Raw genomic sequence first — 288,358 nt, forward strand, 5'->3', positions numbered from 1 at the left:
ATTATTCAGTGCTAATCTTGATAAATGCACTCTTTTAAAAAAAATATTAGATTTGGGGCACCTGGGTGGCTCAGTCGTTAAGCGTCTGCCTTCGGCTCAGGTTGTGATCCCAGGGTCCTGGGATCGAGCCCCACATCAGGCTCCCTGCTCAGTGGGAAGCCTGCTTCTCCCTCTCCTACTCCCCCAGCTTGTGTTCCCTCTCTTGTTATCTCTCTCTGTCTGTCAAATAAAAAAAAATAAAAATATCAGATTTATTTATTTCAGGGAGGAGAGGGAGGGTCAGAAGGAGAGGGAGAGAGAATCTTTAAGCAGACCTTGGCTGAGCTTGGAAGCCCGATGACGAAGGGCTCAGTCCCACAACCCTGAGATCACGACCTGAGCCAAAACCAAGAGTCAGACACTCAACTGACTATGGCACCCAGGTGCCCCTTTGTAAGTGTACTCTTAATCCCCTTCACCTATTTCACCCATCCTCCACCCACCTCCCCTCTAGTAACCATCAGTTTGTTCTCTATAGTTAAGAGTTTGTTTCTTGGTCTCTCTCTCTCTCCCCTGACTTCCCCCCTTTGCTCATCTGTTTTGTTTCTTAAATTCCACATATAAGTGAAATTATATGGTATTTGTCTTTCTCTGACTGACTTATTTTGCTTAGTGTTATACTTTCTAGCTCCATCCATTTTGTTACAAGTGACAAGGATTTCATTCTTTTTTATGGCTGAATAATATTCTATGTTATATATATATACATACACATACATACCACATCTTTATTCATTCATCTATCAATGGACACTTGGGCTGCTTCCATAATTTGGATATTATAAATAATGCTGCAATAAACATAGGGGTGCATGTATCCCTTTGAATTAGTGTTTTTGTATTTTTGGGGTAAATACCCAGTAGTGTGACAACTGGATCATAGGGTAGTTCCATTTTTAACTTTTTGAGGAACCTCCATACTATTTTCCACAGTGGTTGCACCAGTTTGCATTCCCTCAGATGTGGTCTTTTAAAAATGAGCTATCTTAAGTTCTACTTACATTTTAAAAAAATCAAATCTCTTACTTTATTTTAGTACATAGTTTCATTTTTTTTTATTCTTATGTTAATCCCCATACATTACATCATTAGTTTTAGATGAAGTGTTCCATGATTCATTGTTTGTGCATAACACCCAGTGCTCCATGCAGAATGTGCCCTCCTCAATACCCACCACCAGGCTAACCCATCCTCCCACCCCCCTCCCCTCTAGAACCCTGTTTGTTTTTCAGAGTCCATCGTCTCTCATGGTTCGTCTACCCCTCCGATTTCCCCCGCTTCATTCTTCCCCTCCCGCTACCGTCTTCTTCTTCTTCTTTTTTTTTTTAACGTATATTGCATTATTTGTTTCAGAGGTACAGATCTGAGATTCAACAGTCTTGCACAATTCACAGCGCTTACCAGAGCACATACCCTCCCCAGTGTCTATCACCCAGTCACCCCATCCCTCCCACCCCACCCCCACTCCAACAACACTCAGTTTGTTTCCTGCGATTAAGAATTCCTCATATCAGTGAGATCATATGATACATGTCTTTCTCTGTTTGACTTATTTCACTCAACATAATACCCTCCAGTTCCATCCACGTCGTTGCAAATGGCAAGATCTCATTCCTTTTGATGGCTGCATAATATTCCATTGTACATAGTTTCATTTTAACACTAAAGAGGACTCATCTTCTGTATGTTAAATTCTACTGCATAAGATGCAGGATCTAGTTACAATGTAGCTATAAAGTGCTGCCTTGTCTTTGCCCCCTGCTCAAAATAAAGCTGTTACCTTTCTAGCCCTGTCCACCATGGTGCTTAGCAGCCAGGGATGCATGGTCTCAGACACGTTTACCAAGTAAAACACTGCCTTGAGGGGCGCTTGGGTGGCTCAGTCATTAAGCGTCTGCCTTCGGCTCAGGTCATGATCCCAGGGTCCTGGGATCGAGCCCTGCATCGGGCTCCCTGCTCAGCGGGGAGTCTACTTCTCCCTCTCCCACTCCCCCTGCTTGTGTTCCCTCTCTCATTGTGTCTCTCTCTGTCAAATAAATAAATAAAATCTTTAAAAATAAATAAACAAATAAAATTCTACTGCATAAGAATTGATAACACAGGTTAATTTCAACTAAGTACTTATTCAAGCTACTTTTTAAAATATTACATTTATTTCAACTAAGTATTTCTATAAGCTACTTTTCAAAATATTGCATTTATTTTAGTGATACCATATTTATTACTTAGCTTGTTTTTCTTCCACAGTTTTATTTGTTCCTTTTTCTTTATTTTGTTTGGCCACCCTCATTTTTTAATCTCTCTATAGTTCACTCCATATTCCAAGACTATCCTCTTTTTCTTGGGAGGGGCAAAAGTTTGCCCTTTTCAAAGTCAGATATAGAAGAGTAGCTTTTTGTGCTGAAATTCAGGAAGCCAGTAATTCATGAGTGTCCTTTACTTACATTTCTAAAATATGGCTTAGTAAATGAATTAGTGGACATAAAGACAGAAAATTTCAGATTTAAAAATTGCTATTTCATTAACCTCCTTGATCTCTATTTTAATTAAACTTGTTTTTGATCTAAATTTGGACAAGATTCATATGATCAGCATTATCAACAATAGCCAAACTACGGAGAGAGCCCAAATGTCCATTGACTGATGAATGGATAAAGAAGATATGGTTTATATGTACAATGAAATATTACTCATCCATCAAAAAGAATGAAATCTTGTCATTTGCAACAACACGGATGGAGCTAGAGTGTATTATGCCAAGTGAAACAAGTCAGTCAGAGAGAGACAAATACCATATGATCTCACTCATATGTGGAATTTAAGAAAGAAAACAGATGAACATATGGGAGGGTGGAGGGGAAGGAGAGAGGGAAACAAACCATAAGAGACTCTTAATCATAGAGAACAAACAGGGTTGATGGAGGGAGGTGAGAGGGGGGTTGGGCTATATGGGGGAAGGGTAATAAGGAGGGCACTTGTTATGATGAGCACTGGGTGTTGTATATAAGTGATGAATCACTGAATTCTACTCCAGAAACCAGTACTGCACTATATGTTAACTACCTAAAATTTAAATTAAAAAAAAAAAAAAAGATTCTTATGGTCAACTAAGTAGAGAGAGGAAAAGTATAAGCAAGACCTATTAATGTTCTCTGGACTCCATCTCTCCCTGATTTCCCCCAAATGTTTCCATCTATGTTCTGTGACCTTCCTTTTTCACTAGGACATAGCCCCTCTTTAACCCAGCAAAGAAACATTTAACACTTGGATTCAGAACAGAAATAAAGAAAAGCATGAGAATTAACTGAAAGTCCAGGAAAATTTTGATTGCCAACATTCCCTAAATTAGAATATGGCCACAACCCCTGGCTAAATCCCAAACCTCAAAGCAGCAGCATGGTAGCAAGGATTATCTGATCTATTCCAGGGAAATCAAATCTACTTCAGGGACTCTGAGGCCATATATAAATTGTAACAAAGACTAAAACAACAAGATTTTTAATATTATAAATATTGTATTATTTTTTACAGATTAGACAGAAAATATTTAAACTGTCTTAAAGTAGTAAGTGTAGTAAGAGTAGTATTCTTTTTTTTTTTTTTAAGATTTTATTTATTTGACAGAGAGAGAGACAGGAAGAGCAGGAACACAAGCAGGGGGAGTGGGAGAGAGAGAAGCAGGCTTCCCACTGAGCAGGGAGCCCGATGCGGGGCTCGATCCCAGGACCCTGGGACCATGACCTGAGCCGAAGGCAGACGCTTAACGTCTGAGCCACCCAGGCGCCCCGTAAGAGTAGTATTCTATGAATATACCAAACCTGATTGATATAGAGTCCTATTGATTGACATTTGGATTGTTTCAAGGTTTTGACTCTAACAGATAAAGTTGCTGTGAATATTCTTGTACATGTCTTTTGGTGGAGATGTATACTAATTTCTCTTGGATATGGAAGTGGAATTTCTATGTCATAGGGTATTTTCCATGATATACTTTAGTAGATACTTCCAAAGAGTTTTCCGAAGTGGTTGTACCAGTTACATTTCCATTAACAATGTATGAGAATTTTAGTTGTTTCAAACCCTTTCTAACACTTGGCACTACCAATCTTTTTATACTTTTAGCCTTAAGGTAGTTATATCGTAAAATCTCTGTGGCATTAATTTGCACTTCCTTGATGACTAATACCACTAAACACTTTTTCATGTGCTAATTATTCATTTGGATATCTTTAATGAAGTGCCTGTTTAAGTCTTTTGTCCATTTTTTTTGGATTGTCTTTTTAAAAAAGATTTATTTATTTTAGAGAGAGAGAGAACACACACGACTGGGGGGAGGAGCAGAGGGTGAAAAAGAGAGAGAATCCTCAGGCAGACTCCCCGCTGAATCCAGAACCTGACACGGGGCTCCATCCCAGGACCCTGAGATCATGACCTGAGCTGAAATCAAGAGTTGGCTGCTTAACTGACTAAGCCACCCAGGCACCCTTGGATTGTTTGCTTTTTAAGAAAATGATTAATGGGTGATTTTTAAAACATTTTAGGTATGAATCATTTGTCAGATATAGATATACATATATATGTCAGATATTAATATATATAAATGTCAGACAGATTATACACATATTAGATATGAATGTATATATCCCTTAGGTTGGCCTGTAAGGCAATGCTCCAGAATAATCTTAAAAGGGCACACTATCATCATTTTGCTTTATTTCTGCAGTGTGTATAAGTTTTCTTAACACATTTCTGCTTTGTTTAATAAAATTAACATCACTATCTTATGGTCTTCAGCTGTTCAAAAGTACCTTTCTTTCCACTTAATGATACATTTTAAGGATAATGTTGAGAATAGCCAAAAAAATTGCTTTTGTTTAAATACAGGAAAAGGCAAAATTATAGAACAAAAATTGTCACCACTCTCACCACTCACTCTTGTATATATTTCAATTCATAATATCACAACATGGTCCAAAATATTCTGTCTTCACATTAACAGAAATAAGTGGAGGACGAGAAAAGGCAGGAAGCCCCAGAGGTGTGTGAGGCTTTATCATGATGGAAAGTTCCCTCTTTATGCGGTGGCCCAGAAATTTGTATATCTTGGTAAAATACTGTTTATTAAGATTTTGGATAGGTGAGGTACAGTTCTTTTCTTTGAAAGGTGAGGGGCTCATTCTCAAGCTGAAAGCTTGAGAAATGGGTACAATTTCCATAGAAATTAAAAACCTAGAAATTGATTCTCTTACAATCATCTCTTCCTGTATATCCCTTGGAAAGCATTCATGTTTGGAGACACACATCTCAGCTAGAGAAACTCTGTATTAAGACTTGTGTTAGGGTGCCTGGGTGGCTCAGTCGGTTAAGTGTCTGCCTTCGGCTCAGGTCATGATCTCAGGGTTTCCCTCTCTCTCTCAAATAAATAAATAAAATCTTTAAAAAAAAAAAGACTTGTGTTAATCATTCACAATTGAAGCTACTTCATAACTTCAGTTATCAGAATTCTCAATTGCATTCGGGAGTGCTGGATACCTTCATTGGCCCCTTCATACCACTTACCACCCTTCATCACCCTGCTCTCTACTCTGAGAGGCTGGGGGTTTTAATGGATTAAATCAACAAGCACCTCTGCCCTCTGGCTTCCAGAAGGGTTTAGTCAATGGGAATCCCTGACAGGAGATGAGAGAATGAAAGAGGGTATTGTTAACCCTGACTCTTCCCCTATGAAATGGCCTTTCAGCTGGCCACATTACTCTTTTGAGTCTCTCTCCTGGGTTCTATAACTCCTCTGTCTTCATCCTTTCGGCCCTGGAAATGGAACAGTTCTGGTGTTGGCAGCCCAGTGTCTTGCACTATGCTTTGTAGCTTCCCAGCACTGCCACATCTTTGCAACTAGCCCCTTTGTAAATAAACCCTTCTTAAACATTATCCTAATTTGGGAGTGCCATCTGCTTCCTGCTGAGACCTTAACTGATACTCAATTTAGAGATTACTGGCTATGCCCGGGTTCCCTTGTGAATAGCTCCAAATATGTTTTGGAGCCAAGGAGCTCAAGCTGATCATGGATAGGATATTCTCAGGTCTGAGAGGTGCAGAGGCACAGAGCCACTCTGCTGGTTTTCCATTCCATTGTCCCCTGCTACACCAGGATGAAGCAAGCATTAGAATGATCTAAACCTGGAAGCTATAGCTATTTTGGAGGCCTTGCTGGGTGGGTAGGCTGCAAAGTATCCCCAAAGGTCACAGCAGAATCTGCAGTGATGATAAAGATCTCAGAAGGGCAAGGCAGCCTACAAAAAGCCCTCCAACAATAAAATGGACATCTACTGAAGATTAGGGAAAATAAAATTCATAACAGCATAGGAGGGAAAAATTTAAAACTATTCTTTGGATATAACTGCTTCCCATGTTCAAGGGACCAAATATTCAAACACCATTTCCCATGTTTGAATACCAAGGAAGTTGATCAATTTATCTAGAGTCCCCTTGAGGATACTCACAGTTCCTGACTTAAGTTGCTTATATCCCTGTTCCTTGCCAGTCTCTTTATTTTAAATCCCTGTAAAACCTCCACCTACCTTTTGAGAACCCTAATCTTATACTTATCATAGTTTATTATCCCAGGATCCAGCCTCTTTTGTCTTGTAGTTAATATCCCTAAAGCTGGGTATTCTGTTTTAGAATAACCTCAGCAGGCCAGTCCAGGATAGGCGATGGCCCTACAAATCTCATCAGAAAGCCCGAGTGGAGAAGAGCACTCACAATAGTGTTCAGCTTTTACCTGAGTATGAGAAGGTGCCCGCCGAAGGGTAACCCTTAAAGTAGGGCAAATATTAGTTCTGACAGAGTATAGCTTCCTAAGCCCTTAAGGAGAAAGAGAATCACTTTCCCAAACTGCCTCTTCCTTGGCAAAGCTATCAATCCCTGCCTTTGACCTTGTTAGCCCTCCACATTATGCAGAATGCTTTAAATTACTCATTTTCCTCCTTTCCCAAACTACCCTTCCCACATTGTCACGTCTAGTCCTAATAGGATTAAGGACCATAGTCTTTATAGAGTGATAGACATTTTAATGGCTACTTCCTTAGCTACCCCCCCCCCCCCACACATCAAATTCCTTAAAAGCTTTTCATTTCAACGTCCTGTGGTACTCCCAGCCTTAATGGAAAACAGTGGCACCTGCCCCCTCTCTCCCTGCTCCCTGTCCCATCCCTTGAAGTGCCTCTTTTTTTTTTTATCTTGCATATTTACCTAAGTCTAAAAAGTAGGCTTAGTTTGAAATTTCAGGGTCTTTCTTTTTTGATATTGCTGATTCTAAATACCGTGACGAGCTGTTCCTTTACGAATGAAGCAGTCGCTGCAGGGGCTGCTGGCACACAACCGAGGCTGTCAGCTTTCTTCAGGAACGCCTTCTCTGCCAACGTCACAGCCTCTTCTCAGGGAGGCCCACCTTCAGTGCACTATATACACTGGGTATAGACTACCAGCCTCCTCATCCTGACCTGGGTGAAACCAACTTTGAAGGGCTATCTAGTGTCAGAGCTTCCTGGAGCATTGGCTGATGCCTTCCTTGAGACTCCATTACAGCCCAACCTTTGCTTAATCCTCCTTCTTTTCCTTCCCTTTTGAAGAACGATCCCTAATAATCTTCCAGCGGTTGACCTTCTGGGGAATTCACCTGGGGCATGACTACATTGACTTCCTAATGTAGGAGATGAGGTCTTTCCTATCCTGCACAGCACTCCTCCATCCTTTGCCCTGTCACGGCTTCCTTTCATTTCACTTTCTCGGTGTACTTACATTATCATTTGTAGATAAATTGAAAGAGACATGTTAGCAAATGCTTGACCTTTCTACCCTAAGGAAACTCTGGTTAACCTGACTGATTTATGAGCCTGTTTTGCAGAAGTTGACTAGCCACTCGTAAGACTAGCTAAGACTGGAGAAAACAGAATTGCTGTTGTTGTGTGGAAGGAACCAAGAGTGAATGGAAGTTACTTCCATGACAACACAGAGGCCCTGCCATCTCCCCCCACTCGTCATGCTTACGCCACCATGTAATGAACACATGTCCCATGAAGACACATGATTCCTGAATGCTCATGCTTAGAAAGGAGGGCATCTCCCTTTTCCCTATATCCAGTCAGCATCACCCTACGTACCTGGTGACATCCTGACCCCTTGCCTTAAATACACCAACCCCAATCCTCCAGGGAGGAAGAAGATTTGGGGCTTGTCCTCCAGTCTCCTCCTTTGGCTTCCTCTCTAATAAACCCTTTCTTTGCTGCATACTGGATGTCTCAGTGGTTCGTTTTGCTGTGCATCTACCACATGAACTTGGAATCAGTTATAAAATCAGCATGCAGTAAAATGATAAATTATTCACAGCTGGGTCACATCCTTTACTATGACTATATTTTGTTTCATGAACTTTTTCTTTCTCCTGATGTAAACAGTCACCTCATATTTGTATTTTCTTGGTTTTTAACCAATTATCTCCTCATTCCAATATTAAAACTAATTCTCCTTTGAACCTGGTCACTAATATTAGCTATTCAGTCAGTCTTATATTATTCTTAGAGACATTGCTCTTGGAGGCCTCTGTTCTGTTCTAATCTGGTCGTTCTCAATGCCTGCTGATGGCTGTTGTCTTGGCATTTCTGTTCACCATCAGTCTGAGAATCCCTTTCATTTATCTCTGGGCTTGAATCCCATGTTCCCTGGATTCTATAACTTCCTCTTTCTTGCTTTACTCCCTCATTTCACTCGGGGCACGCTCTCTAATAGCTTTCTGGAAAGGAGTGTATGGGAGGTAAACTTTTAAGACCTTGCATTTCTGAAAATGTCTTTATTTTCTCCTCGTACTTGGTTGATAGTTTCATTGAGTATAGAATTTTAGATTAGGAATCATTTCCTCAAAATCATCAAATCTTCCATTGTCTTCCAACTTCCTCGGATGCTGGTGGGAGGATCCTATCCTTTCTATGTGAGTTTTGTTTGCTGATCCCTGAAAGCTTTGAGGCTTTTCACAGTAACCTTGGTGTTCTGAATCTTCATGGTAATGTGACCTGTGTCTCTTTCTGGCCAATTAACTAGGAGTGAGCCCTTTCAGTTTTGAGCCTCTTGCTCTTTAGTTCTGGGAAAATTTCTCTCACTATTCCTTGGATGCTATCTTCTCCCCATTTCTTTGTTCTCTCTCTCAGGTATGGAACCTCCTGGCTTATAGTCTAGTTTTCTTGTTTATTCGCTTTCTCTTTCCATTTCTGACTTTTTATGCTAATTAGGGATAGTTTCTCAACTTTTTCTTCCAATCTTTCTGCTGATTAACTTTTTACTTTATTTTTGCTATAGTTTACTTCCAAGAGACCTTTCTTCTTCTCCTTCTTCTTCTTCTTCTTCATCGTCGTCGTCTTCTTCTTCTTCAATAATATCTAATTTTTATTTCAGAGACTGAATAACTTATCTGAGTATAACAATTATAGGGTTTTTTTTTTTTTTAAGATTTATTTATTTTAGAGAGAGAGCTAGTGGGGGAGGGGAGAGGTAGAGGTAGAGAAAGAATCCTGAAGCAGACGCCCAGCTGAGCGCAGGGGCTGGATCCTAGGACCACAAGATCATGAGCTGAGCTAAAATCAAGATGCAGCCACTTAACCAACTGAGCCACCCAGGCATCCCTAATTATAGGGCTTTAAAAAAAGATTTTTCCTCCTTGTTTCTCCCTTTTCCTTCCTTTTGTTTACATGTTCATTGCCTTTTATGTTGTGATTTTTTGCAGATGTTGATGACCCTGTGCTATCCAATTATTATTTTTTAAGAGTGAGACACTAAAAAACAGATTAGAAGCTCTGTGTGCTCAGATGGAGCTTGTCCTCTGGTGGACTTTACCATTAGGTCATTATGTGGGGCTCAAAAGAGGCAGTATCTGTAGTTCTTTTCTCTTGGGCTAGTCCATTTTCTTGGAGAATAATCTCCCCCTTTTTCTGTTTGGAGGTTGTATACCTTGGTTGCTAGTGTTTTGGGAATTAGGTGATGGAAATTGCAGCATTTGATAGATCAATTTTTAAAAAATCCTTCGTATTAAGTCTGAAGTCTCTGCTCCTCCTACTCTCTCCCCCACCTCATCAGCTATGCCTGATGTACTTGAGGCTTAGAGCCCCTATGGTTCAACTGCTCTAGACAGTAAATACATCTTCTATATGAGAAGGTGTATTTGCTTTGTTGCATAGGGTGGCCGGGACCAGGGTTATAATCCCATTTTTAAAAGACTTTCAGATAGTTCTCTTAAGCCTAACCCACAACCCTATTTCCAGAGATACTCATTGCCTCTGATTCCTTCATCCTTCCACAAATCTGTTGTAGAGTTGATTTGCATCTTTTGGAATTAGATGCTTAGATTTCAGCTTTCTCTAGACCACTAAGTCAGTTCTCTTTTCTATTTCCAAGGAGATTGCTTCTTTGGTTTGAGGACATATATTTTCCTAGTTGTGTGTGTGTGTGTGTGTGTGTGTGTGATTCTTCCTCTTTGTCATCATTGCCTTGGGGTTTTGGGAAGGAGAAGAAATATATGTTTTGTTTTGTTTTTTTCTGTGATTAAATGACAGTCTCCCTTATGTCTCCCTTTTCTTCCATGTTTAAATGATGGTCTGAGGGAGAGTGAGAAAGAGTCTTACTCTTTCAGCTACATGCTCAAGAACATTATAGAGTATAATTTTCATTTAAAAGATAGGGACACAGAGTTAGTGACCAGCCTGGTATACAGTGTAATTCAATGCTGCTAATTGTTACCCAAGAAAGGCCCAGAGGTGAGGACATACAGGACAGATTGGTGAATACATGATGTTTGACATTCTTTGGGTGATTCAAATTAAGTATGTGGGACATGAAGATACAGAAATAGGAGGGGCAAGTCTCAGACTCACGACGAGTCTGAGGGCTTGAAGAAACAGAATAGGAATAAGCATGCCAATAAGACTTTTTACTATTTATTTTTTTCCCTTGATGCCATCCTTTATGCTGGATGAAAAAAAGATAAAGTTAAATAAATAAAGGTGTTGCTCCTATTTTGGTATACTTCAGTTTAGAATTTAGGATTTATAACTCATCTATTTCAAAAGGATAAGGGGTAGTTTAATGTATTTATAAATACAAAGTGGACAATGGATTGAATATCTTCTGTTTGCCCTTCCAGATCATTTCTCTAACACTCTGCTATATGCCTTGGGAGACTGACTTGGACAGGTTACATCAACTCAGCTCTTGTGCAATCTAGCTTTTTGTTGAATCCAACAAGAGGGAGGCTGCAACAGGAGATACAGGGAAAGAGGGAGAATAAACTAGGGTATTTCTTCCCTTGATGCCCTCCTCGCATTATCTTCTCTCCAGCTTTCTCACCAAAGGTGACTACTCTTCTCAAGGCACCAACTCTACCTGACTCTCTCCCTACTGCCTACTCTTTTCTCTCATCATGCAGCTGGTATCACCTCTCACTTTTTAATTTTGGTAGGAAGTTCAGCTATGAGTGTACCTGAACTTCCAAACAGGATGCATAATGTTGAAACTGAATAGTTTTAAACAACTTGAGCTAAGTGCCTTCCAGACCAAATCACTACAGGTTGCTGAAGGGAGTAGGGGTTTTTCCCCTCAGGCTTTTTGTTGCTTCTGGGTACATGACTGAGGGATCTAAGTTGCCAATTTGTGAATTTGGTGAGTATATTTTAATGACTCTTCTTTTAAACCCTCATACCTAACAACTAAGTTAAATTGATATGCTTCTAGTTGTTGGCTATTTTGCAGAGTATTATAACTGATGAGGCAGGGCTAAAAGAAGAAAAATAAGTCTTTATTCTTGAGGATGTATCCTATTCCAATAAGGAAATCTTTCCACTTATTTCTATATTCCCACTTTCTTAGAGGCTTGGGGGGGGGGGCTGCATCCACATTGATTCACATAAACTATGTTGTATAGCCTGAGATTTTAACATGATGATAATGAAACAAATACATCTGTGAAGTGGTCTTTAGGCAAAGGCTTGTTGGAAATATGATACTAAAACACAGGGTCATGGTAAGATAAGATCCAAGGTAGCTTAAAATAGATCAGTGGTAAGATTTTTATGGACTCAAATTATTTAAATCAATTTCCATAGTTGGTTTACGCCTTAAATACTACTTCATATTCTCTTTCTAGACTATTCAATATCATAGCTGGGGTTTTTTAAAAAGATTTTATTTATTTATTTGAGAGAGAGAGAGTGAGAGAGAAAGAGAGCACAAGCAGGAGGGAGGGGTGGAAGGAGAAGGAGAAGCAGACTCCATGCTGAGCAGGGGCCCGTTGCAGGACTCGATCCCAAGACCTGGGATCATGCCCTGAGCCAAAGGCAGATGCTTAACTGACTGAGCCACCCAGGCATCCCTCATAGCTGGTTTTTTGAAAAGTATTAATGTATAAAAAAATTTCCATGGAAACACTTGGTAATTATTAAACTCTAAGAACAAATGTCATTTAGAGGAAAGAGAGTATTAAAACTGGTAATTATCAGTCTGGAAATTGTGAGTTCAAGCACTGATAGAAATGTTGCTTTTTAGGGGTCATGGTTAAAAGAAACACTGAAAGGAATATACCAGGAGCCCAACATACTGTTTTGCATGGTTACCTTGTGTGGTGACAGGGTAAGAAATTGTATTCATTTTGTCAATATGTGAATATAAAACTCCATGGACCAGTTACAGAGAAGCTGTCCAAGGGTTTCGAATATAGATACCGAGCACTGTAGGTAACAGGTGTGTTGGAAACGTGTTAATTGATGGACCTGCTTGTGTAAATGCATGGTGAGAAATCATGATTACTGTACCCTTCATGTGCTGCAGAGGGAATAAAAGCTTAAATAAATGCAAAGGGGTGGGGGAGATCCTACGTAGTAAAATGCTGGAGAAAGTAATCTTTTAGTACACTATTTAGCAAGAAAAGGATAGGCTTTTTTCTATGTCAAGGCAAAAACTGCTGTTGGTCATATCGGCCAAACTTCTGTTGAGGAACATAGCAGTTTACTGAAGTCTTAAATGTCAGAGCTTAACTAGTCTACCCATAAACTCATGATTATCCATGAGAAACCATAAGGGAGAAGATGCTGCAAGTTCAGAAGACCATGTGACAGGAGACTAAATTTCATTAACAACACCCTGAGAGGAGCCAGGCAGCCAAAGGGAACAGCAGGAGGAATCCCCACCACTTAACACAGAAAATGTTTGTAACAGGCCCGCCTCTACATTCACCATATCTGCTGCAAAATAATCATGGGGCTGAAAGCCGTAGGTGTAACTGAGGGTCAGTGCCAAGATGATCTACCGTTGTGAGAGGTTTACAATTTGTTCATTGATTTATGGAAATGCAGAAAACCTATTTTTCAAACTAAATGTAATTGTTCTCTAAAAATAGGTACCAAGTCTATGCACTTTTGTCACTATTGTCTTTAAATACCTAGAAGCTAGAAAAAGCAGCACTCAAAATCCTTGTCGAATAGATGAGTGAATAAAATAGTAACTAGGTTTGGTAAAATTTGAGGGAGAGGAGAAGCAGAAGAGTCTGGGAGGTACCAAATTTCATATCAGATAAGGTTAGATGAAATCTGATGCCTCTGGGGGAAAATCTATTACTTCTTGAGGGGAGCTCCTCTTTTCTCCTTCCCTCCCTCAAATTATTAGAGTAATAAAATAATTAAGCATTCATCTTCTAAGTCATTTAAACTTTTTACAGAAAAATTCTTATTCATTAAATATTAATATTAGATATATATTTTTTCATTTTCTCTTTTAGCTTTTTTATTTCGAGCATAATTTTATATATTGAACCAGTTGTCTTTCTGCACTCAGAATCTTGGGAAAGAATAAAGTTTTACAGATGGATCCATCCTGAAAGTAATAAAATCCAGAGTCAAGATTTCCAGAATAACGACATAATATACAATTTATCATTCTTTTCTTCTTGACATGATGGTCATTGCATCATTGCATGATTCAACCAGTAAATATGTATTAAATACCAAATGGCCCCTACATAATTTGGGGTATTACAGAAGGAATACATGCACACACACAAAAAGCAGAAACCATACTTCCTGCTCTTAAGGTATTTATAATTGGAGGTGCTTAAATTGTATATGTATATAAAGCGAAGAGCAGTTAAATATTGTACAGCTGGAAATTGTCTAAAAGTGCCATGGAAACACAAAGGGGAGATGTTAATTATGGACCAAAACCAGAGTTTTTATGAAGGAGGCAGGACCTGAGCTGGACCTTGAGGGACAGTTAGCAAGGAAACAAAGGGTCTTCCAGATGGGATGGATAAACAGAAACACAGGCATAAAAGCTGGAAGGAAAATGAGGCTGACACTTCTTATATCCCACGTTAGAAACCAAAGTAAGGTGTGACTCTCACAGCAAGTGACAGGCTGTAAATACCAGACTAATATTACTTGAGGAGAAATGTTGCTTTGGGACAGTGACAGATGGCACTATTATTTGGGAATTAATTTCAGTCTTAATGTTTTGTGCTAGCAACAGGTGTGCTGTGGATACTTTTAAAGAAGCTAATAGGGAATAGCTGAGCTGCTAGATGTTCTGTGTGAAAAATGGTTATAAAATTTAGAGTACTGATTAGTTTTTTAAATTTTCATTTGAGCGTAGTTGACACACAATGTTACGCTGGTTTCAGGTGTACAACATAGTGATTCAACTTCTCTGTACCTTATGCTATGCTCACCACAAGTGTAGCTACCATCTGTTATGATACATCACTATTATAGTATCTTTGACTATGTTGTACCTCTTATTCCTATGACTTATTCATTCCATAACTGGAAACCTATATCTCCCACTTCCCTTCATCCATTTGCCTGTCCCTGCACCCTCCTTCCCTCTGGCAACCATCAGTTTGTTCTCTGTATTTATAAGTCTGATTCTGCTTTTTGTTTGTTTATTCATTTGTTTTTTTAGATTCCACATATGAATAAAATCATATGGTATTTGTCTTTCTCAGCCTGACGTATTTCACTTAGCAAAATACCCTTTAGTTCCATCCATGTTGAAAATGGCATGATCTCATCCTTTTTATGACTGAATAATATTCTATTACACACACACACATATGTATACCACATCTTCTTTATCCATTCATCTGCCAATGGGCACTTGGGTTGCTTCCATATATTGGTAATTGTAAATAATGCTTCAATAAACATAGGGGTGAATATATCTTTTTGAATTAGTGTTTTCATTTTCTTTGGGTAATTATCCAGTAGTGGAATTACTGGATCATATGATATTTCTATTTTTAATTTTTTGAAGAAGCTCCATACTGTTTTCCATAATGTCTGTACCAATTTACATTCCCAGCAACAGTGTATGAGGGTTCATTTCTTTCCACATCCTTGCCAACACTTGTTATTTCTTGTCATCTTGGTATTAGCCATTCTGACAGGTGTAGGGTAATATTGCATTGTGGTTTTGATTTGCATTTCCCTGATGATTAGTGATGGTAAGCATCTTTTCATGTGTCTGCAGGCTACCTGTATATCTTATTTGGAAAAATGTCTATTCAGGTCCTCTGCCCATTTTTTAATCAGATTTTGTTTGTAGTATTGAGTTATATAAGTTTTTTATATATTTTAGATACTAACCCCTTATCAGATATATCATTTGCAACTATTTTCTCCCATTCAGTGTGCCTTTTTATCCTGTTGATGGTTTTCTTTGCTGTGCAAAAGCTTCTTATTTTGACATAGTCCCAATAGTTTATTTTTGCTTTGTTTCCCTTGCCTCAGGAGATATATCTAGAAAAATGTTTCTATGACTGTCTGTGTTCTCTTCTAGGATTTTTATGGTTTCAGATCTCACATTTAGATCTTTGATCCATTTTGAGTTGAATTTTGTGTACGGTGTTAGAAAGTTGAAGTAGTTCATTCTTTTGCATGTGGCTATCCAGTTTTCCCGGCAGCATTTATTGAAGAGACTTTCTTTTCTCCATTATAAATTCTTGCTTTCTTTGTTGTAGATTAATTGACCATATAAGTGTGTGGGTTCATTTCTGGACTTTCTATTCTGTTCTATTGATCTATGTGTCTATTTTTGTGGCAGTACTACACTGTTTTTATTACTAAGCTTTGTAGTATATCTTTAAGACTTGTGTATCCATCATAAGTTTTGGATTTGTGGTTATCATGACATGAGGTTCACATATAACATCCTAAGTATATAGCAGTCTATGCTAATTTGATAGTCATTTAAGTTCAAACACATTCTAAAAGAAAACCTTTCTTTTTCTTACTCCCTCCCCGACATTTCATGAATATCCTGTCATATTTTACATCTTTTTATTCATAATTTTCTTCTAATTATGGCTATTTCTTTTCCACTTAAAGAAGTCCCATTAACAATTTTTGTAAGGTTGGTTTAGTGGTGATAAACTGCTTTAACTTCTGTTTGTCTGGGAAACTCCATCTCTCCTTTAAATCTGAATGATAATCTTGCCAAGTAGACTATTCTTAGTTGTAGGATTTTTCCTTTCAGCACTTTTCTGGCCTGTAAAGTTTCTGCTGGAAAATCATCTGACAGCCTTAGAGGGTTGCCCTTGTAGGTAACTATTTGCCTCTCTCTTCCTGCTTTTTTTTTTTTAAAGGCTTTATTTATTTATTTGACAAAGAAAGACACAGTGAGATAGGTAACACAAGCAGGGGGAGTGGGAGAGAGAGAGAAGCAGGCTTCCTGCAGAGCAGGGAGCCGGACGCGGGGCTCGATCCCAGGACCCTGGGACCATGACCTGAGCCAAAGGCAGACACTTAACGACTGAGCCACCCAGGTACCCCTCTCTTCCTGCTTTTAAAATTCTCTCTTTATCTTTAACCTTTGACATTTTATTTATTTATTTATTTATTTATTTATTTATTTATTTATTTTTAGAGCAAGAGAAAGAGCAGGGGAGGGGCAGAGGGAGAGGGAGAGAGAGAATCTTAAGCAGGCTCTATGCACAGTGCAGAGCCCAGTGTAGGCTTTGATCTCATGACCTGAGCCAAAATCAAGAGTTGGAAGCTTAACTAAGCCACCCAGGTGCTGCTAGCCTTTGATATTTTAATTACGTATCATGGCGTAGACCTCCTTGGGTTCATCTTGTTTAAAACTCTGTGCTTCTTGAACGTGGATGTCTATTTCTTTTCCTAAGTTAGGGAAGTTTTCTGCTATTATTTCTTCAAAAATGCTGTCTGCCTCTTTCTCTCTTCCCCCTCTCCTCCTTCTCCTCCTCTTCCTTCTCCTTCTTCTTTTTCTTCCTCTTCTTCCTCTTCTCCTTCTTCTTCTGGGACCCCCATAATGCCAATGTTTGTTCACTTGATGTTGTCCAAGAGAGCTCTTAACCTTTCCTCAGTTTTAAAAATTCTTTTCTTTTTATTGTTTAGCTTGGGTACTTTCCATTACCTTGTCTTCCAGATTGCTAATCTGTTCTTCTGCATTTGCTACTCTGTTGATTCCCTCTAGCATATTTTTTTATTTCAGTTATTGTTTTCTTTTTTATATATCTGTTTATTGAAGGTCTCACTGAGTTCTTCCACTCTTCTCTCCAGCCTGGTGAGCATTATGATCATTACTTTAAATTCTTTATCAGGCATATTGGTTATTTTCATTTCATTTAGTTCTTTTTCTGAGCTTTTGTTTTGTTCTTTCTTTTGAAACATATTTCTTTGTCTCTTCATTTTGCTTGACTTTCTGTGCTTGTTTCTATGAATTGGGTGGAACAGCTACTTTTCCTAAACTTGAAGACATGGTCTTGTTATATGGTTGTCCCTTATGTAGACTATATATACTTGGTGACTTCTGCTGGTTGGCTGGAATTGTGGCTGGCATGAGCTGGGGGTCCCGTGGCTCTACATAGCAGGCACCCTGGCAGGACAGCTAATAGAGTGCTGGTTAGTTTTTAGGAATGTAAGTAATTTATTTCTTTATTTTTGCTACTATCTGAATGGCTTATTTATTCTAACTGTGATTCACCTAGTAAAATCCTACGCTTTGATGGCTTAAGAGGAGACTTGGGTTTGAAGCCTACTTACGTAACTTTAGGAAAGTTATCTTTCTGAGACTAACCCATAAGAGAAGGAGAAACACTTGGCCTCACTCCGATATATTATGAGGATGAAATGAAAAATATATTCAAAATATGTACTAAATCTCTTGGCACATATTTTTCCTCTTTCCTTCTTTTTCTTTCTCATTTCTCAAAAAAATAGGCAACTATACTCAAGAAGACCACATAACTTATCTTACAAGCTTGTGACATTTTTTGGACGAAAATGGAGCATTACTGAAAATCACACTGGGGAACAGTAGTAAATTGAAACTGATCCTTATTATATTTATGAAAAGAGAAGAAAAATGATACGAGAAAAAAAATTTAAACCCCTATAAACCATTGAATAAAACACTTGCATCACAAGAGATGTTCTGTGCGTTTCTGTACAAGTATCTCAAAATCAAAATCTCATTGCAATGTGCTTGACAGTTCTCACTAAAAGTAGCGATGCACACAATATTACCTGCAAACTGCCAGTCCTGTTCTCTCATGACATCACATCCTTTCTCTATCATATTTTTTCCTCTCAAACTTTCTGTCCAATACATTCTGGCTGTCCTGGGAAATTAGGGACACCAGTAATTGGGGCCTAAAAGGGCCAGGTTTAAATATATTTAGATTCCAGAGTGATTACGTTTGGAAGATAAAATTGAATTTATATGATGGCCTTTCCTGAGAGGGATTTCAAGAGGGCAATGCAGCATAATCTGGTGTTTAGGTGCGTGGGAATAGCTAAACTTGTCATTAGAGACTTCTTGACATTTCACCATTTTATTTTATTTTTATGCTTTGAATTCCTGCACTAAAGGGTGGGAACAGAGATATAGTGAGGTTGCCATTGAAATATTGCTGCTCTCTTTCATTGATGACTGGAGTCTTTTGTAACATGCCTTAATATTTGGTAGCAATTAATATTGTGTTTATAAACTTACAACTTAAACTTAATTCTATGCTTGCCAAACAAACTACATGGAGAATCTCAGCCTAAGAAGCTTCAGTCCTAATACATTAATTAGCACATGCGTGAGTCTGACTGGATAGCCTAGGACAAAGTAAGTCAACAGAAACTGAGCTCTAATCTACTCCGGGTTTCTTGCAGGAATTGTTTGTAACCAAGTGCATCCAGTACAGTGAGGGGATTTCTACCCTTATGTTCACAGGGCTTAAGGTCTGATTTCAGGATGTATTGGGGTGTTCTTAAAAGTCACTTCAGTGATCCTATGGAACGTGTCCTGGCCTCATTCAGCTGCCAGGCTCCTCCTATAGAGCCCTGAATCAGTGTCATAGAACGTAAGGCAACCAGAAAGGATCTTAGTACCTTCCTGGTGATTACAAGTATACAGCACTCTTCTTTTCTTGGTTGAGTTTATGCATGCTTTTTCTGGCTATGTGTTTTAGACTTTTTGGTACATATTACCAAAATAATAGGACTCTCTTTTTCGCTTTGCATGAGGTCTTCTTGGACAATGAATCATTAAAGCAAGTCCAGAGGAGACAATGCAGCTGATAACCTGAGTCAGAAAAGTTTAACCTATCATTGGGCTCTCAGTATGCCAGTCATCTCTATTTATAGATGGGCTGAAAGCATGCCCCCAGAACTTCAGTGCCGTCCTGAATATTATGATGGTAATAGTGAAGGTTCACAGGATTGGAATTCTTGGGCAAAGAAAATGAACCTCTCCGGAGAGTAGTAAGTACTAGTTTTTATAACTACCTAGAGAATATATATCAGGTACTCCAACTAAGTCAGTTTGGGAGCCAGGACACAGAGTTGTCTAGAAGTGCAGGAAAAGTACAAGCTGAAGCAAAAGGACAGCATCTTTTGAGGCTTTGTTCTTTGAGAGGAAGAGCGCAAGGTCTGGACAGGACAACGGCCACTTACAGGAGAAGATAGCACAGCCTGGAGCCGGAGGAGACACAATAGATACACAATAGATGATAATATTTGAACACTGGCTTAGGGGTGAGTGATTGAACCCATCATAAGGTAATTGCTAATTTAGATATACCAAGGCGGCTGTTTCTAGCATCCATTTCTTATAACATGCAGCCTGTGTAGACGGTTTATATTCATTGACCTCTTTTTTTTCCTAGATCCCCATCTTGCATAAAAAAGTTCCTACCATATAATCTTTTCCTAATATGTAATTTCAATGTAATACATTGAATAATAAAAACTCTATGTCAAATGGAGATTAATTTCACAAATATATGACATAAAATACCAAGATTCATAATATAAGGCCTATTTTCTGTTTTTATGAATGTTCATAGAAAATTATACTTTAGTTTTGCTTTTTCATCTTTGAGAACCAGAAAATCCAATTTCCAGACTGTCTTTCCCCAAAGATACAATTTGTCTATGGACTGATTATGTTAGGAAAGTTTCTCTCAACTTTAGCTTTCATTATTTGTAAAATGAGTAAGTAACAACAAGTTTTTAAATTTCTTTTAGCTTTTATAACAAACTCTTTAAGTTTGTTATATAAGTGCTTTTGTTTACCCTGTAACTTGTACAAAGGACTTTTAAAGAAATGTATGATTTCAGAAATATTTAAGATTGCTTGTAATTTGGGTATAGATATCAATGAGGGAGATGCCATATGGTAATACATTTGAATTGAAATATAAACCCAGTTGAGCCTTGCTCACTTTTGTTGAGCAAGTGACTGAGAGAGAGCAAGAGTGAGAGAGCGAGAAAGAGGCAGAGAGAGAGAAGAGATATATATGTGCTTTGTGAAGAAAATGGCTTTTTAAAATGGCTCAGTAGTATTTTGCAGGCCAACTTTACTTCCTGGTGCCTCTGGCAAACAGGGGAAAGTGCATTCTTCCACACAGGCGTTCTTGGAATAAAATGTCTCTAGAGAGTTCACTTCCTGCTTCATCATGCAGAGTACCTGTTTTACCTACTAATCTATACCTCACAGGACTATTGAGAGCCCTAGCTAATAAAAAATGATCATAAAGCACTTGGCAAAATCACAACAACTATAAAAGGATACATGCAAATGTGGTAAGGCTTGTCTTTCTGGTATGTACATGAAGTCTTTGCGTATGAAATGATACAGTGACTCAAAAGTTAAACCATTTTTTTTTCTTTCACAAACTGGAAGTAGTTTTGCCAGCTGGCTTGCTGTAGTGAATTGTTTCTAACTCAATAGTAAGCCACTTGATTTAAAGCCTTCCCTCCATTTCTAATATTAGGCCTCTCCCCAAGAATTTGTGCATGTATTATTTAAGAATTCATACCTGCTTATTTAAAGGGAAAGAGCAACGTGTTTGTGTTAAAGAAAAAAAAAAAAAACGTAGGGAAATAAATGGGTTGATGGTGATCAATGGTCTTATGTCATCACTGAATAGGAATTAGTAGCTCCTATTTGGTAGTTTTCTTCAGTAACCACAGTGAGAACACACTGTAATTACTATACATGGTACACATACTAATGTCATATGTTCCTGATCCATAATTCAACCTGGAGGGAAGTAAAGAGAAGACCCAGGGAGGTGGCTGTATAGCAGAGAGAAAGAGTGGTCAGTCCACATGGCGAGGTTCCATTAAGTAACAAGCAGACTATCAGGCTTAGTCATGGGTCCAGATGCCTCTGTCCCACTCCACCAAGTTCAGCTATCCTGCTTGGCAGAGGAGACTAACTGCAGTTGTGCATAGTGAATGAAGAGAGGCAGGTAAGACCGAGGTCCTTCTTACAAAGCAAGCAAATTCCCAACAAACTAAGACGACCTTTCTCAGTTTCATTCTGCTGCTCCTTCTTTCCCAGAAAAGATGACAAGCAGAGGTTTTCTTAGCAAATACTTGCTCATGTCTTGGGTCTGACATCAGAGACAAGAGGAGAGAGATAAGATGATATCCCATACTTCTGAAGCCAAGGAGACTTCTCAGTCCTTGTTTATTTTTAGCGTGACCTTGTTTGTAATAATAAAAAAGGGGGGGTGGTCAAATATTTTGACCTCTGCTTTTGAATCTCTGCTTATCATTCTAAGGATCTTCTGCTGTGGAATTGTACCTTTTAACCTGCTATTTGACTGAATTCTGTGCTGGCAGGTAATGCCCCCACCCTGAATCGATCAGATTTAAGTACATGTAATATTTACCTAGTTATTTTCTTATATTTTAGGAAAGTATAACTTGGCATACAGGAATGTGTTTGTTTTTTTCTTTTTACAGGAATTTGTTTTGATCATTTCCCTATTTATATGAGGATTAGGGTGGCTTATAGGGGTTATTGATTTTGTTGGACTATCAATGTCATATTAGATGCCTTTCTATGTTTCCTTCTAGTAAATTCTGATGTTGTGGCTCATTGGATGTGATTACACATTCTCTTGAGACTATTAAATGGGTGTGAGTGGAATTGCCATATGGTAAAGATGTTTTTATTTATGTGACGTGTCTGGTGGGTGGGGTTAGGAGATTCTTTCCCAGGCATTGCCACAGGGTTACACAAACACTGCTGTTTCTTGTAACCCAAGTGAGACTCCTCAAAGAGTGCATAAAGAAAATTTGTCTTCTCTGATTACAGTCTATTGGTGATACTCTGCTTCAAGTATTGTTTTTTCCTAACTCCAAAGACTATTTTAAGTTTTCCAATGTCTGGCAGGTGTCAAGATAAAGATAAAGACGAACTAGCAGAAGCTCGTCAGAGGTAAGAGAATTTGATTATATGATTTTTGGCAAATCACTTGAAATACAGGGGAAAGAGAGTGTCTTTGCTGTATTATTTTTTTGAGAATTTTACTATCCTTTTTGCTAAAAGTTTAGCAGAAAAAGAAACAAATATCATCATTTCCCACTTGATTTTTATAAATATTTGGATATGTTCAGATTTAGTAATAAAGATGTTAGGAATAATCAGAGTCTTTTGGTCTCCAAAACTGGAACTTTTTTCTTAGAGTCAGCCTTCAAATTAACATAGGCCATGAGTTGTGACAGAAACAGGGAAAGCATACTTTCTGGAAAGATATTGCTCCCAAATATTCTCTTCTATCATCTCTCTATTTGAAAAGCACTGCATATGTCATTTTGAAGTAGAATTTCACCTTCAGATTCAAATTCATAATATTGCTGCTAAGTATAAAAAAGAATAATATTTTTGGAGAATGTTCTTGTTAATAACACTATCTGAGCTGATACTAAAAGGCAGTTCCTGCTAAAATATTTTCATGATTGTTTTCTAAGGACTTCAAGAAAATCTGACTTATTAAATACTTTACATAAAGGATTTTTATCCTATAATAAATGAAGATGGTGATACTATTAATAAATTTCACCTCAGAACATTAATAGGAGGCAATACAGAGTTAGATTCTAGGGAATGTCTGATTTGGATACACGCAGACTATAACTCATGAGGGGATTGTGTCTAAAAGTTTATTTCTAAGTTAATTGTTTGGAACTCAAAACAATTGGTGAGGCTCACAGCCCATGAGTTTACTTAAGTTTTATTGAAGTTGAAGCATTATTAACAGTATTATATAAAAAATACCATTCTAGAGTTTACAATATTGTTTCTCTTTCCATACTCCAAAAGGGAAGGAGCTATCAGGGCAGGTACTCCTGGGTATTAGTGACTCTTCATTTCTGTCTAAGGCAAATTTCCACATGGATACATTGTACAAATGGATGAGGGCTAGGGGACCAGGAGTTACCTTTATGGTTATCCCAGTACATTGGGAAGGACAGGTGTCTCACTAAAGGCACTGAACTTAGATTTCCCCCACACTATTAGTATATAAAAATATATTATTCAGGGACTATTTGGGTATGGCTTAAGCAAGTTGGATATTATTAGGTAGATAAAAAGTTCTTGCTAGTACATTTTATATGTATTGAAAACTAGGCAATTGTGATGTCTCGTCAAAACTTCTATTGACATCAACTAAAAATTTAGAATTAAACCTTTATTTTTTTTTAAAGATTTTATTTATTTATTTGAGAGAGAGAGAATGAGAGACAGAGAACATGAAAGGGAGGAGGGTCAGAGGGAGAAGAAGACTCCCCGCTGAGCAGGGAGCCCGATGCAGGACTCGATCCCGGGACTCCAGGATCATGACCTGAGCTGAAGGCAGTCGCTTAACGAGCTGAGCGACCCAGGCACCCCTAGAATTAAACCTTTAAAAAGTACTAAATGCATTCAAGAGTAGTCAAGGAAATAAGGAATACTTGGTGGTGGTAGTGTGTGTGTGGGGGGGTGCAGGTTGGGAATAAGTAAAAGTAGCCACCAGAGCCACCGTTCATCTTGAAGGTATTTGTTAAGCTAGATGAGCTTGAGAACCTGTTATTACAGCCTCATGGGGCTTGAGGACCTTCCTAATGTAAGGAGTTCAATAGGATACCCTCATAACCTGGCATTCCAAAGGGATTCAAGCAAAACTGATTGTCTCAAAACACTGGAGCAGAATTGGAGGGGGGGGGAATCTTTTTTTTAAGATTTTATTTTGAGAGAGAGAGAGAACAAGCATGCATGAGCAAGGTGAAGGGCAGAGGGAGAAGCAGACTCCCTGTTGAGCAAGGATCCTGATGCAGGGCTCCATCCCAGGACCCTGAGATCATGACCAGAGCCAAAGGCAGACGTTTAACTGATGGAGCCACCAGGTGCCCCTAAGGATTCATAACTATAAACCAGATCTCACATGGGTGGTTTGAAAAATTTCAAGTTGAGAATTTAGTATGAAAGGGCCCTGACTGGGTAGTGACCCTCCAGACATCTACCAAGAGTAAATGAATATTCTTTCCAGAGAACTCCTCTTTTCAGATCTCATTATATTTCTGCACATAAAACTCCAAGGATCAGGTAACATAAAAAGAAATCAAAAGAAAAAAACAAGAGACTGTAAGTAAGAGCCAGCAGAAGAAAATCAGATAGTAGAATCAGACTCACAAATGCTTTAGATATTGGAATTATCAGAAATAGAATTGAAAATATGTATGTTAAATATATCTTGAGAAATTAAGGAGAGGCTTAAAAATATGAATGAAGAGAAAGTAGATTTAAAATAATCAAACAGGGGCGCCTGGGTGGCTCAGATGGTTGAGCGTCTGCCTTCGGCTCAGGTCATGATCCCAGGGTCCTGGGATCGAGCCCCACATCGGGCTCCCTGCTCGGTGGGAGGCCTGCTTCTCCCTCTCCCACTCCCCCTGCTTGTGTTCCCTCTTTCGCTGTGTCTCTCTCCGTCAAAAAATAAATAAAATCTTTAAAAAAAAAAAAAAATAACCAAACAGAACTTTAGAAATGAAAATAATACACATTAAAAACTAAATGGATAGCTTTAACAGAAGATTTAACAGCCAGAGAAAGAATTAATGAACAGAAAGATATCTGCAAAATTATCCAGAATTCAGCCTAGGAAAATTAAAAAAAAAAAAGAAGAAGAAGAAACTATGAAAGAAATGTTAAGACATAGAGAGGGTAAATGAGAATGTGTATATAGTAAGAGTCCCAGAAGGAAAGGGGAGAAAGAATGGAGTTCAGAATTTTCCAGGACTGATGAAAGTCAGTTTTAAAAGTGTTTTAAAGGTCCTTGTGCTGCCTGGGAGAAGGTTGATGGATTGATAAATTCTGAATTTAATCAGTTAAAATTTCTAGGATAACCACTAAATAAACAGGAATAGAGTATATAACTTCCCAATTAGAATCTAGGTGGAAAAGTGGCTGCATAAAAACAGTCAATAGGGGCGCCTGGGTGGCTCAGTTGGTTAAGCCACTGCCTTCAGCTCAGGTCACGATCCTGGAGTCTTGGGATCGAGTCTCGGGATCGAGTCCCGCTTCGGGCTCCCTGCTTGGCGGGGAGTCTGCTTCTCCTTCTGACCCTCCCCCCTCTCATGTGCTTTCTCTCTCTCATTCTCTCTTTCTCAAATAAATAAATAAAATCTTAAAACAAAACAAAACAAAACAAAACAAAAACAGTCAATAATCCCAAAGAAGGCAATGGGGAAAAAAACCCCAACACATAGATCAGAAGAAAACAAATGGGGAGCACAACATTAGATGACAAATACATTTAAATATTTCAGCAATTATAAAACATGCAATGATCTAAATGTTTGATCTAAGAGTCAAAGATTATTAGACCATACTAAAAGTCAAAATTAACCCTAGTTAGATAAATCTGAAATATAATGACTTAGTAAGTTTTAATGTAATAGAGTGAAAAGAGTTATACCAATACTAGGCAAATACTAATCAGAAGAAAGCCATTTAAATGCTAAGGCAAAAGAATTACTAGAGTTAAAGAAAGTCACAACATAATGATAAATTTGCCAGGCAAATAAAATAATTATAAACTGCTTTGCTTATGATGACACAGACCCCAACTACATAAAGCAAAAAGTGACAGAACTATAAGATAGACAAATCTGCCATCATATTAGGAAATTTTAAGTCATCTCTCCCATGAATGAATTGCCAAGCAGATGCAAATTCAGTTATATAAGATATCAATAGCACAATCACAGTAATAGAAAATATCAATAACACCATCATAATACTTGATCAAGGTCTTTGTTTGTTGTTTTGTTTTGTTTTTCTTAGGAGCTGCAGCTTTCTAATTTAATTTTAAGAAAAACAAGTTAAGTTTGGGGAGGTTGAAATTCCCCATCATGGCCACTGAAGTTCTAAATTACTTTTGGTTAAGTTGATCCATTTAGGTTAGAAATGCACTGAAGAGGGACCATAGTTTTTAAACATAAAACCACTAGGGTCCCAGTAGTGGGTGGACCCACTACTTTCAAAGCATTTTTGATGAGTGGGATTCCATTTTATAGAGGTTTTTCTAGAGCAAAGAGAAAAACTCCTTAACACCACAGTTTCAACATGAGCATCCTGGTTCCAGAAAGAATCAAACGGAAGGCCATCACAGTTCCATCAGGAACAGTCGGGTTCTGAAAAGGAATTGGATTAAAGGCCAACACACTTCTTTTTTTTTTTTTTTTTTAAGATTTTATTTATTTATTTGACAGAGAGATAGACAGAAGAGCACAAGCAGAGGGAGTGGCAGAGGGAGAGGGAGAAGCAGGCCCTGCACTGAGCAGGGAAGCCGATGCGGGACTCGATCCCAGGACCCTGAGATCAGGACCCGAGCCGAAGGCAGACGCTTAACCATCTGAGCCACCCAGGCGCCCAAGGCCAACACACTTCTAACAGGCACAGTTCCACTAGAAACAATCTGGTTCTGAAAAAGGAGTAAGACCAAAGAACAAACAAGTACTCTCAGAAAGGATAGGCCTTAAAAATACAACCTGAATAAAGCCTGGCGAGCTCAAACACAAAGAGAGTGGAGCTCTAAATCCAGGAAAAATCTTACCCTCAAACTCCAGGGTTGGCAAGAAAGCAATGGGCCCAATCGACTATGTGGCATCTGTTTGCTCACCAGCATCAGAGTTGCTGAGGGTCTTCTCTGGATCCCATTTCTGATCACCAAAATAATGTTAACCTTAAAAATAAAACTGTCAGTTATTTTTCCAGCAAAAAATGGGTTTATTTGGGAATAGCACATAATTGCAATTTGGGGCAAGCAAGCTATGGCAAAACCATAGGCAAGTTCTGATCAAGGACATATTTTAGAACACCTTGCCCAAGACCTGCTGAACACACACTCTTTATAAACACATGCCAAAAATTTAAAATGAGCTTAAAACACTGAAAAAAGACTAATAGTTTATAGACTATGTTCTTTGGCAACAATATAGACCATGTTCTTTGACTACTGTGGTCCTGAAAAATGTTAGTATCAATTGTCAAATAAGAAATATTATTGCTGAAATATGATCTTGTGAAGATATAATACCAACTTGAAGGCTCGCCCTTTGCACACTTCTCTATCGGTCATATCAGAAGTTCCATATGAAATGAACATTGCTAAAATTATACTACTGGCTTCATTAAACATATCACCAAAATAAGTGTATAAAAATTTCCTTTTTTAGTAATTTTTAACAAATCATGCAAATTGTGTCCTTCTGTGTTCCTATCCCTTTTAACTCAGTAATATCAGAACAGATAAATAAATCTCCTCATCATGGTCAGCCTAAGAGCTGGTTTAAAAAGATTTGCTTTGTGTGCGCATATGCAGTGTTTTCCCTTCATATACTTTAGATTAAAAAAATAACATTTTATATTATGCAGGGGTATGACTGTCACTTAAATCCCAACAAATGGAGAGGGAAAACAATTGTATTAATATTTTCTTACCACTAACAAATACTCCTGATGTAGGCATCTTCCCAGGTAGGGTTCCTTTTCTTGGGAAAAGAGTTAATTATAATGAAAGGAGAAGTTTGAGAAATTTAGTAACACTTGGAGCAGAAGTGGTTTTTAGTTTACAGAATTTTTTTCAAGGCTTTGGACTATGGTAAGCTCTTAGGTAGAAAAAAGCTTCATTTGGGAAAAAATTTATGTGGTATAGACTGCCTAATTGTGAAACTGAAATCCACAGAATAATTTCCTAAAAGATCACACAAATGTGTAGTACTTTTTAACTTGAATATCACATTGCTCATGTGATATACAAGTAATAATTCCCATTTTACAAATGTAGGAACTGAGAAACTGAAGTGTCTCACCCCAAGTCAAGCTATGACAGCACATATCATGCTTAAATCTAATATTTTTGTTTCCCTATTATGTCCTGACCTTATTTTTAACTATCAGGTCTGTGTCTACAAAATATATTTCGTTTTTTTGACCAAGTAACACCTACCTTTGGCAAGAACATTTAAGATCTGCGTAACTGAATTTAATGTTAGGTTTTTGCTTCTGAATTCTTTAATTCCCAAGACTTCTTGTATGACTTTTATGTCTCATGACTCATACTCTATTCATACCACATTTGGTTTCCTCTCATCATCTTACCTTGTGCATGAATAAAGTCTGCAGCAACCCCTATGTGGCTGAAAAACACTGTGGCCATGTGTCAAGTGTGGGAATGTTGGCGGGAGAAGCCTTCTCCTGAAGATCTCTGTGTCAGAGTCCAGTCCTGGACAATCAAGACTTTTTCTACATCTCTTCTCAGTAGATTCTAGATAAAAGGCAGCAGAACGTGGAGAGGCAGTACGTGGTAGAAGGAAATTATCAGCATCAAGCAGACCTGTTCTGAAATCCAGCTCTGCCATCACCTACTGGATTAGCTTGGCCTGTTTCTTCATCCATAAAACGCTGATGCGAGTATCTATCACATAGAGTTATGGCAAGTACTGTGACAATGCATATAACCTGCTTAACAGGGACTTTAGTGCCCTGTAAATTTTAGCTTTTTATACTGGCCCGTCTTCCCTCAGTTGTGCCCTCCCTGAGCTTCCTAGGCTGCAGTTCTACGAGGCCTGCCGCTTGGAGAATGTGTCCAAAGTCAGTGTTTGGCGTTCTGCGGTCCTGTGGTATATGTAAGAACGTCTGGCTCCCATATGTGCCGGCAAGTGGAGCACTACCATTACGCTACTTGACAAGTCTATTTAGCAGGTGCACATGTCTGAACATTCCTGAATCAGGAGGGGGGCAGCTCTGGATTTCAGAGAGCGGTAACCAGGCCACAGCCGGAGTGAGGCAGGAGTCAGGAGCATCAACCTGAGCTCCGAAAGTGCAGTCTGAAGCGAAATGAAACGCCCCCAAACGACGAAGGTCCTAGCAAACAATACCTATTAATTAGTGATCCAATTCCGTGTGCATATGGTGTGGAAAAGACTGCAAATCGAGGTACTATTTCAATTACTTTGCTTTTGGGGTGGCTTGTAGCCCTGGAGCCTGGACTGGACCCAGAAAGGAAGTCGGCTGGTCCAGGGCCGAGGACACAGGGGGCACCTTGCGTTTCTGGCTCAGTTGCACAGCGGTACGTGGGCCATCCCCGAAGACACTTGCGCTCCCCGCGACCCGCCGGCCACTCTGGGCGCGGGGACCCCGCCCAGCCTTCTCCTCAGGCTCCGGCCCGCGGGCCGCGCGGCCCAGGTGAGGCCGGCGGGCGCGCCCCCGCGCGCCCCTTCCCCCTCCCGGCGACTTCCTGGTTTGCAGACGGTGCAGGAGCCGCGGCGGGCGGCCCCGGTCGCAGGAACTGAGAGGCCCCAGCCTCGGAGGCGGCGGGGGCGGCGGCCGGCGAAGACGGGGGCGGCGGCCGCGCCACCGCCGTTGCTGCTGCTGTCACAAAAAGGCTCTGGGGGGTGGGGTGGGAGGCGGGGAAGCGCCGGGGGCGCCGCTGACATGGGCCCGCCGCCGCCGCCGCTGTGAGTAGCTCCTTCCCGCGGGGCGGCCAGCGGGGGCGGGGGCGGCGCGACCCTCCCAGCGCGGGGCAGTGGGCTTCCAGGCCGGCGCGGGGGCGGGACGGACAGCGTCACAGCGACATGTAACCATGGACTGCAGGACCAAGTGAGTGGGGGCCGCGGGCGGGAGGGAGGTGGGGCGTCCCGCGGCGGCCGGCCCCCCAGACGGCGACTTCGGCCCGGGCCCCCGAGCGCGGCCGGCCGCCGGGACGGCGCTAGGCCGCAAAGCCTGCCCGGCCCGCCGGCGTCGGCGGCGCTCCTCCGGGAGCGGCCGGGAGCGCCGCGTCGACGCCCGCGTCTCTAGGCGGTGGTGGAGGCCTGGCGGCTCCTGCCACCGCCCGCTGTGGGTTTCTCGTTCCTCCCCGAGTGTGGCAGACGTGACTGTCGGTTGTCTGTGTCTCGCTGGTGTCCCGGAGGCGACAGCGTTGAGGTTAAGCGGTTATTATTTAAAGTCTTTCCCTAACGTGAAGATAAGCATTTCGTTTTTAAGCATAGTTAAGCATAGTTACCAGTTTCCCAGATGTTTTCTTCCAGTTTTTCTCATAAAATTAAAGTGGCCTCTGATAGGTATTTACTTACAGAGGCACTGGGTGTATGCATGGTGCTTGCAAAATGGTATCCAATTAGATAGTGTTTTTATGTGTCCGTATCAATGGATATTTTTCATCAGGAGATTAATTATGTAAAAAGCAATTTGAGGAAGTGGGGTGATTTTGTTTTGGGTCTTAGAGGTATGAGTTTTATGTTTTGTTTTGTTTTTTTCCTGAAACTTACTTTGCGAAGAATTTCTTCTTCCCTTACTCCCTCTTCACACCACGCCCCCAGTTTAAAATAAGGAATATTATGTGTATTTGTATAAGTGTGAAAGGCTTGTAAAATGTCACAGTATAATTGAATCAATATTTAATTTTTACACCTAAGAGATTCCAAAAAATATTAGGAAAATGGGAAAATTATTATTTTCTTCAGTGTTTGACATGGGGGGGGCAGGGTAAGTGATTTAAAAAGTATACTTTTTGACATTAATTGGATTAGGAGGGAGGAGGTCACCTAAATCCATATTATTTCCATTGAAACAAGTTACTAGTTGGAAGGCTGAGGAAATGTATATTTGCAAATTAATTTATATAGCTTGTCACTTCCTGTGATTCTAGATTCTTGTAATAAATTTAGAAAAAACGAGTGTTTATTTAGAAGCCAAAACTGGCATTCTTTATTAAAGGAAGTACATTTTTAAAACAGCCAATATGCAAAGACGCTAAGGTCTCCTTCGCAGGAATAACAGATAGATTAACACTTTGGTCACGTGGACATTGTGGTATCAGATTTTGCTTCATCTTTTATCTTCTAGCAGAAGGAGATTAAAACAAAACTGTTAAAGAAAATGTGTCTCAGTAGATTTCAGTTTGCTTTTTGAAACTAAACCAATGAATTGGTTGAATGTGTGAGAAATTAACAAAGAAGTGGATAACTTCTGAATGAAGCAAAGCAATCTTACTGTACCTGGTGGGAAAATCTAGTATTAAGGTAGATGCCTTTTTCTAATTTCTCTAAAGATAATTGAAGTAAAACAAGGTTTTTGTTGTTGTTCTTTTTAGCCTTGTAGTTTATGTACAGTTTGCTACTTTAAACATGCTTTGCAATAATTATATTTCAAGAGAAGCATATGCAAAGTGTCAAATTTAGGAGCATCGTAACTGTTTTATGGTGGTCTAGAATGTGGCAGGTGGAACCAGGTATTCATCATTTACACTTATACTGTAAATCCTTTAAAAAAAAAGCCTGAGAACCTGCTGGCCGGCTTTGTTGGCAGGAAAAGGTAGAAATACTTAGCATACTGACTTTCCAATTTTGATTCAATAAGATAAAGTCAATGCTTCACATTTATAAAGCACTTAATACTTTTAAAAAGTACTTCCACATAAATTAGTTGATTTATAATACTCACAACTATTCTCTGAAGTGAGCAAGGCACTTTATAGGTGAGAAAATAGGCTCAGAGGTTAAATGTTTGCCCCGGGTCTCAGAACTCCTAAGCCTCTTACATTACTGAACTGGGAAAAAACTGTTATTTCTGCATTGTGCTCATATAGTTACATAGATTACATTGTAACAAGAAGATGATTAGTTTTTTGAGTTAAGAAAATATAAACTCTGCAAAGATGCTTATTTGTCACAGGAAATAAATAAAGTTCTTTTTCTTTTAGGGAAAATCCAGAAAGAACCTTTGACTTGGTATTGAAAGTGAAATGTCATGCCTCTGAAAATGAAGGTATGTGTGTTTTGTTCATTCTTAAAATAACTGAGTCTATCAAAACAAGTGTTAGTGTTGTAGACTGCTAGAACATGATAGTATCAGGATAATAATGGTACTAAATGTATATTCTGCATCTAGTGTCTCAAGGTGCTGTTAGTAAAGTAGATGTTAGGTTTTTGCCATGAGATTGTAGAAACCATGAATGTTATCTGTGCAGCTTAAATTTCAGGTGTACATTAAGGCCATATAACTTAGAACTCAGCTTTATCATTTGTTGATAGAGTGATCGATCGTTTTGGCGGTAATGAACACCTTTTCATTTTCTTTCATTTGTCTTTGAAAACTTAGTTCCTTTTTTAAACATTAGTGAAAATCTCTTGCTGGTACAATGAAGCCACACCAATTCCCTTCTAATGTTTCCGGAATGCAGAATACAGACTGAAGAGCCCCTTCTGTTGGATTTACTCCAGTAGCAAAGCACTTTCAGAGGGAGGTAAATAATGGTGTGACATTACTTTGGAAGGGTTTCAACTGTCAGTTCTATATAATTTCCTGCAAAGACGAGGACACTTTTGTCAGTTTCCCCCCCTATTTTTGTCATATATAATATGTGTGCATCAGGGGGACGTGTAGTGGAAAGGAATAAGGGCTGTCTCTTTTTGCTTATTTCCTTTTTGATGTGTCCTTGTGTGATATGTTTTCATGGATATTTCCAGTGTGTGATTTCACTTGCCATGTACTTAGATGCTAGATAACTTGGCGATTAAGTGTGGGATTTTGTGGAGACAAAGATGTCCATTCTAAAGACTTGGTGGAAAGTCTGCTGACACGCTTAACTCCAGAAACTGGCCAGCAATTATATGCTCTTAAGCAATCTGGAGCTGCACACCTTAAAATAGAGGAGCCCAACCCAGCTTGTGGTGAAATGGGCATGGCTAATTTTAGGTAGGAAGTCACACATGTTCCTGACTCCACCAGCCCTGCCTGCTTTTTTTTTGGCCTGTTTGAACTATAGCTGTGAGCAGGTTTGTCCCCAGGCAGGGAGTGATCCTAGGTTGTAGGGAGCCTTTTCCAATTAAAAAGGTTATCTTTTGTTGTCCTATCTGTGTTAAAGGTGGTCTATTTACATTCTTTCCAGGAACAACCAGCTTCTCTTTGAAGACTCAAATTTTTTCAGCTCCAATTTAAATCTATTCTTTTGTGTATTTATGGTATGAATAATTCTTCAGAATACCTATACCATAACATTAGTGAAGGTGGGTGAATTAATGCTTACCTGATGTGTTTGTAAAACAAGCTAAATTCCTTTAGAAAACACAATTTCTCTAATTTTAAATGCATGCTAAAGCGATTTTGGTATAAGCATCGATCTACCTTATATAACACACGATCTGTACATGTGTCAGATTGGCACCTATCCATAAAGAATTCTGAGTGTTTTACTCCTTCCTTCCTCCCTTTGCCCTTTTCCATTTTTAGGAACTAGTTATTCCAGTTTTTATCTTCTGCTTGTGTCCTTTTATTCCTTTCTTGCCTTTTTGCGGTTGTTATTGTTTAAATTACTACTCATTAGAAACATCTTCATGTGTATTTTAGTAGTTTATCCAGCATGGTGAAGTTGGGAATATAACAAATGGTTAAACACTTCAGCCTCTTTATAGGTTGCAATTAATCCATTCTACCCATGTATTCCATTAATATGACTCACGGGCAGCAAATTCTAAAGATTTTTAATAAAGCTAAAGTCAACTATATAAAAGCATAAACAACTTTTCTTCTTTTCGTTGTGACTTAAATAGTATAAATATGACTAATATTTTAGGGTCTAACAAGTTATACCTTTTTGAGCTTTAAATTTTATGTCAAATTGAGAGTTTGATGTTTCTAAATGTTTTTATTAATTTTCTACTTTATTGATAAATATTAAAGGAAACAGTCCAGAAATTATTAAAGAGAGTTATTGGAATACTCCTATTTAACTGTCAATGAAACCTTTTTATTTTAATGAGTCTGATATGTGTATCAGTTTGTTTAAAGTAGGATAGTTTTTTGTTTTTGCTAACATTCAAATGAACATGGATGACATTCTTATATAGTAATAAACCTGGAAAACAATGTGTAAATTAGGGTGTTTGGGGGGCACAAATATAAAACCAATTTAAGTAATGAGGGAACTTAATAGTTTTTATAAGAGGAGGTCTAGAAGTAGGTCATCAAAGATCCAGGTTCTTTCTGCATCACAGCTCTGCCACTCATAGTAACTGGTGTCGTTGGAAGATTTAGATTCCTTGTGGTTCTAGGATGGCAGTGAAGTTAGAACTCTACTTTCTCTTTTATGACCTTGGGGGTGACAGACACTGGCTTTTCATGGCACTCTGCTTAGAGCTAGAAAATATCTTTCTCCAGAATCTTCCAGAACATTGGATCCAGTGGCCTAAGTTGGCATGGGCTTAAACATTCCTAAAATAATCATTGGTAGGGTAGTGGTAGAGGGGTGAATGGCAAGATTATTATGATTGATTATTAATAAACAACTGGCAAGGAATAGATGTTGGGAAGTAAATGAAAATGTTCTCTACATTTCTCAGAATATTAGTTTAATTTTTTTAGATTTTATTTGAGAGAGCGCACACATGAGCGGGGAGGGTGGGGCAGAGGGAGAGGGCTTGACCCCAGGACCCCGAGATCATGACCTGAGCCCAAAGCAGACACTTAACCGACTGAGCCACCCAGGTGCCCCTATTGGTTTATTTTTTGAAGACTGTCTGTTTGATCCAATAGAAAATACCATGCTCAGGATAAATGTGGTTTATGCTAAGATTGATGATACTACATTACGATATTTGATGTGTTTCTCTTGTTCACTTTCTAATAGAGAGGTTCTAAATTCTTTCATTTGTCTTGTGTAGCTTACTTCATAAATATCTTCAGAGAGAAATTATTATTTAACTAAGTTTTAGTTGGTGTTTTGAAATGGTATTAGTTGTTGAAATATAATTTAATATAGCTAGCTCTGGTAAAGGGGTGATCTTCATTTGACCTATGGCTATTTGAACTTGTTTCAAAGGCATTACATTGGTTTTTTGAAAACAGCACATTTTAGAACACTGGGAAATAGTTTCATATGGAGGGTCCCACAAGTTAAAAAAATTGCCATGAGGGCGCCTGGGTGGCTCAGTTGGTTAAGCGCCTGCCTTCGGCTCAGGTCATGATCCTGGAGTCCCGGGATCCAGTCCCACATTGGGCTTCCTGCTCAACAGGGAGTCTGCTTCTCCCTCTGACCCTCCCCCCTCTCATGAGCTCTCTCTCTCTCAAATAAATAAATAAAAATCTTAAAAAAAAAAAATTGCCGTGAGGGTGGTTGGTTGTGTTTCCCTATCGTGTTCCCTAGGGTTAGTAGAACTGGTTCTGATGATGTCTCACAGACTGGTTGGCCCATATTTTCACGGATGTCTCCCTGGTGGGACAACTTCCCTAATAACTTCTGCTGCAACTATCCAAGAGTGAAGTGCCAACACTTAGATCTTAATACTCTTCCTGGTAGATTTCCAAGGGACTTGCTGTTGTCACTCCTCCATGCTTGCCAGCAGTCAGTGAAGTAGAGCCAGCAGTGATGGCCTGTCCTCAGTTCCAGCAGCAAAGTTACTGTTACCACACTGCCCCTGCGTTCCCCAGAGTGGTTCAGGGCTTCAGGGAACTGAAAAGTAAGCCTTCCTCGGTACAGGGTTGCTGATGCCTCCTCTTGGGGTCTGTCTTTCAGGCAGTGGCTTTGGTGCTCTAGCTTTCTCTCTTGTATTTTGTTGATCGCTTACGTCACGTGGCGGCAGTGCGGGTGACAGGGGCGTTGGTGGCGGCCACACCATGCTAACGCGGCCATAGCGCTCTGTGCTGTGCCTCCTTCTAGCTGGTGTTCGCGGACCAACTGTTCACCTCTCACACCATCCTGCGGCGTACCAAACGTCTGTCTTCATTTGCGCGTGAAGAAACTGAAGCACAGGGAAATGAAGAAACTTGGCCAAGTAGTCTGGCTCCAGAGTCTGTATTTTAATCTATTGCTTTTTAATAGATTTAATCTAATTTAAAAAATCTGCTCTATTGCCTCTCATTGTGTAGTGATCTCGAATCAGCTCGATAGAGGCTGCATTATTACCCTGTGAGGAAATAGTAGAGTTTAAACTACATGTGGTGCAGGTATATCTATTTTTAAACAGGAATACAGTGTTCTCCCTGAAATGAATGAATCAAGGGTAATTCCACATAAAAAAATTACTGAACTTTTTCCTTGTGTTATTTTTTTTTTTAAAGATTTTATTTATTTATTTGAGAGAGAGAATGAGAGAGAGTGAGAGAGCACATGAGAGGGGGGAGGGCCAGAGGGAGAAGCAGACTCCCCGCTGAGCAGGGAGCCCGATGCGGGACTCGATCCCTGGACTCCAGGATCATGACCTGAGCCGAAGGCAGTTGCTTAACCAACTGAGCCACCCAGGCGCCCCTTTCCTTGTGTTATTGATGCTGGCTCAGGATATCCCCCTTCCCCACTCACTACTCTTTTTTAGGATTTAAGTCTCTTTGTTTAGTGAACCCTTGATCTAGTAGTCCTAGCTATTTATTTGTAGTTTTCAATACAGCTTTATTAGGTCTTGTTTTCTTTATCTTGTCTCTTTAGGTAGAAAAATTTCTCTTAGGAACAAATCCTCCTTTGCTACTGACTTTCCACTTTTATAAACTCATCCAACCCAGGATCAAGTTATCCACCTTTCTGATCTTTAGCTATGTTAATAGTTTAACTGCCTCTTACTTTTTTCTTAAATCAGAACTTGAGGCCAAAGAATACTAACTTAGTCAGTATCCCTCATGCCCTGCACAAGAAAGGGTATTTCTAGGCTTGCTTTTGCATTTGATAGTTTTTGTCTCTAGGGATACTGTTTACACAGAATCTCTAGCATTTTGCTTCTCCCTATATTTTAGCACTTAACTGTTCTTGTAGATGTGTCTAATATAGTAATATACCGACATATAGCTAGGTCTAAGTGTCTTTTGCCCTGCTTAAAATAAACTCTTTGAGAAATGGGCCATGACTTATTAATTTGTTTCCTTAGAGAAAAGCTTAGCATGGTATCTGGCATGTTTAATGAATATTTACAGAATGAATAAAAGAAATTGGACCAAGCATAGTGCCAACCACTGGTCAAATAAACGATCAGATTAATTCACTGAGAGCTGCTTGTTGTAGAAGCTATCTGAAGTGTGCGCTGATATGACAGGAGCAGGGACAATAGAAATATATATGACCACATCTATCTTGGACCAGTGGGCTTGTTTAGGGATACTCTGTGCTTAAGCTCTTCCCATTCAGGACCCACATCTGCTTGCTGTCTTCTCACATCACAAGATTTATTGGGACAGTTGCTATGTATGTATGTTTTGGAGTCCACCTTAAAACCCATTTGTACCCATCCACACATACCAAAAACCCAATAAAAAACTTAACATTTAGAAAGTAGAACTGATGAATCATACATACAATAAAGTGGTGTAGGAGACTTTTCATACTGCCCAACATGGAAGAACAATCTGTGGGTCAAATACGGTTACGATGTTTTTGCTCTAGCTGTGTGTTCCTTGCTGAGCTCTTTCTGAGTCCCTCTCAATCTAGATACAAGTGGATAAATTGGAGTCATCGTTACTGAAAGTATTAGCTTTATATCGTAGATTGTTGAAGAAAGTGAAACTTCTATTTTCTCATACTTGCTAACCGGGAATAAAACTTAATGTGGTTCTTTAGAACCATACCTTTGAGATACATCATTTTTGATTTTATAAAGAAGATAGCTAAGAAGAGCTGTACTTTTGTATTTGACTTTGGAACATTATGTGCTCCCTGACACAGCTGCCTGCAAATCAAATGTCAACGTCCAGTGTTTGTTGATGAATACTTTGATACAGATGCTGCAGAGTTTATATTGTAATAGTTTGATTATGACTTGTCTCAGTAGGTATTTTTATTTGTTCACATGTTCTTTGGTTTTGCTGCTTTAATCCAAGGTCACTTCTTTTTTTTTTATTTTTTATTATTATTTTAATCACCATACATCATTAGTTTTTGATGTAGTGTTCCATGATTCATTGTTTGCGTATAACACCCAGTGCTCCATTCAGTACATGCCCTCTTTAATACCCATCACCAGGCTAACCAAGGTCACTTCTTGATTTTTAATGTTGCTGGTTCCCGCCGTGCCCTGTGGCTGGTGGAGCCTCCGCTGCCGTTCTCTGCTGCTGTGGTGTGCTGTGGGACTGGTGCTCGGGCTCTGCTGGGCGGCCACAGTGCCACAAGTTTGTTCAGGTTTTTTCCCTTGGAACCTTCTTGTTTCCTTGACCTTCAAGGTAATATGTTCCTGATATTCTTTTGATAATATTCTCTCATTTGGAGGATTTTCTTATGCTCAAGTAATATCCCTTTTTCTTTCCCTCCAAATTTTTATTTTTGATTGGCAAGGTAGAGGACAATAATTTACCTTTTAAAATGTACATTTTAAAGCATATATACAATATTAGCAATTGGCATTTTTGGGGTACTTTACGCAGGCAGCCATAGTTTTATTTAAAATAACAATGAAAATCAAAGGCGTTAAGTGTGAAGTATGTTCTCAATCAATGCTAAAAGAATCTTTCTTCCCTGGAAATACTTTTTAAAATATTTAACATTCAGAAATTTTTTCCACTTTCAAACTCTTCAGCTTATGCTAAAGTAGTATTATACAAACTAGAAGAGATTTTTTACTTGAAGTTTTTTTTTTTAAAGATTTTATTTATTTATTTGACAGAGACACAGGAAGAGAGGGAACACAAGCAGGGGGAGTGGGAGAAGCAGGCTTCCCACTGAGCAGGGAGCCCGATGCGGGGCTCGATCCCAGGACCCCAGGATCGTGACCTGAGCCGAAGGCAGACGCTTAATGACTGAGCCACCCAGGTGCCCCTTGAAGATTTTTTAAAAGATTTTTTTTACTTGAGCCAGAAAGCATTAGAGATAGCTTTGAGAAACTCCTGAAACACTGTGGTCTTCCTATATTGTTAAGTTGAATGGTTTTCCTGTTGTTGTATTTGTTTTGGACATAGACTCTTAGTTTATATAAATTAAGGATAAGTTGATTTACTCCAGATAGTGATTTAATTTTATTTGTAGGAAAGGGTGTCTTGTTTCATGTTTCTATGGTGGTTCAGTCATTTTTCCTTGGTGGGAACTTGCCAAAAGTGCTCCTCAATTGATTTTTTTAGAGGTGTTTAGGAAGTTGGTACCACATGCAGTCTTAGGGCACATTGCAGAAGAGAACAGTGGAATAATAGAACTGGAAGTTTCCTTAAAGGGCACCTAGTACCACCTAGTAGAGAGGAATTGGCTTTGATGGACCTTAGAATTCCCGCAGCCCCTTTGCTGTCACCCTGCAGATGCCATTGTCCTCACGCTGTCCCGTGACTGCATAAAGATGCTCACTATGAGCATGAAACAGGCCTTCTCCACGCCAGGCACACTAGTTTTAAAGCTACCCCTCTTCTCACTATTCTTCAAATAACAATTTCTTAAGTAGGTGGTGGTACTTAATGCATTTATCTGATTAAAGTAATTCACAGTGAGGTGTGAACAACTGATAGCCCTCAAGGGAGCATTTTAATTTTAAAGAAAGCCTTGTAAAGTTGAATTAATTAAAAAGATGCAGTTTGCTATAGTGGAAAGATTTCTGAACTAAAGATCAAATGTATCTCTGTCAGTTTCTAGTTAGGTTTTTACCATTTCTTCCCCGCCCCCATCTGTATTGACACTCCATTTGTAGTTTGTGATTAACAGCTTTAATAAATGTGTATTTAAGTATTCAGTGAATTCCATTAAGATATTTTTTGTTTGTTTATAAGTTTTCAATTAATAAAGCTAAAGCATTATGGTTTAAAGCCTTATTTGTTGATTTATTTTTTCTGATTCAGCTTCCAGTTAAATGTTTTACAGAAATAGAAATAAAAATTACTATTTAGTATTTACTATACGTCAGTAAATGTGCTCAGAGCTTATGTTTCCAATTTATCTTCATGATAACCATATGCAGTAGGGGTTATAAACCTTTTCATAAAGACGAGGAAGTGGAAGCACAGGAAAGTTAAGTAGCTTGCTCGGGTCACACAGCTCTAAGAGGTGGGATTGGTCTTTGAACCTGTTTTTCTGATTTTAGAGCCGAAATTCAACCATTACACTGTGCTGCCTGTAAAATACAGTAGTCATCCTTTTCTAATAGCATTGAAATTTTTCTCAGCAATTTTTGAAAGCCACCCATTTAGGAAATCCCTGGCTAATTCTAGGCTTGACCAGAGTTATTGTGATACTAATTTTTAGTAGACATCAAAAAGTGACAATGGGAAGAAGAACATAAACACTTGGAAGAGGAAGTTGGTATTTTTTTTTCTTGGAAGAGGAAGTTGTTTAATATTTGGGGAATTTTTTTCAAGGTCTTGGTCACTGTTACTCTTTTATATAAGAAGATATTCAGCCCTCTGTCGTGCATTCACCGAATGTTTCTGAGTGTCAAGCACAGATGAAAAGCAGCTAAAAAGATGACGTTCTCGGCGTTCTAAATCAGTGATTGTGATAGTGTAGGAAGGGCTGTTTGAGAGGTTGCAGTGTGTGGCACTGAGTCTGAAGAGGGCACCTAACTCAGCTCTTTGAGGGGGGCATGGGGGGGTGTGGGAGAGAGGGTAGAGAGGGGAGAGTCAGGGATAGTCTTGAGGTGATGGAGGGAGAGACAATGAGATACTGTCTTGTCAGCTCTCAGTTGGGTACCAGACTGTTATCTTTCTCTGAAGTTGGTTGGAGTTTTACTTCATATTTAAAATCTGGTGTGAATAACTAAGAGTAAAGAATATATTGCTTTTAGTATAAACATTTATATCTAATGAAGATGATTAAGAAGCACTCTCTACTTCAGTGTAATCTGCCCTGGCAGGGGGTTGATCGGGTTTGATTTTGTTTGCTCAGAGCCTAAAATAGCGTCTGACCTAAGGTGTGTGTGTTTAGTGACTTACTGAGTTGTCGAAGCACTATTTTCAAGGTACTGAAATGGCTTTTAAAGAAAAGGGTATTGAGACTTTAATAATTACTGTTAAATTCATTTTTTCTGTAAAAGTATAACAACTGTTGAACAGATGAAATTTGTAAAAGTGAAGCTACGGAAGTGAAAGATTTAAAAAGAAGTTGCTGAGTAATAATCCTTTTTGGTATCTGTCTTGTGGCAGTTATATTCTGTCTTGAACTTGATCTTTTATCACCCTGACGTATGCCAACCACTGGATTTTAGGTTTTTGAGGACAAGTACCTCTTTGGATCTCTTGTAGATTTTCAGAAAATCTACCATATGGATCTTCCATATGGATGATATTCAATAAGTACTTGTTAAGTTTTACTCTGTTATTGAAGTAAAATTAGTAAAAGGTTGTGCTGTATTTTTAATACCTATTTTAGATTTCATAAATCTTAAAAAAACCTTTAATGTAAAACAATGTTGAAAGGCTGTACATTTTTATATCACAAGCAATAGATGCTGTATTTAAAACATTTTTTAAAAAACAGAACTGTGTTGATAAACCACAAACTGTGTAGCTTAGTGGGCAGAACTGGTGAAGATCAGATAGAGCCTTTTCCTCTTTCAGTTCCTTCTTATTTATCATTTCAATCTGAAAATAAAGTATAGAGCTATCAGTTTAGTACATCTGATGGTCTTTTGCAAATGTGTAAGTGTCCAGAAATTAGTCATTTCAAAAATAATTTGTCTTAGTATGGTAGCAGAAATGCACCAAGCATAAGGATGTGTGTAGTATTCAAATTTATCATTAATTAAAATTAAACTGTCCTTTAAAATGTTGTCACCTGAGTGATTGTAAAATTTGCCTTCTTTTTAGTTTTGATAAGAGATTATTTGAAATAACTTATGAATTTGTATAGAAAACATTGGTTGAAATGAAACCCAAATAAGTTCAGGTGTGTTTTAATACACTAGAGCACTGTATGTTCTCAGGGTCTGTGCATTTCAAGTATAGTTGCTATGAAATAAACTTCTGTTTATTTCATAAGTGGTTCAGAAAGGATTCTTAAATGGCTTTTTTTTTTTTTTTTTTGAGATTCCAGTGTATTTTGGATATGATATTTGGAAGAAGAAGTTGGTATTTTTTTTTTTTCTTGGAAGAGGAAGTTGTTTAATATTTGGGGAATTTTTTTCAAGGTCTTGGTCACTGTTACTCTTTTATATAAGCTAAAATAGTGTTTTAATACTTATAAGCAATTAATTATTTGATTTTGAGGGAATAATGTGTTATCTCTTTATTTTGTCATTTTGTCCTTATTTCTACAGAGAATGTGAGAACTAAATTTTGAAGTTGTAGTTTTGTTATAAAAATTTGAAGTTGTAGATTTTGGTAATGAATATCTGCAGAATAATTATTGACAATAAGGGCAACACAATTTCATCAAGCTTATATGTTGGTAGTATTCGCTGTGTCTGGGTTTAGACGTGTTATTGAAGAAAATAGTAAGCTGAGAATTTTTATGTACAAAAATACTAGTTTCCAAGTTCTTAATGGTTACTGTTGTGTTTGTCAATGACAATGTTTACTTTAAAAAGTGGAAATACTGGAATTCAGAGTTTTCATTTGTAAATATTTACTTCATTTTTGGCTTAGTAGTTGAAATATAAATGAATCTTTAATACTTTGTATGTGTCTTTGTCCTGAATTTGGCCTTTGAAGGCTGATGTGGCTATCCAAAATTCTTTATAAAGCCATTATGAAATCCATTTACTTATGGTTTACTTGATTTGGGAATTTATAAGATCTTTTGGCAATTTTTTTGACTCATTTCCCTCAGGTATTATCCAGATTGGCAATGATAATTTTTTTTTATAGATGGATATGGAAAGAAGAGAGATGGCCCTCATATCAAAATTTCTACTTTAAACCTTGTATTGTATACTACTTTCTTACTTGTGAGATACTCCAAATGGTGGTCAAGGTATTGAAAATGAAATTACTGAATACTTCTGAATTGCCTTCTAAATCATCATAGTAAGACTAAATTATATTTAGCATGGTTTATAGTTTATATTTTTATGGTATTTTAATTCTTTGAAAGTGTGTGATTTCTATTATATTTAATATGTATGACAGATTTAATATATACAATTTATATTTTCTTTAAAACATACTTTTAAATATGACTAGAATTTTGCCTTTTTTTTTTTTTTTAAGATTTTTATTTATTTATTTGACAGAGAGAGATCTAGCGAGAGCAGGAACACAAGCAGGGGGAGTGGGAGAGGGAGAAGCAGACTTACCGCTGAGCAGGGAGCCTGATGCAGGGCTCCATCCCAGGACCCTGGGATCATGACCTGAGCCCAAGGCAGATGCTTAACCAACTGAGTCACCCAGGCACCCCTAGAATTTTACCTTTTTAGATATGGCTGAATTTAATTTGGTCAAAACACAAAAATTATTTATATGTTGTTAATAAGGGACTTGACAGTACTTATTCTAAGTTAAAACTGCATTTAAAAGGTAGGGTTGAAGACAGTAGATGATGGGTGGCTTTTGCTTGATTTAGCGTTGGAAGAGATGACTAAGCTAGAGCTCAGTGCTCTTTAGGAGATATCTTCCTCCCACACAGATATTTTTAATGCAGAAGGACAGAGTGTTGAATCTTCTGCGACTAAGGGAAAGACTAAAGACTTTTTTATACTTCTGGTATCTGTAATCAGCAAATTGACCCAACGAAGGCCTGCTACCTGTTTGTACCACCTCATACCATCTGCATGGAGGTGTTAAATTTTGGAATTTGTATTTTTGCCTTGTTTCACTTTTACTTTTTGGTGTATTTGGTATTTACTTTACTTTCATTAGATATTTAATGTTTTTATATTTTTTAACTGTTTTAGCTTATTCTTTAGCTTTTACTTTTCATTGTTCTTTGGTTTTTATTATTTTATATTAATTTCTTTAGTTTATAAAAAGTCTTTATTGTTTAAAAATATTTAATGAAATATTTCTTTGGAAAAAGTTCTGCTCTTCCTTCTATAGAGTGCCCTTCGAACCCTTTTTTTTTCCTAATGAGGAGGCAAGGAAAGCTAGAAGAGTAGGGTGAATACAGGCATACCTCAGAGATATTGTGGATTCTGTTCACACCACCATAATAAAGCAAATATCACAATAAAGTAAGTCAAATGAAATTTTTGGTTTCCCAGTGGTTCTAAAAGTTATGTTTACCCTAGACCATATTGTGCTAAGTGTGCAATAGCATTATGTCTAAAAAACAGTGTATATGCCTTAATTAAAAATATTGCTAAAAAACACTAACCATCATTTGAACTTTCAGGAGTCATAATCTTTTTGCTGGGGGAGGGTCTTGCCTACATGTTGATGGCTGCTAGCTGATCAGGGTGGTGGGTTGCGGCAGGTTGGGATGGCTGTGGCAATTTCTTAAAATAAAACAAGTGATGTTTGCTAGAGTGATTGACTAACTCTTCCTTTCACTAAGGATTTCTCTGTAGTGTGATGCTATTTGATTGCACTTTACCTACAGAACTTCTTTCGAAATTGGAGTGAATTCTCTCAAATTCTGCTACTGCTTTATCAACTACGTTTATATAATATCCTTTGTTGTCCTGATATCCTAATGTCCTAACATCCTAAATCCTTTATTGTCATTCAGCAATCTTTGGTCTTCACAGCATCTTCACCAGGAATAGACTCCATCTCAAGAAACCACTTTCTTTCCTCATCCATAAGAAGCAACTCCTCATCCATTAAGGTTTTATCATGAGATTGAAGCACTTCAGTCCCATCTTCAGGCTCCATTTCTAATTCTAGTTCTCTTGCTATTTCTACCACATCTGCAGTTACTTATTCTACTGAAGTCTTGAACCCGTCAATGTCATCCATGAGAGTTTGAATCACCTTCTTCCAATCTCCTGTGAATGTTGATGTTTTGACTTCTTTACATGAATTGTGAATGTCCTTAATGGCAACTAGAATAGTGAACTCTTTCCAGAAGGTTCTCACCTTACTTTGTGCAGATCAGAGGAATCACTGTATATGGCATCTATAAGCCTTATGAAATGTATTTCTTAAATAATAAGACTTGAAAGTAAAAAAAAAAAAAATCACTTTTTGACCTATGGGCTACAGAATGGATGTTGTGTTAGCAGGCTTTAAAACAACACTAATCTTGTTGCACATATTTTGTCAGAGCTCTTAGTGACCAGGTGCATTGTCAGTGAGCACTAATATTTTGAAAGACATCTCTTTCTGAGCAGTAGGTCTCAACAGTGGCTTAAACTATTCAGCAAACCATGCTGTAAACAGATGTACTGTCATCCAGGCTTTGTTGTTTCATTGATACAGCACAGATAGCATGGATTTGACATCATTCTTAAGGGCCCTGGGATTTTCACAATGGTAAATGAGAACTGGCTTCAACTCAGAGTCACCAGCTACATTAGCCCCTAACAAGAGAGTCTGTCTGTCCTTTGAAGTTTTGAAGGCAGGCATTGATTTCTCCTCTGTAGCAATGAAAGCCTTATACGGAATCTACTTCCAGTATATGGTGGTTTTGTCTACATTGAAAATCTGGTCTATAGTGTAGCCACCTTCATTAATTACGTCAGCTAGATCTTCTGGATCACTCGCTACAAGCTTCTACATCAGCACTTGCTGCCTCACCTCGAATCTTTATGTTATGGAGACTACTTCTTTCCTTAAATCTCATGAACCAACCTCTGCTAGTTTCAGATTTTTCTTCTACGGCTTCCTCACCTCTCAGCCTTCATAGAATTGAAGCAAGTTAGGGCCTTGCTCTGGATTAGGCTTTTGCTTAAGGGAATGTTATGGTTGGTGTGATCGAAAACTTTCTCTGTATCAGCAATAAGGCTCTTTCGCTTTATCATTTGTGTGTTCACTGGAGTAGTATTTTTTTAATTTCCTTTAAGAACTTGTCCTTTGCATTCACAACTTGCTGTTTGGCTCAAGAGGCCTAGCTTTCACCTTCTCTTGGCTTTCGACATGCCTTCCTCACTAAGCTTGATCATTTCTGGCTATTGATTTAAAGTGAAAGACATGTGACTCTCCCTTTCATTTAAACACCTAGAGGCCACTGTGGGGTTCTTAATTGACCCGATTTCAATATTGTGTCTCAGGGAATTGGGAGGCCTGAGGATAAGGAAATGGGGGAATGGCTGGTTGGTGGAATAGCCCGAACACACTCAACATTTACTGATTAAGTTTGCTGACTTATAAGAGTGCAGTTTGTGGTGCCTCAAGACAACGACTATAGGAACATCAAAGGTCACTGATCACAGATCGCCATAACAAGTATAACAATAATGAAAAGTTTGAGATACTGTGAGAATTTCCAAAATGTGACACAAAGATAAAAAGTGAGCAAATGCTGTTGGAAAAATGACGCTGATAGACTTGCCTGACACAGGGTTGCCACAGCCCTTCAATTTTAAAAAAACGCATCTGTAAGCACAGTATCTGTAAGCACAGTAAAGCAAAGCACAATAAAATAAGGTATATCTATATTATGCTAGGTAATTGTGGGAACTCTTAAAACAGACTGATGCTTACTCTTTGATTGAATATGAATAGGTAGTTAAATCTCTCTTTCAAGGGGAACAGAAATAAATGGATTGATGACACGATTTTCTACAAGCCTAAAATCTGGAATCTTCTTGTGGCTAAAACAGTGTCTTCCTTAAAAACATCACAGTGGAGTAGAAAGATATTGGACTAAGAGTTGAAACATGGCTTTTGGTCCTGGCTTCACTACTTACTAGTTATGTAACTTGGTAGAGTCATTTAACTTCTGTTTTCCTTTTCACAGTTATAAAAAGTTTGCAATACATAACTCAAGAATTGTTATGAGAGTCAAATACAAAATGACATGAAAAGTTTTTTGTAAACTATACTGTAAACCCCTATATAGATATAAACTTCTATTTGGTTTGTATAGGGGTGGTGGTATTTTAAAAAAAAGGCATGATCAACAGAAATTAAGTGATAGGGATGAACTCCCCTTCTGTTTTGATGTATGTGATCAATGTGGAAGAAAGAAATGCTAAAGGAAGGTCTCATAGTAACTTCCAAGCCCCCCGTTTAATATTGCAGAAGTGCCAGAAATAAGGAGGATGGAAGATGGTAATGTATTTTGGGCTGATGAGTTACTTTCACTTTTAAAGGGTTGTTTAGCAGAGAATAAAAATTTGTGGCACTAAATCTGATGGTACTCATTTAAAGGCGTGGTGGCCTCTAGAGGGGTTAAGCCCAATTTGGAAGTTACAATGTGACTTTTCTTTGCACTGCTTTCTTCTAAATTTTTTACATGTACAAACTTCAGCTGGGAAGTGGGAATTCCGTATATATGTAAAATTTTAAACTTCTAAGAGTTAATATTGCCAAGCTAGAAGGTAACTAGAATGGAAGTAAACTAAGTGTTCACATGTCTGACAGGGTTTTGGTGAGATGAGATGAAGGGTAATGTTATACAAGTGTAGGGTTCTCACTGGAAATGTTACCAGTTGTGAAGTATGTTGCAGTTGGTTAGGAGTTCTGTGTAAACTGATAATAAGTATTGCAGTGTGTGAATGATTAGATATTATAACAAATGCAAGGCCATCCCAGGAGTGACATCACTCTTACTTATTTGTATTTCTATATAACTTTCTTGAGTGAGTGCTAAAGGAATAGTGTAGCTGTCACGAGGAATTGTATGCAAATCATGGGCTATCTTATCAATGCTACAGAACAGAATAAGCCACTGATTGAATAAATAACTGATAATTGGAAAATTACTCCAGTGTTAATACTTGGAAAAATTTATTTAGATTTTTCAACATCTGGATTATGTGTGTAAGAGTGGATTGTGAATATGAATGTTATCTTTTATGTGAGTGGTAATGGATAAGACTGGAGAAACCACTACACCATACACTAAATTAAAATCAACAGTTAACCTTGAAGCAGGATTCTGTTATAGCATTGATATAAATCTTTTTTAAATAGATAATTCCATAAAGTTTATGAGGTTTTATTTTTAGTTTTTATTTATTTATTTATTTTAAAGATTTTATTTATTTGAGAGAGAGAATGAGAGAGAGAGAGCACATGAGAGGGGGGAGGGTCAGAGGGAGAAGCAGACTCCCCGCCGAGCAGGGAGCCCGATGCGGGACTCGATCCCGGGACTCCAGGATCATGACCTGAGCTGAAGGCAGTTGCTTAACCAACTGAGCCACCCAGGCGCCCGAGGTTTATATTTTTAAAAAATAAATTTATTTAAGACCATCCTGTATATTCCTGAGTTCTCAGTAGCAGTGTTTCTCAACTTTATTCATGTTACAACACACACGGAAAATGGCAGTATTTGTCTGGACATCTGGACAAATGGACTTCACGCAATGGTGAGGAGGTAGCTGTCCTGGGGCTCCTAGGATTGAGGGGATTATTATATTCTCACTCTTCTTAATCATTAGAAGGACATAGACTGGGGTATTCTCTTTATGGTCTCTTTGGTGAGAAAAGAATCTGTTCTTTCATTCACTGTTTTTGTTCACTGCTGTTTGATGCTAACTAGGAAGGCAGAACTCTAACGTTAGGCTGAATTTAGAAGAATTTGGTTGGAGTTCTAGCTTTGTATTAAGACTTGTAACCACTCTGAGCTTCAGTTTGTCTTTAAAATGAGAGCATTAGCAATTTTCTCGTTCTCCCATAAAGCTGTGATGATCAATGGAGAGAATAAAATATATGCTTTTAAACAATGTATTAATTTAATACTACTTAATTATTAATTATACTAATTATGTAGTATAATTTAAGCAAACTATAAGTACCTCCTTTTCGTAACTTGCAAGAAGAAATTATGGGATGCTTTTGATATGTATGTAATATGTGTGTATATATATATAATCTATAATGATACAGGGTTTGTCAGTGAGGGCTTTTGACTCCAAAGCTAGGGGGATAAATTGCACGACTTAATGACTGTAATAATTGTGGATTAATGAGGGATGTATTACATTTATTTAAGTATTTCTATTTTACGCTAAGGCCTATCATATTCTTTTAATAATAATTCTAATTATGGATTCTGATAAATATTATAAACTTTTATATTCACCTATTTTAATGTTTTTTTTAAAATAAAAATTAAAGTGAATAAAATTCAGTATTAGTAATTCACACTTACTGAAAGTCTGGATATTCATACCATATTTTCCCCTAAATAATAATCAAAGCTAAATGTCTAATGGCAGCATATTTTAATTGCTGGAAAAACACCTAAGAATAAATAGATTCTGGTGTTGCAGACTAAAGCCACAAAATAGTGGTTATGTTAATTCTGTGCATCACAATTGACTAAGCAAAATATTCTTCTCAATCATGTTAGACTCCTATGTTTAGGCTTATTCCTGGAACTTTTATTGAATAAATAGTCTAATACCATTGATGAAAACAAGGCCTTTGGTTTTTTATCATATATCTATAATGTCCTTATGGAATCTTAATGGAACCCCACACTATTGCTAGAGTGGGACTGGCTGTTCTGATCGTGTGACCAGTATATGTGGCAGTTTTTGCCTAGCCAAGAGCTGTCAATCTCTGTTGTTAACTGCAGTTTTTCTCAAACTGAGGCCGGCAGATTCTTATGTTTGAGATACCCTGATCTCCAGAATAAGGTCTACATTTCAGTCCAGTATTCTAGGTCATCCATGACCTGGGCTCAGAAGACCATTTTAGACTTTTATTGCTCCACATCACTCATGCTCAAACAAATCTTATGTGATCTTATATTGTTTCCTTTGTATGGTAGAGTGCCATTACCTTCCATTTCTAGATAGTATACCTATACCTATAATTAAAGCTCAGCTCACAAATCTGCCTTCATGATAATTATATTGGTCATCTCTAAATGCACGTTAGTGTATTAAACCTACTATAACCAGGTTACACATTTTGTTTTAATGCAAATTCTTTAAAATTTATATTTGTGTTAATGGAAATTATTTAAAACATCTTTTAGTAACAGTCTTTTAAATCAGAAATAACAAATACAAATGATAATAAAATTTCTATTAGCATTATACAAAGGGGAATACAAAAAAAGTAAGTCCCTTCCCACCACAAATTCAAAGTGCCTTAGCACCCCTTCCTACAGAATACATCGTTAACCATTTCCTATACATCTTATTCAGAAAATTTCAATGCATTTGCTAGCATATTTATGTAAATGTTCCCTTGGATGTATTCTGTGCAAACTGTTTTCTCTTTTACTTTAATTTAGTTTGCAGATTCTTCTAATTCAGTACACAGAACTTTCCTAACTGCAACATAGTATGTTCACTCAGTGACTATACTATAGGCTGGTTCAACTTTCCAGTTTCTTCTGTATATAACTTTTTCATCTTTAAGTTAATTTAGATGGAAGTGATATGTTAAAATTCTTGAAGCCTTTTATTTTCACTTTTTCCTCACTTGTTATTAATGCTTTCAATTCTTTTTTTTTTTTTTTAAAGATTCTATTTATTTTTGTGAGAGAGAGAGAAGGAGGGAGAGAGAGCGCTCGCACATGAGCAGGGGTGGAGAGGGGCAGAGAGAGAGGCAGATTCCCCACTGAGCAGGGAGCCATGCAGGACTCAATCCCAGGACCCTGAGATCATGACCTGAGCCCAAGGCAGATGCATAACCGACTGAGCCACCCAGGCACCCAATGCCTTCAATTCTGTAAAGTGGCAATAGTTAAGCTTGCTTTGAGAAATAGAAAATTTCACTTGCCTATATTTTGTATAATTTCTTTTCACCTTGGTATATGTATATATCATAAAAACCTTGTTCCCCTAAAATTATAGTTTGAAAATATTCTTTCATCAATAGTTTGTTTATTATAAAATTTGGAAAATCTGGGTTTCAAATCCATTTGTACTCTCTACTGTATGTGGCTTTGGGGAAATGCTTATCTTTTTTTTATGTCTCTCTTTTCTCATCTATAATTTGGATTTAATAAACATAACCATTTCACATTGTCATGTGAGAGTATATGTGGAAAAAATGACAAATTGTAAAATGCTATACAAATTTTATAAGAAATTAAAACTAATTTACATCTATATAAGCTTTTCCTCGACCTCTATCTGGAACAAGTAAAAAATATTTGTCATCAAACTTTTTCTTTCATTTTCAAATTGTGTACAATTATTTATTTTTTTACCTTAATGGCTAATATAACTCTTAATGTTTCTCTCTCTTTTCCCATATGTTTTGGAAGTCAGTTGGGAAGGTTGTACTATACTGTGTTTAACTTTTTAATAATGCCAGTTCTCTTTTGCATTTGTGAGCACATGTTATTTTTATTGAGAGAACCATTGTTAAATCCCTAACGTAAGATTTTTAAAAAGCATATCTTCTGCCCTGAAGAGGCACACGACTATTGGTTCTGTTTAGATTTCTCAATATTGATTGCTCTATTTACTTTTAATGTCTTTCCTTGTTTTGTCTGTCTGTTTTCTCCATTAATTCTTTTTTGTTGTTGTTAGCTCTTCCTCCTGGCCCTTATATTATTTCTCAGTATGCTTTTTCTTCCTCCTTTCTGCTATGGAGGCCATGTTATAGTGATCACTGCTTCTTTCTCCCTTCTAGTCACCTTCACGTTCTGTGTCATTTCTACATTCCCCAAGCCTGTCTTTAATAGCCAGTTAGTTTCACAAACATTCAAAGTATTCTACTAAAATTTCAGTCTCAGTGACACGCATCTATTTGCTGTTTCATGGTTTGTTTGTCCATTCTTTTACCCATTGATCCATCCAGATGTATAAAAAGTCATTCTTGATGCTTAAAGGAATGCAGACTTGATACTAGTCCCAGCCATTAAGGAATTTATAATCTGGTAAGAGAGAAACATATATAGGACTTATTAAATTTGTTAGATTTTGGACTCTTTCCAAGCCCCATCTGTAACTGCTACTCTCAGTAAAAGATTGAATGCTTGAGAGTCCAATAATTATAACCAGATCTGATAAAGTTTTACTTTGCTCTTTGGTTTTACTAAGCTTTTTTGTCCGTTTATTTTTATTATTTATTTATTTACTTACTTACTTGCTTACAGTTTTGGGGAAGCTCTCCAGGTCATTAAAAAAATACCCCTTCAATTTTTTTTTTTTTTAATAAATTAATGCGTGCGTGAACTCAGTGTCAAGCTGATAGAGACAGCCATTATTTCCTGATGGCTTCCTCTTCCTGTCAGTTTTGGCAGCATTTCAGTAGGAACCCAGCATTGACCAGGTGGTGTACTGAATGACAACTTATTTAATGTTTAATATATTGTTGCCAGTGAAGTAATGCCTGTAAGTAAGTAATTCTAGTTCCCTGGCCCAATCATGCCCAGAACAGGAGGAATTCAGGTCCATTTCTGTGTAGCATCCAGTTGTTCTTGCTGCTAATGCAGCTTAGATACAGGTGTGATGACTCAGCATCTGTCTTATTCCTGGGCTCTAATTCCATTCTTGTACCCTTTGCCACGTGTCCCAGTTCTCATAATTGAGTTTATGTTTGTGTTGGTACTCCAGTTCCTTCCTCAAATGTCAGTTTTTCAAAAAGCAAGAAGTAATATCACATATACTTCTGAATTCTATATGCCTAGCATAGTGCTTTGTGTTTAGCAGGCATTTAAATGAATGTATGTTAATGAATGATGATAATGCTTATTTTATGGAGTAGCTCTAAGTTCCTTTGATGTCAGGGGCCAAGTATTATATTCATCTTATTAAGAATTTTAAAAGATATAAGGGAACTTATATTTCAAATACGTTAGGTATCAACATGTGAATTATGTTCAAAGTTTTTATTCTGTATTTGGCTAAGTTATTGTTACTTTTTATACTTATTATTTTTTACTTATTATTTTTTCTTTTAGGCAGTCTATTCAATGGTTACTTTTTTAAAAATGGAAATTCTTATTAGTTTAAGCTCATTTTCTTTCTTTAGTACATTTATTTACATATTTCCCTTTTACTAATCTTTTTTACCATTTTAAAAACTCTGTTTTTTTTTTCTTTTTTCATTGTTTTGGTGTCCTGTACCATTTCATATGTTTCTGTTTTACAATATACTACAACTACTAATATTCATTATTTGGAAAGTATTTCAGAAAGTATTTTCCACATGAATTATTTGTTTCATCCTCCTATTAGTCTTATCACTGGGTGGATACCAGTATTATCATTGTATATTTGAAGAAACGGAAGCACAGAAAAGTGAAGTGAACAGGTTCAGATAAATGCAGACTTGAACCAAGACTTTAACTCTAAAACTCACTTTCCAGTACAGCTTGACTTTATATGAGATAAGTAGCATAAATTGAGGAACTTGCCCCAAATTACAGAATCAAGTGAATTATTTCTTTAGGTATGATGAACTTTGTCCTTGCCAGAATAAATTGGAAGGTAAGTTAGAGTGCCAAAGACTGTCAATGTGTGTCTATGTATGTTTGTGAGTATAAATACCTGTATGTTTTAGGAAAAGAGATCCAGGCCTATTGTAAAAAATTCAAGTAAAAGAGGCAAATAATGTGAAGAGACTAAAAATCTTTAAATCTGATCACCCAGAGAATATCATGGTTAATATTGTGTTGAACAACCCATTACACATTTCTCTATGAATATGTGTGCATTAATATTATGTACATATTCCTAAGCTGACTCTCTGTCCATAATGTCCTATAATTTGACCTTTACCAATTGATAGTTTATCATAAACATCTTCTTATGTGTAAAAATAGGAGTCTACTTCATTGGATTTACTACCTACCTAGAATTCCACCATATGGGCCTACTATGCATACATCTCATTACACTTATATTACTTTGGATAAATTCTTAGAGTGTCATTTTTGGACTTTTGATATGTATTGGCAGATTTTCATACAAAAAGGTATATATTATAACTAGTGCAAGAGAGCATTTGTATACTGCAGTTCTCAACAATACTAGGTATTCTCTTTTTAAAAATACTGATATATTTTATTCAACTCAGCACATCCAAAACATCATCATAACAGGCATACAGTCACTATTAGAGTATTATTAAAATAATTCATATTTTTCCAACTTAGTCTTTGAAGTCTTATTTGTAGTTTTTGAAAAAATAGACTATTTTTTAGAGCAGTTTTAGGTTCATAGCAAAATTGAGTGGAAACTACAGAGTTCCCATATCTCCCTTACTTCCCACCTTTCAGCCTTCCTCACTGTCAACATTCCTACCAGAGTGGTGGTACATTTGTTAGAATTGATGAACCTACACTGACATATCACTGTTACCCAAAGTCCGTAATTTACATTACAGTTCACATTCAGTGTTACAAATTCTATGAGTTTTGATAAATGTATAATGACATGAATCTACCATTATGGTATTTTACAAAATACTTTCAAAACCCCCCCAAATCCTTTATGCTGTGCCTAGTCATCCCTTCTTCCCCTGGCCCAACCTCTGGAATCCACTGATCTTTTTATAGTCTCTACAATTTTGCTTTTTCCAGAGATTTTGAAAATGTTTTTGCCTATCATGCTTAAATTTATATTTATGATTGGTTAAGAAAATTGGCCATTATTTCATGTTGGTATTATTATTTCTTTGAGGCAGTTCCTGTTTTTGTCTTTTGTACATTTGATAAAGACTTTCATTTTATCCATATCAACCAATTATTAAATATTGATATTTTCCAACTTAACATTTATCTTTTAATTCTGTTTATGATGTTCTTCATTCAGAAGTTTAACTTTTTTTTTCTAGTCAAATTAGTCTTTTTTTATAGTTTCCGTTTTGGGTATTTTTGCCAAAGATCTGAACCTAAGGAAGAAATCAGGAGTTAGCATTTTAAACATATTTCTGATAAAGGTCAGCTTTGTTACAATTATATTCTTATTAGGACACAGGGAAAATCAAATTAATTGAATTATACTGATACTATTTTTTTTTTTTAAGATTTATTTATTTATTTATTTGACAGAGAGAGACACAGAGAGAGAACACAAGCAGGGGGAGTGAGAGAGGGAGAAGCAGGCTTCCCATGCAGCAGGGAGCCTGATGCGGGGCTCGATCCCAGGACCCTGGGATCATGACCTGAGCTGAAGGCAGACGCTTAACAACTGAGCCACCCAGGTGCCCCCTGATTTTTTTTTCTTAAATGTTTGATGAGAATTTACCAGTGAAGCCACTTGGGCCTGGAATTTTTTTAAGTAGGAAAATTTTAATTATGAATTCATTTTCTCTAACAGATAAATGGCTATGAGATTTTTTTGGCATTAGTTTTGGTAATTTTCATCTCTAAGGAATTACCCTGTTTCATCTAATTGTAAAATATATTTGCACAAAGCTGTTTATGATATTTTTAAATGATCTTTTTAATTTCTGCAAGATCTGTGGTAATAACCCCCTGTTTTCATTCAGTGTTGGTAATTTATATATTCTCTCTTGTTTTTCTTGATCATTCTAGCTAGGGGTTTACCAGTTTCATTGATATATTCAGAGAACCAATTTAGGATTTTGTTGATTTCCCCATTATTTGTTCATTTTCTGTTTCGTTGATATCTTCTCTCTGTTATTTTCTTCTTCTGCTTATTTTGGATTTAATTTCTTGTAGCTTCTTAATGTGGAAAGTTAGACCATTGAATTTTAAACCTTTGTTTTTTTCCTAATATAATCATAAATGTATAAAATTTTCCTTCAAGTATTGTTTTAGCTGTGTCTCACAAACTTTGACATAATATGTTTTCATTATTATGGGGTTGAAAATATTTTCTAATTTTCCTCTGATGTCTTTCTTGATTCACAGTTTTATTTAGAGATGTGGTACTTAATTTCTAAATATCTGGGATTCTTTCTAATATATTGTTATTGATTTTTTTTAAAGCAGCACCTTTAATGATCATTATTTTTGTTCCCAGCTACATTGTAAATTCATTTAGGACAGGGACTTTAAACTTCATTTTGCCATTGCTTCTGTATAGCAGTTTTCTTTCTCTCTTTTTAAAAAGATTTACTTATTTATTTTAGAGGGAGAGAGAGCATGTGAGTGGGGAGAGAGGCAGAGAGAGAATCAAGCAGACTCCCCGCTGAGTGCGGAGCCCAACCTGGGGCTCCATTCTATGACCCATGAGGTCATGACCTGAGCTGAAACCAAGAGTCAGATGCCTGGTGCCCCTGAGCCTCCCAGGTGCCCCTGTATAGCAGTTTTGAATGACTTTTAAATAAACTCCCACTCCCATCTTTGACTAACAACTCTGAATCAACCTTGTTCATTTCTGTCCGGTTTTGTGTGCCTCAAATATCTCAAGGCAGCTGTGTTGTAGCTGGTGGCCCTTGGACTTGGGAGTCAGAAGTTTTGACTTCTAGACTGAATTCTGTAATTTATGCTGGAGTCTCTTATAAAATGAGAAAAATCCTATCATTCTCTCAGGTTTGTGGTTAAACCAAATTAGATACCAGTAAAAGGACCTATCACAATGCCTGGCATATTGTGTACCCTCAATAAAGGCCAGGTGTGTTGAGTAACTGTTAAGTGCTGCTTTTCAAACAATGCTTGAACATGAAAGGTGAGCAGGGGATTTCTTGCTCTACTACTAGTATTATTTGTGGTTATAATCTCTCTTAGACCCAACAGATTCCACCCAGCCCACTTCCCTTGCCAGTCTTGCTTCCAGTCCCTAATGCAGTCACACAGCTGCTGCCTGTCTAAGCCTAGCTGCTGACTGAGTACAGTCTGTATTCAGCTCCTAGAATGCAGACTCTGCTTTTTTTTTTTTTTTTAAAGATTTTATTTATTTGAGAGAGAGAGAGAGCACAAGTGCATGAGCAGAGAGAGGAGCAAAGGGAAAGGAAGAAGCATACTCCCCGCGGAGCAGGGTCCTGGGATTGAGCAGCTCTCTGCTCAGTGGGGAGCCTGCTTCTCCCTCTCCCCCTGCCTGCCACTCCCACTGCTTATACTCTTTCTCTCTCTCTCTCTCTCTGTCAAATAAATAAATAAAATCTAAAATATATATATATATATATATATAAGGGTTTTTTTATGGCCCATAGTATGGTCTGTATTTGGTGCTATATTCAGTGCTTGAACACAGTATATATTCTGTGCTTGTTGGATCTTGTATAAATGCTGGTTAGGTAAAGTTAATTGATAGTTTTTCACATCTTTCATATCTTTACTGAATTTTTTGGGTCTATTTCTTTCAGTTTCTGGGAGAGGAATATTAACATCTTCAACTGTAATTATGGATTTGTTGATTTCCCCCTTTAGTTCAGCTGGTTTTAGCTTTATGTATTTTGAAGCTCTGTTATGAGGTGCATACATGTTTTTGATTATGTTTTTCTTTGTGAACCAAGCCTTCTAACATATAGAATTTCTTTCTTTGTCTCTGGTAATGCTTTTTAAGTTTACGTTGTTTAAGGGATAAAATTGCCCTACATTTCCCATGATTAATGTTTGCATGAAATTCTTTTTCCAATTTTTTTTCTAAACTATCTGTATTTAATACCTATATATTTGGGTTTTCCTTTTCTATCCTGACAGTTGCTGTCTTTAATTAGAATGGTACATTTACATTCAATGTAATTATTGATATGTTTAGATTTAAATCTGTCATCTTGCTGTTTGTTTTCCAGTTATACTCTAAGGATTTAAACTTTTTTTGTTTTTTCTGCCTACATTTTTCTATATTAATTTTTTTTTTTTAAAAGCATCTTATACCTTTCTCTTCTATTGGCTTTGTTTTTAGTGGCTCTAAAATTTAGTGGTTCTACATTAGACATTATTAAATTGTCAGTCTACCATAAATTAAAAGTACGCCACTATAAGAACCTTCCAACAGTAAATTATATCTCCTTCCCATCCTTTGTGCTATTCCTGTCATACATTTTATTCCTACATAGGTCATAATCCCCATAATAAATTGTTGTTATTGTTGTTTAAACAATTTTTAAAGAAATTAGAAAATATAAAAAATAGCCTTTTGTATTAACTTACATTTTTGTTATCTCTGTCACTCTTCCTTTACATAGATTTGAATTTATATCTCATATTATTTTCTTTTAGCCTGAGAGACTGAATATTCATTGTAGGTCAGGTCTGCTAGTGAAAACTTCTCTGAGCTTCTGTTTATCTGAAAATGTCATTATTATTTTGAAGGATAATTTTTTTGGAAATAGACTTCTAATTTGATAGTTTTTTTTTTCTTTCAGCATTTTAAAGATTTTGCTCCATTATCTTCTGGCTTGCAAAGTTTTTGATACAATCTCAGCAGAAATTTTTAGTCATTATCCCTCTATATGGTAATATATCTTTTTTCCCCTCTGGCTTTTAAGATTTTTTCTTTTTATTTTGGTTTTAAGAAATTTGATTATTATGTGCCTAGATTTAGTTTTCTTTACATTTATTTTGCCTAGGGCTTTGTTGAGCTCTCTGGATGTGTGTGTGTGTATTCAGATTCAGAAAATTGTTGACCTTTATGTTGTATTTTTTAAAAAGATTTTTAATTATTTATTAGAGAGAGAGAGGGATAGCAAGAGAGAGATAGCAAGAGAGAGCACAAGCAGGGGGAGCTGCCGAGGGAGAGGGAGAAGCTGAGCAGGGAGGCTGATGCAGCACTCCATCCCAGGACCCTGAGATCATGACCTGAGCTGAAGGCAGATGCTTGACCAACTGAGCCACCCAGGTGCCCAGCCATTATGTTTTTCAAACTTTTTCTGATCACCCTCCCCTCTACTCTTTTCCCCTTAGGATTACAATTCATGTATGTTAAATTGTTTCACTAATCGGAGAAATTGTTTTATATTTCTCAGTATTTTTTCTCTCTGTGCTTCAGTTTGTATAATTTTAATTATTCTGTATTCAGAATCTTTTATTCTGTAATATCCAATCTGTTGTTAAGCCTATACAGTGAATTTTTTGTTTCAAATAATATATTTTTCATTTCTAGATTATCCATTTGGTTCTTTTTTGTAGTTTCTATTTTTCCACTGAGATTCTTTTCTCTGTTCACTCATTTGCCTTCCTTTAAGTCATAGACATATTTTTAATAACTCTTATTAGTTTCTTCTTCGTGCTATATCAAATTAACACAAACATTGTGGCTTGAAACATCACAAATTTATTATCTTATAGTTCTGGAAGTCTGAAATGGGTTTCACTGAACTAAAGTCACTGTGTTAACAGGGCTGTGTTTCTTTCTGGTGGCTCTAGCAGATAACGTTTTCTTGTTTTTTTCAGCTTCTAGAGGCTGCCTGCATTCCTTGGTTCATGGCCCCCTTTCATCTTCAAAGGTGGCAATGACGAACTTCTCCCATTTTCACTCTGACACTGACATTTAGGCTTCCCTCTTTCACATCTGAGGATCCTTGTGATTGCATTGGAATCACCTGGATAATCCAGGATACTCTCCCTATGGTGAGGTCAGCTGATTAGCACCCTTATTTTGCCTTTGCCACATTACCTACCATATTGATGGGTTCTAGGGATTAAGACATAGATATCTTCGGAGGGTCATCTGCCTCCTATATAACTCTTTTAAAATTGTTATCTTCTAATATCTGGTTCATTTTGGAGTTTGTTTCTATGCGCTGTACTCTCCCCACCTACTTATGGGCTACATTTTACTACATCTGTGCATGTGTGATAGCTTTTGATTATATGGTAAATACTGTGGAGATCATATTATTGGCAGTTTACAATTTATTATTTTCTTTTAGTAAATGTTTTTTGTTTTCGTGGGCAATCAATTTTTTTGTTGGATCAGCTTGATCCTTTCTAGATTTGTTTTTAATGTTTATTTGGGTGGGCCTAGAATATTTTACTTCCAAGGTATATGTTCAGAAGAACTGTACAGGGAGACAGACAGAAGAACTGTCTGAGATTTTACCCTACTTAAGTAATAATTAGTTAGCTTGTTAAACTTTCATGGATGCTGTCAGATATCACATATGGTGCATTCAGCAACATGAACATCAGTATATTTGTCTCAGTTTTCTTTGTCCCTAAATTATATGAAGGTAGTGTGGGTGGGCCTACATGGATGCCTGTTAATGCAGTTGGTCATATTATAGGAGAGGAACTCTGAGCTTAGAGGACCCAAATATTTATGCAGTGTGCAGTAAGCATGCCTCCCCTTTGCTCCTGGAGGGAAATCCTCTATCTTCCCAGGCTGTAAGTTAATGTGCCCTTTGCTCTGGTTGGAGACCGCCTCTGTCTTCCAAGGCTGTTTGCTTTAATCACATTAGTATAATATTAATTGTTTAAAAATGTTTTAGTGATTATGTGCCTTATTAATCAAACATCCTGGAAAAGATAGTCTGGAACAAAACCTGGTCAAGGCCTCTGCTCTCAAGAGGTGAAGAAAGTTGAGGGACCCCTAGAATTATCTCTCAACAGTGTGCCCTTTCTGGGGTAGTCTCAGTTGAATTCCCTGGGTGTTCAGTGTAGTTTTATCTATGTGCTATATCTCTCAGTATTATGTGACCTCCAGAATCTCCATTTAGCTACTCACTGCCAGGTTTTTTAGAGTGTCACTCTGGGCATGTGCATTTAGTGTTTGGCTAAAGATTTAATATGACCCTTATGTATATTTCTGGAGTTTCTTGTACTTGGTATTCTAGCGCCCCCAATTTTGCTGCATCCCCCAACTTTATTCTCTTCTTTCTCTGCTCAGCAAAACTGCTGTTCTTTGCTTATGTGCTATGGTCTTAAAAATGCCTTCAGACAGAAAGACAGGGAGAAGTTCATGTATTGTTCATTTTGTATATTTTCTTTTTCTTAGGGACCACAGTCCTGTTTTGCCAATTGCCCAACATCTAAAACCATTAGTTTCAAATGTTTTTTTACAGTTTTATTTCACATTGTTTATGGAGGGCTGGCTAGTTTGTACCTGTTACTGCCTCATGGCCAAAAGTGGAAGTCTCGGTATCACTTTAATTGAAATATTTATGCATATATGAAATTATGGTATCCAGACTGTTAAGGTCATAGATCTTATTTTTTCTACTGTTTTTTATTATTCAGACTATTATATAAGTAGATACTCAATAAATATGTTCCACAAAACAGATAGTAGAAATATGAGACTGAAGTACAAAGTTTATACTGAAGCACAAAAATGTTGTCTCTTGATGTTGTTATGATAATGATGAGAATGAGGACGTTATATGACAGATTGGTTTATAGTACCTCTGTGTAAGCATATGCCTAAAGTTGATAACATAAAATTTTTTATGAACTGTTGCTGAGTTTTTTGAAAGAAAAAGAAATCACTAGGGAAATTAGTAAAAATTAGACTGCTGTGTTTGGACTGCTTTTTACTGAGACTCGACATAGTGCCATTGTATTATAGTTAACATTTCTGTATATAATTTAAATTTATATAGTAATTCACGTGTGAGAAAGGAATTTTACACACATCACTTTTAAGTTACTTTTGAATTTCTCAACAACTCTCTATGTTAGGTTCAATAGCTATCCCCATTTTACTGATGAGGAAATGAAAGTTCATTGCAGTGTTCATATTTAAGGTTCCAAAGCTATGAAGTGGCAGACCTGGGACTGAAAATTGGGTCTCTGAATAAAGCTTAGTGCTTTTTCTACATACCATATGTGTGGGTCTCCAAGTAAGATTTATTTATTTATTTTTGAGTATGTACAGTTTATGTCCATTTGATGTACTTTGATTTATACATGGGATCATGAAACTGAAAATTTAAATTCTTAATCTGATGCGTAAGCAGTAGAGTTGTAAACTTTACCTGTGTGATCGCTAAGTATTTGAAACTATGCTGGAAGGTTTTTTAATAGTAAACTCTTTAGTAAAGGCATAAAAAGTATTTTTTTGGTGTTATTTCAGTCCATAATTACTTATTTTATTTTATTTTTTTTTAAAGATTTTATTTATTTATTTGACACAGAGAGAATGAGAGAGAGAGAGCACATGAGAGGGGGGAGGGTCAGAGGCAGAAGGCAGGGAGCCCGATGCGGGACTCGATCCAGGGACTCCAGGATCATGACCTGAGCCGAAGGCAGTCGCTTAACCAACTGAGCCACCCAGGCGCCCAGTCCATAATTACTTATTTTAAATAGTCATTTTGATAAATTGGGTTTAAACGATTATGTAAAAATTTGTTAAGGATTGTATATTGACACATTCTCATATTAGACTTGTTCTACTGTAGATATTAGTATTCTAACATTAGAATCTACTTTAAATCGTGTTAATGGTATAAAACTGCTTTAATGATTATTTATTTTATTATATATCAATAAGGAGAGCACCATTGTAATCACCTTATGTACTTATTTGGATAATATGTTCTTAGTTGGATTGAGTTGGAAATGTTGACTATTTGGAATATGTTCTTGAGTTATATTGGTTACTCTATCTCAGAGTATTTCAGAAGTACTACTACTTCAGTGAGAGGGCTTTTTGGCACGACATGTTATTTTCCACCAGCCAGGGATGTTTGTACTTGATTTGAGAAGAGGCTTGCTCTATCAGCACATAGGATAATGATTTACTTGCCTTATTCCTTTTCTTTGTAGCCTTGTGAAATTCCAGAAAACAAAGTTTCTTTGTTAGAGAGAAAATACAGTCTTTATATGAAAAACTTTGAATGCTTTTATTTTTTTATCAGAATACAGAAAGCTCTTTATCTTTTGATCCATTGGATTTACTTATCAACATAGGTATCAGCTTTGCCTTTCACTCCTTCCCTTAGAATTGTAGGGCAAATCTTTGGGGCAGGCTGAGCAGCTGGTTTCTTTGGAAATTGTAACAGCAAGTGGATGTGATAAATGTTTATGTTTTGCAGAAGTGCTTTATAAATGTAGTCTTTTCTTCAGCTCATCCTTTGTAACATTGCTTTGCTTGACATCGAATCTAAGAGAACTTATTTTTAGTTCTGTTTGAACCAATAACTAGTTATACAACCTTGCATAAATCATTTCCCCTTTCTTGGCTTAAATTCCTTTGGTCAAACAAAAGGTATAGACTAACTGTCCTAAGACTCCTTGCAGTTAAAACATTCTGTCATTTTAAGTGTATTTGTGTTTTGGTTCTTCATCTAGATTATCAACTCACTGACGACAAGGATTTTATCTTACTTTTGGGAGTTCACACAATATATAGCATGACACATTGGATATAGTAATAGAAATTCGTTCACAACCTCAATTTCCAAACCTCAGCTTTTCAAGAATCAGTTTTCTCTATGCAGTGTCCTGCTCATTGTTCTCTTTTTTCCATCCCTCTGACTTTTCAAATCATTCAAATAAAAATGAAAAACTTTCCAGGGATCTACCATGGTCCTCCACAATCTGGTTCAAATCCCCTTTTTTTATGTTTATGATCTCTACCATTCCTTCCTCTTCCTCCCTCAACTGTAGCCAGATTGGTTTCCTTTCTGCACCAGGAACACATCAGAAATGCTCTTCTTTAAGCCCATGCACTTTTTGTTTGCTCTGCCTCTATAATGCTCTTCCCCAAGATACCTGCATGACTAATTACTTTCTGCAACTTTTTGCTCATTCTTAGTGAGACCCACCTTGATCAATTTAATGAAAATTCCACACTTTTTTCTCTGGTACTCATGATTAAGTTATGTGCCCAACCCTGAATCAAACACAAGTTCAATTAAATAGAACTATTTAACAATATCTTAGCACATTATACATTGTAATTTGGAAGTAAAGGTTTGATTTCCTAGAAATTGATAGAAACATTTGTAGACTCAGTTTTGTTCTGTTGGAATGGACTCCATTCCTGGAGTTGGGAGTAGTGTAACGTTCTTGGTACCACATAGTTCCCCAATGGAAATCAGGGTCTTTGGAAAAAATATAGACTCTGATAAAAGACCTAGGTATGTTCTCATATATCTACATATATATGATGGTTAATCTATCTGTATATATATGCTGGTTAATCATATATATGTGGATATGTGAGAACATACATAGTTCCTTCATATGCTCTTTCAATTATGAAGTTGGATTTGATTTCAGATGCTATTTACCTGATAATGTTATATTGGTGTGTGTGTGTGTGTATGTGTGTAAACATGTAGTTACATGTATACATATATATATAAATATTCTTTGAGTTGCTTATATAAAATAAAATTTGATAGTACAAATTCCTTAGGGTAATTGAATAGAATTATTAGCAATATTCTAGCACATTACACATTCTCATTTTCAGATGAAGGTCTGATTTCTCAGAAATTGGTGGAAGCATTTTGGAAACTCGATTATGTTCTATTAGAGTGAATTCATGTGGGGGCGCCTAGCTAGCTAAGTCGGTAGGACATGTGACTCCTGATTTTGGGGTTGTGAGTTTGAGCCTCACATTGTGTGTAGAGATTTTTAAGTATAAAAATAAAATCTTAAAAAAAAAGAATGAATTCATATGCTTCTTGTCCATCTTTGTATCTTCTTTGGTGTAAGTTCTATTCAAATCTTTTGTTTATGGAGTTTTTATATAACACACAGACACACGCACACACACACACAGGATATAACTTCTTTGTTGGATTGCAGGGTTTTTTTTTTTCCAGTTGTGTCTTGTCTTTTCATTCTCATAATTTAATTTAATAGTTTCTTTTACAGAGAAGAGTTCTTAGTTTTGATAAAGTTCAATTTATCAGTTTTCATTTTTATTTAGTTCAGATATCTATACCTAGCTTGCCTTTTGATTTCTTCTTTGACCCATGGGTTATTTAGAAAAATATTACTTCAGTTCCAGATAGTTAAGGGAGTTTCTAATGATCTTTTCATTATATTTTGGATAATATAATTCCAGAGAATTGATGACATATGATTTGAATCCTTTAAAATCTATTGAGACTTGCTTTATGACCCAGAATATGGTCTCTCCTCTTAAATATGATGAGTGCATTTCCTTTCCCCAGCCTTGGGTAGTTTCCTCATGTGTCCACTGATCAGCACTCCACTGAAGACTTGGGCAGGATGGGGGAGTTTGGGGAGGGTGGTGGCCTGCCGCAGGTGTTCAGAGCTCTATTTCTGTGCAGCTTTCTCTTCTCCAGTACTCCTTCTGTGTACTTTAGCTGCCTTGGCCTCTCAGCCTCCAAAATCCATCTCCTCATCTCAGGGAGATCACTTGGTTCTGCCTGGGTTTTCTTTCCTTGTGCTACACACTGGAAAGTCTCCAGACTGAGCTGGGAACAATTGTAAGGTTTATCTTATTTGTTTTCTCTCTGTCCGGGATCACTGTCCTGCCCTGACTGATGTTTGAGAATTGTTTCATATTTTCTTCCAGATTTTCATTTGTTAAAGATGGAAAGTAAATCCAGTCCTTGTTACTTTCTCTTGGCTAGAAGCAGATGTCCTGTTTATGGATTGTAAAAGCACTACTTCAACATTCCATATCTTTGGTTAGAGAAAAAGACATGGTAACTTACATATATAGGACAAATAATTTTTGGAAATAAAGTTACCACAGTAGTTCTGAAGATCTTCTGTCATCTTGCTGCCAAAAAAGTGATTTTTGCATTAGCATTTCCCATTTTGTGTGTTTCTTAACTTCACAATCCAAATTCTATGAAAGAGAGCCTGGTCCAGATTAGCTCATGTTTTGGCTTATTCAGTTCTGGCCTGGGGTCAGCGTTACCAAGTATGGATGTGGCTACTGGGTCCCCACCCTGGGTATGGGCTTCAGCTGCCAAGAAAGAGGGAATTATTGTGACCTGGGCTGTCACTACCTTTGTAGATTTAATGTTGTTATTTTTGGTTTTGAAAGGAAAAGATTTATAAGTCCAAATGAGAAAAATAGCACCTTAAACTCAGCATTAAAAAAAAAAATCAGCATTGTTTCAAAATAATTTGTCATGAAATCTCCTCCAATTGTAATTATATTAGATACTTCTCTTTTTCCTATTACATAACAGTGGGTACTCATGCTTGCTGGTTCTTCTTGGATCAGAGAAAAGAGAAAATGTAATAAACAGGCATCAGAGAAATTAGTATAAAAGCAATTGAAGGGGAATGTTAAGTGGAGAAGATAAATTATATGGAAGTAATCATCCTGCTGGAAGAGAATGAGCTGGATTAGGCACTCTTCAAGTTAGTATCCATATATCATTTCTTCCCTTCTAATGCTATTTCAGCAGAATACTGGGAATTGTGACATTAGAGCTAAGTAATACTTTATTTCTTCAAAGACAAGGTGATTGGAAAACTCAGCTCTACCGAGACTGAAGGGAGGTACATAACTGAACAAAAGAAGGAAGACAGACCTTTAAAAAAAAAGATTTATTATTTACTTGAGAGAGAGACAGTACGGGGCGGGAGAGGGACTGAGGGAGAGGGAGGGAGAGGCAGGGTCCAGCAGACCCCCTGCTGAGTGTGGAGCCCGTGCTACTGATTTGTTGATTGAGGAATCAGGTTCCTGGGGCATACTTTAGATTATTTTTATGGGAAAAGGGAAGTAGGAGTGGAATCTCCATTTTTGAAAAAGTTGCCCAGGCTACTGTTATGTATCTGCAAGTTTGAAGTAATTGTCTTAAGGAATAGGACTATGGTGGTGCATAGATCCAGCTACTTGAACACAGGCAGTTGACTGAGTCTGAATCCCACTACTCTATGGAAGAAGTTGCAGTTACATTGATATGCTGCCTGATACCTGGTTGCAGGAGAAGGGCAGTGTGTCTTATAGGCCCCTATTGGAACAACTGGGATATGATTAGGGGTGGGCAAGGGCTAAGAATAGCTAATATTATCATATAACGAAAAAGACCAAGGATGATTTAGACTGATAATAGGCCTTTAAAGGTGTAAATAGACAGTCTTGAGTGGTTATCAAGAGAAGTGGCAACAGACTTTTGATGTCATGCATGAATGCTACTATTGAGAAATCTCATTTATGAAATAAGTCTCAGACATTCATAAGAATAGAGGCTTGGGTATATGCTGTATATGGTTACAAAAAAGAGGAGGCTGTTTTCAGAATGAGTGGTACAACAAAAACATGGAAAACAGAAAAGTACGAGATCAGTGGAATGTTGAAGCTAATGAATAGCCATTCCAGTACAACGGGCATGGAGTATGGGCATCTGTAGAGAAGGGTTACAGTAACAAATTTATCATCAGTCATTTCAGGGATAATATCTATGACATATATAGAATTTATCACTTCAGTTTAAAATATAAGAATTGGGCAAACCATTTAATCTTCTTGAGTCTCAAAATGAGTGGATTAGATAATATCTTTGGTTCTCTGTAAATCCAAATTTTCACTACTCATATTCAATAAAAGTACTAATTTGTAGCTGATGAACTCTAGAGAGAGGGTTCCTATACAGTTATTCCAACCTATATTTTCCAGTAATATTTTTATAAATTAATAAAGGTCTAAATACTCATTGTACATTGAGCATAGAATATACCCCAAGAATAAATATATTTCTTTTGTTAAACTTGTTGGTCATGATCTCTTGAAGTTGTGAGGCTAATAATCATCTTTCCAAAAAAGCACATTTGTATTTCTCCTAAAATTTGGGCAGTTTATATTGCTCTATGGGCTATAACAGAAATTATTTATTCCTTAATTTTTTATACAAGTGATAACACACTTCTCATTAGTTGCTACCCATTTTTATTCTGCAGTTTCTTCTATTTTTTAAATTATCAGTGGAGTGTGTTATGAACAATTTTGAAAAAAGTAAAAAGATTATTCTTTTTTCGTACCAATAACATAAAAACATCTATTTTTGTGCATTCACTTTCAGATTTCAATATGAGCTTACTTAATGTAGTTTTAATCATATATAATGTAGTCTTAATAATTTTCAATATTGGTTGCTGTCATAGATGTGAATTTTAAGATTATGTATATTTTAAAAACTGCAATCCTCTGCTCAGCCACTGTAAATATTCATGAACTCACCCATAATTTAACATGCTTGAGAGAATTCTTCTTTTATTGTTATGATATCAAATATAAATTTGTCTTATGTATTTCATATTTACAGGTTTAAAAAAATTTACAAATGGTTTTTATAAGTGTGGTTTGGTTCATGTACCATTATACTTCCATTTCTAAATTTTAATCAAATACATGCTTTGTGGTTTACTATTTCTCCTTTGTTCAATATTTAAAAACTTGTAAAATAGATAAGTATCATGAAATGTGAAAAGATATGAGTTTTCTTTCAGCCAGTTCCTTCAGTGATACAGTAGTAAAATTTCTGATGAGAACTAGTGAATGTAAAAATAAAATAAAAAATAAAAAAAATAAAATCTATTGTAATATTTTGAATGTATCCTTTAGTTAGACAGATTTTTAAATGCAAGAGATTAGAATGTCATAAATAAGCCTGTGTATTATTTTAAGAGAGTGTATAGAGGGAGGGGTTGTATGATAGTAAATACATTTACTGACCCATGTGTGAATTCGTGACCAAGATTGTTAAAGCATTGAGTTCCAAAAGTTTTTCTCTTATCTTTATGTTAAACAATGGAAAGTTTTACCGTATGGTCAAATAACATCTTCATCAGGTTCTCAACAGGATACCTTAGTGAATTTTCAGCTGAGTGCCTGACAGGATTTTCTCTTCAGTGAGCTGGTTGGATGAGAGTCTAGACACTGAGAGGCCAGGCTTTCTGGGGCCTCACAATATTGTTATTGTGCATGTGGAGTAGAGCAGCTTCCTCTGATGTAGGGGCTCTGTGCCCAAACCACGAAGACAAAGACCTAGCTTTTGTTCTCGAGGAGAGGGGCTAATCCGACTGCTGCACACGGTGAAAAACCTTTTATGAGAGAGGAAAAAAAAACTTTCCTGGAAGGTGAAGGGTTAGCAGTTTAACCTCTGACCATAAAATAAAAAGCCAGTAAGGAGGAGAAAGTGTTGGGAGGGGGGTAAGGTAGAAGAAAAAGAGGAGAAACATTCATCGAGGTCTCTATGTAATGTCTATAATAACAGGTTCAGCAGATACCTGTCAGAGATGGATGCTTGAGTTCTAGTAATACATGCCTATTTCCAACTATGTCTTTTGACTTAATATTCTTAAACATAGGTGTTTAACTTTATTTGAAGTTTGAATCATGCAAACTGCAATATAAATGCAAGAAACAATAGAAGTGTAGTATTTTTCTTTTGCTTTTTCTCCCTAAATTAAGAAGCTCCATTACAGACTTCTGCCAAGTTCGGAATATTTATTTTCTTTCTACGTGAGGATAAGAGCCTGTTCATCTTTTTTTTCTTGTTTTCCTCCAATTTCCTTTCTTAATATGAACATGTATCTTTACAGACATGGAGAAGTGTAGTGCACTTCTCTGGTGCATAATATGACTCCCTTCCATTTGAGCTGTGGCATTTTGGTACCTATTGTGTTAATACACAGGTCTTTGGGTGGTCAGTGTTATTATACAACTCTAGGGAGGAGCTAGTTGCAATCCTAGTGTAAAAAGAATCTGGAGACTTCTGTCTCCCAGTTTTATCAATACTGGGAATTTAGTTATAATCCAATTAGAATTGATGGAAGTCAAGTTGTTAATTAATCATTGAGTCATCTGTCCTCTTGGATCAGCCAGTCTGGCTATTTGCTTCCCCTTCTCTTCTCTGGTATTAGTCTTTGATAATAAGTAAGGCCTTAGGCATTTGGGCTCATTGCTTGGCTATACTAATGTAGGTAACTTACTCTTGAAAGTAATCATGTGTATAAATGTGGGTAAACAGCTGCTTATATTCTGTTATGTGAGATATAATCTAAAGCTGAGTTTGTCATGGTGTCATCTTTGAAATATTTCTTGTTATTTGGATTTTCTTTGGTAACAATAGACATGTCTTCTCCCTGACAGAAAAAGAAAAGAGATAAAAAGGATGAGAAAAAGAGAGGTGGGGTCACAGGGGGAGAGTGTGTGCTGGCTAGACAATGATGAGGAGGCAAGAGAGAGAGAAGGATAGGAAGTAGAAGTTGAGAGTGAGTTGAGGGAAAGAGGAAGGAGGTGAAACAGAAAATGGACAGGTTAAGAATGGGTGGTGAACTGTAGTGCAGGCCTGTAAGTTTTCAAATAATACACAGCCCATAAATGTAAACATTTGATAGGAATTATCCCTTAACACAAAAGTATGGAGTAACCAGACTTGGGAACATCTTGGATGAGGAGAAGTAGATTTATGTGAAAAAACGGAAATAGATAATAATGTGTTATTTGGGTTAATGCATCATCTTCATTCTCATGGCCACATTTCTGCATCCATATCTCAGTGTTTTCCCTCTTGCCATACAATAATGAGTACTAATGATATTTAATATCAATCTAAGACTCTTTCTGTGTTCGGCACTGTTGTAAGCAGTGTATGCTTGCATGCATATAATCTCCACTCATTCTAACAGCATCCCACAAGGTGGCTACTATTATTGTCGCTGCTTTACCAAGGAGACAACTGAGGCACAGTGTGTTAAGTATCTTGGGCAAGGTCATGCATAGCTAGCGAGTGGCAGTGTGTGGCACGTCTGTGTTCAGTGTAACTCCAGAGCTTAAACACCTAGCCTCTAAACTACTTGCTGTACTCCTTTAAAAATTCACAGGTGTAATTACATACTGCCTAAAGTTTTAATATTCAGACAGCAGTCCCCCAACTCTTTTATTAATTTATTTCCCTAGTACTTCCTGTGGAATAACCTAAACAGGAATGAATTGCTTACTTTCTCAGAGGAAAACCTGGTGTTAAAATACACAAATAAATATAAGGGTATTTTTTATTTGTATCTCATGGATTTCAAGTTTATTTTTTTCTTCCAATTTGTCTTTTCTTCCTCATGTAGTTTCTTATTTTTCTAAATGTGTAATTGGTTTGTTCTTCCCAGTGACATACTTCTTCTCTTTCTGATTCCTTTATTAATCTGTTTTAATCCTTTGACGGTCTAGTTTTTTGTTTTTTTTTAATTTTTTTTTTTTTAAAGATTTTATTTATTTGAGAGCGAGAATGAGAGACAGCATGAGAGGGAGGAGGGTCAGAGGGAGAAGCAGACTCCCTGCCGAGCAGGGAGCCCGATGCGGGACTCGATCCTGGGACTCCAGGATCATGACCTGAGCCGAAGGCAGTCACTTAACCAACTGAGCCACCCAGGCGCCCTGACTGTCTAGTTTTGTTACTATTTTTTCCAAGTTGTGACGTGAATACTCTAAAGAAGTTACGAGGATAAGTAGTATTTGCTGTTTTTCAGAACTCTGCTGTGGCTCATACCTGTTGAGATTTCAGTTATCTTTATGTTGCATTATGGAGTTGTCATATGATAATATCAACATTTGTGAGCATTAGTAAGCTACTTTTTAGAGTGGTAGACTCTATTCTGTTTTGAGACTGTTTTCTTTGGCTAGTATGCTATAAAATTCAGACATCTCAAAAATGTTAAAATTTCTGTCATGTATATATGTGCCAATTATGATTAAACAACCTGTATCCGACTTGTTTAAAAAAAGAGGAGTGTGGTTCTTAAGTTCAAGGAACTGGTTTGTTAATACTATCCCTTTTCATTTATTTCATTTATTTTAAAATGTTACCTGAGATTCAGCAAAGTTAGAAGGGGTTCTGTTGCATTTAGTGTGACACACCTAAATGAACTTAGCTAAACAAGAACAATCTTGATTCTAAAAGCCACCAGAACAGATTACAAAATTTCCAAGAAGTTGTTTACTTTAAACATCTGATCAACCTTCAAGAACTTTTTCCTTTTCTAATTTGTACCTCATATAATAAGACAGAGGTTAAAATCTAATGGCCCCCTGACTCACATTTGCCTCATACAGTATTTATGAAATGTTCAACTATTTTTCCTAATTTAATAATTAAGTAATTTTTCTTCTTGAAAATTCTGGCTTTTCTGGAAAAATCAAGAGTATCTGTCCACTCTGGGCATACATTCCACAGGGCTGGAACTGGCTGTCTTCTTGAGAAGGAGCATGGGATCTGTCTTTTACTATGTGTCCCTCCATTTCCTATTGTCTCCCATAGGCTCACTCATTTATATCACCTATCTATCTCCTGTAGGCATTTAACCTTGAAATACCATTTTTCCCTTTTCTATCCATAAAGAGGAAATATATTTGTATAATGAATGCATAACCATACTTTGACTCTATCTCAGATTTTAAAGAAAATTTTTAATTTTTTTGGCTTTATGCTACATTGAAACATTGTTTAGGACAGATACTTGATTCATTATATTACCTTTCAGTAGGAATTAATGAGACTTAAATTATAGACTGGCTCTCCTCAAAATTAAAATAAGTAAATTCACAAAATTTACTCTGAAGAAATTGGTATGATAGGCAATAATTTTGATAGGCAATAATTTTATGTGCATTATATATGTTCATTGAGTGGAGCGAATGAAAAATTCAATTAAAAGCTGAAAAAGCTACTTTTGTGCAGTACACATTAAGCATATAAAACATGATTTTTGCCTTCAGGAGCTTTATTTAAATGAGGAGACACAAATAAAATAGGTAAGCAGTAGTGTAAAGCGGTATATTTCAGAGTAATTGGTTCAAATGATATATGTTGTGTGGAAGAGGGGTAGTCTGTGTGGTTGCAGTGTTTTGGGAAAAGGCCTCATAGCCTGGGTCCAGACTAATGTGTAGAATTTGGAAAGATGAGGAAAAGAGAACATAGGATTTCAAGAGAGGGGTATAGTTTATGTTAGGGCATGAGTAAATGCTTGGATTTGGGAATAAACTTTATGTATATGAAAGACAGGAGGTCCGGAATGAGTAGAAAATTTGTATTGGAGTGCGGTGGGAAATTTTCATGGATAGGTAGGATGTAACTAGGTATGAAGTGCAGAATTTTGCTAAACTGAGTAATCTTAATAGGTGGAGTTATTTATTGGGTTAAAATTGGAATATTTTACTTGGGGACTAAAATGCCTACATAGTTTAAAGACTTGAATTTTGTTAGCGTAAGCAGTGGGGGACCACTGAACATTTTTCTGTGGAGGGAGACATAATCAAAACACTGTTTTTAAGAAGATGAATTTAGTGGCCATGTGTTGAGAAGGGCTGAGTGGCAGGAAGACTGGTTAGGTGATAAGAGTGGATATGGAAGAGGAGGATCGGTGAGAGCTACATTTCAAAGCAAGAACTAACACGATTAGGAAGTTGATTAGATGTAGAGGATGAAGAAGGCACATTAAGGCTGATTCAGAGATTTTGAAAAAGCTTCAGTGCCTGGGTTCTGTTAATAGAGTGAGATGGATAGGATTCAGTGTTAGATACTAGTTTAAGGTGTTGGTGCAATGAAGTCATTGGAAGAATTGGGCATGAGTACAGAATTTTACGTTATTGATGCTTCTGATCAACTCTATAAAGCAACTATGTTTTATATATGGCATTATACAATATAGTCTAAGTCCAGTGTTTGAAACAATATTTGAACCTCGAAAAAGTCTGAAGGTTTTTAAAAGGCTTGGGCAGAAAAATTTCTTTACAGAAAGATTGGGGCAGTGATTCTCAGCCCCTGCTACACATTAGAATCACCTGAGGAGTTTTTAAAACTTGCGGACATCTAGGATGGTCTGGAATGTGGCCAAAGGTGTCCTTTTTTTGAGGGGGGAGTTGATATTCCTTAGGTAATTCTAATGAGCAGAAAGGATTGAGAACCATTCTATTTATATAGAAGAAATAATTTGTGATGAATGGGAAACAGAGTTTTAGTTAAGGTTTTGAAGTTTTGTTTTAAATTATATGTGGGAAGGGGTGCCTGGGTGGCTCAGTCGGTTAAGCATCTGCTTTCGGCTCAGGTCAGGATCCCAGGGTTCTGGGATCGAGCCCCACATTGGGCTCCTTGCTCACCGGGGAGCCTGCTTCTCCCTCTGCCTGCCGATCCCCCCTGCTTGTGTTCCCTTTCTCTCTGTGTCAAATAAATAAATAAAATCTTTAAAAAAATTATATGTGGGGATGATCTACTTTTTCCCCAACTTTTCCACAACAGAGAAAAGATTTAAATTGTCTTACAAGAGTTTTAGTTGAATATTGGGAAGAACTTTCAACCATTAGGTTACTGGACCCTTTAGGAAGGGAACTAGGAGACTTGAAGTAGTTCCTGTGTATGTGCGGAATATAAATAGATGTACCTGTTTTAGTGGAACATAAGGGGGCCTGACATTCAGGGAGAGGAGACAAGTCCTCTTGAGACCATCCTAGCCTATAATCTACAACATGTGGTATTTTTCATTTCTCATAAATAACTGCGTCTTCTATACACATTTATCTGTAATCTCACATGATAAATGATCCCTGTGAAATTGCTTGCTCCTGCAGTCTACTTAGAATCCAATCCAATAGACGCCCAAACTAGATCACTGGTTTCTATTCAAAATATGTAGCAAAGTCTTTTGAATTGTATGTTTTTTAAAAAGTGGGTGAAAATTACTCTAGGACTTAATTATTTGTAAGCAAGTTCAGGCTAATAACTTTCTGCCCCTTCCAGGAAGTGTCTCCTGTTGCCCATGTCAGTGTTATGTTTACCAATCATAATATTGACCTCAGAGGTTAATGATATGTACCCATTATTAAGGAAATTCAAGGAAATTCTGGGTACCACCAGGGAAGATGTTCTTTCATATGTAGCAACATAGACATAAATTTTTTCTCTTGTAATTGAGAACTGAAATGCAATATCTGGATTTATGCCCATTTTGCTTATCATTATGCTTTTTCATGAACAAGTTTGTTAATTTTTACTGTGGATGTTTTGAAGGTGTTATCCAGAAGTCCTTAGATCCTTAGGCTTCTTTAGCTTGAGGGTACAGATGACATAACATTGATATTTAGACTCACATGTTGACTGCTTAATAGCCCTCACTGGAGTTCCTTCTAGGTTTCTGTCCCATTTTGAAGTAATCATTCTTTTTTAATATTTCTGTAGATGCAGCAGAGCTATCTCATAGGTCTTGAGGAATTGCTTGCCTGCCTCACATGCTGTGCTTCTTCCTTTGCTCTTGATGTCTCACTGCAATGATTGCATCACTGATGAAATGATTTCTCTAGACCTTCTTTTAGTGCTCCACTAGAACGATGCGCATGACACTGATTGGTGCTGACTATCTTATCCTGGGCTGCTCGTTTTATTATTGCTGCTTTTGGCTTCAGGACTGTCATTCATGATGATGATGTAGCCAGTCATAGCTCTTTACACTTTAAATGTCACTTGAGTAGTCAGTGTGGATCGAAGTTCTGCAAACTGGGTAAGGAGGTGGCTTCTCATCATCTCTGTTAAAGAAGTTCTGCCAAACTAGGGCTCATTTAGTTCCTATAAAATACTGTTCTTTCCTTCCCGAGAATGCCCACAAGACACCAGGATCACTGGGTCAGGTTGTAATTAATTTGTACTTAATTACAAATAATTAAGTCCTAGTTTCATAAAATGTCTACTATAATCTATTGGAAGACTTTCCCTTTGGCTCTTAGGCCCTATTGCCAGGAAGGTAGATCATCTTGTAAGTTTTATTTTATCTGCTTCCTTTCCTTCTGTTTTCAAATTGTCCCTATATGTCTGAATCCTGATCTCAATATTACATAAGATCTAAGTTCTTTTACCAGGAGGTTCATTTTATATGTTACCTGTGTTATTGCAGTAGCCTTATAACTAGCTTCATTATTTTATTGTCTTTCACTTTATACTAACACAGCAGCCAGGTGATCCTGATAAAATACATCAGAGCATTTGACATCTCTAGTCAAATTCTCATGTGGTTCTGTTTCTTAGACTAAAAGCCAGTTCCTTTTTATGACTTACAAGGCCCTCATGTTCTGCCTGCTCCCTCCATCTTCTTGACCTCATCTTGCCTACTTGTTTTTATTTAACACTATATTTCAGGGTTTTTTTTTTCATACAAACAAATACATTTTTTTTCAAGGCTTTAGTCTTTTTCGAGACTGTATAGTATTTCATAGAATAATTATGATATAACCATTACCATACTAATGGGCATATAGGTTATTTCCAGAAACTTGTTAGTTGTAAACAGTGCTTCAGTAGATATTGTTCTATGTGTATATATATGTCTGTTTCATGTCTATACATGAAACATATCATTTCTTGCATTACACATTTTTTTTTGAGAATTATCCTTTCTTCCCAATACTACCATCTTTAGACGTTACTTTAGCAAGGGTTTATTTTTTGATAAATCATTTTCTCTTTCTAAAAATATCTTTGTTTTGCTCACAATTCCTGTCTATACAGTTCTTCAAAGACAAATATAGTTTTTCAAAAGTTTCAAATATATTATTCCACTGTCTTCTGGATTCCATTGCTGCTAATGAGAAGTCTGCTGTCAGTATAATGTTAGATAGGTAGGTAGGTAGATAGATTTGGAGTTATCTCTTTTTCTCTAGGATGCTTTTAAAGGTATCTATGTAATTTTTTATTCTGTAACTTCATTCTAATGCCTCTAGATGTGTCTTTCTTGAGATCTTGTTTAGGTTTGTTGTAATTTCTAATTCTGAAGATTTATGTCTTTCATTGCATTTGGAAAATTTAGTCATTATTTCTTCTGATACTATCTCCATCCTTTCCTTGTTTTTTACACTTCAGTCTCTTAGGTCTGATTTTTTAGAACTCTAAATAGACTTACCATTCTAGTCTTCAATTTTCTGAACCTCTCTTTTATTTCTCATTTGTGGGGGGTTCTCTCTGTGCCTCATTCTGTTTAATAACTTTTATGTCTGATTAAGTTCACTGTTCCTGTCTTCAGCTGTATATAATCTGTTTATTCCATCTATTGAGCTTTTACTTTAATTGTATATTTTTTATTTCTTAAAGTTCTAGTCATTTTCAAAATTTGCCTTTTTTTTAAAAAAGATCTCATTGTTTGCTAATGTTTTTGATCTTTATTTTATTCTTTAACCATTTTAAACATTCTTAGTATAATTGCCATTTCAGATAACTTTAAAACTTAAGCCTTTGAGGGAGAGGTGATCTAATTCTGTTGTTTGTTTCTGATGGTTTATAGATTTTCTATAGTACTGAATTGCAAACTCATCTTTGGCATGACCTGGGCTCACCATTTCTCCTTCTAGAGGGCAGATCTGCTTGCCCGAGGATCTCTCTGTATCACAGAATTCATTTTTAGGCTCTGAAGATACAAAGATAATTTTGATAAGCGGTTATTGCATTTATAGTTAAGTCCCATAGTGAATTTATTTGTTTGAGTCTTAAATTACATTTCTTCTGTATTTAATTTGATCCTAACTTGAAAGTATTTTGAAAAACTAGATGGCCTGATTTAATGTGGTTCTTTGATATTTTGTCTTGTAATTTTATTTTTCATTTTAAAATTAGTTTTTAAATGTTTTTAGTAGTTATTCTTCATATAGCTCACCCAGGTTTTCATTTTAGTAAACTTTGAGTCATTTTTATAGCTAGTACATTCTATTCATCATCTTTGGCTTTTTTTCCAAAGGATTGAAAATGTGTCTGTTATATCCAAGAGTGCCAGGAATCTACTATTCTTAACACTATATATCAAACAAGAAAAACTTTGGCCTGGTTTGCACTTCTGCTTATAATTACTTTTTTTTTTTTTTAGATTTTATTTATTTATTAGAGAGCGAGCGAGAGAGAAACAGCATGAGAGAGGAGAGGGTCAGAGGGAGAAGCAGGCTCCCTGCTGAGCCAGGAGCCCGATGTGGGACTTGATCCCAGGACCCTGGGATCATGACCTGAGCCGAAGGCAGTTGCTTAACGACCTGAGCCACCCAGGCACCCTATAATTACTTTTTTGCTATAGCATGCAAATTATTTTAAATGTTATAAATATAGTGAAACTGCTTTATAAGGATCAATTAATTTTACTGAGGTTTCATGTTAATGCTGTATTTCCTGAAAATCAATTTTAGTTCAAAGAGTTAAATATGAGTACTGTGAATATAAACATGTTTTCTTTTTATTTAATTATATACTTGTAGAAAGAATATATAAAAAATAAAAGTCTCAAATGCTAGTCTGAGAGGTAGCAAAATATGGTCTCTTGCCTACTCTCCTCTTTAAGGGAATCATAATGAAAGCTATTGCTTTGGGATATGATGAACATCTCAGCTGTCTAAAAGGTATTTGAGATTTTGTATGAAAGATTATCTTTCTATAAGCAACCTATTAACTCCCCCCGAACCCATGTTCTTATGAAAACTTTTGTGTTGGTTTTAAATGATCGGTATCTGAAAAACGTCAAAACATTGATTCTCAGTTGTAAGTTCCTTGTCATAGATTAATCAGGATTGAACATCTGTGGTACAGCATTTCTTTCCCTTTTTGTTGTTGATTTTTTTTTTTTTTTAACTCTCATGAAGGGCCCTTGGGACAGATGGCCCCTCACTGTTGATGGTTCGATTACCATGATCACCCACAGCTTCAGAGGAGTGCGAAGAAAAGAAATTGCTTTCTTTGTCAAGGTGTTTTCAATTCAATTCTCACCCATTAGCCCTGTTTGGTTAAGTTTGGAATTACTCTATCAGGTGATTGATGAGGGTTTTCATTTTATTATAATAGGTCTTATTTAAAAGGAATGGAAGTAGCAAAATGATGTATCTAACCTGCTATGGATTATATTTTCTTAAAATTCTTTGACGTTCCATTTTCATTACCTTAGCTAGAATTTGCTTATGTATGAATAATTAGAGCTTCATTGTTTTCAGTTGTGATGATAATTTTAGGTCATTCTGGGAAGAAACATTTGGAAAGGCTAGAATTACCAGTTTAATTGCTTCTATGGTTTGAGTTTCAAAAGCACCAAAATAAAAGTAGGAATTGTTTGATTATACAAATAATTCTTCAGAATGAAGATAAACACAGTGGGATCATTAGATTAGATGTTTTTTTTTTTGTACCACAGCTTATAAATTTTTAAGAGGGTGAACATATTGACAAATTTCCAAAATTGGGTACTTTTAATTTAAATATGTACATTATGTAAGCCACAAATAGAAGTGTGATCTGTGCTATGTTTGTAACTGGTTATAAAATAAAACATCTTCAAATAAGAATTTCATTTCCTTAAGGTTTTTGTATATGTAAATGAAACTCAAATGATCAAGTGAAGAATGATTTTAGTTTTAGAATGAGAGGGAATTGATTTGGATCTATTAGTAATTAATGTCCTTTCCTAATTTCTTCACACAGAAATTTCCAAATATTGTTTAGAGGAATTCAGTAGGATTTAGGCCATTATTTTACAAAAAAAGCCTTAAATATTTAGTTTGCTGATAATGTCTTCCTGTAGGTAGTAAGGAAATTTTCTAAACTTGTGAATATGCCTTAAACTGCTGTCCACTCAATGAACAATACAATTAAAGATCAAGAAAGTAGGAAAAAATTTGGCTTCTTTATAGTGTGCTTTCAGATGCAGCAGCATATTTTAGAAAGGATGTCATATTAGAAACAAGGATAGCTGGATTCTAGTCTTGGCTTCAATAGTTACGAGCTTCAGACATGGGATACAATATAACTTCCTGACTATGGAGTGGTAGAAAAGAATCTTTAAGGTCCTCTCCCATTCAGAAAACTCTGTGATTCTATTCATACACAATGAACCTTTCTTTGAAAATTCCAAAAGGGGGGATAAAAACAAAACAGAGGCCTTAAATTAGTTTTTACATTCATAGATACTGGCATTCATGCTTTCTGTTATTCAGATTGGAACTAATTGCTTAAATTCTATGAAAGAAAGCATTGTAAGAAAGCACAACAAAAAGTATTTTCTCACAGATATCTTGGATAGTAAGATACAAAAAGACATACATCTTGTTTAGATATGGACTACCAGTGTTTATGTGTATGGCATGGGATATACATAGGGATAAAGGGAATAAAGGATAAAAGGAATAATAGACTATATATCTTCATAAATATATATATATATGTATATATATATAGCTATAGTTTTCCATCATTGTTCCTTAAATCTTATAGTTCCAATGTCGTAAAACACTTAATTTTGAAATAAAATGATTTCCATTGTTCTATAAAAGTAGAATTATAGTATTAATAATAATTAGCAGAGAAATGATTTTTTAAACAAAATGCTTTTTAAAAATTTAGTTAACACTTTTCTTGCAAAAATTATCTCCTGCTATAACTGTCATGGTTGATGTTTCTTCCTAGCTCTCTGAAGATACGCCTGTTGCTAAACAAAAAATATATATAATAAGGGAAATTCTGAATTATTCATTGCCATATTTTAAAGAATATTTCCAGCCAACAAATATTAAATTCTTTAACATGTGATACATAATGCTCATTGTTGTGAGAGATACATGGTCTGTGCTTTTAGTTCTCAAGGTGTAGTCCTTAGATCAATAGCATCAGTAGCACTTGGAAACTTGTTAGAAATGCATGTTCTCAGACACACCTTTGACCTATTGACTTAGAAGTTCTGGAAGTGGGACCCAGAGATCTATGTCTTAACAAGCTCTCTATACATTTGTGTTACATGCTAAAGTTTGAGAACTACTGAAGTAGACCTTGAGAAGTTGCTAAAATTCTGTATTACCACTATATGTGTACTTCAAAATAATTTGTAAAACTACCTTACAGTGTATGTTTTAGTAAGATTAAATGTAGTCTGAATTTGACATTTTTCAGCAATGAATTTGTTTTTACTTTCACTATTGCTAGTAGTCTTAAAATTTGTAATGTTATGCAACCTATGATTACTGTTTTTTGGGGGAGTAGGTTGGGAGAGATGATTAGATATCGTGTTGGAAGTGACATCTTTCCACCAGTGCTATAAATCTGTGTTTTGCTGGAGTGCATGACAAGGAAAAATGGCAGGATATTGGTTTTCTGGATCTCTGGTTTCACCAAGGTCATGTGTGCCCTAAATGAGGAATGAATTGCTTTTTAAAATACTTTAATTGTGGTCAGACTAGATATAAAATTACAGTAATTAGTGGAGTTTGCAAACTGTTTTGGTAGAGATAGTGAAAATTAAAACTTTAGGGATGTGGCCTTAGCACAAGATGGCCGAATCAGGGACCCCAGCCTCCATCCTCCAACAAAGATTAACAATTAGACTGCTCTCCACAAACAAAAACAGTTCTGGGTGGCTCAGTCGTTAGGTGTCTGCCTTCGGCTCGGGTCATGATCCCAGGGTCCTGGCCCACATCAGGTTCCCTGCTCTGCGGGAAGCCTGCTTCTCCCTCTCCCACTCCCTCTGCTTGTGTTCCCTCTCTCGCTCTGTCTTTCTCTGTCAAATAAATAAATAAAATCTTAAAAAAAAAAAATAGAAAACAATGCAAAAGACCTTAAAAAAACCCCAAAAAACAAAAGAACAGTTCTGGAAGAGCCCTGGAGTCCACTTAAGAAACTTTAGCAATACACTGTAACAAAAAACTTGAGAATAACTACACTGAGGAAAGAACAGCTTTATTATGCCTGCATCATTTCATTCTCAAGCTGACAGTGCTCAGTGCCAAGAGGGAACTCTCCATCTAGAAAGAGTTTCCCTTGCAGAGAAGGGATAGTGGGATGAGTTTCCCCACTTTGGGGGCACCACATTAAGGCTCTGCGTCAATTTCACCCCACCAGAAACTAGCAAAGTTGAGATCTATAGAGATGGCTAGGGACAAAGAGGAAAAATGTGCTACTAGTATCAGTCACACAGTGGGAGCAGCTACGGTTCCCAGCTTACCTGCTCTGTGAATTTTATTGGTTTTTACCTTACAAATATTTGGGTTCAGTGACACCAGCTGCCTAAGTTCCTCTCTGCTTCTCCCAACCCTCCCTTCCCCTGTTGTGAGCCTAGGAATCACACTGGCAGCAGCCCAGACTTCTACAACTATATGATGCAATACACCATCCTAGCCCCCCCATGGCTGACTCCCACAACTGTGCAAGTACTCAGAGTAAGCTCTTCCAGCTGTGTACTTCCATGGCACCAGTCTGACACCTATTACCATCCTCCACTGCTATGTGCATGCCTGGAGGAAGACTGTGTGGCCATGGGAGAGCATGTTGACAGCCAGGTCCCCCACAGATGATTGTGGGCTTGAATTATGTCACTGGCCTGCACCACTATGCTCAACTGGAGCTAGCCCCTCCAGCTGTGCACCTGTATGCCTCTGGCTGGATCCCCATCACTAGCCTCCACTGCCGTGCCCTCATGGTGAAACATGAGGAGCCACCAGTAGTGTAAGATGGTACATGCTGAGAGCACATCACTGGCACTGGCTGTTACTGCTGTTCTGGCCCTTAGCCATTGGACCTGGAGGCACTGTTGAGGACCCTCACAGCCTTTGCACCCTCAGTGGATGCCCTGCAGCCCTTGCGAAGGACCATGTGGTTGGAGATGCTGTGGACTCCAGTGGCCTCAGCAGAATAGGCCATCACATATCCCCAGACCTGACACCGTTACACATCTTAAACTTGGTGTCCTACACCACTAGATCTCAAGTCACAGCGCACTCCAGCATGCCCCAACCTGCAGGTGAAAATCTTCCCTTAAAGAAGTCAGTCTAAAACATCTTGAAAAAAATGACTGCTTCTTCTAATGTGTAGACACCTATACAAGGCCATAGGGGTCATGAAGAATCAGGGAAATATGACTCCATCAAAGGAGTACAGTGAATCTCCAGTAACTAGCCCCAAAGAAATGGAAATCCAGGAATTTCCTGATAAAGAATTCAAAATAATTGTTCTGATGATACTTAAGCACTGTAAGAGAATACAGATAAACAATTTAAATATACCAGGAAAACAACACAAGAACAAATGTGAAGTGCAACAAATAAGAAACCCAAAAAAGAACCAAACAAATTTCAGAACTGAAGAATGCAGTTACCTAACTGAGGAATTCAATAGAGAGCTTCAGCTGCAGGCTAGACCAAGCATATGAAAGAATCTATGAGCTCAAAGACAGATAATATGAAATTAACCACTCAGAGGAGCAAAAAGAAAAAAAAGAATGAAAAGGAATAATGAAAGCCTACAGGTCTTATAAGACACCATTAATACAAACAGTTCTGTACAGTTGGAGTCCCAGAAGGAGAAGTGAGGAGAAAGGGGTAGAAGTTAATTATTAAGTTAATAATTATGAAGTTAATAAGTCACCCCCAAATTTCAATCAAAAGGGTCTTCTCCAAGACATATTAAAATACAGCTGTTCATAATTAAAGACAAGGAGAGAATTTTAAAAGCAGCAAGAGAAAAATATTTCTCTCATGAAGGCTATCAGCAGATTTCTAAACAGGGACCTTGCAGGCCAGAAGAGACTGGAATGGTATATTCAGAATGCTGAAAGAAAGACTGCCAACCAACAATACCATATTCAGCAAAGTCATCATTCAAAAATGAAGGTTGAAATACTTTTCCAAACAAATAAAAGCTGAGGTAGTTCATCACCACTATACTTGCTGTATGAGAAATGTTGAAAGGACTTACTCAAGCTGAAATGAAAGAAAAGGGACTATAAAAACATATGAAAGGAAAGACACACTGTTAAAGGCAAGTATGTTGCCAACTGCAGAATGCTCTAATACTCTAATAGGTGGTATGTTGACCAGTCTACTTTAGTATCAAGGTTGAAGGACAAAAGTATTACAAATAGCTGTAGCTACAATAATTTGTTAATGGATGCACAATATAAAAAAGATGTGAAGTGTGACATCAGAAACATAAAATGTGTGTGTGTCAGGGGAATGAAACAGTGGAGGTTTTGTATGTGATTGTAAAATTTTTCAAGTAAGCCTCAGTAACTACAAAACAAAAATCTGTAGTAGATACAAGATAAAGAGAGGGGAATATACCACTGTGGAAAATCACAAAGAAAGATAGCGAGAAAAGAGGAAAGGAACTACAGAACAGCCAGAAAATAATTAACAAGATGACAATATTATGTCTTTACCTATAAATAATTTCTTTAAATGTAAGTGGACTAAATTGTTCAATCAAAGGCATACAGTGACTGAAAAGATAGGAAAACAAGACCCAACTATATGCTGCCTACAAGAGACTAACTGCAGCTCAAAGTGAAGTGATGGAAAAAGTGAGCAGGGGTAGCTATATTTGTATCAGACAAAATGACTAAGTCAAATACTGTAATAAGAGAGAAAGAAGGTCATTATATGATGATAAAAGGGGTCAGTTTGTGAAGACTGTGCAATTGTAAATTTATATATGCATCCTACATCAGAACATGTAAAGATATCAAGGAAATACTAACAGATCTGAAGGGAGTAATAGATATCAGTGTGGTAATAGAGGACTTTAATACCCTGCTTTCAACAATGGATAAATCATCCAGGCAGAAAATCAATAAGGAAACATTGGACTTGAACCGTACTTTAGATCAAATGGTCTTAGCAGACATATACAGAATGTTCTATCCAACAGCAGCAGAATACACATTCTTCTCAAGCACGCAGGGTAAGTCTCTAGGATAGACTGTATATTCATTCACAAAATAAGTCTCAGTAAATTTAAAAGAATGAATTATACCAAGTATTTTTTGCAACCACAGTGGTATCAAACTAGAAATCAATAACAAGAGGAAACTGGAAAATTTAAAAATATGTGGAAATTATTAACATACTGCTGAACAACTAATGTCAAAAATTAAATCAAAAGGGAAATAAAAAAAAAAAAACTGAAACAAAAATGGAAACAGCATACCAAAAGTCATGGGATACAGTAAGAGCAGTGCAAAGAGGAAGTTTATAGCAATAAATGCCTACATTAGGGAAAAGTAAATATCTCAAACAACTTAGCTTTAATACCTCAGGAACTATAAAATGAACAAATGAAGCCACAAATTAGCAGAAGAAAGGAGATAAAGAGCAGAAAATGAAAGGGAGAACAGAAAAACAATAGAGAAGATCAGCAAAACTAGAAGTCATTTTTTTGAAAAGATAAATAAAATTCACAAGCCTTTAGTTGGATTTACCAAGAAAAAAAGAAAGGACTTAAATAAATAAAATTATAAATGAAAAAGGAGACATTACAACTGATACCATAGAAATACAAAGGATCATAAATGACTTATCATGAACAACTATATATCAGTAATTGGACAACCTAGAAGAAATGGATGCATTCAACCATTCAAACATATAGCCTACTGTGTCTGAATCAGGAAGAAATAGAAAATCTGAACAGACCAATAATAGGTAAGGAGATTTAATCAGTCATAAAAAGCCTCCCAACAAAAGCTTAAGACCAGATGGCTTTGTGGGTGAATTTACTAAACATTTAAGAAGAATTAATGCCAGTTCTTATTATACTCTTCCAAAAAATTGAAAAGGAGGGAACATTACCAAACTCATTTTATAAGGCCAGTATTACCCTGATACCAAAAGCCAGAAAAGGATACTAAAAGAAAACTATAGGCCAATATTCCTGATGAATATAGGTGCAAAAATTTTCAACAAAATGCTAGCAAACCAAATTCAGTGGCACAATAAAAGGATCATATATGAGGGAGCTCTCCTCTACTTGCTAGATGGGTTGCTGCCTGATTCATGAATCACTTAATAAAGCCAGTTAGATCTTGAAATTAAAAAAAAAAAGGTTAAAAAAAACCATGATCAAGTGAGATTTATTCTGGGATTCAAAGATGGTTCAACATGTGAAAATCCATAAATGTGATACATTATTAATAGAATGAAAGATAAAAATCATATCATCTCAGTAGATCAGAAAAAGCATTTGATAAAATTTGGTATCTTTCATGATTAAAATTCTCAACAAGTTAGAGATAGAAAGAACATACCTCAGCATACTAAAGTACACATGTGACTATCCTACAGCTAACATCATACTCAGTGGTGAAAGGTGAAAGCTTTCCCTCTGAGTTAAGGAACAAGACAAGGAAGCCCACTCTCACTACTCTTATTTAACATAGTACTGGTAGTCCTAGCCAGAGCAAATAGGTAAGAAAAAGAAATAAAAGGCATCCAAATAGGAAAGAAAGAAGCAAAATTGTTTGCTGATGATATGATCTTGATATGGAAAATTCTAAAGTCTCCACTAAAAAATTTTTAGAATAAATAAATTTAGTAACATTTCAAGATGCAGAATCAATATACAAAAATCAGTTGCAGTCCTATATACACAATTAGCAGTCTGAAAAGGGAAAAACACAATCCCATTTATAATAGCATCAAAAACAGTAAAATACTTAGGAATGAATTTAATCAAAGAAGTGAAAGATGTCTACATTGAAAACTATGAAGCATTGTGGTGCCTGGATCACTCAATTAGTTAAGTGTCCCACTCTTGATTTCAACTCAGGTCATGATCTCAGGGTTGTGAGATTGAGCCCTGGGTTGGGCTCCACGTTCAGTGGGGAGTCTACTTGGGATTCTCTCTCTCCTTCCCCCTCTGCCCCTCCTCCTGTTCATGCACTCTCTCTCTCTCTGTCTCTCTAAAATAAATAAATCTTAAAAAAACAACAACTATGATACATTGATGAAAGAAATTGAAGAACACAGAAATAAATGGAAAGATATCACATGATCATGGATTGGAAGAATTAATATTGTTAACATATTGTTCATATTACCCAAAGCCACTTAGAGATTCAGTATAGTATTTATAAAAATTTAATGGAACTTTTTTCGCAGAAATACAAGAACATTCCTGAAATTTATATGGAACCACAAAAGACCCCAAATAGCCAAAAAAGAAAAGAAAAAAAGAAGAAAAAAACCGTGGAAGAACAAAACTGGAGGCATCACATTTCCAAATTTCAAATTGTGTTACAAACTATAGTAATAAGAACAGTATGGTACTGGCATAAAAACAGACATGTGGACCAATGGAACAGAATCCAGAGCCCAGAAATAAACCCACACATATATGGTCAACAAATATTTCACAAGGGAGCCAAGAATACTCAATGTGGAAAGGACAGTCTCTTTAATAAATGGTGTTGGGAAAACTGGATATCCACATGCAAATGAACGAGGTTGGATCCCTGTCTTAGACCAATCTCAAAAACTTACTTGAAGTGGATTAAGGACTTAAACATTTGAACCCATAAAACTCTTAGAAGAAAATAATAGATGATAAGCTCCTTGACATCAGTATTATCGATGACATTTTGGATATGACATCAGATGCACAGAAATTAATAAGTGGGACTACATCAAACTACAAAGCTTTTGCACAAGAAAAGAAACAATCAAGAAAGTGAAGACAACCTGCAGAATGGGAGAAAATATTTACAAACCATATATATGTTTTTAGATTCCACATATGAGTGAGATTGTACAGTATTTGGCTTATATATCTTATATATCTGGTAAGGGGTTAATATCCAAAATATATATGCATCCATAGAACTCATACAATAACAAAAAACCCAAATAATTTATTTAAAAGAAGTAGGCCGAGGGGGGGCCCTGGTGGCTCAGTCAGTTAAGTGTCTGCCTTTGGCTCAGGTCATGATCTTGGGGTCCTGGGATCCGCCCTGCATCAGGCTCCCTGCTCAGCAAGGAGTCTGCTTCTCCCTCTCCCTCTGCCCTTCCCTCCTGCCCTGCTCATGCTTTCTCTCTCAAATGAATAAATAAAAATCTTAAAAAAATAAAAATAAATAATAAAATAGAGGATTGAATAGACATTTTTCCGAAGAAGAGATACAATGGTTAACAAATACATGAGAATGTGCTCAACATCACTAACCATCATGGAAATGCAAATCAAAACCATAATGGGATATTATCTTATACATGTTAAAAAAAAGAACAAATGCTGGCAAGGATGTAGAGAAAGGGGAACTCTGGTTCACTGTTGGTGCGAATGCAAATTAATATAGCCAGTGTGGAAAACAGTATGGGAGTTTCTCAGAAAATTAAAAGTAGTATTACCATATGATCCAGCAATCCCACTTCTGGGTATATATCTGAAGAAAATGAAATCATTATCTTGAAGAGAGATCTGCATTCCCATGTTCATTGCAGCATTATTCACAACAGTCAAGATACGGAGACAACCTAAATGTCTATCAGTGGATGAATGGTTAACAAAAATGTTGGGTGTGTGTGTGTATAATGAAATATTATGTGTATGTGTGTGTGTGTGTGTACACACACACACACACATAAAAGGAAATATTATTCAGACCTAAATAAAAAGAGTATCTTGCCATTTACAATAATATGGATTGGTGTTGAGGATATCATGCTAAGTGAAATAAGTCAGAGAAAGACATACTGTATGATTTCACTCATGTGTGGAATCTAAACACATGAAACTCAGAGAAAGAGAGTAGAATGATGGTTGCCAGGAGCTGAGGGAGAGATGTTGGGAGATGTTGGTCAAAGGGTACAAACTTTCAGTTATAACATGAATAAGTTCCAGGGATCTAATGTGCAACATAGTGACTATAGTTAACAATATTATATTGTCTTCTTGAAAGTTGCTATTAGAGTAGTGCTTTAATGCTCTCACCATAATCACAACAAAAACAATAAATTAGTAATTATGCAAGGATGTGTGTCATCTTAACTAACCTTATTATGAACATTTCACATATATGTTTATTGAATCAAGTTACATACCTTAAACTTACACAATGTTATATGTGAATTATCAATAAAGCTGGAAAAAGTAATTTTAAATGTAGTTAGCTAATTCCATGCTTTTCAATATTTTTCACATAATAGCCATATGTAGAAAATGGTATTTGAATGGTAAACTTGGGAGGGAAGGAGTGGGCTATAGGACGGAGAGGAGGGAAATTGATTTTACCTTTTTCAATGCCTCCTCTGATCAGAGACAGCATTTTTATTCATTAGTGTAAGACCAGAACTTCAGCCACCTAATTTTATAATTACAAATGCTGCATGTATTGATTTTACCTATTTTTCAGTCCTATGGTCTTTAGGTACATGCAGTAGATTTTCTACTGAAAATATGCTCTTTTAAAATGCATTAGCATGATTTGGTATAACATTTCGTAGTAATGGACTTTAGAGGGGGAAAAACACCTCACTTCCATTTTATTAGCTTTAAATCAGCAATTCCTATCTATAACAACTCTTCTGTTTAAATTTTCTTCCCGTCACACTTGACTGACAAAAACCTCAACCCTGACTGAATCTTCCAATTATCTCTTCTATCTACCTAAGCTGTTGGATGATGATGGGGGAAATACCACATTGTTGCCATTAAACACTAGGTTGGATACCTACCAAATTGAGTACTCAACAGTGCCTGAAAGTTAGTCACACTTCCTCCTTCAGCCTCCAGCAACTTCTCTTTTAAGCAGAGAGCTTTGCTCCTACTTTACAGAATTAACAATTTTTACACAAAACTTTTGCCTTTGCACCACCAATTCTAAAATCTCCTTAGATTCATATCTTCTCTTTTTCCTATAACAATGGAAAACATTGTCCAGCTTCCTTCCAAGGCTCATCTCACTATCTTGGTCAGGATCCCATTCTTTCTGACTTCTCAGATATCCCCTCTTTTCTCTTGGGCTCTCTGCGGGCTCATTAGTACTATCATTTAAACATGTTCAAGTCTGCACCATACTAAAAGAAATCAAATCTATCTAGCTTCATGTCTCCTCGTACCTTTACCTTCTTCGTTGTACAGTCTTTGTTAAAGAAGTTGTCTCCATACACTCTGCCTGCCCTTCCTCATTCATTCTCACTGCATGATCGTAAGTCGGCCTTCTGCTTCCCATCCTTCCATTGAAGCTCATTTTATTATGGCTTTATGCTTTACGTATAGTTGTCATTTTTTAGTAGTCACTTTGCTTAATGTTTTACCACATTTGAGAGTTTTTTAGATATACCCTCTTCCCTTGACTTTCATAACAACACACACTCTAGCTGTATTCTTTATACATTTCTAGTTGTTTTTTCTCATTTGGTTTATGTCATCATCTGCTTTAATTGGTTTCTATGATACCCAAGATACATTTTAAACTCTAGTCTGTCCCCTGCCTCTCTAGCTTCATCGCTTGACATTCTCTCCCTTCTGCTCTACATGTGGGATATACTACATTTTTCCCCCTTTTTCTACATTGCATTGTGCTTTCTATTAACTGCCAAGACATCATGCATATTGTTTTTCCAGTCTGGAACGTTCTCCCTTGCCCACATTAGAACCCAGATCATCCTTTGCTTGCCTAACTGACATGTTAGTTTACGTGTACTTTCCTTCCTAAGTAGTTCAGTGACTTTAAAGATTTTATTTATTTATTTGACAGAGAGAGACACAGCAAGAGAGGGGACACAAGCGGGAGGGGAGTGGGAGAAGGAGAAGCAGGCTTCCCGCTGAGCAAGGAGCCTGACGCGGGGCTTGATCCCAGGATCCTGGAATCATGACCTGAGCCAAAGGCAGACACTTAACGACTGAGCCACCCAGGCGCCCCTTGTTTAGTGACTTTAAATTAGATTAGATTTCCATATGTTATTGTGTAGTATCCTGTCCGTTTAGTGTAGCAGTCATTAAATTTTATTGCATTATATGTTTTGGATGCTTTCTTTTCTGTAAGTCATAGAGACCTTATTTTTTTTTAGTTCAGCATTATATCTCCATAGGTGGAAGAATAAAATTACACATTTTCCTTAATGAGTCTTGCTCATTTACATTAAAGAGACATGACCATTCCTTTATTCGGAACATTTTTTGAAATTACTAAGCCAGTGAATTTTTAAGTTGAGCCCAAGTATTTATGCAGGATACCTTGTTTAAAACAATAGTTTGCATCTTTTATGACTACAAATAGACACAAAGAAACTTTCTACAGTAATAGAAATGTTATCTTAGTTATGGTTTTGGTTACAGGACTATACACATTTATTAAAACTTACTGCACTATACTCTTAAAAAGGGAATATATTATTGTCTATAAATATCTCAATAAACCTGATTCCCCAAAATTTCATCTAAGTCTCAGTTTCTTCATCTATATACTTGTAACCACTGTTAGGATTTTTTTTTAAATGATCCTTTTCCATGGAAATATCATTCTGGCCCTGATTTCTGAGTCATTGCTCTGATTACTATTTGCCATTTTGTGTCGTGGAAATAAATATAAAATATATTTATGACAAGCATCTTTTATTATTGTAGAAAGTTTCTTTGTGTCTATTTGTAGTCAATCATCTCCCCTCACCCCCAGTCCCTAGCAATCAGCGGTCTGGTTTCTGATCTACTTTTTGCCTTTTCAAAATGTCATATGAATGTAATCATAAAGTATGTAAGTTTAGTCATAAATATATTTCATCTTTATTTCAATGACATAGTGGCATAGTGCTTTTGAAATTCACCTATTTTTTGCCTGTATTGGTGCTTTATTTTTTATTGCTAAATTGTGTTCTATTATATTAATGTACCACAAATTGGTTACCCATTTAGCAGCTGATGAGCATCTGAGTTGCTTCTATTCTTTGTTTATTATAGTTTCCATAAACATTTGCATACAAAAAACCCCAAAACAATAGTTTGCACAAAAAGTAGAGAGCTCTTCCACATGTGTACTATAGGGCTTTGGAGGGCAGGGACTTTTCTTATTTCTTTAACACTGCATAGAGTTTTGAATGGAATAAGTTAAACTTAAATAGGACAGAGAAAGGTATTGATTCTGGAAATTATTTAAAATAGAGATCTTGCCATTTGCAACGACGTGGATGGAACTGGAGGGTGTTATGCTGAGCAAAATAAGTCAATCAGAGAAAGACATGTATCATATGACCTCACTGATAGGAGGAATTCTTAATCTCAGGAAACAAACTGAGGGTTGCTGGAGTGGGGCGTGGGGTGGGAGGGATGGGGTGGCTGGGTGATAGACACTGGGGCGGGTATGTGCTATGGTGAGCGTTGTGAATTGTGCAAGACTGTTGAATCACAGATCTGTACCTCTGAAACAAATAATGCAATATATGTTAAGGGAAAAAAAAGAAGAAGATAGCAGGAGGGGAAGAATGAAGGGGGGGAAATCAGAGTGGGAGACGAACCATGAGAGACGATGGACTCTGCAAAACAAACTGAGGGTTCTAGAGGGGAGGGGGGTGGGAGGATGGGTTGGCCTGGTGATGGGTATTAAAGAGGGCACATTCTGCATGGAGCACTGGGTGTTATGCACAAACAATGAATCATGGAACACTACATCAAAAACTAATGATGTAATGTATGGTGATTAACATAACAATAAAAATTTTTTTAAAAAAGAACTTGTACCTCCCCTGGGGGGGGAATTTACCAATTAAAAAATAAAATAAAATAAAATAGTGCTCTTGGGGCGCCTGGGTGGCTCAGTCATTAAGCGTCTGCCTTTAGCTTAGGTCATGATCCCAGGGTCCTGCTCCGTGGGAGGCCTGCTTCTCCCTCTCCCACTCCCCCTGCTTGTGTTCCCTCTCTCACTGTGTCTCTGTCAAATAAATAATTAAAATCTTTAAAAAAAAAAATAGCTGCTCTTGGGGTGCCGGAGTGGCTCAGTCGGTTAAGTGTCCTATTCTTGATTTTGTCTCAGGTCGTGATCTTGGGGTCCTGGAATTGAGCCCCGCTCCGCACTCAGCAGGAAGTCTTGTCCCTCTCCCTCTGCTCCTCCCCCGACTTGTGCATGCTCTCTTGTTCTCTCTCGCTCTCTCTTTCTCTCTCTCAAATAAACAAAATAAAATAGCTGCTCTTTTCTCAACTAAGAAAGTTCTAGTCTCTCACACTGACTAGCCTTATAACTAACACAAACTCCTCCTTGTTTTGGCCTTGGTTTTCTCATTCATAAAATTCTGATTCTGCAAGGCAGGTAAATCAAACACTGAAAGCTATAATCCATTATATTACTTACTAATATATATTCTACCTTTCAAAAGTATATAGTCCCTGAACTGTGATTTTACAAATGCCTAATTTTAAAGGTTCATCTGTGAATTCCACAGAATTCCATAAATATTATTCATTTACGCAAATTGAAAAGTTTGCCTTCCATTTTTTAATGATGTAGTTGAATCACACTAATATTTTAAGTTATTTTAGTTCTTGTTTTCATTGAAGGGCTGGAAAATGTGAAAGACCTGATTGCAAAGGGAAAAAAACCAAAACTGCTGAATTTATCTCACTTTACATTTTAAAAAAGCTTTAGTCATGAATTTGGAATACTTGTGATGGTGATGCACAAATAATATTTTAAATATTCTTACTCCAAATTTACTGATTTAATAAAAATTTTTATATTTTCCTTCCTATACTGTAACATCTCTTATTAAAATAAGAGACTAACTGCATTTATGTACAAATCAAATCATGCATTCTTCCTTTCATATTTATTTGGTTCCTAGATTGTTGGTGGCAAAGATTGCTTTAAAATTAAGATCTGGAGTCTCTCTTGAATTAGTAGTAGGTATTGGTGAGAAGAGACGCACAGTGTGCATCAGGCCTCACCAGCGGCAGTGATTTCTGCCAGTGGTTCTCATCCTTCCATCCATAAAACAAGCAGAAAACCAACTTAAGCTCTCCAGGTCAGATCTGATAGCGAGAAAAATAGTCCTCAGGGAATAGAAAATCCAGTCTTTGTGCATACATTTGAGAATCAGGTTATTATTTCTTTTTAAGAGCCTCTTTTCCCCTTCCTTTGCAGTACTTGTGAAAAGTTTCTACAGAGATGTGTCAGATATGGTGTATGTCTAACAACACAGGCAGTAACTAAGTTAATCCATTTCAAAATATGGATTCACGTTACAGTAAATTTTTGAGTGTTGAAGTGGAAATTTCATTTAATGAAAAGAAATAGGATATTTTTCATTGAATATAAGCCAGTAGATGTTACTTACATGAATTCACTTGTTCCTTCTCTCTGTGAAAGAATAGGCGATACAGGAAAAAAACAAAACAAAACACAACAGCATAATAGAAGATAAGAAAAAGTGAGTTAGCAGAACATACATGGGTAAATGCTGTGAGCAATAGGGGCAAAGCATTATCTGTACAAGGTAAACATGTTGGTTTTAAGACATAAGTGTAAGAAATTTATCACAAACAGTTTCTTAAATGACAACTATAAAATTGAGGTTGTTCAAAAGGGATGTTTTAAATATTCACATTAAAACTCTTTAACTCCATTATTTATAAGAAAGAACTATTCTGCATTTCTGTATAATTGATTTACTTATGTGGCCATTAGTGTATTAAGTTTATCAAAATAATATCAATATTTCATGAAGATTCCATCATATCACTTTTGTTTTATACGATTCAAATCTTGATAATTATCATTTTGGTAAAACTGACTCATACGTACATATTTTCCAATAAAACACACACTCATAACTCACATGTATATATTTTCCAACATAATCATAACCATGTCTTGAGTATTTTTAGGTGACCTATAATGCATGTCCTTCATTTTAGAAATGTACACTTTGTTTTACATGAAGAGATAATCATTTAATATTATCTTTGTGAATTTATAATGCATTATTTTTATATAAGATGTGTTAAATGATTTATTTATATTGACTTATATAGGAACCTTCTATTCCTTACTAAGTAAAAAGGTTAATTATAGAAAGTATGCTTTCTTTTCTTTTTAATTTAAAATAATTGAAAAAAATTCTTTTGAACTTAATAAGTAATACAGCAAGAGGAGATAGCTCATACTAAAAATGTTGCTAGGTAATTATTGAGTTTTGGAATTAAAAACCTGGAATTATGCATTCTTGGACTGTATTTTTATAAAAGCAACATGGAATAGTGGAAATAATGGAATAGAACTTATGGAGAACATAAAGTGATGTCTTTGGTCTACCCTTTTTACTTGGAGTGGAATTCAAATTCTGTTATATCAGTGGTACTTGTTACTTATACTATCTTGAGCTTTGAAAGGCTTTTACAGAAGTAATATTATCCGTTGTACACTATCTTTTTAAAGCACATCTACAGATATTTAAAAGTTTGTTTTTGACACAATTGAGAAATGAGCACATAACCAAAATATTTATTAGTGCTAATTAAAAGGACTTATTTTTAATATACTAAGTAGAAAAGAAATATTGTGAGAAATGTTGAAAATGAAAAAACGTGGGAATATTTATAAAACAACATTGGTTTTTATATATGAATAACTAGATATATTAGAAAAATTTCTTTAAAATGCCCTGCAAATATCAGTTGTATTTTAAGTAAGCTTGATGCCTTAGAACTACCAACTTATATCTATTATTTTATGAAAGGCTTCACTTCATAGAGTTGCAAATATGGGATTTCAAAAGTGAATTTTTTTTTAAAAGATTTTATTTATTTGACAGAGAGAGACAGCGAGAGAGGGAACACAAGCAGGGGGAGTGGGAGAGGGAGAAGCAGGCTTCCCGCCGAGCAGGGAGCCCCATGCGGGGCTCGATCCCAGGACTCTGGGATCATGACCTGAGCCGAAGGCAGACGCTTAATGACTGAGCCACCAGGCGCCCCTCAAAAGTGAATTTTGATATAAAGCAAGCGTTATTACAGTGTTCATAAATATTTAGGATTTTAAATGAAAATTTAAGATAATATATTTTGGTCTAATTTTTAAGAACTATGATATATATATAATATATTACATATTTACCACATTTATATTTTTCTTTTCAAATTAAAACCAATATGTTAAGTGTAGTTAAATCTGAAAATTCATATTTCAGAATCTTAAAATGTAAAGTATCTAAATAGAGTTGTGAAAAGAAATAGTTTTAATAATCTGACAAAGTTATTTTATTTGTTCCTATTCCCAAAGGTCATTAAAATGCTTAAAAGATCAAAATCCTTTATTTTTAATCTCATCAACTGTAAATGTTTAAAGAGAAATTTAAAAATTATTTAAAAAGTATCTCTGACAATGTTTTAACAAGAATGTTGGTGTAAATGTGCCCTTTTGCCTCTGTTTAATGCCATGTGTCAATTATTTACAGATCCTGTGGTATTGTGGAAATTCCCAGAGGACTTTGGCGACCAGGTTGGAACCACATAATTTTTAAAAAACATTTATAATTGGAGTACTATGATTATTACTACTGTTACTGCAGCAACTACTACTACACATGAATTTCTATCAATATTTTCTCTTCACCAGTTGTGAGGAAAAAAATCACCATGTGTGCAGAATATATATGGAAAATCTTTTAAAGTTACCAAGTAGATGGGTGATGAGGGAGCCTTTATATCAAAACTAGTAAGAACTGAATGTTTACAGTTTCAACATATTTTTACGCTCTTTTAATCTATCAATGGAACATATTTGGAAACATTTAAAAATTTTTCCCATCAAAAAAACTTGACAGTACCATACTTTGTTGAATACCCTCCTATTATTTCTGTCTACTTGAAGTAGTAACTGCTGTAAATAAATGGTTAGTTCTCTCCTTTTACAGTGATGTCTGAATCATTTACATATATGTTGAATTGATGATATTTTCTTATTTTTATGTAATTCTTATCCATAGCTTTACTTACTTAAAAGAAAATGAGACTTCAGAATGAATTTATTCCATTTGTATTTTGGATTATAGTTTTTTATAGTTCCTTAAGTATTTAGTATGACCAAAATTATGAGTTATTTTGACATGAAATATGTAAATAGAAAAATCTTTAAAATTTTACATTATAGATTTATCATTTTGAAATGAATTAAATAATACATGGTTAAAATACAGATTTCAGTTTTTATGGAAATCTGATGAACATATTCTTTTTTTTTGGCCTGCAAAGAAATGGTATAAAACACTCTTGTCACTGTTAAAATTAAAAAATTTACTAGTATAAGCTTAACCATAAGTTAAGTTCACAGATACGATTCTTAAAATTCTCTTAATTTATAAAATTGAAAGCTGACAAAAGTATTTGTTTAAAGCAGTTCATTCAGAAATAAGTATGCAGAAAAATATTTGTTTAAAGCAGTTCATTCAGAAATAAGTATACCGAAAGTGATTTTGGTATGTGGAAGGATAACTTTCTACTCATGAAAATCTTGTATGTAAGACTAGGAAGTTACACTGAAAAAAATCAGTAAGTGGGCATTTTTAAAAAAGATTTATTTATTTATTTGTCAGAGAGAGAGAGAGCACAAGCAGGGGGGAACAGCAGGCAAAGGGAGAGCTCCTGCTACTGAGTAAGGAGCCCATTATGGGACTCAATCCCAGGACCCTGGGATCATGATCTGAGGCAGACAGCCGCTTAACCGACTGAGCCACCCAGGCGTCCCAGTAAATGGGCATGTTAAGTATTAATTCAATCTAATGCAATCCTTGACTACTTTTCACATAAAAAGACAGGTATGCACTCTTAATTTGTTTTTAGCTCTTTAGAGGAAGAATAGATTTATAAATACTTTAAGTATGCAAAAGAAGTTCCTACAGTGAAGACTTGATTTGGATATATGATGTATAATTGGGTTTGTTTTAAAGTAATGTATAGTTAGGTTAGAGCCTTCCTGACTCATTCTAGCATTTTGAAATACTATTCTTCTCTTGGTATTCTTGATTCTTTCTTGTCCACTGACCCAAGAACAAACCTCCCGTCCAGGTCATGTTTTCTGTTGTGTTTTATTTTCTACCTCTTAAACTGCCCCTGAGAATTCCTAGGAAATTTGAAGACTCCTCACTTTGGGTTCATGTAGGGGCATCAGGTACTTGTTGAGTTCAGCTACAGGAAGTTTTTCAGCGAGACTATCGCTGTCCCTCTCTGTGACTGATAAACTGGTGATGGGGATTTTTTAGTTGGGGCTGAAATGTTGTTTTGTTTTCCAAATTTGTGAGGCCAGTAGAACATTAATAAGCCTTTATATACCTAGTAAAATGTAAAAGTAGTTAACTGGGTAATGGTGATGAATGTTCAGAATTCTAGTTCATAGCAATTCTTATACACTTTTTTGAAGGTTAGGACTGAAAGGAGCTTTAGATACCATTTTGTCTAAACACTTCACATTATATCTGAAGAAACCAAACTTCATATGGGAATCTAGCCAAGGGCCTTGAAGGATGGTTTTGCTATATGCTTTTTGGTGAATATTCTGAATACTACAGATGATTTAAGTACTCTGTGTATATTTCTCATCTTTTTTAGCACTTACTGTTGTGTACTATCTACTTCCTGCTAAACAGTCTTTTCACTGGATCTGAGACTTGCTTCAGTAATAATAATTATTAATAAGCTCTTTATTTAGCTCTTACCATGCACTGGGCAGTATACTATGTACTTTATGTGCATAATTCATTTTATCTTCAAACCCACCTAGTACTGCTAGGAGATAGTATCATGCCCCAGAGTGAGGGTTAAGAAACTTGCCTGAGATCACATTGCTTATCAGAGGCAGAGCTAAGATTTGAAGACAAGTTTGTCTAACTCAAAACCATGTGCTATTAGCAATGAAGCTATATTCTTTCTGCTTGGAATGCTGACCCGGATCCTACTCACTTATTTTATTTTAGCTCATGTAAAAATAGTTTATCATAACAGTTCTTTTCCCCTCATTATCTTTATAATTTGAAATCATTGTGTTATTTAATCCAAAGAAATAATATCAATTCATTACCCTTTGGTTCTACTACATGGAGTTGTTGGTTCATCATAGTTGTTGATTTGTTACAGGCTCCTCAAGTATGTCTTCCTTCTTTAGTTGGTAGAACCAGTGGGACAGTTCAAAGTCACATTTCAGGGGCTGTAATTTGATTTTGGGGGGCAGGTACAGTGGAGAATTTTGTATAGGGAAGTAGGAAATGAAACTGTAAATGTAAATGGAGCCGGGTTTGGGTAACATTAAAGGCTTTGCTAAAGAGTTGGTTCTTCAGATGAACTTGAGGAGAGTGTGGTATAGCAAAATAAGTATGTTAGGAAGATTAGTCGGGAAGAGATTTATTTCCATATGGATTGGTTGTGGGATAAACCGGAAGCACGGAAATTAGTTGGCTATTATAGTAGTTCAGCTGAGGGCATCAGAAGGATCTGAAAGGGTTGGTTACATTAGGAGTGAAAACGAAGATGAGTGTAAGGGGGAAGGAGGAAAGAGGCTGCTTGCAGGGGTGCTCTGTGGGGCACGGGGTAGAGAGGAATAGTGACAAGAGGATGAATTTGCTTTTTGTCCCTCCAAGAAATGTTGAGTTATCTTTGTGTAAGTGGTGGATGGGACTTCTGGGGATTGGAGAAGAATGGAGAAGTGTTTTAAAGCCTCAGGAAATACAAAGCTGTGAGCCAATTTGAGGATTGCTAAATTGAATTGATGTCAGATTTATGTTTTGCAAATACATTGAGGGCTCTGGCAGAGAAGACTAAGGCAGACCAAGTCTTCCCATCCATGCCACTGATACTAGCAGTATTGCTTCATACATCTATGAGAGGTTCACAGCTTCTGTATAAAAAGAGTAATTGTGTTTCTTTTTGCTGCTATCAAGGTGATCTCTCCATTGCCCTTAGTTCTCTGTTGTTCACATTATACTTAATGGCTTCAGGCTCTTTTTCAGAACGCCTCACTCCCCCCTCCCCCACTCTCTGCTTGTCATTTTCATGCTTCATGTTTCTATGGCTTTGCTGCTTGCATATAGCAGGCCCTCTTCGGGCCGTGGTTAGCCTGTGTTTCTTGAGTGAGAGGAGTCAATCTTTGTGAGAAAAATACACTTTTAGAGAGGGGTCAGAAATAAAATCTTATAGATCCTGGAATCAAACAGATATGTGTTTGAATACTAACTCTGTATTTATAGATTGTGTGAAGTATTTGCTTTAGATAGGGACTTAATCTCTCTTAGTTACTCATTTGCAAAATGGGATTGATTTTACAGATCTGACAGAATTACGGGGTAAGAATGAAATGATGTGAAGTCTGTAAAGCGCTCAGCACCACGCCTGGCATGTGGAAAACATTCCATAAGTGTGAACCAGTAGTTTTGTTAAAGTATTGCAAAGCCAGGAACATTTATTAACTTACGATGAGGCATAGATAAAACTGCTTTATGTAGAATATCGTTTTTATAGGTGAATAACAAGTTTGAGAATTTTACTGCTTATAGACCTTCAGGAAGATTTATAATTTAATAGCATAAGAGGTACTAATGTGTAAAAATTCTTCTGTCGTGTGTGCTTTCTGAAATTTCTGTGCCATTAGTTGATGAATGACTACAGTGGATATCTGCTGTTTAACTGGCCAAACTGTTACTTTTTGGTTTGTCATTTTTATGAAAATCTTAAACTGCGTTTAAGATTTCTTTTTATCAGCATGGCTATCAGCAGAAGTCATAGGACCATGGAACCATGATCTTTTAGTAATGGCCAAGACATCAGAAATCATAAAGACCATTTGGATAGGAAAGAAGATTATGAAGAGCTGACCCCAGCTCATATGTCCTGTTTACCTTCAGTCTTGCAGTACTTTTCCTGTTTTCACACAAACTGCAGGCCTTTCATGCTTCTGGGCCATTTCGTATGCCTCAGATGCCCTTTTCCTTTTTCTCCGATGTACTTTCTCCATAATGCAAATGAAATGTTTTATCTGCTGTGGTATTTTGAGGTATTCCTCTTTTGTGATCCAGACTCATTTTTGTATTAGTATGCCTGCCATGTTACCTGAGTAACCTGGATTAGTTGTTCTTGTGTGTCTTATTTCAGTGAATGCTCCTACTTAAGCTCCTTTCCCAAGCCAAGGACTCTATGTATTTATTTTTTACTTCTCTTTCCCTCACTCAACTGCTATTCCCAGTCTGTCCTCAGATCCTATTCCTTGTGCCTCTTTTATGTCTTGTCAGTCTCTCCACTTCTCTTTATTTCTAGGGTCCTTTCCTTAATTTGTATCTTCCTAACTCTTCTGTTTTTGTGCCTATTTAATTTACCCTCCACAGTGTAGCTAGAATGATCTAAAAGACAATGGAATGATCTTTCTAAAAAACAAATACTGCTTCTCCTATCACTACTGTCATTGGTTCCTTACAATGTGCCAGGCACTTTCTAGGTACTTTGCCTGTGTTGGCTCATTGAATCCTAATAATGCTTCTATGAAGTGAAGGGACTACTACAGTTCCCATTTTACAAATGAAGAAACAGAACTATAAAGTACTTAATTTACATGGCAAAAGTCACACAATTAGTAAGTGTGGTAGAGCCATTATTCCAAGCCAGACACTGACTCCAGAACCCATAGTCCTGAAGACTCATGTAAACTCACTGCTCCCCATTGATGCCTTCAAGATAAGGTTCAACTTCTCAACGTGATCAAGTTCCTTGTTTCACATCTTTTGTTTACATCTTTAGCCTCCTATTTCTCTGTATCCCTTTCCTTTCTCCATTTAAGAAATGGTCTGTATTTTATAGTGAACATTATTTTCTCTTCTGTACCATTTATTTATATTCTGTCTTTGAACATGGGTCTTTCTGTCTGAAATGCTAATCTCCTACTTGCACTCCCTTTTGCCTGTCTTTCTAGTCTTGGCTTAGAGGTCATTTCCTCCAAGAAGCCTTTTCTTTATGTCACAGGTCTAGATTGAATGCACCTCCTGGGAGTTCCCTTGGCATTTTATGCTTCCCATATTATGCCACTTATTAGATCTGTCATTTTCCTTACTTTCTATTTACCCCATTAGACTAAATGACTCTGAGGCTAGCATTAAAGAAGAATTTTTAAAAGAAGATATAATCATGACTCTAATGCAAATGTAACATTTCATTTTTCAGTTTTTTTTAAACTCGTTAGTTGATGAGGGTGTGAGTAAAATGTTGCATCCTATTCAAAGGAGAGCTCAAAGTAGCAGAATTGTATAGATAAATCAGGAATGCTGTGATAAATTTACAAATAGACGTAGAAGTGGCTTTATCCACATGGGGAGCGGTGAGGGAGGAGGGCAGTCAGTTGTCCCTCTATGAAACATGTCTGTGGACAAATATTATTTGTATTGCTACAATTTACAGAGTTGTAAAATAGCTTCAAGACAATGAAAGTCACAGGGCCCCTAGAAGAATGTGTTAGGCAATGGCTTTTTTCCCAGTGAAAACAACCAGTAATCTTTTGGTTCAATTCAGTCTTTTAAAAATTTTTCCTATGGTCTTCTTCCTCTTACAAGCATAGTAATTTCAAAGAAAGATTATCCTAGAAAACAAAACAAAGCATGTTTCTAAGGGTTTGGCCTGATTATTTACATGCGTGCAGCAAGAGAGTTAATTTAGGCTACAAGCCTCCATGAATTTACTTTACCCACCTAGAACCATGCAGTGTAGAACAATTGCCATGTCTACAAAATTAACTTTTTTCCAAGAAAGTTTTCTTTTTTTTTTTTTTTTAAAGATTTTTTATTTATTTATTTGACAGAGAGAGACACAGCGAGAGAGGGAACACAAGTACGGGCAGTGGGAGAGGGAGAAGCAGGCTTCCTGCTGAGCAGGGAGCCCGATATGGGGCTCGATCCCAGGACCCTGGGATCATGACCTGAGCCGAAGGCAGACGCTTAGCGACTGAGCCACCCAGGCGCCCCCCAAGAAAGTTTTCATAAGGAATTTCAGATTAGATTTTTAGAATCTCTTATTTACTATCCCAAATCTAGGAAACTAGGCCCAAGCAAATATCTTTCCCAGATTTTACCTATACTGCCTATAACTTTGGTTAATTGTTCTCAAAATTCACAAAATTTGCTAAGGTTCCTGGTCTTTGAGGAAGGGACCCTCTTTAACACGTTTAAGTTTGGACCCTGTCAACCAGGCATCTGGCCACTTTTTCTGGGATGACTTTGTAGTCTCCATAAGTATAGCTAACCTTTGTTCCTTAAAAGTGCCTTGGCATGGATGATTAAACACGCATCTTTCTAAAAAATGACACTTTAAGATCTTGGTTGTGCAATCAATTTTCCAGTTATATACTGGTAAAATGAAAGACTTACTGAATTTATGCAAAAAAAATATTGCTATGAAAAATGAAGGGACTTAGAGTTTCTGAATTCAGGGAGGGAGGGAATCAGTGAGAATAAGATGCGATTTAAAAATATTTCAGTTTATAGAAGCAGAGTTTACTAAATTGTTGTAGGTTACAGACAGTGTAGGAAGAGGAGGAAGGGCTTCCTTATATGTCCAGAAAATAGATCATGAAAACAGCATCAATAATATTTCAAACAATAAAATTTTCCTCATTATTATTCAATACAAAGCAATTATTGTTTTGCTGGATTTTGTCTTAACAGTCTCATGAAACTTGCTGCTTCTTGACTAAAATGAGTCTTGGAAGTTTGGCCTTAGTCCACTGGAATGGCCTGAAAATTATCTAAGTGATGTCACTTCCAAGGCCTGTCATCAGTAGTCTATTCTTCGAAGTGTCAGTAGTTTGAAATACCTCATTTTTCCAAGGCTCTGAGACTGACCTACTTTGTTAAAAACACAAACTCTGGCCTGTACCTTACAGCGGAGCCTTCAGGCAAGCCTCAGAAATTAAACTAAGCTACCTGTAGATGATAGAGGCTTAATGGTTATGGTTAATTTATTACCAGTAATTTTCAAATGTGAAAGGTCTGGGGAGAATGGGCAAAATAGGTGAAGGGGATTAAGAGGTACAGACTTCCAGTTACAAGATAAATAAGTCAGAGGGATGAAAAGTACAGGTGGGGAATATGGTCAATAATATTGTAATAATGTATGATGACAGATGGTAATTGCACTGATTATGGTGAGCATTGCATAATGTATCGAATTGTCGATTCGCTATGTTGAATACCTGAAATGAATACAACATTATATGTCAATTATAGTTTGCTAAAAAGCCAAACCAAACCAAACAAAAACAAAAACAAAAGAACAAAACCCAAAAGCAAATGTGAAAGGTCTGGTAAGGGTTCATAATAAAAATAAAATATGAAAAAGAAAATTTGGTTGTTTCTGTTATATGAAAAAGATAATAAAGCCACTCAAAAAGGTTTTAGAGAAAATGTCTCAAAGAGCAAGGAGTAAGACCCTCTTTCTTTCTTTCTTTCTTTCTTTCTTTCTTTCTTTCTTTCTTTCTTTCTTTCTTTCTTTCTTTCTTTTCTTTTCTTTTCTTTCATTTTATTTATTTGACAGAGAACACAAGCAGGGGGAGTGGCAGAGGGAGGGGGAGAAGCAGGACCCTGAGATCATGACACAAGCCGAAGGCAGACGCTCAACCAACTGAGCCACCAGGCACCCAAGACTGTTTTCAAAGGAGTTAAACTTATATCTGATTTATAAAAGTGGGTGAATAAAATTTGAGGAAAAATCTTGAGATATAGCCTACATTAATCCTGAAACATAATATAGCAAGAATATACCAAGAATATCAAGTAAAGAGATTGAGGATGTCTGGAGTAGGGCCTAGACAAATATATTTTTGTAGAACTTCATGTGTAAGTCTGATGGGCATACCCAGTTGAGAACCACTGGCCTAGAAGATGCCAGGGAGAAGTAAAATAAATTAAATAAATAAATAAATAAATAAATAAATAAATAAATAAATAAAATAAAGAAGTAAAGGTTATGGCCAAGTAAACATTTTAAATAATAACTGAAATTATAACTGACAATATTATATTATTGTTGTCTAATATCATTGAACAAAATACTGCCAGGACTCTGATAAATATAGGAAAACCTAACAACTATTTCATAAGAGATTTGATCATTGTCTTTCTAGAGAGTAAAACATACTATGGTCAGCAAGGGTATTGGTGTTTCTCTAGGGACTTCCTATACAGCATATGATTTCTGAAATATTCATATTCATAAAATTTACATATATACAAGTTCTCCCTAGGGCAGGCTGAGCATCTCTTCTCATTTTCCAGCTTTTTGTGTGCATCTCTTATAATAATAACATATCAAACGAACCAAATTATTTCTAGCATCTCATTTTATAAGGCAAGAGAACATATCTCTGTGCTTTTCAAGGAACCTCTAGGAAATCTCCAAGATAGTTTTAGTTATAAAAACATGTCCTGGAAGTTTTTGACTTTATCTATATTCAGAATCTGAGTTTGGGAAGGCAAAATTTAAAAAGTTGTTAGAAGATTGGAATGTTTGACTAAGATGGGATCCAAGAAGCAGCACTTGGTTATTTGTTTAATCAAAGTGACAATGAAATATTTAAAATAAATATGGTCAGGAACACTATTGAATAGTTCTTTAATAAATGAACTTTTTATTTTTTCTCCCCTTCAATAATAAAAGACATAACAAAGAGGGCACATACTGAATGGAGCACTGAGTGTTACACACAAACAATGAATCATGGAACACTACATCAAAAACTAATGATGTAATGTATGGTGATTAACATAACATAATAAAAAAAAAGACATAACATAGTGAACTCAGGACTAAGTGCAGAAATTATTCTGTTAACCCACAGGATAACTTAACAGTCTCATGAAACCTTCTGCTTCTTGACTAAAATGAGTCTTGGAAGTTTGGCCTTAGTCCACTGGAATGGCCTGAAAGTTATCTAAGTGATGTCAGTTCAGCTACCTCAGAGGCATACAGAGGTAAAAATAACTTTTTACATTGTAGGCATAGGCATTAATCAATAATCGAAGGAAACAAGCCCAAGTAGTTGAGTGAATTTTAACAATTTTCATAGCTTCTTTGAGAGTCAGGTATTATCAAAAAAGACAGACAAAAGTTACATTTTAAGTTTTGTTTCATTGTGACCTCTCATATTTAAAAACAAACTGACGCTTTAAGACATATTTCAGAGATGTGCAAGGCCAAACTAATTTCATTATCATCATCACCATATTTATGTTGTTTTAACATGCAGTGCATCCATGATTGCTGTTCGCAAATGAATTCATATATCTGTTAAAAATTTTATTTTTATTTTTATTTTTTTTTAAAGATTTATTTATTCATTTGAGAGAGCGAGAATGAGAGAGAGTACATGAGAGGGGGCAGGGTTAGAGGGAGAAGCAGGCTCCTCGCCGAGCAGGGAGCCCGATGCGGGACTCGATCCCGGGACTCCAGGATCATGACCTGAGCCGAAGGCAGTTGCTTAACCAACTGAGCCACCCAGGCGCCCTAAAAATTTAATTTTTATTTTCTAATGCAGTAAGTTTCAGTATTCAATTATATATGATTATATAAACAGTAGTTCTTCACTCCTCAATAACTTCCAAGAATACAGAGGTTAAAAAAAAAAAGCCCAAGAATTGCTGTTTTTAAGACAAAACTGTTCTTTGAAAACAAAAGTATATACACAGTTGTATTTATCCAACGCTGTTGTTCCTAGTGTAGTCTTAACCCCTCATTAATTACAACTTTTAACCTAAGTAACTAACTTCTGTTTCAAAGAAAAAGAAAAACTCTGAGGGGTGGATAACTGAGAACTTTCTGTCATGCACAAGCATTTTAGCAGATGACCAGACCTCATGAATACCCATAATACAACTTTCTGAAAACATACACATCCCATAAACATTTTTGTAAAGTGGAGAAAATTAGCACATTCATTAAAATGACCCAAAGGCATAACCATTTTATAGCATACAAAAATAAGAAGCACATAGACTTAAGTTATGCTTAGTAATCAATATTTTAGTATTCTATCTTGGAAATTACCTGGATATCCAATAGTTATACATTCATTTACTCGATTTAATACCAGTTTAATATTTTGGTAACGTAAGATTTTGGAAATTATGTTTAAGCAGATATGTAACAAAATATAATTACTTTTGAAATAAGTTTACCAGAATAATGATTCAGTTTAGTTAAATAAGAAATTTATATATTTTTTAATAACCTTAAACATTGTATCATGTTAGCCTATTTGTTCTGTACACCTGCATAAGTTTAGGAAAAATAAGCCCAAGTAGAATAAATCTACCCTTGTATTATATTTAACACTGATAAATCAGAGAAGACACTATATTTATTAAACCAAAATGATAAACTTAGATGAGTATGCTCATCTACCTTAATTATGTGAATTTGAATTCTCTAAGAACTTTTTTTTGAGGTTTAGCCCATTTGAAGTTTTGGAAGTTCAGTTTCCTTATTCTATAGGACTTTTAGGGATATTCATTTTATGTATATACCTCTCTTTAAGCCATTCAGAACAGAGATCCTTTATTAAAAAATTTTTTAAAGATTTTTTTAGAGCAGTTTTTATGGTTCATGACAAAATTGAGAGAGGGTGCAGAGATTTCCAATATGCCCCCTGCTCCCCGACATGCATAGCCTCCCCCATTATCAGCATCACTCACCAGAATGGTGCATTCTTTTTACCAAGGATGAACATACATTGACATATCATAATGACCCAAAGTGTGTAGTTTACCTTAGGGTTCACTCTTGGTGTTGTACATTCCGTGGGTTTAGACAAATGTATAATGACATATATTCATCATTATAATATCATACAGATATTGTGACTGCCCTAAAAGTTCTCTGTGCTCTGAGTATTCCTCTCTCCCTGTCATTCCCACCCCTAGCAACCACTCATCTTTTTTTTGTCTCCATGGTTTTGCATTGCCCAGAAAGTCATACAGTTGGAATCATAAAATATGTAGCCTTTTCAGATTGGCTTCTTTCACTTAGTAATAGGTATTTAAAGTTCCTTCATGTCTTTTCATGGCTTGATAGCTCATTTCTTTCAAGTGCTGAATAATTTTCCATTGTGTGTATGTACCACAATTTATTTATCTGTTCACCTGCTGAAGGACATCTTGGTTGCTTCCAAGTTTTGGCACTGATGAATAAGGCTGCTATAAGCATCTGTGCAAGAATTTCTTTAATTTATGAGACTTTATAATCTATTTTATTGATACTCTCCAGAGTTAGGGAAACATTTCACAGTAATTCAATAAGGAAAGGCTTTCTGAATTATAGATGCAATAGATTCACAAATACCAAAAATTTGGGTGGTATTTTTAGGTATAATGTATATAGTGAACAGATAATACAGATATGTAAGAAGTTGAAAAATAGATTGTTTAAAGTAATGCTGTATTTTGCAAGGCCTTTTTGCCTTTTTAGTTATGTTTTTGGTTGTTATTTTTAGATGAAAAATTTTGCCAAATATTGAATAAATGAACTGAACCTAGACAATTAGCATGTAGCTAAAACTATCTTGAAATTATTTATATAATACTTTTTTATTTTGCAAGGTACTGGTCTGGCAATGTAAGGTTGTAAACAAAAAGCTGTATTCTTACTTTCTAGGAAGCTTATTAGGCAATGGAAGATTGGGCTGGGAATCAAAAGTGAACAAACTATCATTCTGTCTTCTACTTGACAGAAGACTAACTTGAATGTATGACTTTAAGGAAATACTTTTTTTTTCTCTGAATTTCATTTTTCTCCTCTATAAATGGGGGATGCAGGAGCAAATGGTTGTTTCATGTTTTTACAGTATTCACTTCTACATATAATTCCAACAGAAGGCCAGGTGTTAATAAATGCCGTGAAAATTACTAACAATATAATGTAGGAATTCTGGGAAGGAAGACATCACACATTTAAACAAGCTTAAGAGTTGAGTCATTAGTGAGGAAGAGGAGGTAGTAAGTTTGACTAATTTTCTTGGTGGTGGCAATATGTAGTATACTTTTGGTAGCCTCTAGGATTAAAAGGCTTAAGGGGGGAAAACCATGTTTATATAGAATAGCAAGAAGCCGCTTTAAAAGGAAAGATTGAAGACAGAAGCTAGAAGTTGATATATAGCAAGAATTAGCAGAAATGGCAAGATGACAGATGTTACCTGAGTATACACTATGCATTATTTTTTCTAATACTAGGTGAATAAAGATAAATACAAGAAGTTCCCAACTCAGAAGGACCTCATATTCCAGTAGGGGAGACAAAATTAAATTAATCATAATACAGTACTGTATGAGCTATGATACTAATGTACAGGCTTTATGGTGGTTCAGCTGAGACTGCATCACAATTCTAAGTGGAAGGTTTAGCTTTGGACAGCAATGGTAAGATGTGCTTCCCTCTTTGAGAGTGGAAGGAATGAAGAACAGATGGTAGGGGCCAGGTTGAAAAAAGACAGTATTCTAGGAAGACTCAGTTTCAGGAATGTTAAAGTCTTGATTGTCATTCCTACACTGGCATGACTTGAGAAAAAGGGGGTAATGGGATGTGAGAGAGGGAAGTTTGTCCTAGATATTTTGCATAGGTCCTGTCTACATTATTGTTTCTTGCTTCACCAAGATTTGTTGTCAGTTGGTATATATGGAATAATGACAGTTGATCTGGTGTGCTGGAAGAGTATGAATCTTCATTGATTATTTTGGGATTGAGGGTTATTGGAGACCAGCTTTTAGGGTACCACTGAAGAGAAAGCAGTTTACAGGTCTCTAAGCTGGCAGTAGAAGAATATTTAGGAGGAGAATGTAGTTGTAGCATTGGTCCCATGTTTTGATTACATTCTGAGATTCCTTTGAAGATGCTGGTGCTTAGGAAGAGTGCATGGTAGGTGATCTTTAAACCTTATTCCTGACCACTGAGTATTTGCTTTAATTTGGTCCTTTTGTAAAGGATAAGAGTACAAGACACTGCCGTGTGTGTGTGTGTATGGTGTAACTGAGTATGGCACCCTAGTGTATTGGAAGACAGAACAATGAACTTGTTTCATGATTTGACACTGAAGTAGAGTGATAGTGTGAGACTTTAGAATTTTATTTCTTGCATTAAATAGAAGGCTTTATATCACAGACCTGTACCTCTGAAACAAATAATACATTATATGTTAAAAAAAAAAATAGAAGATAGTAGGAAGGGAAAAATGAAGCGGGGGAAATCAGAGGGAGAGATGAACCATGAGAGACTATGGACTCTGAGAAACAAACTGAGGGGAGGTGGGTGGGGGGATGGGTTAGCCTGGTGATGGGTATTAAAGAGGGCATATACTGAATGGAGCACTGGGTGTTATACGCAAACAATGAATCATGGAACACTATATCAAAAACTAATGATGTAATGTATGGTGATTAACATAACATAAAATAAAATTTAAAAAATAAAAAATAAAAAAAGACTTTATATATATTTTTATAGCATAGATTAGAGTTTGAATTTGTCAGTTCTGTGCTTTGTTCCATGAAACAAGTATCCTCTGCAATGAATGACATGCTAGTTACTTCACAGGATTCATTGTAGAGATTAAGGTCTATATGAAGCACCTGGGTAGGCATTCAGCAAGTGAGAGGACATGATCAAATTTCCTTTACACCATACCCCTGGCTTTTTCCAGGTCCCATTTCTTATTTTTGTGTGTGGCATTTCTGTTTTTACTCTCCATTTCCATTCTTTTTCTTCTTTCATTGACATCCATTGTCAATCTTAGATTGAAAATTAATTCTTCTTTGAAGGCTTCCCTGATCTCCAGTGCAACCTGTCTGTACTTCCATAGCCTCTTGAATATATTTCTGTATTCTACAGTTATATTTCCTTTTTGAATATTTCTATCTCCCCTACTCCATATGTGTGTGGGTTTTTTTTTTTTTTTTTTTAAGTTTCAAGGGGCAGAACTTTCTCATTTTTCAATTCCCACATCTCACACAGAGGCTGGTACGTAATAAGATCTGAATAAATGATTTTTGAATGACTAGATGAATGAGTGAGAAGCCAAGGGAAATTGAATAAACTTGTGATAGGTTATCTTAACCTTCTTAGAAAAACAGGAACAGGATAATCTAGGAGGAGTGGATTTAAGAGTGGTGTGGAATATTACATTTAGAAAGATTTCAAACTGATGTTATCTAATAGGGATTCATCAAAACGTGAATGACAAGATATGGCTTAGCAGAGGGGTTATGCAACACTAAGACTGTGTTCATTAGTTCCTGACTTGTGTGTTCCTTTTCTCTTTCTTATCTTTCTATAGAAGGATAAAACAATTAAAATAAAAAAAATTAAAATTCAACATATGTTAACAAACTAGTATGCTAGGTGAGAAAAATGCATTTAGAAATGCTTTGAGAAAAGGGTACATAATTACATAGTAATTTTAAATATGACAATAGTAAAAATTCCATTAATTAAGCAAATCTTTGTAGGAATTATCTGGAAACAGGTTGAATTACAGTTCTAAGAGTGAATAATAGTAAGAAAGTATGTATTATACAGTAACAGAAGAAATCTTAACCCTTCAGCTATATCTTCATAGGTCTTTTATAACTGCAGTTAGCCAGCTAGTTGGCAGATTCCAAAACAAATATACTCAACACTGTCTACAATTTTCATGTTCAATGACGTCTAGTGGTTGGTCTGAATGGTTTAGGAAGAATTGTTCTTTATTTATAAAAAATCTTTTTACACATCCATCATTTCAAAAAACACAGGTGACCCTTGAACAACATGGGTTTGAACTGCACAGGTCCCCTTTTTTGCAGATATTTTTCAGTAAATACAGTATTTCCTCTTTCTTATGTTTTTTAATAACAGTTTCTTTTCTCTAGCTTACATTATGGTAGGAATACAGTATATAATACATATGACATACAGATTATGTGTTAATTGACTATGTTATCAATAAGGCTTCCAGTCAATAGTAGGTTATTAGTAGTTAAGTTTTGGGGGTAGTCAAAAATTATATGTGGATTTTCAACTGCATGGGAGTTCAATGTGGGTCAGCTGTATTTCCTCTCTTAATGATTTTAAAAGGATTTGGTCAGAACAATATATAAAGTCTTATGATTTGCAATTGAGGTAGACTGGTAGCTGGACATTTTGTAACTTTGCTTCTTGCATCAGTTATAAAGAAGATGTAAATAATTTGGAAATAATCTATTACATCTTAATATATTCAAAATAAATGTTTAAATTTTGCAGATATTTAAAAAATTAGAATTTTTTTGCTTGTTTGGACTTGATTATGTCATTTTTAATGATCAGTGGATCGTATCAGACACACACAAAATAATCTAATTGTATTCTGTGTTTTTGTAAATGGAAAGAATGAAATGTCTTGCACCAATTTTTGATGTGTGATGGCTAATTTTTATTTCACTGCCCCTATAAGCATGTATATTATATATAAACACATATTTCTAAGGCAAATCGATTTCTTATTTTTTAATTAAATAAAATTTTATAGAGATATGATGGTTGATATAAGAGAATTATATCATGCCTGCATACTTTTTTTCATATGTTAGTATTTTATCAGTGGTCTATCTAAGTAACCCTAAAATATCAATTACTTCTTATTAATTTGTGATGTAGATACAGCATTAGCTGTCTTGTGCATTCTTGTGTCTAAGGAAGAATCAGAATAAAACATTATAAATAAGTGGCAAGCATGTGGGAAAGTACTTAAAATTAAATCTAAGAAAATCATCATAATTAGGTCTTTTTCTCTTCCCACCTTTCTTTATATAGACAAGATTGTTTCTTTTGTAGATGCAGTGTTAGAAAGCTCGAGGCAAAATGAAATCACATTCTTATTTTACCTGCATGTTTATCTTATATTTTCCACTGTTAAAATTTTAAAATTTTATTGCAAACAGGGAAACTAATTTGGAAAAATGTCGTGGTATTTTAGAAATTTTGGTTTATAGCTAAAATATTTATTGGGAAACAATTATGTAATCTAGCAAACTCCTATTGAAAAGAGTATTTCTGCATACATTTTAGATAATAAAATGTGAGCCCCTGAAGAAATGACCTTATTTTTCTGCTTAAAGGTGAACAAGTTTTATTTTAATGAGCTCTCAGAGATGAGGTTTTTATATTTATTTTGATGGCAGTGAAATTATTACATTCTAACTATGCAAGTGATTCAGACCAGTTCTGACACATCAGGCATTACTCAGCAGCCTACAGAAATTAAATAATAATAGATGATGCAGATTGAAAAAGATAAATGTGGTTTCACAAAAAATTACTTTTTATTGTGTGCAATAAACATTTGATGAAATAAATTTGGAATCAGTTCTATAAGGGGTTTTAAATCTTTGAGAGAAAACAGTTGAAATAATTTTTTCAAAGTGACATAACATAGGCTGATGAATCAGAAGTAGTTCTTGGGAAGTCAGGAGAAGAAAAAAGTATTTAAATATAAGATAGAAGCATGAAAGTCTGCCAGTTCAAATTGTTACATTTCAAATTTTCTTTATTTTTAGTTGAAAAAGAACTTAAGATTAGGTAACTATGAAACAAAACATGGAAACAAAAGTAACATTTTCAGATGTTACTTGATGGAAAAATTAGAATTCTTCAAAATTGACATAAAGTCAATATTAATTCACATAGAATATGTTATTTTGAAATAATCTTGCTTATTATAATTGTATACTGCTTTAAAAAATACCTTTGAGGGAAATTTCTTTTTTAGGAATTGGTATAAGTTGAGTGAGGCTTGTAGGTTACAAGAATCAGTAACTAACCATAAGTTGCCACCTTCTTTTTGTTTGGTTATTTCTATTTTTCCTCCCCATTTCAGTACATTATTAATAGATAAGCTCTTTTAAAGTAATATTGCCAGGTTGTTTACTAATGTTGAAAATGTAAGCCTAAAATACAATTGGGGAGAATAAGTAGATATAAAAAATTTTACTATTAAAATTTTGAAGTTTAAAAAATATTCTCCATTAGCTGAAAGTGTTGAACTTGATCAACATATGGTACGAGCTAGCCTCATCCCCACCCGTTCTTTTGTTATCTTGTTATTGTTGTAAGGCTTAATGACAGTTGTAAGCCATAGTTCTGGATGTGGGGGTTAGTCCACCCTGGGGAGAAGAGGAGGAAACAGCAGTGTGGATTATGGAAATATGGATTGATCTAAAAAGAGACCTCTTGTAAAAGAATGGGCTCAAAGAAAAGCTAGGAAAAACTGATGAAAAGATGATGGAATATGATGTGAAAATGATCATTTGAAATCTTTCCTTTCATTCCCAGCTGCTATGTTTTGGGGAAAAGGAATGCATTTGTATGTTAAGGGAGAGCTAAAAGAGGCCAGATGAATAGTACGATTTATTAGATATATTTTCATTTTGGGTAAGATAAATTATGTGCATTTTAATAGACTTTGCATATGTTAGACTTTTTAAATCTTAAAGATGTAATGTTAGGTATGATATTTCATAGAAATGTTTCAAGTAGTACACTTGATTAATGATTGGCCTTTAAATAGATCTGATTTCAAAAATTAACTTGATGGTTGTTAATAATTAAGTATTTTAACTAATTGTGATGGTAAATACTACATTAAAATATTAATTATTGCTTATTCTATAAATTATTATTCAAATACATAGTTACCAGTTTATTCATATGTATTTTTTCTAGACAAGGGATAACATTGCAGTTTATCTTGGTAAGCTGGTACTAAATGGTAACACATATTTACCCTTAGCCTATTTGACCAGAAAAGACAACAATGCAGTCTAGTGGTCATTTTGGTGAATGCAGACATGAGGTCCATGTGGTTTTAACTAGTTTCTGATGTGCTTGTGTATAGTGAAAGAAAAATTGTTGCCTGATTCTAAAGTTTGGAAAAAGTTAGATTGGGAAAAAGTTAGCATGACAGCATAGAAATAAGGCATTAGGGAGAGGAACATATTTTGAAGGAAGAATAATGTTTTCAGTTTTGGATATTCCAGCTATTCTGGTAGGGATGTCTTCTAAGTAGGAGGAAACCTCTGACTGGAGTTTAGGAGAGGATGATGACATGGTTTCACATAGCTATTAAGTAGCTGACCTGGGTTCTGAATCTCTCATTTTTCTTTGGAGTGCCCAGATTTTCATCTACTGTGTCTAGCAGTGAGATTGGATTCCCCATGGAGAAGTGAAGGCTAAAGATAGAAAGAACCCTGGGACCACCAAATGGAGAAGGCTTATAGAGAGGAAGTCGTGAAGCAGCCCGAAAAGAAATGACAAAGATGGGAGGAGAGCTAGATAAAGTGGATACAGACAGCTCAGGAAGCTACTTGTAAGCAGGGGTGGTTTAGGGAGAAACCTGAGCTTCCTCAGATCATGGGGAGGATCACTTTCATCTTCTAATCCCAAGTGTCTCATGCATGGTGGATACTGAATAAATGTATATTATATGAATAAATGAAACGTGACACATTGTAGAAAAGTCAAATATGATAAAGACTGAAAAAAAAGGCTATTGGATGAAGAAATTAGAGATCACTGGTGGCACCAAGCTGAGAAGAATCAACAACGAGAAGTGCTGGAGACTTGCTGAATTTACATCATACTTTAAAGAAAATTTTCAATGAAAGAGAACTGTTTTAGGTCTACTTTTTAGCTGACCAAAGGTTGAATCTAACTTTGTGGAATTTATTTTAGTCTGCTTTTACAAATAAACCACTCCTGTTTTTATAATTATTCTTGGTCTCCACATATTCCAATACAATAATATATTATAAGAAATATGTAGAAAGTATGAGATAATTTATTCAAGAGTTATTACTTCTTAACTGAGAGAGTTTATCAAATGACAACATGTAGTTTCTGGTTTATTGAGCAAAATCCTTTACAAGAGATTCAGGAAATTGTGTTTTCTCTTTAAGGCCATTTATGCCAAAGTGAACTAGACTAGGAGTGATCAAAACTCATTGCTATTTGGTGAGGCCTGTTTGGTGGCTTTCTGTGTGTGAAAAGAACCAGTGTTCACAGTTTAGTTTCTCATAGAAAGAGTTTTCTGCATTACAAGAACTAAAACCAAAATTGGCACCTTTACTTATAATCTCAGCAAGAGGCCAAGGATTACGTCAGCAGAGAGTGTGAACTAAATTTTTATTCCAAGAGGTGGATGTTCTATGATGGGTGAGGTAGAATAAGTTTGCAAAATAATAGCTCATGGTATTTCTATTTAGAATTTCAAGAAATATTCATTCAAAAAAACCCCACTATGACTTTAAGTTTAATTGTAGTTTGACATATTAAAAATTATAGGCATGTACATTTTTTATAAAAGAAAAATCTTGGGTAATTTAAGACAACCTAAAAAATATATGTATAAAGTCAGAGCTCCAGGAGTCTTGATTTTTAGTCCTGCCTGTTGACTGTATTTGAATAAAGTTGTAATATTAATTATAAGTACTTTAGTTCTTGCTTTAGATTGAAAGGGATAAAAATGTCTAGCAAACTTCATTGAATAGAATTGCTAAAGGTATAACTGAACCCAGGGTGTTCACTATCTGAGCTAGTTTTCCTTGTCCATCTGACCATCATATACAGACAGCTTTGACCTAGCTACAAATCTTCATTCTTGAGCCTGAGATGAATAAATATTCTCTCAACCCTAACTCTCTTTGTTACTATTAACCTTGTTTAACCTCATCCTGCTTTTGTTACTCTAGTATGACTTACTTCTTATGGTATGGTCCTTGTTCTGCCATGTGACACATGATTTTGTTTCAGATTTTAAAGAATACACTTCAAATTTAATTACTTGATATTTTATTCCTCTGTGAGAATCAACTTAAGCCCCCATTTATAAGTCTGTTATTTGAAAGGAGTTAGGTGTTAGTTTACTGCAAATCGAATATTCTCAGTAGTAATAAACATAGGCATAAGCAGCATTTTTATTTATTTATTTATTTTTGCCTCAGAAGTTAATTTCAAGGGAATAGAACAACCTAGGGCAAGTAAGACTCACATTTGTAATTACATATTATCTCATGTTTCTCCTCGTGATTCCTTCATGTCTTGGCCCCTTTTATTTTTTTCATACACCAGGTTGAACTTTTGTTTTGAAATACTAATTATATAATTTTAACTCTTCATAAATATGGGAAATATCCACCACATAGAGACCAAATGGGCATCAAATTTAGGCATCTGCTGATTATATGTTGGAACCTTCATGAAAACAAAGTGAAAAAAAAAATACATAGGATAGAGAATAATGGCTAGAAGCTTTAGCCTATGGATTTAAGTCCTGACTCTAACATTTGCTAGCTGTGTGACTTTGGACAAGTTACTTAGTCTTTTTGACTTCTTTTTGTTTTTTCCACCTGTAAAAGGAAACAAAACAGAAGTTGTTGTAAGGACTAAATGAGGTAATAGATGTAAAATGCTTAGGTCAGAACCTGGCATAGAGTAGGCTGTTATTATTATTATTATTATTATTACTACTACTACTACTATACGTGTAGCTTGAACTCACGACCTTGAGATCAAGACCTGAGCTGAGATCAAGAGTCACACGCTTAACCAACTCAGCTACCCATGCACCCCAGCAATGATTTTATATGAAAGTAATGAAATAAGAAAACATGCACACTCATAAATCACATTTCCTTGAACTGTCTACCAAGGCAAATTTATTCTGATGATGCTAGAAACAGTGTAATTTAATGTGAGTTCAACACATTTTTTTCAGAGCATGAGTGATGTGCCAGGCACTGGTTAGGCATGAGAGGAACTCCAAAGTTGAATAAGCCCCAAAAGATTTTAGAGATTCATTTGTTTCCATTTATTATGCCATTGTAACTACTAAGACTTTCTGGCTTGCAACTAACTTCATTGATCTCTGGTTACTGATGAATGACATATGTTGATTATAACATTAGAAGTGGTTAAAGACTCTATAACCTATATCTTGAAACAAATCATTAGGAGAGCAAAGACATGATATATTTTCATCATTGTATGAGAAGATTTGCTGATTTTATAACCTGGGGATATTATAATGGAGTATTTGTTGAGGGGAGTATAAAAATATGAAGAATAACATTGATCTTTCATAATGTTGGAGAATAAAACAGTCATAGCTCTTACCCATCACCTGGCTAACAATCCCCCACCCCCTCCCCTATAAAACCCTGTTTGTTTCTCAGAGTCCATAGTCTCTCATGGTTCAACTCTCCCTCCAATCCCCGCCCCCCTCATTTTTCCCTTCCTTCTCCTAGTGTCCTCCATGCTATTCCTTATGTTCCACAAATAAGTGAAACCATGTGATAATTGACTTTCTCTGCTTGACTTATTTCACTTAGCATAATCTCCTCCAGTCCAATCCATGTTGATGTAAAAGTTGGGTATTCATCCTTTCTGATGGCTGAGTAATATTCCATTGTATATATGGACCACCTTACACCAGTTAGAATGGCAAAAATGGACAGGGAAAGAAACAACAAATGTTGGAGAGGTTGTGGAGAAAGGGGAACCCTTTTACACTGTTGGTGGGAATGCAAGTTGGTACAGCCACGTTGGAAAACAGTGTGGAGGTTCCTCAAAAATTTAAAAACAGAGCTACCCTATGACCCAGCAATTGCACTACTGGGTATTTACCCCAAAGACACAGATGTAGTGAAAAGAAGGGCCATATGCACCCCAATGTTCATAGCAGCAATGTCCGCAATAGCCAAACTGTGGAAAGAGCCGAGATGCCCTTCAACAGATGAATGGATAAAGAAGATGTGGTCCATATATACAATGGATTATTAGGGGTTTTTTGACCGATAATTTATATATGGTACAATGCAGGTCTCAAGTGTACAATGAAATGAGTTTTGACAGATGCATACACCTGTGTAACCCACATTCCTTTAAAGATACAGACTTTTTAGCACTCCAGGAAGTTCCTTCTTGCTGCTTTCATGTCCCCTAACCCACCCCACAGCCCCAGGTTACCACTGTTCTGATTTCTATTACAATAAATTATAACTTGGATACCTTTGAGAGTAAGAGGGGGTGCTACTGATAATTTTCTGAGAAGATACATATGAAGTGTTGTGGGCAAACCAGGAGGAATGGTTTCCTTACTCTTTGCATCAAGTCCAAACTTCTTAGGTAGCTTTTAAAGACCTTATGTATTCAGTCCCTTGCTTATTTTCAAGCTACATTCTCTTATCATTCTTCCAAACTTTGTACTTGTTCTTTCTCATTTCCATATTTTTGTACATTTTCTTTCCTATGAGGGAATACCATTCTTATGTCTTCTCTACCTCCCTCTTCTCATGCGATAGGCTGGCCAATTTCTCATTCTCCCTTCATTTCTCTACTTAGAGAAGATTTCTTCCCTTGGGACTTCCACTACACTCTTCCAGAAGCACCGCTCCTAAATTTGGTTTACATATCTGTCTTCTAGGCTTCCTGGTATTCTTCACTTTTCCTGCCAATGCTCTTATTACATTACAATGTGATTGTCTGTGACTGCCATTCACACATTAAATATTTGGTAAATAAACATACATAAACATATTGATAACTGATATAAATAAATTCACATTGAATTTGTCAATATATGAGTACTGGTTAGACTTTATACACTTTAAATAAATGGTCTTCATTGAACAGTTTGTATTTTATAATTGTGTACTTACAAGTTAATTCTTCCAAACAAAGCCTCCAAATAGTTAAACAATCAATTGATTTTTTCCAAACTTTTAAAATATACTATAATTTGCATTTCTGCTAGATGATTTTACAGATTCCAAGGACTTTCAAGGCATAGAGAAATAGTAAATATACCATTGCTCCCAGAATATAATACTCATCTAATGGTGTATTTTTCAAGCACCTTAAAGTGTACAGTCCCTGATTTATTCTTTAAAACTAAGATTCTGTTCTTTCTTAAAAGCATCAGACAAATGACAAGATTCCCATCTGATGTATCACAAGATTCACTGTCTGGGGAAAATTAGCAGTTCAGGCATAGTTCTGAACTAGGTTCGAGGCAGGACCAGAAAAACAGGATAATTATAATTTACTGCTCTGGAACATATCATATCTATATTTGTCATCTGTAATAGAAAAATCAGTTCTCTAATGTGTGACCTACACAGTGAATGGAGAATATGTCATGAATATCATGACAGAAGGATTATCCACACATGGCCTAGGTATGAAGAATAACAGAAAAAATATGAATCAAGAGTCTGGTAGCCTGTGACTGAGGAAAAATATAAAATAATTATTAACAGAGAACAAAGAGAGATAACACTATTACAGGGCAGTGAGAGAAAGAGAGGATATGTTTTCTAAGGCTACATTTAACAATATCTTTGCCAAGACAGTTGAAGGAAAGGCTTCATTTGAGATTGTAGAAGAAAGCAAGGAATAGTTTTATTCTTCAAGTTGGTCAGTACCTTACCTAGAATTGGTAATTAATCTTTATTATGTGGATTGATTTAAGTACATGAAAAAAGAATTTTATTAGGAAATCCTCCTTAAATGAAAAATGTCTGTTGGCATGATTCTTTGAAGATCGTTTTAATTCAAGTAGCCAATATGACAGCCCAAAGTAAGCTCCTACACATGTTGGATTATGAGATACACATATGGTATAACCTTGCAGGGTTAACAGAGGCTGCTCTTACTGTGTTTGGTTATATAGAAATAGTATAATGCATTCAAATCTATATCTACATGTATATCTATATCCGTATGCACCTATGTTAAATATATTAAAAATCTTCAAAAGAGACAGATAAATTATTCAGTATAATATAATATTTTTCATCATTTTATGTCTCAGGATGCTAACATTTTGGCATAGGCCATTGAACACAGGACCTTAAATGTTTTAGTTATTCAGTAAATATTTTTTGCGTAGATAAATATCTTCATTGGAATTCATATGATGTTTGAGAATTCTTAAAACAAGTAACTAATTAATAAAAGAGCTAACAGTTGTCAGGAGGTTTTTATATGCCTGACATCGTCTAATCATTTATGTGGATTTCTCACATAATCCTCATATAAATCCCCAAATAAATCCTCAGTCCTACAAAATAGATAGCAATTTTTGCCCATTTTCTGGAAGAGGTGAATGGAGCACATAGCCAATACCTTGCAGAGCCGGAATTTGAATTTTAACTCTTGACTCCAGAACACTGTGCACCTGGCCACTGTGACTTTCCATCTAATGTGTGTGTGTGTGTGCGTGTGTGCATGTGTGTGTGCACATGCGTGCATGCGTGTGTGCACATGCGTGCATGCATCTATTTTGTAATGATCTAATCTTAAGTCTCCTTTGTTCCGAAAATCAGGAATCATATTTCCTTTATCCTACACAACATCTAGCTGCGGGGTGAAGTCATGGTAGCCTATCAGTTGACTGAGGTAAAACTTGTTTTTTTCTAAAAATTGAAGTATTTTCCTAATTATCTTCATCCTACTTATCTTGATTTAAATGATTGACATTCAATTTTAAATACTTTAGTATCTGTAAATGCAAATAAATTTTATAGGCAATGTTCTATTTTATTATGTATTTCCTTTGATCTAGAAAATGTTATTAGTTAAAATAAGGTGAATAAAGCAAAGAGGTATTAGTCTGAAAGCAGTGAGAGGTTATATGGTTATTAGAAAACAAACTAGAAAACAAACTAAGTGGCTTTTTAGGATAATTGTTATTCCAATCCTTGATTAGAAGTTAAAGTTAACCTAGGGATAAAAATTTGAAGGCAGTTTTTAGTAGAATTTTGACAAAGAAACTTTGGAAACCCATTTGCATATATATGTATAATTTTCTTTCATGGCTTTTAAATGCTTCTTTTAAATTAATGAGGGAAATATACCTTGTGTTGGCCAAGCAAACCACCTATCTAATTGTGAATATACATATTTTTTATAACATCACTCTGCCCTGCTTTGAATCTAGGCTTTGTCATTGGCAGTAGGTTAAACTAAAGTGACTGCAGACCACAGAGGTCTCCTCATCCTTCTAAGACTGATACACAGAGAACCAAAATCCTTAAAATTTATGTTTCAACAGCACAGTTCTTTTTATAGAAGAATATATTTGCTTCTTGGCAAACAAATATAAATCTTCCAACAATAAAAATTCATTTTTAATTTTTCAAAGTGAAAAATAATTTGACCAGCGTTCACAGTCTAAATAGTTTTAGTGTCAGAAATCACAGACTTACATTACTTTCCTTAATTTAAGGAGGAATGACAAAAGAGAAGTTTATTTCTAATTGAAATAGTACATGAAAGCAAATACCAAGAGAAAAATTCCACAGTGGGCTCAGTTATTCTGACAGTTATTCCGTGGCTTTAAGGTTAAAATACATTCTCTTAATTAAAAAACAAAAAACAAAAAACTTCTTTAAAAAAATGAGAAGATGATGTCTAAAGAAGCTAGATACATCTTACCATATTAATGTAATTCTACCTTTTAATAAAATGCCATCTGATTTAGTCACTCTATCAGGTTAGCTGTATTTCCCTTGACAATTTAATGCATCTTGCAGTGCCCCTGTGAGTTTGCTGTGCCGCCCGAAACATCTTAGTGCACAGTGTGGGAATCTCAGTTCTGCACCGTGCAGTCTGCTTGTGACCAAGCAGCTTAGTGTATGTTTCTTTGAATTCATAGTATTAATTAATTTTCACATATTTGGGGAGATAATATTCAAAGTGAAGTAATCACCTTTTTAGGAATGGATGGCCTTTGTGAAAAATTAGATTAGAATTGACAAATGACCCCCTTGTTGCTACAAAATTATTCTGAAAGTGTTACTGAAAGAATAAAATGATGGATATTTGAAAACTGTTCTTATATAAATTGTGTTATATTTTTCCTGACAACTTTCTGATTAAAATTATTGTGTGGAATCTTAAGAAAGAAAATATGGTATTTCAGCTTCTTTATATAAAATTACATGCATCATGGTTAGCAGAAAATGAATAGGTTTGAATTTTGACTTTTCTTTTAACTAGTCTAAGGCTAAGCTAAGCATAGATAACCATTTCCCTTGCCAGTGATTAGTTTAGGAGTAGCTGTGACCTTCTGGGCTAATTAAATATATTGGGAAAGTCAGCTGTGGGGTCGAGGGGGCACTTCTGGGAAAAGTTTCCTCGCTGATGAAAAGAAATAACAGAAAGAAATGGTTCTTTCACTGGACACTGCTGTGTCTTCATGTGGTGTGCTGAACTCTGGCAGCTTATTTTGTGACCATGAGTATAGGTAGCTGAGGACAAATCCAACAAACACAGGACAGCAAAGCAGAAAGAAGGACAGAAGTTTCTGGAGTCCTCAAAGAGGATGTAGAATTAACCAGTCCCTGAGCAAATCTTGTCACTTTTTGCAATGAGAGAGTAACTATTCCTGACCTATTAAGCACCCTTAACATTAGTCTTATTCCTTAATTATACAGTTAGTATATTCCTTGGTTAGTTACAGTTAGTCTTATTCCTTAAATATGGATGGTATTTGAACTGAGTCAAGACCCTTATGGGTCTATAGTGTAGGTGATGAATGTGTTTTGAAAAGCCCTCCCAAGTGATTCTTAACACCTTCTTATCTTCCTTCTAATTCTTCTGCCCTCCCATTGAGAACTTCCGGAGTGAGATAGTTATGGAATTGAATTAAGAGGACTTGATTATATATAGGAGTTAAGAAAAGGGAGGGGTCTAGACAGCTACCATGTTTTGGTTTGGGTAACTGGATAGATGGTGCTGCTGTTCCAGGTGATAAGGACTACACGTAAAAGAATTGAGGTGTCTAGGGAACATTCAGAAATTGATACTAGAGAGTAGTTAGATATATAATCCCGGAGTCAGAAATATCTTAACTATAAGACTAAGAGATTGGTAGTTGTAGTTGAAACTGTGGATGTAAACAAAATTTCCTAGGCAGATACACTTCATCAGCATGGAAGAGAGGAATATATGGAACCTTAGAGAACATTAGTGTTTCAATATAGTGTAGGGAAGAAGTAGTTTAAGAAGAGGAAAACAATTACTGGTGTCAATAATGATATGTCTCATTTCATTTGAGATTTTTCTCTGAGAAATTCTAAGACCTTTGTGGTTATTGAACTTTAATTAGGAGGTAAACTCTGCATATTTTAGTTTTTTCAAAAAGTAGATTCTTAAATGCCTTTTTCCTTCTTCTTTGATCAATTTGTAATGCTGAACAGTAGCTTCATGGGATAAAGAGTTATTAATAAACCCCTCAAACACTAGCAGTTTGCTCTCTTCTCTCTCATGAGATCAATTTGACCATAATGCTTATTAATAGAGATCTGGGATATAGTGCCAAAAAGAAAAACCCAATGTATAAATTTTCATCAGTCCTTATTTCCAGTCATTTATATGATGGTAGATGTGTTGTTTTTAGGGTATATGCGCATATATATATATATATGCCATATATATATATATGCCATATATATATATATGTATGTGTGTTTATGCATGCCCTTTGTATTTGCTATTCATAACTATATTCTATTTCCTTTTGTTATTACTATTTTTAACGTTTGACGTTTTAGTCAGTGTGTTCTTTTTGTATAAAAATAAAATATTTTAGAGAATTGAGATGACTTAGAAAATTCAAATAATTTTTCTTGGCTGAGGAAATTAGGTATTTCCTGAAAACAAAAGCCTGAAGAAAACAGAAACATAACTTTTGAGGAGTTTTATCTTAAAGCTTTCACATAATCTATGGATCCCCATCTAGTGTGCATGTGTGTGTGATATCAAAAACACTTTATAATGGAAGCATCAGACTTTATGAACACTTCCAATACATATAAAAGTACAATTTTCAATTAACATTATTGCTAAAAGAATAAAAAAACTTTTTTGCATGTATCTTATTCCTCCCTTCAACCTCTCTCTCTGTCTCTTTTCTTTTTTAACTTCAGTTTGAATAGCACCTGTAATTAAGGAAGAAAACCCGAGCCCTGGGAGCTAGGTAGGACTTTCAGCTATTGATCTGTGTAAACCCAGCTTATACTGTCAGGGGAGAAACAGTCAACTGCTGAGCTGCTTTGTCACTGACATAAGCTGAGAGAGGATTTTTTTGTCTATACTGTTTATACACTAGTCTATAGACCTGCTGGCTGGTTGAATTTTAAAGAGTGCGGAGGTTTAAAGACTTGTCCCCTGAGGGATGCTTCTGCCAGTTGGGAAGCGAGCTGAGGCTGTTTTGCAGAAGTGTGTGCATGTGTGTTGCTTGTGGAGAAAGGGAGGGGGAGGGTGTGAAAGATTGAGCAACTAACTGGGAAACATTCTTCTTAATTTCAGTCTTAAAACTGATGTGAAATATATTACTAATTTTGGTATATTTAGAAGTAGACAATGAGTTTTGAATACATATCTATTGTTACAAAAATTATATGAACAACTTTGCAAGGGAGGGATGTTAAAATAGTGTTCATATGTATAGTAAATATGGTAAATGGCTTCACTTTTTGTAGCACAAGATAAGGATTAGCAATGGACAAATGAACTTATTTGTAATGAACTGTTTTCAGTTTCAGTAATTTAAATTATTTCAAGTTTAGTGGCTCTTTTAATTACATTTAACAGAATTTTTCAATAGTAAAGCAGCTTTTTCTAAATACGGGGTCTGGGCTCATATTTTTAAAGGTATGTGTTCATAAGCAAAGCAGGATACCTTGCCCTAAAGATAGAAGGACTGCTTTTTTGCTTTTCTTTCTGCTTCAATGTCTTAAGGCTTCCTTGAAGCTTCCTTAGATATTGGCATTGGAATTTTATAATGTTTTTTATTAATTAATACCTTATTGCAGTCTACATTTTAAAAGAACATGATAAATTCTACTTTAAAACACTCAATACTAGGTTTCTGTAGAGGAATTAAATATGCAGGTATTAATGATTTCTCTGGATGTAAATTTTATTGGTAAAGAGGTAGTATTTTTGGTGGCGGTGACTACTGCATTAAGATATTTGCTCTTTTTTTTTTAATAGGAAACGTTCTCATAAATCTCTTTGTCTTATAAAATCACCTGACTTTGAACTTATATGATGTTATTTTCAATTCTAAAGCTTAACTTTAGAATCAGAGTTAATTTTAAGTTGTTTTTCCTATATAAAAGAATAAATCTTTTTCTATTTTTTGCCAGGTGTCTGACAGTTACTCATATTTTGTTATGATTATAACGTGTATGATTTCTAAAGGCTTTTAAAATTATTTTATAATGACTCTATAAAATCACTGCAGGTTATTTTCTATGCTTCATTAAAACACTGATTTCATATTAGACAATCCATAAACGAAAGTGCACAGAATAGAAGCTATGTTGTTTTAAATTTAAAGGCTTATTTTTAGATACACATTTTTTAAAAGAATGTTATTTGAGATAAACTTAGTGTTGCTGTTGTTGAATTTACCAAGAGTTGAAACATATAAATGTGTTTCTTTAGCTATAGAAAGTCTTTTTTTTTTTTTTTTAACTGTTTTACTATGGGACGTGTAGATTTGTTATACCTCTCAGTAATTCATGCCGCTGCCAACTTCATTCCCTTTTCTCTGCCTGCATTTTAATTGAAACAACATTTATATTTTTGAGCCAGGATCTGTCAGAAGTCCCTGTGGCTAGTCTGTGGTACAAGTAGCAGCAGACGTAGCTTACCCATATGGTGCGGTGCTTCTTGTAAAATCCATATGGCCTTGTTGAAGGGAATCCCAGCGGGGATGTGAAGGGTGTTAATACCCTTCAGGCCAGGCCTTTCCCTCCTGGGGCTTCCGTGGCATTGTCAGTGCAATCTGCCAAAGCACCAACTTAATTCCTTTTTAATAATCAATTATTTTAGTCTAGGAACCTGTGCTATTTTTCTTAAGGAAAAAAAACAAACAAACTTTTTACCCCCTAGAAAAGGTCTCAAGAAAAAGTTTTAAGTGCATCTTTTAAAATATTCTAAAGCTTTTTTTTTTTTTTAATTTGCATTTGCAGGAAGTACTACAGAGTGTGCCCAAGTTCTGTTTCCCCTTTGACATTGAAAGGTACAGTATAAGCCATCATTCAAAGTAACTTCAACTCATCCCAGTGAGCACTTTAAAATTGTTTCATGTGTTTTTTAATAAAAAGAAATGTATGTTCTCTTCACTGCTTCTAGCAACAACAAAAAAAGGACCAGAGGTTTAAAATTAAATAATATTTGAAAGGAAGAAGCCTTTTTACATGATTATATCTTTTGTTTTCTCCACTGTGGCCAGTTAGGAGAAGTCTTAAGGTTCCATTTCTTCCTTTTGTTCTTCAGGTACATATTGTAAGCACCTGCAGAAAAAAAAATATTACTATATCCTTAATCAGAGCCTTAGAATTGTGTCTTTTAAAATTAGATGTATATATCCTGGTTTCTGTCTCACTTCACCCTAATTGAAAAGACCATCTGTGTGATATTGTAAAACTCTTGCTAGTTGTCTCCCAAGAATAGCTGTATAGAAATAGTGCAATATTATGGAAGGCTGCAGGGAAATCCTCCCAGCAGTTTTGAAAATCTCATTATGTTTGTATTTTACTGAACAAATAATGAATAGAGTATTACCTGTGTGTAGTTGGAATTTCACAGAATATATAGGCCTTTGAACATAAAAACTAATTATTTATTGTTTTTCATGTGATTTTCACACCCTGTTATCAGTTTTTTTAAGAATATGGTATGAGGGGTTTTAAAGGAAAATTTATTTTCAGAAAATACTTTGTTAAAGTAAAGATTAGTAAAAATCCGAAATTTTACAATGTTAAAGATAATGCCTTCTGAATGAGGCTAATTGATACTAGTAAGTATTGCTGATGAATGATACCCCTTGTTTTACCTCCTTCCTGGAGAATCAGCTGTGCTTGTTCAAATTGCAATTTACAAATTACTAGCAAAGATAAAATACAAGAAGAAAGGCTTTTGAAAGTACATTGTGAACATGGGCACTGGAGGTGTTTTTGAAGTTTGTAAAAATTTTTTCTGAACTGTCCACTTAAATGTGTATTTGTGAAATATTCAGCACTTGAAATGCAGTATTTCTTGACAATTGCAAACAATTTGTAGTATTGGCACACTGGTAATAAAGCAACTACTTCTTTCTACATAATTCCTGTGGCTATTTCAGAACCAAAATTTAGGTGTCATAGATATTTTATCGTGGGACCAGGAAGCAGATGTTCAATTATGGTTGTCTAATGGCAGAATGATAGCCAGTAACAGAAGTGTGTTTATATATTTTAAATGGTGATAAAGATTCAATGTAATGGTTTATATTGCACGTTACACCGCAGTGTGACGCGTACTATAATAGCATGATACGTAGGTCAACAGCTAAAATTCTTTGTAGTAAGCTTTTCTGTGGAAATTGTGTTCTTTCTTTGTGCTTGGAAATTTGTTCTCAGTACGTAGGTAGTTCTAGATGAGAAGGCTAAAAAATGCCAATAGTAATTTTTATGGTGCTTTACTGGGTGAGAATGTCAACAGAAGAAACAATTAAACAGAGGTGGTGTGGTGGCTGCCATTGGATGCTAAAGCAGCCTGATTTGCTGTCTAAGCAGTCTTAAAATAATATGACAAGAGAGGCTGGAGTTGAGCAGAATCAGTCATCATGTTTTGCTTCTCAGTTCAACAGTCTCAGTAATGGTATTTTCAGATTTATGAAGCATTTTAGAAGTACTTCTAGGCATGTGCAGACTTACAGTGAAATACCTTATGATTCCCTACTAAGAGGTTAGTATATACTTAATTGCTCGGCCTGTAAGGGTTACAACTTAATGTGATATTTGGCTCATTATTTAGTTGTTTACACATTTCACACTCATTTTAGTTTTAGAACACAGTTCTAGATTTGAGAACCAACTGATTGAGAAGGTGAACCCAATGGCTCATGTAAATATATTCTTGCTTTGTTTTTCTTTAAGAAAATTCTCACACGAAAACACATTGAAGTTTTATAATATTGCTGTATTTTAGAGTATCTCAAAATCAAGTCGGACAGCATTTTACCTTTGTACTGACAGACATTGAAAGTAAACAGAGATTTGGATTCTGCAGACTCACATCAGGAGGCAAAATTTGCTTGTGCATCCTTAGGTGAGTATTTATAGTAAAAAAAAAAATGGATGCATTAATACATTAATTGTGCCTTTCTTTTGTACTTTGTTATGCTTAGGATGCTTAAAAATATGCATATAAAATTTTTTTCTTATTTGTTTTCTCTAAATCCAAGTAAACTGAAAAATAACTTTATCTTCTATATAGAGCATCAATTAGATTTAAAGATTTACCAGTAACAGTAAAACTTTTCTTGAAAGAATTGGCTCTTTTAAGATTAGTTTTTGTGGGTTTATTTTTGAAAAATTAAATATTAAGATGTGAGTTTAAATAATATATATTTCACCTATTAAACAGGATGCAAAAAAAATCAATTAAATTAATACATGCTCTTTTCTATCACTGACCCAGAACCTGGATTTTTGAAAGTGAATTACTGCTTTAAGGCAAAGGTTGTAAACTGGTGATTCTGGGCAAAAATATTTAATAGAGATGTTTTATTTGGCCATATGGTGTTTTAAAAATGTTTGAAGATGTTTCTAACTTTATAAATTTTAGTGAAATTTTGCGTAGAATTCAAGTTTCTAATTCCTTTTGGTAAATGGGAATATTTGCTAATTCTGGTCTTGCACTTCCCAGTAGCAGCAATATGCTAGAACTAAGCAGTGGGTGTTTAGTTGTGTCATGAGTTTAGTACTTTGCCACAAGTCCTACCTGTCCCACTTCCATCGCTTACATCATTTGCCTTGATTCAATAGGTAGTTAAGATTGTGTCTTCTTTTTGTAGACCTAGGATTTGAGATGCTGGCTGTTTACAAGAAAGGATTCTGAAAGTTAGCTCCCCTTTATTATGTCTTGATGAATCAGAAATCCAGATGTATTCCATAAAAATAGGGTTCTGTACTGTGATTATAATATGTATATTGGTCAAGGTAGATTCTGTGGAAATGCTTGTAGGAAAAGAAATAACATCTAATTTAATAATTAAAATGTTATAAAGAAAACTTTGGTATAAAATTGATGTTTGTTTGCTATTTAGCTACATTCATATCATTCTTTGAAGTTTAGGTTATAAATTTACCCAGAACATTTGTTAGAGTTGGAGAATTTTCTTCAACCTTTATTTAAAAGTAAATGCTTAACTGCTTTATAAGTGTAAGAAATAGAATGTGGATATTCCTCCATTCTTTCTTTAGGCAACAACTCTTTCATTTGGATAATAATTGTATTTAAAACATATGTTTTATCTGGAAGAGTATTATGCTTCAAACTATAGGTTGATTCTTATAATTTGAAGCCAGTTGATTGTGCAGTGAGAGTGGGGGTGACATGTGGAAAATGGGTAAGGAGGGCTCCTTTTATCATTGTGTTTAATGCTGAAGGTTCAAAAGCTACACTTTAAAGGGGAGTAGAACCTTATCTGCTCTGCCCAAGGCAGGTTTGTCCTAATAGAAAGACCAAAGCTGTAGGTGCTTTCTAATTTTTTTCTATCAATTTTTAAATCTTTTCATTAAAAAAGTCAAGTTTAAAGAAAAGTTTTAGGAATACTACCGTAAACTCTTGTGTATACATCACCGAGATTCACAACTGTTAACATGCTTCTTCCTCTCCTTCCTCTCTCTCTGAGTGCACACACACATACATGCAAATTTTTTGTCTTTCTTTTTCTCTTACTGTTTTTGCTGACCCAGTTGAGAATAAGTTATAGACATCAGTTTTCCATAATATTCGAACCTGTATTTTACAACTTTACCTCACTGCCTCCAAAATGAGTTCCTGATAGTCATAATTAAAGAGGATGAAACTTTGTCTTTGTTTTGAACTTTTAAAATATTTTGAATACACTGAACCTATTAATAATTAGCAAATAGTGGGGTGCCTGGGTGGCTCAGTCTGTTAAGTGTCCAACTTTTGGTTTCAGCTCAGGTCGTGATCTTACAAGTTGTGAGATGGAGCCCCACACTGGGTTCTGCACTCAGCGTGGAGTCTGCTTGAGATTCTCTCCCCCTCCCTCTCCCTCTGCCCCTGCCATTCGTTCTCTCTCTCTCTCTCTCAAGTAAGTAAGTAAATAAATAAATAAAATCTTAAAATTTAGCAAATAGTTACTAAATGTTCAGAATAGTCCCTATAAATGTGCTTACAGAATAAACTTTCTCAGAAATTTCTGTTTAAATTTAGGAAAGCCTACGTTACCTAAAAGTATCTACACAAAAAATGAACTGTAGCTATTTGTTAAATTCCTGAAATACTGGTATAGTGTTCATATCTCCAAACCAGGGGTCATTAATTTGTAGGAAACAGATTCTAAAACTGTTACAGTAATCAAGTTATTGTTATCAAACTTGCGTATGTGGAAGAACACCAGAGTGTTGTAGTACTCTTTGAATTAGGAAGGTTTACCTGCAGAAAATAAGGTTATGTTACATAAATGTAATAAAAAAGTAAAATCATATATGCCAATAAAGAAAACGTTTCACAATATGCATTATTGGTTATTTTATCTTTTTTAAAAAAAGATTCCTTTTCTGTTTATTTTTGTCATGTGACAGTTCTTTCTGCTAGATAAGAAATAGGTAACAAAGCTTTATGAAAAAAACAGAGGAGAATCTTAAATTGAGAAAATTCTACTCTCCAACTTATTTTTTACTAGGAAATTTTTATTTATTTATTTTTTATTATGTTATGTTAATCACCATACATTACATCATTAGTTTTTGATGTAGTGTTCCATGATTCATTGTTTGCGTATAACACCCAGTGCTCCATTCAGTACGTGCCCTCTTTAATACCCATCACCAGGCTAACCCATCCCCCCACCCCCCTCCCTTCTAGAACCCTCAGTTTGTTTCTCAGAGTCCATAGTCTCTCATGGTTCGTCTCCCCCTCCGATTTCCCCCCCCTTCATTTTTCCCTTCCTACTATCTTCTTCTCTCTTTTAAAGATATAATGTTTTACTTGTTTCAGAGGTACAGATCTGTGATTCAGTGGTCTTGCACAATTCACAGTGCTCACCATAGCACATACCCTCCCCAATGTCTATCACCCAGCCGCCCCATTCCTCCCACCCCCCACCACTCCAGCAACCCTCAGTTTGTTTCCTGAGATTAAGAATTCCTCATATCAATGAGGTCATATGATACATGTCTTTCTCTGATTGACTTATTTCGCTCAGCATGACACCCTCCAGTTCCATCCACGTTGTTGCAAATGGCAAGATTTTACTAGGAAATTTTTAAAAGATTGCCATCTCATGATTTTAATGGCATAACATAATCTTTGTCCTTAAAGGCAGTGTACCATGTTGAGAATAGCCAATATTTAGTTTTAATAGTGAAAGAGATAGTAGTAATGGAATTCAGCAATTTATTCAGAAAGCTGTTATAGATAGGAGAATACCTATTTTAAGCTGTAATTAATGTATGTCTGTGAAAATAATTTTAACAAATCTCTTAAGTGCTGTCGTAAGGGGAATGATGGTGTTTTGGGTCCTGGTTTGTCTATGAATTAGACCAGGTCTCCCCCACTTTAGATTTAACTTTATAATTGTTGAAAGAAAGGATAAAACTTTAAATGTACTGGAAAAAATATTGTTGATTTTAAAAATTTACTGTAGGGGCGCCTGGGTGTCTCAGTCAGTTGAGCATCCAACTCTTGGTTTCAGCTCCGATCATAATCACAGGGTGAGATTGAGCCCCATGTCAGGCTCCATACTAGGCATGGAGCCTGCTTGGGATTCTCTCTCTCTCTTTCCCTCTCTCTCTGCCCCTCCTCACCCCCTTCTAAAAAAATAAATAAATAAAAATAAAATTACTGTAGTCATAAGTGCTTTTATATGCCTACCATTGAATCTTGAGGCCAAAAAGATTGGCATCTTTGCCTGTATGATGATGAAAGATTTTGTTTGATGACAAATATAATAAGGAAATTAAAGATACCAATAATGAACTGGTAGGAATATATTTACAACCACTGTAACAGAGTTAATAGCTATGATACGTAATAAGTAGCTACAAGTTAATGACACAGAACCGAATAGAAGAATAAGGAAAACATCTGAGTAATATATTCATAGAGGAAATTTAAATAGTATATATACCTGTGAATGATGCTCAGCCTTACTAAAGGTGAAAGAAATGAGCATATTAAGATTGAAAGAAATGAAATAAAAAAAAATAAGCCTGTGGGGAAACAGACATGTCATGTCAAGTGTGTGGGGGACTTTTATAAAATGACATAACCTTTAGAAGAGAAATTTAGTAGTATCTATCAGATTTATAAAATCTCATACTCCTGACTCAGTTCTAGAATTTTAAATATCAGGAATATTCCCAGTAGTGAGCAGTAAAGTGTACATAAAGTTATTTATTATAGCATGGTTTATAATAGCAAAATAATGGGATGTAAATGTCCTTCAGTAGGAATTTTTGGTACATTCCCTGGTCAGTCAGCTCCCCCTGCCTCTACCAGAATGTTCTCTGTTTTTTTCACTGATGGATGATTTCCTCAGTGCCTACAATAGTGCCTGACACATAATGAATTCTTAATAGATATTTGTTTAATAAATAAATAAATGAATGAATGACAAACAGAATGGAATATTATTTATCTATTGGGGAAAATTATATACTAATACAGACTCTAACTCAGAAATGTTTATGAAAAATTGTGAAATGATGAGAAGTGTCAAAGTAATATTTATGGTATGTTCTTACATTGTAAAGAACAATTTATATATGTATGTAAATGTATCTACTTTAAGAAGTAGCTGACATGAAAAATTTATATATTAATATATGAGTGTATATACTTATGAAAAAGACTAGAAAGATAGGTCTCCAATTTTTTTTTTACTTTATACACTTCAGCATTTATCCATTTTTTGCAATGTATGAGTCATTTTAATCATTTTCTCCCTGTCCTAAAATTCTCAGATGTTAGAACTATAAATAGCATATTAAAACTGGGAATTTAACCAGATCATCTTTTGTCAGGTAAAATATGTCATCTGTTTTCAGGATAGGAGATTATTTTACTAGTGTGTTTTATTACAGGCACTTCAAAGGCACTCAGTTGATCATTGTGGTATAGCAGAATTAAGAATGGAAAGGGTCGTTTCATTCTGTGTCCTTGAAATTTGGAGTCCTAGTGTGTGAAAGAATGACCTTTGGAAGAGAAAAAAATATTGCTTGTGAAATGACTTTCCTGTTACCATCTTGGAGCCTGAGATTAGTGTTTCTCTGTAATGTCAACACAAAATGTTTAACATATTGGAAATGCTTTGTGAGATGGTAGGAGAAATGTTACTACATCCAATTTATTTCCTATTACTTGTTTCTCTTTCAATACTGCTCATTTCATTTCATTGTATCCTTAAGATGTAGTAGAAGAAAATTTGTTTAATTTCAATATAAAACTAAGACATAGAATTTAACTAGTAATCTTCTGAGGTGACTAGGGAAAGAAGGTAGAAGAATTATCTACTGAACTATTCACAGAATTGGTTAGGGCAATCAGGTCTCTTCATTTGAAGGCTTCATAGAAGGCTAGAGTGTGTGTGTGTGTGTGTGTGTGTGTGTTTTAATTACGGACTGTGCTGCTTGCGGGGGTTATATGAGAGAATCACCTACGCTGGTATTCTGTGTACTAACTGGTGGCTGTCCAAAGCTTTGGAGTAATGTTTGCATTCAGTTTTGGGCGTGTATCCTGATCTTAGAATTCAGCCTTAATTCTAAGGCTCCTTGAGTTTAGCCTTTATTAGGGCTAAAATTTTGGAAAAATGACAAGATACTTGCATAAGCAAGACACAGAAATATATGTCTTTAACCATGTTTTTCTGATAACAAAAGTAATATGTTTTACCCAGGAAAATCTAGATGATCTAGAGAAGTTTAAAAAAGAAAATAAGGGACTTGTAACACATAACTGTTACTTAAATTTTGGTATTTCACTCTCATCATTTCTATAAGACTTGTTGAGACACATTTAAAAATCTCTCTATTGGATAGCAAACTAAATAATTAACTGTAGTCTTTAGTTACAATTTCTAAATGAATGAATGCATGTAAAGCAGTTTATAAATTGGAAAAACTGCTATGGCTTTCATAGAATCCCCTGTTAAGTGCTGAGAGTTTTTGAACATGCTCAATCTGATAGTTGGTCATTTCACTTTTCTAATTCCTTGAAAGTTGAGATTTAGCACAAAGATGATTTCCTTTCTGATTATGGTTTTTAAAATTAGTTACTTATATCTTTACCTGGAATATATTATGTCTTTTGAATATGAAAAATCTTAATACCTTGTCCATGAAGCTGTCTCATACGCAAAATTAGTGCATTTATATTGAAACATACAATATTCTTAGGTATTCTATTGTGAAATAATACCGGATTGGTTATATAGGGATGATTCTCATTAAATGATTTAAGATTCTTAGATAGAAATTAGTATTTCTCCTGTTGTCTTTATAATATCCTGCTAAAGACTTTAATTTTTTTCTACCATGATTGAATGTATCTTAACAAAAAAAAAATCTTTTCATTCATATTACATTCTAGTATTTGTATTTTAATGAGCTAAGTTTAAAATGAAAAATATAAATGTCTCTTGAGTTTTGTTGATATTGAACAGTTTCACATATTTCAGGTCTTTAAAGATAGTCATAATGAAAATGAGATACATTTAAGGATGGTTAAAATTTTTAATACAAGGTAAAATCAGGTACAAAAGTTGAGGTGTAATTTTGAATTTTCAGCCATGGTTGTATGCTTTAGCTTCTTCCATGACTTGTCTATCCTAGTTTAACAGGATTTCAAAAATATTCTGAGATATTACTAATTTAAATCTTGTCATTGTTTGTATTTAGAATTGCTTTCACAGGCTAACAAAAATGCAAGAAGTAACTTTTTTTTCCTAATTTGATTAACATAATTTTAGAACTATAAAATTGTTGTGAAGGGTTCAAAATGAAATAACCTAATAAGGAAGACAGATTGATGTTTAGGGCCTTTGTAGTCCCCTCCCGCTCCTCCCCCCCACCTTTAACTCATACCAAACTTGAAGCTTTCACACTCTTCCTTTGGGCAAATCCCTTAGAAGCAGAATGTTTCAATTTTACACATTTTGTGTCAATTTTCCAGACAGAAAAACAGCCTCTAGACATTAGACGTTTTTCTACGGAAAGGCAGTTTCCTTAGTTTTATTTGATTACTATAAGTTAAGGTTCCTGCTGATTACTTAGATTGTTAGTGGTTACTTGACTATTTGACAAAAAACATTTCCTTTCCTTTATTTAACCTTTGACTTTTGAATGTAAAAGTTTTATCAGCTCTATAGTGGAAGCACAAGTGTGGGGGAGGTCTTCTTACTGCCACAAAGTGGATTCATGACTTTGTATGTACTCTGTTTTGCCTTATGTCTTTTCAAAAAATTAAGAAAATAGTCTTATAATTAAACTTTGAAGGATCTCTTGCCTTTTTAAAAAACAGTTGGTCTTAATGTTTTACATTTATATATGTTTGCAAGACTATAAGGGTCACAGTTATTCTTTGTTAAAGAAATGACATGTTCAGTTTTATAAGATTCAGGTAAAATAAATTAAGTCATTAAAGTGTGTTGAGTACATTTTTTTACCTCTCTAGGATTTTTGTGGTTGGTTGTAAGAAGACAAATTTTGATTGTCTTGGGGTCTATAAAATTTAGTGAAAAAAAATTTTAACTTATTGATAATCAGTTTAAGGGCTTATATGTTAGTTAGAAATAGCTTTGAACATATATTGTTTGAAAATTATCTAAAAAGCCACAAAAATAAAAACATGAGAATAACATTTCTTACCCAGCGAGGTAAGCTTATATAATTTATAATGTTTTATAAATCTATAAATAACATTTATAATATATATGTTATTTTTGCCACACATTTTGTCTTTAAAGTTTACAATGGAATCTTGTTAAAATATTTGAATTATTGACTACTTGTATACTCCAAACCATTTTCTTTGTCATATAAAAGAATGAGCAGGACTTCCTGTTGAGTAGTTGCTCCATGTCAAAGATTGTGAATTCAGTTACTTACAGGGACCAGGAAGGGATTCAAATGAGATATATAGGTCTGACAATTAGAAGTTGGGATTAGTGTGGTGATCCAGGTAGGACATGCCATATCCAAAGACAGAAGCCATTACTCAGCTCTAGGTACTTGTTACAGAGTGAAAAATGTGTGACCAGTATTGCCAGTTCTTCTGATTTTTAAGAGGAGCAAAAAATCCGGATTTTTAAGTGAATTATCTCAGATTTAGAAGTTGGCAACTTATTCAATTAAACAAGGGAGTGTTGACTAAACAAAATATGCCCATGGGCTAGAGATAATCTGCAAGTAGCCAGTTTGCACACTCTACTCTAGATGCTATTGTTTATTAGCAACAGAAAATGTCCCAGCTTCCCTGACATTTCTAGGAGCACAACTAGGTTATAGAATAGCTCCACTTTGATATGTGATGTTTTGTTAAGAAATGTGAATGATATGTAGTCTTCAGAAGGAGCTGTTATCATCAAGAATCAGTACATGTTCACAAAGTACATGTTGTGTGTAACTAAAGTCAGTTCTTTATGACACTGGTGTATCAGGCAGTGTTGTAGAAATTTGAATCTGTTCTACTTCCTCTCATAAACAAATTATATATAGAGAAAAATATTGGCTAGACAATAGATAATGAAGTTATGAGTCCTCTTAGTGGTTAAAGTATCATACTTAGATTTTTGGTAAATAGACATGATTTTTGGGAGGGATCTTGTACCATATTCAGGCCATGTCCTTTTATCCACAGTGATGAATATAGAAGCAGTACTAAAATCTACAATTGGAAGGAATTACCAATACATTAGATGAAAGAATTAAACAGATCTTTATCTGCTGAAAAATTTGCCCATATGAGCAAAATATCATTTAAAAGGCATAAAGATAATGCTCTGAACATTAGTTAGATAAACAAATTTTGAAAGATAGAATTTGCTTCAGTGGATAGAGATTATAAGTAGACTGATTTAAGATTAAACCAGAATATATTTTGTCATAGTTTATTTAGCTGCCTGAAAATGTCTGGTCATTGGACATGTTTATTCAAAGACTGGATATTATAGAACTGCATGGCTGCATTGGGTGATGGCCTATTTACAGTGGACCCCTGAGCAAATATTGCTCAGTCAGATTGACCAGAGTTCTAATCCCAGGCTTGCCGTCTGGCAGCTTTGTGACCCTGGATAAGTTGTTTTACTTTGGTCAATTATACATTATGGCATTATTTTAATAATTAAATGAGATAATACATACAAAGTACCTAGCATGTTTTCATACATATAGTTAGTGCTTAAGAAGTTTTATTCCCTATTCTTCCAATTATCTTAACATATAGAGTCTTATTCTTAGATTTTGCTCTGTACTCCCTAGATGGACATAGAATTGACTAGTGAGTCATATTGCCCAAATAGAAATAACAGAGCATCATGGAGCCTTAGAGATGACTATGAGAAATATGCCAAGTGTAAACTTTGTTGCCGTAGTTTTTTAAAAAATAATGTTAGTCTGGGCACCTGGGTGGCTCAGTTGGTTAAGCGACTGCCTTCAGCTCGGGTCATGATCCTGGAGTCCCGGGATTGAGTCCCACATCAAGCTCCCTGCTCAGCAGGGAGTCTGCTTCTCCCTGTGACTCTTCCCCCTCTCATGCTCTCTCTATCATTCTCTCTCTCTCAATAAACAAATAAAAAATAATGTTAGTCTGATTTATAGATGAAATCATATTAGAGGTAGTTATAAAACATCACAGTGTCTAGCAGTGCTATAAACATAATAGAGTTGAGTGTTGAATTTGATGATTAAGAAAATGACTATGAGAACAAAATCTAGCATATCTTGAATCAAGAGCAAACATAGCCTGGTACCAGGATGAAATTCAGCCAGAGTTGGTATTCTTGAAGATTACAAAAAATAGCAGTAATTATATAGATAACAAAACATTTTGCACAAATAAGAACTATTAAATTTTGAGAAGTGACCTATATATTAATTATTTAATTCAATCTGTTTTATTTTCAAAAACAGTTAAATAATCTTACAGATAAATTGTATTTATATAAGTTAGCTTTTATAAAAATTGTTTCAGTTAATCCTCACAATTTGAAAGAAAATTGAGAGGGGAAGATAACTAATGAAAACTAATAATGTAAAGATGAGAAAACCAGAACACCAAAAAGAGTATTTGTGCTGTTGGTGGGAATGCAAACTGGTGCACCACTGTGGAGAATAATATGGGGATTCCTCAAAAAGTTAAAAATAGAACTACTCCATGATCCAGCAGTCACACTACTGGGTATTTATCCAAAGCATACCAGAACACTGATTCAAAGGGATACACACACTTCTATGTTTATAGCAGCATTATTTCTAATAGCCAGGATATGGAAGCAGCCCAAGTGTCCATCGATAGATGAATGGATAAAGATGTGGTATATATAATGGAATATTATTCAGCTGTAAAAAAGTCTGAACTCTTGCCATTTGCAACAACATGGATGGAGCTAGAGAGTATAATGCTAAGTGAAATAAGCCAAAGACAAATATCATATGATTTCACTCATATGTGGAATTTAAGAAACAAAGCAAACAGTAAAGGGAAAAAAATAAGAGAGAGAGAGGGAGAAAAAGACAAAGCAAGAAATAGACTCTTAATTACAGAGAACAATCTGATGTTACCAGAGGGGAGGGTGGTTGGGGGTTGGATTAAATTGTAATGTGGATTAAGGAGTGTGCTTGTGATGAGTACCAGGTGATGTATGGAACTCTTGATTTACTGTATTGTACACCTGAAGCTAATATAACACTGTATGTTAACTAACTGGAATTAAAATAAAAACTTAAAAAAAGACAAAAAGAGTGTTAAGGTATTTTGTGTAGAAAAAATATCATCTCAGTAATAACTTATGAGATAATTATGAGGTGTTTATTATAATTTTTATTTTTATAGTGGTCCAAGAAAGAAGAATTAAGGTTAAAAAGGCTTCACATTATTTGAGTAAGATGGAAATGACAATGTAAGGATTAACAGGTAGACATGCAACCATTTAAAATCAATAAATTTTGCTTTATCTAGAAATTCTTGAGAGCAAGACAGAAATAGACCAGCATGCTCCTTGAATAGATTAGATCTCATCTTATGTGAACATATAGATCTGAACTACATGACATACTGAAATTTTCCTGAAATAACACTTTCTTCAGGCCATTAAAAGTTGAAATATGAATATGAAATGCTTGCAAATGAAAGAAATGGCACTCTGTCCAATGAACTGTAGTGTGTCTTAGTAGAAGGACATTCTCCATGGAAATTATTTCATTGAGTTATTAATGAGTGTAGAAAATAAGATATGGTATTGAGTTAAAAATTTAAAAATAGTATTAATAATCTTTTTCTTTTTTTGTGAAGAGGTATAGTAGAATAGCTATCTAAGCACTAGAGTTAAAGAGTTGAATCATTTAAATATGAAAGTTGAGAATACCAGTACTAACTTCTGGTTAGTTAGTGTTAGGCTGTAGAATGGTTGCTCTTTAAGCCTTTGTATAATTTATTCTTAGATTTAATTGTTCTTCCATGGGATTAGGTTTGTCTCCTATTATAGTGTTCACTCTCTCATTTTGTCAAAGCCATCTTTTAGTAGTTTCCCCAAAATAGTACAAAAGTGGTAAAGTTTTGAGTCCTAGCATGACTGAAAATGTTGCTAATCTAGCTCCATACTTGAGTGGTATTTTCTCTGGGCAAAAGGATTTAACCTCTGCATTTTGAAGGCATAATCTTCTCACTTTCTGGGATTGCTGTTGAGAGGTTCAGTGGCATTTTGAACTTAATGCCTTTGTATGTTACCTGTTTTTTCTCTTTGGAAATTCTTAGGTGCTTTTCTGTCCCCTATACTGGAATTTCACTGTGATACTCATTTATTTTATAGTTCACCCAGTGGCACTCTCAATGTGGACATTCATATCTAAAGTTCTGGGAATTTTTCCAGTAACTTTTAAAAAGAAATTTTCATTCCCATTTTCCCTCTTTTCTTTCTTTTTGGAACTACTGTTAGTCAGCTACATAATTGTTGAGATTGATGCCTGATATTTTAATATTTATTCTCCTATTGTTCATTGGTTTATCTCTTTATTCTAGTTGCTAGGAGATATTCTTGATTTAGTTTCTAATCTTTCTATCAATTTTAATTTTTTTCAACTTTTATATTTTGAATGTCTAAAAGTTCTTTCTTGTCTAAAATATTTTTCACCTTTTTTTTTTCAGATTTCATTTTGTTTAATAGTATCCTGTTCTTTATTCAGCTCCCAAGAATATTAATGATAACTTTGTAGAGTTCTCATCTGTTGCTTGTATTGTCTGTGTTTATTTGGAGTTCCTTTTATGTTTGTATTCATGTATATATATTTTCTCAAATATCTGGTGGTTGGACTCTTCATTTATATTTAAGATAGAGGCACTAAACTGAATTAGAAACTTTTTATGCAGTGGTGGATTTCATTCCAAGAAAATAGGACCTCTGAGGGTTTTTTTTTTCTTTGAGAGATTCCCAGATCAGTGTTTCCAGATCCTTTGGGGGGTGGGGGTATGCAAATATACTGGCTACTGGTCATTTTCCCTTCTATTGGCACCTAGGTTTTGGTGTTCTGTCTTTTGCTAAGTCAGTTATCATTCTTTGTTTCCTTTTCATCTCTATGAAACCATTCACCTGTGTTGCTCTCTATTGCTTTTTTCTTCATTTCTCTTGTCCTTATTAATTTATACCCTTTTTATTCATTTACTGTCATTTTAGTGCCATTTCCAAAGGACATAGAGATAAATGGATGTCTTTGATATGCTAGATTTAACCAGAAGTTAGTAGATATTTTAAAATATCACGGGAATCTTTTATACCATTACTTAGTATTTATGATTATTATTTTAAAGAACTCTAACAATTCTGCTGAATAAAGATAGTGTGCTTTACCCAACTGTTCTTCTGTTGTGACTTTAGGTTACTCTTGAATCAAAAAGCATCTTTCATAGCCATTAATAAAACAGACATGATGTGAAAAAATGCAGATAGAATGTTGTTTTTCTAAGCTCTATTCATTGATTTTTAAATTTTAAATCTGTTATATACATTTACTCTTGTCAAAATACAGTTATGTAGTAAAAGCATTACACTGTTTTCTCTTAGAAAGTAACCTGTTGTAGTAATTCTTAGAAAAAAAATGAATATTTGTTGATACTTAACTACACTGGTGTTTTTGTGGTTTACTATACTTCTATGTGAAAAGCATACATTTTAATAAACAATTAAACCTTTGGATAGATTTTAAATATACTGATATCTTAATTTGTTAATAAAGAGTATGGATTTTTTGGGTATAATTGAATTTTAGACTTAGTATTTTGCTTTCATAAAAATTAGTTGTATTTGTATCTAGTAAAATAAATCAAAATGAATTTTCAGTTATATATATTTTTACAATATTTAAAATAGGCTTTCTGTTATTTATATTGATGTTTACTTTGAAATTTATCATCCTACTTGAACATCAGTTTCAAAATAATTGAATAATTAGGCACATAATTCTATTGTATTATATACTCACTTCAGTAATCATTAATAACAAGATTGTATCTTTATTTTGAAAGCTTTTTAAAATTAGTTTTTATTTTGTGTTATATTTTATTACAGTGGTTAGCTTTTATTCTATGAGTGCTTTTGGTACATTAATACCATGCATACCATGATATAGGATTGAATAATTTTACTGCAGACAAAACAGAAGTGTGTAGTGCATAACTTTTATAATAGAACTTTGGGTGATCATTATGTTGTGAAAGCTAGTAATAAATAATATGTAAAATTTTACTGTAACAGTAAGGAGAACATGGGTATAGTTCTTCTCTGCCATCCAGGATTAAGTTTGAAATAATACAGATTTAATGTTTGTCATCTCTTTTCTTGACTCTAAATAATATATACATATACATTTTTAAAAGGTTTTTTGTTATTGTTGTTTTGTTTTTTACAGTTACCTGCCATGGTTTGAAGTGTATTACAAGCTTCTTAATACTCTGGCAGATTACTTGGCTAAGGAACTGGTAAGCTATGTTTTTTTCCCCAATTTTTTCTAATGTTGTAAAATACACATAACATAAAGTTTACCATTTTAACTATCCTGAAGTGTACAGCTCTGTGTCATTAAGCACATTCACATTGTTCTGTGCCACCATCAGCATGATCATCTCTAGAACTTTTCTGTCTTCCCAAATGAAACTCTGTGCCCCACTGAACAACTTTCCTCTCTCCTCCCCTGAGTCCCTGGCAGCAATCATTGTATTTTTGGCCTGCATGAATTTGACTGTGTACCTCATGTAAGTAGAATCATATAATACTTGTTCTTCTGTGTCTAGCTTATTTCCCTTAGCACATTTTCAGGGTTCATCCATGTTGTAGCAGGTGTTAGAATTTCTTTCTTTTTTAAGGCTGAATAAAATTTCATTATATGTGCTCACCACATTTTATTGATCTGTTCATCTATAGATGAGCAATTGGGCTGCTTCTACCTTTTGGCTGTTGTGGACAGTGCTGTTAGGAACATGGGGGTACAAATATCTGTTTGAGTCTCTGTATTCCGTTCTTTTGAGTATATACCCAGAAGTGGAATTGCTGAATAATATGGTAATTCTATGTTTAATTTTTTGAAGGACTGCCATAATATTTTTCACATGGTGTCACCATTTTACTTTCCCAGCAGCAACACACAAGGTTCCAATTTCCCTACATCCTCCCCAACACCTGCTATTTTCTGTTTTGTTTTTGTTTTATTGAAGTATTATTTACATACAGTATATTAATTTCAGGTGTACAGCATAATAATTTGACATTTGTGTACATTGTGGAATATTATTACAGTAACTCTAGTTAGCATCTGTCATTACCCGCTATACAAAGTTACAGATTTTGTGTGTGTGTGAAATGGGAACTTTTAAGATTTACTTTCTTAGTATCTTTCAAATTTGCAACAATATTATTGACTATAGTCACCATGCTGTACATTATATGCCCTTCACTTATTTATGTTCTAAGTGGAAGTTTGTACCTCTTGATGCCTTCACCCATTTCACCCATCCCCCAACTTTTTCCACTCCAACAACCATCAATCTAATCTGTTCTCTGTATCTATGAGTTTTACTTTGTTTTCTTTTATTTTGTCTGTTTGCTTTGTTTTTTAGATTCCACATGTAAGTCAAATCATATGGTGTTTGTCTTGCTCTGACTTATTTCACTTAGCATAAGTGCCCTCAGGGTTCAATTATGTTGTCACAAATGGAGAGATTTTGTTCATTTTTAATGGCTGAATAGTATTCCACTGTGTGTGTGTGTGTGTGTGTGTGTATACACTACCTCTTTATCCATTCATCCATTGATGGACACTTAAGTTGTTTCCATGTCTTGGCTATTGTAAATCATGCCTCACTGGACATAGAGGTGCATGTATATTTTCAAACTAGTGTTCTTTTGTTCTTCAGATAAATATCCAGAGATGGAGTTGCTGGATCACATAGCAGTCCTAGTTTTGGTTTTTTGAGGAACCTCCAAACGGTTTTCTGTAGTGGCTGCACCAGTTTACATTTTTAGCCGTAGTGCACAAGGGTACACATCCTTTTCTCATCCTTGCCTATACTTGTTATTTCTTGTCCTTTTTGCAGTAACCATTATGACAGGTGTAAGGTGATAACTCATTGTGCTTTTGATTTGCATTTCCCTAATGATTAGTGATGTTGAGCATCTTTTCATGTACCTATTGGCGATTTGTATGTGTTCTTTGGAAAGATGTCTATTCACATCTTCAGCCCATTTTTAAATCATTGTTTATTTTTTTGTTATTGAGTTGTATGAGTTCTTTATGTATTTTGGATATTAAACACTTATTGGATGCATGATTTGCAAGTATCTTCTATTCAGTATATTACCTTTTAATTTTGTTGATGGTTTCTTTTACTGTGCTTTTTAGTTTGATGTAGTCTCATTTTCTTACTTTCTTTTTTCTTTTCTTTTCTTTTTTTTTTTTTTTTTTGCTTTTGTTGCCATTGACTCTGAAGTCAGTTCCAAAAATTATCTCCAAGACCCATGTCAAGGAGCTTACTGCATATGTTTTCTTTTAGGAGTTTTAGTTTCTGCTCTTATATTCATGTCTTTAACCAATTTTGAGTTCATTTTTATGTGTGGTACAAGATAGTGGTCTAGTTTCATTCTTTTGCATATGACTGTCCAGTTTTCCCAACACCATTTATTAAAGAGAATGTCCTTTTTCCATATTCTTGCCTCCTTTGTGATAAATTAATGAACATGTATGTGTGGCTCTCTGTTCTTCCCATTGATTTTTGTCTGTTTTTTTTGCCAGTAGCATACTGTTTTGATTACTGTATCTTGGTAATATAGTTTGAAATCAGGAGCATGATGCCTTTAGCTTTGTTGTTCTTTCTCAAGATTCCTTTGGCTATATGGGATCTTTTGTGTTCCATACAAATTTTTGAATTATTTGTTCTAATTCTGTGAAAAATGACATTAGAACATTGATAGGGACTATATTGAATCTGTAGATAAAATGGGTAGAATGGATATTTTAACGTGTTCTTTTAATCCACAAGACCAGATTATCTTTCCACTTATAGTGTCTTCTTCAATTTCTTTCATCAGTGTCTTATAGTTTTTAATGTATAGGTCTTATACCTCCTTGGTTAAAATTTTTCCTAGGTATTTTATTCTTTTGATGCAATTATAAATGGGATTGTTTTCTTGATTTCTCTTTTTGATAGTTCACTGTTGGTATAGAAACACGACATATTTTTATATATTGATTATGTATCCTGCAACTTTGCTAAATTTGTTTATTAGTTCTAACAGGTTTTTTTTTTTTTGGTGGTATCTATAGGGTTTTCTCTCTATATAGAAAATCATGTCATCTACAAATAGTGACAGTTTTACTTCTTCCTTTCCAACTTGAATGTCTCATTTCTTTTTCCTGCCTACTTGTTCTAGCTAGTACTTTGAATACTATTTTGAATAAAAGTGGTGAGAGTGGGCATACTTGTCTTAGTCCTGATCTTAAAGGAAAACTTTCATCTTTTTACTGTTGAGTATGATATTAGCTGTGGACTTGTCATATATGGCCTTCATTATATTGAGGTACATTCTGTCTATACCCACTTTGTTGAAAGTTTTTGTCATAAATGGATGTTGAATTTTGTCAGATGCTTTTTCTGCATCTATTGAGATGATCATATGATTTTTATCTTTCATTTTGTCAATGTGGTATATCACATTGATTGATTTGCGGATGTTAAACCATCCTTGCATCCCTAGAATAAATCCCAAATGATTATGGTGGATCATCCTCTTAATGTACTGTTGAATTTGATTTGCTTATATTTTGTTGAGGATTTTTGCATCTCTGTCTATCAGGGATATTGGCTTGTAATTTTCTTTTTTGTGTTGTTTTTGCTTGGTGTTGGTATCAGGGTAATATTGACCTCATAAATGAGTTTGGGAGCATTCCCTCCTTTTTAGTTATTTGGAGAGTTCAAGGAGGGTTGATATTAAATCTTCTTTGAATGTTTGGTATAATTCACATGAGTAACCATCTGGTCTTGGACTTTTGTTTGTTGGAGTTTTTGATTACTCATTCAGTCTTCTTACTAGTAATCAGTCTATTTAGATTTTCTATTTCTTCATGATTCGGTCTTGGAAGACTGTAAATTTATAGGAATTTATCGATTCCTTCTAAGTTGTTGAATTTGTTGGCATAAAATTGTTTTAAGTAATCTCTTATGATCATTTATATATTCCTTTGGTGTGAGTTGTATCTTCTTTTATTTTTGATTTTATTTATTTGAGAACGCTTTCTTTTTTTCCTTGTAAGTCTAGCTAAAGTTTGTCAATTTTGTTTCTATTTTTAAAGAACCAACTCTTAGTTTCACTGATCTTTTCTATCACTTTTTTAGTCCCTATTTCATTTATATGTGCTCTGATGTTTATTATTTCCCCCCTTCTACTAATTTGGGGCTTCATTTGTTGTTTTCTTAGGTTTTTTTAGGTGCAAAGTTAGTTTGTATACCCGATATATTTCATATTTCATGCGGTAGGTTTATATCACTATAAACTTTAAAACTATTTTGCTACATCCTGTAGATTTTGGTGTGTTGTATTTTCATTTGTTTCAAGGTATTTTTTTAATTTCTTTTTTTTATTTCTTCATTGAACCATTGGTCGTTCAGTAGTATGTTGTTTAATCTCCATATATTTGTGATTTTTCCAGTTTTCTTCTTTAATTGACATCTCGTTTTGTACCATTTTGGTTGGAATAGATGTTTGATGTGGTTTTCTTGAATATATTGAGACGTGTTTTGTAGCCTAACATATGAAATATCCTGGAGATTGTTTCATGTACACTTGATAAGAATGTGTATTCTGCTGTTTGGGGATGTAATGTTCTTTATATATATATATATATATATATATATATATATATATATATATCCCATCTGATCTAATGTGTCTCTTAAGGCCAGTGTTTCCTTATTGATTTCCTGTTTGGCTGATCTATTCTTTGATGTAACTGGGGTATTAATGTCTCCTGCTATTATTGTACTGCTGTCATTTCTCTCTTTACAAATGTTATATCTTGGGGCACCTGGGTGGCTCGGTCGTTAAGCGTCTGCCTTCGGCTCAGGTCATGATCCCAGAGTCCTGGGATTGAGCCCCGCATCGGGCTCTCTGCTCAGCGGCAAGCCTGCTTCTCCCTCTCCCGTCCCCCTGCTTCTCCCTCTCCCGCTCCCCCTGCTTGTGTTCCCTCTCTCGCTGTGTCTCTCTCTGTCAAATAAATAAATAAAATCTTTAAAAAAAAAAAAAAAAAAAAAAAAACCCAAATGTTATATCTTCTTGCTGGATTGACCCCTTTGTCATTATGTAATGCCCATCTTTGTCTTTTATTACATTCTTTGTTTCAAAGCCTATTTTGTCTAAGTATAGCTACCACACTTTCTTTTGGTTTCCTTTTTTCACGAAATATCTTTTTCCATTCCTTCACTTCCAGTCTGTGTGTGTTATTACAATGATGTGAGTCTCTTGTAGGCAGCATACAGATAGGCCTAGTTTTTTTTTTCTTTAATTATTTAGCCACTTTGTACTTCTTGATTGGAGAATTTATTCCATTTACATTTAAAGTAATTATATGTACTTATGTAATTATTGCCATTTTGTTTGTTTTCTGGCTGTTCTGTAGTTCTTCTCTGTTTTGGTCTTCTCTTGCTTTCTTCCTTGTTGATTTGATGGATTTATATTGCTGTATACTTCGATTCCTTTTTCATTTTCTTTTGTGAATCTACTATAGGGTTTTGCTTTGTGGTTACAATGAGGCTTACATATAACAGCTTATATACATATATGTATTTTAAGTTGATAGCAACTTAAGTTTGAATGCATTTTAAAACTAAATTTTTACCTGCCTCCCCATAAAAACATGTTTTAGTTTTTATTTTAATTTTTTTAGTGAGAGAGAGAGACTGCATTTGGGGAGGGGTAGAGAGAAAGAGAATCGTAAGCAGGCTCCACACTCAGTGCACATGAAGCCTGACGCAGGGCTTGATCTCTTGACTCTGAGATTATGACCTGAGCCAAAATCAAGAGTCTGACATTTAGCCAACTGAGCCACCCTGGTGCCCCTATATTTTATGCTTTTGATGTCAATTTTAAATCTTTTTATTTTATATATCCCTTAACTAATTATTGTGGTTATAGTTATTTTCACTACTGTTGCCTTTTAATCTTCATACTAGTTTTATAAGTGTTTAATCTACTACCTTTACAATGTATTTACCAATGAGATTTTTACTGTCATCCGTTTTCTTAATAATTATACCCTTTCTTTTCAGCTTAGAGAAATCTCTTTAATATTTTTTGTAGGGCCAGGTTAGTGGTGTTGAATTCCTTTAGCTTTTGTTTGTCTGGAAAGCTCTTTATCTCTACTTCTAACTTGAGTGAAAACCTTGCCAGGTAAAGTGTTCTTGGTTGGAAGTTTGTTTTTCCCCAGCACTTTGAATGTGTCATGCCATTTTCTTCTGGCCTGCAAAGTTTCTGCTGAGAAATCTGCTGATAGCATTATGGGGGTTCCTTTGTAACAAGTTGTTTTTCTCTTGCTGCTTTTCAGATTCTCTAAATTTTGATATTTTAATTATGTTTCTTGGTATGCATCTTTTTAGGTTCATCTTGTTTGGAAGTCTCTGGGCTTCCTGGGTCTGGATATCTGTTTTCTTTCCCAGGTTAAGGATGTTTTCAGCTATTATTTTTTCAAATAAGTTTCAAATAAGTTTTCTGTCCCCTATAATATAGATGTTATTCTGCTTGATATTGTCCACAGGTCCTTTAAGCTATCTTTACTTTTTAAAATTATTTTTTTCGTTTTGCTGATTTGTTTGGGTGAGTTCCACTGCCCTGTCTTCCAGATCACTGATTATGGTCTGCTGTTGAACCTCTCTAGTGTATTTTTCAGTTTAGTTATTGTTCTGTAACTTCTATTTGGTACTTTCTTATATTTTCTCTTTTTGAAATTCTTGCTGTGTTCATCCACTGCTCTCCTAATTTCAGTGAGTAACCATTACTTTGAGCTCTTTATCAGGTAAATTACTCATTTCCACTTCTTGTAGGTTTTTTTTTTTTCTGGAGCTTTATCTTGTTCTTTCATTTGGAATATAAATTTCTGTTTCCTCATTTTGGTTGGCTTTCTATTCTGTGCATTAGATGAAATAGCTATCTCTCTCATTCTTGAAAGAATGACCTTGTGTGGATGAACCTTATCATACAACCCTTCCCTAGCTCTTAGTTGTCTCTCGAACCTTTGTGATTGTCTAAGCAGCCTGATTTATTATTGATAACTCCTAGTTGTTGAGATAGTGCCACATTCTCTGAATGTTCCAGAGGGAGGGATCTATCAGCCCCTAGTTCCAGGCAGCAGCTTTAAAGGTATGTGAATAGTTTTGCAGGACAGTAGTCAGAAAGACTGCTGATCTTCAGAACAGTCTGGAGGCATACTCTCAGTGACAGTGGCAAAGAGTGTGGCTTCACACAAGTGTATGAACTTCTTTCAGGGAGGTACTGTGAGCTGCAGCAAGGCCAAGGAAGAGTGCAAAGATGATATCCCCTGGCCTATGTTCACTGAGAGTACATTGATAGCCTCTAGATGTGTGGTAATCCTAAAGTGTGCCCCTCAATAGAAGCTCCAGGATAAGTAAATAGGAAGACTGTGTTTCCTTCTGCTGTTTGTAGTGCCCTGGGCGTGGTAGCCTGCCAATAACTTTCTCTTCTATTATTTCAGACCTGTGGGGCCCAGAAACATAATTCTCCCTGGCCACCAGAGCCAGGTGTTCAAGGGGCATCCCCTGTGTAGGCTGTGAATTCCTGCTCTGGTGGGGCTGCAGGGATGGTACAGGGCCAGGATGTCCCCACCACTAGAAAGGTAGAGGGAGAAAGCAGAAATGACACCCACCAGCACCTCTAATCTGGAGAGGGTTTAAATAAGCTCCTCCTCCTCTGGCAGATACTTTAAGATTAGCAAATGAATATCCTTCATGTAGGTCCAGGTGCTCTTCATACTCCTGCTTTTGTGCTTGGTCCTGAGGCAGGTGGGTCTGCATGAGTTCTTTAAGAGTAGAGTAGAAGCTCTATTCCCTACAACTCTTTGTTCTCCTTGATGTAAGCCCTGTTGGTTTTCAAATCCAGACATTTGGGGAGCTCATCTCTCTGGTGCAGGTCTGAAGAGTTGAGGTGCCTGGTTTGTGTCACAAGCCCCTTGCTTATCAGGGAGAAACTCCTTGAGATCCCTCCTGATTGTTGGTCACCACATGGTGGATGGGATTTTGGATGAGACCAAATCTCTCTCTCTTCTACATTTCTCAATGTGGTTCTTTTACACTTTGTTGTGCAGGAGCTATTTAGCTAGTTTTCAGGTATTTTTCTGAGGGAATTATTTCCTATGTAGCTGTAGATTTGCTGTGTCCATAGGAGGAGGTGAAATCAGGACTTATTCTGCCCTCTTGAAATGCCTCCTTGTTTTGTTTTTATTATAGCCATTCTAATGGGTATGAAGTGGTATATCACTGTGGTTTTGATGTGTATTTCTTTAATGAATTGTGATATAGAGTGTATCCATGTGCTTATTGGTCATTTAATTTTCTTATTTGGAAAAATACCTGTTCAAGTTCTTTGCCCATTTTTAAGCATGTTTTGTTATTGAGTAGCAGGAGTTCTTTATATATTCAGATATTAATCCCTTATTAGATATATGATTTGTAGATATTTTCTTCAATTCCATAGGTTGCCTTTTTACTTTGTTGATTGTGTCCTTTGATCCACAAAAGTTTCTAATTTTCATGAAGTCCACTTATGTATTTTTTCTTTTGTTGCTTATGCTTTCAGTGTAATGTCAAGAAGTTACAAATTCAATGTCATGATGCTTTTCCCATATGTTTTCTTCTAAGAATTTTAGTTTTAGCTCTTACATTTAGGTCTTTATCTTTTTTTTTCTTAAAAATAAAAATGAAAATGCTGAAGTGTGCTTTTGAATTAATCAACTTCTCTAGGATGATATTTGTAAAATTTTCCCCTTAATTATCGTTTGATGTTTTTTACAAGAACTAATTTACTAAGATATGAGCTGTGCTATTTGATATAATTTAATTCAAATAAAAGTTTCTAAAAAATTTTAATGATTACCTGTGATTTTCTAATTTTTAAGTACAGGGTATATTTTCCATCCTTTTGTTATCTTTTTAAATTCTCATTCAAGGTGCACCTGGGTGGCTCAGTTGGTTAAGTGTTGACTCATGGTTTCAGCTTAGGTCATGATCTCCGGGTCTTGAGATTGAGCCCCATGTTGGACTTCATGCTCAGTGAGGAGTGTGCTTGAGATTCTTTCCCCTCCTCCCTCTCCTTCCCCTTTGCCACTCCTCCTGCTTGCACATGTTCTCTCTCTCTAAAATAAATAAATAAATTCTTAAAAAATTTTTTTTCATTTGATACTTTATTACTCTTGAGATTGTATTTTTCTGGATTGGCCTGACATTGTTTTTTCTTTGTTTCTAGCTGTATACTAAATCTTTCTGTGATCTTTTCTCCTATCTATACCTAAAACTTTGATGTTCTTATTTTATATTCTTAGTTTTCTCTTCTTTCTATACATTTATGGACATTTCATACATACTCATAGCTATAAGTACCACTATATTTTGATCTTTAAGAATGTTCTTTCTGAAACCTGATTATGTCATTCCACTGCTTACAGTCCCCTCATAGCTTCCTTTTCTTCTCTTAGAATAAAATCTAAACTTGTATGCAGCCTGACATATAAGAAGCTCCATGATCTGGTTTCTGATATTCTTTCCTGGCTAATCTACTGCTTCTTTCCTACACATAATGTACTATCCAATTATTTTGAACCACTCAAATTTTCCAGAACATAACCCTACATAGTTGTCTTTCAAGATTATGTCACTCACTCATGATTACTGATAGAACACTCATCTTTTGAGATTCAAAGTAAATATCTTTAAAAAACAAAACAAAACCTGAATTCAGCACACATACTACTCCAGATACTTTTTATTAAATAGAATTTAAATGTATTATTATTGAATTAAGATACTCCTTTTACACTTCTTATGAGCAATCTCCTAATTTGACAATCAAATTTTATTATTATAATATCAAGGTTTTGGTGTTTTTCAAAAGTTCAGGTGTTTTGGGCGTGTTTGTGTAAATATTTCCCCCTCTACACTTGATGTACTTAATTCTGTGAAGTATTCATTAGGTCATTTTACACTTGAACAATTTTATGTTGAAGCTATACAGTCATTTTCCTAGGAAAATAACTGGAAATAAAAGTATTTAATTATAGCAATGGGAACTTAAAACCAGAATTCTACTTTGTGATTATTTCTTGTTCTTTGTTTTTGTGAGTACACATGTGGAACTAGCCTTAATTCTATTAGTCATCCAAATTTTGAATACTTTACTTTTAGAAACTCTTATTGTTAAATTAATGCTTATATATCTATAATATGTCATTTTCTCTGAGACCATCAATAATGCTGGGATATATAAAAGAAAATACTGTGAGCAAATCCTTATAATTTTAGTTTTCTGAAAAGGGAATAAGAGAGACTACATTTATGTTCCTAATTAGAGGAAAATATATTGTAGGTTCACAGTATTAATTAAATAACCAGAAGTAAATCTATAATTGTAATACTTTTTCTTTTTATTTTTAATCCAGTGCCACAGGCTATATAGATTGGTATTTAGATTTTATAATTGATGTTATCCTTACCTGATCAACATCAGGCAAGTATAAAGAAATTTTAAAAGCCAGACTTTAAGAAACCTTATGTAGCCGTAGGAGTTTTGTATAGACAGAGCATTAATATCATCCAGAATATTCTGTGGCTATATTTCATTGCTTAAATGGTCAAGAGATAAAATCTATAGTCTTTTCTTTTAAGTCAATCTAAAGAGAATTCCAAATAACCAGTTTTGAGTGCACACTTCGCAGACACTTATAGAAATTGGAATTATTAAGGTCTGTTAGTTAATTTGTAAGACAAATTGTGTGAAGTTATGTGTCTCCTATCCAAATTCCTTAAAATTAATTATTACCTTTATTGAGCAATTGCCATTTCTTTTGATATATTGTCCCCACCTAAACATTTTAAGAGAATATAAAAATCATGTATATAAAAAGCTACCTTCATATATTTATTACTGGGCTTATATGCATAATTTAGAAAAAGTGGTGTGCATATCAAGGTACATTATTATTATACGTATCCTAGGAAGTGGATGTGTTATATATTTTATTTAATCCCATTTATTGTGGGTCAAGTAGTGACTGAAAGCTGTTTAGAAAAGAACTATTTAGAATAACCTGTACATTGTATCTTAGTACAGTGATCATACTAAATTGTATCTATTCCTTAAAAATTAGGTTTAAGATTTTAAAATTAAAATGGAAAATGGACGCATTCAGTGATCTGATAAAAAGTTGTTATTTTATTCAATCCCATTGTTCTTGGATTTAATGATTTAAGTGATTTCCTCTATAGATAGCATCAGTGTATTTTATAGTTACGAAGTTTTGCCAAATACAGATTTAAACTAAATAGAAATATTGCTATTATGCTTTCTGGATAAAGATACTTGATTATCTTTTCCATATTTATTAAATTTAAATATTTTAATTTCAGTTATTTGAAACATTCTTGTGGAAAGCAGTTGTGTAAAACATGTCTAATATGAAAAGGCACAGTGCATGATTTATCAAGTAGTTTTAATTATAATGCTTAGTATATAATTCATTTATAAAATGTACTTTTTAATTTTACTCTAGGAAAATGATTTGAATGAAACTCTCAAATCACTCTATAGCCACCCAGTACCAAAGGCAAACACTCCTGTCAGTTTGAGTGTGGTAAGTATTCAGCTTTTAATTGATGTTTTGTCATAGCACTTTCTCATTTAAGAACACATGCACCTTCAAGAAACTGCCACCAGGGAAACGTCCGTGCTCGTAAGAACATTAGGGTATAATGATATTGGGACTTTTTGCGATGCTTCAACTATCATAACATGTATTAGATGTATATTTTTGTAGTTCTTAAATCACAGATTTTTTTATTTTACACTAGAAGTAACCAAATATATGAGAATATTTTGTGAGGAATATTGATTTTCAGGTGGTGAACTCTATCCATAATAAGGAAATACACACACACGTACACACACACAAAACCCCTCATAAAATGAAAACAGTACATAAATAAGAATTGAAAGTATAGCATATAACTAACCATATGATAAAAATTGTGAGTGAAAATTTTCCTTTTTCTGCACTGCAATCCATCCTCTCTTATAAACACCAAACACTGAAAATATGATTGAAGTTTGTCAAACAGTAAGCCTGTGGTGGTGTAGATTACTTACTGCTGAAACTTTTAATGAGCACATTAGTAATTTGGGACATTCTGTAAATGTTCAAAGTTAATGATCACAAATGTGGATATTTTCATTAATATTCAGCATACCAAAAAAATGTTAAAATTTATTTATATTCATTTTAGTTCTTCCAATATAATGGTAAATGGTACAATTTATAAGGAAAAATATATATATAATGATGCAAGAGAAATTGAAAGAAAAAGTAAATTGAAGTGTATGTAATCGTATTCATAGGTCTTTTGCTTTTTTGCCCAATAAAGAAATTGTTATTTTCATTATATTCTTTGTTTGGTAATAACTTTCTTCTTGCCTAAATTTTTCCTGTAATTTTGCTTAATAGTCTTCTCTGACGTTATTCTGTTCTTTCTATTTTTAGTGTCAGCAACCTGGTTCAGATGCCTAGCACTTTAAATAGTTCTTACTTTAGAGTCTCTCTTTCTAATCCTTTTATAAACGTCTGTCAGATTAAACTTCCTTAAACTATGTAAAGTTTCTTGCTGAAACCTAAAAGCTCCCCATTTTCTGTAAAATTTGTCCAGACTTTCCACCAGGCTTTCATGACCACACACTACTTAGCTTCAGTCTACCTTTTCATTTTAATGTCTCACTTTTTTTCTCCTTAATTGATTTCCTATTCTGGTCACATTGTTCTGTTCATCTTCTTGAATGAACATCGTGCTTTCTCACTTGTACACCTTCCTTTTTTACTAAAGCCTCTTTGTATTCAATCCATCTTTAGTCTAGAACTAGCTCACTTCCCAGCTTTGTGAAACTTTCCTGTGTCATTAACAGCATAAATGTTCTTTTGTCCCTGTGATCTCCGCACCTTTATGTCTGCACCCTCTTTTGTTACACACTGCCAAAGTGGAAATATTTAATAGTCATTTGGAGATTGTAGACTGGAAAGCTAAGGATAACCTGGAATTTTTAACCCAGATCTAGTAGTCATCTGCAGAAATAGTTGTAGGAATACTTGAGCTATTTAAAGGACAGAATATAGAGAGAATAAAGCAGAGGCCAACATCTAATTGCCCAAATAAACTGTATAGAAGAAGAAAGCAGATCCAGTGAAAGAATTAGAAGAAGGAACAGTTAAGGAGAAACCCAAAGGAATGCCAGGTTAATGGTTAGTGGAATGAAGGAGAAAGGCAAAGGAAAAATATTAAGAACAAAGAAAAGCTCCAGATTATCAAAAATAAGTGTCATTCTTTGAAGGAGTTGTATATATAAGATGACTCTAACACTTTGTTAAAGGGTGAAGGAAATATAGGTGCTAAGATAATAGAGGTAGCTATTCTAGAGCATTAATGAGAGATTTTTAAAAGTATGCTGGCTTTAAATTGGAGTACCATTTGTTCTGGAGTAAATAAATATCTTACAAAAATACATTTCAAAAGTACTGGATATTGAAACACTTCACCTTTATTAATAAGAATCATAAATCAATAACTATTAGACCTCTTAATATATAAGAATAGAAAATACTGGTTTAAGTCACAGTCACTAAATGTGTGATATTAAGCAAAAAAGTATCTTTTGATGATTCTTTTTCTTCATTTGAGAAATTGAGTGAGTCCATTTTTGAGAAAGTTGGGGAATTATGTGAAATGATAGATATATCTAGATAGCCTGTGAAAAGCTATCCTAATATTAGTTGTTAGTGAATCGAAATTTTATTTCATATGGACAAGTTATTTTGTACCGTAGCTGAAATAATCTTGTTTAGGGAATTTGAGTGACTGCATTCTATTCTACATGTGACAGTCATTTCTATAATTTAAGCCTTCTTGTAAGCTTTTGAGCCAATGTCTATGGCAGCTTTCAAGTCTTGTAAACCTTTTCTCAACACAGTATCAAAAGAATTGGCAGATTCAGCTGGTTGATAAAATATTGTCTTAAATTTGTGTAAAATCCATTTAGTAATTTCATATGATTTCAGCAACAACTTTTAACTAAAGTGCTGTGCTGTTCAAGACTGGCAGAGTTGGGATCCAAAAGCACTTGTCTTCAGCTACTTGTTGAGGTTTTAGTTTTATGATGCCCAATTAAGACTGATCATCCTGGGAATTTTTGTTCTCCCACAAAGTGGAAAGAAAATTTTGTTTGCACAGTTTCTGATAGAAAAATGTGAGAAGCCTTGGGAAACTACTGTATTCTCTTACAATATCATATTTTGTGAATGCTCCAACACATGAATTTTTCAAGGCTTGACATTGAAACCACGAGAATATCACAGAGATTGTATAAAAGAGTTAATATTTAATGTAAATGCTTATTTTGAAAGCACATTTCAAAATCATTAAATATCCACAGCATTTTCTACTCTCTGTTGAGAATGAAAATACTTTCTTTGAGATTTTTCTAGCATAAAATTAGCAAAACAGCATTTAAAATAGCATTTATAATTAATGTTACTTTCAGTGGATAATGTGGCTACATGGGTTTGTCTCAAATACACAGCAAATTGTGTAAACTTCCCCCCATGAAAGTAAAATATTCATTTTTTCTCTCATATATTGTAAGAACCAAGAGATATTTATTGCCAGTGAGCAAGTTCTGAAAGATCAGCCCTTCCTAGTACCGGTGAGTTAAAAGGACATTGGCTTCTAAAAATCACTATTGAGAGAATGATTACTTCTTTCACTCTGTTTTTAAGATTCATTCCAGTCCTTTGGGAAATGGTTAATTTGATTCTTTTAAGAAAATTAATCATTTGGAGTATATTTTCTGTTTATACTATCTTTTAGAGCATAGTTTTATGAAATTCAGTACAATTAAAAACTCCTCCGAATAAAGTAGCTAATAGAGACCAAATCTATGCATATTCTCCATTGCAGTAGTAGTAATGTTAACATGCATTCACAACATGAGATTTCTGTCACATTTTTTGTCACATTTATCTCATATTGTTCTTCTACCCTGGAAAATTTTACATTATGACTGAACTAACTACCCTGTTCTGACTAGTTAACTGTGCCCAGTACTGGCTAGAATGTTTCTTTTCCAGTCTTCAATTATAAGAGTATTAAATATGTCCTTATGTGATTAAGATAGGAAAATAATTTTGGAGATTAATATGAACAGAAAATAAAACAATTCTGGTGATTTAGTTGTGCTGATTCTGGGTGGTAAAATTTGGGAACATTATGGGCACATGAAAACATACACAATATACTTTTTATGTAAATAGATCTATGAACCGTTGTATTGCTTTGAATATTATAGAAGCTAATTACTGTTTGTTTAGTGGGTGTCTGAGGGTCATATTTTGAGATCATTACATTTTTCAAAAAGTTTTAAATATTTAAAAATTATGTCCTATTGCTGCTTTCTAAATAATATAGTAGCTGATATGTACCAGAGAATTTTGTTGTGACTTACTATAGAAACTCGGGAATCTTAATAGATTTTGATATATTCTTGGGTAAGCAAACCTCATTATTTTCCAGTTTCCCTAAATGTGTTTATATGTATATATATAGTTTTTTCAGTAATATACTTTTTTGTTTTAATAAACTTTTTCTAGGATTCTTATTTCAGTTTTAAAATTGAATATTTTTAACCAACACTTAACTCTTTGTCTGAGAAAGTTATTGTTCAGTATCATATAAACCTGCCATGTTATTTAAGAATCGCTCAAATTCAGAAACCTAATGTTAATCCTTGGCATTTATTAATTTAGTTGATATATCTTTTCTTATTTTCTTCCAAATTACACATATTGCTACCAAATTTTAATTCTGCTTATGTGATTTATTTCTATTTATTAGCATTCCTACTTCATTGCCCCAGATGTAACTGGACTCCCAACAATACCTGAGAGTGTAAGTTTTCTGTTTTCTATATATTTTTAAAAGATTTTATTTATTTATTTGACAGAGAGAGACACAGCAAGAGAGGGAACACAAGCAGGGGAAGTGGGAGAGGGAGAAGCAGGCTTCCCGCCTAGCAGGGAGCCCGATGTGGGGCTCGATCCCAGGACCCTGGGATCATGACCTGAGCCAAAGGCAGACACCCAACAACTGAGCCACCCAGGCGCCCCTGTTTTTTATATTTTTTAATGCTTCTCATATTATGAATTTTATTTATTTTGGTCTCAATGCCTAAAGATTTCTGTATAGAGAAATAGAATACATTGTAATTATCTGTTTTGTTAGAAATAAGAAATAGGAATATCTCTTTTTCTTCTTGATGTGTCTGCTACTTTATTCCCTTCTTAATATCTGGTTGTAGGTAAGGAAAATTTTATGAGAAAAACTGTTTCTACCACTTGAGGTAGTTCAGTAGGATCTATATATATATATATATATATATATATGTATAGTAGGTCCTGAGCTCCCCTGGATCAGATAGAGGAAGTATCTCAGACGACTCTACTTGGTAGGGGATAAATACTGGCAATGTTTAGGGAATTTGAGTGACTGTGTTCTATTCTATAGAACACACATAGTTACTTAAGTGAACTGACCGTAGCATTTTAGATTACTTGTATAACCGTATGAAAATCTTAATGTCCTGTACTTGACTTCTTGATTTTAATTTAAGTGACATATATTTTGTAGGGCTTGAGGGGTACTGCAAGAAATTATAAAAATTACTAAAGTTTGCATTTTATTTAGAGTCCTAATTGTAGCCATACTAGAAATAGTTTCAGTGTTTTAATAGTTATTATAAATTAATATTCTGTAGAAAAATTTACATGGAAAGTGGACATGACAAATAGGCTTTTGGTTGCTGTATGAAAAGGAAATTTTCCCTTATATACTTTTTTTCAATTTCTCTTGGAAAGATACAATAAATCAGTAGAAATAATTCAATAAAAAGTTAATGAAACATCAACAGGAAAAAAAATAAATCTCCAGAAATATTTATTATTTTTTTTCAGAACTCTACTGTTTGTTCTTCCCAGAATGTTTTCAAACCTAAGTGTTTGGTTTCCAAAAGTACATGGGTTATGAGTGAGTGAAGTCTGGGGAGACAATTGTAAATTTTCCAATGTCAAACCAAGACTGTCTAGTGGTATTTTTAGTACAGGTGAGTCCAGATAACTCCTGTGAAAAGACTAGATGAAGCTGTTTTTAATGTGGGCCTGAAATAGGTTATCGACACAGCATTCTGTGTTGAGAATTATTTCTCCATCTAGAAATTATTTTTCTTTGAGACTACAGGGAAAATACTAAGGTTGAATGCCATAAAGTAATCTGTATGAAGAGCTGACTTTGAAGGTGAGGTAGACCTCAAATACAGAAAACAGCACATGGATTTCTCCCTACTAAATTCAGCATCACTCACTGATATTACAGATTCTGTTATATGCCCTGCCATTTCCAGTTTGTCCTGGTAAAATTTCTGCCTTCTGGAAACCAAAGAAACTATTTATTGGATTTCTTGGTTTCTTGCCCAACTAAAAGTTTTTACCTCCTAGGTCATAGTCTATTTAATACTACAGTTTCATTTTATTACCATATCTTATTCAGTCTCTTCATTACTTTGTAACTTTCTGGCATGCTTAAGTTTGAGTACAGAAAGTTAAAAATAAGGAGAAGTTCTAAAAGTCAAAGTTAATGTAGCTTCTGCCAATTTTGATCTTATGTGGGGGAAATAATATAAAGTCTTAAATCAAGGAAATTAACTAGGCTAACACCAAAATTTATTTGGTTATAGGAGCATAGAATAGGTCTGACATGGGATATAAAAAACAGGTTTTCCTTAATAAAGGACCAAAGATCTGCTTTATGAATCCATCTCAACCTTTGTGTGCCTTGTACATAGTACATACTATCAGACAGTGATGTTACCTACTGAGTGATTGGCAAATATAAACAGACCTAAATGTATTTTCTGGAACAGCAGTTCTCAAATTTCAGTGTATATAAGAATTATCAGGAATTTTTTTTTTTTTTTTAAAAACAGATAACTTGGAGCCATACTCTGAAGCTTACAATTCAGCAAGTCTATAGTTGGGGCCCAGGAAATCAGCTTCTTGTATGAGTACTTGGGGAGGGAGAGTGGAAAATGTGTGATCCTCTGATTACCCTCTGAGAAACATTTTACTGGGGTAGGATTATGTTTCAAATAATAATAGAATGTTATGTGCTTTTTGTAGCTGCAGAATAGTATTAAATTTAATTATTTTAATGGATACCATTTTTAATAATAACATCCTTTGAACTTTAAGACTTGTTGGTAAATGTATAAAATATTTTCCTTCGTAATCACCATGAGCTCTAACTTACACAATTACTTTTCACTTGTACAGAGAAATCTTACAGAATATTTTGTTGCCGTGGATGTGAATAATATGCTGCAACTGTATGCCAGCATGTTACATGAGAGGCGCATCATTATTACCTCTAGCAAATTAAGCACTGTAAGTACTTCACACTTCTCCTTTTAAGAAAAATGTATTGAGCATTTCACAAAAAGACCCACGAACCTCCGCAGACTTAGAAATGTTCTATGTGTACTTATGAGACAATATCTACATACTTTTTTGATATATGGTTTTAATCTGGCTCTTGAAGTACAAAAGTCTGATTTATAGAAGGCCTTCTCAGATGCATTAAGTCAGGTTAATTATTTTTTCTTATCAGGAGATGAGAGTTTTTTTTTTTTTCTTTTTAACTCTCCAGAGTTCATTTTAGTGCCTTCTACCATATAAAGAATTCTTAAGAGCTATTATGAGATCTTTATTATTCACTTGTGGCTTTTTCCATTGGAGCTACTTGAAAGAAATCAAGGGGCCATGATAATAGCTGCTATCCTAACCTGGTAATAGGTAGATTCATCTTTGTTGCCAAGTAGTGGTTTGGGAGTAGCTTCTATAATAGTTCTGATTTGGAGGAGCTCTTCAGGCTGATAATAAGTTAAAAGTCAAAGTAGCATTCTTTTTTTTAATCACAGGTTTTTATGCTACTCGCTGAAATGTTCTTTTGGAAGGTCTTCATTACTGTGGTAAAGGCAATGAGAATAAGAGTTTTCTTGGGTCATAGAAAAATATTCAAAAGTATTTTGCTAGGTTTCCTAACTTTTTTCTACTGTAAGCATTAAAATTTTAATATTTTGACTTAAAAATTTTAATATAAATTTAAACAGATATTTATTAAAAACATGTAATGTTGCATGAAATTTGCTTCCTTACAAATTTGGTTAATTGATAAGAATAAGACCATATTTTTTGTTTTGTTCTCCCATAGTAGAAATGAAAACCTCATTCTATGAAGTTTTAGTATGTTAGCAGCAGTTTTAGGAGTTCTCTGGGATATCTGTTTAGTTTTTAACAATGAGAAGCATATTTTTCGACAGGTTTCGACAGGTTGAATGGCCACCCCAGGGCCAAATAGCTAATTAGGGACAGGTAATGTGAAACTGGGTGTCCTGATTCTAATTCTGGGTTATTTCCATTACTCTACATTTGAAAAAATACACTTTTGAGATTTTGAATTATAATATTGATATGCCCACTTTTCCAAAAATATTGAAAATATATTATTTTATGTATTGAAAAACACATTATGCATTTAAACATATGATGTAGTATAATCAGAGAATAAGCACAAGTCAGTGACACAGGTAATTTGCATTTTCTTAAAATGATATTGAGAAATTCAATCTGAGTCATTTGGTACTTTTTATAGATTTGCTTTCCTACTATTTTTAATTTATCATTGAAGTAAAACCATTCTTCTCCCCATTCTCTTCCTCCTTATTTTTTAAACATTATTTTTTCAAGATTATAAATAATATTTCTATATGGATATTGCCCTGGAGATTAAAAAGATTGCAAAAACTGTCTCAGAGGCCTAGGAACTAAATCTTATCATGAAACCTACCATATGCTCCACACTTTCTAGGCATTAAGGATCCAGCAGTAAGCAAAGCAAAGTTCAAACACTCTTGGCTTATATTGAACTGATGAAACAAAGAAAGAAATGAATGAATAAAAATAGCTGTTATGTCTTCTGGTGGTGAGTGCCAGGGGATAAGTGATAAAATGAGTGTGTATGCAGGATGAAAGTTGTGAGGGGCAGGTTTCAATTTATGTAGAGTGGTCATGGAAAGCTGCTTTAATAGGGTAGTATTGAGCAGAGATCTCATTAAAGTGCAGCGGTGAGCTATGGAGAATGAATGTATAAGCTTCCCTATTTACAAAAACATTTGAAATAAATCTGAGTATATGACTATTGTAAAATATTGGTGTTTGCTGCAATTTATAAACACCTCTTAATAGCTGGGTAACCTCTCTTTGACTCAGTTTCTTCCCATGTAAACTGGGAGAATGGGAGTAATATAGTCTTAATCTCATAGGGTTGTTGTAAAGATTAAGGAGATCTGTCTCTGTCTCTACAGCTATATAAACAAATATGAATATATATGCACATGTATAATATACATATGTATACGATGTGCTTAGAATTGTATCTGCATAACATTCAATCATGATTCAATGATTATTAGCTATAATTTTATAAAAGACTAGATCTGCAGTTTAGAGTAAATATTAACATGCCTACTATTCTTTAATTTTATTTGAGTTAAATAATAAAATAATTTTAATAAAGGCTTGGTATTATTCAGGGAATTGTTTTTTATGTTTGAGGTAAACTTCTGCCAATTGTTTATGAAAATTCATGAAAACTTGATGGTGATGTCACTTCTAAGTTAACAGCTTTGTTTTGGTTCATTCCCTGGGACAGTAGGACTGATAAAAGAAACATAACTCAAGCTTGGTTTCAGGATCTCCTTACCCTTCTTATGTGGGGGAAGCTGTTTTACTTGAATCTATCTTGAAAAATTCATGTATATGTATATATCTGCTGTAAATTCCATACATAGTAACATTTAAGGTCAAAGACCAGTACTATAACATAAATTAGAAATAAGCTATTTTTTAGGAAGAATTTAGTGAAATCTCTGAAACAACCAAGGAAGGAATAGTTAAGTGTTAATGAATTGACTTGCTTTTAAGCTTTTTACATTCTTATTTTATATATCATGCAGACTATACTGTATTTGGTATTAATGCAAGAAATTTTACTCATTTTCCATGTTTTAAATCTACAGCAAAATTTTAACTATTGGAAGAACATATATAACTTAAGGTGCCTTTACATTTATAATTTTATTATGGTTTTTGTTTGTATGCATTTACTCTTCAACACGATATTTTATTAGAATCATAGTAGTCAACCTTATAGCTTGCTGGGTGTTTTAGTGGTGATACACTGGTAGAGAATCAGATTGCTTAAAGGTCCCTTTCCTTAGGTACTGTTTGTAGTTAAAATTATAATTTGTAATTTATAGAGATAAACTTTAAAATAAAAAAAAATTAGTCGAGATACATTAGTAGAACTATCAAGGGTAGTGATATGTTTTTAAATTTTTCATGAGTTTACCTCCATATTAAAGTGTGGTATTTTTTATTTGTTTTGTTTGTTTTCAAGTCTTTATGTAAATTCCAGGTAGTTAATATACAGTGTAATATTAGTTTCAGGTGTAGAATTTAGTGATTCGTCACTTACATACAACACTCAGTGCTCATCACAAGTGCCCTCCTTAAATGCCCATTGCCTATTTATCCCACCCCACCCCCTGAAGTGTGGTATTTTGTTAGGACCCATTATTACATTTTTCTGTATTTAAGTTTAATGAATTGGGACATAAACAGTTTAGTGTTTATTCTATTGATATATACATTATCAAGTTCACACAGAAGTGTTCCTGGTGGGGCGCCTGGGTGGCTCAGTTGTTAAGTGTCTGCCTTCGGCTCAGGTCATGATCCCAGGGTTGTGGGATCAAGCCCCACATCGGGCTCCCTGCTCAGCGGGAGGCCTGCTTCTCCCTCTCCCACTCCCCTGCTTGTGTTCCCTCTCTCGCTGAGTCTCTCTCTGTCAAAATAAAATAAAATCTTTAAAATTAAAAAAAAAAAGGAAGAAGTGTTCCTGGTAATCCTGAACAAGAACACTGATTTTATACATGCTGTAGGCAGGCCCTAGATGTTTAAGCCCCAAGTGAATCTCTGGTAGACTGGCAGAACATCATACCAAAGTCTCATGTATTCAAAGCAAAGGAATAAATCATGATATTACAAGAGTATATCAGTTGACTTATTGCTGTTTTGTGACCAGAGGTAGAGAAGATTGCTGTTTAAAGTCATGTCATTGGTTCTCAAATCAGTCAGGCATGAAGTCTTGTCATATGCCTCTATAATTGTACCTCACCAGACTTTCTTTAACTAGTCAGCTGGGGCTGTGCATTTTGTCTCAAACACCCGGCTGGCCAGCGTCTGACAGGAGCTTTCTCATCATCCTGTCAGTAATATGTTAACTAGAGTGTATCTTTGTGGCCTGTAGAAGCAGGTGGAAGAGATGCTTCTCTTTAAAGCAGATGTCTAAATGTTAGCTACTATTTTGACCAATATTTAGCTGGTATATAACACCCTCTTAAAGTCTATAAGCACGTTAGTTACAGAGATTGGATTGTATAGTGCATGTTCTTTCTGGAATATTTAGAGCAAGCAATACGCTATGAGTGCTGGAATTGTGTTAATAAACTGTAATTTCATCCTTTGTTATAGTTGCCCCCAGGCTTATTTAAGCATATGCTTTTCTGTCCTTCTCTCATTAATTCCATCAAGGGCATATGCAAAAAGAAATCTTGTGGTCTCTGGAAAATCCACTCTTAAAATGTAGATTTTATAGGTTTAGACTGAAGGGGAATCCAGAGGATTTTAACCTCTCCATCTGGATTTTACATATTCTTGATTTGTCTCTTATGGTGCCACCTGTATCAGCATTTAATCTGAAACCTGAAGCACAGAGAATCTTCTTGGAGATTAAGAATTGAACAGTTGGTGAGAGAACAAAGGTTACCCAGGTCTACTTCCTAGTTAAGACTATTGAAGTGTGTTTGTGCCCCTTGTGTTCTTAAAGCTGCAGCAGAGTGGTGCAGTTAAAAATTGCTATCAAGACCTTTCAGGGAGAGATTCTAGGAACAATCTTTAGATATTTTTAATTCTTCCCAAAGCCCATAGCAACCAATTATGTCAGCTGAAACTGTAGATGAGAATTCTACTTACCAGTGTATTATTTGACATGTATACCGCTCCTCTAAACATTTTATTTTCATTCAGTGCTCAGTAAATGTGACTGGAGTGTGGAAATAGGACTGTTGCGGTCGTCCTGTGACACTCTGTTGAAGGTTTGTGTGCAGTCAGAGGAAACTTCTAAGCAGGAGAACTGGAGGTGCTTATATCTTCCAACTCTTGTGGCGATAGGCGTTCTGTTCTTCACGGAAACAAGCACGTATTTCTGCTTTAGGGTTTAGTCTACTTGTCACCTAAAAGTAAACAATTGGCTTTTAATTTAAAAACCAGTTTTTAATATAACAGTTATGTCATTATCTAAGGGGCATATTGTCAGTCACTAGGTTCTGTGAGTTTTGTTCCTACAACTATCTCTGATGTCCACGCAAACAACCTCGGAAGATTTTTGTTTACTGTAGTATTTCCTGTCTGGAATGACTGAATTTTGTGCTGTTCATGATTCTCAATTTTAAATATAGGAAAAATTATATATGTATTGTTTCTGTTTCCTTGGTAAAACTATTGAGAGCAATTGGTTTATTTTTAAATGTACCTTTTATATTTATGTTTTTGCACAGTACAATTTTTTTTTTTTTTTTGCATTTTGCATTTTGCATTTAGGCAAGTTTTTCTCTTCTGATGAAATTTCCTAGATTATATTCCCTTATCCTGCTATGGGGCTGATTTGGGGATTGGCCCCTACGTCTCATCTTCTTCCCCTACCTAAGTTCTGTATCTCCTACCTCCTCAGTCCTTTCTTCTTTGACCCTTGTTCTCCATCCCAACTGCCCATTGTCTTAGTTCAGGCAGTTGTCACTTCCCACAAATATTATTTTCAGATCACCTATTCTGAATGTGTTAGCATGTTCTCCATTTACATAAAAGGGTGGTGCTGATGAGAGGAGTAGTTACAGCCAAGAATTATGTAGTGCATACTGTGACCTAGTTGCTCTTTAACTTAATCATCACTAACTATAAACTCAGGGAAAGGACCTTATTTGATTCATTCACTACAGTAAACTTACCTCTTAGGATAGTGCTCATACATAGTAGGTTTCTAGCAATAATTTTTTGAGTCAGTGCCTGAAACTGCACTTTTTGGGGGGCTTCTTCAAATATGTTTTGAATGCTCCCATCTTCTTCCCTCTGCATGTTTTCCAAAATCTTGTTTGCCCTTTAGAGGTCTAGTTTCTGTCAGTAGCTTCTGTTATACCTTTCATCCCAGAACTACTGTAGTACTTACCACATGCTTTCTCTCAAGTTAGAATTACTAGTGAATTTGTTGAATCCTTGTATTAGATATTTTTCTCTTTAAAGGTTAGAACCATGGTTTTTGTGTGGTGTGTGTGTGTGTGTGTGTGTGTGTATGTGAGTGTATTTAAAAAATGAATTTAATCTTTTAAATTGTGGATAACAGAGAAAAGTTCTTAAAATTTTTATTAATTATATTATGAAATAGGAAGTGTCCATCTGATACTGAAAATGCCAGAGTAGAAATTTGTCTTTTTGACAAGTAAAAATGTGTCTGATTGTCTCTGTGACAACTTGGCTCTTTAAATAATAGTAATAATAATAATAAAGATTTCATAGTTTCTGAAGTTTGTAAGTTAGAGACTAATCTCCAAGTAGGCTTTGTCTTTTAAAAAAAGATTTGTGTTTAGCCATTTGCTACTAGAGAATCTTATTTTTTGGGGGGTAAATGTGGTATCTTTTTTAAAATTTTTATTTATTTTACTTTTTTATTATGTTCAATTAGCCAACATATAGTACATCATTCGTTTTTTGATGTAATGTTCAATGATTCATTAGTTGCGTATAATACCCAGTACTCATCCCAACACATGCCCTCCTTAATACCCATCACCCGGCTACCCCATCCCCCCACCCCCCTCTCCTTTAAAACCCTTAGCTTGTTTCTCAGAGTCCAGAGTCTCTCATGGTTTGTCTCCCTCTCTGATTTTTTCCCATTCAGTTTTCCCTCCCTTCCCCTATGGTCTTCTGTGCTATTCCTTGTGTTCCACGTATGAGTGAAACCATATGATAATTGTCTTTCTCTGCTTGACTTATTTCACTTAGCATAATCCCTTCCAGTTCCATCCATGTCGATGCACATGGTGGGTATTCATCCTTTCTGATGGCTGAGTAATATTCCATGGTATATACGGACCACATCTTCTTTATCCATTTGTCTGTTGAAGGGCATCTAGGCTCCTTCCACAGTTTGACTAGTGTGGACGTTGCTGCTATGAACATTGGGGTGCAAGTGCCCCTTCTTTTCACTGCATTTGTATCTTTGGGGTAAATATCTAGTGCCAATTGCTGGGTCGTAGGGTACCTCTATTTTTAACATCTTGAGGAAACTCCGTACTGTTTTCCAAAGTGGCTGTACCAGCTTGCAAAACCACAATGAGATACCATCTTATAGGGGTTAGAATGGCAAATATTAGCAAGGCAGGAAACAACAAATGTTGGCAAAGATGTGGAGAAAGGGGAACCCTCATACACTGTTGGTGGGAATGCAAGCTGGTACAGCCACTTTGGAGAATCTTAATTTTTTAAAAAGTCTATGTCAAAATTGTAATTCCTTAGGGAAAAACTTAATACATCTTGAACTCTTTTTAGCTTTATTAATTTCTATTGCTATACTGACTCTTGTTCAGCCTATATAGGAACTTGGTTTGGTATCTTTTGGCCGTCATACAGTCCTCGGTAGAAAACATACTGCTTTCTCCCTATGAAGATGTTTATTTGTTCATTCAATGAACTATTTCTTATTTATGGAGTACCTAATTCATATCAGGCATTGTCCTACACGGAAGGTAATGAGGTCACAGCATCTGTATCAGTCTGAGTCCAGTAAGGTGCGAGAGAGTACACAGTAATTTGATCAAGAAAAGTTTAACATAAAGAATTTAAAGCTAAGGCAAGGGACTGGAGTAACAAGAGATAGACTAGCACGCAGTGAAGAGAACGTTAAAGAATACAGGCATAGCAGATATAAAGCAGCTACCGACCTTAGGGCTGAGGTAGAGCACCCAAGGAAGGAGCCCCACCTGGGCCTAAGATCTAGACCCTCTTGAAGAAGGCAGAACCATGGCTCATTAGATGGCAGAGAAGTTGTTGTGGTGCTACACTGCAGAATTTGTTGGAAATCTGCCCTTTGGATGACAGACGTCATCCTTTCAAACTTTCTGGAAAGCCTGGGGTGCTGAGGAATTTGTTCACAGAGAGATACCTCACTGGCGACACACTGCTCTGAGCCCACCTGAGGGGAAACAGCTTCCTGTTTATCAGAGTTGTCTCACTGGAGGCACTGCCCTGAAAAACCAATGGGGGGGGGTGGTGCCAGGGGAAGCTGCTGGCTGTTTGGGGCTGCTGACAGTTGTCCACTGCAGTAACCACATGCAGGCGCTTCCCACATTGTAGGTCTTGCAAGAGCCAGAGGCACTCCTGCTATAAAACTGCCCATGATGGGGAGTGCTGGGAGACCTCTGGCCACTATCATTTGTAGGAGTCAGGGGCTAGAGGAGCTGCCTGTTAAACAGGGGCCCCCGGTTGCCACCTGCACTACAGGACCTGGGCCCCGAGGAAAGCAGGCCCTTGACAAGCCCCAGGCTTTGCCGGAGCCTGCTGAGTGAGTATCCTGGAACCAGGAACCCAAACCCTTGCTTCCTGAAATGTCTCTTCAGTGTCCTCTCCTGACAAAGCTTAACATCATGCCAGCTATTAAAAGGAATAATTATCTAAAGGGCACAGATCCACTTTCATAGATCCGACAATAAGGGGTAAATTAGGCAATAAATTGATAGCTGGTCTAGTCCACCCCTTTGGATACTCGACTTCTATTTATACTCTTCTAAACACATTTGTACTTCTATACAACAAGACTGATCTATATATGTAGCTATTAAGATATAGCTATCCTTTTTGCAAATATAGACATTTCCCAAAATGAGGAAAAGCAGCCCCAAGAGACATTATAATCATCTCTTCAAATTTAATTGCAATCACATTTAAATTTCTCTTAATTACTAACAACATATATATAAAATAAAAATGAGAAGTAGAGAGGAGAAAAAATGGTTAGAAGATAAAAACACATGCATATGAAAGGCAAATAAAAAATATGCAAAGCTACTCTGACCCTTGTTTCTATAACTGATCATGAGACAGTATTGGTATTTATGGCTTCCTTGTTCCATTACCCATTCCATATTTTCCTCACCCTCAGCCAGAACCTCAGCTAGTTGAGTTTACCTGGTATAATGACATGGACTTTCACTTACAAAAGGTCTGAATCCTCAATAGTTCTGCTTTTTTTTTTTTTTTTTAATGATTGCTGTAGTTTTCCATTAACCTTTATTATTAGGCATAGAAATACCAAGAGTTACCCCAGAGAACCTCTCAGTTCCAGACATAGTCCTTTTGCCTCTTTTGAGTAGAAGCAAACCAGTTTCCCTTCGGTTATTGAGATCAATCAGCCAGTACATCAACCCCAGTTTTTAGCCGTAGCTTCAGTGACGGGGCCCTGAAATGGCCAGGTGGCAATATTATCTTGCAATTCACATGGAAGCATTTCTCTATTGGGAGGTAAGATCTCCAAACCAGAAGAGTTCTAAACTACTGAGACTGGAAACAGAACTTATGCAAGTGGGTTATTAAGTGTAATAATGGAAGGGCCACTCCCACTTCTACCCATTTGATTCCTGGTCCCATGTATTCTGGCAATGGGAGAAACAACACCATAAAATGCTTTCTGATTTAAAGCATATCCTGCATCATGTAAAAATAGAACCCTACCCTTTAAGGGTATAATAATACCAACTGGCACCATGATTGAGTCGTTATACGCCACTTTTCAATTAGGCCAGTTGCTTCTGCGTGAGACTAGTTAATTTAAAGGGCATGAGCTCATAGCTTTACTTACTTTGCTTTTAAATGAATACCTTGATGAGGTTCAATGCTGTACAGAATGCCATGCTAATGGATATGTTATTCTATGCATCTAATGATCTGGGTTACTGGCAGAAGCATTATAGTCAAAGAAGACCTTATCCAGATTATTGATTGACTAGTTGATTGCCCTGGGGATTTATCTCACCAGAAGCATTCTGCCCCAAGACCACCTGAAGAAGCTACCAGGTATTACTGCTGGGTGTTACTGGCCACTGTGTACTGCAGGAGCCAAACCCTAGAGAAGCACAGCCCTGGAGGAGCCTGCCTGAGAGCACACTGGAACCAGGAAGCAAAAATCCTTTCCTCCTGCAGCGTATCTCTGGTGTTCTGTACTGACAAAGTTCTACTTTGTCTTCTACTGACATTAGGCTCTCTGGTAAAAGAGAAAAACATCAAGGGCACAGATCCGTTATCACAGATAGGTAGCAAAGAGTGAATTTGGAGCTAATGGGCAGTATGTGAAGGGCAGAGCTTCCATGAATCAGCTATTTTATTGTGCTTTCCTACTGTATTATGGAAAGAGTGGAAAAGGAAGACCTTTAATTTGAAGGAAATATTTAACATTGGTAAAGTTTTCCAAAGACCAAGTAAAACAGTATTGATTTATTCATTTGCTTATTGATACATATTATTATTTACCAGGTATTATGTATTGGGTATTTCAAAGTTACTAATTAGAGTCATAAATACAAATTAAAACATAAATCATATCATGTCAGTGAATCAAGGCCAGTCAATGTGATAAGAACTCTAATACGGGAAATGTAAGAGGGAGAGTAGTAGATTAAAAAGTTGACTTCAGGATGACACTGTTTCTTGAACGGAGTTTATGTCTTGTGTAGGAAATATTTACATGTTTAACATGTCTCTGTATGTATGTGTGAAAAGAGAAAAGTCGTGCTACATAATGTAGTTGGAGAGATAAGCAGTAGCCAGATTATGTAGAAACATGTTTGCTAAATTAAGGGGCTTGGATTTTATCCAACAGATTATGGGGAGGTCATACATAATATTACCAGCTTTGTTTTGGGGAAGATAACACTGGTAGCATTATAAAAGAAAAATATGGGGTAGGGAAAATTCCCTCTAATAGGAGTCCAGTTAAAAGTCTGTGCAGTAAATAAAAGCAAGGGGTGACTCACTTCTACACTAGAACAGGGACCATAAGAGGAAGATGAAGTTGGGTTTTAGAAACATTTCTAAGGAAACTTCTGTTGGATATAGAGTCTGTTTGAAAGTAGGTAAGGAAGAGAGAGAAGTATAGAATGACACACAAAGGACCAGTCTTCTGCACCAGGTATTTGTTTACTTGCTGTATAATGGCAGTGAGCTTGATGTCATTTAATTACCAATAAATTGCACCTTAATAAGTGTGTGTGTGTGTGTGCATATAAATATTCCCATGCATGTAAATGCTTATACAAATGTTCATATATAGATGTATATATTTAAATATATTTGATATGCATGCTAAATATACATATATCTATGTTAAGTATATATGAGAATATTGTATACAATTTTAATATTAAAATATATAGTATATGTATATAATTATTCATTCTTATTAATTATATATGCTTTACAAATTAAGAGTTATTTAATTCCATTTATAAAGATTTAGAACTTCCTTTGTGATTGCTTTGCAATTGTGATTGTCTCTTTTCCAATTGCTAATGGTTTGCAACCAGTTTTATTTTGTTCCTGGTAAGAGATATTTTAAATTATGATTTTCAGAAATGCCTAATAGTTAAAAAGTAGCATCAGCCAATTGGATTTATTTTTTTGGTAATTTAAAATATTACCCCACCCTAAGATATAGTAGCAGAGCGATTATATTAGTAATACCTTCTAAATTAGAGATTTGTGTTTCAGTCCTGACTACTTAATGAAAAAATTATATGACTTCATATAAGCCATTTAACTTTTATCCTGTAGTTTCTTGTCTAAAAAATGAAAGAATTGAACAGAAGAATCACCTCTGAGATCCTTTCTACCTGTTAAATGCAGTGATTCTTTAATTGTACTGTTTATTTCTTAAATAATTGCCTAAATTATGTAGTCTTTATATAATTCACATGAACGTCTTAACCCATAATCCTTTAGAATTCAGTATCTACAACTTTTGGAGGAGAGAAGATAGATGGATACATTCAAGCAGTGTTGTAGATTAGACTTTTAAATTTTGGTGGAAAGGTGTATGGGCCTTTTCCAGGTATTGAATCAACTTTGAGAGTGAGAAGTAGAAAGCAGGAAATTTAGTAATAGGGAAAGGTCATGTAGGGGAAGAAATTTGTTTAAAGCCTATGGCATTTATGTATAATGTGACAGCTACAGAGAACCAAAGAGTTGAGGCGAGTTAGTATGACAGTAATAGTAGTTTATAGAGGGTAACTAGAAGGCAGACTGCCTAAGGGTAGAGATTTTTGTCTCTTTGTTCATTACTGTATCCCCAGTACCAATAATAATAACTGGCACATGTTTGATGTCCCACTTACTAGTTGTGTGATCTTGGGCAGTTTGTTTAACTTTGCCTCAGTTTCCCCATCTGTAAAATCATTAAAAGAATGAATACATAAAAGAAGTAAGTGAGCAAAAAAACCAAAACCAAAAATCAGTCATTTGGTAGGAAAAGGTAATAAACTAGTGATCAAATGTGAGATGATTAGAACTTTTCAAAGAACTTGTGTATGATGAAAAGAGGTCAGGGTAGGGTGATTTTTTAGCAATTAAGTGGCAGAATTTGCCATCCTAATAGGATGAAGAAAAAGAATGAAATATAAAATAATATTTTAGTACAAAAGACATTAAAAATGTACAAATACTCTTTTTTCATTATATAAAATTGCTGTTTTTCCAAATATTTTCTTACAACTGTCACTGGATTTAAATTTTAAAATTTTGCTCAAGTAATATATTTTTTTAAAGATTTATTTATTTATTTGAGAGAGAGAGAGAAAAAGAGAAAATGTGAGTGTGGAAAGGAAGAGGGATTGGGAGAGAGAATCCTCAAGCAGACTCCCTGCTGAGCACAGAGCTTGGATGGTGTTGGCGGTGGAGGGGGGGGGGTTGATCCCAGGACCCTAAGATCATGACCTGAGCTGAAATCAAGAGTCAGATGCTTAACCAACTGAGCCACCCAGGTACCCCTCAAGTAAGAATATTTTATAGTTAGGATAACTTTGTAGTTATCAGATACCCTACTGCTACTTTTTTTTGGTCTAAATTTTTAAATGGGAGTGTAAATTAAGCATGTTTAAACAGATGGTTTCTTTATGCTTTCCACTAATTTTTTTTTCATTCCATGAGGAATTTATCACATTTCCATCTGCAGCAATTTATTCTGTATACCTATAGTTATTTATAGTGCATAAATTTCTGAATTAAATATTGATTCAGGTAAAAATCAAATGAAGTCTCTAATCTATATTTCTTGGGTTTTGTGAATAAATATATTCTTAGGGGACATAAATCTGCCCCTCAATAATTCATATAGAACTTCAGCTGAAGTGAATAGAATTTACCCATAAGAATGAGGCACAGTTTAAGAGATGTGAGTGGCGTTGTGTCTATATGAGAGCTTTACTTGTAAAGTGTGTTGAATTAGAATTGTGCTGTTTTCATTGTGGTCATCACACTGATGGGTTGTTTACCTGTGGTCTCCTTGGGAATCTGAAAATGTGGTTTTCCCCCCAAAATACATGTCTGTTTAATTGCTTAAAACATTGCTTGGTTTTATTAGTGGCTGATTTCCTCTAATAAATATAGTTTGACTTTAAGAAAAAGGAATGAGTGTGATTTTATATCACAAAGGGGAAAGAACTTTAGTTTGGCTTCCAACTAAATATTCTTGCAGATCCAAACTGAGATGATAACTGGTAGAATTTTTATCAATTATCTCTTTAACATCTGAGAGAATCTGTTCCATTGGTTTCCTACTGAAGTTACCCACTGTGATGCCAGAGGAAAGTTTTGTAAATTGGATCTCTGTCACAGACCTCAACTTTGTCTTACAAAGGTCAGGTGTTCTTGTGTGTCTGTTGAGTGTAAAGGCTCATTCTCCACCATATGATTAAGATAGAATATTTTCAGCCAGTAGATATTATTCAGAGCCCCATAATGATGGGAATTTTGAATGCTTGTATATCAAAAAGCATTTTAAAATAATGGTTATTGCACTCAGGAGCTTGCTTGGGTTGGTATCCTGGCTTTGCCATATACTAGACGGGTGATCTTGGGCCATTGGCTTAACTTTGCTGCAGTGTCCTGATCTGTAAAATGGGAATAATGATGATAGAAGCTATTTCATAAGGTGGTTGTGAGGATTAAGTCTGAGTACATCAAGTACTCAGAATAGTGTCTGGCACATAGTAAGCATTATATACACATTTGATGATATTAGTATTATTATTGTTATTATCAGTGACAGTATCTCTGTTAGACACTGGTGGCCTGGGACTGGAAGTTCCGAGTACGTTTATTTGATGACTAAGTTCACTGTCGTCCACCTTTCTTATCAAGTTTCTCCCCGTGATTTTCTGGCCTCATCAGTTCTTTCCTTTTCACGTGGTTTCCACATATACTTATTTTATAATTATCGTGCATGGGAGAGAAATGTTCCTAGTGATTTTATTGTGCATTAATCAGTATGTGGGACCATATCAAGTCAATATATTGAGTATGCTTTGTGAAATCATATTTGCATTTAAATATTCATTTGTCATTTAACAAAGATGATAAGGATTTTTTTCTTAAATTTTTATTTGGAAAATTTGTTTTTCTTTGAAAATTATAGCCTTATTATATATTATTCCTCATTTATTATTTCTATAGTTTCCAGAGCATAATGACTGGGATATGTTCTGACTCAAATACTGAAACTTCTCCCGCCCTCTCTGCTTTCATAAAGAACAGCTGTGGTATTAAATCACTGACAGAATATTAGAAAAGAATATAGAGTTCTAGTCCTGTTGTGAGCCAGACGTAGAGTCTTGGGTAATTCTAGTCCAAAGAAGTATGATTGTCATTTCCCTCTGTGCTTAAACAATCAATATATCATAAATAACTTACAAGTAAATGATTCTTCTTACTTGGCTTAAAAATTGATCTCATTTCTTTATAGTACTTTATTTTGCAAATCAGACTTCTAAAATACATAGTTTCTTTTCCCTAATTTGCTTAGGTGTTAGAATGTTCTAGATAAATAATTTGTTGTGACAGTTAGTTCCCTTCAGAGGTGTGGACAAATTTCATGAAGAATAAGTCTTAAGAGTCTCTGTCATGTCCCACAAGGCCCTCCAGTTCTGACGAGGCTTGCTTCTCTGACCTTACCTCCCGCTGTTCTCCCACTTACTCCGATCCAATCTACTCCTCTGTGAAGATGACTAGCATGTTCCCACCTCATCTGCCTGAAATGCTCTTCCCTCAAAGCCATAACAGTGGGCTCTCTTAGATCATTCGGGTCTCAGTTCAAATGTCACGGCATCAGAGTTTGTCTCTAATCCTCCTGTCTAAAACTACCCCTGTCACTTTCTACCCTCTTAGTCTGCTCTAGGTTTCCTCTTAGAACTTACCTCTAACCCACATAATATTTACTTGTTTATTGTTTGCTTTCCCCACTAAAGTGTAAGTTCCATGAATACAGGGACTTTGTTCTGTTCAGTATGGGTCCCTGTGGCCTGGTAGAGATTTATGATAACACATAGCAGGCACTCAAAAATTTTGTTGAATTAAGCAAGTAACTTACTATGATATTTCCAATTGCTCAGTTACTTCTTGTGCTTTAAAGGTTTTAGAGATGATCTTTAGATATATTTTGAAGGTGGTCTGATTTGTAGTCTAGTTCTGTTAACCGCCTGTCTGGGAAAAAATATTGTTAACTAAGAACATAAAATGTTAGAATTGGTCTGATCTAAGACTAAAGAATACTACCTCTCTCAGAGACAATGCTTACAGATCGTCTCGCATATCCTTCTTATTTTAAAGATTAGGAAACAGATCTGGTTATATTTGTACATGTGCCAGAGGTCATACAGCTTTAGTGGCAGAGCCCTAATTTTGTATGCTTCATTTCTTATTGTTTTATACAGTTAATATATAATTGTGTTTGATTTCCTAGTACATTTTTTTCTTAGTTGTGTTTTTTCACTCACTACTAACTCTTCTGCAAAGTAGATGTTATAATAGTGTTCTCTCTAGTTTTCAATCACATAGCTATTACATGCTGCTAGGGGAGTATGGGGGATCTTTGGTCTGTTTCTGCCTTCTCTGGAAATTTCCACTTGGGTGTCTCACATTCAACAGGATCGATATTTGCAAAAACATATTCCTTGTAGTTCCACCTGAACCTGACACTTTTCGCTGTATCACTTTAAATAATTCATTCTAGTTGCTTAGGCCAGAAATTGTGGTTAGGGAAGGGTAGTGTTTTTACCTCTCCCTGTCACCTACCCGCTAAATCCAAAAAGTTGCCAAATCCTGTAGAACGTTCTTCTTTCCGGGCAGACCTTGATTAGTAAAGATGATCCTTTGCCACATGCTGGCTGTTGCAGGTGTTTTGTAACTGTCTCTCATCACGGAGAGCAATCGCCCTCTGTGTGAAGCCAATAAGATTCATCAGATGATATTGTGCCTTCTTAGCGAATAATTCATTAACTTCACTTAAGGATGACCATTAAGGGCATAGGGAAGGTATCTATAAAGCAATTAATAGAGTGCTTTGAACTCTGGGTGTACCCAATAAGATAGGTTACCCTTATTGTAATTCCTCATTTTGAGAATGTAGTATTATTCTTGTTACACTGTTATTTTCTTAATAATGTAAAAGGAACACTTTCTCTTTTTTTTTAAGGCTTTAAATGAGTTGTTTTAAAAGTAATCTGTGTGCAAATGGAGAAATTGAGTAAAGTAGCCCCCTTTCAAAGCTGTATAAATGCTTTTAGCCATTGAGTTACACTGAAGGGATGGAAAGAGTTAATACAGCTTTAAAGATGCCTAATTTACAACCAGGGAGTACCTAAGAGCTCTCAGAGAATTTGACCAAGTTAGATCAACCCTATTTCATCTCCCTCTATGAGGGTTCAAATAAGACAAATAAATCCAAGGTCTGTAATTGTTAAGTGAAGGTATTTGAATGCCTCCTAGTGGTATATTATATGCTCCAATTAAGGAATTTTTTAAAAATAATTTGTGTTGAAGGAATACTGTAGATAAACTAGTAAAGCTTGTAAGTGCCAAGTACTAAAATCCTTTAATGATAGCATCCTAAATAGAAACAAAATACATTGTTTGCCATATAAAATTAATTAAAAATCTAACTGGAAAAAATATATATGATGAAGATGAGTATACTTTTAATAAAAATTTTTATGTTTTGGTTCAAATGGGATTCCTTTAATTTTTTTTTTTAGCTGAACTATTTTGCACTTAAATATGAACAAATGTTTCTATTAAGATTGAATTACTTTTTATACATTTATCCTTTTAGGTTAATTTGATTATTGTGTGTAAGTTTTAATTTCTCTGTATAACAGGAATAATGGTTTACAGAAAGTCTGTGGATTATTTTCAGATAGTTTTATTTTTAAATTCCAATTTTCAAGTTGAATAAAATGATTTAATTAGTAAGCTTGAAATGCTGATTCTAGCAAGACTTTTAAAATGAAGAATGCTGACTTCATTATTGCTTTAAACATTAAAAAATGATTAACAGAGAAATATAATTTAAGATGTAAAGAAAAGTCCCATGGAAAGAATTCTGGTGAGGGTCAGTAGGAGGGAGGGGAAAAAAAGTGATATCCCTTTGTTAAGCATTAAAAAAAATATTTAATTAACTGCTTGCCAAAACAAGACAATTAAAATGGCAATTACCTTTAAAATAGCATCAATGTATTTGCAGCTGTTGTGATATAAAGCTAGGAAACAAAATGTTAATCTGAAATGAACAGTTTAAATATGAAATTATGATATACTTGGCTTCCTGTAGTACAGCTGTCAAGCTTGGGCAGTTCGCTGGTCAATAGTGACATTCTATGTGTCAGTGAACAGAGTCTCTTGATACCATAACCCGCAGTTCACACATTACTGAAGCTCCAACTGTCGAACATTCAAGTCCCCTGGTATTATTGCAGCTTCCAGACTCTCCTGACTGGCTCATGTTTCATTCTTTGGCAATTTGCCCTAATGATATCCCTCAGGAGCTTTCAGCCTCTCTTCCTTTCCATATTTAATCGTGGTATATTAATCTGAGTGATGCGCAAACTGTGCTGCACAAATTGTAATTTCCTATAATTTCTTCTAAGATGCTCACCTAATTTTTCAGTTTTACTTTTATTTATGTTCTAAGTTTTGACCCCAAACACTGTATTTTCAGATAGTTATAATTGTCTCCATAAGATGCCCAAGAAGCCACTTTTGCTATTTGTATATTTTTTAGAGGGATTTTGAACGTAAGCTTTTTTTTTTTCCTGGCAGAATTGGTAAAGATAGTGTGATTTAGGTCACTAAATAAATTGTTTTGTGGTTGTTATTAATCTTTGCTAACTTAAGCATGTCTTTTTGTTTGGAGGGTCAGCAGCTACTTACTGTTATTATCCTTTTGCAAACTTCAGTTAACTGCCTGTGTCCATGGATCGGCTGCCCTGCTGTACCCCATGTACTGGCAACACATATACATCCCAGTGCTTCCTCCGCACCTGCTGGACTACTGCTGGTAAGACGGCTCTGGCTGGACCCCTTTGAATCCAGGGTTTGTGATTAGAGAAGACTCATTATTTGTAGAGTAGGTAAGCGGGGTGTGTATATATAGACGAATGGGAGCCCTGAAACTTGGCTTAGAGACTGGTAACAAATATTAGAAGGTGCTTTCATGAAGGGCATTTCAAAGCTAGCAAAAATGTATACTTGGCAAGCATAAAGTTCTTTAGACTTTGTGAGGTACTTCTGCAGTCATTTAGATAATTAAATGCGTAAAGAGAAATAAGTACAGTCTTAGTGGTGGTTAGCAGAAGTTATAGTATCAGTTAGAGAACTCCGTATCCCCGGTGTCAGGATTTGTCTGCAGAGGGTGTCAGAAACCACGTTGTCTCTGTTGGGGCACACTTTCATTCCCTGTACCTGAGGACACACTTTCCTAGACCCCTCTTCCCTCAGCAGCACACCAAATACCAAACACCAGCAAAGGGGTTGCCTCTAATTCAGGGATTCCCTGAGTTTCTGGTTTAAATCAAAGTCTCAGCCTTAAGCCACTATGAAAAGCAATGTTGAAAAGTGTTGGGAATCATTTTGAAAAGCTTCCTGGCATTAGAAACAACTCCCAGTGATCTCACCCAATCTGAACTCAACTATACCTGTAGAACTTTTCTGTTCTCTTCCTCCGGAAGAGGGTGTATACTCACGGTGAGGCTGGACAGGGTTAGACTCTGGAACAGCAGCTTGAAATGCTGACTCTAGCAAGACTTTTAAAATGAAGAATGCTAACTTAATTATTGCTTTAAACATTAAAAAATGATTAACAGAGAAATATAATCCCTGTGACCAACATACCTAGTACATATTAGCATCTTGAAGGCAGGAATGGCAGTTTATTCACATTGACAATGCCATAGATCCTGGCACATGGTGTTCAGTAATTAAAATTTATTCATTTTAAATAATTCTTACAAAAGTAATTTGAAAATATATTGATACATGATTTTTAAAAGTACATGTCAAGTTAGTGGCTCAAGAACTAACACTTCTAATGACGGAGCTTAGAATTATATTTTATCATATATAATGTTATGCTATTTTAATTTCTCTATTAAAACATTCTGACCTCTTAGGAGGTAACGTCCCTTTAAGTTCAGTTCTCTGTAATGATTACACATTTAAGACTTTCTAAAATACTGTTATTTAGAAATTATTCTGTGAGGTAGGTAGTTCTGTGCTAATTCTTCCCAGAGATGTCTTCCTGATACTTTCTAACCCGGCCATCAAGTTCTTCTGCTGCTTCCACTGTAAGGAAGGAAGGTTGTTTCATATTTCAGTCCCTCGAATTTTCTTACTAGTTTCTAACTTTGAAATAGCCTTTAGGACAAGTTCTAACAGCCTATATGCCAGACAGTTCCCTGTTCCAGAGAGTACAGCAGTGATAAACAAGGAGTTATCTGAAACTTCCTGAACCTTAAGGTCACAATGATAGGCTCAGCTTCTATCATAGGAACTGAGCAGTATAATATAATTTTTTTCTTTTTTTTTCTTTTGAAATAGCTGTCTAAGACTCTAGCTCTCTTCTGTCAGAAAATTTTATGGACTAAAGTATTTCTTAGGGAAAATAGTTTTCTTCCCTTTGCGTCCTTACAAATGATCTTAGAATTATACTGATCTCTATGCAAAAGGGAGAAAAATATTAGTGATTGTCCCTTCAGTCTCATGGTTTTTGAATAAAGACATTTTTATATTTCACTTCAAAAATAACACCAGAAAGGTTTGATGGGTTAGATGTATATTTGCCAGCTCTTCAAGGTGGATGGTACTTTCCAAATCCTGAAATAATCCTGTCTCCTGGAAGTATTTTTGTTTGCGCACCTGGTATCTCTGGTGTGACATAGACTGTGGAGAGTCATAATGCCATCTTGTGACCATGCATGAATATAGCATCTGGGTCTGCTAATGAAAGGCGTGCTAATTTGTTGACTCATTCATTCATCCACCCATTTGTACATCAAATATTTAGTGAACACCTATTTGCCAAGCAGTGAGTATATGTAAGGTAATGAATGAAACTTAGTTTCTGCCCTTGTAGTATCCAAAGAAAGGAAGAAATTCACACACATGTGCATAGAGCACACACATACACGTACACACAAGAGGAACACAGAGTAACACTTCAGTACTATAAGGTTTATATCAGAGGCATGTAAATGCAACATGGATGGACACCTAGGAAGAAGTGGCCCACATTGCTTAGTAGGTTAGGGAAGGCGACTGGGAGGAGATGACACCATCTAGATTTTCTTTTAATCTACCAGTGTAGAAGAAGAATGGGAATTTCTATTTAACAGGTACAAGATTGCAGTTATACAAGATGATTAAGTTCTAGAGGTCTGCTGCACAATGTTGTGCCTATGGTTAACAATACTGTGTTGCAGACTTAAACATCTCTTAAGAGGGCGGATCTCATATTCAGTGTTTTTACTACGAGAGAGAGAATGAGAGAGAGGGAGAAAGAGGGAGAGGGAGAAAGAGAGAACCTTAATGTGGCAAGTCCATGATACTGCCACACACTCTTAAACTTTCTGAGTCCTTAAACACCTAGGAGGTAGTATGACTCTAGTACCAGTAAAATTATAATCATTCTTTATTTGTTCAAGAGTGGTTGAGTCGCTTTTTTATTTAGGCTGCCTATCTGACTGTTCTTTCCATGAAAGGAGCTGATTTAGCTTTTAAGAGCATTGTTTTTTAAAACATAAATGGAAAATTATGCTGTTTAGACTACCTAAGTTAATAGACTGCTGTTACTGTGTACCCACAGGTGGTCTCTGTAAGAAAACCTAAAAAGAAAAAAAAAAAAAAAGCTATTACATGGTGATTATTTTTGAGTAAAGATTAATTGCTACCCCAAATGAGAAGCAGTCATTATGGTCTTCTGTATCCTATCTTTGCAAAATAACTTCCTTGACAGAAAGATCTAGGACAATTTTGCATGTGGATGATAAAACATCTGTGTTGCCAAGGATCTCTTCCTGACTTATTAACACCCTAATCTAATTAGGAGATTTCAGCTAGGGTTGCAAAATTACTTTTCGTGAGATTTGGCTGATATAATATTATGAGGTACACAATCCAGTTTTCATGAGAAAGAAATAACTATTCAGTAAAATCTATATTCCATAAAATACAAAATCTGTCTATAAAATATATTCTATAAAATCTATATGCAAAACATCATGATTATTTTAGGAATTTATGCTCTAGATTAATAATGCTTGCAATTCTAACATCTCTATATGTTTTTGATTTTGTTAGTAATTAGTGAGATAAAAACACAGTACCCAGTAATCTCACAGAAAAAGTTACAAGTTACTTCATTACTAAGTTCTACATATGAGCCCTTAATTGAATTTTTATTCTAGTTTAACAACTGCTAAACATTTATTTTTTGTATTTCAAGAAATAACTAGCTCTCATGAAGTTTTAAAAGTGTTAGCTGTATTTCGTAGGACTTCAGTAGGTTAGCTACTAGTTTTGGCTCTGAATTTTTGAAATCTGATCCACTCAGTGTTCGTCCAACATCTGTAAAATGGGCATAATAATTGTTAATTTTAGAAAGCTTTTATATTTTTGATGAACACTCATTATATTAAGACGTGCTTCAAAATTTGAGACACCTTGGACTTTCTATGTTGTGAATTTTGTGCGTAGGATAAATCTGGGTGAATTGGAAGTTTGCATAGTAACTTGAATAATGTTATACTTACTTTGCACATGGACCGCTTGACATATTTAAGATCTTGGGATTTTCTACCCTGTTTTGTGAAAATGTTCTGAACCCGGTCGTGGGAGCCTAGAATAGTTAGTGACATATATTTTATGTCTTCTGTGGAGTCCCAGAAGGAATTCCAGAGATGAGAACTTGAACTAGGGAAGTAATCAGCCTCCCTTTATTTAAGCAGAAGTGGGACAGTCCACATTTATTCCTCCTGTTTCCTTTTGAAGGCAGAAAAATCTGTTAGGTCTTAAGGATATCAAGGCCTATAAATAGTTCTTAACTTTCAGTCAAATGTTCCAGAATATCAGATCAATTCCAGATGGTCTGTTGTATTAAAAAAAAAAAAAAGATAGGAAGGAACAAAGCTACAAAAGGGAATTAGATGGAACCTAGTACAATGAGAAGTAATGAACAGGATAATGAGGAGTCAAATATAAATTTTAACCATCCTTATTTTTGGTGAGTTCTGGATATATGTTAGTGGTTAAGTCATCTTTAAATAAATTTGGAGTTTTGAGGTTACCTTGAAAACTGTGGATCTGTCGAGGTGCCTGTTAGCTTTATCCATGACTGGTTCTCAGTACAGAGTGTATGCAGGAGTTTGGACAGCTCAACTCTAACAGTGACAGTGACGTTTGGAAAATTAAGCAAATTCTTTGAAAAAGACTATCTGTTTTCATTAACGTAGAAAATGTTTGCATTAAATATAACACAGAGATGTCTATACAAAAAGTGTCAAAAATGTTTTATTTTTAAATAGCTATTTATTTGCATATCTTCTATTACCTTTGTGGACATCCGTCCATTCTCAGGTTTTCTTGTTAAATAATATTTTGATTTTAAAATGTCGTTAGATAATTCCCTTCTTGTATTTCATGAGAAATGTTTTTGAAATTACTAGTAAGTCTGATTTTATGTTACAAAAAATATTTAATGTCTGTATCCTCTGTTGGAGTATAAGATCCACAAGGGAATATATTCTGTTTATATCATTTATTATTGTACCATAGCTCAGGTTCCAGCATCTGGTTTGCTCCAGATATTATCTGTTGAATTAATTAATTCAGTATTATTCTTAAACATATTTGAATATTTTGATTTGTTAAAATTATTTTATTAATAGAAGTAAAAGTGGGATAAATAGGAATGTATGACATTTAAATAAAGGACTAAGTATATGAGCAGAAAGATAGCACAGAAGGAGAATGATAATAGTAGAGGAGGCGCTTGTTTATCTTTGTACTTCTAGTTCCCAAGCAGTGCCTGGCACATAGTAGCTCTCAATAGATATTGGGTGATTGACTAACTCAAAAAATTTTGGTGCCATAATAGGCATGAAATGATATATTAAGAAAATCATAGAAATAAGAAACTAATTGAATAAAAAAAGGTATATAAGAGAAATGGGAATTTGATAATTAGGACATATTTGATGTGAGGTATATGGAAGGTTTAATTCAGACTATGGCCTAGACTCTAATATTCTTCCTAAATAAAAAAGTTATTTTAGGCATTACCACTCTTTATTTAATTATAGATTATTTTGTGATTTTTATGCAAATCAACCTTAATTTGAATATACTAATGACCTCCCAGATTAAATTTGACTTTTATATATTGAATAATTTTAAATATCTATAATGGGCTGTATTAGAACTGTACATTTAATTAATTTAGTTTTTTAAACCTTCTGAATTACTTATATTGTTGTTTTAGTTTTAATGAACTTATACATTATATATCTTTAATTTAGTGCTCCAATGCCATACCTGATTGGAATACACTCCAGCCTCATAGAGGTGAGTATCTTTCAGACATGAGATACATGAGTGATAAATTAATTAATAAAAATCATAGTTAAAACAGTTGTGTTTTGAAAGAGTATCAGCTGAATAGTATAAAGCAGTGACTAGTTTCATATTTAGGGTATCCTTACACAATCATTTTCAAAAAGGTAATATTTGGAATAATTTCATTTCAATTAGTATACTGAATGACCATCTTCAATGGCATGAAACCCATGAAAATACGTTAAACTTGGTCAAGGTCATGTGGTAAGTTTTTAAATACTAAAAATGTAGTCTTTGATGAACCACTTTCTTTATGGCACTTGGGATCTTTTATATTTATTTCTTTTTCGGACCTTATTTTGAAGGTCAGAATTTATGTAGTTATAAGTCATAAAGGGAAAATGTTTTTATTTTTCAAGCTCCATTATGATCCAGTTTATCAGTGTGCATTTTCAAGATGTGGTTTTAATACTCTAATCATGAAGTTTAAATTAGAATATAGCTTTAAAATTTTTTTTAATTTCCAGTCCTGTTGAGGATTTAAAATGCAGTAATTTTTTTTGCACTGTTATCACTTCATTCCAAAATGATTTTTGTGACTTGTCATCATTATAATGAAAAACTTTGAACTTTAAATACCTTAAACTTGGAATCAGTGAGATTTCCAGAGAAGACTTCTTAGAAGATTAGATTCTAAAAAAAATAAATAAATAAAAGACTTGGACCCAAACAAAAGACTTGGGTCAGTTGCATGGTATCATTATGCTAGCTGATTTCAGTTTTACTCAGTTTTCTTTCTTTTTTTTTTCTTTTGCTGATTGTGCGTATTGTACATTAGCCCAATGTCTAATCAACAACCTAAATGAGTTAGGTTTGGTTTTCTCATTAGTTGTTGTCACTGTATACACCATCAGTCCTCACTTTGCTGATCAAGGAAGATCCTTTTGATTATTTTAAAACTCCTGAGGATTGTGTCTGGAGAAGTAATGTTCCTATAGTAGTCCTTCCTAAGTTAGAGAGTTCTATGTGTGCTCTGGTTTTGGTCATTTTCTCCTTTTGCAGAATGCTAGGGCAACATTTTTTATTTGTTTAATCATCAACAAAGAATACATTTTAATGAGTTTCTTTGGTAGACTTAATTTGTTTTTAATTTTGAAGTCTGAGTTGGATAACATTATGAATCTTTATGTTTATTGATTTTTAGAAAACTTATTCTTACATGACAAGGTACTGGCAGTGGAAGGTCAATGTGCATAAAATAAAGCATGAATGAATAGGTATTTAGTCTGTTATTTGATTGTGGGATATATATCTGGTATTTTATTCATCATTATTTTCACTGAATAAAATCTAACCGCAGTTAGTTGGTATGGGTTCAAAGAAGTCATCAAATTGAATTTGATTTTAGTGCACATGTCTCTTCTTATTTAATAGATTAATTTTTTATAATATATTTATTTGTACAGATGAAAAATATTTAAAGTAGTTTATTGTACCTGTTGATGTGATATATTTTGTTGCATAATGGTGCTATATCAACGTTTAAAACAGATGATTCAGCTTTTCCAAAATATTATGGAAATGGATACATGTTTTAAATATTTGATCACCCTTATCATAAATTTATTGGATACCTATAGAGAAAATCAGTACTTTTTTAAAGGAGCAAATCTAAGAATTTTTTACTCCTGACAGTATTGTCTTAGAGAAATGGTCCATTCTAATTTTAAATTGGTTCATCATTAAATAAGACTGTTTAGAGCCATGATTAGATTGGCTGAAATCTCTGTACCTTTTATACTCTGGATTTATTGAACTGTCTTTGTAGTCAGTTCAATTAGGTTTATTTGGTTTAATAGTGAACGAGAAGGTACAATAGAACTTCGAGAATGTCTTTAAACCAGTTGGGTACCATTTAGTAACTTTCTCCTTAATTTATTACAAAATGATACAAGTCCTGCAATTCTATTCTTATTATATCATTAATAGGCAGATTTTTTTAATCTTTTGTGCTATCTTGTTTTATATTAATGGTGTTATAATTAAAATGTGGATATATCTGTTTACCTATTTTATATATGAGACCAAACTGAGTAATTTTTTACATTTTGCTCGGCTGCAATTACAACAGGTTTTTTTTTTTTTTTAGGAAGAATCAAAATATGCCCTATTCTCTCTCTTGGTCAAGACAGTTTCAGTACACTAGTTTTACAAAGATTTCTAGATATAATTGTTCAAGGATGTGAAACTAATATCCTTTCAAATCTTTCTTTTAATTATTTCTATGTAATCATGAGTGAAAGATGGCTAGGAATCTCTTTTTAAAATGTGAATTTGCTTCCAAAATAAAGGATAAGGACATTTTGTTCCCCCTGAAAATTAGACTTGAGGGATGAACTCAAAGGCCTGTAAATGATGAGAAATAAGTTAGTGGAGGCTACAAAGTAAGGATTGTATTATGTGTTTTAAAATACACAAAAAATAGTTCTGAATAAAATGTTAGTTCAGTTTTACAAGAACATGTGACTACTGCCACTGTGTCATTTCCTTGCAATAAAACACATGATGCACATATGTAGTCACATTGCCTGGATGGGTTATTATATAGAGAGGATGTGAGAGAAAAACTTACCAACTTTTAATACCTTGCTGTTGTCCTTCATAAGACTTCCAGTCTCTGTCTTGATATTATTTTATTACTTTTGAAGAAAAAGGCAAATTCTCCTTTTTCTTGTTCTTTCCCAATCCAAGCAAGCTGATGAATTTTATGAGCTATAAAAATATGAGACAGAGAAAGTGGTATCATTTTATATGCTGTATGACCTTTTACTCCTGTTTAGAAAATTGTTAAAGCCTGACTTGGAAGGAAACATAGATAAAATACTAAGATTAATCCAAATTAAAAAAAATTTTTAATTACATACTGTATTTCTCTTGTTGCTTATGTAGAATCGTTCTCATGTAGTTGTATTGATTTATTGAAATCAATACATTTTCCATTCTTATTGCATGGTCCCTTGAACAGAATTTAATATTCAGCTATTATCACACTTTTTTAAACTAAGTGCAACTTGGAAAAAATTATACATTTCATGTTAATACTAATCTTCTTTACTCAGAGTTTAGCATTTGTATCACCACAGAATATTTAGGCATCACATAACCATTATTTCAGGCTATTTAGAGGAACTCATTTTATCCTTTAGCAAGTGCATTGGATTTCTGGATTATCTTTACAGTTTCTGTTGAAAGGGACAACTTAGAATTGAAGGTGGAAATCAAAATTATGACACACCTTTCCCGTCCAAATGCCATTAATATAAATGTATTTTTGCTTATAAAATAGGGTATTTTTGTATTTATGCTATAGTTAATTTATAGATAACTATATATTTATGTATGTGAGCCTCTTTTGCATGTATGTATACATATGGAAAGGAAAGGGAATAGTTTATTTATAAATGTTTTGTCAATAGTGTCACACAATTGTAGGTGATTCTCTGTTAATTTCCAAGAAACAGCCATCCTCTGACTCTTATTTTAGAGTACTTACAATGACTTTTCCAAGATGGATTTTTAAAATCATGTGTTCCCTGGAGAATTCATGTTCTACACAGACACTATGGCTTTCTTAACACAAACTCCGTACTCTATACCACCATTTCCCTAGCAAATTTAACATTCTACCTAATCAATGCAGAGATTTGAAGTTCTAAATGAATCAAGGAAATTTCATTCTTGAACAACATAAAAAAATTGGTCTGGCCAATTTAAAATTTAAGGTATTTAATAATTCCAAAAATGGCTATTATTCTAGAATGTCATTTTTAAAAATACTATACTGAAGAAGAATTCTACACTGAAATTAATTTACTTATTGCCAGTTGACCTATACAATTATGGAATTCTGAGTTGATAGATCTGTTTCATTAATGAGCACCTTATTTATTTGCTCAAAAAGTAATACTATTTCCTATCATGGAAATAAGGCAAATAGATTTACATGATTTAAGTATACATATTAGTTTAAATAGGAAAAATAAACCATAAGTATTTTCTTTAAGAATGAAAAATATGATGAAATTCTAATTTACCATCATTAGTCCACATACTGAGATAATTTGACCATTTGACTAAATTGTCAAACAAATAAGATAAGCCAAACAATTTGATAGGCTGTTAAATTTGATCTTTTATATTAATCATGTGATAAATATTACTAACAATTTCTTATTACTGCCTTCTTTATCATTTTTCTTAACTTATAGTCCTCATCATCAGCTTACACTGAATTGATATGGAAATACAGAGAAAATGTTTATTAATTTAAAACTTAGTTCACTTACAGTAGTCATAATTATTGGCTTATGTTAGCCCTACAATATGATTTATGCTAAAAATAGGTATAGAACTGGCCACAAGTTCCTGTATCATAGGATTGAAATTCAGCTTATAAAGGTATAAATTTTTGTGGTTAATGTAGCTGTGCCTATTTTGTGAGTTTTTGTTGTAATATCTCTTTGGTAGTTAAATTATATTCAGTATCTCCAAACTAAATCAGTGTGTTTAGATGAGCAAACATTCTATTTTAAGGATTTTTTTCCACCCAATCTTTTTGAGTGATTATGGACAAACTTTCTTTCTCATAAGGCAAAGTCATTTATATGTTCTTATAATATAGGATTTTCTTTTTTTCTTTTCCCAAGGCTGATTATCCTTAAGATAATTTTCTCTACATTTCTAAGCTCATTATAGTTTTGGAAGGAAAATATACTAAGATGTTTATTTATAATTGTGTTTTTTAAACAGAGAGTGAAAAATAAATCATTGGAGGATGTGGTTATGTTAAATGTTGACACAAACACTTTAGAATCACCATTTAATGACTTGAACAACCTACCGAGTGATGTGGTAAGTCTGAAGGCTATTTTGTGGTGAACATACATATATCTATATATATATAGATATATATATATATGTTTTCTCCTGGACCCTTGAATTACCAAGAGTTATTTTTCCCAGTTTTCTATCTGAAATAAAAGGGCTGAGTATGTGCATGGGTGTGAGAGGAATCATGTAGATTCTATATTTAATATTTTCTACTTTTGGCAGTTGATGAGATGTTGAATGGAACATCCTATTCCTATTGTAAAAGTAGGATCATAATTAAAAAGCTAGATGCATTCATTAGGCAGAGTTTCTTTAAACCTAAGTCTCTTCATCTCATCTTAATCATTATATTACAAAGTAGGCATTTCTGTCTGCCTAGTGGCATGTCTTGCAAAAGAATGAGAGAGTTTTTGAAGGCAAGGAGAAGAAGGGGGCCAATTACCGGCTTTTGCTTCCCTGCCACCTGCCAGTGCTTTTCCTTTTAATTAATGATCTGATGGCACTGGTCAATATAATAAGAAATGCTTGTACAGTTGGGGTCAGAAAATTCTGTCTTTGATCTCCCTCAACTTTCTGAAACATTTATTTGTTTTCTCTAAATTATTTCAGTTTTATTTTAATCTTTTCTATCCTGCTGAGGGCCACAAGAATGAAAACCTACACTGTTTGTCATTTGCTTTGGCAGAGCAAAGACTGCTTACTTAGAATTCTATTTGTAAATTAAACTGCAAACCCAGTTTGTCATAAAAGACATCTGATCCTTTTGAAATGACGAAAACTGTCTTTTGTCTGTAAAGGCTGATAAATTAAGTGCCAGTTCTTTTCTGGTCTTTGATCTTGCAGAGGATGTGTGTGTGTGTGTGTGTGTGTGTGCGTGTGCGCGCGCTCGCGCGCGTGCGCGTGCATGTGCGTGTCTGCAGCTTATAATAGGATATATTCTGTATTTCATGTTAGTCACCAAAAGTGCATTTTTTTGGCCTTCGTATTCCTTAGAACAGGGCAAAAATGCAGACTAGTACTGTTTCTGTATATATATAATGGCTATTTAAAAATATCTTTATAACAGTTCTAAGTTAAAAATAACTCTCCTAAAAAAATCCAGTTTTTTCAGGGATAGTAAAATTTAGAAATAAAAATCCTTCATCATATGTTTTTCTGTAATATTGCAAGTACTTAGAAATCATTATCAGGGAGTTTGAAAAAGTGAATTTAAAAATTTCAAACTCAAATAATATAATAATACTGGCTTTGATTGTTCTTATCACAAGTGATAGGAAAAATGTGATTTTAAAGTTAAAATCAGATTATTTATGCCCATAAGTAACCTAAAATACTTGCTGACCTTGAAGCAAATTAAATTGAACTACTTTATCTTACTAGAGTAAAATTTATGCTATGAATGAACAAATCCAAACCCAGACCAGTAAAGAATTATGTTATCTTTTTAGCTCATTATAACTAGATTGCCTCATTATAAAAATTTTGCAGAAGCTGCTAAAAATGATTAGAGTTATTAATTTAGAAATTCATCAAAGAATTCTTCATTGGATGGAAAAATAATTATGAAATAAAGTCCCAACTTTTACAAATATTGTCTTTATGTGCAATGCATTTCCTACTGTTAATGCCCTAAGGAGAAAGTATTGTTTATTAAAAAAGAAAAAAGAAGAAGAGGAAGAAAAAAGAGAAATAAATCAGCTTTTTTGTGTCATAAAAATTTTTATAGTTACTTTCAGTGGTGGCTGATTTTATTTCTTTAAGAAAACAATCCTTAATAGTAATTTTTTTGATGGGTGATTCTTTTTTAATTGAGATGTACTACTTTCCCAGTAGAATTAGTTTCATATTAAGACATTTATTTTAAAATATGAAGAAGTTAAATAGTACTCAGAAAATGTAAAAGCCTAAATATATAAAATGACAGGAGGGACCATCTCCTTTATTTGTAACAGTTAACTGTACATAACTGAAATTTAAAAAAAAGCATAAAAAGGCACACTGTTAGGTGGTGTAGATATAACTATATGTATGCTTGAAATTAAAGGCCACAGACTTACAGACAAATTTGAACAATGAATAAGTGGATACAGCACTGGGGTGGAACTAGGACCATTTGCTGAAAGTATGAGAGGTTTTAAACTTATGGTCATTTTCTAAAAATATTTTAGGTGATTGTTTGTTTAACCCCTCTCTAATAAATTTAGCTTTTTCATCAGTTTTCCAAAAGCTATCTCTTACAGTTCTGTAGGAGATATGATAAAGTTATCACATCATACTTTCTCTAATTATAAATGTTTTAAATGAGATGTGTTAAAATTACAAATGATCTTACTGATTTTTTTTTGTGATTTGAATTAATGAAATATACTTGAATCCTGAAAAATATTACTACTGGTATTGTTTGATTATTCAGTAAATTAACTGATGTTTAAAAGGGGGCCTTTTAAAATCATTTACCAAAACATTTAAATTATACTTACAGGCTAGATGACTTTCTATGCATGTGCACTCTATTATTGTGTCAGCTTGACCAGTGGTCTTGGCTGTTCAAAGGTCAGTGGTCACAGTTGTCCTGAATTACTAGTTCTTTTTTCCTGTGGACCCTCTGCTGTGTTGCATGCTGTAATCTTCTTAATGGCTTCATTCCAATATTCACACATAATATTTTAGATTTATTGACTGTTAGAAATACTACCATGCCAGTAGCAGTTCCGCTACTCTTAAGGTATTTAAAATTGGAAAAATAAATCAGGGCAAAGCTTTCAGGAATCCTTTGTTTTCCTTAAGGGAAGGGAAAAAACTCTCTTCCTGTCTTCTGACAAGAACACTTGTTTTTCGATTTCATCATTTCACTATAGATTTGGATCATTAAAAGAAAAAAAAACAAATTTTATTGAGAGTGATTTTAATGATATTGATTATTACATGGAATATCTTTTAAAAGCAGTAGATCCATTAAAATGTACTTTTGTAGTTTTCTGTCTGAATGCATTGTGATTTTTTTTTTTAGTGGCTATGTCAAATATAGATACCTTCAAACATGTAGATTGAGTGTTTTTATATAAAAAATAAATTTTAGGGCTATGTAACAATATCAGTTGAATTTAGTGTTACTGTGGTATGTTTTTAAGTGTGGGGAAATTGGGACAGTTGAATTAAATACAACATTTGAAATTTCAAGTGAGTTCATTTTAACCTAAGAAAATTTACTGTTGAGACCTCCTCATTCTAAATATATATACAGATTTAGTTTCAATTCCATAATAATTTAAAATGTTCTATTTCTAAGGTACTACTGCTCATTTTAATTTTTATCATCATTAATATTTTTAAAAGGAATTTGGAGAATTGTTAACTATTTCAAAAATAAATAGGATAACTCACTTGTTAGAAAATTAAGCTAATTAGAATTATAATGAGGTTTAGGAAATCCCTTCATGAGAAAATTAAGTTAGAACAATTATAAACTAATTCTTATAGATGAAAGCAGGTTAGAATTGACATCTGAAAAAGTTACGTGCATTAAAATATCCATTACCAGGAAAGTGAATTTTGGTCTGTGTTGCTTAATTGTCTTTAAATAATTTTAACTCATTAGATTGTAAAAAATAATATACTCAATATACTTATCCCTATTTTAGATAAGAAGATGAAGACACAGAAAATATACTGTACATGGTATTTTTAGAGCTTTAGTTCATATAGTTTGATCCTGTCATACTTATGCCCCAAACACTAGACCATGGTCCCTCTCATATAAACATGATATACACTGTAATGAGTAACTGTTTTAGAATTTAATATAGAAGCTTACTCTATATTCTGATCTTGCTGAAGAAAATAGCAGTATGATCTATTTGATTTAAATTAGGATTGTTAACACTTCTAAAAACTTAGTTTCATCGTATATATCACACTATTGGAAAATGATTTTTTTATTTTCTGTTATGAGGGTATGTAGAACATATAGTACACTTAAGTATTATTGTACAATTCACTATAGACCCTGGTATGTTATAGGATAGCTACATTTAGTAGAAAGCATATTTAATTACTAAAATATTGAAAATACTTTATCATAAAATAGGGTCATCTAAAATACTATGCGTCTTTTAGTGACACTTCCGAGTATCACATGAAGGAAAGGTTAATGGTTTTATTGTGCAATGAAAAGAAAAGACACAAATTGCTCTGAATCACCAAAAATCATTAAATTAAAAGCCCAAAGACCTGGAGAAAAGCCCCCAAACTCCAACTTTAAGTAAAATTTTAAGATACCTACATTCAAGTGAGTTAATTAATTTTGGAATAAGTTTGGAAAATAGTTGGTTATTTCAGAGAATTTTCTTAAATCAGTTTTTTTAAAAAAAATGAAAGTTGTAAACAAATTTAACTCTTGCAACTGTGTGAATAGTTAATAGATATGTTTAATTCCTTGTATATTTCCTCTAACCTAACATGAAGGTTTAATATGTTAAATTGTGATAATATACGTTATAAAGAAAAAAAAAGGTCCAGAGAATATTGTATTAGTTCCAGGTTTGCCACAGCTCTGCTATAATCCTTGTCGTGTTTAGCAGTAAATAAATTCCCCAGCATTTCTGGAGTGGCCAGGGTAGAAAGATAACCCGAGTTCATTCAAGTTCTAGAGTAAAGAGTTTTTGTTGTTGTTGTTGTTGTTGTTTTGGTTTAATAGAGTAGACTTCAGGAGACAAATACTGCTTTCAGTTTTCTCCTGGAGAAATGCAGTCATGCTCTCTCCTCAATCTCCAGCTGTTAGAATTCAGGCACCTACATGCACATTGCCCCTGCCACATAGCCTTAGCGCAGGGCTTTGTAAATAGTAGGCATTCAGTGAATGGTGGTTGAAGGGAAACGTAACTTGCATTTCTTTTATCTTTTGTAATAGAAGTTGCTTTTAAAGTCCCTCTTTAGAGTTACTTCTTAGGATATTTTACAAGGATATTTTCATCTGACTTTTATAGTAATGAAAAGAAGAAACCTGGATGCATGTTTAACATAGACTTTTTTGGTTGTGAGTTTAACTTCTCTCCTCTCTCTAGAAAGGGAGACCATGTTGTGATGGCAGTCATGGTGTTTCTGCACACGACTTTGGGTGTCTGTGGAAACTCACTATTCTTTTAAGTATTTTCAGAGATGTGATTGTTTGTAACAGGTTTTTTGTTGTTAGTAAGTAAACTATAGATTTTGCTATTTTTTGTACTTTTTTCTTGGTGTGTATTTTTTTTTTTATCTAAACTTTAAATACAAAAGCAAAAGAAAACAAAAAACAAAACTCAAAACCAATGGCTTCCAAACTTTTAGAAGGTCTTTGCTATTTTCTCCCAACTGAATAAGAGAATCTCTCCCTCCCACTGCATTGATCAGGCTTTAGCAGTTCCCTTATGTCTCTGTACTTTTGCCATTTTAAAGTTGATTGATAGTTTGTTACTCTTAGTGATTTTAAGTGCTCATGAAGTTCCTTGGCTTTCTCATGGGTTTTCATTTCCAACTAAATTACCTAGCCTCTCTTTGAATGTCTCTTTTTTTCCTGTATCATCTTAATAGCATTCTTCTCTCTCTTCTTACTGCTAATACACACATATGTACGTACATGCATATATACATATATACTTAAATGTAAAGACCTTGATTTTGGTTTTAAGGATAATTTCCCATTTGTTTCTAGTCCTTTAAGTTCTTGGCTTTTCCACATCCAAGAGATTTTTTGTATGTATGATATTGTGTGCACTGTCACAATAGTGGTTCCCAAATCTTGCTGATATCATAATGATTTTGTGACGTTTTAAATGAATTATGTTCCTAGATCCCATCATAGATATTCTGATCCTGTGAACTAGAGAAATTAATGCAGAAGTGTGACAGGTTGCTTATTTATTTATTTATTCAGTCAGTCAGTCAGTCAGTCATTCCTTCCTTCAAATATTTATCAAGCACCCACTATAATGCCTGTATTATGCTAGGAGCTGAGTGAACAGGAAGATATAATACACTGCTCTCATGGAACTCACATTCCATTCATCTGAACCCAACCACATGGCTGCACCAAGTCATGAGGGATGTTGGAAAATAGTTGGGTCAGTGTAGGTAGGTTGAGCAAGCACCAATCAAAACTTAGAATTTCTATTACTAAAGAAAGGGAGAGTGGATGTTGGTGTCATCTCTGCCATAAGTGGGAGGAGGAGGAATAGCATGTATAAAGGTCCTACTGTGGGGAAGAGGTTGGCAAATTCAAGAAATGGAAAGAAGTCTTGTATAGCTGTAGTGAGATGAACAAAAGAGAGAGTTATGCAAAATGAGGTTGTAGAGATAGGAGATGTGATCATAAAAGATCTGTAGCTCTTGTTAGGGACATTTGGGCTTTATTGGAAATCCATTGGAGATTTTTAGCAGAGGAATAGTGTGATCTACTTTGACTTCTGAACATATCATCTTGGGGTCTGGGTCCTGAAGATAACTGGGTGTAAGGAATGAAGCAGGAAGATCAATTGAGACCATTTGCAGTAGTCTAGGTAGAGATGCTAGTTGCTCGAACTTGATAGTGGCAGGTACGTAGAGAGAAGTGGACAGATTTGAATCTCCATCAGAGGTCTAACTGACAGTGCATGATGATGTATTGCATGTGGGAGATGAGAAAGGCTGAAGTGTTGAGGAGGACCTGCAAGATTCCTTTTTGAGTAACTGGATGAATGGAAGTGACATTGATATTAGAGATGCTTGCCTGGCATTGGGCTTGAGGTGGTGATAAGAGCAGTTTGGTTGTCTTTATTTTATAATGGCCTCTGAAAGGAAAATAGTTAGAACTGACCCTATATTAATTAGGTTTTGATAGGTTATTAAAGCATACAGAGAGACAAGGTAATGATACCCTCCACAAGTGTATCCTGTGCTTTTCATTTGATATGGTTACTGTTTTAATCCTTAAGTAGAAGCTCACTAGAAAATTATATTAAGAGGGTAGGGTTAATTTTATTTCTAAAAAAACCCTGAACATTAGAAGGATTAAAGAAATGTAGGGATTTAGTATCTGATTCATGTGATGACCATAACATGTTTCAAGGGAGAATAAAACATTTTATCTTTGTAACTTTTTTCTAAAGCAGATAATTATTTGAAGCTCTAACTTTCCTAAATGTATGTGGATTCTCAAGTACAGTGTAGTTACACAAAAGGAGGTATTTAAAAACATCAGAGGGGTGTTTTAGGGTTGTGTAGGTTATCTAAATATTATTTCCGGACATTTATTTTTACCTTCTGCTTTTTACCCTGGTGTTGATCTTTGTGATCCTAAAAAGCAAAAATAAAATTTCTGGGTATAGGGTTAATTTATGTTTCCTGAAAAGACACATCTAAAAGTCAAGAGAAAAATCTGCCGCTTCTCTGAAAAACTAAGCTGCTTTAATATACTCTCCCTTGCTAACTCCCGGTTGGCATAATTACTTCATTACTCAGACTGTGCACGTGGCTTGCACTCTTAATTTATACCTGTTTGTTATGTTTACTCCTGTAATTCCCTACTTTTATTCATAGTCACTTCAGTGTTAAGAGGGTAAAAGTGGAGAATTGGTGGTAATATTATTCATGTTGCAGTGAATTCCCACTGTGCTAAACCCAGGTTATAATTCCTCCCTTGGATGGCTGCTTGGAAGCCTGAATTCTCACTGTATGAAAGGAATTTAAACATTTGATAAGAGCCGTGAAATGATGTTTATTTCTGAAGTTCTTTTCATTGTTTAGCTTTTTTTTTTTTTTTGGTCTAATATGCCTAATTAGACTTAAAAAGATTATTTACAGACTAAAGAGTGTCATAATAAAATCAGATGTCAGTTTTGAAGTAGTCTTTAGCCATTGGAGATTGAGGCTTGCTTACTTTCGTAAGAATAAGAAGAGAAAACAGTCAATACTTTTTCAGTGTTGCATAATGGGATTGTGTGATAATAGGCAGGTGACTAAAGTTCCAAATACTCTTCTGAGTTCAGGGTTACATGTGAATATGAACTTCATGATTTTGGGGAAAATGTACATTTATTTCATAACTAAATTTAGAAGTTTGGAAGTTAAAGCAGGAAATGCTATTTCCCAGACCTAGTATTGAAAAAGTACAGAAGAGACATCACCATTTTTATAGATAAAAACTGCTAAAAGCTAATTAGCACTGCAGAGGGCATTGGTAACTGGTGATAATTTACTCAGTGATCTAAAGGACAGGGAAACAGCAAGGTTGATAACAGTCACTTTATATTAAAGTCATATCTTTCTGTCTAAAACTGATTTTAAAAAACTATATTTCATTTTTACAAGCTATTTTTGAGCATTCATTTGTGCATCCAAGAAACACTTAACTCACCTGCCCTCTTGGTCTCTGAAAAATAGGAACAACTTCAGGTCTACTTACTGACGGTCAAAGCCCACCTAGAGTAGGTCAAGGAAAACCTCTTCAAGCAGTTTTTAAAGGTTGAAGTAATGTAGAAATAGGCAAAGGAACAATGTAACCATATTTCTTACCAGGCAATGTTTTAGTCTCACATGTCACATTAGATAGTATGCTTATGTAAAATAGTACTGTTCAATGGAAATGTGAGCCACATACGCAAATTTTAAATTTTCTGGTAGCCACATTGAAAGTAAAAAAATAGGTGAAATTAATTTTCATATATTTTATTTAACCAAATATTCAAAATATTATTTCATTATGAAATCAATATAAAAATTATTAACGAGATATTTTACCTCTTGGGGGGTATTAAGTCTTCAAAATCCAGTGTATTTTGACACTTAGAGCAAACCCCCATTTGGACTAGTCACATTTCAAGTGGCTACTGTACTGGACAACACAGTTGTAGAACAAGTGTTTTCTTTTTCTTTCCTATTTTCTACAGAGCTCCTGAGGGAGCTCAAGTACTACATTGAATTTTGGAGGTGAATGCCCCATATTTACAGTTTGGTTAGGAAGGGCTTGTGGCAATATGATTAATATCCTGGCTAGCTTAAGCAGTACTGAATTCAGCACCTAAGGACTTGGGGTAAAGAAGGCTAAGGAATGGTTTGACTTGCCTCCATTCTCTGTGAGCATGTATTATGATTGTCCTGAGAATACTCAGTTTGTGGAGAACTGAATTGTCAATTTCATGTTTTGTAGAAAAATACACTTTGAGGAATTTTCTTTTGCAAGATGTAAGTAAGGCATGACATTTTAAAATATGTTTTTTGTTTTCTTTCAAAAATAAATTGAAAATAACCCAACCATTTACTTTTTATAATACATGGAAAGACGTATTCCTTCCATCATAAGCTTTTTTTGAGGGGGGCAGTTATTAAATACATGTATTGATATTCATTCCCATTGATTTTCATTAAAGGCATTTGAAGCTTAAAAAATAACATTACTTACAAACTTGAAAATGAAAGACATTAAGTCATAAGATTTGGTTTTGCATCATTTAGCTATATTGTTTGAGTATGTGGGTTACCTAGAAGTGTGCATTTATTGAGTTTAGATTTTAATAATAAAAACTTCCTCTTAAATGAATCCTGATTTTATCAGTGCACTTTGTGGGCTAAATGAATTAGGCTCCAGACTTTTATCCGAATCTGTGGAGCTTGGATATAAATTGAAAAGATCACAGCTATGGGGAGAAGACCTGTACTGCAAAGGCCTTTCTGCACAGATGATGAACGTCATAACTCAATAATTTTTTCAAAACTGTGGTTATAATTGGACCCAATGGGGGTCTCTTTCTTTGATCAGATCACAGTAACTGTGACTTTACACTGGAAAATGTCACTACTGTGAAGGTTTATCACCTGTAGAGCTGGTCTTTCCTCTGATGCTGTGTTCATTTCTCATTAGCATTATTCAAAGTTTAGTTGTTAATTAGGTTGACACTTCAATTACAGTCATCATCTACAGGAGTAGTCAGGGCTGCTTGCATAAAGAAATTTTTAAAAATACCCCTCCTTGTGTCTATATGTAAAGAAGAAATGACATTATTTTATTTTATTATCTGGTAGTTTCATAAGGGTCAGAATATGCTCTTTTAAGGGAACAGTCCAACCACAATTTCTCCATCAGTTTTGTTTTCTTGAAAAAACAATTTTTATGTGACTTCATGTTCCCTGTAAAGCATCACTAAGGAATGTATATGAGCACCAATATTTTTTTAAGTGTAGAGAGTGTAGTTTTCTATAATGTGTGAAAGGAATTGGTCAGGTGAATTAGATAAAAGGAACATATCACATCATTTCGCCTTAAAAAAAATAGTATACATCAGGAGTATGATTATACCTACAGAATACTCATCTAAGTAAGGGCCATTTATAAATAATACGCATTCTCTAAAATACACAGAACCTGAACTTGAAGGACAGATGTGTATGAAAAATGATAACAAATTTAGGTGCCTTGAAAAATTATGCAAACTCCTGAGTAATAAATTTTTCTTTGATTTAAAAACATTATTTTAATCTGATTACTGGTTCATAAGGCAATGACATTGAACTCAAACCCAGCACATTGTGGTGGAAAAAACTGGACAGAACTGGGTTGAAAACTGTCTTCCCATGTATTAGCTGTATAGGGAGGACGAACTGATTCACATTTTTGAGCCCCTGTTTCTTCATTCATAAATGGTAATATGAATGTCTTTCTCAGAAGGCTATGAAAACTAAATGAGACAGTGTATAACATGTGCTTAACATGATATCTCTACTCATGGTAGGTTCTCAATCACTTTAACTTCTCCCCCTCTCTTTTTGTCTAATAATGGTGAAAACTATTCAACAAATGACTAGAAAATTATATGCAAATGAGGCTTCCAAAAATAAAATTAAATGGTAAGTGATCCTGGAGGACCTGTAACAAATAACCTGACACGGAAGAAATGAACGATACCCAACCGGCTTCATCTCAAAACAAGTAGACACACATGTTGTAATTGCTAAAAATCTGCAGAAAAGTGGCTCACAAGCAGTTTACCGTAAAATAATTAAAGCTTATTTATGTCAAGAGGCCTTGGGAAAAAAAGAGAGCATAAACCAATTTGCATTAGCACGTTACTATCGGCTCCTGCTTTCGTTTCAATTAACAGACCAGCAGGTGCTCTCTGCAGTTAAAAAGATAAGCTATCAGGTAGGAGGATGAGTTTTTGGCTGACCTGCAGACATTGTGGTTTGCCTGCTGATTGGGTTCGTACCTCGCTGTACCAATTTCTGAGGTGTTAATTTAACTGTTCCTCTCTGTCATGCAGGTCTCGGCCCTGAAAAATAAACTGAAGAAGCAGTCTACAGCTACGGGTGATGGAGTAGCTAAGGCCTTTCTTAGGGCACAGGCTGCTTTGTTTGGATCCTACAGAGATGCACTGAGATACAAACCTGTAAGCGTTTTATTTCATCCCTATTTTAATTTGCTTTTTTATGGTTCTTTAGAATGGGTCAGAAAAAAGAAACATTTAATATCACACATGAAAAAAGTATCATAAAGGTCTTTTAAAATCCAAAATAATGTGCTTTAAGGCATTGTATTCCTTGACTTTTCCGTTTTCGTTCTTTTAGTAACCTTTAGTTACTATTTCCCACATTCTTTGGCACATCATTTATGTATTGTTCTAAATTGGCTTACCTCTTAACTAATTAATGAATTGTGTGTTAATGCATTTTAATGTAACTACCTGATCTTAAGATCATTGAGAAATTAACTAGAGAGTTGGGTTTTATAGATTAATGCATATAGAAGTGACGGTACAAAGTGAAAATTTAAAAATAGTGGAGCTTGGAAATTTTGCAATATTTGGAAATTTATCATCTTCCTATTCCATAACATTTTTTTGAGTGGGTTTATCTATTTAGCATATGCTAGCTCATTTTGGCATTTCTTTTTTGTTTTAATACCCTAAAAATGATTATTATGTAGAATTGTAGCCAGCCGAGTTTTTAGATAGTCCAAGAAGATATAAATCAAAACATGTTTCTCTCTCTGAATTATTGGTTAAATACGTTAGTCTGATTTTAATGAAAATAATTACACTGCCCTTCCATGACCAGATGAATAAGTTGTAATGGATAAAACATTGAGTTAGTAATAGCAAGACATGCTATCTATAGGAATTCCACTGTTATTAAGCTGTCTAACCTTGACCCATTTCCTCGGTCTCTCTAGACTTTGATCTTCTCATTTGGAAAATGAGAGTTCTTATACTTTACCTGTCTACTTTTCAGAATTGGTGTGTGAACCCTGTCATAAACGATGAAACACTAAACACTTGTGAATGGGGGATATCCTTCCTAAACTGACTTCTCAATTAGTAGTTCGCACCCAATGGCTCTTACATCTCTGAGGAGTTACTAGGAGTCCTTAAATGGATAGGCAGATAAACTGCTGTCTCCGGAGAAGTACATATGTCTAATTTGTCTGCTCATCTTTTTGAAATATGTGTCTATTTTTTAAAGCATTGTAGAAGTCATAATACTGCATATAGTATACGTATGGGGGAATCACATGGGGGAGTCTTTAAAAATTATTGAGAGTCACATGGTCTCATTTATTAAAAGACTGGAAACCAATCATCTATACTAATAATATTGTAAAATCATTTCTGGTTATCAGATTTTTTTAAAACAGGTTGATTTCAAGTTTACAGTATAAGAGGGAAATTTAGAAGTATCAGCTTAAATTTTGCCACATTTAAATAATTTTTAATCTTTGCAGGCTACATTTTTCTTTTCCTTTTTAAATTTGTGAAGGATTTCAGATTTGAGGAAAGCAAATTGAAGAGAAAATTTTCTTAAATCATTTAAATTATCAGTTGAGCAGATAGGGATCTGAGATTTCACTGACTCTGACTTTTTTTTTATCTTCAAAGCCAGATTCCCAATTTCTGCGGGAAAATAAATCATTTCATCAGAAAATATCTTTCCTGATTATCGATCACATCTTATTATAAACTTGTTTGTTAACTTATCTACCTTTTTCCTTTTTATGTTTGGTATTTTCTTTCTTTTTTCTGCTAATTCTTTCGGGAAGTTGAGGGACAGTATTCTTATTCTGTATGTTTTTACATTTCTTTTGACTCAATCTTGAATGAAAGCTTAATTTTTAAAGTATACTAAATATATTTAGACACTTTTTTATTTTCAATGAGTCATTTTTTTTTAAGATTTTATTTATTTATTTGAGAGAGAGAGAATGAGAGAGAGCACATGAGATGGGGGAGGGTCAGAGGGAGAAGCAGACTCCCTGCCGAGCAGGGAGCCCGATGCGGGACTCGATCCAGGGACTCCAGGATCATGACCTGAGCCGAAGGCAGTTGCTTAACCAACTGAGCCACCCAGGCACCCCAACACTTTTTTATTTTCAAAATAGTTTTTAAGGAAAATGATTTCTTTGTTGTGTATAAAATATTTTTGTTGTTGTTTAGGCATTATCTTTGCAAATTACTCTATATTTTAATTTACTCAAAATACATTTACTTTTTGTTTTGTGAACTCTTTTAGACATTTATATAATAGGCATATGTCTTTAATATATTTTCTAATTGTTACAAAAAAAGAGCCATGTTTAGAAGTTACAATTATTTCATGTTTTTTTCTCTTTTGATAAAAATTTCTCAGTAGTATCCTCTAGCTATTAGAGTACAACTGGAAAAAAAAATTACTAAATAACTTTAAAGGAATACGACTTCTTTAACTGGGTATTACTTTTCAAAATTTCATGATTGTTTATATATATATAAAAGCAAACTATTCTTATTACTATGTTATTTCTCTTACACTGCCAAAATTAAACCTGTAGATAAGGCCTGTGACTGGCCTTCAAGGCCCTCACAATGGGCAGGCAGTCTGTCTTTACTTTTTTCCTAAACTCTGACCCCAATTCAGAGAATTCTGCCTGAGGCTTCAAATGTCCCAAGCTTCTCAGGCTTCCAAACATTCCAAATTATTACAAATAATGTTCTTTCTTCCTGGTAGTGCTTTTATCTTTCTTGCTTTTCGTGGCCATTGCCATCTAGTTCCTTCCTGATTCTTGAAGCTGTAGTTTATACTGACCCTTTTTTTCTATGAATTGATTATACTTACTTTCTTTAACACATTTCTTCTCCCTTTTTTTGTATGTTATTTATTATGGTTCTTTTATTATTTTTACTGAAATTCATAATTTATTAGTTGCTATTAAAACAATTATTGACCTTTAAGTACTCACTGGGTACCAGGCACTAATAGCCCCTTTAGATAGGCTATTTACCCTTTTCTTTTTAAGGATGAGGAAAATAATATTCACAGAGTACAAATAACCTCACTAAGGTTCTCCAGCTAGTAAATAGTGGGGCCTGCATTTGTGTTTATTCTCCTGCAGTCCCGCTCTTGTTCCAGTGTGGCATGTTTCTGCTCTCTGTGGTCACCATTACTGTATCTTACTCTCCTTGAGATAAATGTTCTGAACTTACATTTCTTCCAAATGAAGATGCCTGGAAGGCATTCAGTACACACTTAGGAAAGACTGAATGAATGATGCGGTCTTAGGACTTTTCTCAGAAGGAGCACATGGTCTTAGGCATCCCATGGTGTGTATATGAATTGGGGAAATAATTTGTTATTCATGCTACATATTTCCATTTATGGTTTTGTCGACCTGGGGTGACTGCCCGGGCTCATACTGCACCTTCCGACTCCCTCAGTTTTCTGTAGTGTTGCTGGAGAGCCAGCCGGGTGTGGCCTGTGAGGGAAAGCCCTCAGGATGATTTGAATGTCCGTTTTCAAATGCAAATACTAAATACCTATGCTAAATGCTGCCAAAGAGGAACTTCTATTCTAAATTCAGCTTAGAATGTCTGAGCGACAACTCTAAATATGTTGGTAGTCTTCTCAGAGTTCCTCATTTACACCTTCTAAATGACACACTAGCACTATTGACAAATAAATTGTGCCTGCTCTTAATTACAGAGAGAAATATACAATTCCTTAAAGTTGTCGGAAAGTGATTTAAATAAAACAATGGATATTTTGATATTTTGGAGGATTTTAGCCAGCAGCAAGTTAGCTACTTTTTAAGAATTCAAAAATGTGAGATCAAAGTAATGTGCTAACTGGATTGAACAGAGTCTAGAACCAGGCTGCCTCGGTTCAGATCCTCCTCCTGTGACTGACTAGTTGTATGAGTTTGGGCAAATTAATGTCTTAGTGCTTTAGTTTCCTCATGTGTTCTTTAAAAAAGGTAATAATTCTTCTTGGGTTATTTAGAGGATAAAATGAGTTCATAAATGTAAGTTACTTAGAACAGTGTCTGGCATATAATCAATGCTTTATATATTAACTATTATTAAAATGACATTTTAGAAGTACCAAGTTTGGGGGAGGAAAATCCCTTTAACAAACTAAAAGTACCCTCCTCTGATTCCTCAAAAGAAAAACACTGTTATAAACATGAGAATAACTTTTAAGTGATTGTATTAAATAACTAATAAAGGGTCATCAGTTGTACCTCTGTGTATCATTTGTGTCACAAGCTATTAAAAATAAAAAGTCAATTTTTGACCAACAGCTAATGCTAAAGAAATATTTGCCTGAGTTAAAATACTGCTTAATACTTTCAAAGGCATATCCTTGATTCTCTAAGAGCAGAGAAGTAACACTCAGATCTAGTCCTTTGAATACTTGGGTGCTGTCATTTGTTTCAATCACAAGCTTTTCTGGGCAGCTGGGAGGCTTGCTAATGGATAAAAAGTAAATTCCTTTTAAAATAAAGTTTGATTAGTAATCTAGGCCTCTGGCAATTTGGAAGGGTTGTCCTTTTGGATTATATTCCTTTAAACGTTATCGGTAAATAATGTTATATTTTGTGATTAAACTCAGACAATTTAAGCACAGGATTGGCATCCGTAATTTAAGTGGCCATTTACTAAATCTTTGCCTTAGAGTTTCCATTTAACAGATTTGTAACTGTCAACTTGTTAGCGATTTAAAAATCCAAGTTGAAAAAGTACATTTGCTCACCCCTCTTGGTTTTATGGTTACTAAAACATTTTAGGCATCCATTCATCTCATTACCCAAGCTTGAGTATGGACCTTTTGACTTTAGAGATGGTTGTAGCCAAGGAAATATTTGTTGTGTATTTGGCTTCTGATAGAATATGGTTGCTTTTATGGCACTTTCTTTCTGCTCTTTTTTTTTTAACAGAGAAGGAATCTTGCTTAACTGCTATAGCAAAAATGTAAAAATTCTGCACCACTACTATGGGATAGGTAGAGCTAGGGACTCTAATAGTAAGGGTTTCATTTTTATATTACTGGTAATATGTTTCATGAGAATAGAGAGTGTTTTTCTTTAAATTGTGGGAAAGAAAATGTATATTTTTCATAGTATGTATAAAATTAATACATTGCTCTATTAATCTTTTTAAGTGTTTGAATTTAACTAGAGTGCTAGAAACAGCTGTATCTAACTTAGAAAAATCAATTTCTTTCCCCATCTTAGCTTGTTGAATCATAGGCAGATGGAACATTGATAGCTATTTTTATTCAAGACAGATCTAATAACTTTAGGACAAACTCATATAATATGTACAGAGAGTAGATTTTGCTGTAAATAATGATTAAAGTTTATGATTTAAATATAAGCCTTTTTTTCCTCAATAATTTTTAGCAGTAGAAAAAGTGTTGTTTTCATAGTTAATAAACCCTGAGCGTAGACTTATGGTACCTTACACTGGGTACTTGGAAGAAGAATGCTATATAATCTGAAAAATGTTTTAATATTATTTTCTGTGAGAACCTGAATATATTTGACTCTTCCCTTAAGAGAACTGATAACAGAGTATTTAAGAGATTTAAAAATTTAAATATACTGTCATTATGCAGGCATTTTTGCTTGTTTATATTTGTTATATAACAGTGACATTACTATTAGGCCCACCTGTATTAGGGAACTGAATAAGTATTATGTTGATGCTTTGTTTATTATATTTCACATTTTTATGTAGTATCATTCTTCATGACACCTTAATTTTTTTCAATATGAATCCTTACTAAGTCTTATATATCCTTAAAGCATAAAGATCTAGTCTATGTTTAAGTATTTTCTTGTTCTTACAAATTCCTCCTCCAGAAGACAATATAGAACTTGAAAGATACCCATCCTTAAAAACACACTAAACAAAAATACTATCTTAATTCGATGATAATCACTTTGAAACTGAACAGAACAGTAGGGTAGGAAAAACAGCTCCATCTCCTCCATATCTTTTTATTGTCTTAATTATCCTGTAAAAATAATTCAAATATTAACTAGTGGATAACTGAGTGTTTATTGAACATTCAGAATACAAAGTACTATGTTGAATATTATAATAAAAAATGCAGAGATATATAAGGATATAGTCCTAGACCTCAGAAATGCACAGACAAAATCTGTAAAAATAACTTTTCATACAACTTAGAAAATAAATGCTAAAAGAAAGATACAAAAGGCTCTAGGTTTTCAGAGGAAGGAGCATTTACTTCTTTATGTTGAAGTTGGAATCTAAGACTTTGCGAGGTAAATTATGTGTTCTGTCAGGGCCAGATTTATGCCACTGGTGGGCATTTCTAAGTCATTCTTCCGCCACAACTACTTGATGAGTCTTATTTAAATACCATGAGGTACTAATGACACGTAGTTTTCTAGTGCACAGCTCTAATGGTACCTTTTTCCTTCCCACTTATTAGTCATTGATACAAGGGACTTAGTGTGACATTTGTCATTCTGTGGATAATCTTGAACTTGAATCTGCTCTGATGTGTATGTTTTAACAGGTAAATCAAGTATGAACTTCGGTATCTTTACTATTATTAATAGCAAACTACCTAGCAAGCCTCATCATAGAATGCCCAATAGGTTGTTGATTCATTCTTAGTATGTATTTGTTGATTGATGTAATACTTTAATGGCAGGTAATGTTGGCAGTTCCTTTCTGGAAAGTCTGGTTCTCTTCTCTGTAATAAGAACTTCATTCCTACCCTAGTAGAAATTGTATTTTTTCTTACATCCTTTCATGCTCCTTTGTGTGACATTCTATCGAAACAATTTTAGCTTTAGTTCCTTTCTGTTGCCTTATCACTCTTCCATGGAGCAAAAGATTTAGTAGCTTTACCATCATGTTCGATTTTTTTAAACTTATTTTATTTGAATTCAATATTTTTATTATGTTAATCACCATATATTACATCATTAGTTTTTGATGTACTGTTCCATGATTCATTGTTTGCATATAACACCCAGTACTCCATGCAGAACGTGCCCCCTTTAATACCCATCACCAGGCGAACCCATCCCTCCACCCCCCTCCCCTCTAGAACCCTCAGTTTGTTTTTCAGAGTCCATCGTCTCTCATGGTTTGTCTCCCACTCCGATTTCCCCCCTTCATTCTTCCCCTTCTGCTATCTTCTTCTTTTTTTTTTTAACATATAATGTATTACTTGTTTCAGAGGTACAGATCTGTGATTCATCACTCTTACACAATTCACAGCACTCACCATAGCACATACCCTCCCCAGTGTCTATCACACAGCCACCCCATCCCTCCCACCCCCCACCACTCCAGCAACCCTCAGTTTGTTTCCTGAGATTAAGAATTCCTCATATCAGTGAGGTCATATGATACATGTCTTTCTCTGATTGACTTATTTTGCTCAGCATAATACCATGAAGAGTTTTTCTTTTCTACATTTTTATGTTTCTACATGATTATTCTCTGTTTCCACAGAGCTATATACTTCTTTACTTGCTTTTTCTGTCAATGAACAATACAACTTTTAGAAAATAAATTGGATTATAGATGCGCATTTCTCAGTTGCATCAGTCTTTTCCCCTAAATAGAGTGATCATTTTAACCTTAATGCTTGGTTCTTTGCAGATAATTCCTAAATATATATATTAAAGAACCAGGTTTCCAAACTTGAGTTTCTACCTGTGTGCCACCTTTGTCCACATGCCTTCAAGCATCTTGCTTGCCCTAACCATGCCATAATAGACATTGTTGGTGCCCTCACCAGATCCCCTATACTGGCTGGCATCCTTTTCAGAGAAAAACTGCCCTTGGCTAAGTAGGAAGGGCCTTCCCAGGCACCTCCATTCTTCTCCCCACTCCTCCCACCAGGGAAGACCATGCTTAATGACTGACTGCTAAAGGGTGTGAGAAACTGGCCTCTGCTTCAAGATGGGAATAACTCTGCCAGTACATTTGGTGCTTTCTCATAGGTTTAAACTGAGGCTGATTTCCAGGTGAAATCACATTGTTGCTTGGCTTTTTTCTTCTGCCCTATTTTGCTTCCCATAATTCTTACTTCCTGAGAGTTGTCCACCAGCAGATCACTTAAACTAGAATCCTTGTCTCAGGCTCAGCTTAGAATCTGACCAAAGACATATACTAAAATTTATTTTATCAACTTCTTCTTAAATCTGGTTTGTTTCTATATTTCTGGTCTTTAATAAATGGTATCATCCATCTTTTGATCCTCAAGTTTGAAATCCAGAAGTCCTCTTTGACCCCTGCTTGTCCTGTTTCTGCATATCTGTGGTTCTTAAACTTTTTGTCTCTGGATGTCTTTATACTCATAAAAATTATCAAGGGCTTTAAAGAACTTTTGTTTATGTGGCCTATATCTTTCACTATTTACCATATTAGAAATTAAAACTGGAAATATTTTAAATATTTATTACTTAAAAACAATATAAAACTACAGATAAACATGAAACATATTTTTATGAGAAATAACTATTTCTAAACAAAAAATAATAGAAGAATGGCATTGTTTTATATTTTTTCAAAAGTATGTAGCTTAAAAGAGGAGGGCTGGATTCCCATATTGGTTCTGCTTTCAGTCTGTTGCAATATCACCAGTCATGTAGCTTCCATTGGATCTCATGAGAAAATAAAAGTGAAAAGGGCAAATAATGTTTTAGCATTGTTATAAAAATAGTTTTGATGTTGCAGACCCTGTGAAAAGGTCTGAGTCCCTGGACCATGCTTTGAGTACCACTGCTGTACGTCAGTTGCTAAACAGTCCTGTTGATTTTGCAGTAAAATTGTACTTTTACAGATTACATGATATGGAATAAATAAAACACTTCATGTAGTCTTGCATACTCAGAAATTGGATAATTTGGAAGCATAGACTGAGTCTGAATCAGGCTTCTACAACTTACATACTATGTAATCTTGAGCAAGTTACTTAACCCTTCCCCATATTTTAATTTAGTCATGTATAAAGTAAGACAACAGTAAATTTGAGGTTTATGTGAATTAATACATGTAAAGTGCTTAGAACAGTACCTGGCCCATAATAAGCATTATGTAAATACTAGCTATTGTTATTATTAGTGATAGTAATGAATGCCCTATCAGTGTTAGCTAATGGTAGTCATCACTTTTCCTTTCTACTGCCCGGTTCATCTTTTCTTGCCAGATTTGTATTGCACTATTACTTGGTCTGCCTATTTCCGTTATTTCCTCTTGCCTATTAACGTTCCTTTTATTTTTTTTTAAAGATTTTATTTATTAATTTGAGAGAGGGAGAGAGCACGAATGGGGGGAGGGGCAGAGGGTGAGGGAGAAACAGACTCCCCACTTAGCAGGGAGCCTGATGCCGATGCGGGGCTCGATTCCCAGGACCCATGAGATCATAACCTGAACCGAAGGCAGATGCTTAACTGACTGAGCCACCTAGGCCCCCCTTAACTTTGCTTTTAAAACATACAATCTTGTTACTTCATTGAGTGGACATTCTGTGAGCTTCTTGATGTCTTTAAGAAAATAACTTTAGGGCGCCTGGGTGGCTCAGTCGATTAAGCGCCTGCCTTTGGCTCAGGTCATGCTCTCAGGGTCCTGGGATCGAGTCCCATGTTGGGCTCCCTGCTCAGCAGGGAGTCTGCTTCTCCCCCTGCCCTTCTCCCCACTCGCTCTCTCAATCTCTCTCTCTTGCTCACTCTCTCAAATAAATAAAAAAAATAAATAAAACGAATACCTCGCATGAGGTTAAAAAAAAAAAAAAAGAAAAGAACTTTAGAATATAACCTAGGCCTTTTCCAATATGGCTTGACCTACCTTTTATTTCTTCTCTCTGGTACTTTCTGTAATTCATATCCATTAGCCCCTAGGCCTCAACCAATCTTTTATTATCTTCTTCTGGCACTTTCTCTAATGCAAAGCCATCCCAAACACACTACCCACTTTTTGTCTATACCTGCCTCTCTCAAGACTATATTTTCCATGTTTGTTTCAGAAGGCTTCCATTAGTTTTCAAAGCCAGCTCAGGTTTCCTTTGTGAAGCTACTTCCTCTGTGAAGTACCTCTAAATGAAATCTTTTATACTTCAGTAAAATGGGAATTAACTGGGCAACACTGGACATATAGTCACTCTACTTGGAGCAAGAAGAGTTTTTGAAAACCACTCAATCCTAAGCCTGATTTTTAACCAGATCATAAGTAAATCAAGATCCTAAGCAGAGTTCCTTATCATCTATTCAACTTGACTCAGATTTAAAAGAACTCATACTGGGGAGTCATTTATAATTTGTTTGATAGCATACACCCCAGCATGACAATAACTGAGACTCCTGTGTATTAATATGTAAAAATTTAGAGCATTGTTAATCAAGACTTATTTTTCTTTTCCCTGAGAGAAAATTCCAATATGTGTCAGGGCTTTGTCTTTTTTGTTATTATCAGAGACTCTAGCTAAACAGGCTGTGTTAATCATTTGAAGGTTAAGTTCAAAGCTTTTACTACGATTGGTGTTATCAAAACTGGATGGACAGCATATCTGAACTTTCTCTTTACTATTTCTCTTGAAAGATTGAAAGCAGTTGCTAGAAGATTAATGAGGACAGGATTCTGCCAGCATAAGTCACACTGGCTAAAAAAGTTATGCCCAACTCTTAAGAAAGCACAGGTAGACTTTCCTCTCATCCATTTTCCTTCACCTTGCAATTCTCCATCCCCTTGTCCTCCACTCCTTCCAGTCAAAAGAAATGCTTGATTGTATCATAGAAAGTCTAAACTTTTCAGTTGGAGATAGAGCTTTATATTTGAATTAATACTGTTCTGCAGTATTAGTGACGACTTTTGGAAAAATCATAGATGCTAATAAGCTACAACTCACATGTTAGAGAAAAATCTGTCAAATAAAAACTAAAATTATCAGTAGTACCGATCACTTTGTAATAATTGTGGTATAGTTGGGACTGCCATTAAAAACAATGATTTTATTTATTTTTAAAATTTGTTTTTACTTTTGAAAAGAAAATAAGTGATATGGAGCAAAGTTTAGATCACTTGCTACTTTGTTTATTGACTTATAAAACGTTTTTGGGCTCCCAGTGTAACTAGATATGATGCTGATACCTGGGATGCAAAAACAATAGACCTTTCTCTTTAACAGGATTGCCTGTTTGTTGTACCCCCCACCCCAATAGATTCTAAGTTGTAAATTCTATGATAGTGGCAAATATGGTGATTTTTGATTATATAAAATATATTTATATAAATCTAATTTTTAAAATATATAATTTAAAATCATCCTATGGCACTTAAGAATGGCAATAATCAGTATCAAAATGCATAATAGCAGTTTTATTATGAGGTATTGGCTGGTGGCTGGTATTAGGTGACAGCAATTAATAGATTATTGGTTGTCTTCTCTAATAATGTGTTTGAATTTTATTTTCTTCTGTAGCAGTGCTGTTCAAGAAGACTTTTTGATAAATGAAATGTTCTGTATTTGTGTTATCTAATAGTAGCCACTGAACACTTGTGGCAATTGAACATTTCAGATGTGGCTAGTGTATTGAGGAACTAAAATTTTAGTTTTATTTAATTTTAATAAATTTAAATTTAAATTGCAGCATATGACTAATGGCTACTGTTTTGAACAGTGCAGATCCATAGTATCATTAGCTTCCATTAGCCAGTGGTAACAGTTGAATTACTGTTAGATTATTAGTCTCATTTTATTCATGCAGGAGCCAATTTTCAGAATTTTATTTATAGATACCTGTAATCAAGGCATTGACTTGTCCTTAAAATTAAATTAAATTAATATTTTTTCAAAGTTCTATTAGAAGGTGAGCTTTTTTCCTTTTTACTGCCAACATAGAGATGGCTACAAGATTCATTATAAGGAGTGAATCATTGTCACTTATCTCAGTTTTCATTTGGATCATATTATCTCATATTCATTTGGATCACTTATCTTCACATGTATTGAATGGGCAAGAGGACCATTCAGGCTACTGAGGGAAGTAGCAGGTGGTAGGGATCAGCCACTGAGTGACAATTGTCTGATGTCATGTATGGGAATAAATGGAATGAGTCGAATCTCTATTCAGAATTTAAGTTCCTGATAATTTGGAGGAGGAGCAAGCTAATGGAGCATAAGCTACCAAAAGACACTTGCAAAGTTATGGTTACTTAAAAAATAGGATAAATTAAGGCAGATACAAAGTGGGACTTACTCTAGAAGGTATATCAGAATTGTATGTGAAATGACGAAGAGAATGTTATTGTAAGAACTTTTAATTAATTTAAAAAGAAATTAATGATCAAATATAAATAGCAAAAAAATGCAGCAATTTTTATAGCAAGAATATTTTCTAATTAGGATAAAACTGCAGTTGACTTTTTTCAGCTATGCATACTCTTTTTAATACTCATAATTCAATCTAATAATATTAAACCTTTGTTTTTAGGAGATTCATTCTTACTTTGAGGAAGTGAAAGTGAGCAGTTTTAAGACCCCAGGGATCCTTGATTAGGAAGCTCTAGTAGAAGCTTGTCAGTAGAGGAATATTTCTCTGAGGCTGAAATCCAGCTATTTTGTCTAAGAGTCTGTTTGACTCCTTTTAGACTTTTAGCACCTTGAAGTTGATTCTGTCTTATACTTCCTCCGTGACCCTCCATGTGCCTTTTTAGAGAGACTGTTTCTCTCTGACTTTCTACTGACACCCTAAAAATCTTTATTTCTGTCTAGGGTGAGCCCATCACTTTCTGTGAGGAGAGTTTTGTAAAGCACCGCTCAAGTCTGATGAAACAGTTCTTGGAAACTGCAGTTAACCTCCAACTTTTCAAGCAGGTAAGAATGGACCTCCACATTTCCTTCTGTAACAGATTACAGAAATGTAACAGAAATGCATAACACATTTTTATCACTTTTATCAAAAGTATGTCAAAACCCTGAGTAATGTCTGTTTTAGAATTACAAGAAAGTTTTCTTTCTTTTGTAACTCTATAGTTATCTATGGAATGGCACTCCAGAAAATTATGTAAAAGTAACTTTGTTATTAAAAAATTCGCCATTGAAAGTGCTAGTCTGAGGAAGAGTATTCATTCATACAGTTATGAAACCAACATGATTAGTTTCATGTAAGACATCTAGGAGTTAGTTTGGTATGATTGGTAATAGTTAAGCAAACTATTTTTTGTAGGACAGTCCTACTGTAATCCAGTTTATAAAAACAGATGTCATAATTATACATTTAAAATTCAGAAAAAAATTGATAGTCATACTGTGTATCTTAATTTTGGGCTCAGAATATGTAAATGCCATTTCAAAAAGCAGGTATCTTAACATCAGAATTCAGAATGTTTAGAGTACTAGTTCTTTCATTCCAGTGTGTGATCATAGCAAGTCTCTTAATTCAGGGTTATCTTAGTTTCTGTTTATGTAATTTAAATTAAGTTCTAAACATTTTCTTTTCTTATTCCACATGATAATTTAAATGTAAAGTTACTTATGTGAATTCAACACTTAATGAAGACCTACAATGGGCCATAAACTGCTCAGGGCCCAGATACAAATATGAATAAAAAATTCAGTAATGCCCTTGAGAAGCTGAAAATCTAATAGAATCCTTTGGGCCATTCGGAGAAAAGATACCATGTAACATACTTGAGATAAGCTTAAAGATTTTTTTTTTTTTTTTTTATTCATTCGAGACACAGAGATACAGAGAGAGAGAGAGAGAGAGCATGAGCTGGGGGAGAGGCAGAGGGAGGAGGAGAAGCAGGCTCCCGGCCAATCAGGGAGCCCGATGCGGGGCTCGATCCCAGGACTCTGGGACCATGACCTGAGCCAAAGGCAGATGCCTAACCATCTGAGCCACCCAGGCGCCCTGAGATAAGCTTTAAATTAAACAAGTCATTTAATTTGATGGTGATAAAACCAATACTATTATCTATATTCTGAGGAACTTCTAAAAAATAATTAGAAAATACTCTGGCGGGGGGTGGGGGGCTATAACTGCCTTCTAATATGTGAAGGTTTACCTCAAAGAAAGAGTTAGATTCATCCAACACCTAGAAGAAGCAGAATCAGGTTTGATAGGTTTCAGGGTCCAAGATGTTTTGTGAATTTCTAAAGATGGAATGGGTTACTTTTAGTGCTCTGTCTCTGGAGGGCTCCAATATTAGACTGATTGCTTCCTAAGGTTGTATGAGGATCATGGGATGGTTTTTATAAATGCTGACGTATACAGCATGGTGTGGTCCTACTAGTCTTCTAGTGCATGCTTGTTGAGTTAAATCACAGTACCTTTTCGGATTTTTATCTGTCAAGGAGAGATAGTACTACTACCCATTGTCAAAACTGAATTGTGAAGATCAGATTATATGGGGGTTAAGAATTGAATGGGTAGGTAGAATATCTAATTTATTGCTTAACCTTTGACCATGAGAATGTAACTAAAGGCTTTTCATTAGATGTAATTAAGACACAGTAATTTATATACTTACAAAATGCTTGTATTTTTTAGGAATCAGATAGAATTGGGTTAAATCTTGGCTTTATCACTTAATAGCTGTTTGTTCATAAGTATCTGTTTATTTTTCTTTAAAATAGAAATACCACCTAACAGGGTTGTGGTAAAGTTTATGTGAATTAATACATGTATACCTCAGCACAGTGCACAACACTTTGTAGAAGCTTACTAGATTTTAGTGTCTGCCTCATTTTAGAGCAATTATATTAATAGAATACAAATCTATGCAGGATTTTTTAAAAATAAAACTCAGTCAAAAAGCTAAATGTAAAATATTAAAACGGTCAGTTAAAGTAGAACCCATTATATAGACAACTTAGATAGTTTTACATGCACCGATTGACCATATTCTCAAACTTGATATTATTTTATGACCCTTAAGAAATGATACTTGAAGATAGACCTGAAAGAATTTAAAAGATTCCTGTAAACAGTTTCACAAACTTCTAAAGATGAGTAAGTTCCAGAGATTCACTATACAACATAGTGCCTATAGTTAACTATTATCTTATTGTGTATTTAAAACTTGTTAAGAGGGCGGGCACCTGGGTGGCTCAGTCGTTAAGCGTCTGCCTTTGGCTCAGGTCATGAGCCCTGGGTCCTGAGGTCGAGCCCCGCATTGGGCTCCCTGCTCTGCGGAGAGCCTGCTTTTCCCTCTCCCACTCCCCCTATTCCCTCTCTCGCTGTGTTTCTCTCTGTCAAATAAATAAATAAAATCTTTATTAAAAAAATTAAGAGCGTATATCTCATGTCGGTTTTCTTAGCACAAACAAAAATACAAAGGGATGCAAGGAGGTGTTGGATATGTTTATTACCTTGATTGTGGTGATTATAGCAGAAGTGTATACATATGTCCAAACTTACCACATTATCTGCATTAGTTATGTGCAGTTTTTTGATTACCAATTACACTATGTTAAAGCTTGGGGGAAAAGGAGAAGAAAAACAAAAATAAGAATCAGTTAGTAAAAAATTATCAGCAGATGAAGCCTCAAAGATACTATTGCTCTTTCTGAAAGAATATAAAAATATTTATTAGGTAAAAATGATTACTATTCATTATTATGAATTTGTGATCCATTATAGGTCAAGAACACCTCAGGTTCTCTCTTTATTCAGCAATGCTTATGCATCAAAATTGAGATCCAGCAGAGCAATGTATAATTTTAAGTTAAGAGTTAATTATTTCTTTTTTTTTCCTTTCCTTTTCTTTCTGTTATTTCTTTTTTTTTTTTTTTTTCTGATAATATGGCAAGAAGGATTCAGAGCTAACTTATGTACTGAAACAACTTTAAATGCAGTATTTAAAAAACTTTTTTGTGGTGGGGACACAGGAGACAAAGCCCAGTGCTTACTTCCCAAGTTGAGAAGTGTATTAGGAGACCCTACTCCCACAAATGTGGGATGACTTAGTGTAAAAGTAAACAAGAAATAAGGTTGCTCCTTCCCTTAACTCATCTCCTGGTGATTGTACCTCTGAAGCACTGGTACTGCGTGGAGGGGAGGAAAAAGTGCTGCTGAGAAGTAAACACACCACCCTGTTACAGGAATTTGAAGCCTGAATTAATAATTTCAGATTTGGTCTGACGCAACTCAAGCCAAGTTTAAAGTGATCCTAAATTGTTAGCACTGTCAGGCCCTAGGCAGAGGTAAACATACATCTTCTCTTGAGGAATCCAGGCACCAAAGAATTCTCCCAGCTATAATTCCAAGAAAAATTTCACTGCTAGAAATTATTAAACATACAAGGAAACAAATCATGAATGAGAATTAGCAGAAACAGCAGACAAAAATTGACTTGGAAAGACTTTAATTATTGGAATTATCAAAAATAGAACATAAAATAGCTATGCTTAAGATGTTCAAAGAAATAGAAGGTAAGCTTTAAAAGTGTTCAGGATATAAAAACATTCAAGAAGTGGAACCAATTTTAAGAATGTAGCAAATATAATTCTGGTAGGAAACATGTAATTGAAATGAAAGGAAATTGATGGGTTTAACAGCAGATCAGATCTAACTGAAGAGAGATTTGCTAAATTGGAAGATATATCTGAAAAAGAAATTAGCCAGAGATAATGCAGAGAAATGAAGAAATAGAGAATATAAGAGAGGTTAATAGACATGTAGGGTAGAGTTGAAAATGTCTAAAGCCATCTAATCAATTCTAAAAGGAGAGGACAGAAAATGGAGAAGAGGTAGTAGTTGAAAGGACAATGCCAGAACCAATAAAATACAACACTTTATAAATTTAAGAAGTCCAACGTATCCAAACTGAATAAATAAAAAGAAATCTATAGCCACACCATATATTCAGCTCTAAAGCATTAAATAATAAGGGGAAATTTTAAAAACAACAAGAGGGGCAAGAAAGATTACCTTCAAAGGAGCAGTATACGGACAGCTGGCTTCATATCAGCAATCCAGAAGATACTGCCATATCTTCAGTGTGCTGAGAAAAAATGTCTAGACTCTTACGGCAACTAAAAGACACCCTCAGGGCGCCTGGGTGGCTCAACTGGTTAAGTGTCTGCCTTCGCCTCAGGTCATGATCCCAGCGTTCTGGGATCGAGCCCTGCATCGGGCTCAGTGCTCAGCCAGGAGTCTGCTTCTCCCTCTCCCTCTCCCTCTCCTTCTCCCTCTGCCTGCTTGTCTGCCTACTTGTGATCTCTCTCTCTCTCTCTGTCAAATAAATAAATAAAATCTTAAAAAAAAGACATCCTCATTATAAGAGTGATATAAAAACATTTCCCCCCAAAAAACTGAGTTTGCCCCTTGTATTGGCTTTATTGATGTGTCTACTTGGTTAGGATAAAATCCCCAGTTACTTAATCAAATGCTCCTCTCAGTGAAGGTGTTTTTACATGTACAATTAAAACTTCTAATCATTTGACTGTAGATAATCTAGGTAAGCCTGTCTGAGTCAGGTGGAAGGCCTTAAACTCAGAACTGAGGTTTCCCTGGGAGAGAGAAGAAATTCTATCCATGGATGACAGCTTTGGCCTCTGCCTATGGATTCAGCCTGCTCATAATTTTTCCTTCCTGTTACCTCTCCTATGAATTTCAGACTGGCTTTGCTAGCCCCCTAATCATGTAAACCAATTCCTTGTAGTAAATCTCGTGTATGTGTGTATGTGTGTGTGTGTGTGTGTGTCTACCTATCTATCAAATCTCCTACTGGTTCTGCTTCTTGGTTGAACCCTGACTACTACACCAATAGCAGAAAGAAATCCTTACGGGAGTACTTTAAGAAAGTACTTCAGGGAGAAAGAAAGTTTTCTCAGATCCAAGACGGAAGGTCTGAGATGCAAGAAGGAAGAACAAAATAAATGGTAAATATATAGATTTGTGTAACATAGGCGAGTTCTTCCACACATTCAAGAATGAAATGGTTCTAATTCAAATTCCAAAAAATTCCTGTTTTGATAATGGAAAAAAGGAGATACTCTTCAATTTGTTTCATACAGCTAAGATCATCTTGGTTCCAGATCCTAAAAGAGCATGAGAGAAGAACATTATAGGCCAGCCTCACTCATAATCATAGATGCAAAAATTTAAACAAAATATTTGCAACCAATTCTAGCAATATATAAAAAGGATACTACTTTATGAGCAGGTTGCATTTATTCCAGAAATTAAATGACAGTTGCATATTAGGAAATCTATGAATGTAATTCACTACATTAGCTGATTATATGAGAAAAATCATTAGAGCATCTCAACAGATGCAGAAATTTTTCAAAAAATTCATGATAAAAACTAAAAAAAGGCATAATTAAAGATATTTTCATTAAACATCATACTTAATATTGAAACACTGAAGATTTCCCTCTGAAAAAGGTGTTACCTATTACCATTGAAAATCCTAACGCATATAATTTAGCTAAAAAAAAAAAAAAGATTTAGAAAGAAGACACCAAACTGACTTATTTTTATTACTTTTAGGAGAGAGACAAGTTTCTTAAGACATGAAGGAAAAGCTTAAATAAATTTGACTTTATTGGAATTAAGAACTTTTGGTTATTAAAAGATACCATGTTTGTAATACATATGAACCACCCAGGGATTTAGAATCTAGAATTAAAACCAAGCCAAAACAAAACAAAAGAAACTCCTACATGTCTGTAAGAAGCCTATCCATCCAATAGAATTGTGCAAAAGACTTGAATTAGCATATGCAAATGAAGAAGCCTGAAAAATAAAAGTATGCAGAGTACTCAACCTCATTTGTGGTCAGAGAACATAAAATTTAAAAAATACAATGAAATATCACCTCATACTCACCAGATTGGCTGAATTTTAAAAACCTGAAAATCTCAAAATTTGGCAAAAGGTATGGAGCAAGGGGCCAAGTTTTAACTGTTCATGGGAGTGTAAATTTGCACAAATTGTTTAGAAAACACTTTGGCACTAGCATTGAAAGTTAAACATGCAAATTTCTTATGAATTCCACTCTTAAGTTGTGCACCAAAAATCATTTACTAACACTGCTCGTAAAAGTAAAATACTGGCAGTAATCTTAGATGTTCATCAGTATTAAAATGAGCAAATGGTTATATTCATACAGTAGAACATTATACAGCAGGGAAATAAATAAGCTGCAGCAAAACTAAATATGAATGAATTAAATGAACAAATCACTGAAGAATTACTATGATGCGTCCTTCTATGTCATGTTTAACAAAAAAAATTAAATAATATATGATTTAGGGAAACATTTGTGTGGTAAAACTATAAAGGCAGGCAAGGAAAGAATAAGCTGAAAGGATTATGGTCTTTTCTGTGGAGAGAGAGGGGCACTCAAGGAGGGACCTTCTAAGGAAGGGAATGTTCTGGTAGTTTGCTTTATCATTATTATTTAAACTTAATTATTTAAGTTACTATTATTTGAATTATTTAAGTACTATATAAAAACATCTTGTTTATTGTTCCTGTATCAGCCTATAACAGGCTGTTTTCATTGACAGTGGACTTCTTAACCTCTTGAGGCCTCAGTTTCTGCATCTGTACGATGAGTTAGACTGGCAGGTCACTAAGTTTGAGATACCTTTCGGCTCTAACATTCCATGATATTATGAAATAAACATAGCTTAGACGGATGATAGTAGGTTCCATTTGGATAAATTCCTCTTTAGATAATGGATTTGGAAGGATTCCCAGAAACAGCTTCTTAAATCCACAACCCTGACATCACCATATTTCTTTAGCTAGCAGCTTTATGAAGATTTAAGCTATTATTTTTAGGACTCTTACCTTTATTTCATATTATGCTAACACAATAAAGGAAATTATTTTCTTGTGTATATTATTTTTTATTAAGGCCACTGGAAGTAAAGTTTCTTCTGCTCATTTTATTACACACTTTTCCTGGCTAAGGACAATGACTGAGTTCATTGTGTTGATTCAAGAGCCTAGTCTAGAACTACAAACTTATGGGATCTCCATGAATATAGGCCCTCCTTTAGCTGGCAACTGAGATTTCTATTAAGAAATGTGTATGACAAGTAAGGAGTTCAAGTATAGATACAGATTCAAATTGGAAAAGCCTTTTTTACTATTCTTCCAAAACCCTTTCCTACCTGTCATAAAATAATACAAATGTGTCTAAGAAAAACTTTTCCATCCAACAAGTGTCCCTCGTGGTGGAAGAGAACACATGTTTTTAAAAAGAATGGGAATGTGGCTGTAAGAGCCCACTGAAAAGCACAACATTTAATGAAGCCATTTGTATTTTTCAGAAACATTCATGCATGTCATGCATTCTATACCACAGTATAGCTGTGTTATTTTAAAATGAAAACATTTTAAATAAATTACTGGTTAGATTACCTTTTTCCTCCCTTCGTCTTCAAGTAAAATTAAGCTTTCAGTTAAATACACTGTATGCATCCTTTGACTTTGAGTTCCTGGTCTCACCATCACGTGTCCCTAATGGCATGCCTGCCCCGTTGTTAAAAGCATTGGCTCTGGAATGCTCTGGAATCCAACAGACCTGGGTTTGTATCCTGTTAGGCCACTTAGAGTAGCACACGTTGTGAGGTGCTTGGTCTCTCTCTGGGCTTTGAATCCTTGCACAGTTTCTTAATCTAATGCAATACCCAAAAACACTGAATATCCCTTCAAATACACCTTGCACAAAGTAAGGTTTTATATATGCTGTCCCATGAAACCAGTATTAATCTGCTCTCTGTCATTCTTCCATAGCTTGCTCAAATGTCAGCCCTGTCCCCACCAACCTTCACCCTGACATCCTCTCTGTTCCCTTAGAGCTTTGTCCGTACCTGAGTTACAGCATTTAGTCTGTGTTATTATAATTGACCTCTTCGTTATGTCTTCCTTCACCTCTCTAAAACCTCCCCTGATTTTCCTCCCACTCACTAAATCTGCACTCCTTTCTCTGTGCCTATACTACTTTGAAAACATTTTATTTGTTTATTCACTTTAACAGTTATGTACTGAGCATTTGTTTTTTTGTCAGGCAATGCTACTTCAAGCACTTGAGATTTAGAGCTGTGTAACATGCTTTCATGGAGTTGTTATTTCTAGTGAAGGGAATGGGTTAACAAACAACAAAGATAAGAAAAATATCAGCAAGTGATTAAGTTCAGAGGGTATGAGATAATGACTGGATGGCGAATTTTACACCAGAGGTTCAGAAAAGGCATTACTGAAAAGGTGATACTTAAGCTAAATCTAAGAAGGGAATTAGTTTGGAAGGAAAATCATTTCAAGTAGAGGGAATTGCTATTGCAAAAACCCTAAAGGAGGGAAAGAACTTGGCATTTCCTAGCATCAGAATTAAATCAACTACGGGTAAGAAAGAAAGTTGTATTAGATGTGCTTAGAAGAGCAGAAAGGAGACAAGTCTTAATGGACTTTGAAGGCATAAGAGTTACGTTTTATTCTAAGTGAAGTAGTATGCTATTGGAAAGCTTTAGCTGGGGTATGACTGGATCTGATTTGTGTTTTATAAAGATTGCCCAGATTACGTTGTAATGGACAGAGAGGTAGAAAGAGTCCAGTTATGGATCTGTTTCAGTTGTGCAGGAGAGAGGAGATGGTGGCTTGGATGAGGAGGGTAGCAGAAAAGATGGTTTCGCAGAGCACAGTTTGGTTATGTTTGGGAGGTAGACTTGCCAATTCTTGCTGATGGGTTAGAGAGAGTAGAAGGAAATGCCAAATCAGTGATAATATGCCCATATCTATATTTGTATATTGGCACTTCTGATAATTCTCTTTTTAGTTTACATATTAATTTTCTGTATAGATTATGAGCTACTCCAGTACTGGGACCATATATGATTCAACTCCATAGACGTAGTTTCTTACGTAACGATCTTGTTGATGCCGGGTGCTAAGTGAAGTATTAGTAAAATTTCTCTGTGCAATATTTTATAATTACTACTTATAAAAAGTGATTTTGAATACTAAGATATTTACATACTACAGTGATTAACAGCCATAAATTATATATAAAGACTAAGATTAGGGAGATGGATTTCAGTTTCATGAAAGTAAACTTTTCATTATGACCAAAGAATACAATAACAAGCGTACATCCAATAAATAATATATAAATAACATTAGGGTAAAAGTCCCCAAGATCAATCCATTTCTAATGAATCACTATTTTATTTTATAAATATGCCACCAATTACATCAAGTTTTCATTATTTAAGGAACATACTTTTGTGGCTATAAGTAGAAAATTCTCATGTCAGTTCATTAAGAAATTTGAATTAAAATTCATTTAAAAATTCTTTGATGGACTTTGGATAACTGTTGTGTCCAACACAACTACTGTTGTGAGAGAATACCTGAAAATTTATGATTTAATAAAATATATCCTGTGCAGTTTTGGATGGGGGAGGGTGTTCATGCTCAACTAACCTTCAGAATTACTGTGAAGATGAACTACCATGATACATAAGGAAAACTCAGTGGCTATGATATAGAATGATATTTCTTTTTCTAAAAGCATCTGACAAAGTGCCATATCAAAGATTAATAAATATATTACAGTCTCGGAATATGAAGCAAAATAAGGTGATGTTTAAAGAGCTGATTTGGGCCCATAAAAACAACTTTCTGATATACTCGGTACTTGATTTCAGATCCTAATTTATAACATATATTTCAAAATGCATTGCATAATAATTCTAAAAACTTAAATTAGAAATTTATCTATTATATAATAATAAAACATTATAGGTGGTAATGTAGTTATCTGTTTATTCAATAAGCATTTATATGGTAAGTACTATTTGAATGTCTACTTTCTATGTGATGATTAGTGTTTTCGTATTTATCATAGATTTTTAAACAATTGATATATTTCCCTAAGATACTGTACACAGAAAAATTGTAACTTTATGGTGGAGAAACCCAACAGACACCACCTTAACCAGGTGATCAAGGTTAATATCACCAGTAGTAGTAACATAAAGTGACACCATTTACTCCCTGATGAGATTCACTGAGGGCACAATCACCCCCGGGGTGTTCTTGCCAAAATACGTAACCTCCATCTGATGATGAGACTACATCAGACAAGCCCACATTGAGGGGCATTATACAATATGACTGAGCAGTGCTCTCCAAAGGGCAAAAAATGTTTACGAAGGGCAGAGAAAGACTGATGAACTACAAATGGAAAAGACTGGATTAGATCTTGGAATAAAAATAAGACATTAGTAGAAAAACCAATGTAACCTGAATATAGTCTGTAGATTATTTAATGGTACTATAACTATGTTAATTTCTTGCTTTTGATTAAATGTACCATGGTTATGTAAGATGTTATCATTAGGGGAAGTTGGATGAAGGTTATGTGGGAACTCTCCATTCTGTTTTTGCAACATTCCCAAAAATCTAAAATTATTTCAAAATAAAAAGTTTAAACAGATTCTAAAACAAACAAACAAACAAACAAAAAAAAACAATAGGACATTCACATTAAGGTATCTTGATGTCTACTTAATAGAGTCTCTTTCATGCCACTATTACTGTCCTTTGTGTTATGGTTTCTCCTGAGGCGATAGCTCTTGTTAGACGTGTAATGAAGATGAAAAGAATCCTTGCCCTGATCCTCTTCAATGTACCTTTCTTGTATACTTATTTCTCTTTCTGTGATATATTTTTTTACCTTTTTTCCCGTCCTTTTTCTCTGGGCTGTTCCTTTAGTGTCCTTTACAGTTACACTTGCCTTCTACCTGTCCTCTAAATGTTACAGTCCTCTAGGCTTTATCCTTAGACCTCTACTTCTCTAACTCCTATATCTCACTGGTGGTTCTTATGTAAGACCACACTGCATTAATTACCTATATATGATAAGTCCCCAGTACATCTTTATCATAGACCCATATAAACGTAAATGCCTGTGTGTTTGCACAGTAAGTGTATATCTTTGTGTACACCCCCATACAGACAAGTACATGACCCTTACACATACCTGCATTTGTACAGATACACACATACTGGACCCTCCTCCTGCATTCCTTCTTTTGGGAACTAGTGCTACCCTGTTCCCCAAACCAGAAAATGAAGAGTCCTCTCTTTCCATGTTATTACTGCTGACCTTTCTTGCATCCAGTTTCCAGTTGTTTACTATGTTCTGCTGATTCTGCTTTCTAAATATTACTTAGATTATCTATTTTATCCTCTTCAATTTCAGTGTCAGTGACTTATGTTGGATAGCTGGTTTTAGCTCGCTCTAAGCCATCCTCCATTCTACTTTTTTTTTTTTTTTTGCATTCTACTTTAAGGTTGTTCTTTCTGAAAAGCAAATCTTATATTTTTCCTATTATATTTCGAATGAAGTTCAAACCCTTAGAATGGCACACAAAATCCTTCATCTTATGGCTTCTCTCTCTCTGATCTTTTCTCTAATACTTCTCCAGATACCATTGCTATAGCCATTCTGAACAATTTGCTGTTAGGTCTCTGAAAATAGTTTCATGTCTCTGTGAATAGCCCACATTCAGGGGCATTCTACCATAGGACTGAGCAGTACTCTCCAAAAGTGTCTAGATCACCAGAGGGAAAGTGAAAGACTGATGAACCACATATGGAAAAGATTGGGTTCGATCCTGGAATAAAACGAGACATTAGTAGAAGAACTGGTGTAACCTGGATAGTCTGTAGATTATTTAATAGTGCTGTATCTATGTTAATTTCTTGCTTTTGATGAGCATACATACCAAAAAAATAACTTGGGTTATAATAAATTCTTATTAACAAATAGTGAGAGAGTCAAAGACAGTAATGATGAAGTAATAAAAATAACATTTATTAAACATTGATTTATGAACTTGGATTGTAATCCAGGTTGATTTGTCTGACTCTTTCTTGAGTTGTATGCTCTGTAAAGACAAGGATCATTTTTTAAAACTGTTTTTTTTTTTTTAAAGATTTTATTTATTTGACAGAGAGATAGTGAGAGCAGGAACACAAGCAGGGGGAGTGGGAGAGGGAGAAGCAGGCTTCCCGCCGAACAGGGAGCCCGATGCGGGGCTCGATCCCAGGACCCTGGGATCATGACCTGAGCCGAAGGCAGACGCTTAACGACTGAGCCACCCAGGCGCCCCTTAAAACTGTTTTGTATCCTAATATGTAATACATGATAGACACTTAGTATTGTCAAATACATAAATCAAATAAAAACTGCTGAGTGACTCATTATAAGGAATAGATATAAAAATGTCTTGACAAATTTTGATAGAAGAGCTTATAAAATTGATTATAATGAAGCTCACTTAGGAATAATCCAAAACTTGTAGGAGTCAAGTGTTACTGTGTTTTAAATGGAGTGGTGTTTATAACTTAAACCTGGAGTCATATAGTGGTGTAAGATGTAGAGTGAAAATTCAGTGACATCCTGAGCATTCTCTATATTTTGTGCTATGACCCACTTTCTTTGATTTAATAAGATGTTGAATAAAAGGAGCGAGTCAAAAGCCATATGTCTTCCTTTTATGTTAGCTAGAGATTTTGGAAGATTTTAGAAAGGTTTTAACGTAAATAATAAAATCCTATGAATTTCTACATTATCCTATTAATCTTTTTTTAAAAGAAGCATGATAGTTACTTATGTATGGTATGTAATCTATAGCTAAGATCAGCACATGCCTTACTACACTAAATATTCAACAGGTTTGGAGTATTAGGAAATATTTGATATATGAATCATTAGGAGGTGGTAATTGTATCAAGCACTGATTTTATAACATGAAAAAATAATAAAAATAAAATGTGACATAGGGAAGATCTGGAGACTTAACTGGCAGAAGGAAGGAATGCACAAGGAGAGATAGCTTATCAGGACAAGGAATATAGATTTTTCAGCATCCTTTGTTCTCTTACTTCAATTAGTATTTTATTTTTTTAATTTTTTAAAGATTTTATTTATTTGAGAGAGAGGGCACTGGTGTGGGGAGGCAGAGGGAGATGGAGAAGTAGACTGCCTGCTGAGCAGGGAGCTCCCGGGGCTCGATCCCAGGACTCTGAGATCCTGATATGAGTCCTGATGTGAGTCGAAGGCAGACGCTTAACCTACTGAGCCACCCAGGTGTCCCACTTCAATTATTATTTTAAATAGTGTTTCTCTATGTGGGGTCTTACACCATCTGCATCAGATTTATCTAAAAAGTCTATTAAAAATGGATATTCTTGAGTCTCACCTTCAAAATTTCTGATTCAAGATGCCTGGATTAAAACCCAGGAATCTACATTATTAATGAAATACATAACAATATACACACTAAAGTTGTAGAAATATTCATCTAGGTATTCTTTATTCATTCTTTCAATTCAACAGTATAATTTGAGTGTCTACTTATGTATGAGGCAGTGTTCTGGATGCTGGGATATATTAGAGAACAAAGCAAAAAAGAATATCTGACTTTGTGAATCTTTTATTTCTAGTGTGAAGGGGACAGATAATAGATAAATTATGTAGAATGTTCAAAGATGATAAGTACTATAGAAAAGTAAATAGAATGGGAAAGGGGGCTACCTGGGGGTTAGGAGGGAATTTAAGATAGTATAGTGACCGTGTGCATTTCACAGAATATGTGGCATTTAAACAACTTCCTGTAGGGTAGTCAAATATAGAAGCAGAGAGGAAGATTTGGAAGGCTATTGCTATAATCTTGGTGAGAAGTGATAGCATTTTAGGAACTGGCTTGTGGAAGATAGGATAATAGCTGATCAGGTTATGGATCCATTTTGAAGATAAAGTCAGTGGATATTATGAAAGATTTAGTACGAAGTGTGAGAGAAAGAAGAATGACAGATGTTTTCATGATTTTTTATCCAAGAAACTGGTAGGATGTAGCTGTCATTCTATTGAAAGGGGGAAGATTATGGGCAAGAAATATTTTGGTGAGAGGAATTCAGTTTTGAACATGTTAAGTTTGAGGTGTCTATTAGATATCCAACTAGGATATTGGTTAGCAAATGGATAAATGAGGCAGAGGAGAAAATTAGAATGCAAATAGAAAGTTGGGAGTCATCAGCATAGGGATAGGATTTAAAGCCATTAGACTGGAAGACAAGTGAGATTATCAAAGGAGTGGCTCTACAGAAAAATGGCAAGAGGCCCAGGAACTGGAAAATAGCAGGAGGCGATGGTGAAGGAGGCCAAGAGTGAGTGACCAGTGAGGTCGGAGAGAGTTCAAAACAGTAAGGTATCTTCACAGCCTAGTAGGGAAAGAATACCAAAGAGGAAGGGTCAACACTGTCAAAGTCTCGTGACAAGTTAATTAAAATAAAGACCTGAAACTGACTGCTGAATTTAGTAAAGTGGAGATCTGATGACATCAGCAAGAGCAAGCTTGCTGAAATGGTGAGGCAGAAATTGTGGTTGAAGCATGGGAGAAGAGGAAGTGGAGACCAAAGTCCTGACAGCTCTTTTGTGTTTTACTGTAAAGAGCAATGCAGAAATGGACATAGGTAGAGAAGTAAAAAGGGTCAAGAAAAGAAATAACATGTGTGTAGGCTGGTGGGAAGATCTAGTAGAGAAAGAAAGCTATATGCAGGAAAAAGGAAGAAAAATTGTTAGCGGAGTTGGTCTTTGTGCGGAGCACAGTTACTTCATGCATCACAAGGGAGAAAGCAGAAGCATGGGAAGAGGAGGTAAAGGAGCTGAATAAATGGGATGCTTAGAATTTGCAGAATTTTTCTTTTAATGACTTCAGGTTTTTTTTTTCCCCCTTCAGTGAAGTTAAGAAGCAAGGTCATCAGCTAAGAAAAAATGGGGGAAGTGGTTGGATATTTATGGGAGAGTGAATGGACTAGAAAAAAAATAGAATTGCTTGGCATCATTCAGAGCACATTAGAGATGACAGATTATGACTTTAAAGTGAGAGTAGTCCTCATGACTGGCTGGGTTTTCTCTTGGCAACTGGAGCTTCCTACAGGCTCACTGATGATACGCTTGCTCCTGTATCAGGGTATTATTTATGCTGGTGGCTCCCTTTCCTGGAATCTGTTCTCCCACAAACTATGGGTCCTACTTCCTCACTGCTTTCAAGGCTTGACTCAGATGTCATCTTCTTCATGATATCTGCCCTGATCACACTCTTTCAAATTGGAAGTTCCTTGTCCAAACTGCCCAGTCTTCCTTATGCAATTCTCTCTTATTTTCTAACACTCATCACCTTCTAACATACTACATAATTTATTACATTTTTTTATTTCATGCTTCCACTCCCGTTCTCCCCCCCTAAATGTTTAAGCATCATGAAGGGTTTTTTTTTGTTATTGAATTAGAACTGACATACAGTATCATATTAGTTTCAGGTGTACAAGATAGAGATTCAATATTTTTATACATTATAAAATGATTATCACCCTGAGTCTAGTCACCATCTGTCACCATACAAAGTTACTACAATATTATTGACTATATTCCTTATGCTGTACTTTACATCCTTGTGACTTATTTATTTGATAATGGAAGTTTGTACTTAATCCCCTTCACCTATTTCACTGATGCTCCCACCACCTTTCCCCTCTGGCAACCACCAGTTTGCTCTCTGTATCTATATGAGTCTGTTTCTGTTTTGTTTTGTTTGTTCATTTGTTTTGTTTTTTTTAGATTCCACATATAAGTGAAATCCTACAACACTTGTCTTTCTCTAACTTATTTCACTTAGCATAATACCCTCTATGACTATTTATATTGTGGCAAATGGCCAGATTTCATATATTTTTTATGGCTGAGTAATAATAGTCCTGTGTGTGTGTGTGTGTGTGTGTGTGTGTGTGTGTGTACCACATCTTCTTTATCCATTCATCTGTCAGTGGACACTTAGATTGATGTCCTATCTTGGCTATTTTAAGTAATGCCACGGTGAATGTAGGGGTACATATATCTTTCTGAATTAATGTTTTCATTTTCTTTGGATAAATACCCAAAGTAAGTTGCTGAATAGTGTGGTGGTTCTATTGTTAATTTTTTTGGAGGAACCTCCATACTGTTAGTGGCTGCACCAATTTACATTCCACTAATAGCGCACAAGGATTTCCTTTTCTCCACATCTTCGCCAATACTTGTTATTTCTTTTTTTTTTTTTTTTTTGATAATAGCTATATTGACAGTCTGGAGGTGTTATCTCATTGTTTTGATTTGGATTTCCCTGATGATTTGTAATGTTGAACATCTTTTCATATGTCTATTGTCCATCTTGATGTCTTCTTTGGAAAATGTCTGTTCAGGTCCTCTGCCCATTTTTTAATTGAGCTATTTGGTTTTTTGTTATTCATTGTATGAGAACTTTATGTAATTTGGATATCAGCCCGTCATCTGTTACATCATTTGCAAGTCTCTTCTCCCATTCAGTAGGTTGCTTTTTCATTTTGTCGATGGTTTCCTTCACTTTGCCAAAGCTACTTAGTTTGATATAGTCTCACTTGTTTATTTTTGCTTTTGTTGCCCTTGTCTGAGGAGACATACGGGTTTATCTCAAGAAACAAGAAAAGTCTCAAACAGTCTAAGTTTAAAGGAACTAGAAAAAGAACAAAGTTAGTAGAAGGAGGGAAATAATAAAGATCAGAGAGGAAATAAATGAAAATAGAGACTTTAAAAAAACAATAGAAAAGATCAATGAAACTAAGACCTAGTTCTTTGAAAAGATAAATGAAATCAACAAACCTTTCGTTAAACTCATCAAGAAAAAAAGAGAGAGAGCCCTCAAAGGCTTGAATTTTTGTTCTGTTCATTTCTGTATTTCAGGCATCTAGAAAAGTATGTGGCATATAGTAAACATTTAATTAGATATTTATCAAATGATTGAATTAATTCATTAGTCTGGTTTAACAGACTTGATTTTGTTGCAGATTATTTAAGGACTATCTGTTGATATATCCCGGAGGATACTGTTGTTCCATTAATGTTGTTTTAGGTTATTAGTTCCAATAATAAGTCACATTGAATGGGCTTTTTATCCCTTCACAGTGTTTTCCTGGTCATTATACCATGGTAGTGTAATTTAGTATTCTTACAGTTTTATTTGCCTAGTATTTGAAATGGAATAAAAATAACAGTTTATTTCTATTCCTTCATATACTTAATTCTGTTGGTTTAGCTCTAAACTGACCTACCTGATGCCCATTTGTTATAGCAGTTTGTGTTTATATATATAGTGAGTAACTGAATGCCCTGCATTTAGCAGGTGTCTATAAATATCTGCTGACTTAATTTATTGTAACACTTTAGTGTAGTTTTCACTAACCTGTCAAGGTTTACTGAGCATTTATAAGAAGGAATATTTAAAGTCGACTACTTATATTTTTTAGCCCAAAGCATTATATAGAAAAGAAATTTTAAAGATCTGTTATAAATTAATATATTTTAAAAGTAATTTTTTACTGTATTTACATTTTTCCTTTAAATTGCTGAAGATTTCTGACTCATTAAAAAATGTATTTTTTCTCTATCTCTCAAGCCTTTATTAGATTAGTTATCTTATATTTATGCCAAGAAGAATTTCTAATAGGAGATAAATTTTGAGATATGTTAATTTTTCCTCCAGGCTGAAAAAGGAATCGGGGAGTCTCGATTTGTTTATTGTGTTGCCCCAGTGCCTCTGCTGCTTCGCTTCAGTAACAAGACTGTCATGTCAGCGCGAAGCCCAGCACTCCGTCTTCCCCTTCCCCAGCTTGATAAAGAATTGCACCACTCACCCTCTCTCCCCAGACAGTGTTTTTCATGAGCTCTTTTAAAGAGTCAAAATCTTTAAAAATCATATAAGACTCTTACAATTTAATTATTGTCATCCTCAGAGTTTTGATGGATTGATTGCAATTAGATATTTATATAACATATGTATATATCACTGATTAATAGCATAACTTGTTTTGGATTTTTAGATTAAATGCCACAAGTGCACTGACTGGTGAGGAATTAGAGAACTGTGAGAAGCATACAATTTATCTCTTAGAGGAAAGATACATAGTCTACTGGGCCATATATTTAAGTTTATTCTGTGAATCTGATCAGAACATATTCTTTATATTTTTTGGTAAAGAAGCTTACCACTAAGTCTATTCTTTATATTTTATTGAAATTTTTAAAACATTTATATTGTATTTGAAAATTGATGTGGTGAATGTTTATTTTTATTTAACAGTATTGCTTACTGAAGTCCATTTAAAACAACAGATAATTTCTTTAAATGGATTTAATTTCCTGTTAAGATGGTTATTTGAAGATAAAAATGCTTTGAAAACCTTAGCAATAACTATCAAAAAGGGGTGCCTGGGTGGCTCAGTCATTAAGCGTCTGCCTTCGGCTCAGGTCATGATCCCAGGGTCCTGGGATCGAGCCCCACATCGGGCTCCCTGCTTGGCGGGAAGCCTGCTTCTCCCTCTCCCACTTCCCCTGCTTGTGTTCCCTCTCTCGCTGTGTCTCTCTGTCAAATAAATAAGTAAAATCTTAAAAAAAAAAAAAAAAAAAAAAACTATCAAAAAGAGTAGAAGGAAGTAGCTTTATTGCTTAAAAACATTTCTCTTGTAACCTGTCACACTACTTTAGGATTGTGTCATAAGGATTAACAAAATTCAATTCTTGCAGGTATTGATAATTTGGAGGGAATAATATTAATGGTCTTGATAATTATACATATCCTTATTTAAATGACTTTTATTTATAATTTATAATAAAATTATGGACTCCATGCTATGGAACTATGTCTATGAATTTTTTTTGAAATTTCCAATTATGTTATTCATGTTTTGGTGTGATTATTTAGCATGTTTAGGTCCAGGTTTTAATTTTTACTTTTGGGATGAAAAGCAAAGTATTAAGATTTATGTAAAAAGCATCATCTTATACAAAAACAAGGAATCATGGATCACTACATCAAAAACTAATGATGTATGGTGATTAACATAACAAAATAAAATAAAATTTAAAAAAAAGCATCATCTTAATGCAAACTCTTAAATTCCTTTAAAAATCTACTTGCAACCTAATGTTTTGTTATATCTGTAGCCCTTTCATTGTTATTAACAGTGTTACTTGTCATTACTTGCAATTCCAAATTAATTCTTCTAAAACTTAGTCTTCCAATTACCTTAAGATATGTGTTTACTAAATTATGTGGGTAACTATTAATCAAGTGACAGGTTACAGCCCATTATAGTTATAGCTTTTCCAACAGATAATATTTTTTACTTCAAAATTATTTCTATGCAAAATAGCTAAAATGCTCTTACTTTTTTTTACTTACTATGAAATCCTCCAGAGTTACTAGAATGGAGTGACCATGACCCAACTCCACTTGGGAAAAAAGAAAAAAAGTGTTACTGGTTACTGAATCAAAACTAGAAAAAGGAATTTAGAGAACTGTTACCTTAAGCATATTTTTCTCCATTAATGCCACTTCTCAGCTTATCCCTGGGTATCTATATTTGTGTGTATGTGTATAGAATATGTGTCTGTGTGTGTGTATGTGCATACAATCCATCTTTTATTTTAAGAACAAACATTTTCATTAAGTATGCATGTGGATAAATGTCTGATTGTCACTGTGACAGGATTGTTTGCAAAGTCAGTTGATAACACATGGCATTTTACCAAGTGATTAATTTTTATTGGCTCAATTCACTAGTTCACAGTAACACAAAGTAGTTACTCATGCTCAAGAATGCATAATCAGTAAATAGTTTTGGGATTTATCTCTTTTTAGACATTGAACTATTCCACTCAAACTAAAATGGATGGATTATTTCTAGTAAACATAAAAATGAAAACCTTTTTAAAAGTCTTGTAGTCTTAATCTTTTAAAACAAATTAAGTCCTTTAAAAGGAGGTCTTAGTTTGCTTCATTTGTCAGTAATGTATTGCTTTAAATTTATCATTTTACTTCACCTTTTTTTCCTAAAATGATACTTAGTCCATCAAATTAGATCACTTTAGTTTGATTTATAATGCTATGTTGAAAATATATGAAAGTCAAATTTTGCAAGCATTTTAAACCACTTTATTTTTCAAATTAACCATTTATCATAAGTAGTAAAGATGCCAAGATTACATTATTACCTTTTATCTCAAGATACAGTGAAATAAATAATTCCATATACACACCTTTCACGTTGTTTCAGTATACTTCAGTCTTTCAGCAAACATTCATTTCAAACTGTATGTTAGGTATTTGCCAGGTATTAAAGATACATACATGAGAAAGACAGTGACTGTATACTCAGGAAACTCATAAATTGATAGAGATCGAAAAGGTGGTGATGGTGGGAAAAGGTGGACTTTAGTATTTAACATTTATTCTCCGCCTGCAATCTAGGTACTTCATGTTGTTTCAATTAACCTTCACAAAACGCCATAAGATATTTATTATTTTTCCCATTTTATAGAAGGGGAAACAGACTCAGAGACAGTAAGTTGCCCAAGATCATAAAGCTAATAAGTAACAGAGATGTGATACAAGCCTTTCATTCTCCAAACTCCTGTTGATATTTACTTACATTATCGGAAACATTTTTATTCCAAGCATAATGATGATATAAAAATTGGTAATCTATGGTCCCTACCCTCAAAAAGTTTTAATTTTTATGAGAGCAACTCATACTCTTTAAAAAAAAAAAAAAGGCATGACTGTACATCCTTTTAGGCTATGTCTATTTAAATCCATCTAACCACATTTTGGGTCAAAATTATTCTGTGATAATATAAAGGTAGTTAAACCACATTTTGAACAGGACTCTGTTGATTTCATTTGTTTCTTTCTTAATTTTGGTCTGTAAGAGATTCCTGTCTCAAAGTCATATAAAACTGATGTAATTTACTGCCATTAAATAATTAAGCATTAAATTGCTGCCTGAGGAATACTGTATTGCCCTATAGAACTCCTCTCAATTAGTTTTGTTCATTTAAATAGAAAACTTTTTTTTTAGAACTAGGACAGAGTGAGAATTGTTTAAAAATCAAGCTACTTTATTTTAATTTGGCTAATTTAAATTTTCCAGGGTAAAAAAAATTGTGACCAGGATTAATTCCAGCATGAAAATGAACATTTCATATTAATCTCCAAATCTTCAAGTCTACCTTTCATACATCATTTAAGTCTTTCTTATGTTACCCATTGTCTCTTATGCAAGGGAGCTTAAAGATACTTCACCTTCATTATGAATGGAGAAACCTCAAAACATTTATTATTTTTTTAAAGATTTTATTTATTTATTTGAGAGAGAGAATGAGAGAGAGAGCACATGAGAGGGGGGAGGGTCAGAGGGAGAAGCAGACTCCCCGCCGAGTAGGGAGTCTGATGGGGAACTCGATCCAGGGACTCCAGGATCATGACCTGAGCCGAAGGCAGTCGCCTAGCCACCCAGGCGCCCCAACCTCAAAACATTTATAACAATTTTTATAATCCAAAAGATACAAATTTCAGATGCCACAGATGACAGAATAGAAAGTAACCAAGTGCCAGTAAATCGTACATTCTTTTTCTTGTTAATGAAGTTAGAGTCTGCGCCATACATTTCTGATTTAACTAAAGAGCTGTTATTTTACCGAGCACCTGCTATTTTAATTGCTTGAGTTTTCTTGTCATGCATCTGTATATGTGTGTATATACATATATATGTGTAATTTATATTTATATAAGTATCTGATACTAATATTTTGCTATAAGTAAAATTAATTTTATGAAGAAAATGAAAATTAACATATTTGACACTTTTTAATTTCAGTTTATTGATGGTCGACTGGCAAAACTAAATGCAGGAAGGGGTTTCTCTGATGTGTTTGAAGAGGAAATCACTTCAGGTGGCTTTTGTGGAGGTAAAGACTAGCTCCAGTATGATTATCCATTTTCTGAGTAACAATTGTCTTGATTTTTACACTTGTATCTGATATAATCTACTTCATAAGGAACTTTTGCTCTTAAAAATATAATGTCTTAAATATATTTTTTTCATAAGAGCTGTGGTATTATTTTATTGTTCAAGGTGTTAAAAATGGTCTCATGAATTGGTAGTTGTTTGCTTGGATAATCTCTTAATATTAGTAGAAATAAATGTCACAGAAATGCAGTTAGCTTGTATCTTCCTGTCTTTCATCCTGGCTAGTATTGTCTGCTAAAAATAACCCACAGTGATGGCTACTACTAAGTAAGAATTAAAGAACTAAGATTATAGTTGAAATATTAGATTATAATATAATCTAAAAAAAAGATTTGAATACCACAGTGCTTTTACATTTTAAGTAAGTGTATTGTTATAGAAGTCTTTACCTTTTTTTTGCTTTGCAGAACATTGCAGCATGAGGAAAAGACTTTTCAGTTTACCATCCCATGTGCTTACACTTGTCACTGTAAAAAGTGCTCACTAAAAAAATGGAAGGCGTCGTATTATTTTGTATGTGTGAAACATAAGCTAGGTGATATCTAATTTTTATTTAATATAATGCACTTTAATATAATTAAACAATTACAGTGTTTCATATGTAAGTATTCAAACAATGTTACAATTACCTAGGCAGTTAATGACTTACGAGCTGGTACTTTGTACATGATTGCTCCAGTATATAGTCCTGACTCTGGCAGAGAATTTTGCTCGAGTCCTTGAAGTGTCACATTCATTCATTCAGCTGGTATTGTGGGAAGTGTCTACCTATGTACTAGGTACTGTTCCAGATACAGGGTGAACTAAACAAACAAAAATCTCTGGTGTGTTCATTTTCACCATGTATGATAATAATTCTTCTCTTTATCTGTAGGTTTAATTTGGGGAAAAGATGTCTTTAGTGTGCATGTGAACAAACAGTTCCTAGAATTGAGAAATAAAACATGAAAAGACAGTAATGAGTACACATCTACAAATTTCCCCAAATTTAATTTTATTCTTAAATAAGATGTATTTTTTGCACCGTAGAAATACAAAAACCATTGAGATAATTTGTTCATTAAAAGAGGTACAAATGAACTGAGCATTTATGGATCTTCATCTGGCATAAGTATAGCATTTCATTGAAAGCATTTAGCTTTGGGAAAAACTTAGTTTACTTGACTCAGCAAGTAAGCCAAGTGTGCAGTCATTCAGCTCCTTGCTTTCCTCAGCTCATGGGTAAAAATTTAGCTTCAATGGAATTTTTGTGTTAAAATGAGGCTTTTTTACTTTTCAACTCAGACAAGCAAAATATTGTCAGCTCCTGGACGAATTGCTTGAGGCATCTATTCAGTATTTATATAACTGCTGTCTCATTATTTTTATGACCCGTGGGGCTAGTATCTTATATGGAATTGAAGATGACATCTTGTGACAGTAATGGGGTAGAACTATGATCATTTTGTAGAGTTAAATTCTGTAGTCTTAACCATTGGTCCAGATACCGCTGTTCTAGAATAGAAGATAGGTGGGTGTCTTTTCTGGTGGGAGAGGGGTTGCTAAAATTTTTCATTAAAGGTCTTATGGTTTAAAAAGAATGGGATACTGGGGTGCCTGGGTGGCTCAGATGGTTAGGTGTCTGCCTTCAGCTCAGGTCATGATTCCGGGGTCCTGGGATCAAGCCCCGCACTGGGCTTTCTGCTCGGCGGGGGGCCTGCTTCTCCCTCTCCCTCTGTCCCCCCCCGCTCATGCTTTCTCTCTCTCTCCATATCTCTGTGTCTCAAATGGATAAATAAAATCTTTAAAAAAAAAAAAAAAAGAATGGGATACTGATCACCAGTTGGCATCTGACTTAGAGACTGCTACATTTGCAGTACAACTTCAGGCCAACCACTTTGTTTTTCTTTCTTAAAATGAAAAAAGTTTTGAACGCTTATCTTAATTTGGTGGTGGTGGGGGCAATACTGATTCAAAAGGAAAACATAGTTCAACAAGTATTAATTTCAGTATGTACAGCAAGAAAATATATTAAAAATTATGCCTGGCTAACAAGTGTTATTTTTTAATCATTGTATTTTAGGTTATTATTTTAGAGATATATAGAGATTATTCTTAGAAAAATATAAAGCACAATTTATTAGGATTTGAAATAAAAATATGAATAATCTAATAAAAATTAGTAATGTTCTTATAAATGACATATATATATAAAAGAACATAATACATTTGTCATTTAGACTACATTTGTAAGAAAGATGTCTATATCATGATATGAAACTATTTTTCAAAGAAGTGAACTATTATAACTCATTTCTCTCCTATAGTAAGAATAATTATAATTGTTCCTACTTACTGAATATTAATATGTGACAGAATCTCTTATAAGAGCTCTACAAATTTTACCTCAAGAGCACCTGTGAGGTATTTTGATTACCCATCCCCATTTTTATGAGGGCACTTATCTCAACAATTTGCCCCAACTCACTGCTAGTAGTGCTAGAGGCTGAACTCAACCTGTGTCTGCCTGGGTTCAAAGCTCTTGATTTAATAACTATAATATATTGCTTTCTTGTGATAAGAAATCTTCTTAATTAGAAGACATTCAGTAAACAAGAGCACTACCCAAGCCTTCTCTACTCCAAGTGGATAAAGTAAAATTCCTGTCTCATGATTATCCGTTGAAGATTTTTTATACATAAAGCCCTAAGAAAGATCACTGTAAGAAAAATCAACATTCACTAAGGCTGAGGAAAAAATCATGTTCCTTTAAGCAAAAATAATTAGGAAATTTCAGAGAAGTATCTAATTTCTCCCCTTTCTGTGTCACTGCAATGGCAGTTTATATACTCTATTTATACAGTCTACATATGGTGATGATAAAATGAATATGACTATGGTGGAACTTTGTAATTATTGTGGCTTTGTTAAGGATATACAATGCAGGACAGTCATTCATAGCAAACCTAGATTCACATTGAATCAGAACTATGGTTAAAGCCTGAATGCATACAGATCTCCAAAAACTGTTTTCTGTCCTGTAAATCCCGGTGGTCAGGACTGTAAGGAAATCCCTGTTACTCCTGATTTTTTTCATGAGACCTTTGTAGAATAATCAACCTTAAGAGCAAAGTAATATCAGGAAGTGTGTAAAGGGAAGAATACCCATAGTGGCTAAAAGGTAATAAAAGTGGACACAGTAGAACAAAGGACGAAATTAGATAAACACGAACATTGGTTTATGAAAAAGCAGCTAAGGAATATTGAGTAGTTAAGAACATGGGGTGGGGTTTTTTGCATATTTTTTTCATTTAAAATTAGACTAGTTTTTTAAATCCACTTCCAGTTATCTAAACTTTAAAAAGGAGAGGCATTTTCAGATTGATTTTATATAGAAGCATATAGTTATTCTTCATTAGCATTTGTTGCTTCATTAGTTTCCTGACATAATCTGATCAGTCTTTTATTTATTTAATTCTTTCTTTTTTGTACTGACTGAGGCACCAAGAGAATTTGAAAAGGTAGTAGGTAGTTACCCGTTTTAGTGGCATTTTTCTGGCTTCACTGAAAAATTTAGATAAATTTATATATTTTTTTGAGAAGTAACTACAGATTACTGGAATTTAAGCAAACACATTTGAGGAAGAAGTCTTTGCACAAGTGGGAAACAAAGATACTTTGTCCTTGAGTTTGAGAAAATCACTCGTATGTTTAATGAGAACAGTGTTGGGAATTTCCTCAATAATGCTTGTTATTTCCATAATCCAGTGACTTTAGTGGAAGGACTGAGAGATTTTTTTTTTTTTTGGCATTCAGATTCATTTTTAAGAAGAAAAATAGCCTTTAAGAAATATTTTTTAAAATAATGTACTTGTCTCATAAATTTTGTGGAAATAGAAGCTTTCAATCTGAAAAGCACTAAATTTAAAAAAACAAATATCTTTTTTTTTTTTTTTAAGATTTTATTTATTTGACAGAGAGAGACATAGTGAGAGAGGGAACACAAGCAGGGAGAGTGGGAGAGGGAGAAGCAGGCCTTCCCGCCGAGCAGGGAGCCTGATGCGGGGCTCGATCCCAGGACCCCGGATTCATGACCTGAGCCAAAGGCAGACGTTTAATGACTGAGACACCCAGGCACCCCAAGAAACAAATATCTTTAAAAGAAATTTTTTTTTTTTAAAGATTTTATTTATTTATTTGACAGAGAGAGACACAGCGAGAGAGGGAACACAAGTAGGGGGAGTGGGAGAGGGAGAAGCAGGCTCCCCGCAGAGCAGGGAGCCCGATGCGGAACTCGATCCCAGGACCCTGGGATCATGACCTGAGCTGAAAGCAGTCGCTTAACCAACTGAGCCACCCAGGCGCCCTAAAAGAAATTTTTAACAGGAATCTACCTAAATTGTACCACATGCTTCCCTGTCATCTCAAGCAGTTTATGTAGGGACTTCCTGTTTTCCCCTGTGCATATAATTCTGGGTTATTATTGGTGATTCTGTCAGCTATTTCTTCTCAAGGTATCCGCTTTGAGCAGCCCCTTTTCATTTCTAATGTAATTAGTGTGAAGTGATACAGGGGAAATCTCTGTTTTATCATATTCTATTTAGCAGTCTTAAGAGGTAGAATTTCAGAGTTGAAGGACTACAGAACCAAGAATTCAAATACCTAGATTCTTATTCTTTCTCAGTTGCTATCTTTGTGACCTTGGGCAAATAATGTGCTACCTCAGAACCTTCAGTTTCCTCGTTTGGCAAGTTACTGACAATAACTTACATTTTTGGTGTGTTTGTGATGTGCTAGGTACTGTACTAAGTAACATTGTAGCAGCCAGGTTAAAGATCTAGTCCCAAATCCCATAGTTTACAAGGATACAGTGGACTTGAACTCTCGGATCATTGGACTCCAAAGCCCACTTCCTCTCATTGAATTGTGCTGCCTAAGACACTACCTGCTTTGCCTATTTTAGAGTACAAAAACACAACTCAGATAAGGGAATGTAGGTAAAAACATTTTGTGACCTGTGAAGAGCTGAATATGAGCTATTTTTATTCCTCATAACTCTAAGACACTGACCTTTCTATAACTGCTCTGAAGTTTTATGATACTAATTTTCTTTGTAGTTTAGAGGCTTAAAAAATTATATTCTGGATTGACAAGTGTTCCAGAATGCTAAATAGTTATCATATAGAAGTTAGTATTTCTCTTTCTACTTTCTTCCATTTATTTTGAGAAAAGAATGAAAATAAAACACTTCCCAGAATACTATAAGTAACAACCAAGTCTTAAATTTGTGATTTCTACCCAACCATTTTTAATAGAGAAGTTATTAAGTATATGAACTGATGAGAACCTTTAGCAGAGAGGTAAAAGTATATGAACAATCTGGGTAAAGATATACTGTTTATTTTTTTGTTAATAAACTCTCCTTAGAAATAAAGAATAACTTGAATAACTTGAATTTTTTTGTTATGTTACAAAGGAAATATCATTAAAAAATTGTTTAGGACAAATACCACCTGAAATTCATGGTTTTTTAACAGTGCAAATTTTATTTACAGAGGTTATTTTGAGTAGATACATTTTGCTATAATCATTTCATAAGATTAGAAAAAAATATTATTTTTGCCCAGGTATTTTCTTCCAGAAAAGTGAAGTGCAGTGCTGAGTAGTAAGAGATGTTTTTCACAATGGGGGTTATTTCTTGATTTTTTTCTTTGAATTAGAGAAAGGTTTAATAACAGGAGTCATATCAGAGCTGGACACATTTTGTCTGATGTTGGTTAGGAGTGCAAAGACAGCAGCTGGAAATCAGTTCTTGGGCTGGGATCATTCAGCTTCTATTTTATAACAGCAACGGAATGAATTTTTTAAAAGAACACAACTACATGCAAGTAGAGAACATAGGTGGTGATAGATGTTAACTAGATTTATGTGGTGATCATTTTGCAATATATACAAATATTGAATCATTATGCTCTATATCTGAAAATAGTATGATGTTATATGTCAACTATACTGCAATTAAAAAAAAGAAGAGACCATAATCTGTTTTAGGGATTACTTGTACTTGGAGTAGCCATCAGGACTTTGTTTTTTAAGCATTTAAACCAAGAAGGCCGATGAAATCTAAGTCAGTTGATATTAAACATTAGTTGAGATTGTGTTCCTTTTTTTGCCTTCTGATATCATTTTATTGATTAAATTACCATACTTGGAACCAAACATGTGATTACTAGTTTTATTAGAACTGGTTTTAAGGAGTGCACTTGTTGTGATGAGCGCCGGATGTTGTATGGAAGTGCTGAGTCACTGTATTGTACACCTGAAACTAATATTACTCTGTATGTTAACAACTGGAACTTGAATAAAAACTTAAAAAAAAAGAAAAAGAACTTTGTCAGCATTTGAACTTTCTAATAACCATAATGTTTTATAGACTAAAACCTTCATTTGCTTCATATCTTTCAAACTTGGATTTACAACTAGAGAATATCTTCAGAACTCTGACTGTATTGCATTACAGTAAAATTTGCGATCCATTAATTTATAGTTAAAAACCGTAGATAATCTTTTTTTGTCTTCAAGTTTCTTTGCATTTTAGAATTCCCGTCTAGTTTTTTCTTTCCCTATGCACTGCAGTATTACTTTTTTTTTTTTTTTTTAAGATTTTATTTGAGAGAGAGAATGAGAGAGAGCACATGAGAGGGGGGAGGGTCAGAGGGAGAAGCAGACTCCCCGCCGAGCAGGGAGCCCAATGTGGGACTCGATCCAGGGACTCCAGGATCATGACCTGAGCCGAAGGCAGTCGCTCAACCAACTGAGCCACCCAGGCGCCCCACTTGCAGTATTACTTTTAAACGAACCCAGTTGCGTAGAAGAGGCAAACTTTTACAAGACAATATAGACATAAAACATTGAAAAATTAGTAAAGAGACACAGGCATCTTGCATTTCAAAAAAGAGGGTATATTTTCCCCCTCTGAACGTCATATTAAAATGAAAGAAGATAGAATATTTTAGCATATTACCTTTATATGTGAGTAAAGAAAAAAATGTCTGTTCTTAAACATTCTAATCACTGCGTTCCTAAGAGCAATTTAATAGTTCTTACAATACCATTGCTTCTGCCACAACATTGCTGATAAACAAAATTTGCCTGCTAAAATCCTGGAAATATTAGTTCTTAATTTTAGTTTATGGATTTATTTTAGATCAAATATTCCTGACATCTTATTTTTATATTTTCCAGGAAACCCGAGGTCATATCAACAATGGGTGCATACAGTCAAGGTAATGATAACCCTTCACTGTTTCTTCCTCCTTCACTCAAACATATATGGAGCAATGTTCAGTAAAAGGAAGCTGCTTATACTTACGCTGTTTATTGGCAATAGTTGAAATGTTTGTGTATTTTTTCACATTTTAAGTATTTTTATTTTATATGATATTCATAAATATAATTTTAAAATGGAAAGCTTTTGTTCAAAGATAAATGGCTCGTTTTGAAAAGCAAGATGTTATTGTCAACTTATATTATATCCTAGAACATGGGAATTAGGAGGGAAAAGTATGATTTGAGGGGAGTTTTATCATTTCTGGTCAAGTGCTTCTTGTTAATATGATTTTTCTTTTAATTTTTTATTGTTATGTTAATCCCCATGCATTACATCATTAGTTTTTGATGTACTGTTCCATGATTCATTGTTTGTGCATAATACCCAGTGCTCCATGCAGAACGTGCCCTCTGTAATACCCATCACCAGGCTAACCCATCCTCCCATCCCCTCCCCTCTAGAACCCTCAGTTTGTTTTTCAGAGTCCATCGTCTCTCATGGTTCGTCTACCCCTCCGATTTCCCCCCTTCATTCTTCCCCTCCTGCTATCTTCTTTTTTTTTTCTTAACGTATATTGCATTATTTGTTTCAGAGGTACAGATCTGAGATTCAACAGTCTTGCACAATTCACAGCGCTTACCAGAGCACATACCCTCCCCAGTGTCTATCACCCAGTTACCCCATCCCTCCCACCCCACGCCCCACTCCAGCAACCCTCAGTTTGTTTCCTGAGATTAAGAATTCCTCCTATCAGTGAGGTCATATGATACATGTCTTTCTCTGTTTGACTTATTTCACTCAGCATAATACCCTCCAGTTCCATCCACGTCGTTACAAATGGCAAGATCTCATTCCTTTTGATGGCTGCATAATATTCCATTGTATATATATACCACTTCTTCTTTATCCATTCATCTGTCGATGGACATCTTGGCTCTTTCCACAGTTTGGCTGTTGTGGACATTGCTGCTATAAACATCAGGGTGCACGTACCCTTTCGAATCCCTACTTTTGTATCTTTGGGGTAAATACCCAGTAGTGCAATTGCTGGATCGTATGGTAGCTCTATTTTCAACTTTTTGAGAAACCTCTGTACTGTTTTCCAGAGCGGCTGTACCAGCTTGCAATCCCACCAACAGTGTAAGAGGGTTCCCCTTTCTCCACATCCCCGCCAACATCTGTCATTTCCTGACTTGTTAATTTTAGCCATTCTGGCTGGTGTGAGGTGGTATCTCATTGAGGTTTTGATTTGGATTTCCCTGATGCCGAGTGATGTCGAGCACTTTTTCATGTGTCTGTTGGCCATTTGGATGTCTTCTTTGGAAAAATGTCTGTTCATGTCTTCTGCCCATTTCTTGATTGGATTCTTTGTTCTTTGGGTGTTGAGTTTGATAAGTTCTTTATAGATTTTGGATACGAGCCCTTTATCTGATATGTCATTTGCAAATATCTTCTCCCATTCTGTCGGTTGTCTTTTGGTTTTGTTGACTGTTTCCTTTGCTTTGCAAAAGCTTTTTATCTTGATGAAGTCCCAATAGTTCATTTTTGCCCTTGCTTCCCTTGCCTTTGGCGATGTTTCTAGGAAGAAGTTGCTGTGGCTGAGGTCGAAAGGGTTGCTGCCTGTGTTCTCCTTTAGGATTTTGATGGACTCCTGTCTCACAACAATGTCTTTCAACCATTTGGAGTCTATTTTTGTGTGTGGTGTAAGGAAATGGTTCAGTTTCATTCTTCTGCATGTGGCTATCCAATTTTCCCAACACCATTTGTTGAAGAGACTGTCTTTTTTCCATTGGACATTCTTTCCTGCTTTGTGGAAGACTAGTTGACCATAGACTTGAGGGTCCATTTCTGGGCTCTCTGTTCTGTTCCATTGATCTATGTGTCTGTTTTTGTGCCAGTACCATACTATCTTGATGATGACAGCTTTGTAATAGAGCTTGAAGTCCGGAATTGTGATGCCGCCAGCTTTGCTTTTCTTAATCAACATTCCTCTGGCTATTTGGGGTCTTTTCTGGTTCCATACAAATTTTAGGATTATTTGTTCCATTTCTTTGAAAAAAGTGGATGGTATTTTGATGGGGATTGCATTGAATGTGTAGATTGCTCTTAGGTAGCATTCACATCTTCACAATATTTGTTCTTCCAATCCATGAGCATGGAACGTTTTTCCATTTCTTTGTGTCTTCCTCCATTTCTTTCATGAGTATTTTATACTTTTCTGAGTACAGATCCTTTGCCTCTTTGGTTAGATTTTTTCCTAGGTATCTTATGATTTTGGGTGCAATTGTAAATGTGGTTGACTCCTTAATTTCTCTTTCTTCTGTCTTGTTGGTGGTAGATAGGAATGCCACTGACTTCTGTGCATTGATTTTATATCCTGCCACTTTACTGAATTCCTGTATGAGTTCTAGCAGTTTTGGGGTGGAGTCTTTGGGGTTTTCCACATAAAGTATCATATCATCTGCAAAGAGTGAGAGTTTGACTTCTTCTTTGCCGATTTGGATGCCTTTTATTTCTTTCTGTTGTCTGATTGCTGTGGCTAGGACTTCCAATACTATGTTGAATAGCAGTGGTGATAGTGGACATCTCTGCCGCGTTCCTGACCTTAGGGGGAAAGCTCTCAGCTTTTCCCCATTGAGAATGATATTCGCTGTAGGTTTTTCATAGATGGCTTTTATGATATTGAGGTATTTACCTTCTATGCCTATACTCTGAAGAGTTTTGATCAAGAAAGGATGCTGTATTTTGTCAAATGCTTTTTCAGCATCTATTGAGAGGATCATATGATTCTTGTTCTTTCTTTTCTTAATGTATTGTATCACGTTGATTGATTTGCAGGTGTTGAACCAACCTTGCGGCCCAGGGATAAATCCCACTTGGTCGTGGTGAATAATCCTTTTAATGTACTGTTGGATCCTATTGGCTAGTATTTTGGTGAGAATTTTTGCATCCATGTTCATCAGGGATATTGGTCTGTAATTCTCCTTTTTGATGGGGTCTTTGTCTGGTTTTGGGATCAAGGTAATGGTGGCCTCATAAAATGAGTTTGGAAGTTTTCCTTCCATTTCTATTTTTTGGCACAGTTTCAGAAGAATAGGTATTAATTCTTCTTTCAGTGTTTGGTAGAATTCCCCTGGGAAGCCATCTGGCCCTGGGCTTTTGTTTGTTGGGAGATTTTTGATGACTGCTTCAATTTCCTTAGTGGTTATAGGTCTGTTCAGGTTTTCTATTTCTTCCTGGTTTAGTTTTGGTAGTTGATACATCTCTAGGAATGCATCCATTTCTTCCAGGTTATCTAACTTGCTGGCATAGAGTTGCTCATTATATGTTCTTATAATTGTTTGTATTTCTTTGGTGTTGGTTGTGATCTCTCCTCTTTCATTCACGATTTTATTTATTTGGGTCATTTCTCTTTTCTTTTTGATAAGTCTGGCCAGGGGTTTATCAATCTTGTTAATTCTTTCAAGAACCAGCTCCTAGTTTCGTTGATCTGTTCTACTGTTCTTTTGGTTTCTATTTCATTGATTTCTGCTCTGATCTTTATTATTTCTCTTCTCCTGCTGGGTTTAGGCTTTATTTGCTGTTCTTTCTCCAGCTCCTTTAGGTGTAGGGTTAGGTTGTGTGTTTGAGACCTTTCTTGTCTCTTGAGAAAAGGTTGTATTGCTATATACTTTCCTCTTAGGACTGCCTTTGCTGCATCCCAAAGATTTTGAACAGTTATATTTTCATTTTCTTTGGTTTCCATGAATTTTTTAAATTCTTCTTTAATTTCCTGGTTGACCCATTCATTCTTTAGTAGGATGCTCTTTAGCCTCCACATATTTGAGTTCTTTCCGACTTTCCTCTTGTGATGGAGTTCTAGTTTCAAAGCATTATGGTCTGAAAATAGGCAGGGAATGATCCCAATCTTTTGGTACCAGTTGAGACCTGATTTGTGACCTAGGATGTGATCTATTCTGGAGAATGTTCCATGGGCACTAGAGAAAAATGTGTATCCTGTTGCTTTGGGATGGAATTATCTGAATATATCTGTGAAGTCTATTTGGTGCAGTGTGTCATTTAAAATCTTTATTTCCTTGTTGATCTTTTGCTTAAATGATCTGTTCATTTCAGTGAGGGGGTGTTAAAGTCCCCCACTATTACTGTATTGTTGTTGATGTGTTTCTTTGCTTTTGTTATTAATTGGCTTATATAATTGGCTGCTCCCATGTTAGGGGCATAGATATTTACAATTGTTAGATCTTCTTGTTGGATAGACCCTTTAAGTAGGATATAGTGTCCTTCCTCATCTCTTATTACAGTCTTCAGTTTAAAATCTAATTTGTCTGATAGAAGGATTGCCACCCCAGCTTTCTTTTGGTGTCCATTAGCATGGTAATTGGTTTTCCACCCCCAGATTGAAAGTGAGGGGGTGGAAAACCAATTACCATGCTAATGGACACCAAAAGAAAGCTGGGGTGGCAATCCTTCTATCAGACAAATTAGATTTTAAACTGAAGACTGTAATAAGAGATGAGGAAGGACACTATATCCTACTTAAAGGGTCTATCCAACAAGAAGATCTAACAATTGTAAATATCTATGCCCCTAACATGGGAGCAGCCAATTATATAAGCCAATTAATAACAAAAGCAAAGAAACACATCAACAACAATACAGTAATAGTGGGGGACTTTAACACCCCCTCACTGAAATGAACAGATCATTTAAGCAAAAGATCAACAAGGAAATAAAGATTTTAAATGACACACTGCACCAAATAGACTTCACAGATATATTCAGATAATTCCATCCCAAAGCAACAGGATACACATTTTTCTCTAGTGCCCATGGAACATTCTCCAGAATAGATCACATCCTAGGTCACAAATCAGGTCTCAACTGGTACCAAAAGATTGGGATCATTCCCTGCCTATTTTCAGACCATAATGCTTTGAAACTAGAACTCCATCACAAGAGGAAAGTCGGAAAGAACTCAAATATGTGGAGGCTAAAGAGCATCCTACTAAAGAATGAATGGGTCAACCAGGAAATTAAAGAAGAATTTAAAAAATTCATGGAAACCAAAGAAAATGAAAATATAACTGTTCAAAATCTTTGGGATGCAGCAAAGGCAGTCCTAAGAGGAAAGTATATAGCAATACAACCTTTTCTCAAGAGACAAGAAAGGTCTCAAACACACAACCTAACCCTACACCTAAAGGAGCTGGAGAAAGAACAGCAAATAAAGCCTAAACCCAGCAGGAGAAGAGAAATAATAAAGATCAGAGCAGAAATCAATGAAATAGAAACCAAAAGAACAGTAGAACAGATCAACGAAACTAGGAGCTGGTTCTTGAAAGAATTAACAAGATTGATAAACCCCTGGCCAGACTTATCAAAAAGAAAAGAGAAATGACCCAAATAAATAAAATCAGGAATGAAAGAGGAGAAATCACAACCAACACCAAAGAAATACAAACAATTATAAGAACATACAATGAGCAACTCTATGCCAGCAAGTTAGATAACCTGGAAGAAATGGATGCATTCCTAGAGATGTATCAACTACCAAAACTAAACCAGGAAGAAATAGAAAACCTGAACAGACCTATAACCACTAAGGAAATTGAAGCAGTCATCAAAAATCTCCCAACAAACAAAAGCCCAGGGCCAGATGGCTTCCCAGGGGAATTCTACCAAACACTGAAAGAAGAATTAATACCTATTCTTCTGAAACTGTGCCAAAAAATAGAAATGGAAGGAAAACTTCCAAACTCGTTTTTTGAGGCCAGCATTACCTTGATCCCAAAACCAGACAAAGACCCCATCAAAAAGGAGAATTACTGACCAATATCCCTGATGAACATGGATGCAAAAATTCTCACCAAAATACTAGCCAATAGGATCCAACAGTACATTAAAAGGATTATTCACCACGACCAAGTGGGATTTATTCTAGGGTTGCAGGTTTGGCTCAACATCTGCAAATCAATCAACGTGATACAATACATTAATAAAAGAAAGAACAAGAATCATATGATCCTCTCAATAGATGCTGAAAAAGCATTTGACAAAGTACAGCATCCTTTCTTGAAAAAAACTCTTCAGAGTATAGGGATAGAGGATACATACCTCAATATCATAAAAGCCATCTATGAAAAACCCACAGCGAATATCATTCTCAATGGGGAAAAACTGAGAGCTTTCCCCCTAAGGTCAGGAACGCGGCAGAGATGTCCACTATCACCACTGCTATTCAACATAGTACTAGAAGTCCTAACCACAGCAATCAGACAACAGAAAGAAATAAAAGGCATATGAATCGGCAAGGAAGAAGTCAAACTCTCACTCTTTGCAGATGATATGATACTTTATGTGGAAAACCCAAAAGACTCCACCCCCAAACTGCTAGAACTCATACAGTAAAGTGGCAGGATATAAAATCAGTGCACAGAAATCAGTGGCATTCCTATCCACCAACAGCAAGACAGAAGAAAGAGAAATTAAGGAGTTGATCCCATTTACAATTGCACCCAAAATCATAAGATACCTAGGAAAAAACCTAACCAAAGAGGCAAAGGATCTGTACTCAGAAAAGTATAAAATATTCATGAAAGAAATGGAGGAAGACACAAAGAAATGGAAAAACATTCCATGCTCATGGATTGGAAGAACAAATATTGTGAAGATGTCAGTGCTACCTAGAGCAATCTACACATTCAGTGCAATCCCTATCAAAATACCATCCACTTTTTTCAAAGAAATGGAACAAATAATCCTAAAATTTGTATGGAACCAGAAAAGACCCTGAATAGCCAGAGGAATGTTGAAAAAGAAAAGCAAAGCTGGTGGCATCACAATTCCGGACTTCAAGCTCTATTACAAAACTATAATCATCAAGACAGTACGGTACTGGCACCAAAACAGACACATAGATCAATAGAATAGAATAGAGAGCCCAGAAATGGACCCTCAAGTCTATGGTCAACTAGTCTTCCACAAAGCAGGAAGGAACGTCCAATGGAAAAAAGACAGTCTCTTCAACAAATGGTGTTGGGAAAATTGGATAGCCACATGCAGAAGAATGAAACTGGACCATTTCCTTACACCACACACAAAAATAGACTCCAAATGGTTGAAAGACCTAAACGTGAGACAGGAGTCCATCAAAATCCTAAAGGAGAACACAGGCAGCAACCTCTTCGACCTCAGCCACAGCAACTTCTTCCTAGAAACCTCACCAAAGGCAAGGGAAGCAAGGGCAAAAATGAACTATTTGGACTTCATCAAGATAAAAAGCTTTTGCACAGCAAAAGAAATAGTCAACAAAGCCAAAAGACAGCCGACAGAATGGGAGAAGATATTTGCAAATGACACATCAGATAAAGGGCTAGTATCCAAATCTATAAAGAACTTATCAAACTCAATACCCAAAAAACAAATGATCCAATCAAGAAATGGGCAGAAGACATGAATAGTCATTTTTCCAAAGAAGACATACAAATGGCAACAGACACATGAAAAAGTGCTCGACATCACTTGGCATCAGGGAAATCCAAATCAAAACCTCAATGAGATACCACCTCACACCAGTCAGAATGGCTAAAATTAATAAGTCAGGAAACAACAGATATTGGCGGGGATGTGGAGAAAGGGGAACCCTCCTACACTGTTGGTGGGAATGCAAGCTTGTGCAGCCACTCTGGAAAGCAGTATGGAGGTTCCTCAAAAAGTTGAAAATAGAGCTACTATACGATCCAGCAATTGCACTACTGGGTATTTACCCCAAAGATACAAATGTAGTGATCCGAAGGGTTATGTGCACCCAGATGTTTATAACAGCAATGTCCACAATAGCCAAACTATGGAATGAGCCAAGTTGTCCATGGACAGATGAATGGATAAAGAAGAAGTGGTATATATATACAATGGAATATTATGCAGCCATCAAAAGGAATGAAATCTTGCCATTTGCAGCGACGTGGATGGAACTGGAGGGTATTATGCTGAGCGAATAAGTCAGTCAGAGAAAGACATGTATCATATGATCTCACTGATATGAGGAATTCTTAATCTCAGGAAACAAACTGAGGATTGCTGGAGTGGTGGGGGGTGGGAGGCATGGGGTGGCTGGGTGATAGACATTGGGGAGGTTATGTGCTATGGTGAGCGCTGTGAATTGTGTAAGACTGTTGAGTCACAGACCTGTACCTCTGAAACAAATAATACATTATATGTTAAAAAGAAGAAGATAGTAGGAAGGGAAAAATGAAGGAGGGGAAATCGGAGGGGGAGACGAACCATGAGAGACTGTGGTCTCTGAGAAACAAACTGTGGGTTCTAGAGGGGAGGGGGATGGGGGGATGGGTTAGCCTGGTGATGGGTATTAAAGAGGGCAGGTATTGAATGGAGCACTGGGTGTTATACGCAAACAATGGATTATGGAACACTACATCAAAAATTAATAGTGTAATGGTGATTAACATAACAAAATTAAAAAAATGCAAGAAAAATTACAATATGATTTTCCTACTTGGTTCATAGGAATTTCTTAAGCCAACATATTTAGATTTATTATGCAGGTGCTGGTAACTTCTGAATAGCAGTCTTTTCAAGTCATAAATATCTGAGTTTTAGGCAATGTGTAATCCCCATATATGTGTTTCTTTGTATACATGTGTTCCATATATAAATAGGTGTACATACCTGTGTATATATATTTTAACAGATGAATTTGTTAAGGGTCCATATTTCCAATCATTTGTCACCCTGCAATATTTGTCACAATCTAATGTTTTGTCTTTGCTTATGTCAGGCATAAGAATGTATGTAGCCCTCTGGTACGATTGGAACCAGAAAATGGAAAACTCAAAAGCAGTCAGGGAAAAATATCAGCCCCGCCCCCACCCCCCTTCCCAACCCATCTCCTCACTGTCTCTCTCTCTCTTACCTGGCTTGTTCTTCTCTCTGCCTGACCATTCACTGTGCATTCCATAGAGTAGCTTTCTCAGCTCCTCCATGTGCCTGACACTCTGCTTGCAGGCCCTCAGTTCAGCCAGCTGCTAGAAATGGACCGCAATTCCCAAATCCACTTTCTTGTGGAAGAGTATCATCAGCCCACTTGGATCAACCATTAATCCTTGGTTCAGTCAACTCTAGCCAGAGAAGCAAGGGGAATCCCATGTTACCAAGGACACTGGCAAGTAGTAGGGGTAACAGGGAAAGCAATTCTCAGAGGAGGGTTTTAAGGACAGTGACAAAATCTCAGAAGATTTTTGCTATCTCCAATTGCTTCGTAATCATTTGACAAAGAGTCATCTTTGCAAAATAGAAAAAAAAATCTGTATTTTTAAGTACTTAGAGGCTGGATCTTTGTACCATAAACCTGAAGCATGGCAAGTTTGACCCTAATGGGTCATTGTTGCCTCAGTTCTCACATGAGAATTGAGCCACTTACACAAATAGACTACATAGAAAATAAGCTTCAAATACATTGTTTGCATTTTGGGCAAGGAAATCAGTAGGGACCAGGCATAGTCTACTGCCTTTTCTTTGTGGTCTGATACCACAGAAGCTTCCTTGGTTCACTTTCTTGGTTCACTTTTTGGAGTCTCAATGATTTGATAGAAAAATGATCCAGTGTATAATAAAAGAGACAGAAGCTGATGCTAGAACCATGAAGTTACTGTTTTATGATTAATTCCAAACCAATAAGTAGTCTTACTGCTGTCTCTCTAAGCACAATAATATTAGGATCTGAGCCCATTAAGATTTTCAATTACGTATGTAAGCATTTCTAGGAATAGTTAGATGTGGTTAAAGGCATAATGTAGATATCAATAAATATGTCAGAGACATTATGTTTATTTATTTGTTTATATTCTACTTATTTCCAAAAATAAATGGACATTTTACCAAGAATCATAGAACAAAAGATTAAAATGTATTTAATTTAGATAAGATTCAAGGCAGAGAGAAAGTTAGTAAGGTAAGAAGCTAAGGCCCATTCCCTTGCTTAGCAGCCAAAAATGAAGAGACAGACATACCTACCATGATTCATGATGTACAAGGATTAAAATAAAATTGTTCAGGAGGCATGAAACCATTCCAGGAAATGGGGCTAGACACTGTGGATCCACAGATGAAGTCAGTGTCCCAAGAGCTCCCATCCAGTGGAAGTACCCAAGAGAGGCAAGGATCAGTTTCGGAGACAGAAATCTGGTTTTCCTTTTTTGTCTCTTCTGTACAGTGTCTTTCATTTGAAATACTCAGGTTTATTAATACCTCTCTCAAAGACAGCTTAGTTTCCTAAGAAACTATTAAAAAAATAAAGGCTACAAGTAGAAATAAACTTAGAATGCACTCCTTTCTTCTCTCTGTCAGGCTCACTAAGCTAGAAGAGTAATAACACTGTCTCATGTTAGAGCCAGCCTCTCAGTGAGCCCCATCTCACATTGGATTATCCAAATAACCACACTCTCTTAAAAGTCTTGCCATGTGGTAAATTCAGTTACCTAAAATTGAGATTCTGTAGGACCTCTGGGATTTGGTGATCCAGATAATTTTGAGGTTCTTACTTTTGGTTTGTTTTCCAAACTTCGATTTTTACAGAGTTGAATAACATTGAAGTACACTAGAGCGAACTTGGAAAACATGAGGAAGAGACAGATCCTTGATTAACAACAAAGATGTCTGTATGTTTGTGTGTATTACATGATTAATTTAAAATTCCCAACCAAGCACACTGGGAACGATTATCCCCATTTTTCAGATTTAGTAACAGCAGAGGGATGAAGAAATGTGGCCAGAGTTTGACAGGTAATAATAGCAGAGTAGGGATTGAAAAGCAGGTAGACTGATTCTGGAAGTTAAGTTCCTAAGCACTACTGTTGAGCCTTTGAGTTGGGTGGAGTGTTTGTGGAGGAGGGGCAGTTGGAGACAAAGGTATGGTATTGAGAGCCAGGGAGACTTGACTTTGAAAAAAGTAATAGCATTTGGCATTGAGCAAAACACAGTGTCCCTAAGACTGACTTTCTACATTTATAAAATGGTAATGACAATACATGTCATTTTGCTAAGATGCTATAGGCATTATGGTTAATGTATATAAAACTACCTGCCACATAATAGGCACTTAATAATTGGCATCTACCCATTAATACATATACACATATATTGAACTTGAGGTCTCTTATCACAATGGCACTAACTTTCCTCTCTCTTGGTGTAACTGTCCAGAGCCACTAACAATCCTTTAGTCCCCTAAAGTAGTGGGGACCCTAAATTTGTCTGTCTTCATTCTAAATAGGGATAACTTTAGATCCTGATTTATGATTTGAGAAGAAATATATAGCTTATTTTACTGAGAAATCTCTTGATTTCTAAGTTTATAAGACCTCAAGTATGTCATTTTCTTGTCAGTAAAGTTATCAAAATAAAGAATATGGGCTTTACTCACCCCAATTCTTTATCCACTTGAGAAGTTGATCTCGGCTATGTAAAGAACTTCACATTTCCAGTTTCCAGCTGGACTTGGATAAATGAAACACTTTATTTTCATCTGTTTTTCAAAAGGTGAAAAATGAGATTATGGTCGTTTAAATTCCAAGAACATATTTTAGTAAGTGAAAAAATAAAGTTTTATAATCTGGATACTGTAGAAAAGAACAAAAATCAAAATGCATGTTGTTTTAAGCCTGTATTCCATTACTTAGCTTATGTTTGGAATTGATTGTGAACCTACAACTACACCCCAACAAATAGTAATTTGTATGCTGGTCTGCTAATTAGTATGGTTATTTCCCGTTTTGTTGATGAGGCTTAAATAAATGTCAAGGGTACAGCCATGAAGATCTCCCAATTAGGCTTCACATTTGTAAAACCCAACCCTTTTCCCTTTTGTGTGAAGATGACAGTTCCAGCAGCAGCCCCAGCCTAACAGGACTCCAGGGAAAGGATCCTCCTCTGGTTTTATTGAAAACAGGGCCAGTTGGGTCCAGTGAGAATACTGCCACCAGTCATGGTGCAGAACAGTTTTAATCTTGACTACACACTTTCCTTCTTTCATCAGTTTTATTTTAGAACCAATACTGTAGTCTTCGTGAACAACATTTAGACTAAGTCTGTCCCTGAGAATTATGTTTTAAGAGTATTTATTTGTAAAAATTTATGGGAGTTTTCTAAGAATGAGAAATTCCTTTAAATGCAAAATTTATGTGAATCTAAGATACTGCTCCATTTGTAATAATATTAGCCATTCTTCACTTATTCTAGCAATTGTAATGTGTATGTATCTGAGTGTCTGTACAGGACACACACATGTGCACACACATACGCACACACACATCAACTAGACTAGTGAACTGCAAACAGGAGCTTAGCTATATTACAAGTCAGCATTAACAGATGGATGGCCCTAAGCAAGCAAAACCACGGCAACAAAATCTAGTGAAAGTGGAGGATTGAAGCTTTTTGTTGTTAAGCCCTATTAAAACCCTGGCACACATATCACTCTTAACTATTTCATGTCTGAGACAAATAGCAATGCACTCAGATTTATTTTCAACCTGTCCAATTAACTGTATAAAAGCGGCATGAGAAAATATGAATGGAAGATTATTTTCTCATTTGTAATATGATATAAAGTAGTGTGCCTGTTGATAAATACTCACACTTGGAACATAGTCAAGTCTTTAACCCAAATACAGTCTTTACAAATAGAAGTATGTTTAATAGTCATAATTTCTACTTATAAGACCAAGTACTATTAAACTAGTGATTGTTTATTCTACTTTTAAAATATATTCACATACAGACTAACAGTTTAAGGTATGAAGAGTTACCATCTGAATGCATAAATAAGGAAGATATTTACACCATAAAATGTAATATGTGTGATTTTCCATTTTACCCATTATACAAGATGATGTGCACACTGTAAAAGAAACTATGCTATCATTTTGAGTCCTTATGTATTTAATGGCTTATCAATCATCCTAATGGATTTATGGAATATAGCACAACAGCCGTGAGCTCATTTTACAATTAACAAGTAATATAATTTCATCTTTAAAGAATGTACTTAGAAGTATTTATATATACCTTCCTGGCATCTGGAGACTTGCAAGTAAGGCATTTCAAAGCCACATTTTGGTTGAATGGGGACTTAAAATACATCCCAGTACATAAGCATGTTTTAAAAAATATGAGCAATCAGGAGGTTTACATTTTACAGATATAAATTTCATATTTTAAAATGTCACAAATTAATTTGCTGTGAAATTTATAAGATAAAAACTTAGATTCTCTAAATTATCTAGTTCCTAAGCATAAAAAATGATGGGATATTCATACCTAGTAGGATGTGGTTTGTGGTATTGTGTTTATGACACTCTTTTCTTCACTGGAATTCAGTGGACTCTGGGAAGGAAATGAATGTAATTAAAGATAGCATTTGTTACTCAGGTGACAGAATAGATTTCAGAAAATGGCACACTTGTTGGGATCTTTGGAAAAATACAGTTCATTCAGTAGCTTTGTTTTATTAGTCAAGAAAGAAATGTCATAGTCATTGTTTGCAGAAGGAAAGCACCACTTGCTTTCTCTGACCAAGAAAAAAATGATTGCAAATCACAATGAGAAAGATAATAGTGACCTGAGGAGACGGGGAAGAAATGGGTGTATGAAGTAGGGCCCAGATATGGAAAGAATACTTCATGTAAATTTTACAAAATAATAACAATAAGTTTAACCAAATCATGATAAGCAAAAAAAATCCTTATTTTTTTTTTAGCACTTTCTATAATTTGGCTCAATATTGAGAATACTATTACAATGATCAAGCTAAATTGTTGAATTAAAGTGATAAAATCTATTAGAAAGTTTCAAATGATAAAAATATTTTGAAATAAGTAAATGTGTTTCTACTAAAATATGCCCACAAAAATATATTGCCTAAATGAAAACACATTCTAGTAGTCTCTGTCCCAAAGTCACTCTGGTTTTTTTTAATTAACATGTATTATTTGTTTCAGGGGTACAGATCTGTGATTCAACAGTCTTACACAATTCACAGCGCTCACCATAGCACATACCCTACCCAATGTCCATCCCAAAGTCACTCTTTGACATAGCATGTATTTAGTCTAATTTATACTAATGTCACTAATTTGTAAATTGATCTTTTAAGTCGTTTGAAAAATATGGGTACATATCTTTGAAGAAATTTAATTTTTCCTCTGTTGTTTTCTGTTGAAATAATATTAATTTCCAACATGTCAAATTTGATTATAGTTAAAATCTGTATCCTGCCAACCCCCCCCCCATCAGTTATAGATTACAAGAATGCCCTCTAGTGGGCATTATATAATACTTTCTTTCATTGAAAGATGATAGTTACAGACCAAAAAAAAAAAAAATTATAATTCTAAAATTTGCCTTTTAGAATAGTCTCTTTTAGAAATGCAATAAAATACACATTGAAACATTTATATTGTCATAACATTATTCAAGAACATTATTTTTTCAAAGAAATAATTCAAAACCAACTCCTTTCAGTAACTGGCTGGGACTTCATTTTTTAAATGTTTAGTTCTGCTAAACAATACCAGGTATATTAAAAAGACATAGTGGAAGGTAGTCTCACTTAATGTGAACATGCTCAGTATATATTATGAGATCATTTTAGGTTGAAATGTACCTTTCTAATGTTATAATTTTACTCTTCAACTTTATTGCCACAATTGACTCTGTCATTTATTACAAAGTCTTGAAACAAAAACAAAACTACTCAGTTTTCCTTTTAGTAAATATAATGAGTATTACCATTCTAGACTTTACATCAATAATCACATCGCTCATATTTTTCCTCATTACTTTCTGTTCTATTTAACTTAGAGTTTCCCCCTGTTACTTCTTTAATTATTTTAAGGGCTTTTGGTGAAATTAACAATAGCTCTCTATTCCAAAAGCACCCAATTTTTAATGGACAAATTCTTGTGTTCTGCCAGGCATCCTGGGATAAAAAAATGATGATGTTCTTCCTGTTTTGTATCTAGAACTGCTTTTAAGTTTGGTCAGAGATCAACGTTAGTGTTGATGAAAGAGGAAGCCAGTCTTTTCTTTGTAGGGGTTTCTGCTGCTGCCTATTAATGTCCCTCAAGAGAGAAAAATTTCCAGGAATGTCAGTAGATTATAAATACAAGAGTATAATAGAATCTTATTATAATTTGAACTGGATTTGTATCTACTACACATTGTTATACTTCCTGATACAGAACATAAAATATTAGAATAATACATAAATATCTTAACAAGTTAGCCTGTGCCCTCATGCCAATTACAAATAGGACTACTGTGTTGCAGCCTTCTCTGGAAGTTCTTTATGGTTTTTCTAATGTTTGAGTTTAATACTGGTCATTTCACAGAAGTCTGTTCCCTCTTTGCATTTACTAATGTCTTTGATATTTGTAAGATAATGCTTTTGAATCCAAAATACATATAGAGTAATTGCAATTTCTGTTAAGATTCTTGCTACATTGCTTATGTTGATATGATAATCTGAAAAATAAAATCAGCTATAGTTATTTTACAAATCAAATATTTTAATCTTTAGTTATGTGCTTTTTACAAGCATAGTTTATTAAGGTGGCTGGAAATAATATTATTTTGTTGATCATTGCTGACTTTTTAATTGTTTATTCCAGCTAGAAAAATCATCTTCACATCATTTGGTGAAAAGAACCAAATTCTGTTTTATTGAAAATACAGTGGACTTGTTGTGCATGAAGAAACCTTTTTAAATGTTAAAATATTGGGTGCCTGGGTGGCTCAGTTGGTTAAGCGACTGCCTTCGGCTCAGGTCATGATCCTGGAGTCCCGGGATCGAGTCCTGGGATCGAGTCCCGCATGGGGCTCCCTGCTCAGCAGGGAGTCTGCTTCTCCCTCTGGCCTTCCTCCCTCTCATGCTCTCTGTCTCTCATTCTCTCTCTCTCAAATAAATAAATAAAATCTTTAAAAAGATAAAAAATAAATAAATAAATGTTAAAATATTGAAACCCTGTCAGCAAAAGTGAAATTACAAATAGTTTGCCATTTATAAAAACTCTAGTTATCTATTTTGCTTTGAGAATAATTTTAATAGTCTTGTATAACTTCTTATATTTATGCTGATCAATAATTTCTCTGGAGTGAAAAGTTACTTGAAGAGCTTTGTTAAATTTTGTATTTTCAAATATTAAAAAACAAAAAAAAATTACATAATGTATTTTAAATATTTATAGTTAACAATTATTTGTCATATGAATTGTCCTAAAAAATTGGCTTAAAAGTATTAACAATTTACAATCATATTGCTTATAAACACAGATGAGTAATGAATACTGTGAATACATGGTCTTCTTTCCATTTATTAACACACTTCAGTGAGAGAGAGCCTTTTAGAATAGCTAGTACAATGCTGCCATTGGGTAGGTTGTATATAATCTCTAACAATGGAGAAATGATTTGTGTTTCTAGGATGACTTTGATACAGTATTTTCCAAACTAAAGGAAGTCGAAACTTCCTAAAGGAAACTTCGTAACATCAGTAAAAGGACTCTCTAAAGGGGTCGGTTCTGATATCAAATATTCTATCTCTAAAATCTAATATGGAGATTTCTTTAGTCTAATTCTAGAATAGTCCCCAACTTAATATTAATTAAAATAAGCTTCCATTAGTGTAATTAATGGTGCAGTGTAGACCCAATGGACAACACCATGACAGAGAAACTATCTAATCCAATTCAACAAAAACTACCTGAATATCTGCTGTGTGCTAGTTTACAGTTTTCAAGGTCATGTACTTCCTCTGAACATTGCTATATGCAAGGACTACTTTCAAGATCATTTACCTCCTGTTACCTTACTAAGGACCATCATTTACAAATTCAGAAAGACTTTCCTTCATTGACCTTTGTACTTATTCTTCCTTTTCACTTCTTTATATCACATTCATCACTAGGTACAAAGACCCCATGTGGAAGTGTAAAAGATCTTGGGCTTTGGGGTGTAACAAATCTGGACCACAATACCAGCTCTGCCGCTTGCATGGTATTTGAACTTGAGCAACTTGCCTAACCTCACTAATCCTCTTAGCTTTTGGATCTATAAAATGATGATTGCGTGTCCACTCCCACAGTTATTGTGGAGATTGGGGTTAGTGTAGTGATAGAATTTGTTTTTCCAATACTCACTAGAAGTTTGATAAGTATTAGGTGATATTGTTTCTATTCTACCCACTACAACAGCAGCCTTCACAAAAATTTAATGAACACCTACTATGTGTTGGGAACAGAAAGAATTAGACCCATTCCTCCTCACTTGGATGCTGTGTTCTGGTTTTTCTTGAAGTGGTTGTTGCTCTTGCTGCTCTTGTTTTTCCTGTTCTCTTTTCTCTTTGTGTTTCAGTTTGGATAATTCTTTTAGATTTGGTACACATATATGTTGTGAAATGTTTACCACAATAAGATTACTGAACACATTTTTCACCTCACAAAATTACCATTTCTTTGTTTTCATGGTGAAAACATTCAAGACCTACTCTCTAGCAACTTTCAAGTATACAATATAGTGTTGTTAACTATAGTCACCATGCTGTTCATTAGATTTCCAGAAATTATTCATCTTAAAACTGGCAGTTTGTACCTTTTGACTAACATCTCCTCATTTCCCCCACTCCCAGCCCTTGGCAACTACCAATCAACTTTCTGTTTCTATGAGCTTGGCTTTTTGAGGTTACACAGTTGCGATCAGAGAGTATTTGTCTTTCTCTGTCTGACTTGTATCACTCAGCTTAATGTTCTCAAGGTTTATCAATATCACAAACAGCAGTTTTCTTTTTTACTTATGACTGAATAATATCTTATTATATACATACCATATTTTCTTTATCCATTTATCCATCGATAGACATTTAGGTTGTTTCCGTATCTTGACTATTGTGAATAATGCTGCAGTGAACATGGGGTGCAGATTGTCTGTATGAGACAGTGATTTCATTTCCTCCTGATAAATAACCAGAAGTGGAACTGCTAAACATATGGTAGTTCTATTTTCAGTTTTTTGAGGAATCTTCATACTGTTTTCCATAGAGATCGCACCAATTTACATTCTCACCAACAGTGCACAACAGTTCCCTTTTTTCCACATCCTTGCCAGTGTTTATTTTCTGTTGTCTTTTTCATAATAGCCATTCTAACCGGTGTGAGTTGATACTTCATTGTGGTTTTGATTTGTATATCAGATGATATTGAGCACGTTTTCATCTACTTGATGGCTATTTGTATGTCTTCTTTGGAAAAATGTCTAATCAAGTCCTCTGCTCATTTTTAATTGGATTATTTGTGGGGGTTTTTTGGCTATTGTATGAGTTGTATGAGTTCCTTATATATTAACTCCTTAATATGATTTGCAAATGTTTTCTCCCATTCCTTGAGAATGGAAGAAATTTTCATCTTGTTGATTGTTTCTTTTGCTATGCAGAAGCTTTTTAGTTTGATGTGGTTCCACTTGATATTTCTTTTTGTTGCTTGTGCTTGTCATATCCAAAAAATCATTACCAAGACTAACACCAAGGAGCTTTTTCCTCTAGGAGTTTTATGGTTTCAGGTCTTACATTCAAGTCCTTAATGCATTTTGAGTCAATTTTTGTGAGTGGCACAGTTCATGCAGTTTTATTCTTTTTCATGTGACTATCCAATTTCCCCTGCACCCATTATTAAAGAGACTGTCCTTTCACCATTGAGTATTCTTGGCACCCTTATCAAAAATAGTTGACCATATAAGAATGGGTTTATTTCTGGATTCTTGATTCTGTTTCATTGGTCTTTATGTCTGTTTTTATACCAGTACCATACTGTTTTGATTACTATAGCTTTGTAATATATTTTGGAATAAAAAATTGTGATGCTTCAACTTTGTTCTTGAGACAAATTAGCCAATTAATTGGCTATTCAGATTCTTTTATAGTTCCATACAAATTTTAGAATTGTTTTTCCCATTTCTGCGAAGAATGCCATTGGAATTTTTATAGGAATTGCATTGAATCTATAAATCTTTGTTTAGTATGGACATTTTAACAATATTAACTCTTCCAATCCATGAACACGTAATATCTTTCCATTTATTTGTGTCATCTTCAATTTCTTTCATCAATGTCTTAATATTTTTGTTGTATAGATGTTTCACTTCCTTGGTTAAATTTATTTTTAAGTATTTTATTGTTTTGATGCTATAGTACATGGAATTATTTTATTCTTTTTTTAGATAGTTCACTGTTAGTGTATAGAAATGCTAGTCTGGATAATTTCTATTGACCTGTTTTAACGTTTACTGATTTTTTTTCTTCAGTCTCCCGATGAGCTGATGCAAAAGAATTCATCTCTTATGTTTTTTTCTATCATTTCAGTTTGACTCTTTTTTATGGATTTCATCTTTCTGCTGTCATCTCATCTATGATGCACGTTGTCCATCTTTTTTTTCCCCCTTACTCTTTATGTCTGGTAATTCATGAGTACTGGACCTCATGTGTGAAAAGGCAGTAGAGAATAAGTTAAATAGTATTTACACCCAGAAATGACCAAGACTCTTGTTCTAAATGCTGTTAGTACAGAGATTGAATCCATCACAAGTTGAACTGGTTTGAATTTTGTTGATACCATTACCTGCAGTGGGCTGCTATTATCTTGTGTTTAGAGTGGACTACTTCTAGTGGAGGTTCTAGAAGGTTTTTCTTCGTGTTTCTCCCTCACCCTTAGCTATATCAGAGCCACATAGGGGATCTCTCTCAATATTTTTGCCCCTCCCCCAGCAATTAACTTCTTTTGCTGGTTACTTGGTCCTAGCCTTATGGGTTTTCTGTGCTGTGGTCCAGCTTCATTCTTGGCAGGCCATGTGCCCCTGTGCCTCAGATTTTGGGCTTTCTCAACATCCCTCCACTTCCTTTCATGGCAGATAAACTTTCTTATATCTGTGACTGGTCTTGGGCAATTTAGACGCTGCCTGTCCCTCTCCACTGGTGATAGATTTCTGCTTGTAGTCAGTGTAGAGTCCTGTGCCTAAGAGGGTTTCCTGCTCTTCCCTAAAGGAGTTTTTACTTTTATACTTCCCCCAGAAGTTTTGGGATTGAGTTTGCTATCTGCCATCAGTTTATGGCTTTTGTTATATATAAATTAATGTTTTTCTAAAGTAAGTAGAGCTTTATACCTGCTCCCTGCAGCAGCCCGTCACTTCCTGCTTGCCTGTACCACCAAGGGGAGCTCTTTTCAGTCTCCTGTCTTGCCCCTAGTCTTTCTCTGTAGCACTAGGTAGTAGGGTTGCCTGATTTAGCAAATAAAATTATAGGATTTTATCTGTAGAAAGAGCTTGTGAGTGCCAGCTCCTCTTGCCTTTGAGACTGCCAACTATTCCAGACTGACCCTCTTAGCCCATACTTGGTCTTTAAGACTGTTAAATCTTAGTGGACTTTTTCTCCCCTGCTTATATGCCAGCTACTTCTTTCCTTGTGCTTTGCTGAGTGACGTAGTTCTGGTCTCTCATCTCTCCTTGGAGAGGCTTGTAACCCTTTGGAATTCAGTTTACTTGGTTGCCTTATAACTCAGCTCTCTGATAGGTTCAAGAAGAATTACGATTTTGGGGGTTTGTTGTGTTTTGTTTTAGCTAACCCAGCTTTTTCTTATTGTTAGGATGGGGTTGACATTCTTTTGCTGCTCTTGACATTCTAAATGGAGGTGGAATTAAAAGCAAAATGAATTAAAAAATACGATTCTTGATCTCAAGGACTTGGTAAGACAGGAATGTGCTTAAAATGAAATACTACCTTTATAAGAGAGCATATATCAGGTGACAGCTGAGTGGTAGAGAATAAAGTGAATAAAGCTGACCAAAAAGACAAGATCACCATGAACTAGGAGAACTGGTAAAGGGTTCTTGGATGTGTCTGGACCACTTCAAAGTCATCCCTCCTGAACAAGTCTCACATGGCACTCAGCTGCTCAGAAATATAATTCTAATGCTTCTATGAAATCTTATTTCCTTGGCCTAATAATAATAGCTCTCGTCAAGTTGAATTCATCAGACTTCACCAAACATGTATCTTGTTAATCCTTCCAGTTTACTCTTTTGCCCTGACAGGAATATGTCTTCAGTATCTTTGAAAAAGTGTGTTCATCTTCTGTCTCCGCACCCTGCCATTTCATCTACCTGGAACATTAGCACTCCTGGTCATTCTGTAACTACCACCTGCTTTAAAAATGAGGTTTAAAAAAATGAGGTTAAAACTTGCCATTTTAAGAAAGTCTTTCTCAGATTAATTCTCAGTTAGTTCTTCTGAGTCTCTCAGTACTTACCTAATATAATTATACTGAAAGGAGTTCTGTTCAGGGAGTCAGAACACCTAAGTGGGAGTCTTAGCTCTTCATTAGTTGTCTAATCTTGCCTAAGACACTTTACTTTTTTAAGTTTTTGGTTACCTATTTTGTAAAAAATGGGGAAAATGTTGACTGAAACTTGTGGTAAATTAGGTATTTAATGAAAAACAGTGTAGTATGTAAAACATCTAACACACTGAAGCAGATCAATCATGGGTAAGTCACTTAACTCTGTCCTTTAGTTACAACCTATAAAAAATTACAACATGTGTTTTAAAACTCTGTTCAGTAAAATGCCATGCATTCTTAAAGTATAGCTATTATAATTATGTATGGTAGAGTTTCTTTCATTTATTTCCATATTATTTCATCCAAGTATGGTTTTTTTTGTTCTTTTTTGTTTTATTTTGTTTTTGTTTTTTTGTCTTAAGTTCAGGGCTTTACTGTGGACTTTGGGTAAGCAAGGTCACATTTCTGGACCTCAGTTACTTCAACTCTAAAATGGGGACAGTAGCATAGAGAATGCCAGTTTTTAAAAAAATTCATATACTAAAAGCATCTTAATTTTGTGAAGTCTAAAAAATTGTGTTTTCCCATTCATTTGCCTGTATCCCTTATTTTTCCCCTACCCCCAACCCCCTATGAATTTAAACTTACCCAGTATTTTGCCTTATTAGTATCTGTCTGCCATCTAGTGACAAAAATGGTAACTGCATGATTACCAGGGTCCTCGTGCATCAGGGGAATGTTTCTCACCATTCAACTGTCAGATGTGCTTTCCGGAAACGATTGTGGTGAAAAAAAAGGAAGCATTGATCATGCTTATTGTAGCTGAACCAAATTTATTTCTTGAAGTCTCTTTAAACATTAAGTTTGATGGTTTTATGACTTGGGCCTTCTGCCTCTGTCACTCTTTATACATTTGCTTTTGGTTTTTCCTTCATAAGAAATGCTTTTCCTTCTCGTTTTTCCCAATCTGTTTTCTTTATTCTATTCAGTGTCTAGCTATAGACTGAGCTTCTCTAGTAGGATATCTCCTTTAATAAAATTTATTCCATGCTGAAACCCTTCCTTTTGCTTTAATGTAGTATTTATCACATTCTTAATAAGCATCCCTATACAAGTGTTTACTTCCAAAATTTTGTGATTTACAATCATATGTGTTAGGACCTAGGAGTCTGATTGTGGACATATGACATCCAGTGCTCCGTCTTATTTTTAATTCCTCATGTCAGAATGATGTAAAATTATCCAAAACTATTTATTTTGTTTCTTATGATGTCTTTTTGCATCCAAAAGATATATACCCTTTTTTCACATAGTACTGGCTCCCACAAAAGTTACAAATGCGAATACTTATTTGCTAATTTGTACAGCCTGTGAGTGAAATTGTGACCATGTGAAAAAGTGACCATGGTGAATATTATAGCTGCACCAGCTATGTACCGTTCAGAAGCTTCTAAACCTCTTTATTTGATCCCAGAATTTGCCATTGATTATAGTATGTAGTTATAGCTCTGTATTGTTAATATTGCTAATCTGTTGACTCAGCCTACTTACTAGAAATATTACAACTTGACATTAATTGTGACTGGTATTAACGGTCATTTAAATAAGTTTTCATCTCTGATCAAAAAGTTTGGGTTCAATTATATTCCTACAATGAAGGATAAGTTTATATTTACAGCTACTTTATCATATTCAATAATTGGCATTTTTACCGTGTATTTGTTGAAAATCTTGAGAGGAGGGATATCTTTTCCTTTACTATGCCTCACAGTATGGAAGACAGTAGCAGGGGTAACTGGTGTTTCACGGGTCTTTGTGGAATCAAGAGATGCTAAGAATTTTTTAAAATTGAGATGTGGTTACTACCTTATTTTAAGGAATACACAATAACAGCTTTCAGTAGGTTCTCAAATATTTGTTGAAGGAAAATAAAACAATAATTGGCTTTCTGTTACTCTCCATTATCAGAGCCTGCCTGTGCCCCCACCCCAGCCATTTTTTCATCTCCCACTTTTTCTTGCTAGATCCTCATCTCCCCCATTTCCTTACAACCCTCCATAAATTTAAATTTATTCAGTCTTTTGCCTTCCTAGTATATATCTGCCATCTAGTGATCAAAAGGGTAATTGCAAAATTAATGCACCCTCAAAGAGCCCTGTGTACTAGGACAGGTTTTAACCCACAGCGCTCTGATAGCGGCCTGTCATTCCATTATATATGCTGTGATTGTCCCACCACAGGGCCTTTGCACATCTTGTTCTCTCTTATCATCATCTACTTAATACCTATTGACCTTTTAGGGCTCAATTCAAACATCTTTCAGGGAAAGACTTCCCTTGATTTCCCCAACTAGGTCAAATTCCTCAAAGAAATCATACTTTAGTACAAATTATTACAGTCATACTATAATGTTTATTTTATGGCTATTTATTTTTAACTTATTAGAATTTAATCTACATGAGGGCAGGGAGCCTTGTTCTCAGTCATCATTGTACCCTAAAATAAAACCCAATGCCTAGCACATAGATAGTATTTCTGTAATCTTTGTTGAATGAACAAATGAATATAATGATTTTCTGTACCTCATGAACACTGAAAATGCTTATGTCAAGTCAATTAGGATAGTTCTTTGCATTATATAGTTTATCCATTTTTTAATTCATTTCAATACTCAACAGAAACTACCTACTATGTATGGAGGTATTCATTTATTCAGGAAACATTAAATGCCTACTTTAAAGAATAATTTTACATAACTCCCTTATTTTATTTCATTCATTACCTAGTGAGGGAAATAGTAAGATGTTAAAAGCTGATACAACAGATAATCTGGAGAATAGACACGTAGTCAGGAATACTGAAGTGTATATGGTAATGGATACCAAAACCATCAATATCTACACCATAATAATTGCACTTCACTGGACAAAATTGTATCTCTGTGGACATGAAGCTGTTGCATTGCCACCAGTCCTCCATGGGTTGACTTCTGTCCCTGTAAGGTTACAAATAGTCAGGGACTATGAATGGTACAGACCACATTAGTATCAGATAATCCTGGAAAGGAATGCTAGACAACAGCCAACATTCCTTCGAAAAGACACATTTCAAAATCTTTTACAGTTTTCCCTGTAATAATAATCTCAAAGATTATTTTTGATCAAAAAAGGAAGGCTGTTCTCATTAGGTTTGTCCTATTATTTATATTGGAGCAATAAGATGATAATTCACTATGTAAGTCTCCTTGACTTTGCTTTATAGATCTAGAGCCATGCAGTATTGACCAGCTTTAAGGCCAGAGAATGTATTTCTTTCTGGAAGTATTCTTTTGTTTTCTTATTTATTTATTTATTTATTTATTTATTTATTTATTTATTATTTATTTAAAAGATTTATTTATTCTAGAGAGAGACAGAGAGTGAGTGGAGGGAGGGGCAGAAGGAAAGGGAGAGAGAGAGAATCCCAAGCAGACTCCCCGCTGAGCATGGAGACTGATACAGGTCTCCATCGCACCACCCATGAGATCATGACCTGAGCCAACATCACGAGACGGACACTTAACTGACTGAGCCACCCAGGTGCCCCTTTCTGGAAGTTTTCATAAGAAATCTCACTTTGGGCTTGTAAAAAGTCTGTTATTTCATATCCTGAGGCTAGGAAACCAAACCCAAGAAATCTTTCCAACCATAAGTTCTATCTGAAATGCCTATAAATTAGGGTGAATTTCTCAAAGTTCTCCAGATTTGTTGTTCCCTGACTTGCTCAAAAAGGCACTTGTAAAGCTGGACTCTGTCAGACAGACACCAGGCATGTTTTCCTGGGAAGGCATTGTAGCCACTGGCCCCATAAATATAGCCAACCTTTGTTTCATCATAGTGGCTTGTCCTAACTTCTGCTTGGTTGCATGATTTGTGTCCAGTTGTATCCTGGCAAGGTAGATAAAATCAATGCAAGATTCAGATTACTATAGAATCCGATAACCCCACAAAGGCGTCTAAACAACATCCAGAATTCTGATAGGACACTCCATAATCTTTTGTTCCTTTCAACATCTTTTATGGTTTTTCTGACACTAATATGTACCACACACGTGCTTGGTGAGGGTATGAGAGGTAAATTAGCAAGACACCTGCCATCAAGAATCTCCTGTACAGTGGGAGAGAGAGAATTTAACCATGACCATAGTACAGTGGGATGGACAAGTCCCATGAGAAATATGTGTACAGGTACTTTAGGTGGCATATAAATTGATTACTGAATGAGGAAATATTTCTTGAAGGGGGAATTCATGAGCTAAGGCATGAAGGATAATTAGAAAAAGAGGGGAAACACCATGGAGAGGGAAGTTCTGGTAGACACATCAACACATGTGTAGGACAGAGGCAGAAGACACTGGGAAGCATACAAGCAAAGAAGAGGGCTTGGTAGTATGGGAACAGACATCTGTATAGCAAATGGAACCTTCAGAGAGACTAACTTAGCCAGATTCTTCTGGGCAAAGGTAAGGAGGATGAGATTTATCCTCAAAATTGTAAGGAACCATTGGATTTATTTAAAGAGGAGTGTAGTATTGTTAAGTTTGCCTTTTAAAAGATCTATCAGCAGTTTAGAGGCTGTAGCATTCTACAAAGCAGGATAATAGAGACTTAGATTTTCAAATGAGAACAGATGTGTACATACAGAGATAATGGGGATAGGAACAGGGAATAAATGTAAAAAAAGAGCTTTTCAGGGAGAGGAATCAACATGTGCAAAGGTCCTGTGGTGGAACAAGTCAGGGCAAATATAAGGGATTGAAAGAAGGCTATGGCAATGCCTTGTGGGTTAGAACAAAATGAATGAAGTGGGCAAGGGGCCAAGGGCCTGGACTTGCAAGACCTGATAAATGAAGAACAAAATGAAGAAAGTTATTTATCCTTTTTGTTTGTTTCCTTCAACAAATATTTCTTGAAAACCAACTATAAGACTATGGCAATGCCTTGTGGGTTAGAACAAAGTGAATGAAGTGGGCAAGGGGCCAAGGGCCTGGACTTACAAGACCTGATAAATGAAGAGCAAAATGAAGAAAGTTATTTATCCTTTTTGTTTCCTTCAACAAATATTTCTTGAAAACCAACTAAAAGCTGCTACTCTGCACTCCCTGAAAATAAAGCAGCAGCTACATCTCATTTTTCTCTGACTTTTTGGCATCTCTTTATTCCACAAACATCCAGTAAGCACCTATTATATGCATACTACTGTTTTCCATGCTGAGAAGTCATACAAAAGAGCCCAAAAGTCACAAAGAAGCATGAGATGTGACTTTCACTTATCAAAAGATCAGGGTACAATTGTGCAAGCAGACACATAAACAAATAATACAATATTGGCCATTGGCCAGATGTTTGCCCAGTATGTGGCTACATAAAGGGCAGGTATAGGAGGGCTTTACAGAGGTTACATTTGCATTACATATTGAGGAATAAGTAGGACTGTTTTTTGTTTTTGTTTTTAGTAAAGAAGAAAGCAAAGGTAAATTCTGACAAAAGGTCCCTTGTGTGCAATGGTATAACAGTGAATTCTATATGAGAACTAATAAGTCATTTGCTGTGGCTAAAGTATTAGGTGGTGGCCAGTTGGACATGGGGAGAAGAACAAAAAGAAAAAGCAAAAAGATAGGTCTTGACCATGTTTGGATGGGAGTCTCTCCTTAATGCCAAGAAGTTTGACTTTTACCTTGAAGGCAATTAATGCTTTTAATCAATCAAGGGAGTAAAATTACTAGATACAAGGTTTTTTACAAAAGGAACATTGAGGCATATTCTGGCAAATGTATATTTAGGTTTTAAAAGTAAAACTGTGTGATGCTGATTTGAAGGATGGAGAAATATCCTCTTAATTAATTTTAGCTGAAAATTTTTTTAAAGATTTTATTTATTTATTTATTAGAGAGTGAGCAAAAGAGAAACAGCATGAGAGGGGAGAGGGTCAGAGGGATAAGCAGGGTCCCCGCTGAGCTGGGAGCCCGGTGTGGGACTCGATCCCAGGACTCCGGGATCATGACCTGAGCCGAAGGCAGTCGCTTAACCAACTGAGCCACCCAGGCACCCATTAGCTATATTTTTACCATGTGTATGGTAAGATATTTTAATGGTTGAAATGGTTGCATTTCATTTGGCAAAAACTGTGTGCATTTTTATGAGAGTATTGTTTATCTAAATAAAGTGTTACTTAAGTGAATTTATTAATCTCTAAGTTAGATTTGATTACTGGTATCAATATCCATTAAACAAATAACAGACTAAGGGATTTTTGCCTGAGATTATGAAGATCAATGTGATACCATGTGCTAAAATGTGTACAATGTAACTGTTTTCTTTTTGTGTGACTTTATTACCTTCATTTCCTACAACTCTAATCATGTTTTAAAATATCAGAACCTGAAAAGCTTGAATTTTATGATTAAAAGAGGCTGGTGGCTAACTTTGTGGACATCCAGAAAATGTCATCCCAGTCCATTAACGTGTCCTAAAGATTGGAGGCAGCAAAAAACAGCATTATAATTCTGTCCCTTGTGGCAATAAATTTTAAAAACTGGACTATTATTGATATTCTGACCAGAAAAGAAGAAGTCTCTTCACCTTTCTATAAAAACGTTATGGGGGCACCTGGGTGGCTCAGTCAGTTAAGTTTCTGACTCTTGGTTTCAGCTCAGGTCATGATCTCAGGGTGGTGAGATTGAGCCCTGTGTCAGGCTATGGGCTCAGCAGGGAGTCTGCTTGGGATTCTCTCTCTCCCTATCCCTCTGCCCCCTCCACTTGCTCTCTCTCTCAAGTAAATAAATACATCTTTTTAAAAAAAGTTATGAAAAAAACTATACACATTTCAAAATGCAGAAAAGAGAGGAACTTAAATAATGGCAAAGAGCAGATACCCAGGGGGTGGCTGGCTTGCCCTGCTGTCTGCCGAGTTTCCACGTGCTTGCAGGATGTCCCATCATCCAGCAGATCTTTGAAAAAAATACCTTTAAGGTGTTTTTTTCCCCTTGGGAATCCACTTATTTTTTTCCTTTTCTTCAATATTTTTTACCATGTTGCCTGCTCATATCTTTATCTCTTAATCACTTCATAATCATTCTTTAAAAAAAGCGTCTGTCCCTAACTACAGGCCATGTTATGACTGTCTTGGCGCTTAGGGAGTGGGAGATAATCATTTATGATGAAAGTGTTTATTGCCCCTAACAACTTTCCTGTTGGGCACTTCTTCCCTTGAGATTCCTATCCAGATCTGAAATAGAAATTTTTTCTCTGAATACATATAATATACAAAGCTCATTCCACTGGCATTTGCATCTGCTTATTACTGTTACAGTTAAAACAATTAAAATATATACTTCTTCCCAAAGGTTAGTTGTGTTTAAAAAAGTGTAGGTATTTTATTTTTATTCTGTGTATTGAGATTACTTTTCTCTTTCTTAGTCATTTATATTTCAGTTTCTGTTTAGTTTAGTGTGCAGGTTTTCAGTAACAATATATCTGTGATTTATGAACCCAGGTAAAGATGTACTGTTATTGGCTATGTATTACCACCCTAAAGAATACACAATATATTTTCTGCAGTCTAAGCTTATTTGCTACCAATTATCCATAAAAGACTTCTATTTACAAAATTGTGGCCAGGTCTTTTTGCCCTCTGTTGTGTGTTCTGGCATAGTGGAAACAATCCTTTATTTCCCCTGAAAGCATGGTACCTGAGTCCCAATCCACCAGAAACAGTAATGTAGGGATAATCTGGGTTCATAAAAGCTTAGAAACTCATGATGCTCATGTTACATAAGCTGCCATTTTTCTCTACCTTAAATGTTAATCAAACTGTAACTTTTTCCCCCTTTGTTTTTCTTGTGTGACCTTAATCCATTATGTAATTTTATGTCATCAACATTGACACATTGACTATGTGTTTGTACATTGTCACTTCATATATGGAGATTGCAGTTCCTACTGCCTGATATATATCCAATAACTACTAATTAGGAGCTTATTTCAGATAGCCAAACAATTTGTAAGTACATGTACTAAGAGTATAGATAGCACAAATATTAACACACATAAAAGGAAAATATACTAATCAGTTGTATTTCTGATTATAACTCTATTGTAAAAATTCATTACCAGATATACCATTTAACAGCATCCCTATTTAGAAATTGATAGAATTTCTACCTAGCTAGGAAATAAAAAACCAAATTCAAACATGTTTGTGAAGCTTATGTGGGTAGCTTCATAAAAAAAGTTGTAGTTAACAACAACACAAAATAAAACAACTGAGAATCTCCAGTATATTCAGGCAGATGTAGAATATAAAAGTAACTTTGAAAGAAAATGAACAAGGGACTAGCAACACAGCAGAGAAGGACATTGGCTGTGGTTCCTGTTCTTGATAAGGTGTATGATCTTGAGCAAATTATGGAGCCTCTGTGGTATACCTCCAGATTGATCGTGGGGTTCATTAGACTCCGAGCTACTTAATGGCAGAGATTCAGCCTAACTCAACTCTGTATTCCCAGACCCCAGCCCCACTGCATGTGTATGTGAGAGTGCTTTCCAAAGTATTTACAAACATAAATATTAAGCTATGTATTTGATATCTTGTAATAATTCTTAGATAGTCAATAGTGATTTTTTAAGTAGCAGCATGAAGTCTCAGCTCCCTCATAGTTTTGTTTGGTTTTAGTTCTGATTTTTTTTCTTGCAATAATTGAATGCATGACCCCTACCTGGCATAATGTTAAGCATATACAGATGTCAATGTAATAATAATTACTTGTTTTTAGAAACAAAGAATTGTACTATATTTTGTGAGTTTTGGAGGAGGTGGATGAAATGTGTTTTCCCTTCAGAAATAATACTGTGATAGTTGTGTGCCTAGGCCATTCCTCAGATTTCTTTTTGACTCACATACCTTAAACTTGTCGTAAAATGATTATTACGATTATAGGCCCCAATACATAGCTAATCACCAAACTCATGGAGAAACTCACTATACATTCCTCCAGGGTTTACAAAAACATATTTCTCTCTACTCATTCTTTCCTTCCTACCACTCCCAGCATGGGCACAGAGGGTGTGGAGGAGTAAGGATGCAGTACCATAGATTCCAGAGATTTGCTTATTCTTTATGGCTGCAATAGAAGAAAAGAGTTGTTTAGATTGGGAGATCAGAATCGGAAGACAGAAAGTTAGTCCTCTGATGATATAATAGTTCAAGTCTCCAAATTCAGCTTTGCTGCCATCCACTCAGAAACGTGGTTTGCTGCCATGGCACCCATAGCACCCAGATCTGGCCTTTAAATGTCATTTCCTACTTAAAAGAACCAAACTCTTTTAGGAAGTGGCTGATTCCAGGTCTGATGCAGAAAATGTGTAAGTTGAAATGAGACATTATGTTAGGCCAAAAGCAAGAAGCTTACTAAAGAGCTTCTGAGATCATGTTTAAAGGACACAGGAGGGGCACCTGGGTGGCTCAGTCGTTAGGCGTCTGCCTTTGGCTCGGGTCATGAACCCAGGGTGCTGGGATCGAGCCCTGCATCGGGCTCCCTGCTCAGCGGGGAGCCTGCTTCTCGCTCTCCCACTACCCCACTTGTGTTCCCTCTCTTGCTGTCTCTCTCTCTCTCTCTGTCAAATAAATAAATAAATAAATCTTTTTTAAAAGGACACGGAAAACAACTTGAATGGGCTAACACTGACCAAAGATGGGACCATTTAAAAAAAAAAACTTAAAAAATTATTTTATTGTGGATAAAACACTTTACATAATTCAAACATGTAAAAGTAAAGAGAAGCTTATAAGAATTCCTGGATACCATGGGGCATCTGGGTGGCACAGTTGGTTGAGCATATGATTCTTAGTTTCAGCTCAGTTCATGATCTCATGATTGTGAGATCAAGCCCCGCCGTCCAGCTCCATGCTAAGCGTTGAATCTGCCTGAGATTCTCTCTCTCTCTCTCTCTCTTTGTGCCTCCCACTTGCTCGCTCTCTCTCAAGTAAATAAATCTTAAAAAAAAAAAATTCCTGGATACCTTTCAAAAGTACAGCTTCAACAATTATTAATGTATGGTCAGTCTTATTTCAGTACCAGCCCTACCTATGATCCCGACCCACCCCTGGCTTTTTTTGAAGTAAATAGCACAGCATATTTAACCTGCAAATATTCAAGATATATCTTTAAGAGTTAAGAACCATTTTAAAAACATAACCATGGTATCATTAAAAAATGAGACAGCTCAGACATCAAGAAGAGGGGCGCCTGAGTCACGCAGCACAGTCTGCTGGAGATTCTTTCCCTCTCCCCCTACCTCTGCCCCTCCCCACCATGCATGCTCTTGCACTCGCATGCTCTCTCTCTCTCAAATAAATAGATCTTTAAAAAAAAATCAAGAAGAACAACTGTGATAGGCTGAGCCACATCACATATATACAAATGATGATGACATTTTAAAAACCCTCACAGCTCACATTTAGAGATTGGTAGGCATGAGCTCATTACTCTGGAAATTGTTGAACAAAAGGAAAGCATCAAGAATTTATCCTACCTCTGCTCTACACCTTGTATGTCAGAATAGCCAAATAGTTAATAGGACAGAAGTCTTGGTAGAATGCCAACAAGTAAAGATAGAAGGAATGCGTTTGAAAAACGTAATTTTGGAGCGCCTTCTGCATAATTAATTTACCCAAGGACTATCATAGGATGCTAAAACCATCAAGTGAAAGAAAATTCATAATGGATAGTATCAGCCAACCTGAATCCTGAAGCCATTAATGGATCTTAGTACCACCAACGTGAGACATCTTAACATGATGTACCTCCTGGTGTGATGCAGTAAAAAAAAACACATCTCAAACACATGTAGCATATTCTTGCCAAAAACAGAGAAAAACAAAAAACCAGAAACAGTCTAACCAAGCTTCCAGATGTGACTGCCAAGTTTATAGGAAGAGGATAAGAATCACATGTTCAAGGCCACAAATGACACAAAGGATGGGGAAGGTGTAACTGATAGTCTCTGAAGGAGACTTGACAGACATATCAACCAAATAATGTTAGCCATGTTGAGATTCTGGTCCACATAAACAAACTAAAATATTTTAGGGGTAATAAGGGCATATGAGAATGGTCTGAGAATAGAGGATATTAAAGAATAATTGTTAATTTGTATGGGAAGATAATGATATCTGTTAAAGATATATTGAAGTGTTTACAGGTGAAATGATAGGTTGTCTAGCATTCGGTTCAAAACCTTGCTATTCAGTGAGGGACCTTCAGATCCAGCAGCACTAACTTCACCTAAGAGCCTGTTAGAAATGCAGAAACTGGGCGCCTGGGTGGCTCAGTTGGTTAAGCGACTGCCTTCGGCTCAGGTCATGATCCTGGAGTCCCGGGATCGAGTCCCACATCGGGCTCCCTGCTCGGCAGGGGGTCTGCTTCTCCCTCTGACCCTCTCCCCTCTCGTGCTCTCTCTCATTCTCTCTCTCAAATAAATAAATAAAATCTTTAAAAAAAAAAAAAGAAATGCAGAAACTCTGGCCTCATCCTTAAAACCCAGTAGAGTCAGAATCTACATTTTTACCATGATCTCCAAGAGATTTATATGCACATTAAGTATTGAGAAGTACTGCCTTAAAATAATTGGGGAGATGGATAAAAGAAACAAGATGGGCAAATATTGATGATTATTGAAGCTAGGGGATAAGTGCATGGGGATATAATTGATTACAAATTAAGTATTTTTAAACCAGGGACTAACAGACTAGATCATTGTGTGTGTGTGTATGTGTGTGTGTATTCAATCCAGTGATTTGTTTTTTGTCTATTGGTTTAAGCTGTAAGTGTTGACATCAGTATTGCCTGATTCCCTCCCCTTCTTACTGCACAGCTTGTCAAGTTACTGAGTAATGTTAAAAAATCCTGAATTCATATTTCTCTTAAAAGCGTTCTTGTCAAATCAAATTGTTCCTTTAAAATTTATGAAAAAGACTTATTTTAACTACTAATGCCAATTTATGGTCAACTCCTCCCTCTAGGCACGCTTAAAAAGACCTCTTAAGAGTCTTGATGGTGCTCTGTATGATGATGACTATGACGAGAGAGCGAGCAAGTAAGTCGTGATGGATTTTACTGTCCTGCTAAGTGTTGCGGCTGAAAGGCAGACATTTTAGGATTTCAAAAGATAATCAAAGGATGTACACTCCTAGAGATCAGATTTTGCTCCCTTGCAGTGTTCTTCAGCAAAATTAACCAGTGCTCATTGGAGTCTCATGGGGGATGAATCTTGAGATGGGAAAGCAAGCTAGACCTGAAATATCTTGTTCTTGGAAAGCGGTAAGGCCTACAGAAATATCTGCGATAGTGTTAAAGGGGAAATAGGAGCCCACCTAAGTTCGACCCCTACCCTGCTCATGAAGAGGGGCAGGTTAAATGGCAGCAACAGTGATAATAGTCAATTAAAACAAGCTAGGGAAGGGGAGGGCTTTAAATCTGTGGTGATATCAGAAGAGGAAATTTTAATACAAAGTATTAAAAATTAATTTCACCATAAAGTAAGGGCAATAACAATAGCGTTTAGTTTTTTTATTATTATTTTTTTTTATTTTTTATTTTTTATTTTTTTTTAAAGATTTTTTATTTATTTATTTGAGACAGAGAGAATGAGATACAGAGAGCATGAGAGGGAGGAAGGTCAGAGGGAGAAGCAGGCTTCCTGCTGAGCCGGGAGCCCGATGCGGGACTCGATCCCGGGACTCCAGGATCATGACCTGAGCCGAAGGCAGTCGCTTAACCAACTGAGCCACCCAGGCGCCCCGCGTTTAGTTTTTTTAAACAATTTAAACTTATATGGGGGTGACAAAATGGACAGTCTTTTTTTCTCCATTAAGTATATCTTTGTCTATATAAAGGAATATGCACTCTTCTCTAAAATATGTGAATGAATAAATAAAGGGAAAACCACACAAATATTGAAAGTGAACTCAGGCTATAGCAAGCCTTCCAGAAGTTCCATCTACTATTTCTAAGGCTAATGTCCCAAATCCCACAGAACTAGACTGTGTGAAAAGCACTGCTTTGGCTTCCAGATTGAGTAAGGTCCCATAGCTATCTGTTTGTATTTTCTTAGTGCACATACTCAAAATTTCCTGTATTTGAATTGGCATACACACATCACTGTAAAGAATTTTGCCGTGAACCAATTCACCATTTTGTTGTTGTTCTGCTGAGAAGCACTTTGGTTTTAAGACTCTCTCACTGATGGAATGTAACTGGGGAGAGGTTGCTCACATACATGTGTAGGTGTGTGAGCGTGTAGGAGTGACTGCTAATGCATGCTTCATTTTCCTTCAGGTTGTCCTCTGAAGATGGAGAAGAAGCTTCTGCCTATTTTTATGAAAGTGATGACTCCGTTGAAACAAGAGTAAAGAGTCCTTACTCAGGCGAAATGGACCTCCTAGGAGAAATCTTAGACACATTGAGCACACACAGCTCAGACCAAGGAAAGCTAGCAGCAGCGAAGAGCTTGGATTTCTTCAGATCAATGGATGATATTGATTACAAACCTACGGTTAGTTGATTTTTTCAGCCTATAAAATTAAATGAGGGGGCGCCTGAGTGGCTCAGTTGGTTAAGCAACTGGCTTTGGCTCAGGTCATGATCCTGGAGTCCCGGGATCGAGTCCCGCATTGGGCTCCCTGCTTGGCAGGGAGTCTGCTTCTCCCTCTGACCCTCCCCCCTCTCATGCTCTCTCTCATTCTCTCTCTCAAATAAATAAAAATCTATTTTAAAAAATTAAATGAAAACATTCTTACCCTTTGGTGTGAATTGCCTCATGTTATAATCTTAGTTGGTCAAAGCATTTAACCTCTAACAGGGAAGTAGTCAACTCTTCAAAAATATGAGAAAATTTAATAATTAAGAATTATTTCTAGTTTCAGAATTCTGTATTTTCCCATTTATGTATCCAGTTCTGGTGGTTATTGACATTCATTGGAAAAATTTTTTATCAAGCCGTAATATTCTCTTACAATCTAGTTTTATAGTTGTCTTTTCTGGGGAATTTTTTAAGTATGAAATGTTCCCACTTTTTTTCCATATTTCCTGGATCTTTGAAAATATGTTTAAGAAATGTCTCAATTCAAGTAGTTTTTCATTATATTGCTTCAAAAATGAAGAGTGTTTTAAACATAGTGGAATAAATGTTTTAAAAACACAAGAGATGGAAGTATGAGTAATGGCCACCCTGTGGTGATTGTAATTCCAGAACTTGGCTTGATGTAGTTGGTCTATTTGGGGGTTTTGAGGGGCTGGGGTTGGCAGGTTTTTTTCATTTACCTTTTCAGCTTTGTTGAAGTATAATTGATAAATAAAAAATTGTATATGTTTATGTATTTTCTTGTTAACAGAGCCATTTGCAGGTGCTCAGAATTAACGCTGTATTTCCTCTGGGGGGGACTTCCCAGTTGTCAGCCTTGAAAGATATTAATATTTTATTTCAAAATGGAAAAAAAATGCTCATGTAACATAATCTCATTAAAATTTTTCTGAATTTGTTGTTTCTTCTTTCAGAATACATCCAATGCACCCAGTGAGAATAATCTGGCCCTGCTTTGCAGTGGTTCTGGTGATCAAGCAGAGTGGCATCTCGGGCAAGATGATAGTGCCCTCCATGGCAAACACCTTCCTCCCTCTCCCCGGAAGCGTGTTTCCTGCAGCGGTCTGACAGATTCTCTGTTTATCCTGAAAGAGGAAAACAATGAAAAATACCTCAATGTTGACAATATGAGGGAGCCGGCGGTCATGGAAAAGCCAGCTTCTGCCTCAGGATTGGATCTCCAGCTCGCTTCTCCTGAAGTTTCCGAAAATGAAAAAGCTAAAACAGAAAAGAAAGAAACACTAAGCCAGATTTCAGACGATCTGCTTACACCCAGCCTTGGGCGACATTCATCTACTTTTGTTCCTTGGGAGAAAGAAGGGAAAGAAGCCAAAGAGACTTCAGAAGATTCTGGACTGCTTCATGAAGTGGTGTCGTTATGTCATATAACATCTGCCTTCCAGCAAGACTTAAACATTTCAGAAGAAAACACGCGTGGAAACCACCCTTAAATCAACTATTAAGAGTCACTCACTTGCATCCAAGCTTCTAGGGAGACATTTTAGGATTCCTTGTAATCTCTATAGTAAACAGAATTATTTGTGGGAATGACAGTTCTTAGTGCTGTCTAAAAGTTATTTTTCATTTGGAACATACATTTTCTCCACTCATTCATCTCGTGAATATATATTATCAATTGATTTTTAAATGTAAAGCTGATTCTTCTACTGTGCTCTTAAATCAGGTACTAGTTTGTATGTATATTGGAAGTATATATCAAACATGATTTCCCAGTATTTGGTGCTTAATGCCATTCATTTTATTTAAACTAATATGCATATATAACCCTTGCGCATAACCAGTAGCGACCCTACTAATCTGGTAGAGCATGAACTGGTCAGGATATCAAAACTTATCAAAACTAGCCTGAAACTGCTGAAACTGTTGACCCACTAACTGCCTTAATCCTAAGCCTATATTTAGCATACTTTAATAATTTATGGAATTACCTGTAAATTTTGAAGGATAAGTTATAAGTGTTCTGCAGAGCAATAATGCCTTTTTCTATTCGTTGAATCAAGGACAAAATTCATTTTTCAAAATTTAAAAGCTCTCTTGTGGACACTGCAGCCATGTTTTCCAAAACGTATAAAGGTACACATTTACCTTTCACTCAGTGAAATATATGAAGTGCTGAATTACAATGTGAAATTAATGACTTCTGTTTACAAATGAGACACTTTAAAATTTTTTCAGTCTCTCTGTATGCCTTTGCTATCTAGGAATCCAGCCCCAGAAAGCCAAATGCAACACGAACTGTCCTGATAAAGAAATGTTCCTGTTTTTTGTTTTTTTTTTCTTAACTAATAATTCAAAACATTTCTTATCATCGCAAATTTACTTTTTAAAATAATTGACTTTATATTTTAGAAGTTTTAGATCTACAGAAAAATTACAAAGAAAGTACAGAGAGTCCCCATTATGTCCCTGCATACAATTTCCCCTATGATTAATGTTTTACTTTGGTATGGTACATTTGCCACAATTGGTGAACCAGTATTGATAGTCCCTGCTTTATTCAGATTTCCTTAGTTTTTCCCTAATGTCTTTTTTCTCTTCCAGAATCCCATTCAAGACACCACATTACATTTGGTTGTCATGTGTCTTTAGATTCCTCTTGGCTGGGACATCTTCTCATTTTCCTTGTTTCTGATAACCCTGACAGGTTTAAAGAGTACTGATCTGCTGGTTGAATATATTATAGAATGTCCCTCTATTAGAATTTGTCTGCTGTTTTTCTCATGATTACACTGTGACTGTGGGCTTGGGGGAGAAGATTACAGAAGTAAAAGGTCATTTTCATTACATCATACCCAAGGTACATAATGTCAGCATGATTTGTGAATGTTGATGTTGACTTTGATAACCTAGCTGAGGTGGTGTTCATCAGGTTTTTCCTCTATGCTCTTTTCCCTCCCTTTCTATACTGTAGTCTTTGGAAGGAAGTCACAGTATATAGCCCAGACCTAAGGAGTAGGGCTTTATGCTTCCTCTCCCTTAGGGTGGAGTATCTACAAAAATTATTTGGAATCCTTCTGCATAGGAGATTCGTCTCTTCTCCTTCAAATTCACTGCTAAACATTGAAATTCATCTCAGAAGGCATCGTGCATTGACTGCTTCATGATAGGCTAGCTTGACAGGAAAAAATAAAGGGAAAAAAACAGTGGTGTTATGGTTAATTTGGTATTTGTATATTCAATATATATCCTGTACATCCCCAATCATGATTATTTTTTAAAAATTGTCATTTTAGAAAAGTTGTTTGAGAAACCATTCAAGAGCCCCATCAGGACTGTACCCTAAAATATTTACTGAAAGAATTTAATTTTCAGTTAAAAAAAACCCTAGAAGGAGATTTGTTAAAAACATTGCTTAAAAATATTTATCCAGGTCAGTCTTTAAATAATTTAAAGAAAATGACCAATTTTTTTTTTCTTTTCTAAGCTACATTCCAAAATCTAAACAGATATGTTTTATTGGGGACAATTATTTATTCATGTTTGTAAAGGAAGACAAATCTTGTTTTCCTTATAAGGAGGGAGTCGTGTATATTAAGGAAAAAAGTGTTTAATTCTTATTTTATTAACACAAAAGTAAGACTCATGGTTCTTGTCAAATTTTGCCTTTATCCACTCATTACAAAATTCCATTTCACTTTGTCAAAGCATGTGGATTTATCAGAAGAGCTGTTTTAAATGAGAAGGAAAAAAGGTCACTCCGGTGGTTAATCTGCTTGGCAAATATTTCTTGGTGATTTTTTAAAAAGAAAAAGTCTTTTAATATGACTATTGAAATGCATGTTTTCCTTCAGGATTCATAGTCTGAAGAATGAGATAATTGAGAGTGTAGCATAGGTAAAATTGGAGTTTTAGTACATTTGCTTAATGAACATCGTGGCCTCAGAAATGTAGGTTCTTCTATCATCTGATCACCTCATGAGATGTTTGACTACAAGACTGTTGCCGTGAGGCCACTCACAAGGATATTTGCATCAAGGTATTTTTGAACTGGACCTGTGCCTTATTCTAACATGCAAAATCAGCTTTTATATTCTGTTAAAAAACAAAAGCTCTACATGTTATTCTTGGAAAAAATCCAGAAAGCTACTATCCAAGAGACTACTAATCCAAAAGTATTAGTATTTCAAATCATTAATATTTTGAGTATTCAGTCTGCTCTTAAACTAGACTTCCCAGTATTATGGTGGATATAGGGAGAATAAAGTGAAATTAAGGTGAATTCTGAAACAAACAAAAGTATTATTTTCTCCCATGTTCATATTTTCTATTATAACTAAATGAAAAATTTGTATAAACTCCTCTGCTGTTTGAATTTGTTTTTCAAAGAAGCTTTACCTGTTCTGCCAGAGTTGTATAAATGAATAAGTCTTTGGCTATCGTGCGCCATCTTTTATGTGGCCTCTAAACCGTCATGATTCTCCCTGAATTCCACTCTAGCTTTTATCTTTTGGGTCCTTAAATATTGCATCTATGATATTTCAGGGGGAGATAGAAGAGTCATGTGTGAATTTAAGAGCTCTTGTTTTGTTAGGTCAACGTGTTGTTAAGTGGTAAATTTTGATGGTTACCTACTTTAGCATATTTTAGGAAGGTACCAAAACATAGCAGGATGATTTTTCTGTTCCTAACTCATTGCACTTAGGAAATATTTATCGACCCTTTGTACGGGTCGTATACAAGGTACAGTAACTGGGGATATAAGGAAATAAAATAAGTAACATAGCCCCTGCTCTGAAGGAACCAATTAGGGAAAGAAATGACAAATCTCTGTTAGCCCAAGGTTCTAACACCAAAAAAAAAAAGAAGTCCTTTAAAGCTGCTTAATCTAAAACATGCTCTAAGTATAGAACCACGGTACCACTTCTAATTTCATTAACTTTATTATTTTAACAAATATAATAATGCTGCTATTTTAAGATACCTACTTTTAAAGGACAGACTTAGAAGCTCTTAGAAACTAAGTGTCCTTGTTTCTCTGATTCTCTGTCCCCACTATGCTCAATCTTTTGACCAGGCAGCACAGAGCTCTAGAATGGCATGATGCTCCTTTGTAATCATTAGACCACTTTACTTACTTTAGGATTAACTGAGGGTGTAGGTGCATGTTGATGGAAACTAGTTTTTACTGTCTTTATCTTGATAATAGCATTTCTCTAGAAACAGCCTCCCCTGTCCCCACCTCTTAAATTAAAAGTGTATTTAACAGTGCTGTTGTTCAGATTCTGTGCTAATATCCTTATAATGGGATTCAGGAATGTTCATGAATTAGTTGTTTCTTAAATAACATGAAGAGGTAGTCTCCTGATCAAGAGGAGAAAACTGTGAATATTCTCATAATCAGCAGTAGATCTTCCTTCTCATCTAGAAAATCTGGAATTTCAGGAAAAGATTATTTTCATGAATAAATTTGTTTAGCATAAAAGACCCTAACTCTGGGTAGATACTTGTAAGTCAGAACACAAATTTCAGAAAGTGAATGAATATCCAAATCTAATTCCCCAAAGCACTTCTTAATATAAGGAAATAGCTTTTACAGATTCTGTGTCAGGACCCACGTCTTTCCTGTGTCGAGCCTGATAACTTTGTTAGTGTCTGTTTCTTAAAGCTGACTTAAGAGGCAGAATTGCTTTGAGCAAACTGGTTAACATTTTTATTCGGTCAAGATATAGGGAATCGTGTATTTAGAAAAGCATATTTTATTTTGAAAATAATAGGATTTTGTGCAATATTTTTCCTGCATAATTTAGTTCATATAAATATGCACATCTGCTTTTCTAGCAGATACCTTAAGGTCATGTTTTTCAGTATTTGTGTAAAGCTGTATGTAGCAATGTTCTATGTGATCTTAGAAAAAATTATATTGTTGGGAGGAGAAATGTTTTTGTTTATTTAAAATAATTATGGATATTGCATTATTGTATCATAACTAACTGCCTCAGCAACCACAAATATGCAATAAGAAAATCCTGAACCTTAGGTTAGTATTGACAATACTGTTACTTTAAAAGAAATGTATATAGTGCTAAATGCTGATTCTACATGTGTACATTTAACAAATATTCAGTTCTGTACCACATAAATCTAAATGGCATTTGTATGGTGATGACCACATATGTAGATTGTAATATCCTTTGTGATGAATCTTTGGTAAGATTTATAAAGGGCATTGCCAATACTTCTTGACTGTCTATAAATTAAGTTAATTTTTGTATAATGTACAGTTTGTTTAACGTTAGAGCTTCTATAGATTTCTACTTTTATTATACTTGAATGAGGCAGAAAAGCACTGTGGAAAATCTGTAGCTCTCGATGTGATATGCATACATACCAAAAAATTAAACAAGGTACTGAGCAGCAATGTCAAGTAGATGCTTTATATCCAGAAAGCTATGTTTTCTTCAAACCATACTTTAGTTAAGTAATTTAAAATACACAATCTTTTATCTTAAAAGGTTGCAAAGTCACAAATTATTACCTCTTTGATGTGAGAAACCTCTAGGTCTCTTTTGTCTCCGTGTTATTTCACTTCTCAGATGAGAACCTTAATGAGGTACCTTACAAATCCACCCTCTGGTTGGTTATGCGATGTTTAGGACAGGACCGAACTTGAACTCTGTGCATGCTCAACGCACCATCCTTCAGGTAGTGTAACTTCCATGTGGTTATTTTGAGAACCATTCAGTGATCCTATACCCAAAACAAGATTTCTTGAATCTGTTACGATTTAGTACGTACAGCAGTGCCTAAAACAGCAAACAAGTATGAATTGCATGAAGTCTACAACTTAATATGCATTAAGGTACATGAGAGGTTAAAACGGAACTTTCCCAAAGCTTATTTCTTTTGCTTTAAATGAATAACTGTTTAAAAGGACTGAAAATCTTGAGCTTTTTGCCAGACAGGGTGACAGGTGTCTGTAAAGACCTACCCAGCATTGAGATTTGTTTCACTGTTCTTGCATCCTTGAGGCTACAGTATAAATCATCTCTAAAGTTGACTACTATTGGGAGGACATTGTACATAAAAGTATTGTTTGGGGAATTTTTTGAAAAATATGCAAACATAAATCTTGGATGAACTACATACTACCATGAAGTGCCCAACAATGCAGTTATGAAATAAAATTGGTCATAATTAAAATTTTGCATGGTGGTGACTCTTCTTTTCTAATTAGCCAGTTACTCCTCTCAGTGTTCCAGGTGAGATGCTGTAGGACCCAGCCATCTTCCTCTCTGAGCTTTGTAACTCTGCTACAGTGTAAGTCCCAGCCTGAATCTTTCTGACAGGTCCGCTTGAGAGGTGTCCATTCTTTCCTGTATGGTCAGCTAATTTTATTAGGCTCTAAAATCATAGAAGAGGTAAGTAGAATGTCACTAGATAGACCAGAGCAGAACTGTCTAAGGTCAACAATTGTATTTATTGACTTTGATTTAAAAGTCGAGGACAGAAATGAAATGCAGTAAAGTATATGAACAATGCTCCAGAGATTAGAAGGGTGAACGTCTCACCCAAGAGCTATGACAGTTCCACTGAGGGCAAAAGTGAAATTCCTATTGAAATGAGCACAAAGCTTCCCTTTGGGTACAGAATTTTGGGGAGTGATACGCTGAAGTTGTCTTGTTTCCATAGAAGAAGCAAAGGTCTACAACAAGAAAAGAGACGTTATCCTTGTAAGCATCAGGTTTAGCTAACTTTTATTGATTTATAATATAAGCTTTTTTTTTAAATCAATGTATAGTTGACATTCAATGTCATATTAGTTTCAGGTGTATATTGATTTTGATTTTTAACATTTCGCCTACCACCTTCACAGAGATTAGTCTCAATACTTCTAAGTGTCTGTGTATGAGAGAGATGGTCATATCTTAATTTTATAGCTGCAGAAACAAAAAACACAATTGGCTTTTCCTTATGTATAAGTGAAAGAAAATATCCTCTTTGGAGCATTATTATGTAGTGAGTCTGAGAATTTTCTTGCCTAGAAGTAACAGAATGAGTAACAGGACACACAAAAAAATGTGTACATAGGTGAAAAATACAGTATGAATAGCATAAAAATAAAATCGTGTACTGTGGATGTTTCCAGGTGAATTAAAACTTTCCTCCAAGTTCTGCCATTGATTTGCATCTGTTACTTAATTTCCCTGAAGTTTTAGATCCCTTTATTTAAAATAGAAGTACCTGTTCTTAGAATAAATTATTACTGAGAAACTTCTGTGTATATGTTTGAATTCATGGCATTTTGCCGTATAAAACCGTAACATAAAGCTATATGAATCTTGTATTTCTCTAATCCAGTGGCTGTCAAACATGGCTTTTTATTAGAACTATGTGTATGGCTTTAAAAAGGGTTGGGGGGGATGCCTGGACCATGCTCTTAAGAGTTTCTGGAGTAGGGGCGCCTGCGTGGCTCAGTCAGTTGGTGACCGACTCTTGGTTTTGGCTCAGGTCATGATCTCAGAGTCGTGGGATCAGCCCTGCACTGGGCTCCTCGCGCAGTGTGGAGTTTGCCTAAAATTCTCTCTCCCTCTCCCTCTGCCCCTTCCCCCTGCCCTGTGTGCACTCTCTCTCTCTCTCTCTCTCTCTCTCTCTAAAGTAGATAAATCTTAAAAAAAAAAGTTTCTGGAGTAGGTACTGTAATTAGTCCTTTGTAAACATGAAGAAACTGAGGAACAAAATAAATGGGTAATATCCTTAAAGTCCCATACCAACAAATGACCAAGCTAGGATATGAACCTGACAGTCTGGCTTTGGCCTCCATGCTGTATTAGGCAGAAATGCAGGACAGAAACTAAATGGCATGCCTAACATGCATTCTCCATATGATTTTCTTTTCTATCAACTCTCTCCTTTATTAGACAAGCCTTTTTTCTTTTCTTTTTTTTTTTTTTTACAAAATGCACTATGCAAGATTTTAATGTTGAGTACAGAATTTCCTGATATCCTTTGGTGAGATTGCATTAATGTACAGATTCTCCTTTTCTCTTTTTCTTTTTATCCCCCCATACTCTCCAGCTCAGCTAATTCAACCTCAGCTAAACTTTGTTGTATATATACGTGTTCTCTATGGTATCTTTTCCCTTTCAATTTTATGGGCTGTTGTTGGAGAGCAGGCTGGGGAGCCCCGCTTTGATTACGCATGGTAACTGTGAGAGAATGCTTGGCGAGATCAAGGAAGCTGTTCAGAGCAT

At 35.2% G+C, this 288,358-nt stretch overlaps 2 protein-coding genes and 1 non-coding gene across 3 annotated transcripts; all 3 read left to right on the forward strand.

Moving 5' to 3' along the window:
- The first annotated feature begins 1,745 nt into the window (after positions 1–1,745).
- On the forward strand, positions 1,746–1,876 carry LOC118014598. The gene has a single exon (XR_004680310.1). It is a non-coding gene; the product is annotated as a small nucleolar RNA SNORA63 (small nucleolar RNA).
- Positions 1,877–30,393: 28,517 nt separating this feature from the next.
- LOC118014243 (DENN domain-containing protein 1B) lies at positions 30,394–236,989 on the forward strand. Its single transcript, XM_035010393.1, has 16 exons — positions 30,394–30,516; positions 32,618–32,682; positions 96,624–96,667; positions 127,233–127,282; positions 129,235–129,354; positions 143,400–143,469; positions 154,809–154,889; positions 157,940–157,999; positions 159,187–159,240; positions 161,676–161,786; positions 180,065–180,165; positions 185,678–185,723; positions 190,524–190,625; positions 201,872–201,997; positions 214,620–214,721; positions 236,611–236,989. The coding sequence occupies exons 1-16, from the start codon at positions 30,500–30,502 to the stop codon at positions 236,710–236,712; spliced, it is 1,251 nt and encodes a 416-aa protein (XP_034866284.1). The 5' UTR covers positions 30,394–30,499; the 3' UTR covers positions 236,713–236,989.
- Positions 236,990–276,989: 40,000 nt separating this feature from the next.
- On the forward strand, positions 276,990–286,307 carry LOC118014244 (DENN domain-containing protein 1B-like). The gene is made up of 3 exons (XM_035010394.1): positions 276,990–277,601; positions 278,843–279,059; positions 280,061–286,307. Exons 2-3 carry the CDS (start codon positions 278,937–278,939, stop codon positions 280,595–280,597), a joined length of 660 nt encoding a protein of 219 aa, XP_034866285.1. The 5' UTR covers positions 276,990–277,601; positions 278,843–278,936; the 3' UTR covers positions 280,598–286,307.
- Positions 286,308–288,358: the final 2,051 nt, after the last annotated feature.

This window comes from Mirounga leonina, unplaced genomic scaffold (genome assembly GCF_011800145.1).
Source record: "Mirounga leonina isolate KUSES-001 unplaced genomic scaffold, KU_Mleo_1.0 Mir_154, whole genome shotgun sequence".
Taxonomy (NCBI): domain Eukaryota; kingdom Metazoa; phylum Chordata; class Mammalia; order Carnivora; family Phocidae; genus Mirounga; species Mirounga leonina.

What these genes read in the sequence shown, in the direction of transcription:
- LOC118014243 (XM_035010393.1), top strand. An exon ending in TTCCCCTTTGACATTGAAAG is followed by an intron (nt 127,283 to 129,234) that starts GTACAGTATAAG and finishes GCTGTATTTTAG; the next exon opens with AGTATCTCAAAATCAAGTCG. An exon ending in ATTTGCTTGTGCATCCTTAG is followed by an intron (nt 129,355 to 143,399) that starts GTGAGTATTTAT and finishes TGTTTTTTACAG; the next exon opens with TTACCTGCCATGGTTTGAAG.
- LOC118014244 (XM_035010394.1), top strand. Translation starts at nt 278,937, where the DNA reads ATGGACCTCCTAGGAGAAATCTTAGACACATTGAGCACACACAGCTCA. An exon ending in ATATTGATTACAAACCTACG is followed by an intron (nt 279,060 to 280,060) that starts GTTAGTTGATTT and finishes TTCTTCTTTCAG; the next exon opens with AATACATCCAATGCACCCAG.